This window comes from Hemiscyllium ocellatum, chromosome 6 (genome assembly GCF_020745735.1).
Source record: "Hemiscyllium ocellatum isolate sHemOce1 chromosome 6, sHemOce1.pat.X.cur, whole genome shotgun sequence".
Taxonomy (NCBI): domain Eukaryota; kingdom Metazoa; phylum Chordata; class Chondrichthyes; order Orectolobiformes; family Hemiscylliidae; genus Hemiscyllium; species Hemiscyllium ocellatum.
In genome coordinates, this window is record NC_083406.1 from 125,733,586 (window position 1) to 126,021,943 (window position 288,358).

At 46.4% G+C, this 288,358-nt stretch overlaps 4 protein-coding genes across 13 annotated transcripts; 3 read left to right on the top strand and 1 right to left on the bottom strand.

Annotated features, from left to right (window-relative positions):
• Positions 1-43,140: 43,140 nt before the first annotated feature.
• Positions 43,141-53,461, bottom strand: timm10b (translocase of inner mitochondrial membrane 10 homolog B (yeast)). 2 transcript variants are annotated; one of them, XM_060826416.1, is made up of 3 exons: positions 53,289-53,461; positions 51,405-51,500; positions 43,141-43,842 (listed from the first exon to the last, which is right to left on the bottom strand). In XM_060826416.1, exons 1-3 carry the CDS (start codon positions 53,445-53,447, stop codon positions 43,573-43,575), a joined length of 525 nt encoding a protein of 174 aa, XP_060682399.1. In that variant the 5' UTR covers positions 53,448-53,461; the 3' UTR covers positions 43,141-43,572. The 2 variants fall into 2 exon arrangements, with proteins under 2 accessions (XP_060682399.1, XP_060682400.1); XM_060826417.1 differs by lacking the exon at positions 53,289-53,461 and adding an exon at positions 52,575-52,645.
• LOC132816599 (arfaptin-2-like) lies at positions 52,690-97,589 on the top strand. 6 transcript variants are annotated; one of them, XM_060826414.1, is made up of 10 exons: positions 72,363-72,615; positions 76,049-76,151; positions 80,171-80,333; positions 83,492-83,599; positions 85,170-85,278; positions 89,579-89,697; positions 92,105-92,326; positions 92,540-92,697; positions 95,189-95,363; positions 96,278-97,589. In XM_060826414.1, exons 4-10 carry the CDS (start codon positions 83,501-83,503, stop codon positions 96,431-96,433), a joined length of 1,038 nt encoding a protein of 345 aa, XP_060682397.1. In that variant the 5' UTR covers positions 72,363-72,615; positions 76,049-76,151; positions 80,171-80,333; positions 83,492-83,500; the 3' UTR covers positions 96,434-97,589. The 6 variants fall into 6 exon arrangements, with proteins under 6 accessions (XP_060682393.1, XP_060682394.1, XP_060682397.1 ...); XM_060826410.1 differs by lacking the exons at positions 72,363-72,615; positions 80,171-80,333 and adding an exon at positions 52,690-52,742; XM_060826411.1 differs by lacking the exons at positions 72,363-72,615; positions 80,171-80,333 and adding an exon at positions 52,745-52,821.
• Positions 97,590-106,942: 9,353 nt separating this feature from the next.
• Positions 106,943-149,335, top strand: LOC132816917 (FH2 domain-containing protein 1-like). Its single transcript, XM_060826942.1, has 12 exons — positions 106,943-107,112; positions 107,464-108,191; positions 111,326-111,387; positions 114,982-115,084; positions 121,239-121,324; positions 123,651-123,751; positions 129,577-129,647; positions 130,832-130,939; positions 131,183-131,253; positions 131,720-131,837; positions 135,048-135,212; positions 146,369-149,335. The coding sequence occupies exons 2-12, from the start codon at positions 107,613-107,615 to the stop codon at positions 148,058-148,060; spliced, it is 3,156 nt and encodes a 1,051-aa protein (XP_060682925.1). The 5' UTR covers positions 106,943-107,112; positions 107,464-107,612; the 3' UTR covers positions 148,061-149,335.
• A 17,719-nt stretch (positions 149,336-167,054) lies between these two features.
• LOC132816601 (tripartite motif-containing protein 2-like) lies at positions 167,055-232,479 on the top strand. 4 transcript variants are annotated; one of them, XM_060826418.1, is made up of 12 exons: positions 167,055-167,182; positions 178,008-178,180; positions 178,354-178,588; positions 182,939-183,090; positions 183,656-183,836; positions 185,494-186,217; positions 187,419-187,522; positions 187,791-187,958; positions 190,232-190,412; positions 230,276-230,346; positions 230,765-230,905; positions 231,364-232,479. In XM_060826418.1, exons 2-12 carry the CDS (start codon positions 178,047-178,049, stop codon positions 231,514-231,516), a joined length of 2,244 nt encoding a protein of 747 aa, XP_060682401.1. In that variant the 5' UTR covers positions 167,055-167,182; positions 178,008-178,046; the 3' UTR covers positions 231,517-232,479. The 4 variants fall into 4 exon arrangements, with proteins under 4 accessions (XP_060682401.1, XP_060682402.1, XP_060682403.1 ...); XM_060826419.1 differs by having other exon boundaries at positions 190,232-190,400; XM_060826420.1 differs by having other exon boundaries at positions 190,340-190,412.
• The last annotated feature ends 55,879 nt before the right edge of the window (positions 232,480-288,358 follow it).

Sequence of the window (288,358 nt, forward strand, 5' to 3'; positions counted from 1 at the left end):
TATTGCACAGTTTGGATCAGAAGTTGGCTAGCTAAAAGAAGACAGAGGGTGGTGATTGAAGGGAAATGTTCATCCTGGAGTTCAGTTCCTACTGGTGTACCATAAGGATCTGTTTTGGGATCACAGCTGTGATAAATTATGTGGATGAGGGAAAACAAGGATGAGTTAGTAAATTTACGGATGACACTAAGGTCAGTGGAGTTGTAGATAGTGCTGAAGGATGTTGCGGGTAACAGAGGGACATAGATAAGCTGGAGAACTGGGCTGAGAAGTGGCAAATGGAGTTTAATGTGGAAAAGCGTGAGGTGATTCACTTTGGAAGGAGCAACAGGAATGCAGAGTACTGGGGTAATGGTAAGATTCTTGGTAGTGTAGATGAGCAGAGAGATCTCGGTGTCCATGTACATAGATCCCTGAAAGCTGCCATCCAGGTTGGTAGGGTTGTTAAGTGTGTTAGTTTTTATTTGGAGAGGGATTGAGTTTCAGAGATATAAGGTCATGTTGCAGCTGTACAAGACTCTCATGCAGCCGCACTTGGAGTATTGTGTACAGTTCTGGTCACTGCATTATAGGAAAGATTAGATTAGATTAGATTAGACTTACAGTGTGGAAACAGGCCCTTCGGCCCAACAAGTCCACACCGACCCGCCGAAGCGAAACCCACCCATACCCCTACATTTACCCCTTACCTAACACTACGGGCAATTTAGCATAGCCAATTCACCTGACCCGCACATCTTTGGACTGTGGGAGGAAACCGGAGCACCCGGAGGAAACCCACGCAGACACGGGGAGAACGTGCAAACTCCACACAGTCAGTCACCTGAGTCGGGAATTGAACCCGGGTCTCAGGTGCTGTGAGGCAGCAGTGCTAACCACTGTGAAAGGGTGCAGAGGAGACTTACTCGGATGTTGCCTGGTATTGAGGGAAGATCCTATGAGGAAAGACTAAGGGACTTGAGGCTGTTTTCATTAGAGCGAAGAAGGTTGAGAGGTGACTTAAATGCAACAGTAGTAGACTCGCCAACTTTAAGGGTATTTAAATAGTCATTGGATAAACATATGGATGAAAATGGAATAGTGTAAGATTGATCGGCTTCAGATTGGTCCCATAGGTCGGCGCAGCATCAAGGGCTGAAGGGCCTGTACTGTAATGTTCCATGTTCTATGAACCTGCCTCCCCTCGCACTCTCAGACAGTACATTCCAGACCTTAACTGCTTGAATGAACCTGCCTCCCTGCACACTCTTGACATCTCAATCAAATTTTCTTTCAGCCTTCTCTCATAGACTCATAATGTCATAGAGATGTACAGCATGGAAACAAACCCTTCAGTCCAACTCGTTCATGTTGACCAGATATTCTGAATTAATCAAGTCTCATTTGCAAGCAATTGGTCCATATTCCTCTAAACCCTTCTTAATCCTGTATCAATCCAGATGCCTTTTAATTGTTGTAATTGCATCAGCCTCCACCATTTCCTCTGGCAGCTCATTCCATTCAAGCATCACTCTCTGCGTGAAAACTCTAGCCCTTAGATCCCTTTTAAATTTTTCCTCTCTCAGTTTAAACCCTCAGAATATTGAAGAACTATTCAGGTTTGCACTTGTAATGCCAAGGAATGCAAGGCTATAGGCCAAATCATAGGAGAGAATTGTAGAATCATAGAATCTTGCAGTAGGTTAGTCTGATCTTAGAGCAGGATAAAAGGTCAGCACAACATCAAGGACCGAAGGGCCTGTGTTGTTCCATCTTCGAGTACAGAAGGAGGTCATTTGACTACTGGGACTGTACCACTCCCAAAGGAGCAACCCAGCTAGCTCCACCCTCCAGCCCTATTTCCACTGCCCTCTAACTTCATAACTTCCAGCCAAATGCTGGGAAATAGGATTAGGATAGTTTGATGTTTGATTTTGACCAGCACAGCTTCAATGGGTTGATGGGCCTTTTTTCTGTGTTGTAGATTTCTTTGACTCTGTGATGAGCCAAGAGAGCTCCTTCTGCAGTAGAATAATTTGATAATTTTGTGACAGAAGGACAAGTGCAGCAAATAAAAGGGAACCCCAGTTCCTGCACATTTTCCTCCAAACTACACGCTTCCTGACTTGACATTGGTGCTGCGGGTGTGCACTGATGCATACCATCTGGAGAATAATGTTGCAGTAATTGAAGAATTTCTTCAGTGAGTTGCAAGCCTCAATGGTCCTGTGACTGTGGTGCTGCAGGAATTCATCCAGAGTGTAAGGTTCAGTCACATCTAGAGGAAGCCAGTGTACACGTCGCAGCTCTTGTATCAGCCTGGAAGCAAAAACAGAGACTGTTACATGGCTTACCCATGCGATTTCCTGAAGGCACCGATTCCTCTTGGTGTGGGGCCAATCAATCTGCTAACCATACCCCAGGGCGAAGGTCTCCCAGCAGTAGGTGGACGTTTGGGGATTGGGGTCAGGTTCAGAGTTTAATGTTTGAGGCTTGGGTGATGAGGAAGGAGACAAAGCATAACTAGGTCAGTGGCTAGGGCTTTAAATAAATAGTCATGGTGGGGGTGGGAGTGGTGAGAGGTTTTCTGTTGTATGGAAGAAATCAAAGCTAAAGAAGAAGGTGGGAGTGTAGTTTAGTAATGAGTCTGATTGTCCTAGAAAATACAAGGGACGGAACGTGTTAAGCATTCAGAATAAAATTAATGAGTTGACAGTGCAAACAAAGACAAATGGGTGTGACATGGTGGCATTATTGAAAAGCGGTTTCAGGAAGATTAGGTTTGAGAATTGAATATCCAAGAATACTCAGCACTTCAGAAGGATAGACAGAAAGGAAAAGGAGATAGTGTTAGTTTGTTCGTAAAGGAAGAGATCAGTGCAGTGTGAGAAATGATATCAACACAGAGATCAAGATGTAGCATCAGTGAGGGAGATATAAGGAGTGGCAAGAAGCCCCTGGTGGGGCACAGTGTAAACCGGGAAATACTGGGGCTTGTAAGAAAGGTACAAGAACCCATCTGTGATTTTAAGATACATATAGACTGGATGAATCAAATTGGCAAGGGTAGCTTCAAGCGAGAGTTCCTTTAATGTATCAGGGATTGGTCCTTGGAGCAATATGTTGGGGAACTGACCAGGAAGCAGGCTAATCTGGATCCAAGACCATAAACTCATAAGGAATAGGAACAGGAGTAGGCTGTTTGGCTCCATGAGTCTGCTCTGCCATTCAATAGCATTATGGCTGATATGACATTCTTCACATTCACTTTCCTGGTCTTACCCCATGACCATCAATGCCCCAAGTGATCAAGAATCTACCTATCTATGCACAAGGATTCTGCCCCACAGCTCTCTGCGGCAAGGAATTCTAAAGATTCACAACCTCTGAGTAAAGAAATTCCTTGTCCTTTCAGTCATAAATTGGCGAGCCCTTCTTCTGAGACTGTGCCCTCTGGTCCTAGACTCTCCCATCAGGGGAAACATCCACTCAGCATTGACCTGGTCAAGCCCTTTAAAAATCACCTCTCATTCTTCTAAACTTCAGTGAGTAGAGTCCTGACCTGTTTAGTCTTTGCTCAAAAGCCAAGCCCTCCAATGCAGAGATCCCTCTCTGAGCTGCCACCAATTAAATGATATCTTTCCTTAAATAAGGGAACCAAAACTGCTCACAGTATTCCAGATGTTGTCTTCCCAAGACCTTGCGCAATTGCAGTAAAACTTCCCTACTCTCGTATTCCAACCCCCTTGAAATAAGAGCCAACACTCCATTAATTTGGTATTGGGTAATGAGGTGGGATTAATTAATGTTCCCATAAACAATGACCTTCTCGGGAAAAGTGATCATTACATGCTAGAATTTCAAATTCAATTAGGGGATATGAAACTGGAATCCCACATCAGTGTTTTCTGGAGTTAAACAAAGGTACTTAATCAGGCACATAATGATAGATCTGGCCCTTGTGGACAGCATGGGAGAGTAAAAGATAGGGCAGTTGATGAGTAGTGGCAAATGTTTAAGAAGATATTCAATTGCTGCCAACTAAAATACATTCTAGAAAGGAAGAAAGATTGTAAGAAAGGGAGAAAACAGCCAGGCTAAGCAAGGAAGTTAAAAAAAATTAAAGCAGACCATATTACAAAGGCGAGTGGCAAGCAGGAAGATTGTGAAACTTTTAAAGATCAATAATGGGATACTAAAATATCATTAAAAGAACAAAGGTAAATTATAAAAGAAAACTATAAAAACTATTGAAGCAGAAGCTTCTATAAAGATACAAAAGGGAAGAGAGTAGCTAAAGTGAGTGTTGCTCCCATGGAGGATCAGACTGGGGTGTTAATTGTGGGATACACAGATAAGAAAGGTTCATTAAATTAATATTATACTTCAATTTTCATAGTGAATAACACTGGCACCATTTCATTTGTAGCAGGTAGTGCAGAGGTTATATACGGTGTGGGGGAAGGGGGGGCTAGTGAAAAAGTACTGAGGAAACTATTGGGACTGAAGGCAGACAAGTTTCAGTGCCTGATGGACTACATCCTAGGGTCTTAAAGGAAGTGGCAGAAAAGATAATGGATCCATTGCATATAATATCCCAAACTTCCCTGAATGGAGGAAAGGTTCCAGTGGATTGGAGAAATGCTAATGTAACACCCTTATTCAAAAAGGGAAGGAGGCAGAAAGTAGGAAACCACAGACCAGTTAGTTTAACACGTATCACTGGGAAATTGCTAGAATCCATTATTAAGGAAGTAAAAACAGGACATTTACAAAATCAAAATGCAGTCCATCAGAGTCAGCATGGTTTTATGAAGAGTTACATCACGCTTGACTGTTTGAGATGGTTCTTCACAAGAGTAACAAACAATGTGGATAATGCAGATTTTGCAGTTGTAGTATATTGGAGCTTCAAGAAAGCATTTTATAAAGTGTTGCACAGAAGGTTAATACACAAGGCAAGATTGAATGGGGTGCGGGGGAATTTATTGGATAGATAGAGGAGTGGCTAACCAACACAAAGCAAAGAATCAGGATAAATGGATCTTTTTCTAGTTGGCAGGAAATAATTAGTGGGTGCACAGGTTTCGATCCCCAAATCCTAACTATTTACAATCTATATTAATAACTTGTATGCAGAGATAGGAGTTACTATTGCCAAAGTTGCAGATGACGTTAACATACATGGGAAAGTTTGCTACAATGAGGAAAAAAGAAATTTAGAATTGGATATATGAGCCAAAAGATGGCACTTAATGTGGATAAGTCAAGGTTATTCATTTTGGTGAGAAGAATAGAAAGGCAACTTCTTGTCTAAATGGACAGAAACCTCAGAGTGCTTTAGTGCAGGGGATCTGGATATCCTTGTGTGCATGAATCGCAGAAAATTAGTCTGCAGATACAGCAAGTAATAAGAAAGACAATTAGAATAATGGCATTTACTGTTAAAGGAATAGAGAATACAAGTAGGGCAGAGCTGCTGTAACAAGGCATTAGTGAGACCACATCTCAAGTATTATGTATAATATTGATCCTCTTACTTAAGGAGGGATGTATTGAAGGCAGTTCAGAGGAGGTAGATTGTTTTTAGAGATGAGGGGTTTGTATATAAATAGAGGTTGAGTAGTTTAGACCTATTGTATCTAGAGTTCAGAAGGATGCGAGGAGAACTAATTTAAGCATTTAAGATGTGAAAGGAGATTGACAAAGTAGATGTAGAAAGGATGTTTTCTCTTGAGGGGAAAGTTAGAGCAAGAGGTCATAGTTTTAAGATAAGGGGCAGCTTATTTAAAATAGAACTGAGGAGAAATTACTTCTCTCAAACGGTGGTGAATCTGTAGAATTTACTAGCTCAGAGTGTACTTTTCTCAAAGGTTGTGAATCTGTGGAACTCCCACACAGAATGGTGGATGCTGGGACATTGAGTAAGAATAAGGAAGAGAAGACAGATGATTTTTAGTTAATAATGCGTTAAAGGGTTATGCAGAGCAGGCAGGGAAGTGGAGTTCAAGCTGAGATGAGATCAGGCGTGTCACATAACAGAGCAGGCTCTAGGGCTGAATTTCCCACTACTGCTCCAAGTTTTTATCTTCTTATTCTGAAATATTGCCTTCTTATCAAAAACACTTACACAGGGGGAAAGAACCTTTCTGCATCTACCTTGTCAAGTTTCCGAAGAATCTTGGCTGTTTCAATTAGGTCACTTCTCATTTTTCTATACTCTAATCAATGCATGCCCAATCTCATTACAGAGGATCTCCTCAATTTATGACAGGGACCTATCTCTGCACAGACTGTGTGGAGGTCACTCTTACCGATGTCGAAAAATTAAGAAAGAGAAAGTAGCAAAAACTAGTGGTAGGCCAGAGGTTTTGGATTCTTTAGGAGCTAACAGCAGATGGCTAAACACATAACAACAAGGGAGATAATTGATTGTGAATGAAATTGGCAAGAAATATAAAAACAAACAGCAAGAGCTTCTATGTATCCAAAAAGAAAGGGAGTAGCCAAAGTTATCATGGCCAATTTGGAAACTATGAATGGGAAGTTGATTCTTGGGAACAGGAAATGGCAGATAATTTCAACCAAATTTTGCATTGGTCTTCACGGTGGAAGACATTATAAATATCCTAAATATGACAGATAAGCAAGGTGGTAATGGAAGGAAAGATGTTTTAACACAAGGGACAAAGTATTTGACAAACTAACTGGATTAAATGTAGACAAGTTGCAGGACCTGATGACCTTTATCCAAGGGTTTTAAAGGAAGTGGCTGTAGAGATAATACAGGCATTGGTCAATGCTTCTGAAGTTTAGGAAGGTTCCAGTGGATTGGAAAACTGCTAATGTAATGCCCCTGTTCCAAAATGGAGGGAGACAGAAAGCTGGAACCTATTAGCTAGTTAGCTTAACATCTGTCATTAGGAAAGGCTAGGGGCCATTATTAAGAAAGAAATAGCAGGACATTCAGAAAAACCTAACAAAATCAAACAGAATTAACATGGTTTGGTGAAAAGAAATCATGTTTGACAAATTTGCTAGAGGTCTTTGAGGATTTAACAAGCAGTGTTGATAAAGTGGGACTGCTAGATATAGGCTAGAAGGCATTCGATAAGGTTTTTGTGTAAATAAAAGCTTTTCACACAATGTAGCAGCTTATGCTACTCGGTGTAATGTATTCACATGGATTGAGAACTGGAAAATATGAAGACCGAATATCGGTGAGTGGTTCTTTTTCAGGTTAGAAAAGTACAACCAGTGTAGATCCACAAGGATCAGTCCGAGGATGCAATTAGTTACCACCTATACTCATGACCTCGAGAAGGAGTCAGAGTATAATATATCCAAATTTGCTGATAATATAAAAATTGGTTGGAGAGTATGTTATGATGAGAACATAAGGAACCTGCAAGGGAATATAGAGAGGTTGATGGATTGGCAAAAGGGTAGCTACACTAACCATCTGAAGTACTTAGCCTTTGCTGCAAAGATTGCTGTGAATGCTTCAGCCTGATCTTTTGCGCTGATGTGCTGGGCTCTTCCATCATTGAGAATTTGTGAAGCCTCCCCCCCCAGTGAATTTTTATATTGTTTAATTCAACCCCTTGAGTGTTCTCTGGCATTCAATATGACCGTGGCTAATCATTACACTGAATAACTTAATCAAAACCTCCCCCCACACCCCCCATTTCTCTCGAACCCACTTGCCACAACAGCTATACCTACAAACCTTCTTGAAAGTATATAATATTGTGGCCTGAACCAATTCCTATGGTTTTAAATTCACAGGCTCACTACTCTCTGGGTGAAGAATGTTTCTACTAACTATCCAACAGTGTGGCATTCCCTCAGTATTAATCTTCCGACAGTACGGCACTCAGTCAGTACTGAACCTTTGACAATGCGGCATTCCCTCAATACTGACCCTCCGACAGTGTGGCACTCCCTCAGCACTGACCCTCCGACAGTGTGGCACTCCCTCAGCACTGACCCTCTGATGTACAGCACTCCCTCAGTGCTGACTCTCTGACTGTGCAGCACTCCCTTGGTACTGACTCTGTGACATTTCAGTACTACTTCAGTACTGACCCTTTCTCAGTACAGCACTCTCTCAGCACTGACTCTCCAACAGTGTGGCACTCCCTCAGTGCTGACTCTCTGCCAGTGCGGTACTCTCTCAGTACGGCAGAGCAGACTTTGAGTGCAGTGCGCAAAGTGTGATTCAGGTTGAGGTGAGTGTTACAAATGAAGAATAGGTTTGAAATGCAGAGTGACAACCTGGAAATCTGTAGCAATGCTGCTCCGAAATGAGGGATGGCCGGGAGGAGGGTGTTCCACAGCAACTTCCGATGCCTCAGCATCCACAGGCGCCTCACCTCACGATACCAACTGCAACACAGAAACAAAAATGAGGCTTTCACACCAACCAGTGTTACATACTCCTGAGCATCAGTTTGTGTTGAAATGCAGCAAATAGAGCAGGCAATTTGTTCACAGCTTCACAAAGGGAAATGTGATTACCACCAAATAATCTGTTTACATGATGATGATTTAGGAATAAATATTTCACAATGCAAAAGGGGGAGCTCCACTCCTCTTCATTAAAGTGGCCTTTAGATCTTTAACATCCACCTGACAGGCAGAAAAGTGCTTTCATTGATTGTTTCATCCACAGGCTGCACCTTCGACAGGGCAGCACACCTGCGCCTCAACAATTGAATGTTCTTTTCTCACTGTCGCCAAACACTCCCAGGACTGGCACAGCATGGGGTCAAATGCAGAATAAATCTCCCTCTACACTGTCCCCATGAAACACTCTCAGAACTGGGACAACATAGTGTTAGATACAGAGTAAAGTACCATTTGTCTGATAAATGAACAATGTTTATTAGAACTTAAAATGATGCCCTTTAAGAGTTGGGTAGTGCTGAGAGCAAGCACTTACCTGGTAAAGGTTTTCTGCAGGAGGTAGTTCCTGAAGAAAGGGATGTGAGTCAGTGCACACCACAGCATCGCCTCTCGCTGCCAGTCTGCGAGGGACATTACCTCCGTCCCGAGTCCAGGAGAAATGGCCAAGACGCCAAACGTGGAGAATATGTAGTGCTCGGGATTCAGCTTGTGTTTGGGGACGACAATGAGATCATATGGCCTGTATCCAACACAATAAGCACCATGAGGAAACTGACTGGACTCTGTGTACTTTGATCTATCACTGTATCAATGGCATCAGCAATCATTGAAGGCCCCTTCTCTGTCTTGCCCTCCTGGTTTCTCCATCCAGTTAAAGGGAGGACACAGACTCCAGATCCAGTGAGCATGAGTGTGATTGCTTGCATCCCCTGTAACTCACTCCAGAACCCTGGATTCATTGCAACCCCAGCATCAAGGCACGAGCTAAGGGTTAGTCATAGAGCAATGAATGGAAAACAGGGGGATGGGAATTCTTTGAGGTAATCTATTGAAGGAGGTCTTTGGTGGGAATGGGAGGGGTAACTGGATAATAAGGGCTTCATGAAAACTCTGGCAAAAACAGAATAATGGTGCAGCAACCTGAAAGGGCTGGTACAAGGTTTAATGGCCCGAATGGTCTCATTATGTGTTGAAAGCCAGTATGAAAAGCAACAATGTAAAAACACAATAAAAATTCCAACTATTGTGAATCAACTATATCCGTGCAAACTCTTGGCCTGGAAGTACCTGTATTCCTGGTTCGGCCTGATATTCAGGTAATAAAATTTTGTTTTTCCCAAGAGGCTGTGCTTTGCCAGAAATTCCACAGTTGCTTCCCCAGTCTGGGGCTCGGAAACAGGACTTTCATCTCTCACCGGCTCAGATAGATTCATCATCAATGTGGAGTCCTGTAAATCTCTGAAACATCACACACTGTCTGTGAATATACACAATCCCTGTGAATATACACACTACCTATAAATATACACACACTCTCTACAAATAGGCACACTCCCTGTGAATATACACACTCCCTGTAAATATGCACATTCCCTGTGAATGTAAACACTCGTAAATATACACACTCCTCGTAAACATAAACACCAATGAGTGTAAACACTCCCTGTAAATATACACACTCTTCATGAATATACACACTCCTTGTAAATATACACACTCCCATGAATATACACTCTCTCTATGAATTTAAACATTCCCTGTAAATATAAACACCTGTGAATATACATTCTCCATAGAATCCCGACAGTGCAGAAACAGGGCCTTCAGCCTAACAAGTCCACATTGACCCTCCAAAGAGTAACCCACTGAGACCCATTCCCCAGCCTTATATTTACCTTCGAATAATGCCCAAACACTATTCACATAACCTGCACATCTTTGGATTGTGGGAGGAAATCGGAGCACGTGGAGGAAACCCATCAGACACAGAGAGAATGTGCAAATTCCACACAGACAGTAGCCCGAGGCTGGAATCAAACTCGGGTCTCTGGCGCTGTGAGGCAGCAGTGCTAACCACTGAGCCACCACATGAATATAAACACGCCCTGTGAGTATAAGCACACTGCCCGTGAACATGAACACTCCCCATGAATATGCACACTCTTCATGAATATACATATACCCCTAAATATACACATTCCCATCAACATATACACTCCCCATGAATATAAACACAGTCCCTATGAATATACACACTCTCCATGAATATAGTCATTCCTTGTGAATATAAATACATTCCCTTTAAATATAAACATACTCCCCTTGAATATAAATGCTCCTCGTGAATATAAACACACTCCCCACTAATATAAACACACCCCATGAATATACACACTCCCCGTGAATATACACACTCCCCAGGAATATAAACACTCCTCCTGAATATAAACACACTCCCCATGAGTATAAACACTCCCCATAATATAAACACGCTGCCTGTGAATATAATCACCTTCCCCAGGAATATAAACATACTCTCCGTGAGCACTGATACACTCTCTGTGAATATAAACATATACCTTCTGAATACATGCACACACCTGTGCACACTGACATACTTCCTGTGAACATGTGAACATAAAACTAGGAGCAAGAGTAGGACATTCAGCTCTTTCAACCTGTTCTGCCATTTAATACAATCATGGCTGATCTCATCACATCCTCAACTCCACCTTTCTGTCCGCTCTCCTAAACCCTTCAACCTGTCACTGATTAAACATATGGACTCTGGAAATTAAACTTGTCAGCCATGATCTTATTGAATGGCAAAGCAGCTTTGAAGGGCTGAATGGCCTACTTCTGATCCTTATTGCATGTTCATTTAAGAATTTTAAAATTTTAGTTATTTGGATAATTTATGTTGGTTTTTTTAAAAAAAAGGTGAGATATTACTTAACCACAGCCATTGTAGCTGAATGAACAGGACTTTCTGTGTCTTAGGCCAGAGGCGTAGAGTTTCTGCTAAAATCATGCTTGTGGAGGGGAGTGTGGGGGTGTCTGACAAGAGGGTGTAATGGCTGTGAGGAGGTCAGCCAGCTGGACTTCTAAAATATGAGTTCTCTGATTGGGGCTGTTAACATGGTCCAACTGGGGAGAGCTGGCTGACAGATAAAACAGGGTGTGTATCAGAGACACCAGAGATACTGACACTCTGATAGCTGACTCTGTATGAGGCAGCACTAAGGTCAAGGACAGTTCATGTGTAAATAAAGGCTAACTTGGTGACAGGATACTGGCCTCTGTGGAGTTATTTCAGATGCAGTGGAATAGTCAAGGGGAGAGGGTAGGATTAGTGTCTCAGTAAGTGATGAGCTTGTGGAGTGAAGTGAGATATTGAAACACAGTATAGGGGCAGACAAGAATCACCTTTCTGTTTTCTCTGTGTGTGTTTCAGTAAGATGGGGGCCATAATCTCCAGTCAGGTTAACCTTGAATGCTTTTGACATGAGACCTAGCTTTGTTTGCCATGCAGCTTCTATCTGTGCAGCACTGGCCCCAATAACAGCGACAGATTCATGGAGATCACCAAATGACAGCAGCTTCTGCCCTTCAAGGTGCTGCAAGCTTTGTGCCAGGGTGTAGGTGCTGTGACGAGTTGCCCTGTGGGGTATTTGGGTGGGTGCCACAACCTCATCTGGAAGTGGGGGCAGGTGAGTTGGCACAACTCTGCGACCTCTGCCCGGCTTCCTTTTCTTTTCGTACAAAGGGGAAGGATCCCCAGGGAAGGCTTTAGCCATTGCCTCCAGAATGTTGATGTCAGCGAGTTTAGATCGGTTCATCTGGTAGTGGTAATAGATACTTTCAAGGTGACGCAGCAGCTGGGGTTTGCCACGTAGATAATCACGGTATGGTGCAGTTAGGTGTAAAACTTCATACAGGTAATGCCACGAGCTTCTTCTGTTGGTCTGCACCACGGTGATGAAGGCATTTATCAGTTCAGCAACTAACAGGTCAATGTCTGTGCCATCAGGTTTCCTGTTCCCTTGGATTCTGCTACACAGCCGCTGCCGAATGCTCAGGGCCCAGCTCGAAGCTCGTTTACTGGGGTCTCGCCCGTCCATGGTAGCTGAAAGAGAGAGTAATGTTAATCTGTATCATAACAAAACCCAGCTGATTGTAAACCCAGTTCATCATAAACCCAGCTGGGGAGGTAATGGCCTCGTGGTATTATAGTTGAACTATTAATCAGAAAATCGTCGCTGACTGTCAGAAAAACTCATCTGGTTCACCTCAGGAAAGGAAATCTGCCATTCTCACCTGGTCTGTCCTACATGTGATTCCAGAGTAACCACAACAATGTGGTTGACTCTCTGTTGCCCTCTGAAATGGCTGAACAAGCTATTCAGTTGTACCAATCACTACAAAGTCTCAAAGAAATGAAACCCGGACAGATTACCAGGCTTTGACCTGGACACCAGAAAGGACAATGGCAGAAACAGCCTTATTGACCCTGCAAAGTCCTCCTGACTAACGTCTGGGGGCTAGTGCCAACACTGGGAGAGCTGTCTCACGGACGAGTCAAACAACGGCCTAACACAGTCATACTCATGGAATCCTACCTTACGGACAATGTCCGAGACACCACCATCACCATCCTGGATATATCCTGTCCCACCGGCAAGACAGACCCAGCAGAGGTGGTGGTGCAGTGAGATACAGTCGTGAGGGAGTTGCTCTGAGAGTCCTCAACATTGACTTTGGGCCTTATAAAGTCTCATGGCATCAGATTAAACATGAGCAAGGAAACCTCCTGCTGATTACTATATAACATTCTCCTTTGGTTGATGAATCAGTACTCCTCCATATTGAACAACATTTACAGGAAGCACTGAGGATGGCAATGGCACAAAATGTACTCTGGGTGGAGCATTTCAATGCACACCCCCCAAAGACTGGCTCAGCAGCAGCACTACTGATGGAGCTCATTGGTTCCTAGAGGTCATAGCTGTTAGACTACATCTATGGTAGGTGATAGGGGAACCAATAAGAGGGGAAAACGTACGTGACTTCATCCTTACCAATCTGTCAGCTGCAGATACATTCGTCCATGGCAGTCTCAGTAAAAGTGACCACCACATTGTCCTTATGGAGACAAAGTCCCATCTTCCCATTGAGAATAACCTCATTGTGCTGTGTGGCACTATCACCATGCCACGTTGGACAGACTTCGAACAGATCTAGCAACTCAAGACTGGGCATCCATGAGGCACAGAACTGTACTCCAGCACAATCCATAACCTCATGGCCTGGCATATCCCCCACTCAACCATTACCATCAAACCATGGGATCAACCCTGGTTCAATGGAGAATGCAAGAAGGCGTGCCAGGAGCAGCATCAGGCAGACCTGAAGATGAGGTGTCAACTTGGTGAAGCCACCAAACAGGATTACTTGCATGCCAAACAGCATAAGCAGCAATAGACAGACAAAGCTAAGTAATCCCACAACCAGTGGATCAGATCTAAGCTCTGCAGTCCTATCACATCCATGAATGGTGGTGGACAATTAAACAACTCACTGGAGGAGACGTGCCGAGTTGATGGTCCATCTCCGCTTCTGGCCTCCTCCTGTGGTCCCCAGCATCACAGGTACCAGTCTTTAGTCAATTCGATTCACTCCACGTGATACCAAGAAATAGTTGGAGGCACTGGAAACTGCAAAGGCTATGGGCCCTGATAACATTCCGGCAATAGCACTGAAGACCTTGTGCTCCAGAAGTTGCTGCTCACCTGGCCAAGCTCTTCCAGTACAGTTACAACACTGGCATTTACCTGACATTATGGAAAATTATCCAGGTATGTCCTGTACAGGTCAAATCCAATTCAGCAATCTACCATCCCACCAGTCTGCTCTTGATCGTCAGTAAAACGATGGAAAATGTCATCAACAGGGCTATCCAGCAGCACCTGCTCAGCAATAACCTGCTCAGGGATGCACAGTTTGGGTTCCGCCAGGACCCCTCAGCTCCTGACCTCATTACAGTCTTGGGTCAAACATGGACAAAAAGAGCTGAATTCCAGAGGGGAAGGGAGTGTGACAGCCCTTGACATCAAGGCTGCATTTGACCGAGTGTAGCATCAAGGAGCCCTAGCCAAACTGGACTCTATGGGTATCGGGGGCAAACTCTCCATTGATTGGAGTCATGCCTGGCACATAGGAAGATGATTGTGGTTGTTTGAGGTCAGTTATCTCAACTCCAGGACAACTCTGCAGGGGTTCCTCAGGGTAGTGTCCTAGGCTCAACCACCTTCATCTGCTACATCATAAGGTCAGAAGTGGGGATGTTTGCTGGTGTTTGCACAATGTTCAGCAATATTCATGACTTTTCAGATACTGAAGCAGTCTGTGTTCAAATGCAACAAGATCTGGACAATATCCAGATTTGAGCTGACAAGTGGCAAGTAACATTCACACCACACAAATGCCAGGCAATTACCATCACCAATGGTGATGAAGCGCTTTTGCCCAAAACATTGATGTTCCTGCTCCTCAGATGCTGCGTGCCCTGCTATGCTTCTCCACACTCTTGACTCCAATCACCAATTATAGACAATCTAATCACTGCCCCTTGACATTCAATGGTGTTACCATCACTGAATCACCCTATAGGCCAACTCCTGCTCTTGTCTTCTATGTTTCTATGATTTTCCATCTTGACTTTCTGCTTTTCTTTGGTGCCATATGCATTCTGAAATAACTCCACAGGGACATTATACCATCACCAAGTCATCTTTTATTTACATGTGGAAAGTCCTTGACACTGATTGGGCTCCCTCAGAGCCAGCTCTCAGAGTGAAAAGAACCTACTTATATCTGTCAGCCAGGGCTCCCTGATTGGACAGGATTAACAGCTCCAATCAGGGAACTGATATTTAGGAAGTCCATCTGACTGACTTTGTTATAATCACTATACGTTTAACTGTGAAGTCAGATAAATAATCTACCTGCAAGCCATTTGCATTATTAATTCTTCAGTCTCTCCCTCTGAAGGATCAATGACCACTTTCGCTGCACTTTGTCTTTACATATTCTTGGAGGTGTTTTCTTATTTGCTTTTTATACTTCTTGCTAGGAGCATATAGCAGGTTTCTGACACCTTGGTCAGGAAGAGACTTAGATTATGGGCATCTGTTCAACTCGCTTTAATCAAAGGCCAATCATTCCATTCTCTCCGTCACCAAGCTTACTGTTTGTGCCCCATCAAAATCACAGACTCAGCTTACATGGTGCCCTCCCAATTCCCTGACCTCGCACCATGAACCTGGAAGGGACAGGGCATCGTGCTGGATTGAGAATTCTTCATCCTCCCTATGCCTGCTCTGAGAATAGGCAAGTCTTGTTTGGTAGTGTCTGAATGTATCCTTCTCTAAACCTGAGGATCTGGTGGTGTTGGCAACCTCAGGTTTCCTGCATTTTGTGCCATATTTGCTTGAGGATTTCCCTGGACTACATTGAATGGTCATTTGGAAGGGACTCACACCAAGAAGTACCAGCCCTACGTGCGGTTTAGGAAAGCAGAATCCAAAAATGTTCCACATTCACCCCCTACCCTCGCCATTGACTCGACTGAGAGCTAATTCCCACAGAGTCTGAGACATGCTGATTTGGTGGAAATAGCTGCAGAGTGTTTGCTGTGTAAGTTGCTTTTTTCTACTGAGGGTCATCTTTGGGTCTTCCTTGGCCCCATGCTACTTATCTTATGCTCCTTTCGGAATCTGTGTCTGTGTAGGAGGGTGGGAAAGGGAAAGGAAGACTAACTACAGGGGTAGAGAGAACACGAAGCTAAACAGAAACCAGGCAATTTCTCACCATCTGCTGCTCTTGAAACCGCAGGTTAATTCTCTCTTGCTGACATGTTCACTAGAATTTACAGCAAATCTGACACACACGCGCTCACACACACACACACACACACACACACACACACACACACACACACACACACACACACACACACACACACACACACTGGTCTTGTACCATGTGTTTAATACACCTGAACTAAGTTATAATTCATTTCCACCCAAACACAATTTCTCTTCTCTATTGCAAAATTCTTTGCTGGTGGTTAACATCGAGGAATTTACTGATGTCTGTCTTGAACCTGCTTCCAGATTGCTGGGGTAAAGAGAGAATTCCAAAGGTTCATCACTCCTCATCTCAGTCTTAAACTGCCTGCTCCTTATCCTGAGATTATTCTGATGGCTCTAGACCCCACAGACAGGGAAGCATGCCTTCTGCTGTCGACTCAGTTCATGTCTTTAAGGAGTTTAGGCTTTTCAATGAGATTCCCTGTCATTTTTCTAAACTTCAGGGAACATAGGCCTAGCTGAACCAATCTCTCCTCCTACGTCTATACCAGGCAGTAAACCTCCACTGGAATCTCTCTATGGGCAGCATACCCTTTCTTGGATGGGAAGATTAGAACCGCACACAATTCTCTAGGTGTGGTCTCACCAAGGCCCTGCATAACTGCAGTAAGGCATCATACACTCATCGACTCATACAGCTCATAAGGAGGCCATTCAGCCCATTCTGTCTGCAACTGTCAACAAAGATCTGACTGCACAATCCTCCTGCCCCTGGCCTATCGTCCTGAGGCCAGTGACTATGTAAGTGAACACCTAAATATTGCTTTAATGTTCCAAGAGCTTCTGACTTGACTATCTTTCAGTGAATTCCTGACTCCCACCACCCTCTGAATGAAAGAGTTTCTCCTCAAGACCCTTTTAGCCTTCCACCTCTAATTCTAAATCTATGACCCTTATACCCCAATGTTGAAATCCTCTTCTCATGAAGGCCAATATAACCATTGACCTTTCCAATAACTCGCTGAACCATCATTCCGGCTTTCAGTGATTCAGGAATAAAGACATTGCTCTTTAGGAATCAATACTCCCAGATGTCTCAGCATTTTACAAATAGTCTCCATTTCTGCTTTCCCTGACAAAGTGCCAAACTTCACATTTTCCACATTATAGTCCATCTGCCCACTCATTTAGCCTGTCCAAATCCCCATGATGGTTCCTTGCATCCTCTTCATAACTCCAGTTTGTGTCATCAGCACATTAGGAAATAGCACATTAAGTCCCCAGATTTACTAACTAATTGTGACCAATGTGGACTAATTTATTACGAAATCATTGGGGGCCATTCAGCCCATTGTGTGCGTGCTGGCTCTCTGTAAGAGCTGTTTCCCCAGACCAGCAAATTAAAGTTATATTTGACAAAACGCAATGTTCTTTTGAAGCAGTGAATACATTATCCTAAATCTTGGATCATTACCTTAGGTTACAACTTTGAGAGTGGTTGTGACTGAGAGTGCTCTGTCTGAAAGGACAGTGGACAGGCAAGAGGCTTGAAGAACACAGCAAGCCAGGCAGCAACGGTAGGTGCAGAAAATCGATGTTTCGGGTGTAATCCTTCTTCAGTCGACAAAGCGTCGACTTCTGCACCTCCTGATGCTGCCTGGCTTGCTGTGTTCTTCCAGCCTTCTGCCTGTCTACTTTGGATTCCAGCATCTGCAGTTATTTTGTCTCTAAAAGGACAGTGGAAGCAGTTTCAACAGGAACTTTCAAAAGAGCATTAGATATAGGCAGTAAGGATGGAGTGTTGACAGGACTAAGAAGAAAAGCGGCACTGTGGGCGGCACTGCGCCAGAGACCCGGGTTCAATTCCTGTGTCTGTGTGGGTTCAATCCAAAAATGTGTAGGTTAGGTGAATTGGCCACGCTAAATTGCCCCGTAGGGTTAGGTGAAGGGGTGAATGTAGGGGAATGGGTCTGGGTAGGTTACGCTTTGGTGGGTTGGTGTGGACTTGTTGGACTGAAGGGCCTGTTTCCACACTGTAAGAAATCTAAAAGTAAGTAATCTAAAAAAAAGCAGGAGAGTGAGCTTAATTAGATAGATCTTTCAAAACACCAGCAGAAGTAATGATCAGCTGAGAAGGGAGCTCCTGTGCTGAATGATTCACTCCAGCTTCCCTGGTTTGGACATTGGGTGGTTTTAGTGAGGCCCAAGAACATTTCTTAATGAATAATGAGAAACTGTACCAGCATTACTGCACTCAGAATTCTCTGTGAGTGAGATCAAAGGTAGCTTGTTCTGGGCCAGTGAGGGAACATCCTCTGCAGAGGCCATGGTAAGCAAGCATCAGCAATCCACTTGGAATAGTGTGAAATTTATTTATCTGCAACTAAAAAAGCAGAGCATTAACTGAATAACCAACATTGTTAACACAGCACTGCATTAACTGAGTAATATCAACATTGCTAAACATAGCACAGTGATCTCCACTCCCAGCTCCCCATGATCCCCAGACCCAGCTTTCTGTTTAAATTGAATAATATTGAATAATATTCTGGATTAGTGGTGCTGGAAAAGCACAGCAGCTCAGGCAGCATCTGAGGAGCAGTAAAATCAACATTTCAGGCAAAAAGCCCTTCATCAGGAATACAGGCAGAGTGCCTGAAGGATTTATCTCTCCACGCTTCAGGCTCACTGCCTTTATTCCTGATGAAGGGCTTTTGCCTGAAATGTCAATTTACCTGCTCCTCGGAAGCTGCCTGAACTGCTGTGCTCTTCCAGCACCACTCTAATCCAGAATCTGGTTTCCAGCATCTGCAGTCATTGTTTTTACCTAATATTGAATAATATCATTGTGAAACATAGCATTGCACTAACTGAGTAACATCAATATTTCAGTACTGCTGGAAAGAAACAACACTTAGTTGAAGCCTGTCATCTCACATACATCAGGACATTAACAAGGATAACAAGTTAAAGAGAAAATCAACATTTGGACTGCTTGAGAGGACAGTGATGATTGGCTGGCAAGTGGACACTGATTTGTAGAGGCATTCCACAGATAATGCATTGAGGTAACATTGATTAGGAGTTAACTGCAAGGTCTTTTCAAATGTTAAATTAGAAAGGTTGACTCGAATTGGTGAAGGCATTGCCCTGAGAAATAAATGAGCAAATAGCTTCCTTCCCTCTTTTTAAATTAAAACCAGAGCAGTATGTGTACATGCTGTTTCTGTCTACAAAGGACAGGAGAAAATGTGTTGCTGGTTAAAGCACAGCAGGTTAGGCAGCATCCAAGGAACAGGAAATTCGACGTTTCGGGCATAAGCGCTTATGCCCGAAACGTCGAATTTCCTGTTCCTTGGATGCTGCCTAACCTGCTGTGCTTTAACCAGCAACACATTTTCAGCTCTGATCTCCAGCATCTGCAGACCTCATTTTTTATACAAAGGACAGGACCCAACCTGTATGTTAATACATATAACTTGAAGCACATGCAAGCGTGCCACTCTGCGAGCCTGACTGACATTCATAAATTCTTCATACACAGGATTATCCAGAAAATATTGTCCAATTGCAGAAACACCTGTAATGTAGGACATGATGTTGGGAATTTTACAGGTGCATTAGTTCCACTAGTTGGGTCAAGTTAATATCTTGCTGGTTGTAACCAGTTGAAAGGATAATGGCGCAGGTGGCTCAGTGGTTATTGCCTCTCAGTTCATATTCCAGCCCCGGGGGACGGCCTATGTGGAGTGTGCACATTCTCCCCATGTCTGTGTCAGTTTTCTCTGGGGGAGGGGTGCTCTGGTTTCCTCTTACAGTCCAAAGATGTGCAGGTTAATTGGATCGGTCATGCTAAATTACCTGCAGTTTCCAGAGATAGCTGGGTTAGCCTTGGTAAATGGAAGGTTATGGGGTGGATGTGGGTGGGAGGTTTGGGCTGGACTCAATGAACCAAATGGCCTACTTCCACACTAGAAACTCTGCGAATATTTTTTTCAAATTCACACATGGGATGCAGGCATTGATGACTCAGCCAACATTTATTGTTCATCCCTAGTTACCTTTGATGTAAACCATCAGTCTTTGGGACGTATATATCTGCAATCACATCAACACTGAAATTCATATACCACATTACACGCTTATGTGAGAGGAGAAAATCTTTTTGTCTTGTTGACAGCTCCTGTTAATGGTGAACACTACCCATGTTGCTCCTGCATAGCAGCAACATGAGATGGCCAAGTTCATCTTTGTTCAAAGTTTTGAGATATCTTATCTTTCCAGGGATAATCTGAGCTAGACCAGATTATCTGAGGACCAAAAGTAATGGCTTTAGAGCTGTTCATTAGTTGTATGATATACAGTGAGAAATAATGTGATTGGGGAACCATTATCTGGCAAAATAGAATAGAAAATATAAACAGGAGTAGGTCATTTGATCCCTTGACCCTCCTCTCCCATTCAATATGATCATGGCTGATCATTGAGCTCCATACTCTAATCCTGCCTTCACCCCCATGTCCCTTGACCCTTTGCCTCAAGACTTATATCTACCTTCTTCTTGAAAACATCATTTTCTGTGGTAGCGAATTCCAGAGGGTCGCCACTTTCTCAGTGAAGACATTTAGAGTCATAGAGGTGTACAGCACAGAAACAGACCCTTCCATCTAACTCATCCATGCTGACCAGATATCCTAAGTAAATCTAGTTCCACTTGCCAGCAGTTGGTCGCTATCCCTCTAAACCTTTTCTATTCATGTACCTATCCAGATGCCTTTTAAATGTTGTCGTTGTACCAGCCTCCACCACTTCCTCTGGCAGTTCACTCTGTGCACGTACCACCCTCTGCTTTAAACAATTGCCCCTTAGGTCCCTTTTGTATCTTTCCCCTTTCCCCTTAAATCTGTGCCCTCAAGTTCTGCACTCCCCCACCCCAGGAGAAAAGACCTTGTCTATTTATCCCATCCATGCCTTACATGATTTTATAAACTTCCATAAGGTCACCCCTCAATTTCCAATGCTTGAGAGAAAATAGCTCGAGTCTATTCAGCCTTTCCCGATAGCTCAAACCCTCCAACCCTAGCAATATCCTTGCAAATATTTTCTGAACCCTTTCAAGTTTCACAACAGTGAAACTCTTTCAAATCATTCCTATAGCAGAGAGACCAGAATTGCATGCAGTATTCCAGTTGTGGCCAAACCAATATCTTGTACAGCTGCAACATGACCTCCCAACTCCTCTACTCGACGCACTGACCAATAAAGGCAAGCATACCAAATGCATTCTTCACTATTCTATCTACCTGTGACTCCACTTTCAAGGAGCTACGAACCTGCACTCCAAGGTCTCTTTGTTCAGCAACACTCCCCCAGGACCTTACCATTGGATTAGTATCTGGGAGTATAATGTTATTGCTATTTCCGATACTTGCTTGAGGGAAGGTCAAGATTGGCAACTAAATATCTCAGGATATGGATACTTCAGGCGGATAGAGAAAGAAGTAAAAGGGGTGGAGGAGTTGCATTACTGGTCAGAGAGGATATCACAGCTGTGCTGAAGGAGGGCACTTGGAAGAGTCGGGCAATGAGGCAACATGGGCAGAGCTCAGAAATATGAAGGGTGCGGTAACAATGTTGAACTGTACTACAGGCCTCCCAACAGCGAGCGTGAGATAGAGGTACAAATATGTAAACAGACTATGGAAAGATGTAAGAGCAGCAGGGTGGTGGTAATGGGAGATTTTAATTTTCCCAATATTGCCTGGGATTCACTTAGTGTCAGACATTTAGATGGAGCAGAGTTTGTAAGGAGCATCCAGGAACGTTTTCTAGAGCAGTATGTAAATATTCCAACTTGGAAAGGGGCCATACTGGACCTGGTCTTGGGGAATGAGCCCGGCCAGGTGTCTGAAGTTTTAGTAGGGGATTACTTTGGGAATATTGATCACAATTTCTTAAGTGTTAGAATACTCATGGACAAAGAATAGAGTGGTCCTAAAGGAAGAATGCTAAATTGGGGGAAAGTCAACTATGGCAAAATTCAGCAGGAGCTGGGGAATGTGGATCGGGAGCAGCTGTTTAAAGGTAAATCCACATTTGATATGTGGGAGGCTTTTAAAGAGAGGTTCATTAGAGTGCAGGACAAACATGTCCCTGTGAAAATGAGAGATAGAAACTGTAAGAATAGGGAACCATTGATGACAGGTGAAATTGTGAGACTAGCTAAGAGCAAAAAGGAAGTGTATGCAAGGTCTAAGGGACTGAAAACAAATGAAGCTTTGGAAGAATATCGGGAAAGTAGGTCCAATCTGAATCGAGGAATTAAGAGGGCGAAAAGGGATCATGCAATATCTTTGGCAAACAAGGTTAAGGAAATTCCCAAAGCCTTTAATCGTATAAGGTGCAAGATGGTAACTAGAGAAAGATTGGCCCACTCAAGGACAAAGGAGGAAAGTTATCATGGAGTCAGAGAAAATGGGTGAGATTCTTAATGAGTACTTTGCATCGGTATTCACAGAGGAAAGGGACAAGATGGATGTTGAGGTTAGGGATAAATCTTTGATTACTCCAGGTCAAGTCGGCATAAGGAGAGAGGAAGTGTTGTGTATTCTAAAAGACATTAAGGTGGATACGTCCCCAGGTCCAGGATCCAACCCGTTACTGAGGGAAGTGAGAGAGGAAATAGCTGGGGTTTTAACAGATATCTTTGCAGCATCCATGATCACGGGATGGATCATGGAGAATTGCTAATGTTGTCCCCTTGTTTAAGAAGGGTAGTAGGAATGATCCAGGTAATTATAAACCTGTGAGCCTGATGTCAGTGGTAGGGAAGCTGCTGGAGAAGGTACTGAGGGATAGGATCTATTTACATTTGGAAGAAAATGGGCTTATCACTGATAGGAAGCATAGTTTTGTTCAGGGAAGGTCATGTCTTACGAAAATAATAGAATTCTATGAGAAAATGACAGCATTGATTGATGAGGGAAGGGCTGTAGATGTCATTAACATGGACTTTAGTAAGGCATTTGCTAACGTTCCCCATGGTAGGCTGTTGGAAAAAGTGAAGTTCCATGGGATCCAGGGTTTACTAGCTAAATGGATCGAGAACTGATTGGGCAGCAGGAGACAGAGAGTAGTAGTGGAAGGGAATTTCCCAAAATGGAGAACTGTGACCAGTGGTGTTCCACAGGGATCTGTGTTGGGACCACAGTTGTTTGTGATATATATCAATGATCAGGAGGAAGGTATAGGAGGTCTGATTAGTAAATTTGCAGATGACACGAAGGTTGATGGAGTTAGTAGATAGTGAAGGGGACTGTCAGAGACTGCAGCAGAATATAGATAGATTGGAGGGTTAGGCAGAGAAATGGCAGATGGAGTTCAATCCAGGCAAATGCGAGGTGATGCATTTTGGAAGATACAATTCAAGAGTGAACTATACAGTAAATGGAAAAGTCCTGGGGAGAATTGATGTACAGAGAGATCTGGGTGTTCATGTCCATTGTTCCCTGAAGGTGGCAACGCAGGTCGATAAAGTGGTCAAGAAGGCATGCAGTATGCTTTCCTTCATCAGATGGGATAAATTAGATTAGATTAGTTGTTTTTATTAGATTCCCTACCTTGTGGAAACAGGCCCTTCGGCCCAACAAGTCCACACCAACCCTCCAAAGAGTAACCCACCCAGACTCATTTCCTTCTAACTATTGCACCGAACACTATGGGCAATTTAGCATGGCCAATTCACCTGATCGGCACATCTTTGGACTGTGGGAGGAAACCAGAGCACCCGGAGGAAACCCACACAGACATGGAGAGAATGTGCAAACTCCACACAGACAGTCGCCCAAGGTTGGAATCGAACAGAGTTGTTGTCTCTGGTTTGTTGCCAGTGCCACGTGCTAGTGAGGCGAGGAATAGGGAGAGATGGCTACAGGGATGGTGCAGGAGGGAGGGTTTTGGACTCTTGGATAATTGGGGCTCTTTCTGGGGTAGGTGGGACCTCTACAAACAGGATGAACCAGAGGGGTACCAATATCCTGGGGGGGGGGGAAGTTGCTAAGGCTACTGGGGTGGATTTAAACTAATCAAGCAGGGGATGGGAACCAAAATTTTAGTGTGAGTATAGAAAAGGTTGAGAGTAGGGAGGTCCAAAATCAAGTTTCAGGGACGCAAGATGGCACCGGCAAGCAAGAAGTTGGTTTGAAGTGTGTCTACTTCAACTCCAGGAGCATCCAGAATAAGGTGGGTGACCTTGCAGCATGGGTTGGTACCTGGGACTTCGATGTTGTGGCCATTTCAGAGACATGGATAGAGCAGGGACGGGAATGGTTGTTGCAGGTTCCATTTAGATGTTTCAGTAAGAACAGAGAAGATGGTAAAAGAGGGGGAGGTGTGGCATTGTTGGTCAAGGACAGTATTACAGTTGCAGAAAGGATGTTCGGGGACTTGACAACTGAGGTAGTATGGGCTGAGGTTAGAAACAGGAAAGGAGAGGTCACCCTGTTGGGAGTTTTCTATAGGCCTCCAAATAGTTCCAGAGATGTAGAGGAAAGGATAGCAAAGATGATTCGCGATTGGAGTGAGGGGGACAGGGTAGTTGTCATGGGGAACTTCAACTTTCCAAATATTGACTGGGAACACGATATTACGAGTACTACAGATGGGTCAGTTTTTGTCTAGTGTGTGCAGGAGGGCTTCCTGACACAGTAGACAGGCCAACAAGGAGCAAAGTCATATTAGATTTGGTACTGGGTAATGAGCCCGGCCAGGTGTTAGACTTGGAAGTAGGTGAGCACTTTGGTGATAGCAATCACAACTCTGTTATGTTTACTTTAGTGATAGAAAGGGATAGATGTATACCACTGGGCAAGCGTTAGAGCTGGGGGAAAGGCAATTACGATGCGATTAGGCAAGATTTAGGAAGCATAGGATGGGGAAGGAAACTGCAGGGAATGGGCACATTAGAAATGTGGAGCATATTCAAAGAAAAGCTCCTGTGTGTCCCAGATAAGTATGTACCTGTCAGGCAGGGAGGAAGTTGTACGGCGTGGGAGCCATTGTTTACAAAGGAAGTGGAATCTCTGGTCAAGAGGAAGAAGAAGGCTTATGTTAGGATGAGATGTGAAGGCTCAGTTAGGGCACTTGAGGGTTACAAGGTAGCCAGGAAAAACCTAAAGAGAGAGCTCAGAAGAGCCAGGAGGAGACATGAGAAGGTATTTAAGGAATAAAAGAATGACGAGAGTAAGATTAGGGCCAATCAAGGATAATAGTGGGAAGTTGTGTGTGGAGTCAGAGGAGATAGGGGAAGCACTTAATGAATATTTTTCAACAGTATTCACTCTAGAAAACGACAATGTTGTCAAGGAGAATACTGAGATACAGGCTACCAGACTAGGTGGGATTGACATTCACAAGGAAGAGGTATTAGAAATCCTGCAGAGTGTGAAAATAGATAAGTCCCCTGGGTCGGATGGGATTTATCCTGGGATCCTCTGGGAAGCCCGGGAGGAGATTGCCGAGCCTTTGGCATTGATCTTTAAATTGTTATTGTCTACAGGAATAGTGCCAGAAGATTGGAAGATAGCAAATGTGGTTCCCCTGTTCAAGAAGGGGAGTAGAGACAACCCTGGTAATTATAGACCAGTGAGCCTTACTTCAGTTGTTGGTAAAGTGTTGGAAAAGGTTATAAGAGATAGGATTTATAATCATTTAGAAAAGAATAATTTGATTAGGGATAGTCAGCATGGTTTTGTGAAGGGTAGGTCGTGCCTCACAAACCTTATTGAGTTCTTTGAGAAGGTGACCAAACAGGTAGATGAGAGTAAACCAGTTGATGTGGTGCATATGGATTTCAGCAAGGTGTTTGATAAGGTTCCCCACAGTAGGCTATTGTACAAAATGCGGAGGAATGGGACTGTGGGATCAGTAATTGGCTTGCTGAAAGAAGACAGAAGGTAGTAGTTAATGGGAATGTTCATCCTGGAGTCCAGTTACTAGTGATGTATCGCAAGAGTCGGTGTTGGGTCCACTGCTGTTCGTCATTTTTATAAACGACCTGGATGAGGGTGTAGAAGGGTGGGTTAGTAAATTTGCAGACAACACTAAGGTCGGTGGAGTTGTGGATAGTGACGAAGAATGTTGCAAGTTACAGAGAGACATAGATAAGCTGCAGAGCTGGGCTGAGAGGTGGCAAATGGAGTTTAATGCGGACAAGTGTGAGGTGATTCACTTTGGTCGGAGTAACCAGAATGCAAAGTACTGGGCTAATGGTAAGATTCTTGGCAGTGTAGATGAGCAGAGAGATCTCGGTGTCCAGGTACACAGATCCTTGAAAGCTGCCACCCAGGTTGACAGGGTTGTTAAGAAGGCATACAGTGTTTTAGCTTTTATTAATAGAGGGATCGAGTTCCGGAACCATGAGGTTATGCTGCAGCTGTACAAAACTCTAGTGCGGCCGCACTTGGGAGTATTGTGTATAGTTCTGGTCACCGCATTATAGGAAGGATGTGGAAGCTTTGGAAAGAGTGCAGAGGAGATTTACTAGGATGTTGCCTGGTATGGAGGGAAGGTCTTATGAGGAAAGGCTGAGGGACTTGAAGCTGTTTTCATTAGAGAGAAGAAGGTTGAGAGGTGACTTAATAGAGACATATAAGATAATCAGAGGGTTAGATAGAGTGGACAGGGAGAGCCTTTTTCCAAGTATGGTGATGGCGAGCACGAGGGGGCATAGCTTTAAATTTGAAGGGTGATAGATATAGGACAGATGTCAGAGGTAGTTTCTTTACTCAGAGAGTAGAACGGGTATGGAATGCTTTGCCTACAACGGTAGTAGATTCGCCAACTTTAAGTACACTTAAGTCGTCATTGGACAAACATATGGACGTACACAGAATAGTGTAGGTTAGATGAGCTTCAGATTGGTATGACAGGTCAGCACAACATCAAGGGCCGAAGGGCCTGTACTGCGTTGTAATGTTCTATGTTCTATGAACCTGAGACGCTGGTGCTGTGAGGCAGCAGTGCTAACCACTGAGCCACCGTGCCACCCAAGTACGGGATATTGAGTACAGGAGTTGGCAGGTCATGTTACAGTCATATCGGACTTTAGTTCGGCCACATTTGGAATACTGCGTACAGTTTTGGTCGCCACATTACCAAAAGGACATAAATGCTCTGAGGAGGGTGCAGAGGAGGTTCACCAGGATGTTGCCTGGTATGGTGGACCCTAGCAATGAAGAGAGGTTGAGTAGATTAGGATTATTTTAATTAGAAAGACAGAGCTTGAGGGGGGACCTGATTGAGGCCTACAAAATTATGAGAGGTATACACAGGGTGGAGAGCAAAAAGCTTTTTCCCAGAGTGGGGGACTCAGTTACTAGGGCTCACAAGTTCAAAGTGAGAGGGGAAAGGTTTCAGGGAGATATGCATGGAAAGTTCTTTACGCCAGGGTGGTGGGTGTCTGGAATGTGTTGCCAACAGATGTGGTAGGGGCGGGAACGATAACATCAGTTAAGATGTATCTAGACAGATTCATGAATGGGCACAGAACAGGGGGATACAGATCCTTAGAAAATACATCACAGGTTTATAAGGAGGGTATGAATCATCGTAGGCTTGGAGGGCCAAAGGATCTGTGCCTGTGCTGTAACTTACTTTGTTATTTGTTATTAATTTACAAGCCCTGCCCTGAATTGTCTTTCCAAAATGCAGCACCTCACATTTATCTAAATTAAACTCCAACTGCCATTCCCTTGGTCCATTGTTCCATGTTATCAAGATCCTGTTGTACTCTGAGGTAACCTTCTTCCCTGTCCACTACACCACTATCAATTTTGATATCATCTGTAAACGTACTAACCATATCCTCTATGTTCACATCCAGATCATTTATATAAATGACGAAAAGCACCAATTCTTGTGGCACACCACGGGTCACAGGCTTCCAGTGTGAAAAGCAACCCTCCATCACTGCCCTCTGTCTTCTGCCTTCAATCCATTTCTGTATCCAAATAACCAGTCCTAATAGGTTTACTCCTTATCTTTCAACTGTGACCCTTGGTTCTGGAATTCCCCACCATCAGGAACATCATTCCGGCATCTAATCTGTCTAGTCCTGTCAGAATTTTATAGGTTTCAATGAGATCCCCCTCATTCTTCTAAACTCCAGTGAATATAATCCTCACTGACTCAATCTCTCCTCATATGTCAGCCCTGCCATCCCAGGAACAAATTTGGTAAACTTTCTCTGTACTCCCTCTATAGCAAGAACATCCTTCCTCAGATAAGGAGACCAAAGCTGCATACATTATTCTGGGTGTGTCCTCACCAATGTGCTGTATAATTGCAGCAAAACATCCTTGTTTCTGTACTTGAATCCTGTTGCTATGAAGGCCAACATGCTATTTGCCTTCTTTACTGCCTGGTATTCCTGCACACTTGCTTTTAGAGACTAGTGCACAAGGACACGCAAGTCTTGATGAACTTCTCAATTTAAAGTTGTTCAAATAATAATTTGCCTTTCAATTTTTGTTACTAAAATGGATATTCTGACATTTATCCACATTATACTGCATATATCATGCGTTTGCCCACTCACTCAGTCTGTCCAAGTCACACTGTAATATATCTGCATCTTTTTCACAGTTCACTCTCCCACTCAGCTTTGTGCCATCTTCAAATTTTGAGAAATTACATTTCATTCCTTCATCTAAACCTTAAATATATATTGTGAATAGCTGGGGTCCTAGTGCCAATCCATGTGGTATCCCATTAGTCACTGTCTGCTATTCAAAAAAAGTTATTATTATTTATTCGTATTCTTTGTTTCCGGTCTGCCAACCAGTTCTTTATCCATCTCACTACACTACCCCCAATTCTATGTGTTTTAATTTTACACATTAATCTCTTATGCAGGACATCATTAAAACATCTGAAAGTCCAAATACACCACATCCACTGAGCCTCACCCCAATCAGATTTACTCATTACATCGTTGAAGAATTCCAGTAAATTTGTCAAGTATAATTTCCCTTTTGTAAATCCATGCCGACTGTGTCTGATACTGCCATTGTATCCTACGTGCTCTGCTATAAAATTCTTGGTAATGGTCACTAGCAACTTCCCTACTACTGACATCACACTGACTTGGCTATAATTCCCTGATTTTCTCTCTGTTTCCCTCTTTGAATAGTGGGGTTACCCTCCAATCCGTGGAACTGTTCCAGAGTCTAAAGTATCTTGAAAGAAGACCACCAGTGAAGAAAGAACAAAATAGCAAAGGAACAGGTCCTTTGGTCGTCCAAGCCTGCGCCAACACATTTTGTCCTTCCATACTAAAACCCTGAGGATCCGTATCCCTCTATTCCCTTCCCATTCATGTATTTGTCCAGGTGCTTCTTGAACGCTACTATTGTGTCTGCTTCCCCCACTTCCTCTGGCAATGCATTCCAGGCATTCACCACCCTTTGTGTGAAAAACTTGTCTCACATATCTGTTTTAAACATCCCCCCCCCCCCTTGCATCTTGAACCTGAGTCCCCATTGTAACTGATCCGTTCACCCTTGGAAAAAAACTCATACTTTCTACTCTATCCATGCCATTCAAAATCTTATAAACATCTATTATATGTCACCCCTCAACCTTCTGTATTCCAGTGAAAACAAACCCAGTCTATCTAAACTTTCTTCATAGCTAAAATCCCCCATATCAGGCAACATCCTTGTAAACCTTTTCCATACCCTCTCTAAAGTATCTATGTCCTTTTGGTGGTGTGGTGTGGTGACCAGAACTGTACACAATATTCCAAGTGTTGTTGTGGTTCTGTTCGCCGAGCTGGGAATTTGTGTTGCAAATGTTTTGTCCCCTGTCTAGGTGACATCCTCAGTGCTTGGGAGCCTCCTGTGAAGCGCTTCTGTGATGTTTCCTCCGACATTTATAGTGGCTTGTCTCTGCCGCTTCCGGTTGTCAGTTCCAGCTGTCCACTGCAGTGGCCGGTATATTGGGTCCAGGTCGATGTGTTTGTTGATAGAATCTGCGGATGAGTGCCATGCCTCTAGGAATTCCCTGGCTGTTCTCTGTTTGGCTTGCCCTATAATAGTAGTGTTGTCCCAGTCAAATTCATGTTGCTTGTCATCTGCGTGTGTGGCTACTAAAGATAGCTGGTCGTGTCATTTCGTGGCTAGTTGGTGTTCATGGATGCGAATCGTTAGCTATCTTCCTGTTTGTCCTATGTAGTGTTTTGTGCAGTCCTTGCATGGGATTTTGTACACTACATTGGTTTTGCTACAGTCTGTGGAATCAGAGTGTGGTGGATGCTGGGACACGGAGTAAAGTTGAGGAGATTGTAGGATATTTAATGAGTAATGAGTTGAAGGCTATAGGGAGCAGGCAAGAAAGTGGAGTTGAGGCTGAGATGAAATCAGCTATGATCATATGAAATGGTGGAGAAGGCCTGAAGGGCTGAATGGTGTACTCTGTTCCCCGTTCCTATATAGTCTTAGAATCATACAGTACAGAAGAGGTCCTTTAACCCATCAAGTTTGAAGCACCAAAAAATATATTTCTACCTACATTAGTCCCACTTTCCTGTCCTCGGTCCATAGCCTTGAAAGTTATGACAATTCAACTGCTCACTCAAGTACCTTTTAAAGGTTGTGAAATTTCCTGCCTCAGCTATCTCCTAGGCAGTGCATTCCAGAACCCAACACTCTTTGGTGAAAAGACCTTTCCCCAAATCCCCTCTAAACACAGCACCTTTGAGTTTAAAATTATGCTTCCTTGTTCTTGACCCTTTGACTAAAATGAACACCCTGTCCATGCCCCGTATAATCTGACATACCTCGATCAGGTCCCACCTCTCCCCCAACCTTCCTCGCTCTAAAGAAGATGACCTGAGCTCTGGCCAGCTGATCAGAGATCAGGAGCGTCATGTACTGTGAGGATGAAAGATAAGAATGGCAAGATTCTGGAATCTTGGATGACAAGAGATATTGATAGTTTAGTCAAAAAGACAAAGGAAACATATATTAGCTGAAATCAGACAAGACCCTTGAGGAACATAAAGGAAGTAGAAATGAAATTAAATAAGAATATAGGAGGACGAGAAGGGCAATAAAATTACCTTGGTAAGTAGGATTAAGGACAATTACAAGGTGTTTTATGGAGCAAGGAGATAGTTAGAGGACGGATAGGTACACTCAACAACAAAGGATGGAATGAATCTGTGGAGCCAAAGAATGTGGGTGATGTCTTTAATGAGTACTTCGCACCAGTATTCACCAAGGAGAAGGACATGGATGATGGTGATATTAGGGTGGAGTAAATTGATCTTCTAGGACATGTTGACATTAAGGAGCAGGAGCTGTTCAATGTCTTCAAAATCCTTAAGGGAGATAATTCTCCACTGCCTATGCCTGGGATCTATTACTTGAGGGAGGTAAGGTAGACAGACATCTTTGTACCTTGTTTAACTAGCCTCTTTAAGGGGCAAGGTCCCAGAGAGCTGCAGAATAGCCAGTGTTGTTCCTTGTTTAAGAAGGGAAACGGGGATAATCCAGAAAATTATAGGCCGGTGAGCATTATGTTAGTGGCAGGGAAATTATTGGCAAACATTCTTAGAAACAGGATTTACTTGCATTTGGAGAAGAATGATCTTATTTGCAATAGTCAGCATAGATTTTTGCAGGGAAGGTCGTGTCTGAAAGATTGATGGAGTTTTTTGTTTGATGAAGATTGATGTTGTCCACATGGACTTTACAAAAGCATTTGATAGGTCCCTCAAGCCTCTGAGGATTGTGTTACATGGGACCCATGATGAATTGGTAAGTCAGATACAAAATTGGCTTAGTCGTAGAAGACACAGACAGGATGGAGAGCAAATGACAAGACACTGGATTCTGTACTGAAAAAAAGTTAATGTTTCAAGTCAATGCAAGTGTCCAAATTGTCTTAGCCCATCCAGTGCTGATGGAGCGGGCACTGTCGGAGGGTCAGTGCTGAGGGAGCGGGCACTGTCGGAGGGTCAGTGCTGAGGGAGTGGGCACTGTCGGAGGGTCAGTGCTGAGGGAGTGCCGCACTGTCGGAGGGTCAGTGCTGAGGGCGTGCCGCACTGTCGGAGGGTCAGTGCTGAGGGAGCGGGCACTGTCGGAGGGTCAGTGCTAAGGGAGTGCTGCACTGTCGGAGGGTCAGTGCTGAGGGAGCGGGCACTGTCGGAGGATCAGTGCTGAGGGAGTGCTGCACTGTCGAAGGGTCAGTGCTGAGGACGGAGGGTCAGTGCTGAGGGAGTGCCGCACTGTCGGAGGGTCAGTGCTGAGGGAGTGCTGCACTGTCGGAGGGTCAGTGCTGAGGGAGCGGCACTGTCGAAGGGTCAGTGCTGAGGGAGCGGGCACTGTCGGAGGGTCAGTGCTGAGGGAGTGGGCACTGTCGAAGGGTCAGCGCTGAGGGAGTGCCGCACTGTCGAAGGGTCAGTGCTGAGGGAGTGCCGCACTGTCGGAGGGTCAGTACTGAGGGAGTGCCGCACTGTCGGAGGGTCAGTGCTGAGGGAGTGCCGCACTGTCGGAGGGTCAGTGCTGAGGGAGGGTCACGTGTCAGTGGTTGTTGACTCCCTCCGTGATCTGGGATCTTGCTGTGCCGTCGCCTTACCTGGGCCCGCGCCGCTCCCGCTGTTTCCTGCCGTTGCCAAGACGCCGCTGTTGCTCGGGCGGCGTGCGCGTTCCCGACAATAATGCGAGCGCGCGGCACTGCGCTAGGCCTCAGGAGCGCGCACCTGAAAGGCAAGCCCCAGCACGCGCCCTGCAACAACATCCTCACCCTGCCCCCCCGACCCCACCCCCACCCTCCCTCAACCCCCTTCACCTCACCCACTCTCTCCATCACCACCCATCCCTACACCCTCTCCCCCCTCCACACCCCTCCCTCAGACCCTCCTCACCCACTCTCTCCATCACCACCCATCCCTACACCCTCTCCCCCCTCCACACCCCTCCCTCAGACCCTCCTCACCCACTCTCTCCATCACCACCCATCCCTACACCCTCTCCCCCCTCCACACCCGCCTTCCCTCAGACCCTCCTCACCCACTCTCTCCATCCCCACCCATCCCTACACCCTCTCCCCCCTCCACACCCTCCTCACCCACTCTCTCCATCACCACCCATCCCTACACCCTCTCCCCCCTCCACACCCGCCTTCCCTCAGACCCTCCTCACCCACTCTCTCCATCCCCACCCATCCCTACACCCTCTCCCCCCTCCACACCCTCCTCACCCACTCTCTCCATCACCACCCATCCCTACACCCTCTCCCCCTCCACACCCTCCTTCCCTCAGACCCTCCTCACCCACTCTCTCCATCACCACCCATCCCTACACCCTCTCCCCCCTCCACACCCTTCTTCACTCTCCCTCAGACCCTCACCTTGTCCCTCCCTCCCTCACCTATCTCCACATCCCACCATTCACCCCCTTCCTCACACCCTCTCTTCCTCCCCCCTCCCTCCTCCCCTTCCCTTACCTCCTCCCTCCCTTGCCACCCCTTCTCACATATTCTCTCCCCCCACCCCTTCTCACACACTCTCTCCCCCATCCCCCTCCCTCACCCTTTCTCCCTCTCATCTCCTCCTCACACTAAACCCCCTCCCTCACACCCCTCCTCACCCGTCTCTCACCCCTGACCATAACCTTCACCATTCTCTCCCTCACCACCCTCTCTGTCAACACACTATCTCCCTTGCCCCACTCCCTCAACTTCTCCCTCCAACCCACGCTCTCCGTCACTCCTTCCCTTGAACCTACTCTCTCCCTCCAACCTACTCACTCTCTCACCCCCTCCCTCCAACCTATTTACTCCTTCATCCCCTCCCTTTGGACTGCTCCCTGCTTCATCTCCTCCCAAAGTCCACCCACTCCCTCACCTTGTTCCCATGATAAAAAACAGTTTCTGTTTAGATGTAAAATGAAAGTGTCAAGTGGGAAGTTTTTTTAATGGAACACTGATACAAATGCATCTTAGACTTTGTCTGTATTCTTGTAAATTATACTGCTATTAGACAGGAGCTGTGGAGTATAAATTGGGAACAATTGTTCTACAGGAAATGCACAGCAGAAATGTGGAGGCTGTTTAAGGACCACTTGTTGCGAGTGTTGGATAACTTTGTCCCACTGAGACAGGCAGGGAATGAGATGGTGAAGGAGCCTTGGATGACAAGAGAAGACGACCTTCTCGTCAAGAGGAAGAAGGAAGCTTACTTAATGTTGAGGAAGTAAGGATCTGGCACAGCTTTAGACGATTACGCAGTAGCTGGAAAGAACTCAGAAATGGCCTGAAGAGAGCTGGTGGGGGGACAAAAAAGCCTTAGTGGGAAGGATGAGGGAAAACCCAAAGGCGTTCTACACTTACGTGAGGAATAAGAGAATGATCAGAGAGAGAGTAGGGCTGATCAGGGATAGTGGAGGGAACTTGTGCCTGGAGTCTGAAGAGATAGGGGAGGCCCTAAATGAGTTTCCTGCTTCAGTATTCACTAGAGAGTGAGAACACCATGGATTAGATGGATATTAAGAAAGTGGATGTGCTGGAAATTCTGGGAAGCATCAAGATAAATAGGTGCCTGGGCCAGACCAGATATATCCAAGGTTATTACGGGAAACAAGGAATGAGATTGCTGCGTCTCTGGCGACGTTCTTTGCATCCTCACTCTCCATGGGAGTAGTACCAGCTGATTGGAGGGAGGCAAATGTTGTTCCTCTGTTCAAGAAAGGGAATAGGCCCTGGGAAAGATTCTGAGAGATAGGATTTATGACTATTTGGAAAAAAATAGTTTGATTAAAGATAGCATGACTTTGCTAAGGGCAGGTCATGCCTCACAAGCCTTATTGGGTTCTTTCAGGATGTGATGAGACAAGTTGACAAAGATCGAGGAGTGTGTGTGGATTTCAGTGAGGCATTTGATAACATTCCCCACAGTTGGCTAATTCAGAAAGTTAGGAGTTTATGGGAAATTTGGCTGTCTGAGATACAGAATTGGCTGGCTGAAATATAGAACATCACAGCGCAATACAGGCCCTTCAGCCCTCAACATTGTGCCAACCTGTGAAGCCAATCTGAAGCCCATCTAACCTCCACTATTCCGTTCTCGTCCGTAGGTCTACCCAATGACCATTTAATGCCCTTAAAGTTGGTGAGTCTACAACTATTACAGGCAGTGCGTTCCATGTCGTTTCTACTCTCTGAGTAAAGAAATTATCTCTGACATGTCCTACATCTATCATCCCTCAATTTAAAGCTATGTCTCCTCATGCTAGCCATCGCCATCTGAGGAAAAAGACTCTCACTGTCCAACCTATCTAACCCTCTGATTATCTTATATGTCTCAAGTCACCTTCTCTCTAATGAAAACAGCCTCAAGTCCCTCAGACTTTTCTTGTAAGACCTTCCCTCCATACCAGGCAATATCTGAGTAAGGCTCAGCAATTTCCTCCCTGGCTTCCCAAAGAATTCTAGGATAAATCCCATCCCGCCCAGAGAATTTTTCTATTTTCACACTTTCCACACTTTCTAACATCTCCCCCCTTATGAACCTCAATCCCATTTAGTCTAGTAGCCTGTATCTCAGTATTCTCCTTGACAACATTGTATTTTTCCAGTGTGAATACTGACAAAAAAAATCATTTAGTGCTCCCCCTATCTCCTCTGACTCACGCTCTCTAGTATCCTTATGTACAGATGAGGAAGGACACCACTTTGCTTAGGACCATATATCCATCCTAGGTCAAGCCAAACAGAGACATGCCTGAGAATTCATAGAATCATGACACTGGCAATGCTCAATATATGTTAATTAGAATTCCACTCAGGAATTTTTTTTTCAACTGTTGCAATGTTACAGGAAGTCATGAAACATGAATTACATAAATTACAATTGTTCACCATTTTTAGTGCACAGATCGGGGCCGAGCAGCAGGGTTTACTGTACACATCCAAGTGCGATGGAGATCCTTGCGGAAGGTTCTCTCCTGTTTTCATGAGCTCTGATGAGAACTGCAAGAGTTTCTATCTGATGATTACTGCTGAGCAAAGCTGATGTATCTCAGAAACGTTCAGCCATCTGAATGAGCTGAATATTAAAATGCAGGGAAGAACAGGACATCCTGACCATCATTGATAATAGAACATATAACATAGAAAAGTGCAGAACGGGCCCTTTGGCTCACGATGTTGTGCCGAAATTTAATCCTAATGTAAAATATAGTAACTTAACCTAAGAACCCCTCAACTCACTGCTATCCATGTGCATGTCCAGCAGTCGCACAAATGTCCCCAATGACTCTGCTTCCACCACCACAGCTGGCAACGCATTCCATTCATTCACAACTCTCTGCGTAAAGAACCTACCTCTGATGTCTCCTTTATACATTCCTCCTAATATCTTCAAACTATGACTTCTCGTACCAGTCAATCCTGCCCTGGGGAAAAGTCTCTGGCTATTGACTCTATCTATTCCTCTCATTATTTTGTACACCTCGATCAGGTCTCCTCTCTTCCTCCTTTTCTCCAGAGAGGAAAGTCCGAGCTTATTCAACCTCTCTTCATAAGGCAAGCCCTCCAGTCCAGGCAGCATCCTGGTAAACCTTCTTTGCACCCTCTCCAAAGCCTCTGTATCTTTCCTATATTAGGGAGACCAGAACTGGACACAATATTCCAAGTATGGTCTCACCAGGGACTTGTAGAGCTGCAGCAAAACCTCGCGGCTCTTACATTGGATCCCCCTGTAATGAAAGGCAAAACACCATATGCTTTCTTAACACCCTGGGTGGCAACTTTGAGGGATTTATGTACTTGCACACCCATATCCCTCTGTTCCTCCACACTGCCAAGAATCCTGTCTTTAATCCTATATTCAGCATTTGAGTTCGACCTTCCAAAATGCATCACTTCGCATTTATCCAGGTTGAACTCCATCTGCCATTTCTCAGCCCAGCTCTGCATCCTGTCTATGTCCCGCTGCAGCCTGCAGTAGCCCTCGATACTATCAACGGCACCTCCAACCTTGTATCATCTGCAAATTTACTAACCTACCACTCAACCTCCTCATCCAAGTCATTTATAAAAACTACAAAGAGCAGAGGCCCAAGAACAGAGCCCTGCAGGACCCCACTCAATACTAACCTCCAGGCAGAATACTTTCCATCTACAACCACTCTCTGCCTTCTGTCAGCCAGCCAATTCTGAATCCAGATAGCCAAATCTCCCTGTATCCCATACTTCCTGACTTTATGAATGAGCCTACCATGGGGAACCCTATCAAATGCCTTGCTTAAGTCCATATACACCTCATCCACTGCTTGACCATTGTTGACCTGTCCTGAAACCTCCTCAAAGAACTCAATAAGATCTGTGAGGCATGACCTGCCCCTCACAAAGCCATACTGACTGCCTTTAATCATACTATGCTTTGGCAAATAGTCATAAATCCTATGCTTCAGAATTCTTTTCAAAACTTTGCTGACCACAGACATAAGACTGACTGGTCTGTAATTACCAGAGATTTCCCTATTACCCTTCTTGAAAAGAGGAACAACATTCACCTCCTTCCAATCCTCCGGTACAACTCCTGTGGAGAGTGAGGAGGCAAATATCCTCGCTAGTGATTTAGCAGCCTCCTTTCTCGCTTCCCAGAGCAGCCTGGGATAAACCTCAATGTTTCATTTCAAAACTGGGCCCTTGGCAAGAGATAGCGGCAGATGCAGCTGTCAAGGTGCACGGCCTCATATTCAAACACCTTCTGGAATACTGTGTCAGTTCTGGTTACCCAATTACAGAAAGGATATTATTAAGCTGGAGAAGGTTCAGAAGAGATTTACCAGGATGTTGCCAGGTATGGAAGGTTTGAGTTATAAAGAAAGGCTGGCTGAACTGAAACTTTGAGAGGTGACCTCAAAGAAGTTTACAAAATAATGAGGTGTTCAGATAGAGTTAATGATAGTTGTCTTTTCCCCAGGATGGAGGTTTCAAGCCTTGGGGACACATTCTTAAAATGAGAGGTTTAAAAAAAGACGTGAGGGGCGAACGTTTTACACAGATAGTGGTTCACAGGTGGAATGAACTTCCTGAGGAAATGGTGGATGAGGACTCAATTACAAGATTTAAGAGATATTTGGATAATTACATGAACAGGAATTGTTTGGAGGGAAACGAGCCAGGAGCGGGCAGGGGAACTAGCTTAGTTTGGGATTATGTTCGGCACGGACTGGTTGGACCAAAGGGTCTGTTTCCATGCTGTGTGACTTCAACTCAAAACTCTGCAGGAGAAGTTTTAATTTTACTTCCTCTTCCCAGTGTGGAAGGCCTTGACTGGATATGCAATCCATTCAGTTTCACTGTCTTCTGATTCATCACAAAAGCTGATGTTAAAATGTTGCTTCAGCAGAATGTGGGAGGTAAGAGTCACCACTAGTGTCCCTGCTAACTGCATCTGCATCAATTGCACCCAACTCCAGCTCCTCGAAAACCGCTTTAGGGACTGGAGCTGGATGAACTTCGGATCATTTGGGACGCGGAGGGGTTATTGAGAGGAGTTACAGGGAGGTAGTCACACCTCGCGTACAAATAGTGGAGTCACATTAGCCAACCTCCAGTCTTCCAGCACGTGACCTGTGACTATCAATGATACAAATATCTCAGCAAGGGGTCCAGCAATCACTTCCCTAGCTTCCCACAGAGTTCTAAGGTACATTTGATCAGGTCCTGGTGACTTATCCACCTTCATGTGTTTCAAGACATCCAACACTTCCTCCTCTGTAATATGGATATTTTTCAAGATGTCACAATTTCCCCACATTCTATATCTTCCATGTCGTTCTCCACAGTAAACACTAATGCAAAATAGTTGTTTAGTATCGCCTCATCTCCTGCGGCTCCACACAAAGACCACCGTGCCAATACATAACCACCTATTATTCTTACAGATAACTGAAATCTCCTTACAAATTTGTTTCTCCATTTCCCTCTGATTATTAGGGGGTCTATAATACAATCCCAATAAGGTGACCACCCCTTTCTTATTTCTCAGTTCCACCCAAACAACTTCCCTGGATGTATTCCCAGGAATTTCCTCCCTCAGTACAGTCCTTTATCAAAAACGCCATTCCCCCTCCTCTCTTGCCTCCCTTTCTATCCTTCCAGTAGCATTTGATCCCTGGAACATTAAGCTGCTAGTCAAATTGCTATGAAATCCCAATCCCACGTTCCTAACCATGCCCTGAGTTCATTTGCCTTCCCTGTTAGGCCTCTTGATTGAAGTAAATGCAATTTAATTTATCAATCCTATCTTGTTCTCTGCTTTGTCTCTGCCTGCCCTGTTTGACTCTCTTCCTTTCCCAACTGTACCAGTCTCAGATTGATCTCTTTCCTCACTATCTCCCTAGGTGCCCTCACCCACTAGTTTAAATCCTCCCAAGCAGTTCTAGCAAATCTTCCTGCCAGTATATTCTTCCCCTTCCAATTCATGTGCAATCCTTCTTGTATAGGTCACTTCTACCCCAGAAGAGATTCCAGTGATCCAAAAATGGGAATCCTTCTCCCATACACCAGCTCCTCAGCCACCGCATTCATCTGCTCTATCCTCCTATTCCTAGCACTAGGTTTAATTATAAAAATGGAAAATGCTGGAGAAACTCAGCAGGTCTGGCAGCATCTGTAGAGAGGGAAACAAGAGTTAACATTTCAAGTTTGATATTATGGTTGGAAATGGTGGTTCTTAGGCTCTTGGTAACAAGGAAGGATGAGGATATGGAATAGATTGAGAGCGTACCCATAGCAAAAGACAAAGGGAGTGTTATTGTTGGCAAAAGGGAGATAGAGATATAAAATAGGTTTAAATCAAAGGTGTGAGAAGGAGAAAAGAGGTCTGCTCTGCTGAAAGTCAAGTCAGCAAGACACAAATAAAACAAAATACAGAAACAGCTGGGAAAACTCAGCAGGTCTGGCATAGTCTGTGGAGAGAAAGCAGAATTAACATTTTGGATCTAGTGACTCCAGGTCAGAATGCTGCAAAGAATCACTGGAAACAAAGCGTTAGCTCTGCTTTCTCTCCACAGATCTGTCCAGACCTGCTGGGTTTCTCTAGCAAATTCTGATTTTGTTTCTGATTTCCGGCATCCGCAGTTCTTTGCATTTTATTTAGGTTTAAACAAAACATGGTTGAAAGATGGGAGAGTTTGGCAAATCAAAACATACGGCAGAGGTTAGGAAGTCATTGAGCTCAATGTTGAGTCCTGGACTTCCTAGGGCTAAAGGCAACAAAGAACATAGAACAATACAGCACAGAACAGGCCCTTCGGCCCACGATGTTGTGCCGAACATTTGTCCTAGCTTAAGCACCTATCCATGTACCTATCCAATTGCCGCTTAAAGGTCACCAATGATTCTGATTCTGCCACTCCCACAGGCAGCGCATTCCATGCCCCCACCACTCTCTGGGTAAAGAACCTACCCCTGACATCCCCCCTATACCTTCCACCCTTCACCTTAAATTTACACTCTGTTGTACCCGGGGAAAAAGTCTTTGTCTACTCTATCTATTCCCCTGATCATCTTATAAACCTCTATCAAGTCACCCCTCATCCTTCGCCGTTCCAATGAGAAAAGGCCTAGCACTCTCAACCTATCCTCATATGACCTATTGTCCATTCCAGGCAACATCCTGGTAAATCTCCTCTGCACCCTCTCCAAAGCTTCCACATCTTTCCTAAAGTGAGGCGATCAGAACTGCACACAGTACTCCAAATGTGGCCTTACCAAGGTCCTATACAGCTGCAACATCACCTCACGATTCTTGAATACAATCCCTCTGCTAATGAACGCTAATACACCATAGGCCTTCTTACAAGCTCTATCTACCTGAGTGGCAACTTTCAAAGAGCTATGAATATAGACCCCAAGATCCCTCTGATCCTCCACCTAAGAATCCTACTGTTAACCCTGTATTCCGCATTCTTATTTGTCCTTCCAAAATGGACAACCTCGCACTTGACAGGGTTGAACTCCATCTGCCACTCCTCAGCCCAGCTCTGCATCATATCTAAGTCCCTTTGCAGCCGACAACAGCCCTCCTCACTATCCACAACTCCACCAATCTTCATATCGTCTGCAAATTTACTGATCCACCCTTCGATTCCCTCTTCCAAGTCATAAATAAAAATTACAAACAGCAGAGGACCCAGAACTGATCCCTGCGGAACTCCACTTGTAACTGGGCTCTAGGCTGAATATTTACCATCTACCACCACTCTCTGACTTCGACCGGTTAGCCAGTTCTCTATCCAACTGGCAAAATTTCCCACTATCCCATGCCTCCTGACTTTCCACATAAGCCTACCATGGGGAACTTTATCAAATGTCTTACTAAAATCCATGTACACTACATCCACTGCTCTACCCTCATCCACATGCTTGGTCACCTCCTCAAAGAATTCAATAAAACTTGTAAGGCAAGACCTACCCCTCACAAATCCGTGCTGACTGTCCCTAATCAAGCAGTGTCTTTCCAGATACTCATAAATCCTATCCCTCCGTACCCTTTCCATTACTTTGCCTACCATCGAAGTAAGACTAACTGGCCTGTAATTCCCAGGGTTATTCCTATTCCCTTTTTTGAACAGGGGCACAACATTCGCCACTCTCCAGTCCCTGATACCACCCCCGTTGACAGTGAAGACGAAAACATCATTGCCAACAGCTCTGCAATTTCCTCTCTTGCTTCCCACATAATCCTAGGATATATCCCGTCAGGCCCAGGGGGGACTTGTCTATCCTCAAGTTTTTCAAAATGCCCAACACATCTTCCTTCCTAACAAGTATCTCCTCTAGCTTACCAGTCTATTTTACCAGAAAATAGAAAACAGCAGGAACAGAGTACAGAAGTGGATGGTCAGCCAGGATCATATTGATTTGGCTTTTTTTGATTTGATTTTTTATTGTCACACTTATTGTTCTCCTTGCTAACCAGACAAATCATCCCTTACACAAGTACATCAGAGTAAAAGCACAAAATTGCAGAATATACTGTTACAGCTATAGAGAAGATGCAGAGAAAGATCAACTCTAATATATGATCAGTCCATTCAGAAGTCTGATAACAGCAGGTAGGATTCCTGAATGATAAGAGGTAAGAGTCACCACTACTGTCCCTGCTAACTGCATCTGCATCAATTGCACCCAACTCCTATTGATACTCCTATGTTTGCTATGACCCTTTGGTGAGGACTCAGACTGGATTGAGCATGCAAGAGAAGATCTAAGAGATGGGAGGAATTTAAGAAATGTGACAGACATTGCTGCTTTAGATCAACTGACCTCAATATCTCATCTCATGATCCCACTTGGAGTCCTAAACTTCACTCTGAGAAACCCTGCTCCAAAGGGACTATAACAACAGTAACATGGAGAGGAAAAGCAGCTGCAAAAACAGAATGTGAGGAAACCACAGCTCAGTGAAAATGCTGCACCCATAAACACAATGGGAACACAGGAATGTTCAAACAATGTATGCTGTTAGTGAGAGACAGAGAGAGAAACTGGTGTGCTGTCTCTGTACTGGTTATTCCCAAAGTGATGCACTCACTGTCTCCAATCTTACCTCTTAGGTGTAGACAGCTCATCACTCTCACAGTCAGGGACCGCACCCTTAGTGGAGGCGGTATAATTCATGTGTAGGGGCCTGGAGCAGACAACAGATTCCAAAACTAATAGTTCATATAATAAAACACCATCTGAATCATTACCCACAATTGCTTAAATAACATCCCTGAAATGAATTAAGTACTTTCATTTGACAAGGGCCACACTTGTATCTTAAATGTGTATTAATTCACTGAGGAGCAAAGAAACATTCTCAATGAAACTAACTTTAATGAGTTCCATGCTGTAGCTCTGTGAGCTCCTTTTTGGTGTAAGGCATGCAGTAGCTGCATTTTCTTTTTCACAACCAGCTTGAACCACTCTGGCTATTCTGGTCAATATGACTTCTGGTTTCTAGTTTTGTCACTGTCTAGAAGCCGTGGTCAGTCCCAATTCTTGCCCCTTCCACGTCACATTTGTCCATCGCAAATCTGTGGCTCCAGCCTCTGCCAACACAAGTCCAACCATCTGTTCAAAATGCCAGGCAAGTGTGTAGGTATTGTGCTGGGTCACTCGATTTTCTGTTACACGCCAGCTCCCAGTGGCTCTGTTTGATTCACTGGAAGTTGGAGCAAATCACTCAGTCTGGGCACATTAGAGTAAGTGAAAGAATTACTGCAAAGGTGACATTGGGACCAAGAAACTAACTCTGATCAGGAGAGCCAGTGTTGGTCTGACTCAGGGGGTCAGGGATAATGGAATTCTCCAAGTCCACTGGTACGATTTCAGCAATGCTGCTTTGGCTCACTGATGCAGGTAGATTCACATTTGATTTCTGCACAACCTCAGCAGCTTTTGCCTCATAGTCAGAAATTCTTCTTTGAACAATGGTTGGCATGAGCTGGACGTAGGCACTCATTAACCGATGGTTGGTGTGGATCAATTTACCAGCACAATTGTTGATGCAATTCTCCTAGAAAGAGAGGAAACATATTAAAGCTCATTCCATTCCATTGCATACCATCAACAAACTGTGCAATATTGCATAGACACCTAACAGCCCTGCACTGTCAGCGGGGTCAGTGCTGAGGGAGTGCCGCACTGTCGGAGGGTCAGTGCTGAGGGAGTGCCACACTGTCAGAGAGTCAGTGCTGAGGGAGTGTCGCACTGTCGGAGGGTCAGTGCTGAGTGAGTGCCGCACTGTTGACAGGATCAGCGTTGAGAGAGCACCGCACTATTGGAGGGTCAGTGCTGAGGGAGTGCTGCAGTGTTGGAAGGTCAGTGCTGAGGGAGTGTCGCACTGTTGACGGGATCAGTGCTGAGAGAGCATCGCACTATCGGAGGGTCAGTGCTGAGGGTGTACCGTGCTACCAGAGGGCAAGTGCTGAGGGAGCGCCACGCTGTAAAAGGGTCAGTACTGAGAGAGTGCCACATTGTCAAAGAGTAACTAGTAATTTGCCAGTATCTCTGCAATTTCCACTCTCCCTTCCCCTATGACATTTGGGTGTCTTTGGCTGGGCCCAGGATTTATTTCCTACCCCTATTTGCCACTTGAAAAGGTGGGGGTGAGCTGCTTTCTCGAACTGCTGCAGTCCCTGTGATGTAGGTAGACCCACAATGCCCTTAGGGAGGGAATTCCAGGATTTTAACCCAGTGACACTAAAGGAACGGCGATATATTTCTAAGTCAGGATAGTGAGTGGCTTGGAGGGAAACTTGAAGGTGGTAGTGTTCCCATGTATTTGCTACCCCTGTCCTTCTGGACGGAAATGGTCATGGTTTTAAAAGGTGCTGACTAAGGAAGTTTGGCAAATTTCTGCCGTGCATCTGATCTGGTGATTTCTCACTATCAACAGTGTCTTGAATACCATCTCCTTATTCATCTTAAATGCTTCTAGTGACTGAGATTCTGCCTCTGTCACCACTTCCTGGGCAACACCTGCTCCGTAGGGAAACACAGCTGCAAAGTATTCATCCATCACTGAGCTATGCCTCTTACTTCCAGGTGTAATAGCCCTTTTTGATCTCTGGTTAATCAAAGGATGAAAGATTATCGGGGGTTGAATAACGATCTGAGCCATGATACTGTCCAAATGACCCCTTGCTCCTGTAATGATGTTCACTGAATCAAAGAGGTCTGCAGCACAGAAAAGGCTCTTCAACCCATCAAGTCTGCGCCAGTCAAAAACAATCACCTAATTATTCTAATCCAGCACTTGACCCCTAGTCTTGTCTGCCTTGGCATCACAAGTGCACATCTAAATACTTAAGAGTCACAGAGTCAGAGAGATATACAGCATGGAAACAGACCCTTCGGTCCAACTCGTTCATGCCGTCCAAATATCAATAGACAGTAGGCGCAGAAGTAGGCCATTCTGCCCTTCGCACCTGCACCACCATTCAATATGATCATGGCTGATCATCCTTAATCAGTATCCTGTTCCTGCCTTTTCTCCATAACCCTTGATTCCACTATCCTCGAGAGCTCTATCCAACACTTTCTTAAAATGAATCCAGAGACTGGGTCTCCACTGCCCTCTGGGGCAGAGCATTCCACACAGCCACCACTCTCTGGGTGAAGAAGTTTCTCCTCATCTCTGTCCTAAATGGTCTACCCCGTATTTTTAAGCTGTGTCCTCTGGTTCGGCACTCACCCATCAGCGGAAACATGTTTCCTGCTGCCAGAGTGTCCAATCCTTTCATAATCTTATATGTCTCAATCAGATCCCCTCTCAGTCTTCTAAACTCAAGGGTATACAAGCCCAGTCGCTCCAGTCTTTCAGCGTAAGATAGTCCCGCCATTCCAGGAATTGACCGCGTGAACCTACGCTGCACTCCCTCAATAGCCAGAAAGTCTTTCCTCAAATTTGGAGACCAGAGCTGCACATAATACTCCAGGTGTGGTCTCACCAGGGCCCTGTACAGCTGCAGACGAACCTCTTTGCTTCTATATGTGTTGCTGGTCAAAGCACAGCAGGTTGGGCAGCATCTCAGGAATAGAGAATTCGACGTTTCGAGCATAAGCCCTTCATCAGGAATAAGAGAGAGAGAGCCAAGCAGGCTGAGATAAAAGGTAGGGAGGAGGGACTAGGGGGAGGGGCGATGGAGGTGGGATAGGTGGAAGGAGGTCAAGGTGAGGGTGATAGGCCGGAGTGGGGTGGGGGCGGAGAGGTCAGGAAGAGGATTGCAGGTTAGGAGGGCGGTGCTGAGTTGAGGGAACCGACTGAGACAAGGTGGGGGGAGGGGAAATGAGGAAGCTGGAGAAATCTGAATTCATACCTTGTGGTTGGAGGGTTCCCAGGCGGAAGATGAGGCGCTCCTCCTCCAGCCGTCGTGTAGTTGTGTTCTGCCGGTGGAGGAGTCCAAGGACCTGCATGTCCTCGGTGGAGTGGGAGGGGGAGTTAAAGTGTTGGGCCACGGGGTGATTGGGTTGGTTGGTTCGGGCGGCCCAGAGGTGTTCTCTGAAGCGTTCCGCAAGTAAGCGGCCTGTCTCACCAATATAGAGGAGGCCACATCGGGTGCAGCGGATGCAATAGATGATGTGTGTGGAGGTACAGGTGAACTTGTGGCGGATATGGAAGGATCCCTTGGGGCCTTGGAGGGAAGTGAGTGTGGAGGTGTGGGCGCAAGTTTTACATTTCCTGCGGTTGCAGGGGAAGGTGCCGGGGGTGGAGGTTGGGTTGGTGGGGGGTGTGGATCTGACAAGGGAGTCACGAAGGGAGTGGTCCTTGCGGAACGCTGATAGGGGAGGGGAGGGAAATATATCCTTGGTGGTGGGGTCCGTTTGGAGGTGGCGGAAATGGCGGCGGATAATACGTTGTATGCGCAGGTTGGTGGGGTGGTAGGTGAGAACCAGTGGGGTTCTGTCTTGGTGGCGGTTGGAGGAGCGGGGCTCAAGGGCGGAGGAGCGGGAAGTGGAGGAGATGCGGTGGAGGGCATCGTCGATCACGTCTGGGGGGAATCTGCGGTCCTTGAAGAAGGAGGCCATCTGGGTTGTGCGGTGTTGGAATTGGTCCTCCTGGGAGCAGATGCGGCGGAGACGAAGGAATTGGGAATATGGGATGGCGTTTTTACAGGGGGCAGGGTGGGAGGAGGTGTAGTCCAGGTAGCTGTGGGAGTCAGTCGGTTTATAATAGATGTCTGTGTTGAGTCGGTCGCCCGAGATAGAAATGGAAAGGTCTAGGAAGGGGAGGGAGGAGTCTGAGACAGTCCAGGTGAATTTCAGGTCGGGATGGAAGGTGTTAGTAAAGTTGATGAACTGTTCAACCTCCTCGTGGGAGCACGAGGCAGCGCCGATACAGTCATCGATGTAGCGGAGGAAAAGGTGGGGGGTGGTGCCAGTGTAGTTGCGGAAGATGGACTGTTCCACATATCCTACGAAGAGGCAGGCATAGCTGGGGCCCATGCGGGTGCCCATGGCAACTCCTTTAGTTTGGAGGAAGTGGGAGGATTGAAAAGAGAAGTTATTCAGGGTGAGGACCAGTTCAGTCAGTCGAAGGAGGGTGTCAGTGGAAGGGTACTGGTTAGTGCGGCGGGAAAGGAAGAAGCGGAGGGCTTTGAGTCCTTCGTGATGGGGGATGGAGGTGTACAGGGACTGGATGTCCATAGTGAAAATAAGGCGTTGGGGACCGGGGAAGCGAAAATCCTGGAGGAGGTGGAGGGCGTGGGTGGTGTCCCGAACGTAGGTGGGGAGTTCTTGGACTAAAGGGGACAGGACCGTGTCGAGGTATTGGGAGATGAGTTCGGTGGGGCAGGAGCAGGCTGAGACAATGGGTCGGCCGGGGCAGGCAGGTTTGTGGATTTTGGGCAGGAGGTAGAAACGGGCGGTGCGGGGTTGTGGGACTATGAGGTTGGAGGCGGTGGATGGGAGATCCCCTGAGGTGATGAGGTCCTGGATGGTCTGGGAGATGATGGTTTGGTGGTGGGAGGTGGGGTCGTGGTCAAGGGGGCGATAAGAGGAGGCGTCCGCGAGCTGGCGTTTGGCTTCAGCGGTGTACAGGTCAGTGCGCCAAACGCCAGCTCGCGGACGCCTCCTCTTATCGCCCCCTTGACCACGACCCCACCTCCCACCACCAAACCATCATCTCCCAGACCATCCAGGACCTCATCACCTCAGGGGATCTCCCATCCACCGCCTCCAACCTCATAGTCCCACAACCCCGCACCGCCCGTTTCTACCTCCTGCCCAAAATCCACAAACCTGCCTGCCCCGGCCGACCCATTGTCTCAGCCTGCTCCTGCCCCACCGAACTCATCTCCCAATACCTCGACACGGTCCTGTCCCCTTTAGTCCAAGAACTCCCCACCTACGTTCGGGACACCACCCACGCCCTCCACCTCCTCCAGGATTTTCGCTTCCCCGGTCCCCAACGCCTTATTTTCACTATGGACATCCAGTCCCTGTACACCTCCATCCCCCATCACGAAGGACTCAAAGCCCTCCGCTTCTTCCTTTCCCGCCGCACTAACCAGTACCCTTCCACTGACACCCTCCTTCGACTGACTGAACTGGTCCTCACCCTGAATAACTTCTCTTTTCAATCCTCCCACTTCCTCCAAACTAAAGGAGTTGCCATGGGCACCCGCATGGGCCCCAGCTATGCCTGCCTCTTCGTAGGATATGTGGAACAGTCCATCTTCCGCAACTACACTGGCACCACCCCCCACCTTTTCCTCCGCTACATCGATGACTGTATCGGCGCTGCCTCGTGCTCCCACGAGGAGGTTGAACAGTTCATCAACTTTACTAACACCTTCCATCCCGACCTGAAATTCACCTGGACTGTCTCAGACTCCTCCCTCCCCTTCCTAGACCTTTCCATTTCTATCTCGGGCGACCGACTCAACACAGACATCTATTATAAACCGACTGACTCCCACAGCTACCTGGACTACACCTCCTCCCACCCTGCCCCCTGTAAAAACGCCATCCCATATTCCCAATTCCTTCGTCTCCGCCGCATCTGCTCCCAGGAGGACCAATTCCAACACCGCACAACCCAGATGGCCTCCTTCTTCAAGGACCGCAGATTCCCCCCAGACGTGATCGACGATGCCCTCCACCGCATCTCCTCCACTTCCCGCTCCTCCGCCCTTGAGCCCCGCTCCTCCAACCGCCACCAAGACAGAACCCCACTGGTTCTCACCTACCACCCCACCAACCTGCGCATACAACGTATTATCCGCCGCCATTTCCGCCACCTCCAAACGGACCCCACCACCAAGGATATATTTCCCTCCCCTCCCCGATCAGCGTTCCGCAAGGACCACTCCCTTCGTGACTCCCTTGTCAGATCCACACCCCCCACCAACCCAACCTCCACCCCCGGCACCTTCCCCTGCAACCGCAGGAAATGTAAAACTTGCGCCCACACCTCCACACTCACTTCCCTCCAAGGCCCCAAGGGATCCTTCCATATCCGCCACAAGTTCACCTGTACCTCCACACACATCATCTATTGCATCCGCTGCACCCGATGTGGCCTCCTCTATATTGGTGAGACAGGCCGCTTACTTGCGGAACGCTTCAGAGAACACCTCTGGGCCGCCCGAACCAACCAACCCAATCACCCCGTGGCCCAACACTTTAACTCCCCCTCCCACTCCACCGAGGACATGCAGGTCCTTGGACTCCTCCACCGGCAGAACACAACTACACGACGGCTGGAGGAGGAGCGCCTCATCTTCCGCCTGGGAACCCTCCAACCACAAGGTATGAATTCAGATTTCTCCAGCTTCCTCATTTCCCCTCCCCCCACCTTGTCTCAGTCGGTTCCCTCAACTCAGCACCGCCCTCCTAACCTGCAATCCTCTTCCTGACCTCTCCGCCCCCACCCCACTCCGGCCTATCACCCACACCTTGACCTCCATCCACCAATCCCACCTCCATCGCCCCTCCCCCTAGTCCCTCCTCCCTACCTTTTATCTCAGCCTGCTTGGCTCTCTCTCTCTTATTCCTGATGAAGGGCTTATGCTCGAAACGTCGAATTCTCTATTCCTGAGATGCTGCCCAACCTGCTGTGCTTTGACCAGCAACACATTTGCAGCTGTGATCTCCAGCATCTGCAGACCTCATTTTTTACTCTTTGCTTCTATACTCAATCCCTCTTGTTATGAAGGCGAGCATGCTATTAGCCTTCTTCACTACCTGCTGTACCTGCATGCTTACCTTCATTGACTGGTGTACAAGAACACCCAGATCTCTCTGTACTGCCCCTTTACCTAAATTAATTCCATTGAGATAGCAATCTGCCTTCCTGTTCTTGTTACCAAAGTGGATAACCATACATTTATCCACATTAAACTGCATCTGCCATGCATCTGCCCACTCACCTAACTTGTCCAGGTCACCCTGTAATCTCCTAACATCCTCATCACATTTCACCCTGCCACCCAGCTTAGTATCATCAGCAAATTTGCTAATGTTATTGCTGATACCATCTTCTATATCATTAATATATATTGTAAAAAGCTGCGGTCCCAGCACTGATCCTTGCGATACCCCACGGGTCACTGCCTGCCATTCCGAAATGGAGCTGTTTATCACTACTCTAACCCAATCTAGTCCCACCTGCCAGCACCCGGCCCATATCCCTCCAAGCCCTTCCTATTCATATACCCATCCAGATGCCTTTTAAATGTTGCAATTGTACTAGCTTCCACCACTTCCTCTGGCAGCTCATTCCACACCCACACACACACACACCATCCATTGCATGAAATGTTATGTAGGTTTCTGTCTTTTCCACCCTTACAGGCATTGTTCCAGATTCCCATCATCCTCTGGGTGATAATGTTTTTCCTCACATCCACTAAAGCTTCTGGCCCTTCCCTTAAATCTACACATCTGCTTATTGATACTTCCATCAAAGGGAGAGGTTTCTTCCTGTCTACTGTATCTATGGCCCTCATTATTTTAAACATCGCAATCATGTCCCTTCTCAGTATCCTCTGCTCTAAGGAAATCAACCCCAATATATCTAATCTCTTTTTGATGTGGAGGTGCCAGTGTTGGACTTGGATGGATAAAGTCAAAAATAACATGACACTGGGTTATAGTACAATAGGTTTATTTGAAACCGCATGCTTTCAGAGCGAAGCTCCTTCTTCAGATGTTAGTGAACTCCAACAGAAAACTTTGAGGAGAAAGTGAAGACTGCAGATGCTGGAGATCAGAGCTGAAAATGTGTTGCTGGAAAAGCGCAGCAGGTCAGGCAGCATCCAAGGAACAGGAGAATCGACGTTTGGGGAATAAGCCCTTCATCAGGAAGCCCTCCTGAAGAAGGGCTTATGCCCGAAACGTCGAATCTCCTGCTCCTTGGATGCTGCCTGACTTGCTGCGCTTTTCCAGCAACACATTTTCAGCTCCAACAGAAAACTCACTGGCACCTGAAGGAGCAGAGCTCTGAAAGCTTGTGTTTCATCTCTTTTCATAACTGAAACTCTCCAGTCCAGGCAACGTCCTGGTAAAATCTTCTCTGTACCCTCTCCAGTGCTGTCACATCCTTCTGATAATGTCGGTCATCCTGGGGCTTACCTCAGTCAATGTGATGTTCCTGTAGTTGAGGTTGGTCACACACTTGTTGAAGCAGGTTTCTGTCATTTTGTTATAGACTAACAGGAAGTCCCGCAGCTGGAACACACAGAGAGAGAACAGATTAAGATCGGAGCTGAGCAGAAACAAACCCACACACACATTCCCCTGTATATTTCACTGAGTGAGTGTTTGATGGGGGGGGAGGGAGGAAGGGGGTGGGGGGTGATAGGTGGTGGGGTGGGGGGGGGTGTGTGTGTGGGGGGTGGGGGTGGGGGTGGGGGTGGGGGGGTGTGGGGGGGTGTGGGAGGGTGGGGGGTGTGCGTGGTGTGCGTGGGGGGTGTGGGGGGGTGTGGGGGGGGTGTGGGTGGGGGGGGGTGTGGGTGTGTGGGTGTGCGGGTGGGGGGGTGTGGGGGGGTGTGGGTGGGGGGGCTGTGGGTGTGGGGGTGTGGGTGTGGGGGTGTGTGGGTGTGCGGGGTGGGGTGTGGGGGGGTGTGGGTGGGGGTGGGGGGGGGTGGGGGGGTGGGGGTGTGTGGGGGGGGGGGGGGTGTGGGTGGGGGTGGGGGTGGGGGGGTGTGGGAGGGTGGGGGGTGTGCGTGGGGGTGGGGGTGGGGGGGTGTGGGAGGGTGGGGGGGTGTGTGTGGGGGGTGTGGGTGGGGGGGTGTGTGTGGGGGGGTGTGGGTGGGGGGGGTGTGGGTGTGTGGGTGTGGGGGTGGGGTGTGGGGGGGTGTGGGTGGGGGGGTGTGGGGGTGTGTGGGTGTGCGGGTGGGGTGTGGGGGGGTGTGGGTGTGGGGGGGTGTGGGTGGGGGGGGGTGGGTGGGGGGTGTGGGTGGGGGGGTGTGGGTGGGGGGGGTGGGGGGGTGTGGGTGTGTGGGTGTGGGGGTGGGGGGGTGTGGGTGTGGGTGGGGTGGGTGTGGGTGTGGGGGGTGGGGGGGGTGGGTGTGGGGGGTGGGGGTGGGGGGTGGGGGTGGGTGTGGGGGGGTGGGGGTGGGGGTGGGGGGGTGGGGGGGGGGGGGGGGGTGGGGGGGGGGGGGGGGGTGGGGGGGGGGGGGTGGGGGGGTGGGGGGGGGGGGGGGGTGGGGGGGGGGGGGGGTGGGGGGGTGGGGGGGGGGTGGGGGTGGGGGGGGGGGGGGGGGGTGGGGGTGGGGGTGGGGGGGGGTGGGTGTCCCTCACGTTGCGGATCTCCGGTTCCATTCTGTCTCTGTGACCTTTCCCGAGCGGTGGCTTCCGGTGACCCGCCCCATTGTGTCGTCACTTCCTGGCAGCGGCGGCTCCTCCCCCCCGGGCCCCCAGAGAGGGATCCCCTCCCCCCGCCCTCACCGCCACAGAGCGACCGCCTCGGTAAGAGATAGGGGAGGGGAGGGGAGGGGCAGGACAAGTGAGCCGCACCCCCACCCCATACCGCTGTGGTTTGTTATCGGTGGGTGTCTGGGTCTGTGTCTGGCTGTGGGGGTGTGGGTCTGGGTCTGGGTCAGGGTCTGTCTCTGTGTCTGCGTCTGTGTGGGTCAGGGTGTGGGTCTGGGTGTGTGTCTGTGTGGGTCAGGGTCTGGGTCAGGGTCTGTCTCTGTGGGTCAGGGTGAGGGTCTGTGTGTGGGTCAGGGTGTGGGTCTGGGTCTGGGTCAGGGTCTGTCTCTGTGTGTGGGTCAGGGTGAGGGTCTGTGTGTGGGTCAGGGTGTGGGTCTGGGTCTGGGTCAGGGTCTGTCTCTGTGTGTGGGTCAGGGTGAGGGTCTGTGTGTGGGTCAGGGTGTGGGTCTGGGTCAGGGTCAGGGTCTGTCTCTGTGTGTGGGTCAGGGTGAGGGTCTGTGTGGGGAGTGCCCATCATACTCAGGAGGGGGTGGTGGTGTTGTCAGTCTCTGTTGGTGAGTGTCACTCACCACGTTGTCTTACCCACTGCCAGTGCGACCACCTCCTCCATACTGCTCCCACGGTGGTGATCCTCTTTCTGCTGTGGTTTGCATTGATGATGTTTCTGACTGTAGCTTGTATTTGGCGACTAATTCTGCCCCTGACCTTGTCAACATCACTGGATGCCTCACCTGCATACATGAACTAAAACTGCAGACACCTCAAACAGCAGAGACCAGCACAACAAGCTGAGTATTGCTTGGATCAGGCTGTGTAACAGATAGCTCCCTCTGTGACATACAGATTTCCTACAGCCTGTTTTGTGTGCTGCCTCTGCCTCCTCCCTCCTTGTCTCTGTCACCTCCTCAGGCCCCTGCACACACAGCTGGTCCCTCCTCCTTTCACCCCATTTGTGGGTATTCCTTTAGCCCTTTTTAACCCCACTCCTCTGGTAACAGTTGTGTATGTGTCTGGATAACAGGAATGCAGTTTGTTAACATCAGAAGTCCTCATTGTTTATTCACGGTAAGGACCACTAACTGTTACTATTTATTCAGACTAATACTGGGAAAATATTAAGTACTGCATGAAACTTGGTAAGTAGAAACAGGAGCAGACCCTTTGAGCTTGCTCCACCATTCAATATGATTATGGCTGATCCTGTCTGCCCTAGAAGGCAGTGGAGGCCAAGTCTCTGGATACTTTCAAGAGATGGATAGAGCTCTTAAAAACAGTGGAATCAAGGGTTATGGGGCTAAGGCAGGGACAGGATGTTGATTGTGGATGATCAGCCATGATCATCATGAATGATGGTGCTGGCTTGTAGGGCAGAATGGCCTACTCCTGCACCTATTGTCCATCTCAATACCAATTTCCTGCTTTCTCTCCATACACCCTAATGCCTTTAATATTTAAAAAAATTATCAACTTTTTAAAAAATATACTCTGACCCAACCTCACCAGTCACAGAATTCCAGAAGATCACTGTTATGAGTGAAAAAATGTTTTTGGTCTCTATCCTATCATGGGTTTAGAACATAGAACATAGACTAATACAGTGCAGAATAGGCCCTTCAGCCTTTGATGTTGCACTGACCTGTGAACTAATCTAAGCCCATCCCCCAACACTATCCCATCATCATCCATGTACTTATCCAAGGATTGTTTAAATGCCCCTAATGTGGCTGAGTTAACTACATTGACAGGCAGGGCTTTGTGGCCTCTTGTTCCAGACTCCCCACTCAGCGGAAATATCCTCCCACACCTAGATCCCCCATATCTTTCTAATCTCAAGTGAGTATAGGCCTGCTCGAACCAAGCTCTCCTTACTAACCATTTCATTCTGTTGTGGGTTTTATACCTGCTTAATCTGTAATCATGTACATTCTACCTCAGAGCCCACAGCAGATGGGGACAATGGGTGTATCCATCTTCAAAACCTCCAAGTCATCTTGGAAAATCCGTCTATATACCCTCCCCCCAAATAGAAGATAAGTAGGAAGGGTTTATAGGCCAAATGCTGGCAAATGGGACTAGATTTATTTAGGATATCTGGTCAGCATTGATGAGTTGGACTGGAGGGTCTGTTTCCATGCTGTACATCTCTATGACTCTATGACAATGAGGACAGTCCCGGCATCCCCAGTATCATCTCAGTGAACCTTTGCTGTGCTCCCTCTATGGCAAGTATAACCTTTCTTAGATAGGGAGACCAAAACTGCACAGACTGCTCCAAGTATGAGTCAAAAATTATGGTACTAGAAAAGCATAGCCAGCCAGGCAGTCTCCAAGGAGCAGGCGAGTTGGCGGTTCGAGTATTATCCCTTCAGCAGAAATGTTCCTGATGAAGCACTTATGATCGAAACATCAAGTCTCCCGCTCCTCGAATACTGCCTGACTGGCTGTGCTTTTCCAGCACCACAGGTTTTGACTCCAGCAAACAAAATCCTAACTAATTTAACCTTTTGTCCTACAACCATCCCATTGCTGCACCCCCTCTATAACAGGAATATCCTTCCTCAAAACTGCACACAGTATTCCAGGTGTGGTCTCACCAAGGTACTGTATAATTGCAGCAAGTCATTTGTGCTCCTGTACTCAAATCCTCTCGCTATGAAAGCCAATATACCATTTGCCTTCTTCACTGCCTGCTGCACCTGCATGCGTACCTTCAGTGTATGATGACACCCAAGTCATGTTCCACACTCTCAATTTATATCCATTCAAATAATAATCTGCCTTCCTGTTTTTGCTCCCAAAGTGGATAACCTCACATTACCAAATTATACAGCATCTACCATGCATTTGTCCACTCACTCAGCTTGTCCAAATCACACTGCTGCATCTCTGCACTCACCCACCCAGCTGTGTCACGTACACTAATATCTGACTGTCACTGTCTGCCGCTCAGAAAAAGACCCATTTATCCCTACTCTTTGTTTCCTGTCTGCCATCATCGGTGGGGAGAAAAACAGAGTTAATGTTTCGAGTCCAGTATGATTCTTCTTCAAAACTGAAAGGGGCTGGGAAAGTTTTTCTCATCAACCTGTTTAGAGATGTTATTGCACACCTCTGGAGCAGGTGAGAATTGAACCTGGACCTTCTGGTTTGGGGATAAGGATTTTACCAATGAATCATAAGAGAGCTCCTAAAATGTTGGTTTAAATGGGATGGTTGTACCCCAACAGACTGATGTCCTCATGGACAGATTCATTTATGTAGCGTACACGAATAGACAAAAGGAAGAAAGTGGGAGTGTTGGACATTGGGTAGCTATGATGTTCAGAGAAGATATTGTGGTATTAGAGAGGGGCAAGGTCCAGCTACAGGAGTTAATTTATATACCTTCAAATGAACAGAGAGAGAGTGAAACAAATCTGCAGGGAAATTACATGGGATAAAGTGATATTCCTTTTGGACTTGAGCTACACAAATATAATTTGGAATAATATTAGAGTAAATGAGTATGAGGGAGATGAATTTCTGAAATGTGTTCAGGAGAACTTCGCTGATCAGCCTGTTCTTGGTCTAGTGAAAAACAAGGCTGAATCTCGGTGCTGGGGAATCTGTGGGGAAGCCGTTGATTGAGTGCTCATTGTGTCCTTAAATTCAGGTTAGTAATGGAAAGAGTAAGAGGGGATAAAGCCAGTGTAAAGACTATTGATGGTCTTATATGACAAATAAAATAAGGGTGTAATTCTAAAGGTGGCCTTGGAGCAGAGGGACATTGATGTGTAAGTGCACAAATCGTTGGAAGTGGCAGGCCAGGTGGAGAAAGCACCTGTACGTGCATAATTAAAGTATACAGTTTTCTCTGCTTTATTATTTTGGGTATAGCGTACACGAGCAAGGTAGTGATATTGAACTTGGGCAAGACCTTTGTTAGCCCTCAGCTGGAGTATTGTGTACAGCTGTGGGCCCCACATTATGGCAAAGGTGTGAACCCATTTGTGAGAGTGCAGAAGTGATTTATAAGAATGGTTCCAAGAATAAGAAACTTCAATGATGAGGAGAGATTGAAGAAATTGGAATTGTTCTTTTTGGAGTGAAGATGACTAAGAGGAGATGCGGCAAAGGTTTTCAAAACCATGAGGGAACTGGACAGAGCAGGTAGAGAGAAGTAGTTCCCATTCATAAAATAATCCAGAAGCAAAAGGCGCGGATATAAAGTGATTTGCAAAAGAAGTAAATGTGAGGTGAGAAAAATCTTATTCACACAATGAGTGGTTGGGGTCTGGAATGCACTACCTGGAAATGTGAGCGCTTTTGCCCGAAACATCGATTTTTCCTGCTTCTCGGATGCTGCCTGACCTGCTGTGCTTTTCCAGCTCCACTCTAATCTAGACTCTGATTTCCAGCATCTGCAGTCCTCACTTTTGCCCACCTGGAAATGTGATGGAGACAGGTTCAAATGAGGCATTCAAGAGGGCACTGCATGATTATTGGTTAGAAGTAGTGTGCAAGGTTGTGGGGGGGAAAAGCAGCAGATTGCAACTAGGCAAAGATTTCCTTTGAAGAGCTGGTACTGGCATGTACAGCTTTATTACATTTTTCTCAGGCTAAGGGCTTCCACGTCTTTCTGTCTGATCAGGGAATTATTCCCTCCAATCATTCAAAACCTGTACATTGATCGATAGGTAACACCCAAGAGTCCCGAGGAGGTGTTAACAATTGCTGAGTCAATGGCAGATCTGCACTTTAGAAATCTACAGGACAGATGCAGTCACGAATGCAGTGCATTTTGTGTTGCTGTTTCTTTTATTAAGGTTTCACTCTCTCCTGCTGCCCATGTCGAATTCTCGTTTACCCACTCTGTTCTCTGACCCATGTTGATTTCCAAATCAAAAGCACCTGAATTTCAAAGTTCTCGCTATAGTGTCAGAGTATGGAAAGATGCTGTTTGGACCATCATGTTCATGTAGATCATCAAGGGCATTTGTAGAAATTCGAGATGTGGGCGTCACTGGTTAGGTCAGCGTTTGTTGCTCATCCCTAATTGCCCAGAGGGCAGTTAAAACTCAACCACATTGCTGTGGGTCTGGAGTCACATGTAAACCAGGTAAGGGTGGCAGATTTTTTTTCTCAAAGGACATTGATCAACCTGATGAGATTGTACCAGCCAATGGGCAACGGTTATATGGATTTCATTAGACCAGCTTTTTATTGAATTCAACTTTCGCCATCTGCTATGGTGGGATTTGAACTTACCTCCTCAGTATTAGTCTGGGGTTCTGTGCCCGTGACATTACCCCAGCACCACCGAGCAACTCTTAACCCAGCTTCCAGCACTAGTCCTGAAACCTGGTATGCTCTGGCACTTCAAGTGATCATCTAAATATTTCCGAAATGGTTTTCCATCTCTACCACCCTTTTAGACAGCGAGTTCCGGATACCCACCAGCCTTTGGGTGAAACACTTCACACATAAATATCACGTATGCCTCCTGTACTTCATCTGCATAACTAATGCAGCATAATGTGAGTAAATATGTGGTTATCCACTTTGGGAGCAAAAACCAGGAAGGCAGATTATTAACCGAATGGTTATACGTTGGAAAGTGGAAGGTGCAATGAGACCTAGGTGTCCTTGTACACCAATCACTGGAAGTGTGCAGCAGGCAGCGTGAAGGTGAATGCTATGTTGGCCTTCTTAACAAGAGAATTCAAGCGCAGGCACAGGGATGTCTTGCTGCAATTGTGCAGGGCCTTGGTGAGACCACATCTGGAATATTGTGTGCAGTTTTGGTCTCCTTATCTGAGGAGGGAGGTCCAGACTATAGAGAGACTGCAACAAATGTTTGCCAGAATTGATTCCTGAGATGTATGAAGAGAGACTAGATCCGTTAGGATTATATTAACCAGAGTTTAGAAGAATGATGGGGATCTCATAGAAACCTATAAAATTCTTACAAGACTAGACAGGGTGGATGGAGGAATAATGTTCCACGTGGTGGTGAGCCCAGAACCAGGGGTCACAGTTTATGAATTGGTGATGATGAGAAGTGTCTTCCCTGAGATGAACCTGTGGAATTCTCTACCACAGAAAGTGGCTGAGACCAAATATTGAATGTTTTCAAGGAGGAGTTACATGTGGTTCTGAGGGCTGGAAGGGTCAAAGTGTATGAGGGAGAAAGTGGGATCTGGGCACTATAAAGGTTTTTTTTCTTTTTTTCTTTTTTGGCGGAACTGTGAGTTAATGTTAGAATGAGTTGAATTTTGAATAGCTATATGTTTTAACAATCAGGCATGGATTTTGAACAGAGGAGTTTCTCGTCAAAAGGAGAAAAGTAGCTTACATAAGGTGGAAGAAGAGGGAAATCAGGAGGGCAAAACGGGGACATGAGATAGCTTTGGCATATAGAATTAAGGAGAATCCAAAGGGTTTTTATAAATATATTAAGGACAAAAGGGTAACTAGGGAGAGAATAAGGCCCCTCAAAGATCAGCAAGGCGGCCTTTGTGTGGCGCTACAGAAAATGGGGGAGATACTAAATGAATATTTTGCATCAGTATTTACTGTGGAACAGGATATGGAAGATATAGACTGTAGGGAAATAAATGGTGACACCTTGCAAAATGTCCAGATTACAGAGGAGGAAGTGCTGGATGCTTTGAAACGATTGAAGGTGGCTAAATCCCCAGGACCTGATCAGGTGTACCCGAGAACTCTGTGGGAAGCTAGAGAAGTGATTACTGGGCCTCTTGCTGAGATACTTGTATCATCGATAGTCACAGGTGAGGTGCCAGAAGACTGGAGGTTGGCAAACGTGGTGCCACTGTTTAAGAAGGGCGGTAAAGACAAGCCAGGGAACTATAGACTAGTGAGCCTGAACTCGGTGGTGGGCAAGTTGTTGGAGGGAATCCTGAGGGACAGGATGTACATGTATTTGGAAAGGCAAGGACTGATTCGGGATAGTCAACATGGCTTTGTGCATGGGAATTTATGTCTCACAAACTTGATTGAAGTCTTTGAAGAAATAACAAAGAAGATTGATGAGGGCAGAGCAGTAGATGTGATCTATATGGACTTCAGTAAGGCGTTCGACAAGGTTCCCCATGGGAGACTGATTAGCAAGGTTAGATCTCATGGAATACAGGGAGAGCTAGCCATTTGGATACAGAACTGGCTCAAAGGTAGAAGGCAGAGGGTGGTGGTGGAGGGTTGTTTTTCAGACTGGAGGCCTGTGACCAGTGGAGTGCCACAAGGATCGGTGCTGGGCCCTCTACTTTTTGTCATTTACATAAATGATTTGGATGCGAGCATAAGAAGTACAGTTAGTAAGTTTGCAGATGACACCAAAATTGGAGGTGTAGTGGACAGCGAAGAGGGTTACCTCAGATTACAACAGAATCTGGACCAGATGGGCCAATGGGCTGAGAAGTGGCAGATGGAGTTTAATTCAGATAAATGTGAGGTGCTGCATTTTGGGAAAGCAAATCGTAGAAGGACTTATACACTTAATGGTAAGGTCCCAGGGAGTGTTGCTGAACAAAGAGACCTTGGAGTGCCGGTTCATAGCTCCTTTAAAGTGGAGTTGCAGGTAGATAGAATAGTGAAGGCGGCGTTTGGTATGCTTTCCTTTATTGGTCAGAGTATTGAGTACAGGAGTTGGGAGGTCATGTTGTGGCTGTACAGGACGTTGGTTAGGCCACTGTTGGAATATTGCGTGCATTTCTGGTCTCCTTCCTATCGGAAAGATGTTGTGAAACTTGAAAGGGTTCAGAAAAGATTTACAAGGATGTTGCCAGGGTTGGAGGATCTGAGCTACAGGGAGAGGCTGAACAGGCTGGGGCAGTTTTCCCTGGAGCATCGGAGACTGAGGGGTGACCTTATAGAGGTTTACAAAATTATGAGGGGCGGAGATAGGATAAATAGACAAAGTCTTTTCCCTGGGGTCGGGTGTCCAGAACTAGAGGACATAGGTTTAGGGTGAGAGGGGAAAGATATGAAAGAGACCTAAGGGGCAACTTTTTCACACAGAGGGTGGTACGTGTTTGGAATGAGCTGCCAGAGGAAGTGGTGGAGGCTGGTACAATTACAACATTTAAGAGGCATTTGGATGGGTATATGAATAGGAAGAGTTTGGAGGAATATGGGCCAGGTGCTGGCAGGTAGGACTAAATTGGGTTAGGATATCTGGTCGGCATGGACGGGTTGGACCGAAGGGTCTGTTTCCATGCTGTACATCTCTATGACTCTAAGAAGCAAGAATCTAGCACAGCTTTAGAGGATTACAGGCTTACTACAAAGGAGTAAAAAGTGAGGTCTGCAGATGCTGGAGATCAGAGCTGAAAATGTGTTGCTGGTTAAAGTGCAGCAGGTCAGGCAGCATCCAAGGAACAGGAAATTCGATGTTTCGGGCCAAAGCCCTTCATCAGGAATGAGGAAACCTTTGAAACCTTACTACAAAGGAGCTCAGAAATGAAATGAGGAGAGCCAGAAGGGGCCACGAAAAAGGCTTGGCAGGAAAGATTAGGGAGAACCCTAAAACATTTTACTCATATATGAGGAATAAGAGAACGATCAGGGAAAAGGTAGGGCCGGTCAGGGATAGCGTAAGGAACTTGTGTGTGGAGTCTGAGCAGATAGGGGAAGCCCTAAATTAGTTTTTTGCTTCGGTTTTCACTCAGGAAAGGGACCTTGCTGTGAATGAGAACTTTGAGAGCTGGGAAACAGACTTGAACAGATCAAGATTGAATAAAATTGATGTGCTGGAAATTTTGGCAAACATTAAGATTGATAAGTTCCCAGGGCCAGACCAGATTTATCCTAGACTGTTCCAGGAAGCGAGAAAGGAGGTTGCTAAGCTGCTGGCGAGGATATTTGCTTCCTCACTCTCCATGGGAGTCATACCGGAGGATTGGAGGGAGGCGAATGCTATTCCTCTTTCCGAGAAGAACAATAGGGAAATCCCTGACAATTACAGACCAGTCAGTCTTGCGTCTGTGATCAGCAAGGTTTTGGAAAGAATTCTGAGGGGTAGGATTTATGACTATTTGGAAAAGCAAAGTGTGATTAAAGGCAGTCAGCATGGCTTTGTGAGGGGCAGGTCATGCCTCACAAATCTTACTGAGGTCTTTGAAGAGGTGAAAAGACAGGTCGATGATGGTCAAGCAGTGGATGTGGTGTATATGGATTTCAGCAAGGCATTTGATAAGGTTCCCCATGGTAGGCTTATTCATAAGATCAGGAAGTATGGGATACAGGGAGATGTGGCAATCTGGATTCAGAATTGGTGGGTTGACAGAAGGCAGAGAGTGGTTGTAGATGGAAAGTATTCTGCCTGGAGGTCAGTGGTGTATGGTGTCCCGCTGGGCTCTGTTCTTGGGCCTATGCTCTTTGTAGTTTTTATAAATGATTTGGATGAAGAGGTGTAGGGGTGGGTTAGTAAATTTGCCAATGACACAAAGTTGGAGGTGTCGTCTATAGTATCGAGGGCTATTGCAGGCTGCAGCGCAACATAGACAGGGTGCAGAGCTGGGCTCAGAAATGGCAGATGGAGTTCAACCTGGATAAATGCGAAGTGATGCATTTTGGAAGGTCGATCTTGAATGCTGAATATAAGATTAAAGACAGGATTCTTGGCAGTGTGGAGGGACAGAGGGATCTGGGTGTGCAAGTACATAGATCCCTCAAAGTTGCCACCCAAGTGGATCGACTTGTTAAGAAAGCATATGGTGTTTTGGCTTTCATTAACAGGGGGGTCCAGTGTAAGAGCTGCAAGGTTTTGCTGCAGCTCTACAAGTCCGGCACGGTGGCACAGTGGTTAGCACTACTGCCTCACAGCACCAGAGACCCAGGTTCAATTCCCGCCTCAGGCGACTGACTGTGTGGAGTTTGCACGTTCTCCCCGTGTCTGCGTGGGTTTCCTCCGGTGCTCCGGTTTCCTCCCACAGTCCAAAGATGTGCGGGTCAGGTGAATTGGCCATGCTAAATTGCACCTAGTGTTAGGTAAGGGGTAAATGTAGGGGTATGGGTGGGTTGCTCTTCGGCGGGTCGGTGTGGACTTGTCGGGCCGAAGGGCCTGTTTCCACACTGTAAGTAATCTAATCTAATCCCTGGTGTGACCACACTTGGAATACTGTGCCCAGTTCTGGTCTCTGTACTATTGGAAAGATACAGAGGCTTTGGAGAGGGTGCAAAGAAGGTTTACCGGGATGCTGCCTGGACTGGAGGGCTTGTCTTACGAAGAGAGGTTGAATAAGCTCGGACTTTTCTCTCTGGAGAGAAGGAGGAAAAGAGGTGACCTGATCGAGGTGTACAAGGTAATGAGAGGCGTGAATAGAGTCAGTAGCCAGAGACTTTTCTCCAGGACAGGATTGACTGGCATGAGGGGGTCATAGTTTTAAGATATTAGGAGATGTTAGATGTCGGGTCATAACGCAGAGAGTTGTGAATGTATGGAATGCGTTACCAGCTGTGGTGGTGGAAGCAGAGTCATTATGGACATTTAAGCGACTGCTAGACATGCACATGGATAGCAGTGAGTTGAGGGGTACATAGTTTAGGTTATTTTATTTTAGATGAGTAATCCTTGGCACAACATTGTGGGCCGAAGGGCCTGTTCTGTGCTGTACTTTTCTATGTTATTGGTGGCTGTTATCTTTACTGATATAAAGAAAACCGTGATGAATGCCTAGAGACCATTAACTGTAGGAGCAGAGTTCGGCTGGTCAGCCCATCAAGTCTGTTCTACCGTTTAATCATGTCCAATATATTTCTCAACCCCATTCTCCTGCCTTCTCCCCGTACCTCTTGATCTCCTTATGAATTAAGAATCCATCCATCTCTGTCAGAGTCCGAGTCCTACAGCATGGTCCAAGCTGGTCCATGCTGACCAAAATGTCCACCCATGCTAACCCCATTTCCCTGCACTTGGCCCATATTCCTCTAAATCCATGTATTTGTTCAAGTGCCTTTTAAATGTTGTTCGTGTACCCACCTCAACCACTTCCACTCATTCAATATGCATACCGCCATCTGTGTAAACAGTTGCCCTTCAGGTTCCTTATTCTTTCCTCTCTAACCTTAAGCTGATGTTCTCTAGTCCTCAATTTCCCAAACCTGGAAAAAAGATTGAGTGCATTCATCTTATCCATGCCTCTCGTGATCTTATACACTTCTGTAAGGTCACCTCTCTGTCTCCTAAGCGCTAAAAAGTCCTAGCATGTCCAACCTTTCCCAAAACTGAGACTGTTGCGACCTGGCAAGATCCTTGTAAATTTCTTCTGCACTCTTTCCAGTTTAATAACATCCCTCCTACAGCAAGGTGACCAAAACTGAACACAATACTCCAAGTGCAGCTTCCCCGATGTCGTGTACAACTGCAACATAACTTCCCAACTTCTACACTCAATGCCCTGACTGATGAAGGCCAGTGTGCCTGTCTACTTGGGATTCCACTTTCAGAGAACAGTGCATCTGAACTCCAAGGTCCCTTTGTTCCACTAAACTCATTAAGGCCCTACCATTCATCATGAAACTCCTACCTTGATTTGACTTTCCAAAACTGAAAAATGTGTTGCTGGAAAAGCGCAGCAGGTCAGGCAGCATCCAAAGAGCAGGAGATCATGCCCAAAACGTCGATTCTCCTGCTCGATTTTCCAGCAATGCTGATCTCCAGCATCTGCAGTCCTCACTTTCTCCTTGACTTTCCAAAATGCAAGATTTAACACTTATACATCTTAAACTTCCATTTGCCATTTCTCACCCACTTCCCCAGTTGATCAAGGTCCTGCTGCAATTTCTGATAACCTCCCTCACTGTCCACGATGCCTCCTATTTTAGTGTCATTTGCAAACTTATTAATCATGCCTTGTACATCCAAATCATTGATATACATAACAAACGGTAATGAGCCCAGCACCAATCTCTGAGGCACTCCACTAGTCACAGACCTCTAGTCCACAAGCATCCTTCCACTATTACCCTCTGTTTCCTACCATCAAGCCAATTGTGTATCTAATTTGCCAGCTCACCCTGGATTCTATGTGATGTAACCTTTCAGAGCAGCCTGGCATGTGGAACCTTATCGAATGCCTTACTGAAATCTATATAGACTATGTCTACCGTCCTGCCCTCGTCAACCTTCCTGGTTACTTCATCAAAGAACTCAATAAATTTGTGAGGCATGATTTCCCACGCACAAAGCCATGCTGACTGCTCCTAATTCAACACTGTCTTTCCAAATGCATGTATGTCTTATCTCTCAGAATCTTCTCAAGTAACTTATCTACCACAGATATTAGGCTGACTTGTCTTTAGTTCTCAAGTTTTCTTTGCAGGCCTTCTTGAATAAAGGTACAATATTTGCTACCCTCCAGTCTTGAGAGACCTCACCCGTGGCTAACGATGATACAAAAATATCAGCCATTGTCTTCGCAATTTCTTTTCTGGCCTCTTGTAGTGTTCTTAGATGTATCTAGGCTGAAAATGTGTTGCTGGTTAAAGCGCAGCAGGTCAGGCAGCATCCAAGGTACAGGAAATTCGACGTTTCGGGCATAAGTCCTTCATCAGGAATGCTGGTCCTCACCCTGAACAAAAAACAAAGCCCTCCGCTTCTTCCTTTCCCACCGTACCAACCAGTACCCTTCCACTGACACCCTCCTTCGACTGACTGAACTGGTCCTGACCCTGAACAAATGAAGAAACTTCTTAGATGTATCTAACCAGGACCAGGAGATTTATCCACCTTCATACATTCAAATACATCCAACACCACCTCTACTGTGATATGGACTGTCCACAAGATATGGCCACTAACTTCCTCAAGTTCCCAAGTCTTCATGTCTTTCTCCATGGTAAAGACAAAGGAACAATATTCATTGAGAACCTTGCTTATCACCTGCAGTTCTACACATATATGTCCACTTTGGTCCTTGAGAGCTCCTATTCTCTCTTTTGTTATTCTTTTTCATTAATATACTTAACCTCTTCGAATTCACCCTAATCTTCTCAGCCAAGACTATCTCATGTCCCCTTTTCACCCTCCTGATTTCCTTCTTCAGTGAACTCCTGTATCCCCATATACCTCCAGGAATTCCCTTGATCCCAGCTGCCTGTACCTGAGCCGTACCACCTTTTTTCTGATCAAAGCCTCAATATCCCTTGTCATCCAGGGTTCCCTATTCCTGTCAACCTTGCCTTTCACCCTCACATATAGACCTTGAACTCTGGCTATCTCACTTTTAAAGAGTCTTGAAAACACTTAATGACTTGGTCTCGACAGCACTCTGTGGCAGTGAGTTCCACAGATTAGCCATCATTGGGCTGAATAAATTCCTCCTTATGTCGGTCCTCCGGGCCGCACCTTCACTCTGAGGCTGTGCTTTCAGGTCCTAGTCTCTCCTCCTCATGAAAAATTTCTGCATGTCTACTTTATCCAGGCCCCTCAGTAAGCTGTAGGTTTCAATCAGATTCCCCCTCCTCCTCCTAAACTCGATTGAATCCAGACCCAGAAACCGCAACCGTTCCTCATATGACAAACCTTTCATCATGGATTCATTCTTGTATATTTCCTCTGGATTCCCATCAGCACTGTTTTCTTAGATACAGAGCCGAATATTGCTAACAATATTCCAAATGCAGTCTGACCAGTACATCTCTGCTCTTGTACTCTATTGGTTTTGAAATAAATGCCAACGTTGCATTTGCCTGCCTAACTGCCAAGTGAACCTGCCCATTAACCTTAAGAGAACCCTGAAACAAGATGCCTAATTCCCTTTGTGCTTCACATTTTCTAAGTCTTTACCTGTTTAAAAAATAGCCTATGATTCTATTCTTAACAAAATGTGTAAGCTTACATTTTCCCACATTGTATTTCATCTGCCACTTCTTTAGCCATTTGCCTGGCATGTTCAAGTCCTTCTGCAGCATACTGCCTCCTCAGCATAATGATCCTTCCACCTGGCATTCAGTTTGATCTTAACTTGGTCATCAAGGGATGACCGAGGCTAATCAGCAGGTGCAGAGTAATTTTTGAAGCTTTGGGACTGTCTGCTGTTTCTTGGTATCTCAAGTTTTGTATCCAGTTAAAGAATTGTTCAATGTTCTGAGAGAAGAATGTAAGAAATAAGTAAATACTTCTCGAAGTCTACTGAAACTGTTTATATTCCCTGGTGACTATGAAATTAGATATATAGTTATATGGCTGTGAAGGTCATTGAATACTTTAATTTCACTTGTTGGGGGTCATTGATAGTTGGGCTGCTTTAGATTGGCTTGTTATCCCCGTATCTTAACAACTGAGTTGGATAATCAGCCATGACCATATATTAATAATACCATATTCTTGACAGTTTCCCATGCAGAACCATTTCAAAAATCTTAGAGTCCAAGTAGATTCCATCAGCTACATTGCCCTCATCCACACAAATATTCATCACCTTGAATAATTCAAATCAAACACTTCAGACATGATCTCCCCCTGTCAGTGTGGTTTTGCCTACCCTTGCCTCTCCTACTGGAGATGAATTCTCTCCCTCAGAATTTTTCCAATAGTTTCCTTAGTTGTCTGGTTTATCTCCACCCACTTTCTTGAGTAATGGTGTCACCTTAGTGCTGCCTCAGCCCTCTGGCACATCTTGTGGCCATTAAGGATTTGATTTTCAATCTCACTAAGTTATGGTCACTATCACAGGTTATCATCTTGGAATACATCTCTCCATGACCTCGCAGCCCGCTATGCTTGTAGACTGCAAACTCATAACCTTTTGTGATCCTTAAGTTCAGTCCTTTGTGAATCGTGAATTTAATTGGTTCACCATTAGTGGGCATGCTTTCAGCTGCATTATGGCAGAATTTCTGGAGTTCTCTCCATGAACAACAACTGTAACACACTTCTTCAGATTTTGTCCAGACGTCAGTGAGATGCTGGTGGGATGGGCAATCACATAGCAGCTGAAATTTATTGCCAGGATTTGTCACATGTTATGCTTGGATTTCAAAAAAGGATGTAATGCTAATGGAGGTGCAGGTTTACATGAACAGAAGTTACTGAAGGTCACAGGATAGATAGAGAAAATACATATGAGATCTTGAATGCTCTTAATAGAATGTGAAGCAGGATAGTGATGTTGAACCTGTGCAAGACACTGGTAAGACGGCAGCTGGAGTATTATGTAGCATTTTGGTCACCATGTTTTAGGAAAGATGTGAGCGCACTGGAGAGAATGCAAAAGTGATTTAAAGGAATGAGAACCTTTAGTTTTGAGGATAAATTGAAGACCATTCTCCTTGGGGAGGAGAAAGTCGAGAGAAATTTTCCAGAGGTGTCTTGAAAGGTCTACTCGGAGTAAATAGAAACTTCCTATTGGTGAAGAGTTCAAGAATAAGAGAGCACTTTTAATGTGATTGACAAAAGAAGCAAAAGTGAAATGAGGGTTAACATTTTCACGTGGCGAGAGGTTACGATCTTGAATGTGGCGCCTTTGAAGACAGATTTCGATAATGACATTCAGCATTGCTTCCAGTGGCCAATGCTGCCTTTGGCCACCTGAGGAGCAAACTGATGAAAAAGACCTCAAAGCAAGCCCAGTGTTAAGTGCCTGAGATATGGATTCGTCTTTAGCAAATAAACTAAAGGAGAACCCTAAAACTTTCTATAGGTATGTGAGGAATAAAAGGATGATTAGGGTAGGAATAAGGCCAGTCAAAGACAGAACTGGGAAATTGAGTGTGGACCCTGTGGTGCTAAATGAACATTTCTCATCGGTGTTCACTCAGGAAAAGGAGAATGTTGTAGAGGAGAAGAATGAGGTACAAGATATTAAACTAGAAAGGATCGCGGTTTGTCATGCACAGGTGTTATCAATTCTAGAAGGAGTGAAAGTAGACAAGTCCCCTGGGCCGGATGGGATTTATCTGAGAATTCTCTGGGAAGTTAGGGAGGAGATAGCAGAGCAGTTGACTTTGATATTTGAGTCATCATTGTCTACAGGTTTAGTACCAGAGGACTGGAGGATTGCAAATGTTGTGTCATTGTTCAAGAAGGGCAGCAGAGTTGACCCAGGTAATTATAGACCAGTGAGCCTTATTTCTGTTGTAGGAAAAGTTTTGGAAAGGATTATAAGAGATAAGATTTATAATCATCTAGCAAGCAACAATTTGATTTCAGATAGTCAACATGGTTTCGTCAAGGGCAGGTCGTGACTCACAAACCTCATTGAGTTTTTTTAAGAAGTTGACCAAGCATGTAGATGAGGGTAGGGCAGTTGACATGGTATGCATGGACTTCAGTAAACCTTTGATAAGGTTCCACATGGTAAGCTGTTGGAGAAAATGCAGAGGCATGGGATTGAGGGTGATTTAGCAGTTTGGATTAGAAACTGGCTTTGTGGAAGAAGGCAGTGAGTGGTGGTTGATGGAAAACATTCAGTCTGGAGCTCGGTTACTAGTGGTGTGCCACAAGGATCTGTTTTGTCATTTTTATAAGTGACTTAGACGCAGGCAAAGGTGGATGGATTTGTAAATTTGCAGACGACACTAAAGTCGGTGGAGTAGTGGACAGTGTGGAAGAATGTTACAGGTTGCAAGGGGACTTGGATAAACTGCAGAATTGGGCTGAGAGGTGGCAAATGGAGTTCAATGCAGCTAAATGTGAGGTGAATCACTTTGGGAAGAATAACAGGAAGTCAGAATACTGGGTCAATGGCAAGATTCTTGGTAGTGTGGATGTGCAGAGGGATCTTGGAGTCCATGTACATAGATCCCTGAAAGTTGCCAACCAGGTGGATAGTGCTATTAAGAAGGCATACTGTGTGTTAGGTTTCATTGGTAGAAGGATTGAGTTCCGGAGTCACAATATCATGCTGCAACTATACAAAACGCTGGTGCGGCCACACTTGGAATATTGTGTACAGTTCTGGTTGTCCCATTACAGAAAGGATGTGGAAACATTGGAAAAGGTGCAGAGAAAATTTACCAGGATGTTGCCTGGTCTGGAGGCAAGGTCTTTTGACAAAAGGCTGAGAGATTTGAACATTGGAAAGAAGAAGGCTAAGGGGGAATTTGATGGAGACATACAAGATGATCAGAGGATTAGATAGGGTGGACAGTGAAATACTTTTTCATAGGATGATGACATCAGCTTGTACGAGGAGACATAGCTACAAATTAAGGGGTGATAGATTTAAGACAGATATCAGAGGCAGGTTCTTTACGCAGAGACTGGTGAGGGTGTGGAATGCCCTACCTGCTAATGTAGTCAACTCAGCTACATTAGAGAGATTTAAACAATTCTTAGATAAGCACGTGGATGATCTTGGGATAGTGTAGGGGGAACGAGCTGAGAATAGTTCACAGGTCGGCGCAACATTGAGGGTCAAAGAGCCTGTTCTGCACTGTATTATTCTATGTTCTATAATTTACAGCAGAAACCTCAAATCCCTTGAGAAATATCATCAGCAATGCCTGTATGAGATCCTGATGCTCTAATGTAGTATCCTTAGTCTGGCCACTTTCTCCTTTTCTGAGGCATTGGTTATGGTCAGTTTGCAGGCCACATTGTCCAAGCCTGTTACAAGTCTCAAAACACACTTTTCTTCTCCGAGCCTCATCACAAAAATATGCAATCTCCCCATTGACTCATGTGAATCTACTGCCCTGCAAAAGGAGCATTTGCAAAGGCTCAACCACCTCTGTCAGGCCATGGAGGGTGGCAGCATATGTTTTTACAACATATTTCAGTGACTTGGCTGAGGGATGGGAGTGTACTCTCCAAATTTGCGGATAACACAAAACTAAGTGAAAAGACAAGTGATGAGGATGAGAATGGGCACACAGTGGCTCAGTGGTTAACACTGCTGCCTCACAGCACCAGGGACCTGGGTTTACCTCCAACCTCAGGCTGTGTGGTGCTTGTACATTCTCCCTGTGTGTGCGTGGGTTTCCTCTGGGTGCTCCGGTTTCCTCCTACAAAATGTGCAGGTTAGGTGAATTTGCCATTCTAAATTACCCATAGTGGTCAGCAGTGTGTAGGTTCGGTGCATTAGTCGGGGTAAATATAGCTTAACAGTGTAAGGAAATGAGTCTGGGTGGGCTACTCATCAGAGGGTTGGTGTGGACTTGGTGGGCTGAAGGGCCTGTTTCTATACTGTAGGGATTCTATGACACAGCCTACAAAGTGATATAGATAGGTTAGGGCACTGGGCAACATCTTGGAATATAACATGGGAAAATTTGAGGTTACGCACTTTGGCAGAGGAATAGAGGAGCTGAATATTATTTAAATGGGGACAGACTGCAGAAAGCTGCAGTGCAGAATGAAAGGTTTTATCCCCTGGGAATCTAGAATCAGAGAATCTAATAAAAGGGGTTGTCTATTTAAAACAGAGATGAGGAGGAGTTTCTTCTCTCAGAGGGGAGTGGATTTGTAGCACGGTTGAGGTTGGGTTGTCAAGTTTATTTGAATCTGAGAGAGACAGATGTTTAAATCAGTAATGGAATCAAGATGGAAAAAAGGCAGGAAAGTGGAGTTGAGGATTATCATATTCAGCCAGGATCCCATTGAATGGCAGAGCAAACACAATTGTCTTATATGTTATGCTCCTATTGTTATATAGTTTAAGTACGAACAGCAGAAGGAGTGTATGGAAATACGAGGGACCTAGCCATCCCCCTCCTCCTCCATCGGCCTCACTTGTACCTGTGTTTGTGGATCTCGTATCACGATTGGATGGAGAAGTTGCACATGTGCATACTGTATACTGACTTCATTGTGAGGGATGGGGGCGGGGGGGAAGGGTTTGGTGTGAGGAAATGTCCTGCACTCTGCCAGAAAGCGGCCCAGAGTAGGGTTTTGCTGGCGTGTAAGATCTGAGTGCCATTGGAAGGAAAATGTTGAGACTAAGTTCTTCCTCTTTGCCAAAACCTCAAATCCACAAATGCCACCAATCCAGTTGTGTTTCTCTTGTTAGTAAAGTCTTCCTGAGATTGTCCTGCTTGCCTGGCTCTCCCTGTGACCCCACCCTCCTTGTCCTTGTGGTGTTCCTGCTAACATGGTGCCTGGTTCTGCTCATTGGTTATTCGTTGGTGGCTGGTAGTCTGTGTGAGTTCAGCAATACTGCTGACTGTAGTCCCTCCTCTGAAACATATCACAATAAAGTTTGCTTCCAAAGTTCAGTGGATATTGCCCATTCCCAGAAGTCCCTTTCAAACCACAAACACTTCTGTGATTGTTAATGTACAACCGATTCCTCTTGGATTACATTGTGCAGGGGTGGTCTCTGTGACCACACTGTGGGGGTTGCTTTCATTTTGCAGCACAGGGTAAGGATGTCTCTGGGATCTTGCTGTGTGTGGGGGTGGACTGTCTGGGATCTTGCTGTTTGGGAGGCGGAGCTTCTGGGATCATGAGCTGTCAGGGGCAGGGCCTCTGCGATCTTGCTGTGTGGGGAGGGGAGGAGGGTTTTTGGGATCTTACTGTGCCAGGGGAATGTCCCTGGGATCTTGCTGTGTCAAGGGATATCTCTGGGATCTATCTGGGGAGGGGTCTCAATAAACTCCCTGTGCAGGGATGAGGTGTTCTCTACGATCTCCCTGGAAGGATCAATACTACGCTCCATGTAGTGATTAACATTCCTTTGTCACAGGAGAGTGTGGGCCTGGTTTGGCTGCTTTACTGATGTCAGCGGAGAAATGTTCTCAGTTATTGAACAAGCTGTCAGTAACTCCTCCTCCCCCTGTAAAGCTGAGAGTCCTGCCTGGTGACGTGGCTTTGTGCGTTGTGTGTTGGTGTGAGGCCAGAGAGTGTGTGTGTGTGTGAGAAACAGAGAGAGAGTGTTGTTAGGAAGAGAAAGGCCTTGAATTGATGAGGGTACGATGTAGTGAGCAGGACGGCTGCTATCAGAGCCCAGGCTTCTGCCAGAAGGAGGTGAGTCTGCAAATGCATGCAGGAAACTGGGGGGGGGGCGGGGAAGAGATCAGGAGCTCGTTTCTTTTCTATCTGATGCCCCTGCAATAGAATTCTGACTTGGCCTAAAACCTATATGAGCTGTCAGAGCCCAGCTACACCAGGCCACCTCATTCCCACACTAACCTGGCACCTGCTTACTCCCCTGCCTGCTCCCTCACACACTAACCTGGCACCTGCTTACTCCCCTGCCTGCTCCCTCACTCACACTGACCTGGCACGTTCTTACTCCCCTGCCTGCTCCCTCACTCACACTAACCTGGCACCTGCTTACTCCCCTGCCTGCTCCCTCACTCACACTGACCTGGCACCTGCTTACTCCCCTGCCTGCTCCCTCACTCACACTGACCTGGCACGTGCTTACTCCCCTGCCTGCTCCCTCACTCACACTAACCTGGCACGTGCTTACTCCCCTGCCTGCTCCCTCACTCACACTAACCTGGCACGTGCTTACTCCCCTGCCTGCTCCCTCACTCACACTGACCTGGCACGTGCTTACTCCCCTGCCTGCTCCCTCACTCACACTAACCTGGCACGTGCTTACTCCCCTGCCTGCTCCCTCACTCACACTGACCTGGCACGTGCTTACTCCCCTGCCTGCTCCCTCACTCACACTAACCTGGCACCTGCTTACTCCCCTGCCTGCTCCCTCACTCACACTGACCTGGCACCTGCTTACTCCCCTGCCTGCTCCCTCACTCACACTAACCTGGCACCTGCTTACTCCCCTGCCTGCTCCCTCACTCACACTGACCTGGCACGTGCTTACTCCCCTGCCTACTCCCTCACTCACACTAACCTGGCACGTGCTTACTCCCCTGCCTGCTCCCTCACTCACACTAACCTGGCACGTGCTTACTCCCCTGCCTGCTCCCTCACTCACACTGACCTGGCACGTGCTTACTCCCTTGCCTGCTCCCTCACTCACACTAACCTGGCACCTGCTTACTCCCCCTGCCTGCTCCCTCACTCACACTGACCTGGCACGTGCTTACTCCCCTGCCTGCTCCCTCACTCACACTAACCTGGCACCTGCTTACTCCCCTGCCTGCTCCCTCACTCACACTAACCTGGCACCTGCTTACTCCCCTGCCTGCTCCCTCACTCACACTGACCTGGCACGTGCTTACTCCCCTGCCTGCTCCCTCACTCACACTAACCTGGCACCTGCTTACTCCCCTGCCTGCTCCCTCACTCACACTGACCTGGCACGTGCTTACTCCCCTGCCTGCTCCCTCACTCACACTAACCTGGCACGTGCTTACTCCCCTGCCTGCTCCCTCACTCACACTAACCTGGCACGTGCTTACTCCCCTGCCTGCTCCCTCACTCACACTGACCTGGCACGTGCTTACTCCCCTGCCTGCTCCCTCACTCACACTAACCTGGCACCTGCTTACTCCCCTGCCTGCTCCCTCACTCACACTGACCTGGCACGTGCTTACTCCCCTGCCTGCTCCCTCACTCACACTAACCTGGCACCTGCTTACTCCCCTGCCTGCTCCCTCACTCACACTGACCTGGCACCTGCTTACTCCCCTGCCTGCTCCCTCACTCACACTAACCTGGCACCTGCTTACTCCCCCTGCCTGCTCCCTCACTCACACTGACCTGGCACCTGCTTACTCCCCCTGCCTGCTCCCTCACTCACACTAACCTGGCACGTGCTTACTCCCCTGCCTGCTCCCTCACTCACACTAACCTGGCACCTGCTTACTCCCCTGCCTGCTCCCTCACTCACACTGACCTGGCACGTGCTTACTCCCCTGCCTGCTCCCTCACTCACACTAACCTGGCACCTGCTTACTCCCCTGCCTGCTCCCTCACTCACACTGACCTGGCACGTGCTTACTCCCCTGCCTACTCCCTCACTCACACTAACCTGGCACGTGCTTACTCCCCTGCCTGCTCCCTCACTCACACTAACCTGGCACGTGCTTACTCCCCTGCCTGCTCCCTCACTCACACTGACCTGGCACGTGCTTACTCCCTTGCCTGCTCCCTCACTCACACTAACCTGGCACCTGCTTACTCCCCCTGCCTGCTCCCTCACTCACACTGACCTGGCACGTGCTTACTCCCCTGCCTGCTCCCTCACTCACACTAACCTGGCACCTGCTTACTCCCCTGCCTGCTCCCTCACTCACACTGACCTGGCACCTGCTTACTCCCCCTGCCTGCTCCCTCACTCACACTAACCTGGCACGTGCTTACTCCCCTGCCTGCTCCCTCACTCACACTGACCTGGCACGTGCCCACCCACTTGCACTCTCCACCTCCTCAGGACGTGTCTTCCTATTCACCCCAACCACCTTGACCCAGCCTGGCCGGGGGTGACACACACACACACACACACACACACACACACACACACACACACACACCTTCCAGTGAAGCGACTGGTCGCAGCTTCCCACGTGCAAACCGAAGCAGCAGAAAGTTGCATTTGTGTAGTCCCTTTTGTGACGTGAGGAACTTGACTGGGAAGTGAAAACCACAGCACTTGAGGGATGCACAACAAGACTCCATAGCCAAGATGTAAAGGTCTAACAATTTGTTTTTCTGATGTTGACTGAAGGGTAATTATTGGTCAGAGGCGAGCGTCAATGTCCCTGCACCTCTTCTAACACACAAGGTGGAACGTCCAACAGTGCCCACACCCCAGCAATGACCCTCCGACAGCACGGCGCTCCCTCAGCGCTGACCCTCCGACAGCGCGGCACTCCCTCAGCGCTGAGCCTCCGATGGCGTGGCGCTCCCACAGCTGCTTGGGTTCTTTTTCAAAAACGCTGCCCTTTACTCAGTCCTGTTGAAGTTTCACGTGGTTCACCTGCCTTCAATCTGTGTGTGTGTGTGTGTGAGCTGCACGACTGTTTTGGGCCCACGCTGCGTGGGGCCTCCATCAGATGGATATTGAGCAGGCCTGTTGGAATAGTGGCTGTGACAGATTTACTGATCAAGGAGATTAAATGCTCTGTGTGAGCAGGCGGCTGATTATGTTGTAGGGCTGTGTTTCGACCTGTGTCATCAGATCAGGCAACAGTTGCAGTAACCGACGAGTTCCTTGTGCTTTTGTAAACATTGGCTAATGATTGTCAAATTTCACAGGCGACAGTAAGCTTTCTGTTGCACAATTCCTGTTTGGGCACAGGGCCCATGGCTCAAGCAGTTCCTGCTGCTGCTGGGACTGGACAGCAATGAGGATGTTGTAATGACAGCTTCACTCTGTCTCTAACCCCATATTGTCACTCTCCTGGGAGTGTTTCAGGGGGGCAATGTAGAGGAAGCTTTATTCTGGATCTAACCCTGTGTTGTTCCTGTCCTGGGAGTGTTTGATGGAAGACGGTGTAGAGGGAGCTTTACTCTGTATCTAACCCTGTGCTGTCTATTTCAGGTTGAAGTATGATGCTTATCGCACGGACCTTGAGGAGTTGAACCTGGGACCCCGTGATTCACTGACCCTGCCGAAGATTGACCTGGCACAGCAGCTGTTTCTGGTGCATAAGGAGAAGTATCCAGTAACTCCCTCTAAATACTGACACACTTCCTCCCCTCCCTCGGACCCCTGTAAATACTGACACCCCCCCCCCCACTAAAAATACAGAGAGACCCCCCCCCCCCCCCCCGCCCACTCCACCCCGGAACGGCCGAAACCTCCAGGGAACTAGCTTTCTGTCAGCACTAACTGATCATTGAATTTTCCCTTTGGCACTCTTGCTGACATGAGCAAGCTCTGGGAGGGGTTCAGACTCTAATTAAGTGCAGCCTGCCTGAGTGAGTCAGCGGGGTGAGGTGGCACTGCCTCAGAGGTGGGGAGGGGTGTTGGACGGTGTAATTGGTTCTCTGTAGAGCTGTACTCAACAGTGAACAAGAACTGAATCCTCCTTCATTCACACTGTTAGTTGCCATGTCTCTGTCTCGACAATCATGTTCTTTCCCATAGTCTGCAAATTTATAATGCAGTCTTGTCTCCCTCTCTGAACTCCACCACAGCTAATCCCTTCACACAATACCTCAATGTAATGGAGTGTCTTGCTGCACCTTCCTTAGAGGAAAGGTAAGAGTCAGCTGCATTGCCTTGGGTCAGGAGTCATGAATTGTTCAGTCCAAGTAATGAACAGCAGGTTTCCTTCCTTAATGGGCATACTGAACCAGGTAGGGTTTTATGACAGTCGATGATAGTGTAAACATTTCCTTATCTGTATCTGTGTCTCCTGGTTCAAGGTTTCCCCATCCGTGGAAACATTTTCTCAACACCTACCTGTCAAGTCCCCTTAGAATGTACTATTTCAACAAGATCACCCTTCATTCTTCTGAATTCTAGTATTCTAATCTCTTTTTTTTAAAAAGAACTGTGGATGCCGGAAATCCGAAACAAAAACAGAAAATGCTGGAAAATCTCATTAGATCTGGCAGCATCTGTGGAGAGAGAAGCAGCGTTAATGTTATGGTGCCAGTGACCCTTCCTTAGAACTGACTGGTACCCTCAGTTCTGAAGAAGAGTCACTGGACCTGAAATGTTAACTCGGATTTCTGTCCACAGATGGTAACTGTTTAGCTGTTCTTGATAAGTCAATCCTTTCCCAGGAATCAGCCAAATGAATCTCTTTTGAACTGCTTCCAATACCAGGATTTCCTTTGTTAGATACCGGGACTAGAACTGTATACAGTACTCCAGGTGTGGACTCACCAACGTCCTGTACAGTTGTAACATATGAACAAGGAATAAAAGTAGACCATTTGCCCCATCAAGCCTGCTCTAACTATCGATAAAATCAGGGCTGATCTGTAACAAGACTTACTTATTTTTAAACTCCCAACTCCCTTGCAGTAAAGGCCAAAATTCCATTGACTTAATGATTTGCTTCACTTGCATACTAACTTGTAGCATTTCATGCAGGAGCACTCTGATCCCATTGGACTGCACTGGTTTGGAGTCTCCCTTGTTTAAATAATTGTCAGTTTTTAAATTCTTTCCACCTTTGGGATGTTTATTGTGTTCTGCACTGTGAAGACTGACTCAAAATATTGGTTTAAATTATTTGCCATTTCACTGTTCCTCATCAGTAAACCCAAAGTTGTATCCTCCAAATGTCCCATACTGGTCTTAGTTACACTGTTTATATTCCTATAGAAGCTGTTGCTGATGAGACCTGGTCAGCATGGGTGAGTTGGGCCATAGGATCTGTATAACTCTGTAGTTGTATGATATATTTATTGCCAACTTGCTTTAAAAATTTATTTTCTCCCTTTTTATTAGCTTCTTAGTTGGTTCCTAAAACAAACCCACTTCTCCCGTTTAACATTTATTTTTGAATGGATACTCTTCTTGACTGCTTTTGCTAACCATGGGTGGTTCATCCATCTCAGCGAGTCCTCCTTTTGATCAAAATAATGTTTTGCTGTGGGTTATCTGCTTAAATGTCTGCTCCTGCTCCTTCACTGACCCTCCCTTTTATCTATTTTCCCAGGCTGCCTTAGCCAGCACTTTCATCATACCTCTGTAATTATTCTTGTTTAAGTTGAGGATCCTGGTCTGCGATCCAAGTTGGTTTCCCTCAAGTGCCACAAGGATTGGTGCTGGATCCACTACTTTTCGTCATTTATATTAATGATTTGGATGTGAGCTTAAGAGGTATAGTTTATATGTTTGCAGATGAACATCAAAATTGGAGGTATAGTGGATAGAAGAAAGTTATCTCAGAGTACAACAGGATCTTGATTAGATGGGCCAATGGGCCGAGGAGTGGCACATGGAGTTTAATTCAGATAAATGCAAGGTGCTGCATTTTGGGAAAGCAAATCTTAGCAGGACTTATACACTTAATAGTTAGGTCCTAGGGAGTGTTGCTGAACAGAGAGACCTTGGAGTGCAGGTTCATAGCTCCTTGAAAGTGGAGTTGCAGGTAGATAGGATAGTGAAGAAGGCGTTTGGTATGCGTTCCTTTATTGGTCAGAGTATTGAGTACAGGAGTTGGGAGGTCGTGTTGCGGCTGTACAGGACATGGGTTAGGCCACTGTTGGAATATTGTGTGCAGTTCTGGTTTCCTTCCTATCGGAAGGATATTGTGAAACTTGAAAGCATTTAGAAAATATTTACAAGGATGTTGCCAGGGTTGGATGATCTGAGCTATAGGGAAAGGTTGAATAGGCAAGGGCTGTTTTCCCTGGAGAGTCGGAGGCTGAGGGGTGACCTTATCGAGGTTTATATAAAACCATGAAGAGTATGGATAGGGTAAATAGACAAGGTCTTTTCCCTGGGGTTGGGAAGTGCAGAACTAGAGGGCATAGGTTTAGGGTGAGAGGGGAAAGATATGAAAGAGACCTAAAGAGCAACTTCCTCATTCAAAGGATGGTGTGTATGTGGAATGGGTTGGCAGAGGACATAGTGGAGGCTGGTACAATTGCAAAATTTAAAAGGCATCTGGATGGGTAAATGAATAGGAAGGGTTTGGAGGGATATGGGGCAATTGCTGGCAAATGGGACTAGATGAACTTAGGATATCTGGTCGGCATTGAAGAGTTGGACTGACGGGTCTGTTTCCATGCTGTACATCTCTATATCTCTAACTGAATTTGAAATTCTACGATGTTGTGATCGCTACTCTCTGGAGGATCCTTAACCAGAAAATCTCTTTTATTAATCCTGCCTCATTACACATTACCAAATCAAAATAGTGTCTTCTGAGTGAATGCTACAGTGTAAAGCTCAAAGAAACAATCCATGATGAACTCTACAAATTCATCTTCCCTGCTACCCTTGGGAGAAAGTGCCTCATTCCTGATGAAGGGCTTATGCTTGAAATGGCGATTTTCCTGCTCCTCGGATGCTGCCTGACCTGCTGTGCTTTTCCAGAACCACAGTCTCTTCTCTCTTCCCTGTTACCATTGCCCATCAGATTTGGCCAGTCAATGTACAGATTAAAATCACCCATGGCAATTGGAGAGAAAAAACACATAGAAAACAGGAGAAACATAAAAACGGAACAGAATAAGCCACTTAGCCCTGTGGATAAGAAGAGCTACAGCATCTTTTTTATATGCCTTCATTGTTTCCTGATTTATACTTTGTGAGGTTCCTCCTCAGGTCCTATAGATGACCTCCACCAGTGACTGCTTTCCCATGCTGTTCATGATTTCCACTCAAATTGGTTCCACATCACAATCTGTTTTCATCTACATCACAGTTCACCCCTGCACCGATACCATCCTTATTAACAACACCACCTCACCTCCTTTTCCTTTTTGCCTATTCTTTCAGAACGTTGAATACCCTTGAGTATTGTGTTCACAGTTTTGGTCACCCCATAACTATGTCTTTATAATAGCTATCAAGTCACATTCAATTATTAACTATTTGTGCTATCAATTGATCCCTCTTGTTAAAAAGCTGTGTGTATTCAGATAAAGAGCCTAAACTTTGATTTTGTTTTTGCCAATTATTACTCAGGTTCTGTTTTCTGATACTCCTTCCTATCACATTTAAATCATATTTCACCTCTTCACTACTCTGCAGGTGTGCTCTCTTGTTTCATTCACTGAAGGATTCACAGCCATTTTCATCCAGAGTGGATGAGCCATCTCGACCTCCACTAGAGCTCCCCAGCATCATAGATGTTCAGCCATTGATCAACCATCTTCAGCTGCTTCATCAATGACCTTCCCTCCATCATAAGGAGGTGGGGATTTTCGTTGATGATTGCACAATGTTCAGCACCATTCGTGACTCCTCGGGTACTGAAGCAGTCCGTGTTCAAATGAAACATGCCCTGGAAAAAATCCAGGTTTGGGCTGACAAGTGGCCAGTAACATTTGTGTTAGATAAATGCCAGGCTATGACCGCCTCCAGTAAGAGACAATCTAGCCACCACTCTTGACATTCACTGTTACTATCACTGAATCCCTCACTATCAACATCCTGGAGGTTACCAGTGACCAGAAACTTACTGTACTGGCCATATACATACAGTGGGTGCACGAAGAGGTCAGAGTCTCACAATTCTGCAGTGAGTTACCTGACTGGCTCCCTAAGTTTGTCCACTCTCTACAAAGCACAAGAAAGAAGTGTAATGGAATACTCCCCACTTGCCTGGATGATTTTGCAGCTCCAAAATTACTTGAGAAGCTCAATGCCATCCAGGACAAAACAGCCCATTTGATTGGCACCACATCCACAAATATCCATACCCTTCAGTGTGTACCATCTACAAGATGCACTGCAAAAATTCAGAAGCTCCTCGGACAGCACCTTTCAAATTCACGACCACATCCATCTTGAAAGACAAGGGCAGCAGATACATAGGAAATCCACCCCCTGCAAGTTTCCTTTCAAGCCACACAACATCCTGACTTGGAAAATATCACCATTCCTTCAGTGTCAGTGGGTCACAATCTTGGACTTGCCTTTCTAAGGGCATGTGGGTCAACCCACAGCACATGGACTGCAGTGGTTCAAGAAGGCAGCTCACCCCTACCTTCTCAAGGGGCAACTGGGAATGGAAAATTAATGCTGGACTAATTCGTTTTAATCCAATGTACAATCCTTATTATACGATTTGCTGGGACACTGGTCCCAGCTTAATTCAGATGAATCCTGTTGGAATAGCTCTCTCTTGCCCTAAGTACTGGTGAGCTCTGAATTAGAATCATTTGTTCCATACCAATCTTTGAGCCACTCATTTACCGTTTCAATCCTATGTGCCCCATGTCACTTTGCATGTGGTTCAAGTAGTAATGCAGAGATTATTATCTTTGCATTCTGATTTTTAATTTAGTCCCAAGTTGTTCATAGTCCATCAGAAGAAGTTCTTTCCCAAGCCTAGCTGTGGCATTAGTACCTATAGACCATGTAGGCAACACACTACAGCCATGATCTGATTGAATGGGAGAGCAGGTTCAACAGCCGAATGGTTCTACTCCTGTTCCAAAGTTCTACACTTCTGTTCTGTCACGAGATCGATGCAGATTTCCAGCAGGGCAGTTTGAAAATTTGAATATAGTTGCAGAGGAATCTGGAAATAAAGCTTTCAGGTCAGCGATGATGCTGATGCTGTCTGATTATTACAGTTGTCTTTGAGGGAAGGAAACCTGCTTTCCTTACCAAGTCTGGCCCTCTGTGTGACTCCTCCACGTTCAGGCAGTGCATTTCACACCCTAGCCCATTGCATATAGAAAAAATGTTCCACATCACTTCATAGGGAAGGCAGTGGCATAGTGGGAATGTTATTGGTCTAAATTATCCAGAATCCCAGATGATTCAAACTGGCAGCTGGTGAAATTTGGATTCTATAAATGACCTATAAATGCATAGCCTTGGTTAATGGCAACCATGTAAACCCTTGTTGATTGTTGTGAAAAGCACCATCTGGTTCAGTAATGTTTTAGGGGAGGAAACTGCTGTCCTTACCTGGTCTGGCCACATGTGACTCCAATGTGGCTCTTAACTGTCCTGTGGACAATTATGGAAATGCCAGACTAGCCAACAATGCCTGCAATCCCATGAATAAATACAACCTTGATGGTTTTAATATTTACTTTAAAACAGTGCCATTTTTGTCATGGATCCTTTCACGAGCCAGAATCCTGTAGTTTCTCCCTAGGTCTGGAAACATCTGTGTGGAAAAAGCAGAGTTAATGTTTTGAGTCCAGTACATTAGAGACTCTTAGGCACATGGAAGACAGTACAATGAAGGGTATGTAGGTTAGTCTGATCTTAGAGTAGGATAACAGGTCAGCACAACATCAAGAGACAAAAAAACTGCAGATGCTGGAATCCAAAATAGACAGGCAGGAGGATGGAAGAACACAGCAAGCCAGGCAGCGTCAGGAGGTGGAGAAGTCGACATTTCAGGTGGAACCCTTCAAGACTGGGGGGAGCTGCAGATAAAGGGATTGGTGGAGGCAGGGTTGCACAACATCAAGGGCCTGTACTGTTCTTTGTTTAGTGACTGTTCATCAGAACAGTTTCTCCCTATTCAGACCTCTTATGATCACACCTCCTCTCGGCCGTCTTCTCTGTAAGGTTTTTCAATGTCTTCATATAACTGAAGCTTCTCATTCCTGGGACCATTCTTGCAAGCTTCTTCTGCATGCTCTCTAACACGTTCATGTCTCTCCTATAATGTAGTGCCCAGAACTGGTCGTAATACTCCAGCTGAGAACGAACCGGTGTTTTATACAGCATCACCTCCTTGCTCTTGTACTATATGTCCCTATTTATGAAGCCTAGGAGACCATCCTTTATGAACTGCTCTCTCAGTCAGTCCTGCTGCTTTATACCTTATGCAAATGTGCATCCAGGTCTTTTTGCTCTTTCACACCCTTTAGAATCGTACTCTTTATTTAATACTACCTCTCCACGCTCTTCCTCCTAAAGTACGTTATCTCCCATTTCTCTACGTTGAACCTCATCTGCTACCTATCTGCCCATTCCACCAACTTATGGAGTTTGACACTCTCCTCACAGTTTACAGTTCTTCCAAGTTTCATGTCTACAAACTTTGAAGTCACCTCTTGCATACCAAGGGGCCTTAATACACATCAGAAAAAGCCAAAGTCCCAATACTGACCTCTGGGGAACTTCACTGCAAACTCTCTTGCAGCCTGATGGATATTCATTACCATAATTCCCTGTTTCCTGTCACTCAACCAATTATTTACCCAGGTGGTGTCAGCAAATCTGGATACTAATTAGTGCACATTCTGATGCCACAAATGATAATAGACTGCAGGTCTGATGGGGAGGGAAGTTGGCCAGGACCTGGGGAATGCTCCCTGTATCGATTGATCTTTAACATTTTGTATGTGGAACCTGGTAAGATTTTTTGTTATCCAACAGATCTGAACAATGACAGACGGGATCATGGGAAAGGCCGCCACAATGGAAATTGCCATAAACAGCAATGGTGACACAGCCGGTTTACCAGAAGATGATGGTTTAGAGCAGGTACTGTCATCTCCCAGCATGCTCAGTAGGGGCCTGTTAGATCAACCATTTCAGAGTCAGCCACAAGGTGGATCAAAAACTATTTCTCTCAGTTATTCAAAGTATTTTCCACAAAACCATTCCCAACACCCAGGCTTAACTCTCCCTCTCTGCTGGGGGTATTACCCTCCCATAGATGTGTAGAGGAAATGTATAGCAATCTCTTGCAGTGAGTTTAATGTAAAACAAGCTGTTAACACTGCTAAAGGAACACCACAAGTTGAAGCTTTTCACCTTGCACTCATCAGAACTAGGACACAAGAAACAAACTTGAAAAATGAGACACCATTTTATACAGTATGAGGAGAGGGTGCTGTTTGGTTGGTCGTGTTGGTGTGGAGATGCAGCACGGTCTGGATTATTTAATAAATGATTTCTGTTTCGTGTGACTGGCTTTGCTGCAGCTTGTGAGTACACACTGGCTGAGGGTGGAAGCCCTTTGGCCGTGAGTGGTACCTGTTTATCTCAGTTATCCTGGAGGAGACAGTGTCTCAGTATTTAAACAATCAATAAAGCTAAATATCCCTCACTGTTACTGTGCAGTACATCCACAGGTGGCTTTCTCCAGTTACAGGATGCTGCCTCAAACTATAAAGATGTTTTGCCTGTGCTCTGAGTTTCAGTGCTGTCAGGTGTAAAGGCTGTGCATCCCAATGATAACCACATTAAATAACACATCCTGCTGACCATTCACAATGGGTAACATACTGATGGTGTTCAACCAGCCTGTACATGCCAGCGTCTGGTAAGTAAATCCACATTAGATGGGATTCTGTGATTGGACATCATTTATTCAATAATCCAGACTGTGTTAAGAATTAAACTGGAAACTAATCTGAATTCATTGCCAGGCATGCACTGTTATGGAGTCGTTTATGCTACAAGTTATATCTATGAATTCTCAGCAAGATGTTTATTGTGGACAAAAGGAATTTGCGCATACTGTGCAGCTTCTTTTAAAAAAAGGTCATGGAGATAGCTAATTGATGCTGCATTCCCATAACAACACTGACCAATCAGAATCAACCACCTGAATAAAGATTGACAGTTAAACTGTTTTTTGAGATATCTCCTGGCCAATGATAGTCCAGCCAATTAGCACTCTTCAGCTGTATATTTTTTCCCGAGTCTGTTGTTTGTGCCTTTGTTTGGATGAGTGCAAGACAAAAGCATTATCTCATCTCCTTTTAGCAATATTTAAATTTTGTTCTTTCAAGCTGTTAATACTCAGTCTCCGAGCTTATCCTGAATTGTATCTGAGTTTGATTTCAAACAGGTAGTGAGCTTTGTTCTGAAAGGAGAGAAACTTGCCCGTGCATTGACCGTACATGACTGTCAGTGCAGCTCTCTCTCATGCGTTGTATAAACCATCTTGGTTCCCCCGCACCTTGAGTATGGAGTCAGCACTGGGGACAGATCGCAGTGTGTCCATGCGGCTGAGCTCTGATTATGCAGTGACCATTTCTGTTGGTTTTGACCATGACCGTGACTGTGTTATGCTGCAGTGTAAAATCTTCCTTTCTGTGTCCAGGACCTTCAGCAGGTGATGGTGTCAGGCCCAAATCTGAATGAGACCAGTATTGTCTCTGGGGGTTATGGGGGAACGGCAGAAGCGATAATCGCAACAGGTACAATCAAAGGTAAGTGAGGGGAGAGACCGGTGACATGGGGATGGGGATGGGGTGAGGGCATGATGGTGGAGGATGGGACAGCGAGAAGGGTATTGAGGGAAAATGTGGGTGATGGGAGGGTGAGGTGGTGAACTGGAAGGATGGTTGTGAGGGATGTTTCAAATCTATGAAAGGGCAAATTGGAAGAGAGTGTTTTCCTGAAAATATTGTGGGGGTGGTGGGTATGGGTGAAACGGAGTTGGCTGGCACAGATTGGCTTCTTCCAGCAGTTCAATACAGACTGTCTCAGTCCGGGGCATGTTGTGTCCGGGGTATCCTGTGATATCATGGGTTAACCTGACACACTGACTGTGTCAGTGTAATGCAGCATCTCAGTAAGCATAGTGTCCAAAAAATAACATGTAACTGTTTCTAATTTCTATTCTTTTTGTAAATTGCAGGCAAGCTAGAGGAAATGCAGCTTCCCTGGAAGGAAAGGGCCATAGGCAGCTGTCAGGAAGGAAAATCTGTTTTCAATCTGGTCCCGAAAGTCAGGATTTATAAACCGCGTAGGCAGTTCTTTATTCCACAAGTATTCAAAGTTACAGTTTGAGAGAGCTGTGTTTCTAAACTCTGTTTGGTTTCCATGTTTGAAGGAACCCTCTGAACAGGCATGTGTCAGTCAAGTGTTTGATGTCAGGTCACTGGCCCAGGTTGTGAAGAAGGACTGAAGGCTCACAGCATAGTGGGGAGGAAATGAGTAAAACTTCACTGGAGCTGCTGCAGGCTTAGCCTGCCCTCGTTGGAGTTTGCAATGTTATTACTCGGTCACGCTCACTCCCAGCAGAGGAGCCAAGACAATGAATGAGCAGCTGTGGCCATCACAGATCCTGTCCTCACTGAGTGCTGACATTTCTGTTTACCCACATACCTCATTCCTGTAGTGACAGACTGCTAATGTATTCCACACAAAACACATTGTGTGAAGCCATGCTTGTACTCAATTGTTAACTGGCCTTGGATGGATAACTCCAATTACAGTGGGTGAGGCATGCCTGGGATGGTTCCATGTGCTGGGGGCAAGACTCTGTGTTGGGGATATGGGGCTGGGCAAAGCTCTTTCCAGTGTATACATTTCTGGGGCTAGTTGAGGAAGCTGAGAGCTGCTGCACAAGCACTGAAGTTATGCAAAGCCTGATTAACATCCCCAATGGGGTATTATCTTCAGTTCTGGGTTCTTCACTGACCCTCCGACAGTGCGGCGCTCCCTCAGCACTGACCCTCCGACAGTGCGGCGCTCCCTCAGCACTGACCCTCCGACAGTGCGGCGCTCCCTCAGCACTGACCCTCCGACAGTGCGGCGCTCCCTCAGCACTGACCCTCCGACAGTGCGGCGCTCCCTCAGCGCTGACCCTCCGACAGTGCGGCGCTCCCTCAGCACTGACCCTCCGACAGTGCGGCGCTCCCTCAGCGCTGACCCACCGACAGTGCGGCGCTCCCTCAGCGCTGACCCACCGACAGTGCGGCGCTCCCTCAGCGCTGACCCACCGACAGTGCGGCGCTCCCTCAGCGCTGACCCACCGACAGTGCGGCGCTCCCTCAGCGCTGACCCACCGACAGTGCGGCGCTCCCTCAGCGCTGACCCACCGACAGTGCGGCGCTCCCTCAGCGCTGACCCACCGACAGTGCGGCGCTCCCTCAGCGCTGACCCACCGACAGTGCGGCGCTCCCTCAGTATGAGTTTTGGGAGCATTGACCTGGATTGTGCCTGCATATTTGGAGTAGGTCTTGGGCTCCTGCCTTGAAGGGGGGATGTTCTAATCCCTCCCCAGCTGCTCGTTCCCTCAGCGTTGTTTGTGCGTTTGCTGTCTTCTGATGTCTAGTTTTTCTCACTTCCCTTATCCCTTTCATCCATCCCTCCTATTTCTTTCTCGCTGTTTCCAGGCACACGTGTGAAAGCCCTGGCACCACGGTCTGTGCTAATCTCACCCAGCAGGTCTGCCGCCAGTAGGATAGCCAGTCAGGGCAACACCTCACCAGGTACAACGCTGTGCCCACAGCTGCCTCCCCCTTCCTTTACTGCCCTGCAATGGGAGAAAGATATCCTTGACCCTTCCTCTCCTCCTTCAGCTCCACCCCAGCCTGTCTCCCCCTCCCTCAGTCCTGTGGCAGAATGTTCTGCCCTTATGCCCAAGTTATGGTAAATACTCTCCACTGTATCCCTGCCCTTTCAATCCTGATTGCCCCCCTCTGTGGTGAACAAGCCCCCCCCCGCCCCTGCCCTGCCCCGCCCCATTGCTTTACCTCCTCTTATCCTATCTGCTGTATTTGATTTCATTTTTGTGAAGTTTCAGAATGCCATGAGATTTAAGTCCATTGTGTAACTCTCCAAATAATAATGCAACGTGGAGTGTTCCTCTTCAGCACACTCGTGGGCTCACACTCTCAAAATCTCTCTCCTCTCCCATTTTCTCACTCTCTCTAAAACTCTGTCTCATACCTCAGCAACATCCTTGACGAACCTGCCTCATGTAGATCACTGGCTGATGGCCCTCTTTCTGTCTTGCCCAGGGATCATTGAACAGTGATCAAGAACAGAAACCCTGCCTGATTTCCCCTCTTTGTAACTCAAGGATCACTGGAATATGATAAGAGCATAAACCCTGCCTGATTGTCCTACCTGTTGCTTGCAATCACTTGTTTGCTCATCTTTGCTCTGTAGGAATTGCACTCTGTGGGGCTTTGCTAGCTGGCCCAGCATTTGGTGCCCATCCCTAATTGCCTTTTAACTGTGTGCCTTGCTTGGTTATTACAGAGAGCTCACATTGCTATGAGTCTGGAATCACATGTTGGCCAGACGGGGTAAAGACAGCAGATTCCCTTCCTAAAGACCAGTCCAGGTGCATTTTTATGACCATTAATGATAGTTTCTGATGTGATTATGAAGGCTAACTTCCAATAGAAGCTTTTTAAAAGTTGAATTTAGTCAATTGAATTGATTTTGACAATGTGATTTCAGAGGGTTATTCTGTGTCTCTAGGTTACTTGTGCAGTGATCACACACATCACCATCTCTCCCTAAGGCCAAGCAAGCAGTGACTGCTCTCCATTCCCCTGTCCACCTCTTGTTACTTACCACTCTCCCACATTAAGTAAATGAGAAACCACAGTATCTGTCAGATTTAGCCAATACCCTCAAAATCACTGTCCATCTCAGCTTCTTACACCAACTGGTCACATACAATTCAAACTGACTTCCCAACAGTCAGACAGGAGTATCGATCCTGCACCGCAAACCCCCCACCCTCCCCCTCCCCACCGAAAAAAACCACTCCTCTGTCTGGAAACACGTCCAATTTTATGTCTGTTCATTTTCCACTTCATGCCTCATTTGTCCCTTTTAGTCTGTTTCATCTCTGCTTGTGACCAGAAACAAATGTGGGAGTGTCTGGAGAATCAAGGTGTGTTTTGTTGTAGTGGTGTCCCTCTGTTAATATTGGAGTGTTCTTCACCTCTCAGGCCAGCTGATTAAATTACCTGCGTGTGAAGGATTTTTGTGGAGGACAGTGGAGGTTCTGTAAGGGCTAATGATGTTCCATTCTTTTTGGGAAAGCTGAGAGTCTTTGTTCCTCAGTCTAGAATGCTGCATCCCTGTCCTGCGTTCTCCCGGGTCAGAGCTGTAGCAGTGCTCCCCTGTCCCGGGTCAGAGCCGAGCGGCGCTCCCCTGTCCCGGGTCAGAGCTGTAGCAGAGCTCCCCTGTCCCGGGTCAGAGCCGAGCGGAGCTCCCCTGTCCCGGGTCAGAGCCGAGCGGAGCTCCCCTGTCCCGGGTCAGAGCCGAGCGGCGCTCCCCTGTCCCGGGTCAGAGCCGAGCGGAACTCCCCTGTCCCGGGTCAGAGCTGTAGCGGAGCTCCCCTGTCCCGGGTCAGAGCTGTAGCAGAGCTCCCCTGTCCCGGGTCAGAGCTGTAGCGGAGCTCCCCTGTCCCGGGTCAGAGCCGAGCAGTGCTCCCCTGTCCCGGGTCAGAGCTGTAGCAGAGCTCCCCTGTCCCGGGTCAGAGCTGAGCGGCGCTCCCCTGTCCCGGGTCAGAGCTGAGCGGCGCTCCCCTGTCCCGGGTCAGAGCTGTAGCAGAGCTCCCCTGTCCCGGGTCAGAACCGAGCGGAGCTCCCCTGTCCCGGGTCAGAGCCGAGCGGCGCTCCCCTGTCCCGGGTCAGAGCTGTAGCGGAGCTCCCCTGTCCCGGGTCAGAGCCGAGCAGTGCTCCCCTGTCCCGGGTCAGAGCTGAGCAGAGTGCTGGGGGTTGCTGTAATCTTGTCTCTGTGTGTATCACCTTCTAGGGTGTAGTAACCTTCACCAGTCGCAGAGTGGTCCGATGACCGGCAGTGAGGAGTCATCCCGGGGGATCGCTGGTGAGAAGTTTGACATTGTGAAAAAGTGGGGAATCAACACCTACAAGGTGAGTGGAGGGGAGTGGTCTGTGTTATGGGGTAACTCCCCATGCTAACCTATGTCCCCCCAGACCTGCACATCAGGACCCATGTTAGATTGTCCCCCAGATAAAAGCAAGATACTGCAGATTCTGTACATCTGAAATAGAAACCAAGGATACTGCAGAGATTCGGCAAGGCTGGCAGTGTTTGTGGAGAGAATAAAATTAATGTTTCAAACAAATATGGACTTCGGTCTGGATGAATGTGAGGTGATGCACTTGGGCACTACAAATAGGGCAAGAGAATGGAAAATGAATGGTGGGACCCTGGGAAGCACAGAGGATCAGAGAGACCTTGGTGTACGTCTACACCGGTCCCTTAAGGTGTCAGGGCAGATGGATAAAAATGAAGGCATAAGGTATACTGGCCTTTATTAGTCAAGGCATGGCATTTAAGAGTTTTTGGGGGCTGGGGGGGGGAGGTGCAGTGCATAGTTATGCTGGAACAGTCTAACTGTTTACACTTCAGGAATCCACATTAGAGGGGAAATGTGATAGCCCTGGAGAGGGTGCAGAGGGAGATTTACCGGGATGTTGCCTGGGCTGCAGACTTTCGGTGATGAAGAGAGAATGGACAGACTGGGGGTGTTTTCCTTAAGGCAGAGGAGACTGAGGGGGACATGATTGAGATTTATGAAATGATAAGGACACAAACAGGGTAGACAGGAAGAAACTTTTTCCCTTGATGGAGACATCAATGACAAGACGATATAGATTAAGGGAAGGGGCGAGCGGTTTAGAGGGGATGTGAGGAAATACTTTTTCACCCAGAGGCTGGTGGGAATCTGGAACTCATGGCCTGTGAGGGTGGGAGAGGCACTTGCAGTGCCAAGGCAGACAAGGCAAAGCGCCAAGTACTGAGAAATGGGTTTAGGATTGTTAGGTGGTTGTTTTTGACTGGCATGGGCATGATGGGCTGAAGGGCCTTATTCTGTTCTGCAGATCGCTTTCACTCCATGGCAGTTCAGAACCAAAGGTGCTGGAAAACTGTGTTTTTCTGCTGTTGACAGAGGGAGAAGGGAATGATTGGAATGGATAGGGAGGGTGGCCAGAGCAAAAGGCAGCAAGTCATATGAAATCAAAATGTTAAATCTGTTTCTCTCTCCACATGCTGCCAGACCTGTTGAGTTTCTCCAGCATTCTCTGTATTTATTTAAACTGTACCCTTTCTGTACTGGTATAGCTGCACCATTCTCCCCAGCTTGCACATCCCAGATCTGGGCCAATCACCAACCTTTACTCTCTGTTTCCAGATGCACATGGGCACTATACCTGATAGTGCTGTATCCCAATGTTCTGCTGTTGAAATTGCTTTATCTAGCCTTGTTTGAAAGAGCAGGTTCTCGCTGCTTACCAAGTTAAGGGAGTGTTAGTGTGTGAATACCATCCTGTCTTGGAAATATATTGCCATTCCTTCACGGTCTCTGAATCAAAATCCTGGAATTCCCTCCCCAAGGGCATTGTGGGTCAACTTACAGCACATGGACTGCACTGGTTCAAGATAGCGGGGAGGCAGTGGGGCATTGATCAGGTCAAATCCAGAACCCTGTTAATTATTCAAGGGACATAGCTCGAATCCCATCATGATGACCCAGAATGTTACCTGGGTCACTGGGTTACAGCCCAGTGATAATACCATGGCACTGTCACCTTCTTGTTAGTTATTGTAAAAACCTCTCCGATTCACCAATGCCCTTGAGGGAAGGAAATCTGCTGTCCTTACCTGGTCTGGCCTACCTCAGGGGAAGTGATCACTGGACAATTAATCCAGAGACCTGGGTAATGTTCTGGGCACTCCAGTTCAAATCCCAGCACAACAGATGGCTGAATTTGAATTCAATAAAAATCTGGAATTAAGAGTCTAATGATAATCAGGAACCCATTATCAGTTGTTGGAAAACTGCCATTTTTACCTACTCAGGCTGACACATGACTCCAGACCCACAGCAATCTGGTTGACTCCTAACTGCCCTCTCAAATGGCCTGACCAACCATTCAGTCCGAAGGCAGTTATGGATGGGCGGTAATGGGCTGGGCTGGACAATGATGGCATCCTGTAGATGAATTTTAAAAAGCTGTCCTCCCACCTCCACAACCAGGTGTTGGTGTGTCAGATTGCACTGATGCTGATAGCACCATCATGGTTGTGTTGTTGAGGTTTGTGGTGGCGATTCCAGAGGTCAGGAATACATGTAGTCTGTGTGGTTCAATGTGGCAGTATTGGGCAGTCCAGACTTTCACTTTCTGCATTCTTATAACGTGTGTCTGAGAGCTGGCAGCTGCTGAATGATCTGAGATTGTTGGTTGTGTGACAGAGTCGGAGCTAATGCCAATACTTCAGTCTAATAGACATTACCATTGGCTGTGCCTGCAGTGTACAAAGCAGTTGATCTCGGAGAGGTTTGGTCGAGGCTCTCGGACAGTGGACCTGGAACTTGAAGCACAGATCGAGCTCTTACGTGACACAAAGAGGAAATACGAGAATGTGCTGCGGCTCGCCCGAGCGCTCACAAACCATTTCTACAACCTGGTGCAGACACAGCGGGCCCTGGGCGAGTCTTTCTCTGATCTCAGTCAGAAATCCCCCGAACTCCAGGTACACAGTGGACACGGGCAACAGACACCGACCGGGCTGAGAGTATGGTTTGTTTTGCTACTGGTGGGAGGTGTTGGTGTTCCCTGTGCTGGTCGTGCTGGGTGTCCATGTCCCTGTGCTGACCCTGGGGTTAACTCTGTTTTTTTTTCTTTCTCTCTCCCGCTCTCTCTCTCTCGCTCGCTCTCTATCTGTATCTGTCGTGCTCCCACACAGGAGGAGTTTGGACATAACGCTGATACTCAAAAGCTGCTGTGTAAGAATGGGGAGACATTGCTTGGAGCCATCAACTTCTTTGTATCGAGCATCAACACTTTGGTCAACAAGACAATGGAAGATACGCTGCTCACTGTCAAACTGTTTGAGAATGCCAGGTGAGGCCATTACAGTATAGAGCAGGCTGAGGAACTCAGGAAAGAAATACTCACCTGACTGAGGGTAAAAGGCTTCAACTAAGAGGGCAGAATTATTTTCTATTGCCTTAAGTTTAAAAGATTGAGCCATGTCAAATTGAAATGTTTAAGATGATTGGAAGGTCTTCTACCATTGAGAAACTACTTACTTTTGTTGGGAGAAAGAATTTCAGGTCAAGGGTCAGAACCTTCAAACTTGAGCTGGGTGTTCACCGGTGATGTCAGGGAGTACTTCCACACACAAATGGAGTGGGGAGTCAAACTCACTATCCGAGAAAACTTGGTGCAGAGGTATAAATATAAGTACATCAGTACACAGATAGTTGGTAAAGGTCTGGAGCCAGTAGAGGGAAAGGATGTTGTAATACAGAGCAGGCAAGGCTTCCCAAAAGAGCAGGAAAGGGTGGAAGACTGAATGGCCTCCTGAAGATGTGACATGGGCACAGACTGAAAGTACGAGTCTGGTCAGTGCAGGCTCAGTGGGAGAGATTTTCTCTAGACCAGCTTTACTGTGACCACCTGATTGTGTGTGATCTTAGCCACCCCTCAACTTGGTTAAACTCCGGTGGAAACAAGCCCAGTCTTTCCAAATCTTCCTCTTAAAACATGGTGGCTCAGTGGTTAGCACTGCTGCCTCACAGCGCCAGGGATCTGGGTTCAATTCCTGCCTCAGGCGACTGACTGTGTGGAGTTTGCACATTCTCCCCATGTCTGCATGGGCTTCCTCCGGGTGCTCCGGTTTCCTCCCACAGTCCAAAGATGTGTGGGTCAGGTGAATTGGCCATGCTAAATTGCCTGTAGTGTTAGGTGCGTTAGTCAGAGGGAAATGGGTCTGGGTGGGTTACTCTTCAGAGGATCAGTGTGGACTTGTTGGGCCAAAGGGTCTGTTTCCACACAGTAGGGAATCTAATCTAATCTAAAAATCCACTCCTTCCAGGGATCAGTCCCGTAAACCACCTCTAACTGTCTGCAATACGTTTACGTCTGTCCTTCCACAAGGAGCTTAAAATTACATGCAGGCAATTAAATGACCTTCATAACGACAGCGTAACATTCTCACGTTGATGTCTGGTTCCTCTTGTAATAGAGGACAGAGCCCATGTGCACTACCTTGTGACTCCGGTGCTAGCTCCCTCTGAATTCCTCTGTGCCTGAGAATTTCGCACTTCACTTCACATTTTCCCACATCACAAAAGCACAGAGTTGTTGTAGTGCTGAAGGAGGCCAGTCAGTCCACCATGTCTGCACCAGTTTTATCCCCTCCTGCTAATCTCCTGCCTTGTCTCCATATCGCTGCACACTGTTTTTCTCCAACCATCTGGTGCCCTGTTGAATTGAAGCTGCCTCCAGCGCATTTCCAGGCCGTGTATTCCACACCATAACCACCTTCCTGAATGGAAAGCTGTTTTTCCCTCATCATCCTTGTTTCACTTGGACATCACTTTAAAACTATTCCGTCTTGGTTTTTGTCGTCTTTAACACATGGAAACAGCTACACCCTGTTGGCATGTCTCGCTCATTCCTGATTGTGAAAACCTCAAAATCATCATGCTCCATCTGTCAGATTTTTCCCCACTCACTCAATCTGTCCCTGAGTCTGTATTCTTCCTTATGTTGTCTTCAGCACACTTTCCCACCGATCTTGGTAATGTCTGTGAATTTCATTACCATTTATTTGCTTCCCTCATGTAAGTGATTGAAGCCTTTGCACAGAACCTGTGAGATTTTACTTGCCACATCCAACCAGTCAGCCAGAGTCCCATTGATGCTGACTTCCTGCTTCCTGTTAGCCAGCCAGACCTCCATCCAGGCACGCACGGCATCCTGAGCACCGAGTTTGTGGTGTTAGAACTGGCATTGCAAGGTAGATAATTGCACTGACCATGGCACCATGATACAGGCAGAGAGTCTACTGGGGGAATGCACAAGGAATGTAGTGTTACAAAAACAAAATTTGCTGGAAAAACTCAGCAGGTCAGGCTGCATCTGTGGAGAGCAATCACAGTTAACGTTTCGGGTTCAGTGACCCTTGTTCAGACCGGATCCAACAGGTTAACTCTGATTTCTCTCCACAGATGCTGCCTGACCTGCTGAGTTTTTCCAGCTGTTTGTTTTTCTTTCTGATATCCAGCATCTGCAGATCTTTGTTTTATTTTGAATGTAATGTTTGTAGGAGACACGGTAGTGAGGGGCGATTGATACAGCTCTCTGTAGCTAAGTGTGAGAGATCCAATTGTTGTGTTTCCAGCTCACTCTGGGCTTCGGCACCTGCTCAGAACAGGAGAGGAATTTGCAGGGGAAGTGTCTAGTATTGATGGTACACGTAGGGGCAGTGTAGAGGGAGCTTTACTCTGTATCTAACCCCGTGCTGTCCCTGTCCTGGGGAGTGTTTGATGGAGGACAGTGTAGAGGGAGCTTTACTCTGTGTCTAACCCTGTGCTGTCTATTTCAGATTGGAGTATGATGCTTATCGCACGGACCTTGAGGAGTTGAACCTGGGACCCCGTGATTCACTGACCCTGTCGAAGATTGACCTGGCACAGCAGCTGTTTCTGGTGCATAAGGAGAAGTACGAGAGATTACGCAGTGATGTCACCATCAAGCTAAAATTCCTGGAGGAGAATAAGGTGCTAATTGGTTGTTGGGGATGGTGGTTGTTTTGTACTGGGGCCGTGGAGATACCAAGGCGGGTGGTGCTGGAATCAGGTTTAGAATGTGTGCAGCACAGATGGAGGGTACTTCGTCTAGTATCAGTGCTGGCTCTACAGGAAGGATTCAGCTCAAAGCTTTATTCTTCCTATTTCCACCAACACTGCAAATCATCTAATTTCCACCTGCCTCCCCCTGACACTCTCAGACAGTACATTCCAGTCCCTAACTGCTCTGTCCTGGGGAGGTGTGATGTCTGTCTGATCTGTAGGTGACAGTCTTTTAGACTAGGAGTGAGGTGATAGGTCTGGGTCTGATCTGGGGTTTCAGAGTCTCTGGCCTGTTAGAGCGATAGGGTCTCTGAGCTGGTGGGTGTGGGGGAGGATGTGCAAGATCTTCCTAACCCATGGGGATGGAGGAGGGAGCTGATGCTGGGGTGCACTGACCTTGAGTGCGGGTGGGAATGGGAATGGGGACTCTGACCCTGTGTGTGGGTGAGTGTAGGGGCTCTGACCCTGTGTGTGGGTGAGTGTAGGGGCTCTGACCCTGTATGTGGGTGGGTGTGGGGGCTCTGACCCTGTGTGTGGGTGGGTGTGGGGACTCTGACCCTGGGGGTCTCTGACCCTGTGTGCGGGTGAGTGTGGGGGCTCTGACCCTGTGTGTGGGTGGGTGTGGGGGCTCTGACCCTGGGGGCTCTGACTGTGTGTGTGTGTGTGTGTGTGTGTGTGTGGGCTGTGACCCTGTGTGTGGGTGGGTGTGGGGGCTCTGACCCTGTGTGTGTGTGTGTGTGTGTGTGTGTGTGTGGGGGGGGGCTCTGACCCTGTGTGCGGGTGGGTGTGGGGGCTCTGACCCTGGGGGCTCTGACCCTGTGTGTGTATGGTTTACCCGGCAGGTGAAAGTGATGCACAAACAGCTGCTGCTGTTCCACAATGCCATCTCGGCCTACTTCGCTGGGAACCAGCAACAATTGGAGCAAACCCTCAAACAATTCAATGTAAAGATGAAGGTGTCGAGCTCTGAGAAACCATCGTGGCTGGAGGAACAGTGACAACAAAACCAGTTTGGAGCAGGACCTGAGGGAAGCAGAGCCAGGCAATGAGGAAGCTGCATTAAATACAAAAAAAACTCAAAAATTTACCATTTGATTCCATGTGTTTGAAACAAACTCTCAGACATGTTAGAATTTTAGGGGAAATTTCCTGGTTGCTTCAACTCAAATCATTTCCAGATTTCTTGGCTTTGTAATCTTACACTAAAGCAAACACTAAGGTACGATGGGACTCTGTCAGAGCTTCAAGTGCGCTCCTCGTTTGTAAATATTCAGTCTCGGGACCACAGAGGCTTTGCAGATTCCTGGAGGTCTGTGGGTGTGGTGATACCTGGAAGTTTGGAACGTGAGTCACCATCCCAAAACATCCTGGTTCCCCAAAGTCTTTGGGCTCTGGTCCTGGGGGTGCTGAGATTTGTGGGGAACAAGTTATTTAAAGGGGACCTTGATTTATTTAGTTGCTTAATTCTGAAGGGGGTGGGTGTGGGGGGAAATGAACTTTCCAGACACATGGAGCTGCTAGTTGGTGAGGCCATTGTTCGGGCTCCTCCATCAAGACCAGCTCCCACCCCCTCCCTCCGTCCCACCCCCAGTGGGGTGAGCATCTTACCGGGAGCACCATAGTTCAAGGTTGTCCCATGAATGGGGAATTTCCCAAACCTAGAGTATTTATTGAAGCTCAGTGGAGGAGAGGGGGTTTGGCTGTTAGATGGAATCACTTCAACCATCCACAAGTGTTGTCACTTTGAGGGGAGTCCCCAAGTATTGGAAATGTTTGCAGAGTGAGAATTCTGTGGTGTATTAAAAAAAAGTCTTTAACTCTGCATTTTCTGTATGTACTGTTTGTGATGTTTAAATTTATTACAATGAAAGAAACAAATCAGATAAACAGCAAAAACCAGGTACACTGGGGAATTCTGGAAATAAAAGAGCTGTCAGGATTGGGAGAGATGGGGATACAATTGGACAGCAACATTCCTGAGACCCATTGCTCCCTGAGACCGCTCCTGCCACTTCCCTCTTCCCTTCCCCCCCCCCCCCCCCCCCATCTCCCTCCACACTCAACCTGCTGTTTCTGCTGTTTCTAGACCCTTCAGTTTATAATCTTAAAGTATACAACTGGTGATTTTATAAAATAAATTCCCTTCCATCTCCATTTTTGAGGCAATGAAGTGTGTGATTTGTTGAGTGTGTGAGTGTATTTGTATTCTCGGCTGCTCACTCCAGGTCCAGGCTGGTGACTGAAGGGGGCTGACAGCATCTTCACTGACCCAGGCAAACCAGACACCAATCAAAAAGCGCAGTGTGGCCTGGCTCAGGGCTCTGCTTGGCCTGGCCGAGACATTGAGCTTGTCAGGAAATGGGCGATTCCCTTCTGAGTTAGTGACGTTTCAAAACAGCTAGGGGTACACCTCCTTGTTTAGTCACTCAGGGGATTTTAGTTAGATCATAAAATCATTGGCTGCACCTCCTCAGGCTCCTGACCTCCTGCTGGGGGTCTCCTGATCCTGGCTGCTGGGAAGTCCAATCGCAGAATCTGATTTGGGTGGGCCATACGTTTTCTCTTTATAGTTTACTTACTATGTGTTGAATACACGAGGCTACTGATGTACTTTTAACAAAATTCACCAAAAAGAAAACTAATTTATACTGTACAAAAGCAAATGAAATGGTCTGATTGTAAATATAGATAAATTAGCAAATAAAGACTCATTCCTTTCACCTTCAACAACAATCTCCCACACACTGAAAGCTCCATGAAAGGTCACTCTTCACTCTAATTTCCTTAGCTGCTTTTTGGCAAAACTGCATCCACCCGAAGCTCACCTTTAGTTAATGTTCCTTCACAAGGTCCTTATCCATGAGCAGAGCTACTCCCTGTTTAGCATTTGTTAGGGATTGGGACCTGTACACTTTCGAGTTTTGAAGAATGAGAGGGAATCTCATTGAAAAGAAGAGACAGGACAGCAGCAGGTGAGATGTTCCCCCCGGGTGAGCAGATGTCAGATTTTAAAATTAAGGGGGGTGTCATTTGATACAGAGATGAGGAGAATTTCTGGTTTTGCTCAGATGTTAGTGAATGTTTAGAATTCTCTAGAGTTCTGTGGGAGCCCAGTCTTTGAGTATGTTTAAGGTTGAGGTCGATAGACTTCTGATGACCAATGGAGTACGGGGTTATATGGATGGGATAGGTAAAAGATATTCATTCAACCCTGATTGTATGGAATGGCAGGGCAAGCTCGATGGGCTGAATGACCAACTCCTGACACTATGTTCCTAACTTTACACTCAACAGCCGTGTAGCATCTATTCCTCTCTTGACACCTTCTAGCCTTCTGTAACCATACTGCAACAGCATTTTACATTAAACTCGGGCAAAGTGTAGTTCAGTCTGAAACCCCGGATCTCATCTAAAGAAGGGAAATTATGAAGGTGTGATGAGGAAGTAGACTGCGGTGGATTGGAAAATATACTGAAAGATTTGATGGAAGATGGGCAATGTCTGGTATTTAAGGAATTGAACATTAACTATATGATTAAATAATTAATGTTTGCTTTTCAATCATCTGCATTCTTTTAAAACAAAAAAAACCCAATAGGAAAAGCAAGGAAACTAAAGTTAACAAGGTTACAAATCACACAACACCAGGTTATAGTCCAACAGGTTTATTTGGAAACACTAGCTTTCAGAGCGCTGCTCCTTCATCAGGTGGTTGTGGAGAATAAGGTTGTAAGACACAGAACTTATAGCAAAAGTTTACAGTGTGATGTAACTGAAATTACACATTGAAAAATACCTTGATTGTTTAAGTCTCTCATCTGTTAGAATGACCATGATAGTTTCACTTCTTTCATATGTAAATCACAAAACTTTTTTTTAAAAGTTACATTCTCAGGTTAACTGTAACAATTGCTGTCAGCCCAGATAAGGTATTGAGATGTTGAAGGTGTTAGCCCCCGTGCTCCCTGTCTGTGCCATAATGTTTAGACTGATTCTAATCTGAAAAGTGAGTTCTCAGACTGCCAGTTCTGATGTGCCACAGCAAGGAACGAAAATGATCTCTTCAGGAGACAGACACGAGCTGCAACCGACAGGGTACCCGTCATTGTCCAGTACTTCCCAGGAGTCAAAAAACCACGCCATGTTCTTCACAGCCTGGAACACGTTGGTGCATTGTATAGCTTGGTACATTGGTGAAACCGAGCAAAGGCTACGGCAATGGATGAATGGGCACCGCACAACAATCAACAGACAGGAGGGTTCCCTCCCAGTTGGAGAACACTTCAGCAGTCCAGGACATTCAGCCTCGGATCTACAGCTAACCATCCTCCAAGGTGGACTTCGGGACAGGCATCAGCAAAAAGTGGCCGAGCAGAGGCTGATAGCTAAGTTCTGTACCCATAGGGAGGGCCTCAACCGGGACCTTGGGTTCATGTCACATTACAGGTGACCCCACTGCACTGTACACACACACAGACACTTGTATGCGTGTGCATGCACACACACTCACCCCTATACACCGACACACACACAGACATACACTCCTACAGACACATACTCACAATCACACATATATCCTCTCATAGACTTAGACACTTTGCACTCACACGCATGCGCGCACACACACACACGTTTACTTTCTCTCACAGACACTCACAAACCCCCACCCCAGACACTCTCTCACACAAACTCACATGCAAACATAGACATATGTTTGTGCAGTGAATTTGTACTTGCAGAGTTACATTGGACTTTGCTCAAAAACTACATGAATCCATGTAAGACTCTGATAAATCACTTTTCAGATTAGAATCAGTCTAAACATTATGGCGCAGACAGGGAGCACGGGGGCTAACACCTTCAACATCTCAACACCTTACCTGGGCTGACAGCAATTGTTACAGTTAACCTGAGAATGTAACTTTTAAAAAGAGTTTTGTGATTTACATATGAAAGAAGTGAAACTATCATGGTCATTCTAACAGATGAGAGACTTAAACAATCAAGGTATTTTTCAATGTGTAATTTCAGTTACATCACACTGTAAACTTTTGCTATAAGTTCTGTGTCTTACAACCTTATTCTCCACAACCACCTGATGAAGGAGCGTCACTCTGAAAGCTAGTGCTTACAATTAAACCTGTTGGACTATAATCTGGTGTTGTGTGAAAGGGCTCATGCCCGAAACGTCGACTCTCCTGCTCCTTGGATGCTGCCTGACCTGCTGCGCTTTTCCAGCAACACACTTTCAGCTCTGATCTCCAGCATCTGCAGTCCTCACTTTCTCCTTGTGTGATTTGTAACTTTGTACACCCCAGTCCAACACCGGCATCTCCAAATCAAAGTTAACAAGGGAAGTTAAAGATAGTATTAGATCAAAGGAGGAGGCGGTTTATAAAATTGCCTGAAGATTGACAGAATTTTAGAATTGAGCAAAGGAAGAATGAGAAATGATAATAGGAGATTGTGGAGATTATTGTAAATGCTGTTTTACAAACATTGTTCGTGACGTGGGTGTTGACCCAGCATTTATTATACATTTCTAATTACTGGAAGGGGGAAGGGGATTAATTGTCAAACAGAGGGCCCTTTTGTTATGCAGTGGTTGTGTCCCTACCCCTAGACTCAGAGGCCTGGGTTCAAGTCCCACTTTCTTCAGAGGTGTCTAATATCAACATGTCTGAACAAATTGATTAGAAAAGTATGAGTCAACCACAATGCTGTTGTTTTAGACAAAACTAGATAAGGATGGTAGACTTCCTTCCCTGAAAGACATGAATGAATCAGACCAACAGCTTACCAGAACTTCAAGGGTCAGGGGGCAGAGGTGTTTGTACTCGCTATCACTAAGGAGAAAGTGCTGGAGGAGCTGCAAGGTCTGAAGGTGGATAAACCACCTGGACCAGATGGACTACAAACCAGAGTTCTGAAGGAGTTAGCTGAGGAGATTGGACAGGCATTCTGGGTGATCTTTCAGGAATCACTGGAGTCAGGGAAGGTCCCAGTGGACTGGAAAATAGCTAATATGACACATGTGCCCAGGAAAGGAGGGAAGCAGAAAACAGGAAATTATTGTGTGGTTATCATAACATTAGTCAAGGGTAAGATTTTAGACCCCATTATTAAGGATTGGATTTTGGAGCACTTTGATGTGTTCAGTAAAATAGAGCTGAGTCAGCACAGCTTCATCAAGGGGAGGTCATGCCTGACAATCTGTTAGAATTCTTTAAGGAGGTGATGAGCAATTTAGACAAAGGAGAGCCAGTGGGGTGATGCAAACTGCAGTCAGTGCTCCAGCTGTGACCGAACCAATGTCCTGTACAGCTCCCCATCTTAGAATCTATGTCTAGGTGATAAAGACAAGTGTCCCTCTGTGAGCTAATATGGTATGGCTTCACACTGTCCAGGGATTGGGGGGAATGACAGCTCCCTTCAGGAACACACCACCTTCCACCTGCAACATCCACTCCCTCCAGTAGCAGCATGTGCATCATCTACAAGATACACTGCAGAAATTCACCAAAGATCCTCAGGTAGCACCTTCTAAACCCATAATCACATCCATCTAGAAGGACAACGGCAGCAGTTACTTGGGAACACCACCCCCTGCAAGTTCCCCTTCAAGACACTCACCATCCTGACTTGGAAATAGATCATTGTTCTTTCAGTGTCACTGAATCAAAATCCTGGAATTCCCTCCCTAATGGCATTATGGGTCAGCCTACAGTACGTGGACCGCAACTGTTCAAGAAGGCAGCTCACCACCATCTTCGAGGGGCAACTAGGGATGGGTAATAAATGTAGACCAGCCAGTGCCACCCACATCCCCTAAAAGAATTTTAAAATTCCTTCTCCTTGCCCCAACCCCTGAACCCTCATCTTGCAATCCAGTGTGTGGACCCAGATACTCAGAGCCTGACACCCATGCTGTCTCTTGACATTATCCCTCGTTCTCAATTCCTGGGTTGGGCTGAGCTGCCAGGAATCCTGAATCGGGAATAGTTTCCGGTGTCAGCTAGTGTGTGTGTGTGTGTGTGTGTGTGTGTGTGTGAGAGAGAGAGATTGCTGCAGTTGTTCAGAGGGTGGGACATGAACCTGCTCAGACATGTTTGTATTCCCTTAGTATCTAATAACACTGACATCAGCAAACACACTGAGGCGATTCAGTCCCTCAAGCCTGGTCTGTTATTCAATTCTATCACTGCTTTGTGTCACACTGATTCCCACAGTCTGTCTGAAACATATTGCCCGGCAACATCTCTCAGTGCTGAGGCTGAACAGGGCCACAATGCAATCATCATGTCAGGCAACTCCTCATCTTTAAAGATTGCATCTCTTCATTTTCTTAAGTATTTTTATTTGTGGACTGAAATGGGAAAAGGACTGTTTTAAAACCAAAGATTGTCTGCACTTTCTAAAAGTTAGCTGACCCTTATTGTAAGTGCTGTTTTCATAGCTGTCGAGGAAGCAGTGGGGAAAACATGAGTTATAGACAAGCTGGAGTCAAGGGACTTGGTACAAGTGAAGGTCTGACTGGCTGAAAATGTGTTGCTGGAAAAGCGCAGCAGGTCAGACAGCATCCAGGGAGCAGGAGAATCGACATTTCAGGCATGAGCCCTTCTTCAGGAATCTGAAGTCTGACTGGCAACAAGTAGCTCATTGGTCTGTAAAATAGTGACTAGTCCCCGATGGCAAAGGTTGCCTTGCCTGCCAATAAGTGACTGGCTTCCAGAGAACTGACCAGTTTGTGGGTGAGAACTTCAAGGCAGAAACTATCTAACCTCTGGAAAGGAAGGAGCATTTCTGCTTCTCAGTAAAAAGCTTCTCAATCCTGAAGATAGCTACATCACTTCTTCCCATCAGTTGTTGTAAACTCAAACTTTTAAGTCTGAGAGCTTTCTAAGTACGAACTAAACATACTGCGTCTCCAGTGAAAGGATCATCTCAGCAACTGCATGGGCAGGTCCCATTGAACTCTTTCCCTCTGCCCTTCTTCACAATTGGGTGGGTTGGCAGAATGAGTATGAAGGAGTGTTTATAAAGGGGTTTGAGAGTTTTAACCAATAGACTATGTTGGTTTATAATAGTTTATCTGTAGCTAGGATCAATTATCTGTAATAAACAGTGATTCATAGAATCCTTACAGTGTAGGAGCAGGCTATTCGGCCTATTGAATCCACACTGACCCTCTGAAGAGTATCCCCACCAGACCCAATTCCCTTCCCTATCTCTGTAACTCTGCATTTCCCATGGCCAGTCCACCCAACCTGCACATCTTTGCATTCTGGGAGGACTGTGGGGCAGTACAGTAGCTCTGGTCAGCACTGCTGCCTTACAGTATCAAGGACCCAGGTTCAATTGCAGCCTCAGGCAACTGTCTGTGTGGAGTTTCTACATTCTCACTGTGTCTGTGTGGGTTTCCTCTGGGTGCTCCAGTTTCCTCCCACAGTCCAAAGGTGTGTAGGTCAGGTGGATTGATCATGCTAAATTGCCTATAATGTCTGGGAATGTGCAGGCTAAGTAGATCAGCCATGGGGGTTGCATGAATAGGGGAGGGGGGGTTGAGTCTGGGTTGCATGCTCCTCAGAGAGTTGTTGGGCTGAATGGCCTGTTTCCACATTGTAGGGATCTATGAAACCAGTGTACCTGAAGGAAACCAATGCAGACACAGGGAGAATGTACAAACTCCACACAGACTGTAGCCTGAGGGTAGAATTGAACCTGGGTCCCCAGTTTTGATTCTTGTTCAGTACAGAATCCTGGTCCATGCTTTTTGTCAGTCTGGGTCCGAAGGACACGGAAACTGGGGAATCTGTGTCTTTTAAAAATCTGGAAGTTCTGAGATGGTTCCAGGACCAGTCAGATATGAATTCCAGCGTACTCCTCTCACTCCCTCCCCTCACAAATGGAGGACAAACCAAGGAACATTCATCACTTCACCCTTCCATCATGTCATCGTTGATCTTTGGTACAAGTTACAGGAAACAGAAGGCCTTTCAGTTTTATTCTGTAAACTAAAGTGACAATATTTTGTCATTATTTGTACAAATATGTTCTTAATTGTGAAGTCCCTCTGTGATGTTATACTTGGTTTTATTTTAATAAATTATGACTTGTTCCAATTGTATCATCACCAGAATCTACTCTGGCCACCATCTTGATTTTTGGACAATTCATCTATCTATCATCTATCTATCTCTCCACCCAACTTCATTGTTAGTCTGTGTCAAGCCAACTTATTTAATGGAGATAACTCCCACCTGAGGCTTACAATGAGTATGTGCAGGAACTGCTCCCCCTAGTGTTTGTGGCACAAGCCAACAGCTGCCCTGCAGCTTTGTGACAGATCATTAAAGACAAGTATTTACTTTGAGTAATTACAGAGTAGAAAATGTGTTGCTGGTTAAAGCACAGCAGGTCAGGCAGCATCCAAGGAACAGGAAATTCGACGTTTCGGGCATAAGCCCTTCATCAGGAATGAGGAGAGTGTGCCAGGCAGGCTAAGATAAAAGGTAGGGAGGAGGGACTTGGGGGAGGGGCGATGGAGATGTGATAGGTGGAAGGAGGTCAAGGTGAGGGTGATAGGCCGGAGTGGGGTGGGGGCGGAGAGGTCAGGAAGAAGATTGCAGGTTAGGAGGGCGGTGCTGAGTTGAGGGAACCGACTGAGATAAGGTGGGGGGAGGGGAAATGAGGAAACTGGAGAAATCTGAGTTCATCCCTTGTGGTTGGAGGGTTCCCAGGCGGAAGATGAGGCGCTCCTCCTCCAGCCGTCGTGTTGTTATGTTTTGCCGGTGGAGGAGTCCAAGGACCTGCATGTCCTCGGTGGAGTGGGAGGGAGAGTTAAAGTGTTGAGCCATGGGGTGGTTGGGGTGGTTGGTCCGGGCGTCCCTGAGGTGTTCCCTGAAGCGTTCCGCAAGTAAGCGGCCTGTCTCCCCAATATAGAGGAGGCCACATCGGGTGCAGCGGATGCAATAGATGATGTGTGTGGAGGTGCAGGTGAACTTGTGGCGGATATGGAAGGATCCCTTGGGGCCTTGGAGGGAAGTGAGGGAGGAGGTGTGGGCGCAAGTTTTACATTTCCTGCGGTTGCAGGGGAAGGTGCCGGGAGTGGAAGTTGGGTTGGTGGGGGGTGTGGATCTGACGAGGGAGTCACGAAGGGAGTGGTCTTTGCGGAACGCTGATAGGGGAGGGGAGGGAAATATATCCCTGGTGATGGGGTCCGTTTGGAGGTGGCGGAAATGACGGCAGATGATACGTTGTATACGGAGGTTGGTGGGGTGGTAGGTGAGAACCAGTGGGGTTCTGTCTTGGTGGCGGTTGGAGGAGCGGGGCTCAAGGGCGGAGGAGCGGGAAGTGGAGGAGATGCAGTGGAGGGCATCGTCGATCACGTTTGGGGGGAATCTGCGGTCCTTGAAGAAGGAGGCCATCTGGGCTGTACGGTATTGAAACTGGTCCTCCTGGGAGCAGATGCGGCGGAGACGCATTACAGAGTACCCTGTGCAGTTCCTGACACTGAAAGAGATTTAAATAGTAACTGGTGTAACATGCAAAACACAGCAATAACTAATACACAGCAAGAGTTCACAAATAGCAAATGTGATATTGAGGGATAAATCCATGCCATGACTCAAGGAAATAACTGCAGCCATTCCCTTGGTTCCTGTGGAATTTTGTATTTTCTTGAAATCATTTCCTGGTTGGATTCTCTGCTCCACAATGAGAATGTATGCCCCCAACTCCCATCCATCCAAAGTGAACATCATTCACCCCTGGTCTCGTGGGAGGGAGGTTGGGTCTGATCCTGGGGTTGTGAGGGGGTTAATCTCTACCCAGAGTCACAGGAAGGTCAGTCTTACTTAGGATCATGGGGATGGGCACAGTCTGTACCCGGGGTCATGGGGATGGGTGCAGTCTGTACCCGGGGTCATGGGGATGGGCGCAGTCTGTACCCGGGGTCATGGGGATGAGCGCAGTCTGTACCCGGGGTCATGGGGATGAGCGCAGTCTGTACCCGGGGTCATGGGGATGGGCGCAGTCTGTACCCGGGGTCATGGGGATGAGCGCTGTCTGTACCCGGGGTCATGGGGATGGGTGCAGTCTGTACCCGGGGTCATGGGGATGAGCGCAGTCTGTACCCGGGGTCATGGGGATGAGCGCTGTCTGTACCCGGGGCTGGGAGGTTATACAATATTGAGTCCAATCCAGTTTCCCCTCCCCCAGTTAGTGACCTGAGCGAGTGAGTGATCAGGAGTTTACCATCAGACTGTTGGCACACTCTGCCCCTTACACTCAGCAGCGTCTATCTCTTTCACAGACTGCATGACATTGTTTTATTGAAGGATGTGCCTGTCCCTTTAAATTACCTGGGCTGGTTTCCAGCTGGAAATAGTTACCTGTGCAGTGAGGGTTAATGCTAGTGGGTGTGGAGGCCTCAGGGATAAACTCAGCTCAGTCTTACTCATTGCTCTGCATACGTATTCAGCTCGTAGTCCTTCCTGTCAGTCTGAGCTTAGGCCCAAGGTGTTTCAGATCCAGAACGCCTGTTAAATATCCTGAATTCCCAGAGGGACTCAGACCCTGACTTCTCTGAATGATGTTCCATTCATTGGGAATGAGATGAGCTGAGAATCAGAGGGAGTCTGTGGAAGGAAGGCTTAACATGGGCAGTGGGATGAAGGTAAACTGTTTCCTCATCACTCACGTCTCGGGGTTTCTGCTGTTAGAAATTCCCTGGTTTTTGATACTCGTCATCACTCTTCAATACCCACCACTCTGTCTTCCGCTCCTGGGCCCTAAACTCAGGAATTTCCTCCCTAAACCTTTCTGCCTCTTTCTCTCTCTCTCTCTCCACCTTGAAATCACTTCTCAGACTCCTTGACTGAACTTCTCAGTGTGTTGTCCTCATGTGGTTTGACGTGAGATGCTCCTTGTAATGCCCCTGTGAAGTGGTTTGGAATGTTTCCTTGTGGTGAAAGTGCTATCAAGTTGTAAGTTGTTGTTGACCATAGGGATGTCTTTTCCTCTGCAGGAATTCAGTTGGTCTGAAGGCTGCTGGATCCAGTTGCTGTTAAACTCTCCTCCATTCCTTGAAAGATGCCCTTTCAGGCCTTGATGTGATCAGAATCGATTTATTTCTGGAATCACTTGTAGTACAACTCAGGAACAGTCCCTGTAACCATGGCAACAATGACAGGTTCGGGTCGTGGAAAATCCAGAACAACTCAATCCTCTGACCCCAAGCCTGGTAACCAAGGGCAACTACCCTTTGGCCCCAAGCCCAGTGACAAAGGGCAGCTGCCCTCTGACTTCATGGATGGTAACCAAGGGCAACCACCTCCTGACCCCAAGCCCTGTAACCAAGGGCAACCATCCCATCCCACTCAGGACACCCCATCTACAATTTCCGCTCCTCACCCTCCTCCACCTGCACCCCCTCCACCACCTCCCCCACCTCCACCACCTCCACCCCCTCCCCCACCCCCTCCTGTACCTGGGCCCCCTCCCCCGCCTGTGGGAGGCATTCAGAGATCCAGAGTGACTCGGCGTTCCACACTCCGTAAGTTTAATTGGGAAGCCCTTCCCCAGAACCGGGTGGTTGGGAAGCAGAACATCTGGACAGTTGAGAAATGTCCGGAACATTTTGCCATCGACACGGAGAGAATGGAGGAGCTGTTTGGCCGCAGGGACAACCAGAAGACACTGAGTGTTCGAAGGAGCTTCCGAGCAAGCTCCCCACAGAGAAACGGAGTGGAACAGGTGAGTGACCCCCAAGGACACCACTACGTCCTGCATCTGACAGAACTCCAGTGGGACAGAGGGGAAACAGAAAGACAGGAAGGCCAGGAGTGATGGAATGTACCCTTTATGTTTTCACAGAGGGTGGGCCTGATTAGAGACCAGCCTGAATTGAAGATAGTTAAAAGCAGTGTTCCCTCTAATGTTCTTTCTGTCTGTGTGGCTCCCCAGGATCCATGGGGGGCAGTGACTTCCAGAACCACAGCCAGCAGCTTAGAGGGACTGTTGGAGAAAAGTCAACCACCTTCTAAAGTTAGGTGCAGGTTAGGCTAGGTAAGGATGGCACAGGATAGTGAGCCAGATGGGTTTTTATAACTTTCAATGGTAGCAATGAATGTGGGAAAATAAAAATAAGGGCTACGAGGAGGCCATTCAGTCCCTCAAACCTCCTCCTTTATTTAATAAAATCATGGCTGATTTGATTGTAATCTCAAATCCACATTCCCAATAACCTTTAACCCATTTGCATTGTGATGGAGAATGCACCAGTTAACATGATTGACAGTTAACTGCTAAAATCTAGGAGTACGTGAGAACTGCAGATGCTGGAAATCAGAGTCGAAACGTGTGGTGCTGGAAAAGCACAGCTGATCAGGCAGTATGTTTTGAGCATGAGGTTCTTCATCAGGAATGCTGCTTCTCAGATGCTGCCTGACCTGCTGTACTTTTCCAGCACCACACTCTCGACTCTGGTCTCCAGCATCTGCAGTCCTCACTTTCTCCTAGTTGATTTTAGCCTCTTCCAAGGATGCCTACCTTGAAGAAGTTCTCCTCCTCTCTCTACAAACATGTCAGTGAGTCTCACTCTCTCACTGCACCCCCCCAGGTCATCTCCTCTGCCCTGAAGCTCTTCAGCCACATTCTGAAGCAGACTCGCTACCACAGACACATCTCCTTCCTCAGTACCTGCCTACAGAACCAACTGATTCCGCGTGGACTCTGGACCACATTCGGACCAACACAATCTGGACTTGAACAGGACAACCAGTACCTACTACAAAACCAAAACCTCCAGAAACGGTTCTCCTTCCAGATCCTCCGGTCTACACTCGCAGCCATGTGCCATCACCTACTCTCCCTGCAGTCAGCCCTGCCACAGCTTGGGGCCACACTCTCCCAGACCTGCGAAAACTTCCAAAATCTGTTTGGAAAGTGGATGTGAGGAGTGTTGGATCAGCTATGATCCTGTGGAATGGTGGAGTAGGCTCAAGGGGCTGAATGGTCTCATATTCCCTTGGGGGAATCAGTCATTATCTAAATCTGGTCTGGAGGAATGCCTGAAGCCTAATGGAATGGGGGAAACCGGGGATGGATATATTAATGAAAAGTTAATTACGATTGATTTGTTTCCTTTCAAAAATGGTGAGCCAGTAATCAGTGGGGTGTGAGTTTTATGGAGTGTGCCTAACTAAATAAACCTCACACACAAAAGTGCGGACTTGAATTCTGTTTAAACTTTGGGAGAAGATTTGTAGCTCGGGTGCTCGTTGTTGTGGTTCTGTTCACTGAGCTGGGAATTCGTGTTGCAGACGTTTCGTCCCCTCTCTAGGTGACATCCTCAGTGCTTGGGAGCCTCCTGTGAAGCGCTTCTGTGCTGTTTCCTCCGGCATTTACAGCAATTTGTCTCTGCCGCTTCCGGTTGTGAGTTCCAGCTGTCCGCTGCAGTGGCCGGTATATTGGGCACACACAAAAGAAGGTGCATCGAGACACTGTTCAAAAGGGCCACAACACACTGCAGTACACCAGAACTGCAAAAAGAGGAAGAAGAACACCTCTACAATGTATTCGCTAAAAACGGGTATCCCCTCAATTTCATCAACAGATGCCTAAGGGAAAGACAACGGAACGAGGACATGCCGCAACCCAAAGGTCTAGCCACAGTACCATACATCAGGAGCATTTCCGAACTGACAGCCACACACTCAGATGACAAGCAACATGAATTCGACTGGGACAACACTACTATTATAGGACAAGCCAAACAGAGAACAGCCAGGGAATTCCTAGAGGCATGGCACTCATCCTCAGATTCAATCAATAAGCACATCGACCTGGACCCAATATACCGGCCACTGCAGCGGACAGTAACTGACAACCGGAAGCGGCAGAGACAAGCCGCTATAAATGCCGGAGGAAACATCACAGAAGCGCTTCACAGGAGGCTCCCAAGCACTGAGGATGTCACCTAGACAGGGGACGAAACGTCTGCAACACAAATTCCCAGCTCGGCGAACAGAGCCACAATATTGAATTCTGTTTAGATACAGTTATCCTGTTGAGGATAACAGCTGTATGTTGGGTCTTGGCAGACACAAGAAATAAAAGGTTGAGAATTTTTTCATCAGTCAATCTCCTCCAGATGAGCAATTAGGATTCACATGGATTTTACCCCAGAGGTGTTTTAGAGATGGGCAGCTTGTTCTGTGCAGGCATTCCTGTCTGTTGATTCCAGGCAGAAACAACTCTTAAAGCCTCACAATGTTCAAACAAAAGCATGAGGATATTGTTGTGTAATAGTACATACCTGAATGTCACGGAACAAAGATTCATTTTGCTGAAATGTGTTGTCTTACACTCATAAGGACCATTCGCAAGAATACCAATTTAAGAGGAAAATACAGGCATGTAATATAATGTTAGAGGAGACTGCTGATTGTTTACTTGATGAGCGGATTCTAGGCGGTAAAGGTGTTGCCATGGAGAATGCACCAATTACTGATCATTGACAGTTAACTGCCAGACTTTGTTTATATTTTTAACCAGGCAGGTTGATGCTAATTGGTCCAGGTATTTCACTGAAAAATGAATCAATGTGAGCATTGCTGATTATTGCTGTCCCGAGCTGCCCTGGAGAATGTGATGGTGAGCTGCCTGGGCAGTCCATGGGAAGTTGGGGGAGTCACACTGCCATTCATCCCTGGATATTGCCTCAGTGACCCTGAGGGAATCGAACAATTATCACCTGCTCAGCTTTGATTAACACCGATGCTGTCAATCATTGTGGGTATGGCTATGGGAGATACTCTCAGCTCTGACACCAGGAGAAAGACAGTCATTTGGGGAACATTCTAATGGTCAATGCTTTCTGTTCCTAGGTCTCTATCCTGGATGCCAAGAAGAGTATGAACCTCAGTATATTCCTGAAACAATTCAAAAGGTAACAAATAGTCAATCAGTATATCTGCCCATCTTCCTTAAGATATCTAATATTTAGCTGCTTGCCTTTTTCCAAGTCTGTTACACTGAGGTGAATAATTTAGTCCTTGGTAAGTTTGTTTTCAGCATTTATTAGTAAATTGATTGAGTTTTTTGAGGATGTGACCAAAAATATGGGTGTGGGTAATGCAGTAGATGGTGTCTACAGGGACTTTAGTGACGTCTTCAACAAGGTCCTGTATTGTAGATTGGTTGGTAAGGTTAGATCACATGGGATCTAGGAAGAGATAGTCAATTGAATACAAAATTGGCTTGATGGTAGGAGACAAAGGGTGGTGGTGGAGGGTTGCTGAGACTGGAGGCCTGTGACCAATGGTGTTCCACAGGGATCAATGCTGGATCGACTTTGTTCATCTCTTAAAATAACAAGGAGGTATGGTCAGTAAATACTTGTGGATGACTCCAAAATTGGAGGTGTGCTGGACAGTGAAGAAGGTTATCTCAGAGTACAGTGGAATCTTGATCAGATGGGCCAATGCACCGAGGAGTGGCAGATGGAGTTTAATTTAAATAAATCTGACGCGCTGCATTCTGGAAATGCAAGTCAGGACAGGATTTATACACTGAGAGTGTTGTAGAATAGAGAGAATAGAATAGAACGGGCCCTTTGGCCCACGATGTAATGCCGAGATTTAATCCTAATGTAAAATATAGTAACTTAACCTACGCACCCCTCAACTCACTGCTATCCATGTGCATGTCCAGCAGTCGCTTAAATGTCCCCAATGACTCTGCTCCCACACCACAGCTGGCAATACATTCCATACATTCACAACTCTCTGTGTAAAGAACCTACCTCTGACATCTCCTTTATACCTTCCCCCTAATATCTTCAAACTATGACCCCTCGTACCAGTCAATCCTGCCCTGGGGCAAAGTCTCTGGCTATTGACTCTATACATTCCTCTTATTATCTTGTACACCTCGATCAGGTCTCCTCTCTTCATCCTTCTCTCCAGAGAGAAAAGTCTGAGCTTATTCAACCTTTCTTCATAAGGCAAGCCCTCCAGTCCAGGTAGCATCCTGGTAAACCTTCTTTGCACCCTCTCCAAAGCCTCTGTATCTTTCCTATAGTAGGGCGACCAGAACTGGACACAATATTCCAAGTGTGGTCACACCAGGGACTTGTAGAGGTGCAGCAAAACCTCGCGGCTCTTAAACTCGATCCCCCGTTAATGAAAGCCAAAACACCATATGCTTTCTTAACAACCCTATCCACTTGGGTGGCAACTTTGAGGGATTTATATACTTGCACACCCAGATCCCTCTGTTCCTCCACACTGCCAAGAATCCTGCCTTTAATCCTATATTCAGCATTTAAGTTCGACCTTCCAAAATGCATCACTTCACATTTATCCAGGTTGAACTCCATCTGCCATTTCTCAGCCCAGCTCTGCACCCTGTCTATGTCACGCTGCAGCCTGCAGTAGCCCTTGATACTATCAACGGCACCTCCAACATTTGTGTCATCTGCAAATTTACTAACCCACCCCTCAACCTCCTCATCCAAGTCATTTATAAAAACTACAAAGAGCAGAGGCCCAAGAACAGAGCCCTGCAAGACCCCACTCAACACTGACCTCCAGGCAGAATACTTTCCATCTACAACCACTCTCTGCCTTCTGTCAGCCAGCCAATTCTGAATCCAGATAGCCAAATCTCCCTGTATCCCATACTTCCTGACTTTATGAATGAGCCTACCATGGGGAACCTTATCAAATGCCTTGCTGAAGCCCACATACACTACATCCACTGCTTGACCGTCTTCGACCTGTCTTGACACCTCCTCAAAGAACTCAATAAAATCTGTGAGGCATGACCTGCCCCTCACAAAGCCATGCTGACTGCCTTTAATCACACTATGCTTTTCCAAATAATCATAAATCCTATCCCTCAGATTTCTTTCCAAAACTTTGCTGACCACAGACCGTAAGACCTGGGAGTTCTTTGTGTCACAGATAGACAGGATGGGTGGGCAACAAATGCTGGGCTTACCAACAACACCCACATCCCATGACAAAAATAATAAAACAATTAATACTGAATCAGAGAGCAATGTTCAGCAATGGCAGTATAAGGTCTGAGCCTCTGTGTGGTCAGCTATCACAGAGGATCCTGAATATCTCCCTCCAGGGAAGAGCCAAAGGCATTGGTCCATCTCAGAGTCTATGAATAATGGGAGGGAGAATCTAGAGGTCCCTGAATCAGACCCTCAATTCCCAAGAAAGCATTTCAAAGAAATCTCATTTTAAAGGCCAGAGCCTCTGGACACAATAGAATTATGAAAATGTTTTGGTGAAATCGGAAGTGTTATCCCAGAAAAACCATTTCCAATGAGTTTCTCTTTACTCCTCTTGAGAGGAATGCGGTTTAGGCCCAATCTCAATTGGATCCCCAAGATAAATCCAGTGTCTTTGAAGAGCTGCTTTCAAGAAAGATTAAGTTGCTTTCCTCCCTTCATAAAATATTAAAACAGCATTTTTGTTAAAGAGGTTTTCCCATTCAATAAGAATCTGGACAAAATTAATCCAGAGAAAACTTCCCATTGGTGGAAGTTTATAAAATCTGACAATATGGAATTAAAGTAATTAGTAAAAGTGACATGACAAAATCTTGTAAAAATGACGTGGGATTACAGGGAAAAGGCTGAAGTATGACACAAGGTGGACCGTTTATTTGGAGAGCAGATGTTTTGGAATTGTCAGACTGCTGCGGTTGTGTGAATGAATGTGGATCTACAAAGATTGGGTCTAGAATGATAGCACCACGTCTTTTCAGAGAACAAACCAATTTCCAGTGTTGCCAACGTGACTGAGCTATTTAAGGGGAGGCAGAGAGAGAGCTGTTAGCCTGGTGTGAGGAACAGGGAATATTCTGGAACCTGCTATAAACATTGTGCTGAGAGGATGCTTTCAAAATGATGATCTGATTGGACACAGTCAACATGGATTCATGAAGGGAAAATCATATTTAACAAAATCATTGTTGTTTTATTGAGGAATATAACCAGTAGAATAGATAAAGAGGGATCTGGTGAAGTGGTTTGTTGAGATTTGCAGAAGGATTTAATAAAGTTCCGCTCAGGAGAGCATTAAACAAGAATACAGCATTAGAGATTTAGGGCATAGATTGAATGCAAGTTAATTAACAGAATGAGAGACAGATTCAATAACAGCCTTCAGAAGGATAAATAAATGAAAGAGAAATTAGTTGTCAGGAGAGACTAGGGAGAGATCTCTAAAAGGGCTAGCATGCACTAATGGGCAAAATAGTCTCCTGTATCATTGTATCCTTTAATTACAGTCCCCCAGACACACTGTTTGGTCACTGCCTCATTACTGTGCGTACGATGTTTCCGAGTGATTGCAGTGTTTCCGATTAACTATCAGTGACAATTCCCCAATTCTGAAGAATTCCAGGGCATCGGGACATTGTGAATTCTGAACACAGGGTCACAGCTTTTCTCTTGAACTGAAATTCCTTTCGAGAGGTTTGGAGCAATGAGTGAATTTCCTACATTCTCCTTGTCCTTTAGACCCGTGGAGAATATTCTGGAAGATATCCAAAACGGAGAAGGAGCCTCATATGGAGCTGAGAAACTAACGGAACTCTATAAGCTGCTGCCTGAGAAGGAGGAGGTAACTGGGAATGTTTGGCTTCAGACCATTTTACTGAAAGCCTTTTGGCCCATCACATCTGCTGTCTCACTGTGAGGAACACTGAGAATGTGAAGCAGGACATTCAGAAGTGAAGATAAGAGACTGTTTCTCACACACACATCAAGCAGGAGACCAGGGCTTGACCAAGTGTTTCAAATCAGAATTGAATCATCTGTGCTTAACAATGACACTCAAAGATGCTGAGCCAAGCTGGGTGCCTGTGCTTAGGATACAGGTCAACTACCCTCACATTCACTGATGGGATAGGCTTGGTGGGGCCGAATGGCCTCCACTTGTTCCTGTTAAATTAACACCTATATCCTGCCCCCCAAACTACCAGCTTTTCTCTCAGACCTCTGTAAAGATCTCCTGTTGCATTATCACAGAACTTTACAATTGTTGCAATGCAGAAGACCATTCAGCCCATAGAGTCTGTGCTAGCTCTTGAAAGGAGCAATTCACCGTATACCATTTTCCTGCCTTCCCCTGAGACCCACGTTAGCTGTTCTCTTTTGGCGGTGCTCCCTGGGACTGTGCTTCCCCAACGTTCAGACATTTCACTTCGGACCCGAGCTCCACGGAAGCGTTTTATCTCAAGTCACAAGCTTTTGTGAATCACTTTAAATCCATTACCTCTCATCCTTATTCCTTTCACAAATAGAAACAGTTTCTTCTGATTAACTCTGTCCAAACCCCTCATCATTTATAAGCAAACCTCCATCAAATCCCTTCCCAGCCGTCTTTCCTAAAAGAAAAACAAATTGTTCAATCTCTCTCCATCATGAAGTTTCTCACCCCAGAACTGTTCTTGTAAATTGTCTCTGCACCCTCTCCAATGAATTCATATCTTCCCTGTAATGTGGGGCCTACACCTGGACACACTCCTCCAGGTGAAGTCACACATCCACTAATATCATTTATTGTATCCGTTGCTCCCGATGCGGTCTCCTCTACATTGGGGAGACTGGACGCCTCCTAGCAGAGCGCTTTAGGGAACATCTCCGGGACACCCGCACCAATCAACCACACCGACCCATGGCCAAACATTTCAACTCCCCATCCCACTCTGGCAAGGACATGCAGGTCCTGGGCCTCCTCCACCGCCGCTCCCTCACCACCTGACACCTGGAGGAAGAATGCCTCATCTTCTGCCTTGGAACACTTCAACCCCAGGGCATCAATGTGGACTTGACCAGTTTCCTCATTTCCCCTTCCCCCACCTCACCCCAGTTCCAAACTTCCAGCTCAGCATCATGCTCTTGACCTGTCCTACCTGCCAATCTTCCTTCCCACCTATCCACTTCACACTCCTCTCAGTCTTATTACCTTCATCCCCACCGCCATTCACCTATTGTACTCTTTGCTACCTTCTCCCCAGCCCCACCTCCCTCCCATTTATCTCTCCACCCCAGAGGCTCCCTGTCTTCATTCCTGATGAAGGGCTTTTGCCCAAAATGTTGATTTTCCTGCTCCTCAGATGCTGCCTGACAGGCTGTGCTTTTCCAGCATCACACTAATCCTAACAAGTATTTTGTACAAGTTCACTATCACCTCCTCGCTCGTGTACTCTATGTCCCTATTAATAAAGCCGAGGACGCTGCCTGCTGTATTAGTCGTGCTGTCCACCTGTCCTGCCACCTTCGATGATCTGTGTACATATACACCCAGCTCCCTCTGCTCCTAAATCCCCTTTGGAATTGTAACCCCTATTTTGTAACCCCATTGTCTTTCAATGTTCTTCCAAACAAACTGCATCACCTCACACTCTGCTGTATGGACCCTCATCTATTACCTCTCCACCCACTGCACCAACTTGTTGATGTCCTTTTGGAAGTTCCACACTGTCCTCTCCATAAATTACAATCCTTATACCATCTGCAAACTTTGACATTGTTCCCTGCACAGCAAGATCCCAATCATTAATAAATATCAGAAAAAGCAAGGGTCCCAATACTGACTCCTGGGGAACTCCATCACAAACTTGCTTCCTACCTGAACAATATCCATTGACCTATTCATTCCTGTCATTCAGCGAATTTTGTATCCACGTTGCTCCTGTCCCTGTATTACTGTGACCTATAACTCTCCTCACAAGCCTGTTGTGTGGCACTACATCAGGCACCTTCTGGAGATCCATGTACATCGGATCAACAGTGTTACTCTCACTGAGCATTTCGGTTACTTCTTCAAAACAAAACTCCAACAAGTTAAACACAGTTTAGACAACAATACTTTCTCCCAACTCTGAGGCCACCTGTTAATTACTATTCTCGATTCCAGTATTGTCTGCACCTTTTGTTTGTCCTTTGCCATGTGCAAGGTAGGATCCATAGTCACCGCACAGACAGAGACCCTTTACCCGGAGGCCCTGTCCTGGTCATCATGCCCCTGTTCACTTCAGTGTCAAATTTCAGCACCTGGCCCTCATGGAGATCCAGGTTCAGGCTGACAATCTGCACCACAATAATGCCAGGCAATGATCACCTTCAATCAGAGACAATCTAACCACTGCTCCTTGACAAACAATGCCCATTAGCACGGTACAGCCCACCACCATCCCGGGTGAAGTATCTCACTGGGGGAATTAAAATGCCACAATCATTTTCAACATCCACTCCCTGCACCACCAATGCTCAGTACAGTCAAAGAGTCATAGAGATGTGTAGCATGGAAACAAACCCTTCGGTCCAACCCGTCCATGCCGACCAGATATCCCAACCCAATCTAGTCCCACCTGCCAGCACCCGGCCCATATCCCTCCAAACCCTTCCTATTCATATACCCATTCCAGATGCCTCTTAAATGTTGCAGTTGCACCAGTCTCCACCACTTCCTCTGGCAGCTCATTCTATCCAGGTACCACCCTCTGCGTGAAAAAGTTGCCTCTTAGATCTCTTTATATCTTTCCCCTCTCACCCTAAACCTATAGCCTCTAGTTCTGGACTCCCCCACCCCAGGGAAAAGACTTTGTCTATTTACCCTATCCATGCCCCTCATAATTTTGTAAACCTCAATAAGGTCACCCCTCAGCCTCTGAAGCTCCAGGGAAAACAGCCCCAGCCTGTTCAACCTCTCCCTATAGCTCAAATCCTCCAACCCTGGCAACATCCTTGTAAATCTTCTCTGAACCCTTTCAAGTTTCACAACATCTTTCTGATAGGAAGGAGACCAGAATTGCACGCAATATTCCAACAGTGGCCTAACCAATATCCTGTACAGCTGCAACATGACCTCCCAACTCCTGTACTCAAAACTCTGACCAATAAAGGAAAGCAAACCAAACGCTGCCTTCACTATCCTATCTATCTGCGACTCCACTTTCAAGGAGCTATGAACCTACACTCCAAGGTCTCTTTGTTCAGCAACACTCCCTAGGACCATCTATTTAAATGCACGGCAGAAATATACTGCAGGTCAGGCAATGGGCCTCATGGTTTTATATCACTGGACGTTTAATCCAGAGACCCAGGTAATGTTCTGGGGACCCAAAGCCCACCACAACAGATGGTTCAATTTGAATTCAATGATAATCTGGAATTAGGAGTCTAATGATGACCATGAATCTATTGTCGATTGTTGTAAAAACCCATCTGGTTCATTAATGTCCATTAGGAAGAAACTGCCATCCTTCCCTGGTGCACCTACATGAGATTCCAGACCCATAACAATGGGGTTGACTTTAATTGTCTTCTGGGCAATTAGGGATGGGTGATAATTGCTGACTTGGCCAGCGATGCCCTCACCCTGTGAATGAATGAAAAACAAACTCACCAAAGGTCCTAAGACAGAACCTTCTAACCCACTTCCATCTAGAAGGGCAAGGGCAGCAGATACATGGGAACACCACCCCCTGCAAGTTCCCCTCCAAGCCACTCACCATCCTGAGTTGAAAATATTTTGCCCTTCCTTTAGTGTCACTGGATCCAAATCCTGGAATTCCCTCCCTAAGGACATTGTGGGTCAACCTATAGTACATGGACTGCAGCGGTTCAAGAAAGCAGGTCACCCCCACCTTTCTCAGGGGGCAACTAAAGACAAGCAATAAATGCCAGGCAAAAAATGCCATGAATGAATTTTAAACAAGTTCCTGCCTCTATTATACAGGGCATCATGAGATCATATCTTGAACACTGTGTGGAGGTTTGGTTTCGTTATTTTAGGAAGGCTGTAAATGGATTGGAGATAGTTGAGAGGATGTTTACTTGGTCGTTAATCTGGAATGAGTGAGCTGTCTTATGAGGTAAGGTTGGACAAATTGGCTTGCTTTCCTGGAGTTTAGTGATTTGATTAAAATGAATCAGATCTTGAATGATCTTGATGAGGTGAATGTGGAAAAGATGTTTCTTCTTGTGAGTAAATCCAGAAATGGGGACATGATTTTACATTTAGGGGTTGTCTTTTGAGAACAGAATGGGAAGAATTTTCTTCTCTTGGATGGTTGTGTGTCTTTGGAATTCTGTCTAATCTTTTCTCTTTGTCCTCCCTGGGTACAAATGCCCCTCAGAGCGTGGAACTGGGAACCTCCTGCTTGCTGTGTTCAGCAAGTGATTGGTCTTAGCTCAGCTCTTTATTGAGATCAAAACAATAAAGATGTTAGTTTGTTAATTTTGAGGCATGTAAGATTCCACAAAGTGAAGAAATTAACTCTGTTGAATCCCTTTACAGTTGTTCCTCCTATATTCAATATATTGAATAGAGAAGCAAAGAGGTGCTTCTGCAGCTGTACAGGGCCCTGGTGAGTCCACACCTGGAGTACTGTGTGCAGTTCTGGTCTCCAAATTTGAGGAAAGACATTCTGGCTATTGAGGGAGTGCAGCGTAGGTTCACGAGGTCAATTCCTGGAATGGCGGGACTACCTTACACTGAAAGACTGAAGCGACTGGGCTTGTATACCCTTGAGTTTAGAAGACCGAGAGGGGATCTGATTGAGACATATAAGATTATTAAAGGATTGGATACTCTGGCAGCAGGAAGCATGTTTCCGCTGATGGGTGAGTGCCAAACCAGAGGACACAGCTTAAAAGTACGGGGTAGACCATTTAGGACAGAGATGAGGAGAAACTTCTTCACCCAGAGAGTGGTGGCTGTGTGGAATGCTCTGCCCCAGAGGGCAATGGAGGCCCAGTCTCTGGATTCATTTAAGAAAGAGTTGGATAGAGCTCTCGAGGATAGTGGTATCAAGGGTTATGGAGATAAGGCAGGGACAGGATACTAATTAGAAATGATCAGCCATGATCATATTGAATGGCAGTGCAGGTTCGAAGGGCTGAATGGCCTACTCCTGCACCTATTGTCTACTGTTTATTGTCTGCTGATGATACAAAGCTGGGTGGCAGGGTGAAATGTGATGAGGATGTTAGGAGATTACAGGGTGACCTGGACAAGTTAGGTGAGTGGTCAGACGCATGGCAGATGCAGTTTAATGTGGATAAATGTATGGTTATCCACTTTGGTGGCAAGAACAGGAAGGCAGATTACTACCTAAATGGAATCAATTTAGGTAAAGGGGCAGTACAGAGAGATCTGGGTGTTCTTGTACACCAGTCAATGAAGGTAAGCATGCAGGTACAGCAGGTAGCGAAGGCGACTAATAGCATGCTGGCCTTCATAGCAAGAGGGATTGAGTACAGAAGCAAAGAGGTTCTTCTGCAGCTGTACAGGGCCCTGGTGAGTGGTGGCTGTGTGGAGTGCTCTGCCTCAGAGGGCAGAGGCCCAGTCTCTGGATTCATTTAAGAAAGAGTTGGATAGAGCTCTCAAGGATAGTGGAATCAAGGGTTATGGAGATAAGACAGGAATAGGATACTGATTAAGGATGATCAGCCACGGTCATATTGAATGGTGGTGCAGGCTCGAAGGGCAGAATGGCCTACTCCTGCACCTATTGTCTATTGTCTCTGTCCAAAGCTAGAATTCTCACACCTGCTCCAGGTATTGGAAGAGTCTGTATATATCAGGGTATTTTTCTGCAATCCATTCAGAGATTGTAGCTGGATAATCAGATCTGTAGCGGCCTGTTTTTCACCTTTTATTTTGCAATGTTCTATAATTTCATGCCAGATAGATTGGGTTTGTAGCGTTTTCTTGCACAGTATTTGCTGTTACCATCATTGATCCCTGTCGTTGTATTAAACAGGTGAAGAAGTTTCAACAGTTTGACGGAGACCGGGATCGATTGTGTGACTCGGATCGTTTCATACTGCTTTTGCTGGAGATCTCCAGGTGGGTGACCACATTCAAAGGTCCAGTAGTGACTTTCAGCTCCTTCCCTTTTGTTTGATTTTGTATTTTACGGCAGCAATGACCCTGCACATTGAGAGAGTGAGCACAGGCTGTGATTGTCTGCACACACGCACACAATGGGACTGCTTAGCTTACACACTGTCACTGTCACTTCATTTGTACCCAGCCACAGTGTAAAATGAGGTTTAAACACACGGACAGCCCAAAGATCATGATGCAGGGATTCTTTATTCCATTGGTATCAAGTCATTGCAAACCTGGAGGGAAATTAAGGATTAACCTATTTCTGTTGTGTACGTGGAATGACTGTATCAGTTACATTTGGGCTGAGGAATTCTGTAGTTTATCTGCCCCTTCCCCCCACCAAAGACCGTGAGAGTCTGCCTGACTGCTCCAGCTGCCCTTCCTCCCGGTTGGAGGACCCATTACGATGAGGTGTTAAATGGTCATCTCTATTGCAGATTGAAGATCTCAAATCATTACATTATTACATCATCGCAATTAACATAAATTTTGTGCCACACTTCCTGATCCTCAGCATCTCTCCACAGCCATCACTTGGGCTCTTACTTTTCCTGAGCCTTTTCCTCTCGCTCCCTTGTCTCTGGACTTGTTCACCTGGTCGTCCCCCTTTTTGTCAGGATCTCCACTCAATGGCAGCATTGTGTTCTTCTGACCCTTTCCCTCAGTCTTGAACAGACAGGTCATTCAGTCCATCAAGACTGCTTCACCATTTAACTACAATCAGGGTGATCCACTTTCCCGTTCGCTCCTGCTATTCCTTCATTCCCTGATGTACTCAGAGGTGGGACATTCAGAACCCTAAAATTCATCAGCCTCTTATCTTAAACCATATGGATAAGGAACAAGAGTAGGTCAACTGGGACTTCACCATTCAATAAGATCATGGTTCTAGGTTACAGTGGTGCTGGAAAAGCACAGCAGTTCAGGCAGCATCAGATGCTGCCTGACCTGCTGTGCTATTCCAGCACCACTCTAATCTAGACTCTGGTTTCCAGCATCTGCAGTCCTTGTTTTTACCTAATAAGATCATTATTGGCCTGGCTTTAACCTCAACTCTGCATCCCTGTTTATCCCAGATTATCTTTCATCCTCATGGTCATCAGGAATCTATCCACCTCAGCCTTAAAAATATTTAATGCTTCTGGAAGTAGGTTTGCTCGCTGAGCTGGAAGGTTCATTTTCAGATGTTTCGTCACCATACTAGGTAATATCTTCAGTGAGCCTCAGATGAAGCACTGGTGGTGTAGCCCGCTTTCTGTTTATATGTTTGGGTTTCCTTGGGTCGGTGATGTCATTTTCTTTGGTGACATCATTTCCTGTTCTTTTTCTCAGGGGTGGTAAATGGGATCCAAGTCAATGTGTTTGTTGATAGAATTCCAGTTGGAATGCCATGCTTCTAGGAATTCTCGTGCATGTCTCTGTTTGGCTTGTCCTAGGATGGATGTGTTGTCCCAGTCAAAATGGTGTCCTTCCTCATTCATATGTAAGAATACTAGTGAGAGAGGGTCATGTCGTTTTGTGGCTAGTTGATGTTCATGTGTCCTAATGGCTGGTTTTCTGCCTGTTTATCCAATGTCGTGTTTGTTACAGTTTTTGCATAGTATTTTGTAAATGACATTAGTTTTGCTTGTTGTCTGTATAGTGTCTTGCAAGTTCATTAGCTGCTGTTTTAGTGTGGTGGTGGGTTTGTGGGCTCATACAGATGAGGAAGGATACCATTTTGCCTGGGACAGCACATCCATCCTAGGACAAGCCAAACAGAGACTCGCATGAGAATTTCTAGAAGCTTAGCATTCCAGCCAGATCTCTATCAACAAACACATTGACTTGGATCCCAATTACGAACCCCTGAGAAAAAGAACAGGAAATGATGTCACCACAGAAAATGACATCACCAACTCAAGGAAACCCAAACATATAAACAGAAAGTGGGCTACACCACCAGTGCTTCATCCGGAGGCTCACTAAAGATCTTAGCAAGCGAGCAAACCTACATCCAAAACCTCAACCTGAGCTACAAATCGTCTCAAAAAAAAATTTAATGCTTCTCCATCCTTTGCCTTTTGATGAAGGGAATTCCAAAGACTCACAACCGTCAGAGAAAAAAATATCTTCTCATCTCTGTCTGAGAAATGTCTGCTCCATCTACAGCTGCTCTGGCTCTGTTTCATTCTGTGTATCTTTGACCCAGTGCACTTTGACCTCTGGTTGAGTGACCTTGTCAATGTAGACTGCTGACCCTGTGATTTCTGTGTTTGATGGCCCTGACCTTCCCTCCCAGTTACAGGGAACGGTTGGAGAGTATGATCCTGAAGGAGGAGTTTGGACCTCGGCTTGAGGGGCTGTGTCTCGGGATACGGACCATGACTGAGGCGGCTCGAGGTGAGGGTTCCCTCTGGGACACGCGGTTTAAACACTCCATGTAGCTGCTCAGTGTAACTGAGTGAGCTCTGTTCCCCTGCACAGGGATTCAAAGCCAGTTCCACTACCAGGGCAGAGCTGTAGACAGCCCAAGGGCGAGCTGTGCTGCAGGATATCCATCTTAAACAAGCTGTAGTTTACTGTACGATAGCATCAATTTCAACTTACACTGAGCTACTCAGAGTTTTAGAGATGTAGAGAGTGTGGACATTGTTGGGATTGTTTTCCTTTGAATAAAGGAGATTGAGACATGACAGGGGAAGGGGTAGTCTATCTGCTTGAACTGCTACAGTTTAATCTGTAGAGATCATTAATGAAATTACTGAATTCTTCTGTTAAATCTTGCTCTTTTAAAAATTTTATTTGTTCTGAGGTTAAAGTAATTGTATTTTTTTAAAGTAGCTGCTGCTTCCTTTACCCCTCTGCAAGCTATAACATCATCAGCCATACTCCCAGTTGTGTATATTACTTGTTCAGCTTCTGATTTAGTAGCTAATTTGATAGCTATTCTCTATCTCTTTCTCTTTATTGTTTTCTCTAAGATGTCCAACTCTATGCTTTATTTGACCCATCTCTGAAACTAAATCTTCCTGGAAATATTACTTTTTCTGCTGTTTTCTGTCTCTCCTTTATGTGATTATTAATTTTGTTGTTGAAAAGCATTTAATTCTGCAAGGTAGCAGTGTTGATCTGATGTACAGCTGTACTGGAAGAAGTGGTCAAAGTAGAGGATTCCTGCCTCTTGTTAGTAAATTGCCATTTGCCTGGCTTCTCTGGATGTATCACCCTGATTGTATTCTTAATAACTGATTGGTGTTTCCCTAATGTCTTTCCTGAATACATCCTTTTGGATTTAACAACTGTTTCCTGTTCCAGGCACAGTGTCAGTAAACAGTTGCTGCCTTATTCTGTAATATCAGTGATATCTCTGTGCTGGCTCCTGCTGCTGGAGTTTAAACAAAAACATTAAATGATGAACTTCTCAACTTTTCTGTGGCCTCAGCAATGCTCTTCTAGTTGGACCCTTCTGAATACCCAGTTATTGTTTTAATTGTGGATTTGGGTAGCCCTCATGTGATTTGTGATGGAATACACTTTGGAAGAAGGAACGAGACAAGGGAGTATTCAGTGAATGGCAGGATACCAGGTAGCTCAGGAGGACAGAGGGATCTTGGGGTGTTTGCCCACAGATTCATGAAGTTGGCAGAACATGGTTAATAGTGCAGTTCTAGATGTAGGTTTGCTCACTGAGCTGCAAGGTTCATTTTCACGAAACAAACTTACATCCAGAACCTCAACCTGAGGTACAAATCTTCTCAAAACTAGCTAATAGTGTGGTTTAGAATGCGTCACCTGCCTTTATTAGTCATGACACAGATTATATGAGCAGGGAGATTATGTTGCAGCTGTTCAGAACTTTGGTTAGGACCCAGTTGGAGTATTGTCTGCAGTTCTGGCCTCTACAATATAGGAAGGATGTGATTACACTGCAGGTGGTGCAGAGGAGATTCACCAGGATATTGCCTGGGATGGAGCATTTCAGTGATGGAGAGAGGCTGGATAGGCTCAGGTTGCTTTGTTTAGAGCAAAGAAGGCGAAGAGGAGCAGTATGAAGTGATATAAGATCGTGACGAGCATTGGTAAGGTTAAGAGAAAGCAGCAGTTCCCTTTAATTGAAGGGTCAAGTACAAGGGGGTATAATTTTAAAGTGAAAGGTGGGAGGTTTTGCGGGGACTTAAGGAAAGGGCTATTCACCCAGAGGGTGGTGGGAATCGGAATGCACTGTCTGGGAGGTGGGTAGTTGAGGAGGGAACCTCACAACCTTTAACAAGTACAAGGCCATGTGACCAGTTGGACTTGTGTAGATTCTGAGTAGACTTCAGCAGTAGAGAACTGTAGGCCCTCTTTTGTACTGATTTCCCAGGGAGCAGGCGTGAACAGGCTCACTCTCAATTATTTACCCTCCCCTTTGGCTGGTCACTGTTCCAGTGGAGACTTTTCCATTTGGATATCTTCCTCCCAGACCCAACACTCAACCTCTGCTTTGGAGAAGATCTGTCCAGGCTTTTTTGCATTAGCAGGTTTGTAAATACCAAATGTGACATACATATACACACAGAGTAGAAAAATGAGATCAGTCCAAAAGTAAGTTTTACAGAAAGGATAGGTGGCAGATTGTCTGTGTGGGTGAGATATTTGAACATTGGGGATGTTACCTGCAGCGTTGTGCTGACAATATTGAGACTCTTCTTTTTGCAGGAAGTGGCAGGACACAGAGATAGAGATTGATATTTTCTGTTTCTTTTATCTGCAGTACAAGGGCATTTAATTTGCTTTCCTAAGAGCAATCAACTTCACAATCCATTAGCCCACAAACTGCAATGTTAGCTTAGTAACACATACACTGCAATGTTAGCTCAGTAACACACACAGACTGCAATGTTAGCTCAGTAACACAGACTGCAATGTTAGCTCAGTAACACATACACTGCAATGTTAGCTCAGTAACACACACAGACTGCAATGTTAGCTCAGTAACACACACTCTGCAATGTTAGCTCAGTAACACACACAGACTGCAATGTTAGCTCAGTAACACACACTCTGCAATGTTAGCTCAGTAACACACACAGACTGCAATGTTAGCTCAGTAACACACACACACTGCAATGTTAGCTCAGTAACACAGACTGCAATGTTAGCTCAGTAACACACACTCTGCAATGTTAGCTCAGTAACACATACACTGCAATGTTAGCTCAGTAACACATACACTGCAATGTTAGCTCAGTAACACACACAGACTGCAATGTTAGCTCAGTAACACAGACTGCAATGTTAGCTCAGTAACACACACAGACTGCAATGTTAGCTCAGTAACACACACACACTGCAATGTTAGCTCAGTAACACAGACTGCAATGTTAGCTCAGTAACACACACTCTGCAATGTTAGCTCAGTAACACATACACTGCAATGTTAGCTCAGTAACACATACACTGCAATGTTAGCTCAGTAACACACACAGACTGCAATGTTAGCTCAGTAACACAGACTGCAATGTTAGCTCAGTAACACACACTCTGCAATGTTAGCTCAGTAACACAGACTGCAATGTTAGCTCAGTAACACATACACTGCAATGTTAGCTCAGTAACACACACAGACTGCAATGTTAGCTCAGTAACACACACTCTGCAATGTTAGCTCAGTAACACACACAGACTGCAATGTTAGCTCAGTAACACACACTCTGCAATGTTAGCTCAGTAACACACACAGACTGCAATGTTAGCTCAGTAACACACACACACTGCAATGTTAGCTCAGTAACACAGACTGCAATGTTAGCTCAGTAACACACACTCTGCAATGTTAGCTCAGTAACACATACACTGCAATGTTAGCTCAGTAACACATACACTGCAATGTTAGCTCAGTAACACATACACTGCAATGTTAGCTCAGTAACACACACTCTGCAATGTTAGCTCAGTAACACAGACTGCAATGTTAGCTCAGTAACACATACACTGCAATGTTAGCTCAGTAACACACACAGACTGCAATGTTAGCTCAGTAACACACACTCTGCAATGTTAGCTCAGTAACACACACAGACTGCAATGTTAGCTCAGTAACACACACACACTGCAATGTTAGCTCAGTAACACACACTCTGCAATGTTAGCTCAGTAACACACACAGACTGCAATGTTAGCTCAGTAACACACACACACTGCAATGTTAGCTCAGTAACACAGACTGCAATGTTAGCTCAGTAACACACACTCTGCAATGTTAGCTCAGTAACACATACACTGCAATGTTAGCTCAGTAACACACAGAGTGCAATGTTAGCTCAGTAACACATACACTGCAATGTTAGCTCAGTAACACATACACTGCAATGTTAGCTCACTCACACACACACTGCAATGTTAGCTCAGTAACACACACTCTGCAATGTTAGCTCAGTAACACACAGACTGCAATGTTAGCTCAGTAACACACACTCTGCAATGTTAGCTCAGTAACACACAGACTGCAATGTTAGCTCAGTAACACACACTCTGCAATGTTAGCTCAGTAACACACACTCTGCAATGTTAGCTCAGTAACACATACACTGCAATGTTAGCTCACTCACACACAGACTGCAATGTTAGCTCAGTAACACACACTCTGCAATGTTAGCTCAGTAACACACACTCTGCAATGTTAGCTCAGTAACACATACACTGCAATGTTAGCTCACTCACACACAGACTGCAATGTTAGCTCAGTAACACACACTCTGCAATGTTAGCTCAGTAACACACACACAGCAATGTTAGCTCAGTAACACACACTCTGCAATGTTAGCTCAGTAACACACACTCTGCAATGTTAGCTCAGTAACACATACACTGCAATGTTAGCTCACTCACACACAGACTGCAATGTTAGCTCAGTAACACACACTCTGCAATGTTAGCTCAGTAACACACACACAGCAATGTTAGCTCAGTAACACACACTCTGCAATGTTAGCTCAGTAACACACACACAGCAATGTTAGCTCAGTAACACACACAGACTGCAATGTTAGCTCAGTAACACACACACAGCAATGTTAGCTCAGTAACACACACTCTGCAATGTTTTCTGAGTAATACACAGACCATAATACAGGGACACAATCCTGTATGCAAAATTCCAAAACCTGAAAAGCTCAGAAATCTGAAATTTTTTTTGGGAGTGCGGAGCATCATTTTGCCGTGCTGACAGGTGATCTGACTCCACACCCACTTGGACCACGTCACTCACGTATGATGTGAGGGCATGATCCAGCACTGGCAGCTGTCCCCGAGGAGGAGGCATGAACAAGCTCACTCTCAATTATTTACCCTCCCCTTTGGCTGGTCACTGTTCCAATGGAGACTTTTCCATTTGGATATCTTCCTCCCAGACTCAACACTCAACCTCTGCTTTGGAGAAGACCTGTCCAGGCCTTTTTGCATTAGCAAGTTTGTAAATACCAAATGTGACATACTTGTACACACAGAAGAAAAATGAGATCAGTCCAAAAGTAAGTTTTACAAAAAGGATAGGTGGCAGATTGTCTGTGTAGGTGAGATATTTGAACATTGTGTCTCGGTGCTCATACCATTGACACATGCGTCTGCTGTTCGGTCATTGTTTTTATTTCACTGTGAAAATGTCATTTTTCTGAAATCTGACGAATTCTGAATTCCGACAAACTGGCCCCAAGGATTTCGGATGAGGGATTGTGTATTTGTACATGCTCAATGTCACTGCCATCTCGTCCAACCTCAAATCCCTCCCTATCACCTAAACTCATCCAGCCTGATGAAGGGCTTTTGCCTGAAATGTTGATTTTCCTGCTCCTCAGATGCTGCCTGACCCACTGTGCTTTTCCAGCACCACTCTAATCTTGACTCTGATCTCCAGCATCTGCAGTACCCACTCTCGCCTTGATGGGCTAAAGGGCCTAATTCTGCTCCACACCTTATAATTATTATTATTGCACATTTAAGGTGGGAGTATTTGGGAAAATAGCCAAACTGTGGGTCAAAGGGGTCGGTTCTAAGGAGCGTCCTAAAGGATTCACGACATCAAGGAGGGGTGAAGGGAAGGAATTCCAGAGTTCCAGGCTGAAAAGGTGGTGTCAGTGAAAATGCCAGTTTGTGCAAGGGGCTGCAATCAGGAAATGGTGGAACTGAGCAAAGAGACTGTCTCAGTCTGAGTTCCAGTGTCAAGAATCATTCTGTCTGTTTTTCAGAGCTAATGGACTGTGATGAGCTTCACACTGTGATCAGGCTTGTTCTGAAAGCTGGGAACTACATGAACGCAGTGAGTAGAACATTTCAAACACAAACAGCTACCAAATTCAGCAGGTCAGAAACTTCAGGTCATCAGAGATTGAGAATGAGTCAAAACAGAGTGCTGATAATGAGTAAAAGGGGGAGAGTCAAAAAGTATTCCCGATGAAGGTCTTATGCACAAAACATTGATTTTCCTACTCCTTGGATGCTGCCTGACCTGCCGCGCTTTTCCAGCACCACTCTCTCGACTGATATCCAGCATCTGCAGTCCTCCCTTTCCCCTAGTGAAAGGGGAGAGGCATGCAGCTACAGCTGAGTAGCAGACATAAATTTCCTGAGTGTGTGTTAGGGGCAGGTTCTATTAAGACTTTTAGAGGGGACAGGGGACTGTGATCGGGCAGAATTTTAGCCGGACTGAGAGATGGCAGGGACAATGGCACTCAATTCATTCCTCACTCAGGGGAGCCAGAACAGACTGACTGAGGAGAATGGATCCAGTCTAATAGTGACATTATGATTATTGATAGCTGTAAAAACCTGTCTGGTTCAGGAATATCCTTTAGTACAGGAACCATTCTGGAATTTAATCATCATCGTGGCAGAGGCACGGACTTAGCCCTTCTAGATGAGAGAACCCTACATCAAAACTGTGTCAGTTTCACAGAAATTACAAGTTAATCAAAATACAGGACATGGAATAGAACTCTCAAGGGGTACAGTCCCACACACACACTGACTCTCACTGGGGTACAGTCCTACACAAGTTACAGTCCCACACACACGGACTCTCACTGCGGTACAGTCCCACACACATACTGACTGTCACTGGTGTATGGGTCCCACACACACAGACTCTCACTGGGGTACAGTCTCATATACACTGGTTGTCACTGGGATACAGTCACACACATACACACGGACTCTCTCTGGGTTATGGGGTCCCACCCACACACACACTGACTCCCACTGGGACACAGACCCACACACACACACACTGACTCCCACTGGGACACAGACCCACACACACACACTGACTCCCACTGGGACACAGACCCACACACACTTTGCAGCTGCTACTAGAGCTGGGTTGGTATGGATTGTTGAACGGTTGAAGTTGGGAATTTTGTCTCTTCAGGAGTTGGGTCCTGCCATTGCTGATCTCTCTCTCTTTCTCTCTCTCCCTCGCTCCCTCCCTCCTCTCTCCTGGGTCAGGGTGGTTACGCTGGGAATGCTGTCGGTTTCCGAATGAGCTCATTACTGAAACTTGCCGAGACCAAGTCGAACTGTCCGGGAATGAACCTGATGCACTTTGTCGCGATGGTGAGTGACTGGGGCTCGAAATCCCAGAGAACCACGGAGCACTCAGTGTGGAGGGGGAGGGTTGGGGCATCTGGGTTTGGGACGGCAGATGTGGGAGGTGGGGGCTGGGAATGGGGCGGGGGGGTGGTTTGGAAGGAGTGGAATTTGTTGAAGGTAGGACCTTCCTGGGTTGGGACCTGGAATCCCAGCCAGAGTGGAATCTGTTCTCCCTTTTGCTGAACCTTTCACTCAATGATTTTGCAGGAAGCGGAGAAGAATGACAGGAAGTTGTTGGAATTCCCAAACCGGCTGCAGAATCTCGGAGCAGCATCCAGGTATCACCCTTGTGATGGGCATGGGGGGATGTCACTGTGGGATCTGCCCCATCCTTATTACTGACCCCTAACCTCTCATTCCAACCATCGCACCCCTAACCCTACCTCCTCACCCCTAAACTCTTACCCCAATCTCTTGCTTCTGCTCAACCCCATTACAAATATGTCAGCCCCACCCCATCCCCTTAACCCCCACCTGCCTGTGCACCAGTCCTGTGCCACACCCCTTCAGACTCTGACCTGGTGCCAAACTGTTGTTCACCCTCCCCTCCCCACCCCACCCCCACTCCCCCATGAGGAATCCAGTTCTGTTTCCTCATCGTCCATTCCTCAATAGGACACATATAGTGGAGATGGCCTGTTGCTGTGGTAACATTGTGGGGAGTTTCGATAGCACCCAGAAGGCTCCCTGTTTTTGGTAGAAAGTGGTAATAATGATTGGTGTCCTCCTACCTCTTGGGTCCAGGTTATTCAAACAGGAACTGGAGACTGAGTTTGAGAAACTGAAACAGAAACTTCAGCTGGTGAAAGGAAGCCTGGACAAACAGCCGGAAATCTGTCAGCAAATGGAAACCTTTATCCAGGTTAGTGAGCGGTTAGTAAGTGGTTAGCACATCCAGGTTACTGAATGGTTGGTACAGCCAGGTTTGTGAGTGGTCATTCCAGTGGGGTTACTGAGTGGTCATTACAGCCAGGTTAGTGAATGGTTAGTGGGCGGTTCGTACCAGACAAGTCCAATCCCAAGGGAGAAAGTGAGAACTGCAGCTGCTGGAGATCAGAGTTGAAAAGTATGGTGCTGGAAAAGTACATCAGACCAGGCAGCTTCCGAGGAGCAGGAGAATTGACGCTTCAGGCAAAAGCCCTTCATCAGAATGGGGCTGTGAGCCAAGGGTGTAGCGAGATAAATGGGAGGGGTGTGGGGGTGGGGCTAAGGGGAAGGTAGCTGAGACTGCGATAGGTGGATGGAGGTGGGGGTACAGGTGATAGGTCGGAGAGGAGGTTGGAGCGGATACGTGGGAAGGAAGATGGACAGGTGGGACAGGTCATGAGGATGGTGCTGAGCTGGAAGGTTGGAACTAGCTGGGACACCCACACCGACCAACCCCACTGCCAGTGGTCAAACATTCCACCCTCGGTTCACAAGCTTCATTCCTGATGAAGGGCTCTTGCCTGAAACGTCTATTCTCCTGCTCCCTGGATGCTGCCTGACTGGCTGTGCTTTTCCAGCACCACACTCTCAAAGACTAATTCTATATGCAAACCTGGCTCTATTGATGACAAAGAAACTAAAGAACTGCTGAAACAAGAAACAAAAACAAATTGCTGAGAAAACTCAGCAGGTCTAGCAGAGTTGACATTTTGAGGACTATTGGTGCTGTTAATCTGGTCCAACCAGGGAGCTCTGACAGGTAAAAAGGGGAGTGTCAGAGATGCTGACATTCTGGGAGCTGACTCTGTATGAGGCAGTAATATAGACAAGGGCTGTTCATGTGTAAATAAAGGATGACTTGGTGACAGGATACTGGCCTCTCTGGAGTTATCTCAGGGTCTAGTTCTGAAGAGGTTCTGAGGAAGGGTCACTGGACCCGAACCATTAACTCTGCTTTCTCTCCACTGAGGCTGCCAGACCTGCTGAGTTTTTCTAGCTATTACTGTTTTTGTTCTGTTGATCATTGTTTTGATTGTAATGCGGTGGTTTCTCACTGAGGCACACACGCACAGTGTTGCAGATTTGGTTTTAACAACAAAACAGAAAATTATTTCATATAATTAATGAAGGCAACATAGAAAGATGAAAACTATTTACACATGACAGATACTTTGAGATATTGAAACACATAGTAAATTATTGTCCTATTAATCCCAAAACACTCCCTTATGGACACCCAAAACATCCCCACATTGTGCTCATATCAGTGAAAACTCCTTTTCTCTCACACCTCAATAGATGTAATTTAATTGTGACTTCAACTCTCAGTCTAGAAAATCTGATAGCCTTTTCCTGAAGCTCTTTTATATCCGAATTTAACTATTCTCAGCCCCAAATAACTACTTCAGGGTTTTATCCAAATCTTTCTAGTTTGGAACTGTTACAAAACTTCTTACTCTATTTTCTACCTTCTCCTTCTCTCAGGAACATTACGGATCATCATCATCCAAGGCCTTTTGCAGAATTGCCCCAGACTGAAGCTAAAACAAACATTATTTTCAAGCTTTGGTGCTTTCCCAAATAAAAATAAACAAATCATAAAATTTACAACAGAAACACTGAAGTACAATTATTTAACTTGCTCAGTGTAAACTTTCCTAATGTGAACAAAAATTCATTAGATCTGAAAGTTACCGCTCTATCAAGTGGTTTTAAATGAAATCACCATGGTTACAGAAATACTTTCAAATTCATTATTGAACCTACAGACACACACAGAGAAAAATGTACCACCATATCCAAATTCAAAAATCAATATTGAAAATAAATAATATTAAGATATATTTAAATCACACACCAGACATTTGAGACTGGGGCCAGGCAGAGCAGCAATCCTTGTGAGGTTCGGGTTCAGGGATCAATAGTTATTGTTTGGGTCAAGGGTCATTGATATGTGTGGAGTCAGAGTTGGGATATCAGTCCTCTTTGATGGGGTTAAGTTGCAGAGTTCAATAGTCACCATTGGAGTCGCAGCCTGGGTGAGGGGTCAACTGTTGTGGTTGAGGTTGGGGTCAGAGCAGGAATAATGTTCCTTCCAACGGTTGTGATATGAATTCTACTCAAGGTCAGAATCGAGGGATCAGGGTTGCCTTCTGAAGGTAGACCTAAGGGCAGGCTCTGTGCTCTTGCCCAACTAGGAGGGGCATATGGAGTTTAATTTCGCTAAATGTGAGGTGCTCCATTTTGGAAAGGCAGATCAGGGCAGAACTTATACACTCAATGGGACCTTTGAGTGCAAGTTCATAATTCCGTGAAAGTGAAGTCCCAGGTAGACAGGGAAGTAAAGAAGGCGTTTGGTCAATGCATGGGGTACAGGAGTTGGGAGGTCATGTTGTGGCTGTACAGGACATTGGTTAGGCCACTTCTGGAATACTGCATGCAATTCTGGTCTCCCTGCTATAGAAAGGATGGTGTGAAACTTGAAAGGGTTCAGAAAAAGACTTACAAAGATGTTTGCCAGAGTTGGAGGGCTTGAACTACAGGGAGAGGCTGTTTTTCCTGGAGCATCGTAGGCGGAGGTGTGACCTTACCGAGGTTTATAAAATCATGAGGGGCACGGATGGGGTAAATAGACAGGATCTTTTCCCTGGGTCCAGATCTAGAGGGCATAGGTTTAGGGTGAGGGGGAAAGATTTAAAAGGAATTTAAGGGGCAGCTTTTTCACACAGAGGGTAGTGTGCGTATGGAATGAGCTTCCAGCGGAAGTGGTGGAGGCTGGTACAATTACAACATTTAAGAGGCATCTGGATGGGTATCTCAATAGGAAAGTCTAGAGGGATATGTGTCAAGTGCTGGCAAATGGGGCTAGATTTATTTAGGATATCTGGTTGGCATGGACAAGTTGGACAGAAGGGTTTGTTTCCGTTGCTGTATGAGTTCAGGATGAGGTCAAGAGTTGGAGCTCCCTGTTCAGGTCAGGGGTTGGTACTCCTGGTTGGGGGGTCGGGGGTCGGTACTCCCAGATGGGGGCCAGGGGTCGATACTCCCGGAGGGGGGTCAGGGGTCGGTACTCCTGGATGGGGGACAGGGGTTATGCTCTTGTGTTCTCTGGTCTCCTGTCAATGATTTGTTTGTGTTTTTGCAGAAAGCAGAGAGGCAGCTGGATGAAGTGCAGGCCTCAGTGACTGAGCTGCAGGCTGTGAGTCAGCAACTTGCTGAATATCTCTGTGAGGATGAAGAGAAATTCAAACTGGAGGAATGCTGCCAAATCTTCCAAAACTTTGGAGAGAAATTCATTGCAGCAACACAGGTTGGTGAGTCTGAATGGAAGGGGTCAGGTCTCTTCAATCTCTCTCCATCACTGAAGTTTCTCATCCCTGGGACTGTTCTTGTAAATTGTCTCTGCACCCTCTCCAATGAATTCACATCTTCCCTGTAATGTGGGGCCTACACCTGGACACACTCCTCCAGCTGAGGTCAAACAGGGGGCTTGTACAAGTTCACTATCACCTCCTCGCTCGTGTACTCTATGTCCCTATTAATAAAGCCGAGGACACTGCCTGCTGTATTAACCACATGCTCCATATGTCCTGCCACCTTCAATGATCTGTGTACATATACACCCAGCTCCCTCTGCTCCTAAATCCCCTTTGGAATTGTAACCCTTATTTTATAACCCCATTGTCTTTCAATGTCCTTCCAACCAAACTGCATCACGTCACACTGTATTGACCCTCATATGCCACCTCTCCACCCACTGCACCAACTTGTCAATGTCCTTTTGGAGTTCCACACTGTCCTCCTCACAGATTACAATTCTTCCATAGAACATTACAGCACAGTACAAGGCCCTTCAGCCCTCGATGTTGCGCCAACCTGTGGAACCAATCTGAAGCCCATCTAACCTACACTATTTCATTTTCATTCATGTTTATCAACCATTTAAATGCCCTTAGAGTTGGTGAGTCCACTGCTGTTACAGACAGTGTGTTCCATCTCCCTACTACTCTCTGAGTAAAGAACCTACCTCTGACATCTGTCCTTTATCTATCACCCCTCAATTTAAAGCTATGTCCCCTCGTGCTAGCCATCACCATCTGAGGAAAAAGGATCTCACTGTCCACCCTATCTAATCCTCTGATCATCTTGCATGTCTCTATTAAGTCACCTCTTAACCTTCTTCTCTCCAATTAAAACAGCCTCAAATCCTTCAGCCTTTCCGCATAAGACCTTCACTCCATACCAGACAACATCCGAGTAAATCTCCTCTGAGCCCTTTCCAAAGCTTCCACATTCTTCCGATAATGCGATGACCAGAACTGTACACAATAATCTCAGTGTAGCCGCAACAGAGTTTTGTACAGCTGCAGCATGACCTCGTGGCTCCAAAACTCAGTCCCTCTCCCAACAAATGCTGACACATCATACGTCTTCTTAACAACCCTATCAACCTGGGTGACAACTTTCAGGGATCTGTGTACCTGAAGATTAGATTAGATTAGATTACTTACAGTGTGGAAACAGGCCCTTCGGCCCAACAAGTCCACACTGACCTGCCGAAGCGCAACCCACCCATACCCCTACATTTACCCCTTACCTAACACTATGGGCAATTTAGCATGGCCAATTCATCTAACCTGCACATCTTTGGACTTTGGGAGGAAACCGGAGCACCCGGAGGAAACCCACGCAGACACGGGGAGAACGTGCAAACTCCACACAGTCAGTCGCCTGAGTCGGGAATTGAACCCGGGTCCCTGGCGCTGTGAGGGCCACCTGGACACCGAGATCTCTCCGCTCATCTACATTACCAAAAATCTTACCATTCGCCCAGTTCTCTGTATTCCTGTTACTCCTTCCAAAGTGAATCACTTCACACTTTTCTGCATTAAACTCGATTTACTACCTCTCAGCCCAGCTCTGCAGCTTATCTATGTCCCTCTGTAACCCACAAAATCCTTCGGTACTATCCACAACTCTACCGACCTTAGTGTCATCCACAAATTTACTAACCCATCCTTCTATGCACTCACCCAGGTCATTTATAAAAATGACTAACAGCAGTGGCCCCAAAACAGATCCTTGCGGAACACCACTAATAACCAAGCTCCAGGATGAACATTTCCCACCAGCCACCACCTTCTGTCTTCTTTCAGCTCACCAATTTCTGATCCAAACACTAAATCACCCCAATCCCATGCCTCTGTATTTTCTGCACCTTACTGTAATCCATATAAACCACATCAACACGTTTACTCTCATCCACCTGTTTGGTCACCTTCTCAATGAACTCAATAAGGTTTGTGAGGCATGACCTACCTTTCAAAAAACCATGTTAACGATCTCTAATCAACTTATTCATCTCTAAATGATTATAAATCCTATCTCGAAAACACTTTCCAAAACTTTACCCACAACCGAAGTAAGTCTAAAGTTACTAGGGTTGTCTCTACTCCCCTTCTTAAACAAGGGAACAAGATTTGCTACCCTCCAGTCTTCTGGCACTATTACTGTAGACAATCACGACAAAAGTTCAAAACCAAAGGTTCTGCAATCTCCTCCCTAGCTTCCCAGAGAACCTGAGGATAAATCTCATCAGGCCCAGGGGATTTATCTATTACCACACTTGCCAGAAGGAACAAGAGACCAGTGAGCCTGACGTCGGTGATGGGCAATTTATTGGAGGGAATCCTGAGGGACAGGATGTACGTGTATTTGGAAAGGGAAGGACTGATTCGGGATAGTCAACATGGCTTTGTGCGTGGGAAATCATGTCTCACAAACTTGGTTGAGTTTTTTGAAGTTGTAACAAAGAGGACTGATGAGGGCAGAGTGGTAGATTTGATCTATATGGACTTCAGTAAGGTGTTCGACAAGGTTCCCCATGGGAGACTGATTAGCAAGGTTAGATCTCATGGAATGCAAGAAGCACTAGCCATTTGGATACAGAACTGGCTGAAAGGTAGAACACAGAGGACGGTGGTGGAGGGTTGTTTTTCAGACTGGAGGCCTGTGACCAGTGGAGTGCCACAAGGATCAATGCTGGGCCCTCTACTTTTTGTCATTTACATAAATGATTTTGATGTGAGCATAAGAGGTACAGTTAGTAAGTTTGTAGGTGACACCAAAATTGGAGGTGTAGTGGGCAGCGAAGAAGGTTACCTCAGATTACAACAGGATCTTGACCAGATGGGTCAATGGGCTGAGGAACGGCAGATAGAGTTTAATTTAGATAAATGTGAGGTGCTGCATTTTGGGAAAGCAAATCTTAGCAGGACCTACGTACTTAATGGTAAGGTCCTAGGGAGTGTTGCTGAACAAAGAGACCTTGGAGTGCAGGTTCATAGCTCCTTGAAAGTGGAGTTGCAGGTGGATAGGATAGCGAAGAAGGCGTTTGGTATGCTTTCCTTTATCGGTCAGAGTATTGAGTACAGGAGTTGAGAGGTCATGTTGTGGCTGTACAGGACATTGGTTAGGCCACTGTTGGAATATTGCATGCAATTCTGGTCTCCTTCCTATCGGAAAGATGTTGTGAAACTTGAAATGGTTCAGAAAAGATTTACAAGGAGGATTTGAACTATAGGGAGAGGCTGACCAGGCTGGGCTGTTTTCCCTGGGTGTCGGAGGCTGAGGGTGACCTTTTTGGGGTTTATAAAATCATGAGGGGCATGGGTAGGGTAAATAGACAAGGTCTTTTCGCTGGAGTGGGAGAGTCTAGAACTACATGACAGGTTTACGGTGAGAGGAGAAATATATATAGAGACCTAAGGGGCAACGTTTTCACACAGAGGGTGGTACGTGTATGGAATGAGCTGCCAGAGGATGTGGTGGAGGCTGGTACAATTGCAACATTTAAGAGGCATTTGGATGGGTACATGAATAGGAAGGGCTTGGAGGGATATGGGCCGGGTGCTGGCAGGTGGGACTAGATTGGGTTGGGATATGGACAGGTTGGACCGAAGGGTCTGTTTCCGTGATGTACATCTCTATGACTCTATGACCTCCTCCTTACGAACCTCAATCCCCGTCTAGTCTTATAGCCTGTATCTGAGTATTCTCTTTGATAACATTGTCTTTTGCCTGTGAGAATACTGAAGAAAAATATTCATTTAGCGCTTCCCCTACCTCTTCGGACTCCACGCACAACGTCCCCCTGCTGTCCTTGACAGGCCCTAATCTTTAGTCATTCTTTTATTCCTGACATACCGATAGAAAGCTTTCGGGTTTTCCTTGATCTTACCTGCTAAAGATTTCTCATGTGCCCTCCTGGCTCTTCTTAGCTCTCTCTCTAGGTCCTTTTTGCTAACTTGTAACTCTCAAGCGCCCTAACTGAGCCTTCACATCTCATCTTTACATAAGCCTTCTTCTTCCTCTTGACAAGAGTTTCAACTTCTTTAGTCAACCACGGCTCTCTCACTCGACCACTTCCTCCCTGCTTGACAGGTACATACTTACCATGGGCATGCAATAGCTGTTCCTTTAGCAAGCTCCACATTTCAATTGTGCCCATCCTCTGCTGTTTCCTTCCCCATCTTATGCGTCCTAAATCTTGCCTAATCACATCGTATGTGCCTTTCCCCCAGCTATAACTCTTGCCCTGCAGTATATACCTATCTCTTCCCATTGCTAAAGTAAACATAACTGAATTGTGGTCACTATCACTAAAGAGCTCACCTACCTCAAAATCTAACACCCAGTACCAAATCTAAATGTGGCTTTGCTCCTTGTTGGCCTGTCTACAAACTGCCGAGAGCACGGTGCTGGAAAGGCACTGCAGGTCAGGCAGCTTTTGAGGAGCAGGAGAATCAACGTTTTGGGCAAAAGCCCTTCATTACGAATGAATCCTGACGAAGGGCTTTTGCCCGAAATGTCGATTGTCCTGCTCGGCTGCTGCCTGACCTGCTGTGCTTTTCCAGCACCACAGTTTTTGACATGTGATAACAAGGCATGGTGTATGGAGTTGATGCTATCCTTTCCTTTACATCTCTGGAACGTCTTTGAGGCCGATAGAAAACTCCCAACGGGGTAATCTCTCCTTTCCTGTTTCTAACCTCAGTAGATGAGTCCTCATCAAACATCCTTTCTAACACCGTAATAATGTCCTTGACTAACAATGCCAAACCTCCCCCTCTTTACCATCTTCACCTTCTTAATGAAACATCTAAACCCTGGAACCTGCAACAACTGCTCCTGTCCCTGCTCTATCCATGTCTCCGAAATGGCCACAACATTGAAGTCCCAGGTACCAACCCATGCTGCAGGTTCACCCACCTTATTCCGGATGCTCCTGGCGTTGAAGTAGACACACTTCAAACCACCTTCCTGCTTGCCGGTGCCCTCTTGTGACCTTAAATCCTTATTCATGACCTCACTACTCTCAACCTCCTGTACACTGGAGCTACAATTCAGGATTCCCCCCACCCCCACTAAATTGCTTTAAACCCACCCGAAGAGCATGAGCAAATTTCCCCCCTCAGATATTGGTACCCCTCTGGTTCAGGTGTAGACCATCCTGTTTGTAGAGGTCCCACCTACCATAGGAGGAGCCCCAATTATCCAGGAATCTGAAACCCTCCCTCCTGCACCAACCCTGGAGCCACATGTTCAACTCCCTGAATTTCTGCCTTAGACCCCTTTTCCTACCTATGTCATTGGTGCCTATGTGGGCCACCCCCCCCCCCCCCCCCCCCCCCCCCCAAAGGATCCTGAAAACACCATCAGAGACATCGCAGATCCCGGCACCTGGGAGGCCATACACCAACCGTGAGTTTCTCTTGTTCCTACAGAACCTCCTGTCTGTCCCCCTAACTATGGAGTCCCCAGTGACTAATGCTCTGCTCCTCTACTCCCTTCCCTTCTGAGCAACAGGGACAGACTCTGTGCCAGACCCCCGTGTGCCCCATTGCTCACCCCTGGTAGGTTCCCTCCCCCAACAGTATCCAAAATGGTATACTTGTTATTGAGGGAACGGCCACAGGGGATCCCTGCACTGCCTGCCGGTTCCCTTTCTGTCCCCTTACTGTAATCCATCTACCTTCTTCTTGTACCTGAGTGACTACCTCCCTGTAACTCCTCTCAATAACCCCCTCCGCTTCCCGAACGATCCGAAGTTCATCCAGCTCTAGCTCCAGTTTCCTAACGCGGTTTTCGAGGAGCTGGAGTTGGATGCACTTCCTGCAGATGAAGCCAGTGGGGACACAGTGGTGACCCTTATCTCCCACATTCTGCAGAAGGAACATTCAAACTGCTCTGACCATCGTTCCCACTGAATTCCCAAAGAGACTGTTGGTATAGAAACCAGTAACCTTACCAAACCTTACAGAACATATTTTTTGGTTACTGGAGGAGGATGGGTGGGAGACATTACCCAAGTAGTGTTTCAGGTTATAAAACCGCCCAAATATATTACCTCACTGACTCAGCTGCCCAGTGTCTGCTCCTGCTCGGTGTGCGCTCCACATATTCACAAGGTAAGTTTTTATGGGATTAATTTACCTTCCTGGCAGTCCCCTGGTCCTCGCTATCACTGCTTCCGCGGCAGAAATGGAACAGTTTGCAAAGTTTCCCCTTCAAACTTTGTAACTGACTCCTGTGCATCAGAGCCATATAATTAACATATATCAGAAAACACAAGTGCCTCAAAACTGACTCCTGGGGAGCTCCATTCCAACCCCTCCTCCAGCCTGAACAATATCCAATGACCATTACTCTCTATTTGCTCTTCAGACAGTTTCCTGCCCACATTGCTGCTGTCCCTTTTATTCTATGGCTTACATCTTATCCACGTCAGTCTGTTGAGTACTACAGTATCCGACATCTTCTGGAAATCCACATACATACAAATCTATGAATCATAGAGTCATGCAGCAAAGAAACAGGCCCTTTGGCCTACAATATCTATGCTAACCAACAAAGATAAACCATACTCGTCACATTTCCCAGTGGGAGCAGGAGGAGGCTATTCAATAAGATCGTGGCTGATCTGATTGTCATCTCAAATCCCCATTCCCATATACCTTACACTTCTTGATCAACAAGAATCTCTCTGCATCTGCCTTCAAAATCTTCAAGGACTCTGGTTCCACCACCTGTCGCAAAGAGAAGGTCAAAAGCTCCTGACCTTCTGAAAACACACAGCTGTTTGAGTGGAAGGAGAACCAGGATAGTACTGAGGCCAGGCGCTGAGGGGCCCTGGGGGATCCCAAACTGGGTGTCACTGAGCAGGTGCTGCTTGATGATGCCTTCCATCACTTTACTGATGATCGAGAGTAGGCTGATGGGGCAGTAACTAGCTGGATTGGATTTGTCCTGTTTTTATGGGACATACCTGGGCAATTTTCCACATTAGATGTTAGTGTTGTAGCTGTACCGAAACACTTGGCTAGGGGAGCGGCAAGTTCTAGAGCTCAAGTCTAAGATGCCTGAATGTTGTCAGGGCCCACTGCCTTTGTACTATCCAGTGTCTCTGACCGTTCCTTTATGTAGAAACACAGAAAACAGGAACAGGAGTTGGCCACTTGGCCTTTCTTGCTTGCTCTGCCATTTAATTGGGGGTCAGGTACATGATTCTTTGAAAGTTGCATCTCAGGTGGACAGGGTGGGTAAGTAAGAAAGCGTGTAGTATGCTTGCCTTCATTGTTCAGGCCTTTGAATTGGGATGTCATGGAGCAGTTGTACAGGACTTTAGTGAAGCCTTTTCTGGATCACTATCTACAGTTCTGGTTGCCCTGCTATAGGAAGGATACTATTAAATTAGGGAGAGTTCAGAAAAGATTTATTAGAATGTTGCCAGGACTGGAGGGTTTGAGTTAAGTGGAGAGTCTGAACAGGCTGGGATTCTTTTCACTAGAACACAGGAGGTTGAGGTTATAGAGGTTTGTAAAAATTATTAGGGGTACAGATAAGGTGAATAGCAAAGGTCTTTTCTCTTGGGAGGGGGAGTTCAAAACTAGGGGGCATAATTTGAATGTGAGAGGAGAAAGTTTTATACGGGACCTGAGGGGCAACCTTTTTACACAGAGTGGTTTGTGTGTGGAATGAGATGAGATGAGGTGGTGGATGCAGGTACAGTTACAAGACATGTACATGAATAGGAAAGGTATAGGGGGACATGGGCCAAGTGCTGGAAGATAGGACTAGGAGACAGTGAGATCTGCAGATGCTGGCGATCAGAGTTGAGAGTGGTGCTGGAAAAGCACAGTAGGTCAGGCAGCATCCGAGGAGCAGGAAAATTGACGTTTCAGGCCAGAGCCCTTCATCAGGAAGATAGGATTAGTTTAGTTTGGGAAACCTGGTCAGCATAGACAAGTTAGACCAAAGAGTCTGTTTCCGTGCTGTATGAACTCCTTCAAATATTCAATGTTATCTTTAAACTGCAATCCCAGGCTCTGGACTGCCCCACCACTGGGAATGTCCTTCCTGCTTCCACACTGTCCAGTCCTAATTATAGGTTTCTATGAGATCCCCTCATACTTCGAAACAAAAATCACGTGGAGTGTATTGAATTGGCTGAAGACTAGTATCGGTGATGCTGGGGACCACTGGAGGAGGCTGAGATGGATCATCCACTCAGCATTTCTGAAGATCGCTGTGAAAGCTTCAGCCTTTTGCCCTGATGTGCTGGGCTCCTCCATCATTGAGTGTGGGAATATTTGTGGAGTCTCCTCCTCCAATGAGTTAGGATGTGGAGCTGCCGGTGTTGGACTGGGATGGACAAAGTCAGGAGTCACACGATCCCAGATTACAGCCCAACAGGTTCACCTGATGAAGGGGCAGTGCTCCAAAGGCTTGTGATTTCAAATAAACTTGTTGGACTATAACCTGGGGTCATGTGACTTCTGGCTTTCTTCAGCGAGTTGTTTAATTCATGACTGGATGTGGCAGGACCGCAGAGCTTAGATCTGATCTGTTGGTTGTGGGATCACTGAGCTCTGTCTATCACTTACTCCTTATATCATCGATCCACACAGTGTGGAAACAGGCCATTCAGTCCATCGAGACCACACTGACCCTCCGAAGAGCATCCCACCCAGACCTACGCCCCCTACTCAATCTCTGTAACCCTGCATTTCCCATGTAAAAAATGAGGTCTGCAGATGCTGGAGATCACAGCTGCAAATGTGTTGCTGGTCAAAGCACAGCAGGCCAGGCAGCATCTCAGGAATAGAGAATTCGACGTTTCGAGCATAAGCCCTTCATCAGGAATAAGAGAGAGAGCCAAGCAGGCTAAGATAAAAGGTAGGGAGGAGGGACTAGGGGGAGGGGCGATGGAGGTGGGATAGGTGGAAGGAGGTCAAGGTGAGGGTGATAGGCTGGAGTGGGGTGGGGGCGGAGAGGTCAGGAAGAGGATTGCAGGTTAGGAAGGCGGTGCTGAGTTGAGGGAACCGACTGAGACAAGATGGGGGGAGGGGAAATGAGGAAACTGGAGAAATCTGAATTCATACCTTGTGGTTGGAGGGTTCCCAGGTGGAAGATGAGGCGCTCTTCCTCCAGCCGTCGTGTTGTTGTGTTCTGCCGGTGGAGGAGTCCAAGGACCTGCATGTCCTCGGTGGAGTGGGAGGGAGAGTTAAAGTGTTGAGCCACGGGGTGATTGGGTTGGTTGGTTCGGGCGGCCCGGAGGTGTTCTCTGAAGCGTTCCGCAAGTAAGCGGCCTGTCTCACCAATATAGAGGAGGCCACATCGGGTGCAGCGGATGCAATAGATGATGTGTGTGGAGGTACAGGTGAACTTGTGGCGGATATGGAAGGATCCCTTGGGGCCTTGGAGGGAAGTGAGTGTGGAGGTGTGGGCGCAAGTTTTACATTTCCTGCGGTTGCAGGGGAAGGTGCCAGGGGTGGAGGTTGGGTTGGTGGGGGGTGTGGATCTGACGAGGGAGTCACGAAGGGAGTGGTCCTTGCGGAACGCTGATAGGGGAGGGGAGGGAAATATATCCTTGGTGGTGGGGTCCGTTTGGAGGTGGCGGAAATGGCGGCGGATGATACGTTGTATGCGGAGGTTGGTGGGGTGGTAGGTGAGAACCAGTGGGGTTCTATCTTGGTGGTGGTTGGAGGAGCGGGGCTCAAGGGCGGAGGAGCGGGAAGTGGAGGAGATGCGGTGGAGGGCATCGTCGATCACGTCTGGGGGGAATCTGCGGTCCTTGAAGAAGGAGGCCATCTGGGCTGTGCGGTGTTGGAATTGGTCCTCCTGGGAGCAGATGCGGCGGAGACGAAGGAATTGGGAATATGGGATGGCGTTTTTACAGGGGGCAGGGTGGGAGGAGGTGTAGTCCAGGTAGCTGTGGGAGTCAGTCGGTTTATAATAGATGTCTGTGTTGAGTCGGTCGCCCGAGATAGAAATGGAAAGGTCTAGGAAGGGGAGGGAGGAGTCTGAGACAGTCCAGGTGAATTTCAGGTCGGGATGGAAGGTGTTAGTAAAGTTGATGAACTGTTCAACCTCCTCGTGGGAGCATGAGGCAGCGCCGATACAGTCATCGATGTAGCGGAGGAAAAGGTGGGGGGTGGTGCCAGTGTAGTTGCGGAAGATGGACAGTTCCACATATCCTACGAAGAGGCAGGCATAGCTGGGGCCCATGCGGGTGCCCATGGCAACTCCTTTAGTTTGGAGGAAGTGGGAGGATTGAAAAGAGAAGTTATTCAGGGTGAGGACCAGTTCAGTCAGTCGAAGGAGGGTGTCAGTGGAAGGGTACTGGTTGGTGCGGCGGGAAAGGAAGAAGTGGTGGGGGATGGAGGTGTACAGGGACTGGATGTCCATAGTGAAAATAAGGCGTTGGGGACCTATCACCCTCACCTTGACCTCCTTCCACCTATCCCACCTCCATCGCCCCTCCCCCTAGTCCCTCCTCCCTACCTTTTATCTTAGCCTGCTTGGCTCTCTCTCTTATTCCTGATGAAGGGCTTATGCTCGAAACGTCGAATTCTCTATTCCTGAGATGCTGCCTGGCCTGCTGTGCTTTGACCAGCAACACATTTGCAGCTGCATTTCCCATGGCCAATCCACGCAGCCTGCACACCCTGGACACTATGGGCAATTTAGCATGGCTAATCCACCCGAACTTGCACATCTTTGGAACATGGGAGGAAACCAGAGCACCCAGTGGAAACCCTCACAGACAGTCGCTCCAGGGTGGAATTGAACCCAGATGCCCACATTGTAAGGCAGCAGTGCTAATTACTGAGCCACCATGCCTTCCCTCCCCCAGTGCTGTTGGGAATGCAAGTAGTCCTGTTTGGTGGCTTCACCAGGTTGATGCTATTGGTTTTAAGATTGAGATGATTGGGATGACCCTTCTGAATTGTGTCCCTTCAGAAGGAACATCGTGCTTTCTCTCTCTCTCTCTCTCTCTGTGTCTCTCCTTCTCACACTCTCTCTCTCTCTGATTTACTCTCTTTATGTCTCTCACTCCCTCTGTTACTTGGTCTTTCTCTCATTCTCTCTCTCAGCTGCTCTCTCTCTCTCTCTGTCTTGCAGGAGAACAAACAGCGTGCTCTGTTGGAGAGGAAACGTCGAGAGAGGGAGAAGGAGGAGAAGAAAGCCAAGCGGATCTCGATTGCGAGCTGCTCTCACATGGAGAAGGATCTAGGAGGTGGAGATCTGGAGTCACTGCTGCGTAGCAATCATAACTCATTCCGACTGAAGAGCAGCCGACAGCGAGAAGGCCCGATCCCCAGGAGCCAGTCACTGAAGCAGATTCGGGCAAGGAGTGAACAGAGTGATTCAGGGAATGGCTCCCTGACCCGTGATGATGCTCAGACGCTGAGGGAAGTTTCTAAGAAGCTGCTCAGTTTCCAGGTTGGAGCAGGGAATTCTGGGCAGCGGCACAAACAGTGCAAATTTGCCCAGACCTTACGGATCTCGGAGGAATACAGTGAGTTAGTGAAGGGCAGCACTACCCAGACTAATGGGCATGCTGAGGTGGGTCGGGAGCAGGAGGAGGGGCTGCTGGAATCTGGGGCATCCAGGCCTGGGACAGCAGGGTCTGGGCTGGTAGAAGTCCCTGCTCTTGGGGAGTCGGAACACTCTGGCAGTCTGGTCCCAGCCGCAGCCCAGCAGCCGGGCAGCCCAGTCCTAGCAGCAGCCCAGCAGCCTGGCAGCCTGGTCCCAGCAGTAATCCAAGAGAATGGGAGCATGATCCCAACAACAGCCCAGCAGCCTGGCAGCTCAGTCCCAGCAGCAGCCCAGCAGCCTGGCAGCCAAGTTCCAGCAGCATCCCAGCAGCCTGGCAGCTCAGCCCCAGCAGCAGCCCAGCAGCCTAGCAGCCAAGTTCCAGCAGCAGCCCAGCAGGCTGGCAGCTCAGTCCCAGCAGCAGCCCAGCAGCCTGGCAGCTCAGTCCCAGCAGCAGCCCAGCAGCCTGGCAGCCTGGTCCCAGTAGCGATCCAGCAGCCTGGCAACCAAGTCCCAGCAGCAGTCCAACAGCCTGGCAGCCAAGTTCCAGCAGCAGCCCATCAGCCTGGCAGCCTGGTCCCAGCAGCAGCCCAGCAGTCAGGTAGTCCGCCGCTTTCCCTCTCTGGAGGTTTTCCGATGGGAATGGATCCGGAGTCAGGAACCAGGGCAGGAGGTTCTACTATGAGCTGTGTCCCTGATCCTGGAGCAGCTCCCTCACAGTCCAATCTGACTCCATTCCCTCTTGCTGGGAATTCTCCTGATTCTGAACAAGAGCAGAAATCATTGTCTTCAAACCCCCCTGTTGAAGCTCAGCATCCATCAGCCTCCTCAACCAGGGTCTTCCGGAAAGATTTCTCCCACAGTTTCTCTGGAGACAAGCCTAGACCTGCAGTCAGGAAACGCCCCCTCTCTCGTGGTTTCTCTGCAGACAAGGTACTATCTTCCCCAGCTGTCAGGAAATTCTCTATCCCTATTGCACCCAAATCGGTGAAGCCTACGACAGTCAACAAGCCAACCCAGAAGGATGAAGCAAAGGCTGAACAGTCCCAAGCTTGGAAGCTTTCCAGTTTCTTCAGCAAAAAAACCAGCAAAGCATCAATGCGGGAGTCTGCCACAGATGGGAGAGTGAGAAACAAGGTGCCAGAAAGCCCCACTTATGGCACTAACCCCTTGGCAAACTTTTTTAAACGTTTCAGTGACAGCAAAACAACTAAACACAAAAATCCATCAAATGCCACTATGGTGCCAAAAACAGACGATGGGAGTGAGGCATCTTAACCCTGAGTGATACGGGGCGTTGGGGGGAGAAGGGGTACGTGGGAGTTAGCTCCTCACTGCTGTTCTGCCAATGGCCTGAGCAGAAATGCAACATACACTGGCTTCATCAACATCCATCAACAAATAGATGGAGTTTCATTGAGTGTCCTCCGTGTGTAAGGGATCAGAGGGGGTCAAAGGTCTGTAGTCCCAGGAGTGACCGGTAGAGAGTGTCCATCACTCAGTGATCGAGGTGAGAGCTGGAAACAGACAAATGTAGCAGGAGATTTAGAAATTTGTTCAAAGACCGAGTTGGTCAATGAGTGGGGAACTGGCAGTGAGGGTTGATCTCCTCTTTATCGATTGGCTGAGAGGAAGATGATTTGAAGAGGAGCCAGTCAATAAGGAACAAGAGCAGACCACTCAGCCTTTCGAACATACTCTGCCATTCAATAATAATCCATTCAACAATAATTCAATAATTATTCATGGCTGATTACATTTTAACCTGAACTCTCCATTCTGACATATTCCTGAGCATCTCTCATTCCCTTGGTCATAAAGAATCTGTCCATTTCTGCCTTGAAGTGATAACTCATCCAATCACCATCCTCCCATTGATGGAAAATTGGTATTTATGAAAGATTAAGATGTACAATGTTTTTGATAGTTCAGTGAATGTGGAGTGAATTGTGTAACATTTACATTTGAAAATATCATATTGGGATGTGGAGAGACTATCTCTAGAGCACGGTGGCTGCTGGTGTCTCCAAACTCAGAGACTGAGTCGATTCTTCACTGATGTTAATTCTGTAAGGATTAAAGGGAGAAAGTGAGCAGATGCTGGAGATCAGAGTCGAGAGTGTGTTGCTGGAAAAGCGCAACAGGTCAGGCAGCATCCAAGGAACAGGAGAATTGACATTTTGGGCATAAGCCCTTCTTCAGGAATGTAGGGACTATATCCTCATTCACCTTCCCAGCCAGTCACCTCAAACTGATCGGATAACAAAGGATTTGCTGAGGGCTTCACCAATGATTTTGTAGAGGGACCGCTCTGATATGTTTCTGTATTGAATAATTGGGATTAATCCAGAGTCAGGAATCTAGTGTTTTAAACTGAAACATCTTCATTTGAGCATGATATCTCACACATCCATCCATCACTTTCCTGTTATAACCATATTCATAATAGAATATTTTTAATGTAAATTGTCATGATGGAATTCTACCATCCCACCAATGGCAGTTCCTGTTGGAAATGTAAATGTTGAATTTATAATGAAAAGTCACCTAAAATAAACCAGCCTTTGAAACTGGAGCTGATCGGTGTTGAATTGAACAATATCTGCACTTTCTTTCATCCACACCCACAGGGACGTGTCCTGTCAAATTACTCTGTTGTTATGTATCACATTGCCTTGGTAATATTTCTATTTTCCACAGTTTCTCTGATTCCTGATTGAAAGTTCTGAGTGAATTTCCATCCATCGCCCCCTCAGACAGTGTGCCCTAAATCACAGCCTACCATGTCAAAAACAATCTTCCCTTTCTGGTCCTTGTCCTTGACTTCCTTAAAACTGAATCATTGAACTAAGGAATTGGTTACACAGAAGGTGACCACATGTCCCACAGTGCCTGTGCTGTCTATCTGCAAGAGCACCTCCACCTGTTCTATTTCGCTGCCCTTCCTCAGGGCATTTGGACCATTTGTTGTTGATCAGGTTGTTCTGACTGAGGGAGTGGCTGACTCTGATCCCACTGTGCCATGAGCTGCTACATCAAATGAAAATATTGTTCCCAGTTATCAAGGTGGCCAGTTCTATAATTCCCTGTCTCAAGGTTTAAACAGCAAGATTAATTAGCCAGGCTCCTCTATTAACACAGTTTATTGTCTAAGTAAATTGTATTCAATGAAGAGACATTAATAGGCTCACACAGAGTCAGTGGATTATTCTTTAAGGCAAAAGCATAAAGTGTGGAATGTTCTGGAATCTGTTGCTCTGGTACACATACTTTTTGAAGTCTTGCAGATGCAGTTTGCTCAGAAAACACAATCTTGAGGTGTTCCTTCAATCACACTCCAATCACTCTCCAATCACGCTCCAATCACGCTCCAATCACGCTCCAATCACTCTCCAATCACGCTCCAATCACGCTCCAATCACTCTCCAATCACGCTCCAATCACTCTCCAAACACTCTCCAATCACGCTCCAATCACTCTCCAATCACTCTCCAATCACGCTCCAATCACTCTCCAATCACGCTCCAATCACTCTCCAATCACTCTCCAATCACGCTCCATACACTCTCCAATCACTCTCCAATCACGCTCCAATCACTCTCCAATCACACTCCAATCACTCTCCAATCATGCTCCAATCACGCTCCAATCACTCTCCAATCACTCTCCAATCACGCTCCAATCACTCTCCAATCACTCTCCAATCACGCTCCAATCACTCTCCAATCACTCTCCAATCACGCTCCAATCACTCTCCAATCACTCTCCAATCACGCTCCAATCACTCTCCAATCACGCTCCAATCACTCTCCAATCACTCTCCAATCACGCTCCAATCACGCTCCAATCACTCTCCAATCACTCTCCAATCACGCTCCAATCACTCTCCAATCACTCTCCAATCACTCTCCAATCACGCTCCAATCACGCTCCAATCACTCTCCAATCACGCTCCAATCACTCTCCAATCACTCTCCAATCACGCTCCAATCACTCTCCAATCACTCTCCAATCACGCTCCAATCACGCTCCAATCACTCTCCAATCACTCTCCAATCACGCTCCAATCACTCTCCAATCACTCTCCAATCACGCTCCAATCACTCTCCAATCACTCTCCAATCACGCTCCAATCACGCTCCAATCACGCTCCAATCACTCTCCAATCACGCTCCAATCACGCTCCATCACGCTCCAATCACTCTCCAATCACGCTCCAATCACGCTCCAATCACTCTCCAATCACGCTCCAATCACTCTCCAATCACGCTCCAATCACTCTCCAATCACGCTCCAATCACGCTCCAATCACTCTCCAATCACTCTCCAATCACGCTCCAATCACTCTCCAATCACGCTCCAATCACGCTCCAATCACGCTCCAATCACTCTCCAATCACTCTCCAATCACTCTCCAATCACGCTCCAATCACGCTCCAATCACTCTCCAATCACGCTCCAATCACGCTCCAATCACTCTCCAATCACTCTCCAATCACGCTCCAATCACGCTCCAATCACTCTCCAATCACGCTCCAATCACGCTCCAATCACTCTCCAATCACGCTCCAATCACGCTCCAATCACGCTCCAATCACTCTCCAATCACGCTCCAATCACGCTCCAATCACGCTCCAATCACTCTCCAATCACTCTCCAATCACTCTCCAATCACGCTCCAATCACGCTCCAATCACTCTCCAATCACTCTCCAATCACGCTCCAATCACGCTCCAATCACTCTCCAATCACGCTCCAATCACGCTCCAATCACGCTCCAATCACTCTCCAATCACTCTCCAATCACTCTCCAATCACGCTCCAATCACTCTCCAATCACTCTCCAATCACTCTCCAATCACTCTCCAATCACGCTCCAATCACGCTCCAATCACTCTCCAATCACGCTCCAATCACGCTCCAATCACGCTCCAATCACTCTCCAATCACTCTCCAATCACTCTCCAATCACGCTCCAATCACTCTCCAATCACTCTCCAATCACTCTCCAATCACTCTCCAATCACGCTCCAATCACGCTCCAATCACTCTCCAATCACTCTCCAATCACGCTCCAATCACGCTCCAATCACTCTCCAATCACTCTCCAATCACGCTCCAATCACTCTCCAATCACTCTCCAATCACGCTCCAATCACTCTCCAATCACGCTCCAATCACGCTCCAATCACGCTCCAATCACTCTCCAATCACTCTCCAATCACGCTCCAATCACTCTCCAATCACGCTCCAATCACTCTCCAATCACGCTCCAATCACGCTCCAATCACTCTCCAATCACGCTCCAATCACGCTCCAATCACGCTCCAATCACTCTCCAATCACTCTCCAATCACGCTCCAATCACGCTCCAATCACGCTCCAATCACTCTCCAATCACTCTCCAATCACTCTCCAATCACGCTCCAATCACGCTCCAATCACTCTCCAATCACGCTCCAATCACGCTCCAATCACGCTCCAATCACTCTCCAATCACGCTCCAATCACGCTCCAATCACGCTCCAATCACTCTCCAATCACGCTCCAATCACGCTCCAATCACGCTCCAATCACTCTCCAATCACGCTCCAATCACGCTCCAATCACTCTCCAATCACGCTCCAATCACTCTCCAATCACTCTCCAATCACGCTCCAATCACGCTCCAATCACGCTCCAATCACTCTCCAATCACGCTCCAATCACGCTCCAATCACTCTCCAATCACTCTCCAATCACTCTCCAATCACGCTCCAATCACGCTCCAATCACTCTCCAATCACGCTCCAATCACGCTCCAATCACTCTCCAATCACGCTCCAATCACGCTCCAATCACGCTCCAATCACTCTCCAATCACGCTCCAATCACGCTCCAATCACGCTCCAATCACTCTCCAATCACGCTCCAATCACTCTCCAATCACTCTCCAATCACGCTCCAATCACGCTCCAATCACTCTCCAATCACGCTCCAATCACGCTCCAATCACTCTCCAATCACTCTCCAATCACGCTCCAATCACTCTCCAATCACGCTCCAATCACGCTCCAAATACGCTCCAATCACTCTCCAATCACTCTCCAATCACGCTCCAATCACGCTCCAATCACGCTCCAATCACTCTCCAATCACGCTCCAATCACGCTCCAATCACGCTCCAATCACTCTCCAATCACTCTCCAATCACGCTCCAATCACTCTCCAATCACTCTCCAATCACTCTCCAATCACGCTCCAATCACGCTCCAATCACGCTCCAATCACTCTCCAATCACTCTCCAATCACGCTCCAATCACGCTCCAATCACTCTCCAATCACTCTCCAATCACGCTCCAATCACGCTCCAATCACTCTCCAATCACGCTCCAATCACGCTCCAATCACGCTCCAATCACGCTCCAATCACTCTCCAATCACGCTCCAATCACGCTCCAATCACTCTCCAATCACTCTCCAATCACGCTCCAATCACACTCCAATCACGCTCCAATCACTCTCCAATCACGCTCCAATCACGCTCCAATCACTCTCCAATCACGCTCCAATCACGCTCCAATCACTCTCCAATCACGCTCCAATCACGCTCCAATCACTCTCCAATCACGCTCCAATCACTCTCCAATCACTCTCCAATCACGCTCCAATCACGCTCCAATCACTCTCCAATCACGCTCCAATCACGCTCCAATCACTCTCCAATCACTCTCCAATCACGCTCCAATCACTCTCCAATCACGCTCCAATCACGCTCCAAATACGCTCCAATCACTCTCCAATCACTCTCCAATCACGCTCCAATCACTCTCCAATCACGCTCCAATCACTCTCCAATCACGCTCCAATCACGCTCCAATCACTCTCCAATCACTCTCCAATCACGCTCCAATCACTCTCCAATCACGCTCCAATCACTCTCCAATCACTCTCCAATCACGCTCCAATCACTCTCCAATCACGCTCCAATCACTCTCCAATCACTCTCCAATCACGCTCCAATCACGCTCCAATCACTCTCCAATCACTCTCCAATCACGCTCCAATCACTCTCCAATCACTCTCCAATCACGCTCCAATCACGCTCCAATCACTCTCCAATCACGCTCCAATCACTCTCCAATCACTCTCCAATCACTCTCCAATCACGCTCCAATCACTCTCCAATCACTCTCCAATCACGCTCCAATCACTCTCCAATCACGCTCCAATCACTCTCCAATCACTCTCCAATCACGCTCCAATCACGCTCCAATCACTCTCCAATCACGCTCCAATCACTCTCCAATCACTCTCCAATCACTCTCCAATCACGCTCCAATCACTCTCCAATCACTCTCCAATCACTCTCCAATCACGCTCCAATCACTCTCCAATCACTCTCCAATCACGCTCCAATCACGCTCCAATCACTCTCCAATCACGCTCCAATCACGCTCCAATCACTCTCCAATCACGCTCCAATCACTCTCCAATCACGCTCCAATCACTCTCCAATCACGCTCCAATCACGCTCCAATCACGCTCCAATCACGCTCCAATCACGCTCCAATCACTCTCCAATCACTCTCCAATCACGCTCCAATCACGCTCCAATCACTCTCCAATCACGCTCCAATCACTCTCCAATCACGCTCCAATCACGCTCCAATCACTCTCCAATCACGCTCCAATCACTCTCCAATCACTCTCCAATCACGCTCCAATCACTCTCCAATCACTCTCCAATCACGCTCCAATCACGCTCCAATCACGCTCCAATCACTCTCCAATCACGCTCCAATCACTCTCCAATCACTCTCCAATCACTCTCCCTTTCACCCTGATCTGCTGAGAAGAAATTTCTTTTTTGGAAATGGGAAGGATCAACTAGTCAGCTTGTCTCTCACAGGCTTTTCTCCAGTCAAGGCTGCTTTCTGTGTTCCCTCCACATTCTTCCTAAACCATAAAGCCCATAACTAGACACCGTGCTCCAGCTGAAGCCAGACTAGGGATGGACCGCTTCTGGATTATTTTACATCTCTCCAAACCTGTTGCCACTGGAAATAATTCTTCCTTTACTTGATCCAAACCCCTCACTAATTGGAAATCTGAATTAAATCTCTTCTTAACCTTCCCTGTTCTACAGAGAATGATCGAGGCATCTGCATTCTCTCCAGCTTCGCTGAAGTAAGAACCATTTGGCAGTTATTTTCCTGCTCGTTCTATTGACTGACAGTCACAGGAACAAAAGCAATGACACCTGCCCAGCTCCCAATATCCTGCAGCAAATTCAAACCTTTCCTGAGGACTCTCTGTTTGACTGGACTCTTTGGTTTGGTCTTCTCTCAGTGAAGATGCGCGTTTCCCTTCATATCCTGAGGCTGGCAAGTCTTCAGAGCTGTGAGACTGTGAGCTTTAACTGGTCTGAACCAGCTCCTAGCTGGAAGGAAATAAATGTCTATCTCCTCTTCCGCAGGTAGATAGGATAATGAAGAAGGCGTTTATTAAGCTTTCCTTTATTGGTCAGAGTATTGAGTACAGGAGTTGGGAGGTCATGTTGCAGCTGAACAGGACATTGGCTTAGGCCACTGTTGGAATATTGCATGCAATTCTGGTCTCCTTCCTATCGGAAAGATGTTGTGAAACTTGAAAGGGTTTAGTAAAGATTTACAAGGATGTTGCCAGGGTTGGAGGATTTGAGCTATAGGGAGAGGTTGAATAGGCTGGAGCTGTTTTCCCTGGAGTGTCGGAGGCTGAGGGGTGACCTTATAGAGGTTTACAAAATCATGAGGGGCATGGATAGGATGAATAGACAAAGTCTTCTCCCTGGGGTCAGGGAGTCCAGAACTCGAGGGCATAAGTTTAGGGGAAAGATATAAAAGAGACATAAGGGGCAACTTTTTCACGCAGAGGGTGGTACATGAATGGAATGAGCTGCCAGAGAATATGGTGGAGGCTGGTACAATTGCAACATTTAAGAGGCATTTGGATGGGTATATGAATAGGAAGGGTTTGGAGGGATAAGGGCCGGGTGCTGGCAGGTGGGACTAGATTGGGTTGGGATATCTAGTTGGCATAGCAGGGGTATAGGCAGAAACTGACTCCTCCAAGAGCTGGATTGAATCCTGGAAACACAGGTTCGGGGTCTGATGAATCTGGTAGATGATCTCGAAAACAGGGGCAGAAGAAAGAACCTGCAATTGTTGGCATACCAGAGGGGCAGAAGGTGAACGGCTGGTGGAGTTCTTTGGTAAGTGGTTCATTGAATTCCTTGGTTTGGAGGTTGATGAGGTTCCATCATTATAAAGACAAGCAGAAGGTCATGGAAGCTTCCAGAGTCCAGGGAGGGACCTGAGGGCATTGGGGTGTGGGGGCTTCCGGGTCATGTTCTTTCAGAACTTTTTGGCGGCAGTCATCTGGAAAAGGAAGTCCTATGACAGTGTCAAGCAGAGATTGAGAGAGCTTGTGTCCAATATTCTTTAAGATATCCAGCAGTACTTTGGTTCAATCATAATGGATCCATACATTTGTTCGTCCTGAAGAACCTTTTGGACACGCTGACTTACGTCGATCGGCCGAATAGGTGTAGAGGACAGAGCTGTTCCGGTTTGTTCTTTAAAAAGGACTTGGTGGAGTCTCCATTCTGGTGATAAATTGTGAAATGATGTCCGGGATGGGTAGAGAATTTATCTTTAATCTCTAAGTTATGTTAAGGGATGGGTGACATATTTATTTTTAGTTTACTTGTCGATGGTACTAACCTTGCTCTTGGTGTTTTCTTTTCTCTACCGGGTGGTGGGTGTATGTGGCGTGACCCTAGCTGGTAGGAGTTGAGGGGGTGGTTGGGATGGTGGGTAGGATGTGTAGGTACCCCCTTTGAATGGGGAGTAATTCCTCCAATCAGTGCCTTGGGTGATTTTTTTGTTTTTCTGTTTTTGCTGCATATAGTTTTTGTAAGTTTTGTAGATTTGTTGGCTGTAGTTATTTTAGTCTGTGTAGTTTTTGGGATTTGTGGATTTTTTTGCATTAAAGCTCAGCCATCTGTAGTTTGGATTCTTCCTCTCTGGAGTCTAAATGGTGCTACAGAACGTTATGGCTAGGGATGTGTTTACGTGGTGCTCCTGGAATATTAAGGGGAGTCACTCGCCGGTCAAGAGGAGGAAGGTACTTTCCAGCCTTAAAAGGGAGAGGGTGGATGTTGCTTTATTACAAGAAACTCACTTGGATGATGCAGAGCATTTGAAACTGCAACCGAATGGCTATGACCAGGTTTATTTTTCATCTTTCAATACGAGGAGTAGAGGGGTAGCCATTCTCGTTAGGAAGAATCTCCCATTTAAGTTAGTAGAGTGTATTAAATACACACAGGAGATTTGTAATCCTTAAAGCTCTGAAACATGGGGAAGAATACAGGATCTTAAATGTTTATTGTTCCCCCGACCCACCCCCTTAAATTTTTGACAGACACACTTTCTAGACTGGTTAACTTTGTATCTCAACATATTATCGTAGGTGGGGATTTCAATTGTCTCATAGACCCTATGGTGGACAGATTGGCCAAAGGCCCTCCGATATCTTCTTTACGATTTAAGCATTTAAGGGATCTGTGTGCTGAATTGGGGTTGGTAGGTGTTTGGAGGCACCTTCACCCCACTGGCAGGGACTTCGCGTTCTTTTCAAACCCATATAAATGCCATGCTAGGATTGATCTTTTTCTGACTCCCGCAGCACATCTGGGCTCGGTGGTATCATGTACAATTGGCAAGATCACTATTTCCCTAGTGATTTAATTCAGAGTAAAACTTCCAGAATGCTGCATTAATCCTTCTAGAATCATGGTTTAAATTTCCAGTGTCCTCCCTGATCGAGGTAATGGCTTGGGGAGCATTCCTTTTCCTAGAAAGGTACGCTAGGTGTTTGTCCCCATGTTCAAATAGCCTTTGACTTGCAAATGTAAGCTCCCCCTTGGCTGTCTGTGTGAGCATGGAGTTCAGCGTTGCCTGATGTATTTAATGGTTACAAGTAAGGATACGGTGGTAGGCTTGAGGCACTGCCAACTGGACCCCTTGATCCTCAAGGATAGCAAGCTTCTGAATTCTTTTCTACCGAGTTCAGGGCTTTTCTAGACATTAATTCAGACTCGGCTAATAACCCATCCATTCTCTGGGAATCAGCTAAAGCCTATGCCAGGGGGATGGTTATTTCCTCTCCAGCCAGTAAGAAGCGGCAGACGGGTGAGCAGCAATGCTTGCTCGAGATGCATCTGAAAGGAGCTGAAAAGGCAAACTTTGACAGGCCCTCGCTGGTTAAACTGCAGAGGATCACAGTGCATCAGGCAACGCTGAACTCCATGTTCACATGGACAGCCAAGGGGGAGCTTATATTTGCAAGTCAAAGGCTGTTTGAACATGGGGACAAGTACCTAGTGTACCTTGCCAGCAAAAGGAGTGCCTCCGAAGTCATTACCTCGATCAGGGAAGACACTGGAAATTTAAACCATGATTCTAAAAGGATTAATGCAGCATTCTGGAAGTTTTACTCTGAATTATACCAAGCTGAAAGCTGTGAGAGTGGGCAGGTTAGGATGAAGTCTTTTTTTAAGAATGTGGACCTTCTGGGAGTGACACCTGAACAAGAGTCTCTCCTCAATGCCCCGTTGTCAGAGCAAGAGGTGCAGGAGACTGTGAGGCAGATCCAGGATGGGAAGGAGCCCGGGTCCTGACAGGCTTCCCAGTGAGTTCTATGAGGAATTTATAAGTATATTGTCAGGGCCGATGCTTAGTATGTTTAATGACTCACATAGTCATGGCCTCCTCCCACCATCTCGGGGAGAGGTGAACATTTCTTTCATCCTTAAAAAAGAGAAGGCCCGGAGGATTGTGCTTCCTATAGGCCCATTTCACTCCTGAATATTGACTTCAAACTCCTATCCAAGACTCTGGCACTAAGGCTAGAAACTGTACTGCCCTCCATCAAGGAGGAGGATCAGACAGGGTTCATAAAACGTTGCAGATTGACGGATAATGTCAGGAGATAACATGATCCAAGTCAACAGCGATTGATACAGGGATTAGTGATCTCCTTAGATGCGGATAAGGCATTTGACAGGGTTGAGTGGCCATATCCTTTTCATACTTTGAAGTGGTTTGGCCTGGGAGAGACCTTCATCAGGTGGGTGGAGGTTTTGTATAGTGATCCTCTTGCTGCGGTCCTCACCAATGGTGTGCAGTCAAGCAATTTCAGTATTTGTAGGGGCAGTCGACAGGGCTGTCCCTTATCACCACTGCTTCTTACATTGGTGATTGAACCGCTGGCGGAGGCAATACACAGGGATCCCAATATAACCGCTCCAGAAAGAGGGACAAAGTCACATAAGATCACACTGTGTGTGGATGACATTCTTACCAGACCCAGCAGTCTCAGTGCCCCGCCTGATACAATACATCAGGCTGTTTGGGGGCTTCTCGGGTTATAAGATCAACTTTGTGAAATCAGAGACCATGCCCCTCGGTGCTCTCCCGAGAGTGCCTGATCCTGACGGCGAATCTCAATTTCCCTTTACATGGTCACAGGAGGCTTTCTACTGAGGTATATTTGTCACTCCCGTCTGTGATTGGCTATTTAAAGCCAATTTTGCCCATTTATTCGACAGAATCAAGCAGGACCTTCATAGATGGGAGGCGTTCTAATCTCTCGGTTAGGTCGGATAGCCCTCATTAAAGTGAACATTCTCCTCCATCTGCTGTATCCTGTGCAAATGCTTCCTTTGCTTTTTACTCAGCATGAATTTAGAAGTCTGAAAGGCTGGTCCAGCTCCTTTATCTGGTATCACAAGTGACCCCAATTAAATTGAATAAACTGCAGTTCCCTTACAGACCGGAAGGAGTGGGCCTCCCAGAATATCAGAAACTATCAGTTAAGCTCATTACTTTCGTACATGAATGATTGGGCCCAGGGGGACCCTCACTCACTTTGGTTGGATATCGAAGTATTGGACATTGAGATTTCTTCTGATATCTGGGAGGATATCTGGGAAAATGCGAGAAGGATCTCAATTTGCAAAGGACCCATGCCTTGCAATTAAAGATTCTCCACAGGGTCCATTTGGCCCCAGAATGCTTTGCTAAATTTAATGTGGGAGCATCTCCAATGTACCCTAAACGTAAAGTGAGCATGGAAACGCTTACTCATTGTCTTTGGTCCTGCCACAGACTATGGACATACTGGAACGCTGTGGTGGGCGAAATAGAGAAGGTCTTGGGGATTGGTGTAGGAAAATCCCCCAGGGCTGATGGACTGGCGTAAGCTGGTCATGGAGCACATCCCCTTGGATTTTCTTACGCTTATGGTGCACCATAAAACTGAGAATTTCTATAAGACGTGGCGGCCCATTTTGGACTACCCGGATACAGATTTGTCCATCACACTAATAAGAGTCTTTATATAGCCGTGACAATTCCTTGTAATGAATCTGGTATCCAGAGGGGAGGGACTACGCACATATGAATATGTTTAAACTTATGCGCTCAATGATCGATGGCTATTGCTTTGTTTCATTGAGCTGTGTTATGGTTATTATCATTATTATTATTGTTAAGATTTTCCTTTTTTAGCTTAGTTATTAGTTATTATTTGTTTATGTAATTAGTGGGTTTGTCTTTTAACTGGTTTGAATTATTTGGTTTTGTATTAGTTGTAATATTCAAAAGAAAAAATTTTCCGTGTTTTTTAATAAAAATATAGTTATAAACCATAAAAAAGAATTTCACCCATTTTTTCTGACTCCATATATAACTTTCCTCCTTTGTCCTTGAGTGGGCAAACACTTTGCCTAGTTCCTGCTTGCTCCTTATCATGGAATAAAAGGCTTTGGGATTTTCCGTAACACTGCTAGCTAAGGAATCTCATGACCCCTTTTAGCCCTCTTCATTCCTTGTTTCAGATTGGTCCTGCATTCCTGATATTCTTCCAGAGCTTTCAGTCACCTAGACCTTATGTTCACATCCTAATGGTTCCCTAATCTTGCCATTTCTATTCCTCATTTTCACAGGAACACATCTCTCCTGAACTCTAATCAACCTCTCTTTAAAAGCCTCCCACATATCGAATGTGGATTTTCCTTCAAACAGCTGCTCCCAATCTACATTCCCAGCCCCTGCCAAACTTTGCTATAGTTGGCTTTCCCCCAGTCTAGCACTCTTCCTTCAGGACCACTCTTGTCTTTGACCATGAGTATTCTAAAACTTACAGAATTGTGATCACTATTCCCAAAGTAATCCCGTACGAAACTTCAACCACCTGTCTGGACTCATTTCCCAACACCAGGTCCAGTATGGCCCCTTCCCAAGTTGAAAATGTGTTGCTGGTTAAAGCGCAGCAGGTCAGGCAGCATCCAAGGAACAGGAAATTCGAGGTTTCGGGCATAAGCCCTTCATCAGGATTCCTGATGAAGGGCTTATGCCCGAAACGTTGAATTTCCTGTTCCTTGGATGCTGCCTGACCTGCTGCGCTTTAACCAGCAACACATTTTCAGCTCTGATCTCCAGCATCTGTAGACCTCACTTTTCCCTTCCCAAGTTGGACTATTTACATACTGCTCTAGAAACCCCTCCTGGATTATCCTTACAAATTCTGCTCCATCCAGACCTCTAACACTAAGTGAGTCCCAGTCAACATTGGGAAAATTAAAATCTCCTATCACCACCAACCCTGTTGCTCCTACAAACTTTCCATAAACTGTTTCCATATTTGTACCTCTATTTCACATTTGCTGTTAGGAGGCCTGTAGTACAGTCCCGAAATTGTTGCCACTGCCTTCCCATTTCTGAGCTCTGCCCATGTTGCCTCACTGCTTGAACCCTCCATAGTGCCCTCCTTCAGCACAGCTGTGATATCCTCTCTGACCAATCATGCAACTCCTCCACCCCTTTTACCTCCCTCTCTATTCCCCCCAAAGCATCAATACCCTGGGATATGTAGTCGCCTATCATGCCCTTCCCTCAACCAAGTCTCAGTAATAGCAGTAACATCATATTCCCAAGTGGTGGCACAGTGGTTAGCACTGCTGCCTCACAGCATGAAAGACCTGGGTTCAATTCCTGCTTCAGGCAACTGACTGTGTGGAGTTTGCACATTCTCCCTGTGCCTGCGTGGGTTTGTTCCAGTTTCCTCCCATAGTCCAAAAACGTACAGGCCAGGTGAATTGGCCATGCTAAATTACCTGTAGTGTTAGGTGAAGGGATAAATGTAGGGGGGTGGGTGGTGGGTTGGTGTGGACATGTTGGGCCAAAAGGCCTGTTTCCACACTGGAAGTAATCTAATCTAATTTGATTTTCCTACTGTATGCCTCACATTAAAACAAATGCACCTCAGACCACCAGTCTTTTTGTGATCATCCTCTGCTTCCTGCCTATTCTTCCCCTTACTCACGCTGACTTCATTATTTAGTTTCTTACAGACTTTAGTTACTACCACGTTCCATCCATTAACCTCCTGATTTGGTTCCCATCCCCTGCCACATTAGTTAAAATCCTCCCCAACATCGTTAGCAGAAGCACCTCCAAGGACATTGGTTCCAGTCTGTCCCAGGTATAGACAAGCTAATTTGTAATAGTCCCACCTCCCCCAGAACCAGTCCCAATGTTCCAAAAATCAGAATCCCTCCCTCGTGCACCATCTCTCAAGCTAGTATTCATCCTGCTAATTCTACCATTCCTACTCTGACTAGCATGTAGCACTGGTAGCAATCCTGAGATTACAACTTCTGAGGTCCTGCTTTTTAACTTGGTTCCTAACTCCCTAAATTCTTCATGGAGGACCTCATCCCATTTTTTACCTACATCATTGGTGCCTCTATGCACCACAACAACTGGCTGTTCACCCTCCCCTTTCAGAATACCCTGCAGTTGATCTGAGACATCCCACCCCGTGCACCTGGGAGGCAACATACCATTTGGGAGTCTCATTTTTGATCACAGTCCCGCCTATCTACTCCCCTTACTATTGAATCGCTATGACTATAGCCCTTCCACTCTTTTTCCAGCCCTTCTGTACAGCAGAGCAGCCACAGTGCCATAAACCTGATTACTGCTGCCTTCCCCTGGTGAGCCATCTCCCCCAACAGTATCCAAAATGGTATACCTGTTTTGGAGGGAGATGACCGCAGGGGACACCCGCACTGCCTTCCTGCTCTTTCTCTGCCTTTTGGTCACTCATTCCCTTTCTCCCTCAGCAATTCTAACCTGCGGTTTGACCAGTTCACGAAACATGCTATCCACGACCTCCTCAGCATTGCAGATCCTCCACGGTGAGTCCATCCACAGCTCCAGAGCCATCATGGGGTCAAACAAGAGCTGCAGCTAGACACACTTCCAGGAAGGAGCCAGGGACATCAGCCACATCCCTGAGCTCCCACAATGAGCAAGAGGAGCATAACACGGGTTAGTGTACATGTATGGAGGGGGTGGTGGTGAGAAGGGAGGGTTGCGGGAGGTGGGAGTGAGGGTTTTGTTTGGGATGTGTGTGGGTGGTGGTGGATGGAGGTTGTGGAAGGGGAGTGTGAGGAGGTGTGCAGGGGGTGAATGGGAGGTGGGGGGATGTGTTAGGGAGTGTGATGAAGGTGCGAGGGTGTGTGTGAGGGGGTATGTGTGTGTATGGGGGGTGTGGGGATGTGAGAGGGTGCGTGTGAGGGGTGTGTGTGAAAAGGTGGTGTGGGAGGGGTGATGGGGAGGGGTTAGGACTGAGGGGCAGTTGGGGAGGGGATGGGGCTGAGGGGGGTGGTGCTGAAGAGGATGGGGATGGTGCTCAGGGGTGGGGCGATAATGAGGGGGTTGGGGTTCAGTGTGAGGGGGTGTAATGTGGGTGAGGGGGCAGTGTGAGGGGGGGATGGAGGGTGATGAGGGTGGTGGGGATGGGGCTGGGGGGGGATGGTGAGGGATGTGGGGATGGAGCTGAAGAGGCTGGGGCTGAGGGGGGTGGGGGTGGTGTGAGATGGGTGGGGGTGGGGGTGGTGTGAGAGGGGTGGGGTGTGGGTGAGGGGAGTGGGTGGACAGTGTGAGGGAGATGGGGTGTGGGTGAGGGTGATGAGGGGACGGTGCAGAGGGGGTGGGGGAGGGGTGTGGGGATGGGACTGAGGGGTGGTGGGGGGGGAGGGGAGGTGGCTGAGGTGGTTGGGGAGGGGGTGGGGGGAAAGGGAGGGAGATGAGCTGGGGAGGTGGGGATGGGGTGAAGGGGTGGGGAGGGGGCAGTGGGGATTGGGGGTGGGAGAAGAGTTGAGGAGGTGAGGGGGTGGGGATGGTCTAGGGGGTGGTGTGGTGGAGGGATTGGGAGGGGGTATTGAGGGGGAGGGGATGGTGAGGGGGTGGGTTTAGAGGTGGGGAGGAGGGTGAGGGGTGGGATGTGAGATGAGGAGGGGGTGTTGAGGGGTGTGGGGGTGGGGGTGTGGATGGGGCTGGGGATGGCGATGAGGGTGGGGGAGGGGGAGGGTGAGAGTATGGGGATGAGGTTGGGGGGTGGGATGGTGAGGGGAGTGCGGGAGGGAATGGTGAGGGGAGTGGGGGAGGGGAGTGCGGGAGGGAATGGTGAGGGGAGTGGGGGAGGGGATGGTGAGGGGTGGGGAGGGCGGTGGGGAGGGGGTGGGGATGGCGGTGGGGATGAGGTTGGGGGAGGGTGAGGTGGTGGGGATGAGGGTGGGGAGGTTGAGGGGATGAGGGCGGGGGAGGGTGATGGGGGTGAGAGTGAGGGTGGGAGTGAGGGTGGGATTGAGGGTGGGGGAGGGTGAAGGGTTGGGGATAAGGGAGAGAAGAAGGTGGGGAGGGTAAAGAGTTGGGGATGAGGAGAGGGGGGTGTGGATGAGGGTGGGGGAGGGCGAGGGGTGTGGATGACGGTGGGGATAAGGATTGGGATGAGGGTTGGGGATGAGGGTGAGGGGGTTGGGATGAGGGTGGGAATGAGTGTGGGGGGGTGGGAATAGGGTGAGGGGGTGTGTATGAGGGAGGGGATGAGGGTGAGGGTGGGGGAAGTGGGGATAAGGGTGAGGGGTGGGGATGAGGATGAAGGAATGGGGCTGAGGGTGGCGATGAGGGTGAGGGGATGGGAATGAGGGTGGGGGTCAGGATGTGGGTGAGGGGGGTGGGGATGAGGGCGGGGGTCGGGATGAGGGTGGGAGTGAGGGAGGGGATGTGGGGATGAGGGTGAAGTGGTGGGGATGAGGATGGGTGGGTGGGGATGAGGGTGAAGGAGTGGGGATTAGGGTGGGGGGGATGAGCGTGAGGGGGTGGATGTGGGGGGTGAGGGTGAGGGTGGGGGTGAGGATGAGGATGAAGGTGGGGGTGAGGGTGAGGGGGTTTGGGAGGTGGGGATGGGGATGAGGGTGAGGGGTGGGGATGAGGGTGAGTGGGGTGGGGATGAGGGTGAGGGGTTGGGAATGAGGGTGACGGTGGGGGGTTGGGGATGAGGGTATCGGGGTGGGGGTGAGGGTGGGGTTGAGGGTGAGGGTGGGGGTAAGGGTGAGGGTGGGGGTGAGGCTGAAGATGGCGATGATGGTGGGGGTCGGGAAGTGGGTGAGGGGCGTGGGGATGAGGGTGGGGATGAGGGTGAGGGGGTGTAGTGGTGAGTATGAGGGTGAGGGGGTGGGGATGAGGTTGAGGGATTGGGGATAAGGGTGCGGATGTGGGAGGGGACAGTGGGGATGAGGGTGAGGGGGTAGGGGTGAGGGTGAGTCTGAGGATCGGAGTGGGGTTGAGTGTGAGGGTAGGGGTGAGGTTGAATGGGCTGGGGATGAGGGTGAGGGTGGGGATGAGGGTGAGGGGTTGGGGATGAGGGTGGGGATGAGGGTGAAGGGGTGGGGGTGAGGGTGTGTGAGGGTGGGAATGGGGGTGAGTGTGAGGGTGGGTGTGGGGGGGGTTGAGGGTAGGGGTGAGGGTGGAGGTGGGGGTGAGGCTGAGGGTGGGGATGCAGGTGGAGTTGAGGGTGAGGGCGCGGGTGGGGTGAGGGTTGGGGTGAGGGTGGGGGTGAAGGTGGGCGTGAGGGTGAGGGTGGGTGTGAGGGTGACGGTGGGGGTGAGGATGAGGGGGTGGGAGTGGGGATGAGGGTGAGCGTGGTGGTTGGGGACTGAGGGTGAGGGGTGGGGATGAGGGTGAATGGGGTGGGGATGAGGGTGAGGATGAGGGTGGGGGTGTGGGTGGGGATGAGGGTGGGGTGGGGGGTGAGGGTGAGGGTGGGGGGTGAGGGTGAGGGTGGGGATGAGGGTGGGGGTGTGGGTGAGGGTGGGGGTGAGGGGTGGAGGTGAGGGGTGGAGGTGAGGGGTGAGGGGTTGGGGTGGGAGTGGGGATGGGGTGAGGGTGAGGGGGCGAGGGTGGGGGTGGAGGTGAGGGGTGGGGGTGAGGGGTGAGTGTGGGGGTGGGGGGAGGGGGTGAGGGTGGGGATGAGGGTGGGTGTGTGGGTGAGGGTGGGGGGTGAGGGTGAGGGTGGGGATGAGGGTGGGGGTGGGGGTGAGGGTGGCGGGTGGGTGTGTGGGTGAGGGTGGGGGGTGAGGGTGGGGATGAGGGTGGGGGGTGAGGGGTGGGGGGGGGGGGGGGGGGGGGGGGGGGGGGGGGGGGGGGGGGGGGGGGGGGGGGGGGGGGGGGGGGGGGGGGGGGGGGGGGGGGGGGGGGGGGGGGGGGGGGGGGGGGGGGGGGGGGGGGGGGGGGGGGGGGGGGGGGGGGGGGGGGGGGGGGGGGGGGGGGGGGGGGGGGGGGGGGGGGGGGGGGGGGGGGGGGGGGGGGGGGGGGGGGGGGGGGGTGGGGGGGGGGTGTGGGGGGGGGTGGGGGGGGGGGGGGGGGGGGGGGGGGGGGGGGGGGGGGGGGGGGGGGGGGGGGGGGGGGGGGGGGGGGGGGGGGGGGGGGGGGGGGGGGGGGGGGGTGGGTGGGGGGGGGGGGGGGGGGTGGGGGGGGGGGGGGGGGGGGGGGGGGGGGGGGGGGGGGGGGGGGGGGGGGGTGGGGGGGGGGGGGGGGGGGGGGGGGGGGGGGGGGGGGGGGGGTGGGGTGGGGATGAGGTGGGGGTGAGGGGTGAGGGTGAGGGTGGGGGGTGAGGGGTGAGTGTGAGGGTGGGGGGATGGGGTGTGGGGAGGGGGTGGGGGTGGGGATGAGGTGGGGGTGAGGGGTGAGGGTGAGGGTGGGGGGGGAGGGGTGAGGGTGAGGGTGGGGGGATGGGGTGGGGGTTGGCGGTTGGTGTTCGACTCCGTTGCTGCAGAGTGACGTCATGTGGAGGGCGGGGTTTCCCTCCCAGCCCCTGCTCCTGGTCCCGCCCCCACCCGCTCTTTTCCCTCCCTCCCCTAGACACACACCCTGACACACACCCTGACAGAGAGGGACAGAGACAGAGACAGAGACAGACACGGAGTGTGTCCGGAGCCTGGGACAGGCATGAGGCGCTGCCGGGTAAGTGCTGCCTGTGGGCGGCTGCAAGCTCCGGGAAAGGGCGCTGCTCAAGGCGGGGCCTGCGGCGGACACTGGGACACAGGCGGCTCCGGGTGTCCGCCCGCGCGACCCCCACCCCCTCCCCCCACCCTCACCCCCTCCCCCTCCCGACCCTCACCCTCACCCCGTCCCCCACCCTCACCCCCTCCCCAACTCCCACCCCGTCCCCCACCCTCACCCCCTCCCCAACTCCCACCCCGTCCCCCACCCTCACCCCCTCCCCAACCCTCATCCCCCTCCCCAATCCCCACCCCGTCCCCCACCCTCACCCCCTCCCCAATCCCCACCCCGTCCCCCACCCTCCTCCCTCCCCAACCCACTCCCCTCACCCCCTGCCCGTCTCCCACCTCCACCCCAACCCTCACCCCGACCCTCACCCCCTCCCCAACCCCCTCCCGACCCTCACCCCCTCCCCAACCCCCTCCCGACCCTCACCCCCTCCCCAACCCCGACCCTCACCCCCTCCCCTAATCCCCTCCCCGTCCCCCACCCTCACCCCGACCTCACCCCCTCTCCGTCCCACAGCCTCACCCTCACTCAGTCGCCCACCCCCTCCCTCATCCCTAGCCCAATCCCTACACTCACCCCCTCCGCCATCCCAACCCTCACCCAGTCCCACAGCCTCATACTCACCCCCCCACCCTCACCAAGACAGGGCTGGAACCAGTGTGTGGGGATGGGTGATGGCGAGGTTGCGGGGAGCGTGTGCGTGGATGGGGCGAGGGTGGTGATGGGGTGAGGGTGGGGGATAGCGTGTGTGGGGATGGGTGAGGGTGAGGGTGGGGGGGATTGCGTGTGGCGATGGGTAAGGGCGAAGGTGTGGGGGAATGTGTGTGGCGATAGGTGAGGGCGAGGGTGGGGGGCAATGTGTGTGGGGGTGGGGGAGCGTGTGTACGGATGGGGTGAGGGTGAGGGGTGAGCGTGTGGGGATGGGGCTAGGGTGGGGGATGGGGTGAGGGTGGGGGAACCGTGTGCGCGGATGGGGCGAGGGTGGGGGGAGCGTGTGTGCGGATGGGGCGAGGGTGAGGGGGGAGCGTGTGCGGGGATGGGGCGAGGGTGGGGGGGGAGAGTGTGCGCAGATGGGGCGAGGGTGAGGGGGAAGCGTGTGCGCGGATGGGGCGAGGGTGAGGGGGCGCTTATGTGGGTATAGGGTGTGAGATGCATATGGGTGCATAGGGGGTCTTGTTACTGTCAGTGGTGAGAATTAAAGTTGGTGCTATCTGTGGGTGTGTTCACCTGCAGCCCCTTAGAAATCCCTGGGGTGGGGCAGGGGGAGCAATCTTCAAAATGCCAGCAACAGTATTATTTATTCATGATCATTAATATTTCATAAATATTCCAGCAGGAGATGGAAGTGGGTTTCTGTAAACTCACTGCCAGCTCCGAGCCCCTCTTGCCTGGACTCATAGCCCTTGATACATGACAGTGCGGCCCTCCCTCAGTTGTTGGCTGTAATGTTTTGTTATGCACTAGGCCAGACCACTCAAACATTCTTATGCAGGTAGCCCAGACCATAACTTTGCAATTTGTTTTGATAAGTGTACAGTAAAAATTACCCAGATTAAGTTAGCGACATTGACTACCAAGTTTAAAACATACAAAAAATTTATTCACAGAATTACACAATGAAACATGAAGAACAGAATAAAGAACTTCTACAGAACTCAATCTATCCAACTAGACTAAGTAGCTGTTCCAAATATACACAACAGTCCCAATAAGCAAACCCCCTTTAAACACAGTATAAAAATGGATCAGATGCTTACAGGTTGAAGTTAGAAGGGCAGGAGAGAGAATTTCCACACAGCCCACTATTGAACTCCCAACCAGTTCTGGGCTGAGCTAAACTGCTCAGCTAGAGAGCTGATCACTCCCCTTTCATTCTACAGGCCACTTCTAAAACATGGCCACTTTGACTTGAGATCTCATCTGTTTACATATAAACAAAAGGCCTCTCAAAATCCTTTTCATCTCTGTACCAAACCAGTCTGAGCGGAGCCCGGCCTGATTTATTCCCCCTCTGAAAAGGAGTTTCCCTGAGCCAAGGAACAGTATTTATCAGAAAAAGGACCAGCTTTGTGACAGTTTGGTGTGGCTGGTGAGTGTGTCTTTGCCAAGTTCGGTGTGTGTGTTGGTTGTTGGAGCTGGTAATTGTTGATGTTGGTTTGAGCAGGCATTGGGATCATATGAAAGCCCTTCTCTTTATTGAAAATTCTTCTCCTGAGCCCCCAACATCCCAAGGCCAAAGAGAGCAAGTAATCTCCACTCCCAACCATCTCTCAGTGCTGGCCCTCCCTCAGTGCTGGCCCTCCCTCAGTGCTGGCTCTCCCTCAGTGCTGGCTCTCCCACAGAGCTGACCCTCTGACAGTGCAGCACTCCCTCAGCGCAGACCCTCTGACAGAGCGGCCCTCCTTCAGTGCTTGTTTCTAATGTTTGATGTGGCTGATGAATGTGTCTTTTCCAAATTCAGTGTTGGGTATTGAAGCTGGTAATTGATGATGTCGATTTGAGCAGGCGTTGGGGCCATATGAAAACTCAGCTGTTTCTTGAAAATTCTTGTCAGTGCTGACAATGAGGGAAAGTGGAGTGGAATACTGAGAAAGGAATTTGATGCAACCTGGAAAACATAGCATCATTTTGGAAGTGCTGGGAAATTTGTGATGTGCAGCTTTATAGTTAGTGTCACAGTGGGATGGTACCTCTGGAAAGGGCGGAGGGGGGAGGGGCTGTGCTTTTGGTCACTTGACACAGACTGCAAATGGTGATGGGGAGCTGGCCTTAGCAATTCTCCTCCAATTTGACACACTCAAATCCATCTTCACAATAGCCCAGGAAAGTGTCTAGAAACTGGTTTCACCACCAACCACATCATCCCTGAAAACACCTTTGGAATGGCTTTCTGAATGTCTCTCCTTATTCCCTCAGTCACAGATCAGGACTGTTTGATTGGGGAAAGTGTCAAAGGAGCTTTACTCTGTATCTAATCCAGTGCTGCCCCTATCTTGGGAATATTTAATGGGGACAGTGTAGAGGTGCCTTCACTCTGTATCTAACCCTGTGTTTATAGATTCACACAGCACAGAAAAGGCCCAACGAGTCTGCACCAACGTAACTACCAGTAAGGATGCAGATAAAACCTAGAACATTACAGTGTAGTACAGGCCCTTCAGCCCTCAATGTTGCACCAATCTGTGGAACCAATCTGAAGCCCATCTAACCTACACTATTCCATTTTCTTCCATATGTTTATCCAGTGACCATTTAAATGCCCTTAAAATTGGTGAGTCTACTATAGTTGCAGGCAGTGCGTTACAGACCCCTATGACTCTCTGAGTAATGAAACTACCTTTGACACTGTCCTCCATCTATCATCCCTCAATTTAAAGGCTCCCACTCTCCACCCTATCTAACCTTCTGATTATCTTGTATGTCTCAATTAAGTCATCTCTCAATCTTCTTCTCTCTAAACGAAAACAGGCTCAAGTCCCTCAGCCTTTCCTCATAAGACCTGCCCCACCCGCCCCCAATACCAGGCAACATCCCAGTAAATCCCCTCTGAACTCTTTCCAAAGCTTTCACATCCTTCCTATAATGCGGTGACCAGAACTGTATGCAAAACTCCAAGTGCGGCTACACCAGACTTTTGTACAGCTACAGCATGACCTCGTGGATCTGAAACTCAATCCCCCTACCAATAAAAGCTAATACACCGTTTACCTTCTTAACAACCCTATCAACCTTGATGACCACTTTCAGGGATCTATGTACCTGGACACTGAGATCTCTCTGCTCATTTATGCTCCCAAGAATCTTACTATTACCCCAGTACTCTGCATTCCTGTTGCTCCTTCCAAACTGAATCACCTCACACTTTTCTGCATCAAATTCCATTTGCCACCTCTCAGCCCAGCTCTGCAGCTTATCTATGTCCCTCTGTAACCAACAACATCCTTGTGCAGTATCTACAACTCCACCGACCTTTGTGGTATCTGCAAATTTATTAACCCATCCTTCTATGCCCTCCTCTAGGTCATTTATAAAAATGACAAACGGCAATGGCCCTTAAACAGATCCTTGTGGTACATCGCTAGTAACTGGACTCCAGGATGAACATTTCCCAAGACCCACCACTCTCTGTCTTCTTTCAGCTAGCCAATTTCTGATTCAAGCCACTAAATCACTCTCAATCCCATCTCTCCTTATTTTCTGCAATAGCCTATTCTGCAAATGCCTTACTGAAATCCATATACACCACATCAAGTGCTTTACCCTCATCCTCTTGTTTGGTCACCTTCTCAATAAGGTTTGTGATGCATGACCTACTCTTCACAAAACTGTTGACTATCCCTAATCAACTTATTCCTTACTAGATGAGTATAAATCCTATCTCTTATAACCTTTTCCAACACTTCACCCACAACCAAAGTCAGGCTCACTGGTCTATAATTACCAGGGTTGTCTTGAGTCCCCTTCTTGAACAAGAAAACAACATTTGCTACCCTCCTTTTCTTCTGGCACTATTCATGTAGACAATGATGACATAGAGATCAAAGCCAAAGGCAGTCTCCTCCCAGGCTTCCCAAAGAATCCTAGGATAAATCCCATCTAGCCCAGGAAACATCTATTTTCACACTTTCCAGAATTACTAACAACTCCTCCTTATCAACCTCAATCCTGTCTAGTCTAGTAGCTTGTATATTAGTATTCCTTGACAACATTATCATTTTCCTGTGTGAATACTGCAGAAATAATATTCATTTAGTGCCTCCCCAATCTTCATGGGCTCCAGGCACAACTTCCCACTACTATCCTAATTAACCCTAATCTTTCTCTAGTCATTCTTTTATTCCTGATATACCTCTAGAAACCTTTAAGGTTTTCCTTGATCCTACCTGCCAAGGACTTCCACTGATCCCATTTCCTGCTCTTGTCCCATAAATGGGAATGTTGTAATAGTTGAAGTACTTATGTAATTATTTTTTAAAGTTTGTAAGTGTTCCAATCTCCATTACCTTGCCAGGCTGTGCATTTCAGTCTCCCACTACCTGCTGAGTAGAAAAGGTTTTTTGCCAATACGTTCTGAATCTTCTGCCCCTTAGCCTAAAGCAATTCTACTTAATCCAGAGTGGGCGGCCACTCGGCTGAAATGTCTGTCGCGTGGGGACATAATTTTATGGTTATTGGAGAAAGGTTTAGGGGAGATGTCTTAACACAGAGAGTGGTGTGTGCTTGGTGAACTGCCAGCAGTGGTAGTAGAGTCAGATACATTAGGGATATTTCAGTGACACTTGGATAGACACATGGAAGGTAGTACAATGAAGGGTATGTAGTTTAGTCTGGTCTTAGAGTTGGATAAAAGGTTGGCATGACATTGATGGCCAAAGTACTGTACTATGCTGTATTGTTCTATGTTTACAAGTCCTTTCTCATGTCCCCTCTTTGCTCTTCCAGATTGCTTTCTTAAGTTCCCTGCTACACTTCCTGTATTCCTTGAGGGCTGCAGCTGAATTGCTCCCCTTGGAGTTGCTTCTTCTTTATTCAGTTGTGAATTGTCCTCGACATCCAGGATTCTTTGAACATATTGCTTTTACATTTCCCTCCACGTGTTGAGGCTGTACTCTCCCCATTTTTTGAATGTCCCCCATTGGTCCACTGTAAACGTAGCTGCAGTCTATTGTGGCGTATCCTGCTTTATTTTAATAACTGCCTTCACCCAATCCAGAACCATCTTTTGCAGACCATCTTTTTCCTTGTCCAGAGTAACTTTGAACTGTTGACGTGTTGTGGTCGCTGTCACCTAAATGTTCCTCCCATTGCCACATCGAATACTTGGCTGACTTCTTTCCCCAGAACCAGATCCAGCATTGCACCATTCTTTGTTAGGCCTTCTGTGTATTGATACAAACACTCCCCTGGAAATATTTCAAGAAATCTGCCCCTTCTAAATCCTTAACATTATGGCTATCCCAATTTATATTGGGAAAGTTGAAATCCCCTAGTAGATTTATCCAAATGAAGGATTTCAGATACAAGGAAAGGTTAGAGAGATTGACCTTATTCTCCTTGGAGCAGAGAAGATCAAGAGGTGACCTTCTTGAGGTGTTCAAAGTTTTCACACCTTCCTCTGTCTTGCCTAAAGATCCTATACCCTGGAATGTTGAGGTGCCAGTTCAGCCCTTCCCTTAACCATGTTTCTATGATGGCAACAATATCATGTGTCAATCCACACCATTAATTCATCAGTCTTACATATTACACTCCTAGCATTAAAGTATTGGACCCTGTCCTGGGAATGGGGATGTTGTAGAAGGAGATTTGCTCTATATCTAGCCCCACACTGAACTTTCCTGGGAGTGTTTGATGGGGGACAGTAGAGAGAGCTTTATTCTGTATCTAACCCGATGTTGTCCCAATTCTTGGAGTATTTAGTGGGGAGGCAGGAAAAAGGGAGTTTTAGTCCGTATCTAACCCTGTGCTATCCTGCATGTATTGAGCTGAATAGATTCTTGTTCGGCAGAAGGATAAGGATTATCTGGGGATAGATGGGAATGTGGAGTCAAAAACACAAATCTGTCATAATCTTATAGAATGGTGGTGCAAGTTCGAGGGGCTGCCTCTGATCTGTGGTTAACTCGAAAAGACTGTATCCATTAAACAGAAGCATCTAGAGGCAAGTGGCCACTCACAATCCTCTGAAATGCCATTCCCAGTGCAACCTCTGTGTTTTGCCAGGTGCAGTCTGCGAGGTAGTGAGGGAGAGATTTCAAGCCAGCTTTTTGAACAATATTCACTATTTTGATCATGTCTGATGTTTCCATTTGCTTTGTTTAACTTCTCATTTCTCTCACCATACGTCTACTTCCTTTTGCCAGTTTTGCTTCCTTTGAGTCTGAGTGCCCTCTCACAGAGAGCTGATGGTGAATTTGTATAAGACATTTGTTTAACCACAACTGCGGCATCGTGCACAGTTTTGTGGGGGGTGCAGGTTCATTGGAATGGTTATGGTCTGGAATGCACTGTCTGAAAGTGTAGGGCAGGCAGGTTCACTCAGTGTTATGAGGAGGCGTTATGTTCAGGCAACAAAGAGAATGTAGAAGAATGGTGTTGGGTGAGTTATTGTGCAGAGAGTCAGCCTAGATACAATAAGATCATAAGACATAGGAGTGGAAGTAAGGCCATTCGGCCCATTGAGTCCACTCCGCCATTCAATCATGGCTGATGGGCATTTCAACACCACTTACCCGCACTCTCCCCATAGCCCTTAATTCCTTGTGAGATCAAAAATTTATTAATCTCCAACTTGAAGACATCTACCGCGCTCCGTGGCAATGAATTCCACAGGCCCACCACTCTCTGGCTGAAGAAATGTCTCCTCATTTTCATACTAAATTGCCCCCTCTCCCCCCAATTCTAAGGTTGTGCCCATGAGTCCTAGTCTCCCCACCTAGCAGAAACAAATTTCCAGCGTCCACCCTTTCTAAGCCATGCATTATCTTGTAAGTTACAATTAGATCTCCCCTCAACCTTCTAAACTCTAATGAATACAATCCCAGGATCCTCAGCCATTCATTGTATGTTAGACCTACCATTCCAGGGATCATCCGTGTGAATCTCTGCTGGACACGGTCCAGTGCCAGCATGTCCTTCCTGAGGTGTGGGGCCCAAAATTGGACACTGTTCTAAATGGGGCCTAACTAGAGCTTTATAAAGTCTCAGTAGCACATCACTGCTTTTACATTCCAACAGTCTTGAGATAAATGACAGGGAAAGATGCTGGAGTCTATTATAAAGGATGAGATTACGGCACATCTGGATAGTAGTAACAGGATAGGACAGAGTCAGCATGGATTTATGAAGGGGCAATCGTGCTTGACTAATCTTCTTGAATTTTTTGAGGATGTAACTCTGAAGGTGGATGAGGGAGATCCAGTAGATGTAGTGTACCTGGACTTTCAGAAAGCTTTTGATAAAGTTCCACATAGGAGGTTAGTGAGTAAACTTAGGGCGCACGGTATTGGGGGCAAAGTACTAGATTGGATTGAAAATTTTGGTTGGCTGATAGGAAACAAAGGGTAGTGATAAACGGCTCAATTTCGGAATGGCAGGCAGTGACCAGTGGGGTACCGCAGGGATCCGTGCTGGGACCGCAGCTTTTTACAATATATGTTAATGATATAGAAGATGGTATCAGCAAAAACATTAGCAAATTTGCTGATGATACAAAGCTGGGTGGCAGGGTGAAATGTGATGAGGATGTTAGGAGATTACAGGGTGACCTGGACAAGTTAGGTGAGTGGACAGATGCATGGCAGATGCAGTTTAATGTGGATAAATGTATGGTTATCCACTTTGGTGGCAAGAACAGGAAGGCAGATTACTATCTCAATGGAATTAATTTAGGTAAAGGGGCAGTACAGAGAGATCTGGGTGTTCTTGTACACCAGTCAATGAAGGCAAGCATGCAGGTACAGCAGGTAGCGAAGAAGGCTAATAGCATGCTGGCCTTCATAACAACAAGAATTGAGTATAGAAGCAAAGAGGTGCTACTGCATCTGTGCAGGGCCCTGGTGAGACCACACCTGGAGTACTGTGTGCAGTTCTGGTCTCCAAATTTGAGGAAAGACATTCTGGCTATTGAGGGAGTGCAGCGTAGGTTCACGAGGTCAATTTCTGGAATGGAGGGATTACCTTACACTGAAAGACTGAAGCGACTGGGCTTGTATACCCTTGAGTTTAGAAGACCGAGAGGGGATCTGATTGAGACATATAAGATTATGAAAGGATTGGACACTCTGGCAGCAGGAAACATGTTTCCGCTGATGGGTGAGTGCCGAACCAGAGGACACAGCTTAAAAATACGGGGTAGACCATTTAGGACAGAGATGAGGAGAAACTTCTTCACCCAGAGAGTGGTGGCTGTGTGGAATGCTCTGCCCCAGAGGGCAATGGAGGCCCAGTCTCTGGATTCATTTAAGAAAGAGTTGGATAGAGCTCTCAAGGACAGTGGAATCAAGGGTTATGGAGATAAAGCAGGAAGTGGATACTGATCAGGAATGATCAGCCATGATCATATTGAATGGTGGTGCAGGCTCAAAGGGCTGAATGGCCTACTCCAGCACCTATTGTCTATTGTCATTACATTTGCTTTCTTAACCACGGACTCAACCTGTAAGTCAACCTTTACAGAATCCTGTACAAGCGCTCCCAGATCCCTTTTCACTGTTTAGAAAATAGTCTGTCCCTATATTCTTTTTTTCAAAGTGCAAGACCTCGCATTTGCTCATGTTGAATTTCTAAATCTTCCTGCAGCCTCCCCACCACCTCAATACTCCTTGCCTGTCTGCCTAACTTCGTATCATTGGCGAACTTCACCAGAATACCCCCAGCCCCTTCATCCAGGTCATTAATATATAAAGTGAACAGTTGCGGCCCCAATACTGAACCCTGAGGGACACCACTTGTCACCAACTGCCATTCTGAAAAAGAACCTTTTATCCCTACCTTTTATCTTAGCCTGCCTGGCACATTCTCCTCATTCCTGATGAAGGGCTCTGGCCCGAAACGTCAAATTTCCTGTTCCTGGGATGCTGCCTAACCTGCTGTGCTTTAACCAGCAACACATTTTCATCCCAGTTCTCTACCTTCTGTACCTCAGATAGCCAATCTCCAATCCATGCCAGTAGCTCACCTCGAACACCATGGGCCCTCACCTTACTCAGCAGCCCTCCCGTGAGGTACCTTATCAAAAGCCTTTTGGAAGTCAAGATAGATAACATCCACCGGGTTTCCCTGGTCTAACCTAATTGTTACCTATTCAAAGAATTCCAACAGGTTTGTCAGGCATGACTTCTCTTACTAAATCCATGTTGACTTGTTCTAATCCGACCCTGCACTTCCAAAAATTTAGAAATGTCATTTTAAATGATGGATTCTAGAATTTTACCAACAACCGAGGTTAGGCTAATTGGCCTATAATTTTCCATCTTTTGTCTTGATCCTTTCTTGAACAAGGGGATTACAACAGTGATTTTCCAATCATCTGGGACTTTCCCTGACTGCAGTGATTTTTGAAAGATTACACAGTGGGCTGAATGGCCTCCTCCTATGCTGGAATTGTTCTGTGAATCTACAGTGTGCTTTATTAAACTGTCCTTCCCCTCTTCCCCTTCCTGCCTGTCCGTCTCATTTCTCCCTCTGTCACTGTCTCTTCTCCTGTACCCTCACCCCCCCCACACACACACTCGCTCTCCATTTCCACCACCACCATCTGTCTCTCCTTCCCTGTCTCTCTCTGCCTCCTCCCTCCTCTCTTCCCTCCCTCTCCCTCTCTGTCTCTCACTCTCCCTCTCTGTATCTGTCTGTCTGTCTCTCTCTATCTCTGTCTTTCCCTCCTTCCCTCTCTCTCTCTCTCACTCACCCCCTCGCTTTCTCTTCCCCCCACCCCCATCTTTCACTCTCCTCCCTCCCTCTCTCTGTCTCTTACTCTCCCTCTCTCTCTCCCTTTGTCTCTCTGTCTCTGACTCTCCCCTTTGTCTCTCACTTCCCCCCCAGCTTTCTCTGTCTCTCACTCCCCCACCCTCTGTCGTGCTCTCACTAACAAACACTTCCCCCCCGTCTGTCTCTCTGTCTCTCACCCCCCCTTTCTATCACTCTCCCCCCTCTCTGTCTTTCACTCTCCCCATCTCTGTCTCCCCCCACTCTCTCTCACTCTTCCTCTCGCCCCCCCCCCCCCCCCCCCCGGTCTCTCTCTCTTCCTGTCTCACTCTTTCTTCCTGTCTCTCTGCAGGTAACTCTTTCTCTGTGACGGTAACTTCCTGGGGAGTTAATGATGGCAGGCTGTGACTCCATCAGTAGCCCAGTGGTGCGACAGATTGACAAGCAGTTTCTGGTCTGCAGTATTTGTCTTGATCGATACAACAACCCCAAGGTGTTGCCATGTTTGCATACATTCTGTGAGAGGTAAGAGCGAGGGGCCTGATCTCTGTCACAGTCTGGGACTGGATGTGAGGATACCTCATGGTGCACTGTACTGGATGTTATATGCTGGCTGGTTGATGCGGGAGGAGCTGCCTTTGAGGGCTGGGACCCTACAGCCTTGCTCACTCGGATCCTTATTTTCTTTGCTCCCTCAGGTGCCTGCAGAATTACATCCCACCCCAGAGTCTGACCCTGTCATGCCCTGTCTGCCGTCAGACCTCAATCCTCCCTGAGAAAGGAGTGTCCGCTTTGCAGAATAATTTCTTCATCACCAACCTGATGGAGGTGCTGCAGGGCAATGCAACCTGTAGCCAGGAACAAGCCTCTCTGAAGGAGACAGTCAGTGCAGTGTCTGGACACTCTCTGTCATGTCCCAACCATGAAGGCAAGGTCAGTGCCAAGAGTGACCGATTCAAGAAGGCATTGGGGTCTGGGAGTGGGCATGGAAACCGGGGGACAGGTATCAGAGGTCAGAAGTGTACGCTCAGGGCAGGGTGGTCTGTGATTTCACTGGGTGTGGGGGTCAGGAGTCAGGAATAACCACTGGGTGCAGAGAACAAGGTTGGGCACTGAGTGGGGCGAGGGTGGGGCGTCAGGAATGGGTATTGGGTGTGGGAGTTGAGAGAAAGGAATGGACACTGAGTGAGGCATTCAGGGATCAGGAATGGACACTGGATCAGAAGTGGGCACCAGGTGAGGGGTTCAGAGGTCAGGAGTGGCCACATGGTGTGGGCATCAGGGTCAGGGGTCAGAGGGCAGGCATTTGTGGGTGGGATCTAAATTCATAGAACATAGAATGTTACAGCACTTTCGGCTCTCGATGTTGCACCGATCTGTGAAATTAATCTGATGCCCATCTAACCTACACTGTTCCATTATTATCCATATGTATGTCCAATGCCTATTTAAATGTCCTTAAAATTGGTGGATCTACAATTTTTGCAGGCTGTCTTGCCTCTCTACTGAGTAAAGAAACTGCCTTTGACATCTGTCCTAAATCTATCGTCCCTCAATTTAAAGATGTGTTCCCTCGTGTTAGCCTTCACCAGCCGAGGAAAAAGGTTCTCACTGTCCACCCAATCTAACCCTCTGATTATCTTATACGTCTTGATTAAGTCACTCTCAACTTTCTCCTCTCCAACAAAAACAGCCTCAGTTCCCTCAGCCTTTCCTGTTACTACCTTCCTTCCATACTATGTAACACCATAGTAAATCTCCTCTGAATCCTTTCCAAAGCTTCCACTTCCTTCCTATAATGAAGTGACCAGAACTATATGCAATACTCCAGGTGCGGCCACACCAGTGTATTGTACAGCTGAAGCATAATATCGTCGCTCCGAAACTCAACCCCCCCTACCAATAAATGCCAACACACCATATGCCTTCTTAACAACTCTATCAACCTGGGTGGCAACTTTCAGGGGCTCATGCACCTGGACACCGAAAGCTCTCTGTTCAGCTACACTAACAAGAATCTTACCATGAGCCAAGTACTCTGCATTCCTGTCACTTCTTCCGAAGTGAACTACCTCACATTTTTCTGCATTAATCTCCATTTGCCACTTCTCAGCCCAGCTTTGCATGTTATCAATGACCCTCAGTAATGCACAAGATCCTTCGGCACTATCCACAATTCTGCCTACCTTAGTGTCATCTGCAAATTTAATAACCCACCTCTCTATGTCCACATCCAGGTCATTTATAAAAATGACAAACAGCAGTGGCCCCAAAACAGATCCCTGTGGCAGACCACTGGTAACTGCGCTCCAGGATGAACAGTTCCATCAACCACCACCCTCTGTCTTCTTTCAGCTAGCCAATTTCTGATCCAAACTGCTAAATCACCTTCAATCCTGAAACTCAGTATGAAACCTTATCAAATGCTTTACTGAAGTCCACATACACCCCATCAACCACTTTACTTTCATCTACCTGTTCTGTCACCTTCTCTAAGAACTCAATAAGGTTAGTGAGGCACGACCTACCCTTCACAAAACGGTGTTGACTATCCCTAACCAAATTATTCCTTTCCAGATGATTATAAATCCTATATCTTATAACCTTACCCACAACCAAAGTAGGGCTCACTGGCCTGTAATTATCAAGGTTGTCTCTACTCTCCTTATTGTCCTCCAGTCCTCTGACACTACTCCTGTCGACAATGATGACATAAAGATCAAAGCCAAAGGCTCTGTAATCTCTTCACTGGCTTCCCAGACGATAAATCCCATCTGGCCCAGGGGTCTTATCTATTTTCAGATCTTCCAAAATTGATAAAACTTCCTCTTTGTCAACCTCAATCCCATCTGTAGCCTGTATCTCTGTATTCTCACGAACAGTGCCCTTGTCCAGTGTGAATACTGAGGAAAAGTATTCATTAAGTGCATCCCCCATGTCCTCAGGTTCTACACACAACTTCCTACTAGTATCTTTGATTGGCCCTAATCTTACTCTAGTCATTCCTTTATTCCCTAAGAAGGCCTTAGGATTTTCCTTGATCCTATCCACCAATAACTTATCATGTCCCCTCCTGACTCTTCTTAGTCCTCTCTTTAGATCTGTTCTGGCTACCTTATAACTCTCAAGTCCCCTAACTGAGCCTTCATGCCAATTCAAGACCATGGATTCTGTGGTGACCCAGAAGAAGTGATTAGAATCGATCATAAGGCAGCACACAGCCCACACATACAGAATACTCTGCCTTAAATCCTGATTTTAGCCCCAAACCTCTGGTGACCCCTGCACAACTAAATTCCATTAACTCACACTCTCTGGGTGCTTGTCTCTTCACCCCTCTGCACTCCCATTCTTGCTCTCCTGGCCCTAATTTTCAGACTATGCCCCTGAATCCCCAATCAGAGGAAATTGTTTATCTACCCTGTTTTTTTCTGCTAATATCTTGAAGACTTTAATCAGATTACCTCTTAACCTTCTGAATTTGAGAGAAGCCAGTCCTAATTTGTATGATCTTACCTGGAGGCGTGCAGAGGGGACTCACTTGGATGTGGCCTGGTATGCAGCAGGTTAGAGTCACAGAGATGGGCTCTTTGCCCCATCATGTCCGCACTCATCCAAAACAGCCACCTAACTATTCTAATCCAATTTCCCCGCACTTGGCCCACAGCTTTAGATGCCTTGGCATTGCAAATGCACATCCAAATACTTATGGAGTAATATAACATGGGAAGAGACCCTTTGGTCCAGCCAGATTTCAATGTTCTGAGGGTTTCTGCCTCTCCCACTCATTCAGGCTGTGGGTTCCAGATTCTCACGATCCTCTGAGTGAAAAAAGTGTTTCCTCACATCCTTTCCAAACCTCCCACCCATCATTTATATTGCCATCCCCTAGCATTGATCCCTCCATCAAGGGGAAAAGTTTCTTCCTGTCTACCCGACCTATACTCCTCATTATTTTATACATCATAATCATGTTCTCCTCAGTCTCCTCTGTTGTAAGGAAAACAACTCCAATCTGTCCAATCTTTCTTCATCACCGAAAGTCTGTAGCCTAGGCAACATCCAGTACTATCACATCCCTCCTCTAATGTGGATTCCAGAAACACACAGTTAGGCTGTGGCCTAACTAATGTTTTATATAGGTCTAGCATAACCTCCCTTGTCTTAAATTCTGTGCCTCAACTAATTAAGGCCAGTATCCCATATGCCTTCTTAACCTCTTTATCCACGTGTCCTGATACCTTAAGGAATCAGTGGACACTCATACTAAGGACTCTCTGATCCTCGGTGCTTCCCAGGGCCCTATCCTTGTATTCCCCTTCCTTGCTTGTCCTGCTAAAACAATACAAGACACTAATTAGACCACAGCTGGATTGCTGTGATCAATTTTGGGTCCCGTACTGAAGAAAAGATAGACTGGCATTGGAGGCAATCCAGAGAAGGTTCCATCAGCTGACTCTGGGTATGAAGGGGCTGTCATATGAGAGAGATTGAGTAGGTTGGGACTGTACTCTTCGGAATTTAGAAGAATGAGAGATGACTTTATTGAAACACACAAGATTGTCCAAGGTCTTGACAGAGTAGGTGTGGAGTGGAAGTTTCCCTGTGTGGGAGAGTCTAGGACCATAGGGCAGCATCTCAGAGTGAGGATCAGAGATGAGGATGAATTTCTTCTGAGGGTAGCAGAACTCTTTACTGCAGAGGACTGTTGAGGCTGGCTTGTTAAGTTTATTCAAGGCTGAGACCGACAGATTTTAATCAATAAGGGAATCAAAGGGTTTGGGGTAAACACAGGAAAGTGGAGTTAAGGGTTAGCAGATCAACCATTTAATCATTGAATGGCAGAGCACACTCAATGTGCGAAATGGCCAACTCCTGCTCCAATGTCTGATAGTCTTGTAGTCCTCCTTGCACAATCCTCCCTCCCCTGTCCCCTCCTACCGTGCTTCTTTTCCCTCGTTCTCTCCCCTCCCTGTCCCTTTCTCCTCTATCTTCCACCTTCTCTCGCTCTTCCCCCCCGACACTCTTCACTCTTTCTCTCCCTTCCACCTCCACTCTTTCTCTGTCCCCTGTCCCCACCCCCAATGCCTCCTTAATGTGAGAAATTGTTATAACTGGGATTTGGGAGGGACTGTGTTATTAACGAGTATTTCAGTGGAGCTGGTTTCACCGCTGCACATCAGAAGCCTGCAATGTGCAACTGAACCGGAATGAAGCTGGCATCTCGGAATGAGGAGTCTGCCCAGTGCCAGCAGCCCCTCACTGTCTCACTCCTGTTTCTAGGGGATGGAGTTTTATTGTGGATCCTGTGAGACAGCGATGTGTGGGGAGTGTACGGAGACGGAGCACTGTGATCACCGCACCGTGCCACTCCGTGACGTGGTCGATCAGCACAAGGCCTCACTCCGGCTGCAGTTGGATGCCATCAAATCCCGGTGAGAGCCCCCACCACTCCCCCACCCCCGGTATTCCCCTTATCCTGCCCCCCTCACCTCACTCCACCCCCTGCCCCCCCTCCCAAGCCCTGCACTGCCCCCACTCCACAACCCCCAACCCCACACTCCAACCCCGCACACCCACATCTGCTCACCCCACACCCTGCGCTCCTGGACTCCTCACCACCCACTCAACCACCCCCCCACCCCTCACACCCTGCACTGCCCCACCCCTCACTCCCATCCCCACCCTCTCCTCCCCATCCCCACACTCCCCCTTCCCCCCCAAATCATCACACTCCCCCCATTCCCCACACTCCCCCTCTTCCATCTCCCCTTCCCCCGCTCTCCCAGCCATCATACCTCCCAGCCTTCATTCCTCCCCTCCTCACTCCTCATCATCCTTTCCCTCACCCTGCCCCTGATTCTTTGCCCTTTCCCACTTCCTCCAACGTTATTTTCATCATCCCCTCTTCCTCCAAGTCACCCCCGATCCTGGTTCATGACCACCCCCCCCTCAGATTCCAGGCCTCATGGTGCTCCCTTTCTCCCCCCCCCACCCCAGGTTGCCCCAACTGAACGCCGCCATTGAGCTGGTTCATGGGATCTGCCGACAGCTGATTGCCAACAAGGACAGCGCGGTCACTGAGATTAGTGCCAGCTTTGAGGAGCTGCAGCAAGCTGTTCAGCTACGGAAGGCCTCGCTCATCTCAGACCTGGAGGGGCTGTGTAACAGTAAACAGAAGGTGAGGGGGCAGGAGGAACACAGTATTGTTTTTAACGTTCCCCCGGCTGACATTGTCGGTTGTTGAAGTTCCCAACAACAGCGTCCCATCCTGCACATGCTCCACTTTGAATGGAACATCTCCCATTTCATATTGTCCACCAGTTTAGAAAGCCTTTCCAAAACTTCAACCATGGAGGTTAATGCTGAATCACCATGGTGTTTAATGACTAGGGTTAATGGGTGAATGACCATGGAGGTCAATGGGTTAATGAATATGGTTAACAGGTTAATGACTATGATGGTTAACTAGTTAATAACATGTACCCACAGAATCTGTTTCCACCTATGTGGCAAAACTAGAAACAGTGCAAATGCATCTCAGATCCTCTCTTCACCCAGGGGGCAGGCAGCTTGAGGTGAACAGAGTTAGTGTATTGAAGGGAAAAGCTGATTGATGGGCAAGACGATAGTATGAGATGGTGAATGAAGGGGCTAGTGGGAGGAAGATCATGTGGAGCAGAAATGCCAGAGCAGACTAGATACTTTCTCCTATTCATTCCTGGCTTGTGGGTGTTGCAGCATTTATTGCCCATTCCATTTGCCCAGAGGGCAGTTGAGAGTCAGGCATGTTGCTATTGGGTCTGGAATCACATGTAGGCTAGACCGGGGAAGGATGGCAATTTCTTCCCTGAAGGCCATTAGTGAACCAGATGAGTTTTTATGACATTTGAAAATGGATTCATGGCTGCTATTTAATTGGATTTGAATCCTCACCCCCCGAAAAAGAGAGATTCTGGTTTCCTCATCCAGTGACATTACCACCAGATCACAGATGCCCCTGGAAGGCTGAATGGCCAGTTTCCATGTGCAATTCTTCACTCTCCTCCTTGTCATTCCCCCTTGTTCACTGTTGTTCACTCACACACTCATTCTCTCTCTCTTTGGCCCTCTGTCATTCGCATATACTCCTGCCCATCCACTCTGTCTCACTCTCTCTCATTCACTCACTCATTCCCATTCACTCCAATTCACTGTATCTTGCTTTATTGCCCCGTCTTGCTGTCAATCATTCACTCTATGTCTCGTGCTCTCACTCTCTCTTTAGTTGCACCATTGCTGATAATATTCCACCTTCCTCATCAATTTTTATATACACCAAAAAAGTAACACTCTTGACTTTAACAAAAGCAGAGAGAGAATTAACAAGCTCCCACTATGCAACTTCAACCATATCCCTTTAAAGTCCCAAAACAGTTACACGCTTGCTTACAATTCAGACAAAGAAGACTCCAATATTGTGAAGCTAATCAAAATTCCAAAGATCAAGAAGGAAGCTCACCACCACCTTCTCAGGGGTCACCTAGGGACAGGCATTGAATGCTGGCCCAACCCCGAGTGAATAAAAAAAGACACAGCTGTTCACCTGAGGTGAGGCATTGAAAAAATCAGATCAATAAATCATTGATTGTTACAATCCAGGAGGAACTAGTGAGTGGCAAGGCCTGACACCAGAATGACTCCTCCCCCCCAAAACAAAGACCCCAATTCATGAAAGCTAGTGGCCCCAAGCTAATGTTCCTTTGGTTGAGGTCTGTGCAGACATCCCACCCATATGCTCCATCTCCATGTATGTACTGCACCCCTGCCTATGGCTGACCTTCTCCCCAATCTCCTAGGTTCTTGAGAAGCAGTTGGAGTATCTGCTGCAGGGTCGGGAGAAAATCCGGAGCAGCTCAGAATTCACGGAGCAGGCCTTGAGTCACGGCACGGAGACGGAGGTGCTCCTGGTGAAAAAGCAGATGACGGAAACGTTGAGTGAGCTTGCTGCACAAGACTTTCCTCTCCAACCTCAGGAAAATGAGCACCTAGACCTGAGGGTGGAGACTGATGGGGTGAGGAAATCCATCCAGAATCTCGGAGTCCTGGTTACCACCAATGCTGTGGCACAGCAGACTGTAGCCACCGGAGAGGGCCTTCGGCATGCTGTGGTTGGCCAGCAGACCACAGTTACTATAACAACCAAGGATAAAGACGGAGAGCTTGTGAAGAGCGGTAACGCGATCCTGCAGGCAGAGATCATTGCTCCTGATGGCAGCTCCACTCAGGGTGAGATTGTGGACAATAGGAACGGCACGTATGAGCTCCTTTACACACTGAAGATGGAGGGCGACTTCATACTGTCTGTGACTCTGTATAATCAGCCTGTCAAAGGGAGTCCTTACCGAGTCCGAGCTACCAAACCCTCTGACTCTTCACATTCTCCTGAGGACGTCAAGCGCAGGGTCAAATCTCCAAGTGGTGGCCACATCCGTCAGAAAGCTGTCCGCCGTCCGGCCAGTATGTATGGCACTGGCAAAAAAAAGGACAATCCCATTGAAGATGAGCTGATTATTCGTGTGGGTGAGTTTCTCCTTCTTCTTTACTGGGATGTGGGCATTGCTGGCAAGACCACCGCTTGGTACCTCATTGTCTTTGAACTAAGTGTCACACCTGGCATTTGACCACATCACCATGCATCTGGAGTCACCTGTAGGCCAGATTTCTTTCCCGCAGTAAACCAGATGGGTTTTTACCAACAATCAACAACAGTTTCATTGTTACCATCACTGAGACTGGTTTCCAATTCTGGTTGATATACTGGATGTAAACTTGCCCAGCGACCCAGCTTGGGTTTGAACCCCTGCCCACAGGGCATTGCCCTGGATCTTGTCACAACTCCACAATCACTCCGTAATTGTCAGATTGAATCTCAGTTTGGCTGGGCTGGTTCTCACCAAAATAAACCTCACATTTTTTGAATGGAACCACCAATGTTTTCCAAAGACCTTGGACTCTGGCCTGAGATTGATCATGGTAATGTATTTTCTTTAAACAAAAGTGCACAGTTTAGGAAGTGATTAGATCCCCTACATTGTGGAAACAGGCTCTTCGGCCCTCAGTCCACACCGACCCTCCCGAAGAGTAACTCACCCAGACCCAGTCCTCTACCCTATATTTACCCCTGACTAATGCACCAAACATTATGGGCAATTTAGCATTGCCAATTCATCTAACCTGTACATCTTTGGACTGTGGGAGGAAACTGGAGCACCTGGAGGAAACCACGCAGACACTGGGAAAATGTGCAAACTCCACACAGGTAGTTGCCCGAGACTGGAATTGAACCTGGGACCCTGACGCTGTGAGGCAGCAGTGCTAACCACTGTGCTGCCCCTAATTCTGAAAGACCAGGATGTAATCCTGGTAACGTGAACAGTATTGGATTGACTTGTCTCGGTGAAGATGAGACAGTTGATTCTATTCTCTGTCCTCGGTGAACTTCTTCAGATTCAAGTTCACAGAACAGGACTGGAATGCGTACAGGCTCAGTTTGGGTAAGATAGGCCATACAAAGGGGCATTGCTGTCTCCATTATTATCATTGTTACCTATAGTGATCCCGGGACCTGTTGCCTTGGCCGATTACTAGGATTGATGTTGTAGCCATTTGGCATGGGCTGTGTTAATGTATTTCTAACATTAACCAGGCCTGTCACTCTGTGGGAGTTGAGAACCTCTTCACCAGCTGTGAATCTTATTCTGTTTTTATTTATTGCCTTCAGGGACCAGAGGTCGAGAGAAAGGGGAATTCACCAACCTTCAAGGAATCTCTGCTTCAGGAAATAATCGTATCGTGGTGGCTGACAGCAATAACCAGTGTATTCAGGTAACCGATTCCACCCTGTCTCCCCAAACCTACCACCCACGCTGGGTGGAAAGTGCCAGGCTTCATTTCTGGCCTGTTTTGAGTGCTCTGGACTCACCAGGCATGACCTGAAGGCCCACAGTGGGCAGGGAAAGTGGCTTCTTTTGTTGTTAGATCTTGCAGGCATGGGTGTTGGAGGAAGGGGGTGATGGAATTGAATTACTGAGCATGTGTGAGTTTTCCACACGTGAATGAGACTCTTTCCCTGCTATTTCCCTGCCTCTCCCAGGTCTTCTCCAATGACGGACAGTTCAAGCTACGATTTGGGGTCCGAGGACGGTCTCCAGGCCAACTGCAACGGCCAACCGGAGTGACCATCGACCCCAATGGGGACATCATCGTGGCTGATTATGACAACCGCTGGGTCAGCACCTTCACCCCTGATGGCAAGTTCAAGGTGAGGGGGAGGAGCACTGAGTGGGAGGGAGGGTGAAGAGGAGAGGGATGGATGAGGAGGATAGGGATGGGAGGAGGTGAGGAAAGTTGGCGATAGTGCAAAGGTAGTGAGACATAGCGATCTACAGCCCAGAGAAGACCCTTTGGCCCATTGTGTCCTTGGCATTGTAAGTGCACATTTAAATGTTCTGAGGGTTTCTGCCTCTCCCATCCTTACTGGCAGTGAGTTGCAGATTCCCAGCATCCTTTGGGTGAACAATCTTTTCCTTATATCCCCTCTAAACCTCCTGCCCTTAAGATATCTTAAGTCTACATCTCTGATCATTGATCCCTCCATCAAGTGGAAGACTAATGCTAGAAAGTGGATAGAGTGCAGGTAGTGATATATTTTTGGCAGGACAGATTTAGTGGGCTGAAGGACCTTTTCTGTACTGTATGACTGAATGTTACTTTATGCCTGAATCACAATTAACCTTCCTCCCTATCATGGTGGCATCAGTGAATTTCACTTCATAGCTTCAGTCCATTTATTCAAATCATTAAAATAATTGAACAGATGAATTCCCCAAATTATTCTGATGACACTCCAATTGCAACATCTTACTAACCCTAAAGTGTCTCATTTATTCCTACTCACTATTTCCTGTAAATTGACCGATCTTCGATGAGCTGATGTTCCCACTGCACCATGAGATTTTATTTTACATCATCTTCAATGTAGAATATCAGCATAAGGCTGTAAGAACTTGGAATGGAGGTGGACCATTCAATCCCTCGAGCTTGCTTCCCCATTCAATAGGATCATGGTTGGTCTGACATTCCTCATGTCCACTTTCTTGCCCTTTCCTGATGACCTTCGATTCCCTTACTGATCTATCTCTGCCTTAAATATGCACAAGCACTCTGCCTCCACAGCTCGATGTGGCAAGGAGTTGCAAAGATACTCACCCCTCTGAGAAAAGAAATTCCTCCTCATCTTTGCTTTAAATTCGTGCCCTCTTATTCTGAAACTGTGCCTTTTGGTCCTAGACTCTCCCATGAGGGTAAGCATCCTCTCAGCATTGACCCTGTTAAGTCCCTGAAGAATCCTGGCTGTTTCAATGAGATCACCTCTCATTCTTCTAAACTCCAGTGAGTAGAGTTTAAGCTTTGCTCATAAGATAATCCCTGCATACCAGGGATTATCCTTCTGAATTATCTCTAATGATATGATATCTTTCCTTATACAAAGGAACCAAAACTGCTCACAATACTCCAGATGTGGTCTTACTAGCATCATGTACAGTTGCAGTAAGACTTCCCTACTCTTATACTCTAACCTGCTTGAAATAAGGGCCAACATTCCATCAATCTTCCTAAGACCATAAGGTACAGGAGCAGAATTAAGCCATTTGGCCCATCGGGTCAGCTCCAACATTTGGTCATGGCTGACATGTTTCTCCACTCATTCTCCTGCCTTCTCCCTGTCGCCTATGATTCCTATACCAATCAAAAATCTATTTTTCTCTGTGTTAAATACACTCAATGGCTTGGTCTCCATAGCCTTCTGTGGCAAGAGTTCCACAGACTCTCACCTTCTGGCTGAAGAAATTCCAACTCAACTCAGTTTTAAAAGGTCATCTCTTCACTGTAAAGCTGTGCCAGGCTATCCAACTCTATCCAGGTCTCTCAGTTTCTGACCTGAAACGACGGCTCCCCTGCTGCTCTGATGCTGCTTGACCTGTTGTGCTTTTTCCACACCTTATTGATTCTGACTTTCCAGCGTCTGCAGTCCTCACTATCTCTCAGTATTCAATCAGATTCCCCCCGCCCCCCCCCCAATCATCCTTCTAAATTCCATTGATTACAGACTCAGAGTCCTCAACCACTCCTCCTAAGATAAGCCCATCATCCCCAGGATCATTCTTGTAAACCTCCTCTGAACCCTCTCCAAGGCCAGCACATTCTTTCTTTGGTATGGGGCCCACAAACTGCTCTCAACTTTCTGAATGTGATCTGAACAGAGCCTTATACAACCTCAGCAATACATCTCTGCTCTTGTATTCTTGCCCTTTTGAAATGAATGCTAACATAGCGTTTACCTTCCTAACTGCCAACCGAACCTGAATGCTAATCTTTAGAGAACACTGAACTAGGACTCTCAAGTCTCTTTGTGCTTCAGATTTCCATGTCTCTATTCTTTCTTCCAAAGTGCATAACCTCACATTCTCTGACATCGTTCCCCTTCTCTCTGTGTGTGTCTCTCTCTCTCTCTCTCTCTCTCTGTCTCCGCAGGGTAAGATTGGAGCTGGGAAGCTGTTGGGACCAAAGGGAGTTGCTATCGATCACAATGGTCACCTGATCGTGGTGGATAACAAGGCTTGCTGTGTCTTCATTTTTCAGTGCAATGGGAAGCTGGTGTCTCGGTTTGGGGTGCGTGGCACTGCAGACAGACAGTTTGCAGGTATACTGGACGGTAATAACATCAGCCAATCACCTCCTTTGCATTTCTTTGTGGTGAAGGTGCATGATGAGTTGTTCAGATAACAGGGTTTTTTGTTGCTCCCTTGCTGGAGCTTGTCGGTGCGACTGTGCCCCCCCGCGTTCCTTCCTCTTGGATACTGTCCTGCCCCATTGTCACTTCTGCAAGGGTGTGGGGGAGTTTGAGAATAACGTGGTAGAATGTAGCATTCATTTTGAGAGCGAGCTACCTGTGTTGGAAACACTATGCTAAACTGAAGTATGGCAATTACAAATGAATGAGTTGGAGCTGGCTGGAATGGACTGGGAAAGTAGTTGAGCAGCAAAGACAATTGATGAAAAATGGCTGATGTTGAAATAATTCATGGGTCACAGTAAAATTATATCCCAGTAAGGAAGGAGGATTCTAGGACATGATAAGCCAACCATGGTTAACCAGGGCAGTTAAAGATAGCATCGAATTGAAAGAAAAACATACAATGTGACCAAGTTTAATGGTAAACCAGAAGACTGGGAGGATTTTAAAATAAGGTAACTATAGGCCAGTTAGCTTAATATGACGTAAATGTCTATTGTAAAGGATGTAATAACAGAGTGTATAGAAACACATTACAATCAAGCAGAGTCACTGTGACTTCACTAAGGGGAAATCATGCCTCACAAATTTATTATAATTCTTTGAAGAGGTAACAAGCTGGATAGATAAAGAGGAAACGGTCAGTGTAATGTATCTGGGTTGTCAGAAAGCTTGTGATAAGGAGCCACACATTAGGTTATTTAGATGGTGTTGGAGATGGGATACTGATATGCATAGAGGACTGGCTAACTCGTAGAAGACGGAGAATTGTGATAAAGGAAGCATTTTAGGATGTCAACCTATAACTAGTGGAGGGTCACTAGGGCCGCAATTACTTGTAATATTTATTAATGACTTGGCTGATATATGTGATGACCCAAAAATAATTGGAAATGCTAGCGGTGAGAATGTCAAGAGTCTGCAGATGGATTATTTACAGGTTAAGTGAATGAGCAAAAACTAGGCAGATGGAATATAACATGGGAAAATGTGAGGTTATGTAGGTTGGCAGGAAGAATAGAGGAACTGAATATTATTTAAATTGAGAGATTTGGGATTCCTAGTGCATGAATCATAAAAGATGAGCATCCAATTTCAGCATGGAAGGCAAATGGAATGTTGGCCTTTATTTCAAGGGAATGGAGTATAAAAGTAGGGAGGTTTTGCTAAAACTATACAAGGCACTAGTCAGCCCATAGCCGGAATACTGAGAACAGCTTTGAGCCCCGTGTCTAAGGAAAAATAAACTGGCATTGGAGACAGTCCAGGAAAGGTTCCCTTGGCTGATCTGAGGATGGAGAGACTGTCTTGTGAGGAGGAGTTCAGTAGGTTGGGCCTGTACACAATGTGGGCGGCACGGTGACACAGTGGTTGGCACTGCTGCCTCACAGCGCCAGAGACCTGGGTTCAATTCCCACCTCAGGCGACTGAGTGTGTGGAGCTTGTACATTCTCTCGGTGTCGGCGTGGGTTTCCTCCGGGTGCTCCGGTCTCTTCCCACAGTCCAAAGATGTGCGGGTCAGATGAATTGGCCATGCTAAATTGCCCGTAGTGTTAGGTGAAGGGGTAAATGTAGGGGTATGGGTGGGTTGCGCTTCGGCGGGTCGGTGTGGACTTGTTGGGCCGAAGGGCCTGTTTCCACACTGTAAGTAATCTAATCTAAACATACAAGATTCTCAGGAGATTTGGCAGGGTAGATGTGGAGAGGCTGTTTTCCTTTGTGGGAGAGTTTGGGACTGGACGGCATCATCTCAGAGTAAAGGATTGTCCAGTTAAAACAAAAAGAGGAGGAATTTCTTCCCTCAGAGGGGAGTGTATCTGTTGAATTCTTTCCCGCAGAGGGCTGTTGAAGCTGTGAATCCCACCACGGCAGATGGTGGAATTTGAATTCAATAAAAAACATTCTGGAATTAAGAGTCTAATGATGACCTGGAATCCATTGTTGATTGTTGTAAAACCCCATCTGGGTCACTAATGTCCTTTAAGGAGGGAAATTGCCATCCTTACCTGGTCTGGCCTATACGTGACTCCAGACCCACAGCAATGTGGTTGACTCTCGACTGCCATCTGGGCAATAAATGCTGGCCTGGGCAGCGATTCCCTCATGCCGTAAATGAATTTTTAAAAAAAGTACATTCAAAGCTGAGATAGATTTTTAATCAGGAAGGGAATCAATGGTTTTGGGGAAAAGCCAAGAAAGTGGAGATCAGGATTATCAGATCATCCATGATCTCATAGAATAAGGAGGAAGAGGCCATTCAGCCCATCAGGTGTGCTCCACCATTCATTGCTCTTTGGGGTGGGGTCAGGGGTGCAGAGAGATGGCAGTGAGCGGTTGCAATATCATGGAGGCAGGCCTCTGGGAGTTTACTGGAATTGTAATTCGAGAAACATAGGAATAGGAAGAGGAAGAAACTATTCTTTTTTTTTGCATCTATTACGCAGGCTCGGGAGGAAGCCATTTAGCTGCTCAAGCCTCAAAACAATAACTCTTTTCACCCACAGTCATACCCTGCTGAATAATTCCAACTTCCTTTTGATTAGTTTATGTCAGGATGGGGGAATGTAGTTGTCATACAGCAATATTTCAGATCTGTACTGGAGGAGCCTAACCCTAACCCTAACCCTAACCCTTGTATAAGATCCTTATTAGGCCCCAGCTGGAGGATTTTGGACATTTGTCTGCACCACATTATAGGAAAGATGTGAATGCGTTGAAGAGAGTGCAAAAATGGTTTACAAGAATGGTTCCAGGAATGAGAAACTTCAGTGATCAGGAAAGATTGAACAAATTTACTCATGATTGGAGCAAAGTGAACATCATCGAATCTGAGTTCCTTGATTGGAACTATTAATCTGATCCAATCAGGGAGACCTGGCTGACAGATATAGACAGAAGTGTCAGAGATTCTGTTCACTCTGAGGGAGCTGGATCAGTTTCGGGGACTCTTCATATGTAAATAAAGGATGACTTAGTGACCGGATACCGGCCTCTGTGGAATTATTTCAGTGGCAATGAGAGTAAAGCGCCTCCTGAAGAAATTCACTCACAACAGTTGTCTTTGAGTTGGGGTAAGCCTTTCTGGCATCATGTTGTTATTTGGGAAGTTTGATTTGTTTAATCCTGCCTTCAAAGACTAGGTCCAGTATGTGGAAGAAGGCATTAGCTTTTTTGGGTGAATGACATTGGGGTAAATGAAAAGCAATGAGTAATTCTCCTGACAGCTTGTGGACCTGCAACTTTTTTAGTTGTTAAAAGCCTAATTTACATCGAGGCACACATACTAAAAGCTTTCAAGAGTTCATAAATTTAGTTTAGGAAATAATCTATTCCAATCCTCCCCTACTTCTGAGACACAATCGGTTTTACTCGGCAATTTAAGTAGAATTTTTGACTAGGCTAAGAGTTTTGACTAGGCTAAGAGTATTGACAGGCATGTGACTTTGGTTTAACCTTTAGTAAGGCCTTTTGGTATGTGGGATTAATTATGTATCCATGCAAAAACACCTACCAGCTGAAGCCCAAATGGAGTTCAAACAGGCTGGCTTTATCATTGGAAAATGTGGCATGTGAGTTGAAGGGTGGAAGTGAACACCCTCATTAGTCTGATTGAGCTTTGTGGACACCACTTGATTGAAGGCAATTGCACAGCCTCATTCAGGCCATATCCTGAACATAGGGACCCTAGGTCAGCCCACAGCAAAACACCAAAACAAAGTCAAGCTTTGGCAAAACGGTTCAAATTTTCTTCAGAATCCAGGCTGGCAAACCATTGTAATTGCTGCCAGTATGTGGACTTGAGACAGTGGAAAAGTCCCATTACACCTAGTTGAGTAAGTGAACTGTATCTAGGAAAGTGCACACCCTGGAAAGTCCATCTACATCTGGTTTGGAACAGTTAAACTACTTAACAACATCCAAATCCGAACCAATCAAAACAAACATCCGGTTAAATGGTCACTGGGTTCTAATGGCAGTCAATACTGGGTGCAGCTGTATCAGTGATTGCAGAATCAGTCTTTAACTACATCCAGTCTGGACCACAACACTTAGGTTTATGCAAGATCTCTGCTAGAGTGAGAACCTACACCAGGGGCCCTTTACAGATTAAGGACACAAATTCGGGTCTGGTCTGTCATAAGAAGCCGCTGGTTCAGTTCCCAATGATTACAGTGAAAGGCTCAGGCCCAAACTTGATGGGACACACTTCCTTGAGAGAGATTGACCTTGATTGGCTCGAAATCCTTTGATTAGGAAATAGCTGTCTGAATGAAGTCCTAATTAAATATCTGGAAGATTTCCAGGAAGGTTTAGGGGCTATCAGAGGAGCCAAGATCATCTTGCATATTGACCAGGAAGTCGTCCAATGATTCTCAAAGATCTGCCCTGTGCCGTTTACCTTGTGGGGAAAAAGAGAGGCAGAAATCACAAGGTTGGAAAGCAAAGGATCATCAAACCAGTCCAGTTTGTGGGATGGCCAGCACTGCTCGTACCGATTGTGAAGCTGGATGGGTGAGTTTGTGGGGATTTTAATCAAATGGTAAACTGCTTTTCACAGCTGGATAAATACTCGATCCCTCGTGGAGATATTTATACACAAAGCTGGCAGAGGAGCTGTCCTTCACAAAGCTGGGAGTAAGCCGTGCATACTTGCAATTGTGGTTAGATGAGGATTCCCTGAAGTATGTTCCAATTAATACCCAGAATGATGTGTATGGATATACGAGACTGCCATTTTGGGTATCATCAGCCTGTGCCATTTATCAGCAGACCATGGAGAACATTTTACTCCCATTTATGGAGATGATGTGTTAATAATGGGGGAGACCAATAGGGAGCACTTAGAGATTTGGACGTAGTCCTTAGACATTTCTCCCAGGAGGGAGGAATGTGTGTTCCAAGCTGCAGAGTTGACCAGACCGGTTCCACCCGTTGGAAGATAAAGTGAGGGCAATCAAATGTATCTTGGCTCCTACGTCTGTCCCAGAGCTTACTTTTTTCCTTGGGCTGGTGAATTATTACAGAAAGTTCATACATAACCTGGCCTCCATTTTGGCATTTTTACATCAATTCTTTTCTTTGTGAAAAAAAAGGGTTAAAATTGGAAATGGTCATGTAGCCAAGCCACTGCCTTCAGGGAAGTGAAGAAACAGCTATCATCCTCGATGGTGCTAGCACATTATGTCCCAAGTGTGATCTGGTATTGAGATGTGATGCCTCCCGGTACGGCATTGGGGTCGTATTAGCTCAGAGGTGGCCCAATGGAGAGGAATGCCCAATAGCCCACTTTGGCAAATGGACAGTTTAAATGCACCCAGATAGAGAAAGGAGGTTTGGCGGTCAGATTTGGAGTCAGAAAGTTCCACCAACATCTTTATGGATGTAAATTTGTCATAATAACAGACCTCAAAGCCCTGCTCAGCTTACCTGAAGTGGGCAAGGCAGTGCCATCCATAGATTCAGGCTGAATTCAGGGGTGGACTCTAATATTAAGTCCAAGCGGCCAAGTAGCAAATGTGGATGCAATGACCCACCTCCTCCTGACAGGTACGTCACCTGTGGTACCGACACTGGAAGAGTCCATAATGATTTTAAATTATCCGGACAGACGCTCAGTCACAGCTGACAATATCAGACTTTGGATGCAGAAAAGTTCAGTCCTGGCAAAACTGAAACAGCTGGTGGTGATGGAGGGAACCAAAGAGCAAACACAGCCAGGACTGAAACCTTCTTGGGCTTGGAGAGACCAGACCGCAATAGAGGGCGGCATGTTATTATGGGATCTAGAGTAATTGTCCCGAACGGAGGTCACTGTCAGCTACCAGGTGAGTTTCACCAGGGTCATCCAGGGGTTTGCACATAGAAGATGATGGTGAAATGTTACGTCTGGTGACCAGGATTGGATGCAGACATAACCGTTTTGTGGCAGTGCCCAGAGTGCCGAAAAAGACAAAGATTGCTGCCACCAGCTCGTCCACATTCATGGGAATGGCCGGGTAAACCCTGGACTCGGTTCCACATTGAATGTGCAGGTCCTTTCATTGACTTAAATGTTCATGGTTATTGTAGACACCCACTCAGTTAGCTGGACGTGGATCGAGTTAATTCGTCAAACACGGGGTTGTCAATACAAAACTTGTGGAATCTTTTGCAATACTCGGACTTTCAGAAGTGTTGGATATAGACAATAGGCCATTGTTTGCCAGCAGGGAATTTGAGTATTTTCTCAAGTCGAATGGCATTTAACTTTTAGGGACACCTGTATACCATCCTTCATCCAATGGAGTCCAAACTTTGAAGACAGGCTTAAAAAAACAGCCCACAGCTTCACTATGTACCAAACTGTCCTAGTTCCTGTTGATTTTAGGACCATCCCTAATGTAACTACAGGAATAGCTCTAGCTCGTGCTAATGATGAGAAGACTCTGTACCAGGTTAGATCTGATCTTCCCAGACGTAGGGGAGAGGGTGAAATAACATCAAGAATGCCAATACTGTTGTGAAGTTGGGTAGAGTACTTGTGGATTGGGAGGCAGGAAGTTAGAATTTGGGGTTTGTAAAGTGCTATGGGGAAAGCATTGCATGGTCCCTTTAAAAGACCATGTGTTTTTTGTGTGCTTGGAGATTTAAAAGTCATGTCTGTGAGCAGCAGCAGTGTGAAAGTTTGCAAGTTGACAGAGAGCACCTGAATTGAAACATTTGTATTGAAAGGTGTGCAGTTAGCAGGGCAAACAGCTTTTACCGAGACAATAAACTTTTGAATTAAGCCAATCAATTTGAAACAGGTACTTAGGTACCAAAAGCCTATTAAATTTAAGACTGATGGTTTTGGCAACATAGGACCAATCGTATTGTAAGAAATATTGACATATTATTATGGGTACAAAAAGAAGGGTGGATCAAGTCCCCAGAGTGAGCTGCCATCTGCCAGACAGAGAATTGCTGGCTCTCACTCTCTCCTCTGTGTCTTGGAGAATGCACCATCTAAATAACAATAATACTGATGACACAATGAATTCCTGACAGAAGAATTGACGCTGAAGGCACAAAACATTCCTTCAGACATGTAACCTGAGGGTTAGTTCTGAGGGAGGTAGCTGAGGAAATAGTGGAGGCATTGGTTGTAATCTTTCAAAAATCACCGGAGTCAGGGAAAGTCCCAGATGATTGGAAAATCACTGTTGTAACCCCCTTGTTCAAGGAAGGATCAAGACAAAAGATGGAAAATTATAGGCCAATTAGTCCTAATCTTGGTTGTAAGTAAAATTCTAGAATCCATAGTTAAGGATGAGACTTCTAAATTCTTGGAAGTGCAGAGTCGGATTAGAACAAGTCAGCATGGATTTAGTAAAAGAGTCGTGCCTGACAAACTTGTTAGAATTCTTTGAAGAGTTAACAAGTAGGTTAGACCAAGGAAACCCGGAGGATGTTATCTATCTGGATGTCCAAAAGGCTGTTGATAAGGTGCCTCATGGGAGGCTGCTGAGTAAGGTGTTCGAGGTGAGCCCATGGTGTTCGAGGTGAGCTACTGGCATGGATTGGGGATTGGCAATCGGACAGAAGGTAGAGAGCTGGGATAACAGGTTCTTTTTTGAATGGCAGCTGGTGACAAGTGGTGTCCCGCAGGATTCGGTGTCGGGGCCACAGCTGTTCACTATTATATTTTAATGATCTGGGTGAAGGAACTGGAGGCATTCTGGCGAAGTTCATTGATGATACGAAGTTAGGCAGACTAGCAGGTAGTACTGAGGAGATGGGGAGGCTGCAGAAAGATTTAGATAGTTTAGGAGATTGGTCCAGACAATGGCTGATGAAATTCAACATGAGCAAATGCAAGGTCTTGCATTTCAGAAAAGAAGAATACAGATACGGACTGTTTTCTAAATGGTGAGAAACTTGTAAAGCCAAAGTATAAATGGATCTGGTAGTGCTAGTCTAGGATTCTGTAAAGGGTGACTTGCAGGTTGAATCCATGATTAAGAGAGCAAATGTAATGTTGTCATTTATCTCAAGGGTTAGAATGTAAAAGCAGTGATGTGTTACTGAGACTTTATGAAGGTCTCTTTAGGCTGTATTTAGAATACTGTGTCCGGTTTTGGGCCCCACACCTCAGGAAGGACATACTGGCACTGGAGCATGTCCAGCGGACATTCACACGGATGATCCCTGGAATGGTAGGCCTAACATACAATGAATGGCTGAGGATCCTGGGATTGTATTCATTAGAGTTTAGAAAGTTGAGGGGAGACCTAATAGAAACTTACAAGATAATACATGGCTTGGAAAGGGTGGATGTTGAAAAATTGTTTCAGTCAGGCAGGGATACCAAGCATGGGCACAACCTTAGAATTAGAAGAGGTCAATTTAGAATGGAAATGAGGAGACAATTCTTCAGCCAGAGAGTGGTGGGCCTGTGGAATTCATTGCCACGGAGCGCAGCGGAGGTCGGGATGTTGAATGTCTTCAAGTCAGAGATTGATAAATTCTTAATCTTACGAGGAATTAAGGGATACAGGGAGAGTGCGGGTAAGTGGCGTTGAAATGCCCATCAGCCATGATTGAATGGAATAGTGGACTTGATGGGCTGAATGGTCTTAACTTCCACTCCAATGTCTTATGGTCTTAACCTGTCTGTAAATTCGAGAGACTAAATTTATTTTTTTAATGAGTGCGTCTTGTCTTTATTGGAACAGTATACAGATAGAATCTTGCTTCATTTGGGAAGTATGAGTAGTTAGAAGGGATGTTTTAAAAAAATAACTCCACAGTGGACAATATCTGTCACCAAATTATCCTTTATTTATATGTATGTTGTACCTGACACTGCTCAGCTAGCTCAGAGCTGGCTCCTAAAGAATAGAACTCCTGACACTCCTGTCTTTTTTTTTCTCTTTTTCTCTTTTTAAAAACAAAAAGTCAAAACAAAGTCTACCTGAAACAAGGGGGAGAGACAAAAAAGAAAACTCCCCTCCTTAGTAGGTTAGACGGGATTTATTCGGTTTGTTAACAGTTTAGTTAATTTGTTCTCTGTTAGATAAATAAATTGGTACTTGTTGAGTTTAAAGTGAATGCCAGGGATTTATTTTATTTAACCACTATCAGTTTCTGAAAAGCTCGTTACTCCTTTTACAGATTATGGAGTGCGGTGCTGCTCTGTGGGTGTTTTGGATTTATTTCTCGGGGTTGGGGGGGGGGGGTGGTTGGTTAACCTGCACTTTATAACAATGCCAAACATGACTCCGCTAAACATGAGAGAGAGTTTATTTCAGGGACAAAGTTTAGTGTATGAGCCATGGCAATAGCCCGGCATGGGTAATAGGCATGGTCGATGCGAGGTCAGGTCAGTGATGTATGAAGTTCAGGTAGGTGTGATGCTCCTGAACTACCATGTGGACAGTAGGAAAGCTACACAATTACTATTGGAGCAAAGCTTGCCTGGCTCCTCAACTGCCTTTTTGATTGTTCCAGAACCCATGGGTTCTCCATCTGTGTCAAGCATTGAGGATATCTCAGAATCTGTGATGGACTCAGTAGGTGTTGCTGCTTCGACCCCTATGCTGCCTGAAGAGGAGAATGATTTTTTTCTGACACTCCAGGCACAAGAGGCAAGCTACTGTGTGTTACTCACTGTCTGTATCAGAGGCAGAGTTGGAGGAACCTGACCTGGTGCTAAAAGTCACCAGGAGGATCTACAAGAAAAAGACCCTGCCTACATCCTTGGACTCAGAGGGATAGGGATGGATTGATTGTAATGAGGTCAGTCAAGTGGACCTCATAGAATTTGAGTTCCCTGATTGGACCAAACTAACTGCCCCAATCAGGGAGTCCTGCCTGACAGATAGAAACAGGAGATTCAGAAGTTCTGCTCACTCTGAGAGTCAGCTCCAAGGAAGCTGAGTCAGTTTCTCCACATGTAAATAAAGTGAGACTTGGTGATGGGATACTGGCCTCTGTGGAGTTAATTCATTACAATATTTAAAAGACATTTTGATGGTTACACAGATAGGAAAGGTTTAGAGGGTTATGTGTGATGCACAGACAAATGGGACGAGTTCAGTTTAATCAATGTTTCAGGCATAAGCTCTTCATCAGCAATGAGCCTCATTCCTGATTAAGGGCTTTATGCCTGAAACGTTGACTCTCCTGCTCCTTGGATGCTGCCTGACTGGCTATGCTTTTCCAACACCACACTCTTTGACTCTGATCTCCAGCTTTTGTAGTCTTCACTTTCTCCTAGTTCTGTTTCAGAAATCTGGACAGTATGGACTCATTAGGCTGAAGCGCCTGTTTCTGTGCTATATGATTCTAAGTTGGGACGGTTCTTCATGGAGATTAGGTGGCTGAGAGGAAATTTTACAGAGACTTTCAAAATTGAGAGTGGGCTTGATTGAGTTGACAGCAAGAAGCTGTTTCTATAGATGGAAAGTACAAGGACCAGATTAAAGGGAATTAATGAAGGAAGCAATGGTGGCAAAAGAAGAAATATTTTCAAACAAGAAGTATTTAGGGTCTAGAATGTACTAGCTGAAAATGTGTTGCTGGTTAAAGCACAGCAGGTTAGGCAGCATCTCAGGAATAGGGAATTCGACGTTTCGAGCATAAGCCCAATGTACTATATGAGTGTGCACAACTCCATGGCCTACACTCATCCCTGGAATATCCGGATTACAAGGATACCTAGGTTAGGCACCTTCGCCACCACGATTCCAACCAAGTAATCTCCGAACTCAGAGAGCTAGGTCTTTGATCCGCCCTCTCCAACTGGATCCTCAGCGTCCTGACCCGCAGACTGCAATCTGGAAGGCATGCCCTGTCTACATCAATGGAGCTGAGGTGGCGATGGATCAAAGCGCCAAATTCCTCGGAATGATGATCACTAGCAATCTGTCCTGGGCCACCCACGTTTCTGTGATGCTCAAGAAAGCACAACCATGCCTCTACTTCCTCAGGAGGCTAAGGAAATGCAGCATGTCTGTAAAGACATTTAGCAATTTTTATAGACACATCATAGAAAGCATTCTATCTGGATTCTTCATAGCGTGCTGTGGCAACTGCTTTGCCCAGGAGTGTAAGAAACTGCAAAGAGTTGTGAGCACTGACCAGTCCATAACGAAAATCAGCCTTCCCTCCATTGACTCCATCTATTCTTCTGCCTCGGAAAGGCAACCAACATAATCAGAGACCCCTTCTATCCCTGTTATAATCTCTTCCACACTCTTCCATGAGGCAAAAGATACAAAAGCTTAAACACACTTAACAGCAGCTTCAAGAACACCTTCTTCCTCACTGTTATTAGTCTTCTGTATACGCCTCTGTAATTTTACATTTCACGTTGATCTCACTCTCTATGTACCTTCCCATTCTATGTACCATTGTATTCCTCCCTCAGTTTTGTCTCCTTAATGCACTGTGTATGATACAATCTGCCTGTACTGCATGCAAAACAATAACTTTCACTGTACCCAGGTACATGTGACAATAATAAATCAAATTGTGAGGCAGGTTCACTCGAGAGGTTAGGGTCTGGAATGCACTGTCCTGATGAGGGCAAAACAAATGCTTCAGCAAAATAGTTTTTTCCACGCTCCTCAATATTCTGTTTCATCTTTGAAGTGGAGATCAGGTCCTGTCTGTTTGAACATTGTAAACATGCTGACTTGTTTTTGTGATCATTGACGTGGTATGTTTTCCTTATTGTTTGGAAATCTGGGCTCTTGTGGGATATATGAGGAGGAGCTGGAAGAATTTGGTCGGTTTGGACATTTGAATAGTCTGGTTTGAGAGGGGTTGCCTTTTGGAATCAAAACAAACACAGGTTTTAGCTGCTGACTGTTTTTTCTGGAAATAAGACCACACAACGTCTTATGGTCAGAGCAGCAGCAGGTCATTCAACCCATTGAGTGTGTTCTGCTATGCCATGAGATCTTGGCTGATCTCATAATCCTCAACTTCACTGTCCTGCCTTTTCCCTTGAAAACACTTGAATTCCTTCCTGATTAAAAATCTGTTTAAAATCAATTTGAGCAAATAGCCCACTTTCAAGAAGCTAAGTCTTGGAGTTTATCAACTTAATTAATTACTCAGAAACCTGTCTGGTCTCAGAGCTCTGTTCTGCAGGCCCTGCAGTCAGAGCAAAGCGGATATCCCTGAAGTTGCAGGATGTCTGCTGAAATCCTGTTTCCTGAAAGGAATCTCTTGGATTCGGATTGAGTTTGCACATTCCAGGATTTTGGTCCCATTTGGAAATCTCTCGATCCTTCAGAACTAGCTCACTGGGGCTTCATCAACATGAAATTCAGTGGGTAAGGGAAATCATTGTATTTTCTCTCTGTGTTCTGTCTCAGAGGGTTGAGGGTCTCTTAGAAATCTCTCCTTGAGAAAGTGGTGGAACCTGAAACTTTTCAACATGGGGAGAGGGTTGATTCTTGATAAGCAACGGAGTAAAAGGTTATGGGGGGTGGGGGATGGGTGCAGTTTGTGGGATTGAGAATTGAGATTACCAGATGAGCCTCAATCCTGTTGAATGGGGAAGAAGCCTTGAGAGACAGAAGGCCGCCTCCTTGTCTTCATGCATATAAAATATAAACAGTGACTCAGCTTCCAACATCTTCTCAGGAAGAGACTTCCAACCCTCTGAGGGGGAAGCATTAGATTGCATCTCTGTTTAAAATGGTGACCCTGATTCTGAAACAGTGAGCGCTAGTTCTAGATTCTCCCACAAGAAGAAACATTCTTTCCATACCCACCCGGTCAAATTCCCTCCGGATTTTATATATTTTCATCAAATCACCCCAGACTCTTCTAATCTCTAGTGGGTACAAGTCCAGCCTGTCCAGCCTTTCCTAAAAAAAAACACACCCAAAGAACAAAGAAAATTTACAGCCCAGGAACATGCCCTTCATCCCTCCAAGCCTGTGCCTTCAACTCCCTTCAACTACTACTCTCTGTCTCCTGTTGCTCAGCCAGTTCTTTACCCACCTAGCTAGTACACCCTGCACACCATGTGACTTTATGTTTTCCATTAGTTTACCATGGGGAAAGTTTACCCAGTCAAGTGTTAGTCTGGTAAACCTTCTCTGAACTAACTCCAACACTTTAATATTTTGCCTTAAATAAGAAGACCAGTGCTGTGCACAATACTACAGATATGGACTCACCAGTCCCCTGCAGAGCTGAAACATTACCTCCCTATTCTTACATGCAATTCCCCTCCCAATAAACCATAACATTCATAGACTCAGAAACATCAAACTTTACAGTAGAAGTGTAGCATCACTTGGTTGCTTTTATACTCTATACCATCCCATGAGCTTGTTTTTATTCATTTGTGGGCTGTGGGCATTGCTGGCTAGGTCAGCATTTATTACCCATCCCTAATTGCCCTTGAGAACATAGAACATTACAGCGCAGTACAGGCCCTTCAGCCCTCGATGTTGCGCCGCCCTGTCATACTAATCTGAAGCCCATCCCACCTACACTATTCTATATGTGTCCATTTGCCTGTCCAATAACGACTTAAATGCACTTAAACTTGGCGAATCTACTACTGATATAGGCAAAGCATTCCATACCCTTACTACTCTCTGAGTAAAGAAACTACCTCTGACATCTGTCTTATACCTATCTCCCCTCACTTTAAAGTTGTGTCCCCTCGTGTTTGTCGTTCCGATACTTGGAAAAAGGCTCTCCCTGTCCACCCTATCTAACCCCCTGATTATCTTGTATGTCTCTATTAAGTCACCACTCAACCTTCTTCTCTCTAACGAGAATATCCTCAAGGCCCTCAGCCTTTCCTCGTAAGACCTTCCCTCCATACCAGGCAACATCCTAGTAAAAGAGAAGGTGGGGGTGAGCTGCCTTCTTGAACTGCTGTGTCCATGTGCTGTAGGTTGACCCACAATGCCCATAGGGAGCGAATTCCAAGATTTTGACCCAATGACACTGAAGAAACAGTGATATATTTTCAAGTCAGGTTGGTGAGTGGCTTGGAGGGGAACTTGCAAGTAGGGGTGTTCCCATGTATCTGCTGTTCTTGTCCTTCTAGATGGAAGTGGTTGTGGGTTTGGAAAATGGTGTTTAAGTGGGATGGGTGAATTTCTGCAGTGCATCCTTTAGATGATACACACTGCTGCTCCTGGGCCTCGGTGGTGATGGGAGTGGATGCTTGGGGATGTGGTGCCAGTCAGGTGAGTTGCTTGGTCCTGGATGGTGTCAAGTTTTTTGAGTGCTGTTGGAGCTGTATCCATCCAGCTAAGTGGGAAGTATTCCACTCTGACTTGTGCTTTATAGATGTGGACAGGTTTTGGGAAGTCAGGAGGTGAGTTATTCGCTGCAGTGTTCCTAGCTTTTGACCTGCTGTTGTAGCCACTATGTTTATGTGGTGAGCTTAGTTGAGTTTCTGGTCAATGGTAACCCACCATTGAATATCAAGGGGTGGATGTTAGTCTCTCACTGGAGATGGTTGTTCCTAGCATTTGTGTGGCACATTTGTTACTTGCCACTTGCCAGCCTAAGCCTGATATTGTTCAGATCTTGTTGCATTTGAACATGAACTGCTTAAGATCTGAGGAGTTGGGAATGGTGCTGAACATTGTGCAGTCCTCAGCAAGCATCCCTCCTTCTGACCTTATGATGGAGGGAAGATCTTTGATGAAGCAGCTGAAGATGGTTGGGCCTAGGACATTACCCTGAGGAACTCCTGCAGAGATGTCCTAGAACTGAGATGACTGACCTCCAACAACTATAACTGTCTTCCTATGTGCCAAGTATCACTCTAACCAGTGTAGAGTTTGCCCTGTGGTGCCCAGTTTTGCTAGGATTCCTAAATGTCACACTGTCACTCTCTCTTCCACTGTGGAATTCAGCTCTTTCATCTATGTTTGAACCAAGGCTGTAATGAGGTCAGGAGCTGAGTAACCCAGGCAGAACCCAAACTGGGTGACATTGAGCAGGTTATTGCTGAGCAGGTGCAGCTTGATAGCACTGTTAATGACACCTTCCATCACTTTCCTGATGATTGGGAATAGACTGATGGGGTGGTAACTGACCAGGTTGGATTTGTCCTGCTTACTGATCCTGGTTACTGGCTGAACCTGCATACCCACCACCTGAGATTCCTGCACTGGGACACCTAGATCTCTTTGGATCTCAGACTGCTCACTAGATAATATGCTTTGTTTTAATCTTGCTGCTGATTTGGACAATTTCACATATTCTCACATTATACTCCATTTGCCAAATGCCATTCTTCATTAACATCATTTACATAATTAGTAAACAATTGAGGTCCCAACGTTGATCCGTGTGACAATCTCACTACATCTTGCAGACTAGAAGATCCTTCGTCCACAATGATTTATTTTGTTTTTGGCATTTTTTCAAAAAAAAACTCGTCTCTGCAGAAACTTCTCTTTTTGTCTTGTTGGTGTGTGTGTGTGTGTGTGTGTGTGTGTGTGTGTGTGTGTGTGTGTGTGTGTGAGAGAGAGAGAGAGACGAAGGGATATATATTTCTTTCCAGGTCATAGCGTAGATGTTGCCATGTGTTTGCTATTTGCTTTAAGGCTAAGTTCAATTGTAATAAGCAGGTTATTCTGAGTTCATTAAAGAAATGTGCAATCATTTCTTTATTCTGGAGAGTAGGATGAAAGAGCAGCAGTGGGTTACTTTACTGATTGAGTCAGCCCTTTGATACTCCAGGCCCCCAGCTCCATCAGCAGTATCGGCACATTACTGATATCACAGTTCCAACAATTGTAACGTGCTAAAACCTAATGTAGTTTGCAGATGCATATTTATTTCTGTATTGTTTGTGTTAAGGAGGAGGAAGGCAATGTGGAATCTAACCAGGGTCTGAGGGACATGCTGGATTGGGATGGGAATTCTTGCGAGGACTATCTCAACTTTGAGCTACTTACTTCACCTTTTATGTATTTGCAAGTGGTGTGGTGAGATTCTCAGGGGGCAGTTTCAAGTTGCTGATTCAGGTGATTGTAGCTTGTTAAGTGCCTTATCAGCAACCCACTTAATATCCCCTCATTAATATCCAGCTTCCTGTCCTACCAAAGGCACTGAACAAACTGGATGTTGAGAATCTTCAGCATGGAAGTCAGAGCAAGTACAGGGTATCTTCAGCTCAGCTGGTTGCTCTGAAAAACCTTTGTTTTGACATGGAGCCAACATCGCAAGGCACCATCCATGGGCAGTGACCACACACACAACCCCTCATCCACAGACATTGTAATCTGATATGTGCCAACCTGTGTTAACCCTTGTGGCACCTGTCTAATTCATAGGGCACTTCTGCAGTTCAACACTGTCCCTCACGTTGACCTGGCATCTATCACTATAATGCTGCAGCAAGGTCACTGTGTGTTCAGGGGCATACCCCCAGCAGATGGACTGCATCAGGCTGCATCTCTTGCCTGTTCCCTTACTGTCAGTCACTCTGAGCTGACCCGAATGCTCACATCGCTGTGCTGTTCAATGGAGGCACAAAGCCGGAGGCTTGACATGGTTGTGAGCAGACTTCAGTCAAGTCAAGGGGGATGACCTTCTCTCATGGATCCTAGCACTGTAAGGCAAGAGAAGTTTCCAGGGGATTAGACATGGCCAGTCAGTCACTCGGGTAATCATGGTCAGGATCCTCTCTTCATAATCAATGAGCAGCTGAATGATGGGCAGCACACCACCCACTTCAGTTTCTGCCATAGGGTGAGTTGATTTCCTCCTGGAATTGTGAGAGTAGGGGGACATATACTACAGGGGATGTGAAAGTATGTGGCATGTCTAAAACCATTAGTGCAGGTGTTATCCTTAATAAGTCAGTGATGCAGAGAGCATGCAGTATTAGTGGAGTCAGGGGTTGAAAGCAAGTGGCGAAGATGTTGCAGGCAATGATGAGTGGTAAAGCATGAGCCTTGATGGAAGGTGGGTAGTATAGCTGAGATAGAGTAAGTATGAGGTACTGGAGAGAGCACAGAACAGTACAGCGCAGTACAGACCATTCGGCCCTTGATGTTGTGCCAGCTTTTCATCCTACTCTAAGATCAAACTAACCTACATACCCTTCATTTTACTATTATCAATGTGCCTATCCAAGAGTCGCTTAAATATCCCTAATGTGTCTGACTCTACTACCACCGCTGGCAGCATTCCACACACTCACCACTCTCTGTGTAAAGAACTGACCTTTGACATCTCCCCTAAATCTTCCTCTGATCACCCTAAAATGATGCCCCCTTGTGATAGACATTTCTGCCTTGCGAAAAAGTTTCTGGCTATTCACTCTATCTGTGTTTCTCATCATCTTGTACACCTCTATCAAGTCGCCTCTCACCCTTCTTCACTCCAGTGAGAAAAGCCCTAGCTCCCTCAACCTTTCTTCATAAGACATGCCCTCCAGTCCAGGCAGCATCCTGGTAAATCTTCTCTGTACCCTCTCTAAAGCTTCCACATCCTTCCTATAATGAGGTGACTAGAACTGAACACAATATTCCAAGTGTGGTCTAACCAGGGTTTTATAGAGCTGCAGCATAACCACGTGCCTGTTAAACTCAATCCCCCGCTAATGAAAGCTAACACACCATGCGCCTTCTTAACACCCCTATGAACTTGGGTGGCAACATTGAGGGACCTATGGACATGGACCCCAAGGTACCTCTGTTCCTCCAGACTGCCTTTAACCCTGTAATCTGCATTCGAATTCAACCATCCAAAATGAATCACTTGACACTTTTCCAGATTGAACTCCATCTGTGAGAAAGTGAGGCCTGCAGATGCTGGAGATCAGACTTGAAAAGTCAGGTGCTGAAAAAGCACAGCTGGTTAGGCTGCATCCGAGAGTCCCTACTCCCTCTACAAGGATCTCAGTGAGTCTCTCTTTCACTGCACCCCCCAGGTTGTCTCGTCTGTCCTGAAGCTCTTCTGACCTATCATCATCAGCCCCCACCTTCATCTACCTATTGCATTCCTAGCTGCCTTCCCCCAAACCCCACCGCCCTTCCATTTATCTCTCAGCCCCCTTGGGCCCCATCACATTCTGATGAAGAGTTTATGTTCAAAACGTCGGCTCTCCTGCTCCTTGAATGCTGCCTGACTGGCTGTGCTTTTCCAACACCATACGTTTTGACTCTGAACTCCATCTGGCATTTATCAGCCCAGTCCTGCATCTTGTCAATGTCCCATTGCAACCTACAACAGCTCTCCAAACTATCCACCACTCCACCAACCTTCATGTCATTGGCAAACTTACTAACCCATCCTTCCACTTCCTCATCTAAGCTGAAAATGTGTTGCTGGAAAAGCGCAGCAGGTCAGGCAGCATCCAAGGAACAGGAGATTCGACGTTTCAGGCATATGCCCTTCTTCATGAATCTCCTGAAGAAGGGCTCATGCCCGAAACATCGAATCTCCTGTTCCTTGGATGCTGCCTGACCTGCTGCGCTTTTCCAGCAACACATTTTCAGCTCTGATCTCCAGCATCTGCACACCTCACTTTCTCCACTTCCTCATCTAAGTCATGTATAAAAAAATCACAAAAAGCAGAGGTCCTAGAACAGATCCCTGCAGAACACCACTGGTTACTGAGCTTCAGGCTGAATACTTTCCATCTACTACCACCTTCTGTCTTCTGTGGACCAGCTAATTCTATATCCAGACAGCTTTCCCTATGTCCTATGCCTCTTTACAGTCTGAATGAGCTTACCACTGGGAACCTTATGAAACGCTTTGCTAAAATCTGTGCACACCACATTCACTTTACCTTCATCAATATGTTTTGTCACATTCTCAAAGAATTCAGTAAGGTTTATGAGAAGATGGTGTATGTTATAGTGGCGGAGTGGAGGAGGGCATTGATCTTCTTCCTTCTGCACTTGGCATTCCTTCAGAAACTGAGACTGCTTTAATCTGGTTGGCAACTCTGGACCAGGCTGGGATGATCTGGTGTCAAGGCCTCCACTGCTGTTCCTGATGAGGAGAAAGGCCGCTTTTGGGACCATTCCATCCAACAGGACCTCACTCAAAGTGGGGCACGAATTTCCCTGTCTGCCATGTGGAACTGTGGAGGAAGCCCAGACTCTGTGCTTATCTGGGCTCACGACTAGCTTTTATTGGAGGCACAGGCACAAGAGATGCCAGTGAATTGCAGGATATCCAGTGAGTGGTGAGTTGGTTTGGAAACAGCATATCATCATATGGAGCTAGAATTGAATGTGAGGGGCAGGGCATATGGTTAATGAGGATGGTTTGGTAAGATACAGTGAGAAAGCTCACAGCGAGAACTCCTTCAAACTTCTTAACTTGCACTTAGCCAAAAAAAGTAGCTGCAAACCATAGTTCCCGACTGGATCTGACCAAAGTAGACTGGGAGCAGCTCCTTGAGGGTAAATGTACAGCAGAACAGTGGGAGAGTAAAGGGTGTGGGGGCATTCTAAAAGGGATGTTCCCTTCAGGGTGAAATGTGGGAGCAACAATTCCAGACAATCCTGAATATCTAGGAATATTAAGGACTGATAAAAAGGAAAAGAGACAGAAATAATTCAGGAGTCGAGTGCAAAATATCTAAATTTGCAGATGATACTAAGCTAGAGAGAATGGTGAATTGTGAGGATTATGCTGAGCAATATCAAAGGGACATTGACAAGTTGGCCAAATGGGCACACAGCTGGCAGATGAAATTCAGTTGGGAAAAAGTGAGCATTGCAGATGCTGGAGATCAGAGTCGGAAGAGGGTGGTGCTGGAAAAGCACAGCCGATCAGGCAGCATCTGAGGAGCTGGAGCATCGACATTTAGGGCATAAGCCCTTCATTAGCATTCCTGTTGAAGAGCTTATGCTCAAAACATTGATTCTCCTGCTCCATAGATGCTGCCTGACCTGCTGTGCTTTTCCTGTACCACACTCTTTGTCTGAGATGAATTTCAATACTGAGAAATATGAGGTAATGTACTTTGGTGGGTGAAACATGGAGAGCCAATACAGGCTCAATGGTACAACTTTAAGGAGAGTACAGGAGCAGAGGGACCTTAGGATTCACCTGCACAACTCTGTGAAGGTGGCCAGGCAAGTTGAAACAGTTGGGCGCATAGAATATAAAAGCAAGGAAATGATGCCACATCTCTACAAAGTATAGGTCAGACCACATTTGGAGTATTGTGTTCAGTACTGAGCAGCTTATTTAAGAAGGATGTTAAAGCCCTGGAGACAGTTTAAAGTTGATTTACTAGAATGATATCAGAAATGAAGGATTTTAGATACAGAGAAAGTTGAGAGAGATTGGGCTAATTTTCCTTGGTTGAAAGTGAGCATTGCAGATGCTGGAGATCAGAATCAAGAGTATAGTGCTGGAAAAGCACAGGTCAGGCAGTACCCGAAGAGCAGAAAAATCAAAGTTTTGGGCGTAAGCTGTTCATCAGAAAAACACTGGTAGGTAAGATTTGGGAGAATCAGAAGATATTCCACAATGCTCTCAAGGGGAAGAAGATAGACTGGGAAAGAATAGGGTCCTGAGGGCTGAAGGGGAAAATCTGTGTGGAACTGGAGGACATTGATAGGGTGTTAAACAAGCACCTCAGATCTGTCTTTGTTTGGAAGGAGGATGGAGGTACATAATTCAGAGAGGGGGACTGAGAGGTTCTGAAGGTTTGAGTGGACTTAAAAGTGGACAAGCTCCATGTCTGAATTGTTGTATCCCAGGATGCTGTTGGTGATGAGGGAGAAAATTACAAGGGCTCCATGTCCCCTCAGTCCAGGCCTCCCAGTATTCTGTAAGTTTCAATCAGATTCCACTCTCTTTTCCTTCTAAACTTCGAGTACAGACCTGGACTCCTCAATCGCTCTTCATATGACAAGCCCTTCATCCCCGAAATTATTCTCGTAAACCTCCCCTGAACACCCTCCAAGGTCAGCACATTTCCTTAAATGTGGAGCCCAAAACTGCTCTCAATATTCCCAATGTGGTTTGATCAGAGCGTTACATAGCCTTAACAGTACATCTCTGCTTTTGTATACTAGCCATCTTGAAATGAATGCTAATATTATATTTGCCTTCTGAATTGCCAACTGAACATGCATAATAACCTTAAGAAAATCCTGATCTAGGGCTCCTAAGTCCCTTATGCTTCAGATTTCTGAAGCCTTTCCCTATTTAGAAAATAGTTTATGTCTCTATTCTTTCTACCAAAGTGCATAATATCACACTTTTCCACATTGTATTCCACCTGTTACTTCCTTGCCTGCTCTCCTAGCCTGTCCAAGTCCTTTTGCAGTCACCCTGCTTCTTCAATACTACCTATCCCTCCCTCCATCTATGTGTCCAACAATGCCCTTAGTTCCTTTGCCCAGATTGTTAATCTAGAATGTGAACAATTGTGGTCCCAACACTGACTGCTGAAGACCTCCAGCTGTTATCCTGAAAACACTACTGTCTGCCTTCTGCCAGTCGGAAACAAATCTTCTATCAATGCTGGTACATTGCCCCTAACACCATGGACCGTTTTCTTATTAGCAGCCTCCTGTGCAGCACCTTGTCACAGGCCTTCTGGAAATTCTAATAGATCACATCCACTGGCTCTCCTTTGCCTAACTTGCTCATTACCTCCTTAAAGAATGCTAACAGATTTGTCAGGCATGACCTCCCCTTGACAAAGCCATGCTGACCCAGCCCTACGTTACCACGTACTTCCAAAACTCCATAATCCCATCCTTAATAATGGACTCTTAAAATCTTACCAGTGGCTAAGGTCAGGCTAGCCAGCCTATAATTTCCTATCTTCAACCTCCCTTCCTTTTGAAACTGAGGTGTTACATGAACCATTTTCTAGTCCTAATAGTAAGATTCTTGGTAGTGTGAATGAGCAGAGAGATCTTGGTGTCCATGATAAGGGTTGTTAAGAAGGCAAATGGTGTGTTGACTTTTTTGGTAGAGGAATTGAGTTTCGGAATCATGAGGTCATGTTGCAGCTGTAGAAAACTCTGGTGCGGCCACACATGGAGTATTGCGTACACTTCTGGTTGTCGCATTATAGAAAGGATGTGGAAGCATCGGAAAGGGTGCAGAGGAGGTGTACCCGGATGTCGCCTAGTATGAAGGGAAGATTTTGAGGTTCTTTACTTAGAGAGTAGTAAGGGCATGGAGTGCTCTGCCTGCAGCAGAAGTCGACCCACCAACTTGTGGGCAGCACGGTGGCACAGTGGTTAGCACTACTGCCTCACAGCACCAGAGACCCGGGTTCAATTCCTGCCTCAGGCGACCGACTGTGTGGAGTTTGCATGTTCTCCCTGTGTCTGTGTGGGTTTCCTCCGGGTGCTCCGGTTTCCTCCCACAGTCCAAAGATGTGCAGGTCAGGTGAATTGGCCATGCTAAATTGCCCGTAGTAAGGTGTAAATGTAGGGGTATGGGTGGGTTGCGCTTCGGCGGGTCGGTGTGGACTTGTTGGGCCGAAGGGCCTGTTTCCACACTGTAAGTAATCTAATCTAAAAAAAACTTTACAGGCATTAAATAGTTATTGGATAGATAAATGGATGAGAATGGAATAGTGTAGGTTAGATGGGCATCAGATTTGTTTCTCAGGTTGGTGCAACATCACTGGCTGAAGGGCCTGTACTGTGCTATAATGTTCTATGTCCTCTGGGACCTTCCCTGACTCCAGTGATTACTGAAAGATCATCACCAATGCATCTACAATCTCCTCAGCTATCTCTTTCAGAATCCTGAGTTATAGTCCATCCAGTCTGGATTATTTATCCACCTTTAGATCTTCCAGCTTCCCCAGCACCTTCTCCTTAATGATGGCCACTACACTCACCTCTTTCCCCTGATTGGCTGCTGCTGGTGTCTTTCACTGTGAAGACAAATGCAAACGCTCTGCCAAGGTTCCACTTGGGAGAGTGATAAAGAAGATAAAAGCACATGGGATCCTGGGTAACTTGACAAGTTGGAATTAGACTTGGGTTAGTGACAGAGGGCAGAAGGTCTTGATAGGGGGCTGTTTGTGTGACTGCGGCCCAATGTGTGCAGTGGTGTACCACAGGGATCAGCACAGCGTTCCTTATTGTTTATGATATTCATAAATTACGGTAATGGGAACATATGGGGCAATGATAAGTAAGTATGTGTATGACGATTCTGGGTAATTCAAGATGGAGGACGGGAAAAATTTCTGGCTGTAACAGGTTGCTCCTTTTTTTGAGGTATTTTAGGTGTTTGAGGTGATTTCCTCGAATTCCAGGAGCAGCAATCACTGTTTTATACGCTGTTGCATTGTTTTGGAACTTTGAAAAAAAAAATCAAAACAACAGCACTTTTAAAAGTGAGAAGAACAGACAAAGGAAGCACGTGGTGAGATCAGTGCAGGAAAGAGAGAGAAATAAAGAAATCCACACTGCTCCCTGACACAGCATTGAACCTGCACAGTTACTGCCTTTACTGTTTGAATTCATGTATCGCTGGACATCAGAGTGCATCTGGGAAAATTAACAAACAGTGAAATTCACAACTAATCTTGGAGGAGCCTGTTTGGGAGAGTTCACAGCACAGAAACAAATTAGTGGATAGTTTTAAGTGTGATCTTATAGTAAGTCTGCAGTAGTGAGTAGAGAGGGTTCTTTCTTGATTATATATTTTATTGAGCTATGTGTCTTGATTAAACTTAAAATATAAGCCATAAACATTAATTTAACCTGGAGCAGTCTTTTGTAGAGGAATAAGACAGTGCTACTTTCTGGGTCTGTAGATTGAAAGAAACAAAAATGGCCCTTAGTAGAGTGATATGCTATTCTTGCTGGATGTGGGAGTTTAGGGAGAGTTTACGTGTTACTGTAGATTATATCTGCAATAAATGTTGGTTGCAAATCCTGTCAGATCGAATAGATCAGTTCGAGAGACAGTTAGAGGCAATGAGGAATTTACATGAGCAAGGAGATGTGATGATTGGCAGTTATAGGAAAGGGAGAAAAGTTGCAGATACAGTCACATAGATGGGTTAACTCTAGGAAAGGTAAGGGAGGTAGGCAGGTAGTGCAGGAGTCTTCTGTGGCTATCCCCATTTCAAATAAATATTCTATTTTGGAAAATATAGGGGATGATGGTTTCTACTATCGAGTCAGGCTCTAATGCAACGAGGGGTACATTAGGTTCCCAGAGATTGATTGTGTAAAGGCACTGTCTAGTACGAGGCACAGACAGATGTTTCTGTGGCCAGCAGCGAAAAATCAGGATGGTGTGTTGCCTCCCTGGTGCCAGGATCAAGGATGTCTCAGGGTGCAGAATGTTCTCAAAGGGAGAAGGCCCAGCAGGAGGTCATTGTACACGTTGGAACCAGTGACATAGGAAGGGAAAACATTGAGAATCTGAAGGGAGATTACAGAGAATTAGTCAGGAATTTAAAAAGGAGGTCCTCGAGAGTAGTAATGTCTGGATTATTCCTCGTGAAGGTAGGAATAGGAGGATGGAGCAGATGAATACCAAGCTAAGGAGCTGGTGTGTGGGAGAAGGATTTACATTTTTGGATCATTGGAATCTCTTACAGGGTAGAAGTGACCTGTACAAGAAGGACAGATTGCACCTAAATTGGAAGGGGACTAATGTACCAACAGGGAGATTTGCTCGAGCTGCTCAGGAGAATTTAAATTAATAAGGTGGGGATGGGGGGAGCCCAAGGAGAATGTGAGGAAAGGGATCCATCTGAGACTGGTACAGTTGGGAAAAGAAGTGAGTCAAACAGTCAGGGCAGGCAGGGACAAAGTAGGACTAATAAATTAAACTGCATTTATTTCAATGCAAGAGGCCTAACAGGGAAGGCAGATGAACTCAGGGCATGGTTTTGGGATATCATATCAATTACAGAAATGTGACTCAGGGATGGACAGGACTGGCAAGTTAATGTTCCAGGATACAAATGCTACAGGAATGACAGAAAGGGAGGCAAGAGAGGAGGGGGAGTGGCGTTTTTGATAAGGGATAGCATTACAACTGTACTAGGGAGGATATTCCCGGAAATACATCCAGGGAAGTTATTTGGATTGAACTGAGAAATAAGAAAGGGATGATCGCCTGATTTGGATTGTATTACAGACCCCCTAATAGTCAGAGAGAAATTCAGAAACAAACTTGTAAGGAGATCTCAGTTATCTGTAAGAAAAATAGGGTGGTTATGGTAGTGGATTTTAACTTTCCGAACATAGATTGGGACTGCCACAGTGTTTAGGGTTTAGATGGAGAGGAATTTGTTAGGTGTGTACGAGACAATTTTCTGATTCTGTATGTGGATGTATCTACAAGAGAAGGTACAAAGCATGACCTACTCTTGGGAAATAAGGCAGGGCAGGTGACTGAGGTATCAGTGGGGGAGCATTTTGGGGCCAGCGACCATAATTCTATTAGTTTTAAAATAGTGATGGAAAAGGATAGACCAGATCTAAAAGTTGAAGTCCTAAATTGGAGGAAGGCTAATTTTGACAATATTCGGCAAGAACTTTCAAAAGCTGAATGGGGGCAGATGTTCGCAGGTAAAGGGACGGCTGGAAAATGGGAAGCCTTTAGAAATTAGATAATGAGAATACAGAGAAAATATATTCATGTTAGGGTGAAAGGAAAGGCTGGTAGGTATAGGGAATTCTGGGTGACTAAAGAAATTGAGGGTTTGGTTAAGAAAAAGAAAGAAGCATATGTCAGGTATAGACAGGATAGATTGAATGAATCCTCAGAAGAGTATAAAGTCAGTAGGAGTTCACTTAAGAGGGAAATCAGGAGGGCAAAAAGGGGACATGAGATAGCTTTGGCAAATAGGGTTAAGGAGAATCCAAAGGGTTTTTACAAATACATTAAGGACAAAAAGGTAACTAGGAAGAGAATAGGGCCCCTCAAAGATCAGCAAGGTGGCCTTTGTGTGGAGCCGCAGAAAATGGGGGAGATACTGAATGAGTATTTTGCGTCAGCATTTACTGTGGAAAAGGATATGGAAGATATAGCCTCTAGGGAACTAGGTGGTGACGTTTTGCAAAATGTCCATATTACAGAGGAGGAAGTGCTGGAAGTCTTGAAACGCAAAAAGAAGGATAAATCCCCAGGACCTGATCAGGTGTACCCTAGAACTCTGTGGGAAGCTAGGGAAGTGATTGCTGGGCCTCTTGTTGAGATATTTGTATCATCGATAGTCACAGGTGAGGTGCCGGAAGACTGGAGGTTGGCTAATGCAATGCCATTGTTTATGAAGGGTGGTAAGGACAAGCCAGGGAACTATAGACCAGTGAGCCTGACCTTGGTAGTGGGCAAGTTGTTGGAAAGATATAAAAGAGACCTAAGGGGCAACCTTTTCACACAGAGGGTGGTACGTGTATGGAATGAGCTGCCAGAGGAAGTGGTGGAGGCTAGTATATTTGCAACATTTAAAGGCATTTGGATGGGTATATGAATGAGAAGGGTTTGGAGGGATATGGGCCGGGTGCTGGCAGGTGGGACTAGATTGGGTTGGGATATCTGGTCGGCATGGACGTTTTGGACTGAAGATCTGTTTCCATGCTGTACAGCTCTATGACTCTATATCCCCCATTCAACCATTACTATCAAGACAGGGATCAATCCTGGTCCAACAGAGACTGTAAGGGGGCATGCCAAGAGCAGCAATTGGGAGAAAATGAGGAATGCAGATGCTGGAGAGTCAGAGTTGATAAAGCATGGCGCTGGAAAAAACACAGCAGGTCAGGCAGCACCCGAGGACTGAAGAAGGATTATGCCCAAAACATAACTCTCCTGCTCCTCCAATGCTGCCTGACTGGCTGTATTTTTTCCAGCGCCACGCTTTATCAACTGTGCCAAGAGCAGAGACACCCGAAGATGAGGTGTCAGCCTGCTGGAGCTATCAAACAAAACTACTTGCATGCCAAACAGCATAAGCAGCAAGTGATATAGCTAAGTAAACCCACAACCAACTGATCAGATCTAAGTTCTGCAGTCCTGCCACATTCAGTTGTGAATGGTGGTGGATGTTAATACCAGTCACTGGGGGAGACAGCTCCATCCTCAATAATGGAAAAGATAAGGCTGAAGCATTTTGCGCTAATGTTCATCCAGAAGTGTCAAGCAGAAGATTCCCCACCATCACAGATAACAGTCTTCAGCCAAATCGATTCACTGCACTGATATTAAGAAACGGTTGGCGACATTGGATATTGCAAAGGCAATGGGCACTGACAACATTCCGGCAATAACACTGAAGACTTGTGCTCTAGGTCTTGCTGATCCTCTAGCCAAGCTGTTCCACTGTATCTGAGGTCTGTCTTCTCAGCTGCAGGATATCTCTGTGGGAGTTCCTGAGCCTAGTGTCCGAAAGTCGAAAAGTGTGGTGCTGGACAAGCACAGCCAATCAGGCAGCATCCGAGGAGCAGGAGAGTTGATGTTTCGAGCATGAGCGCTTCATCACGAATGAGGCTTGTGGATCGGGGCTGAGAGATAAATGGGAGGGAGCTGGGGCTGGGGGAAGGTAGCTGGGAATGTGATAGGAAGATAAAGGTGGGGGTGAAGGTGATTGGTCAGAGAGGAGTGTGGAATGGTTAGGTGGGAAGAAAGATGGACAGGTAGGGCAGTTTGAAAGGGCGGTGCCAAGTTGGAAGGTTGGAACTGGGATAAAGTGGGGGGGAGGGGAAATGGGGAAACTGGCTAAATCCGCATTGATTTTGTGTGGTTGGAGGATTCCATGGCAGAAGATGAGAGGTTCTTCCTCCAGGCGTCAGGTGGCTAGAGTTTGGCAGTGGAGGAGGCCCAGGACTTGCATGTCCTTGGTGGAGTGGGAGGGGGAGTTAAAGTGTTCGGCTGTAGGGTAGTGGGGTTGTTTAGTTTGTTGCAGAGATGTTCTCTGAAATGTTCCGCAAGTTGACATCCTATCTTCCCATCGAGAGCAACAGACACAGTAGATGACATGTGGAGGTGCAGATAAATTTCTGTCAGATGTGGAAGGATCCTTTGGGGCCTTGGATGGAGGTGAGGGGGGAGCTGTGGGTTCAGGTTTTGCATTTTTTGCAGTGGCAAGGGAAGGTGGGTTGGAGTGGAGTGAAGAGTAGGTTGGTGGGGGTTGTGTGGACCTAACAAGAGAGTTCCAGAGGGAATGGTCTCTCCGGAATGCAGAAAAGGGTGGGGAGGGAAATACCCCCTTGGTGGTGGGGTCTTTTGGTAGGTGGCGGAAATGGTGGGGGATGATGCGATGGTGGCGGGAAAGGTGCCGAGAGTGGAGGCTGCGTTGGTTGCACTTCTTGTGGTGGCAGCATCTGCAGTCCTCACTCTCTCCTAGTGTCCTCGACCCAACCATCTTCAGCTGCTTCAGCTGCATTTTGAAAGTACTGTTAGAAAGTTAAAAATCACACAGCACGAGGTTATAGTCCAACACGTTTATTTAGAAGCACTAGCTTTCGGAGCACTGCTCTTTCATCTGGTGATTGTGGAGTACAAGATCGTAGGACACAGAATTTATAGAAAAAATTTACAATATGATGTAACTGAAATTATATATCGAAAAAGACCTGTATATTGATCTGGGTTGACCAGGATAGCTTGGTGATATTTACTCCTAGGAACCTGAAGCTCTCTACTATCTCCACCTCAGCACCATTGATACAAACAGGGGCACGCCCTCCACTCCATTTCCTGAAGTCAATGACCAGCTCCTTCATTTTGCTGACAGGGAGCGATTGTTGTCTTTACTCTATGCTATTAAGTTGTCTGTCTCGTTCCCCTTCTGATTTACAGCATCTGCAATTCTTTTGGTTTTTATCTCTTTCCTGTTCTCTGTCCCGTCGTTGTTTAAGATCCAACCTGATGAAGGGCTTATGGTCACAACGTTGATTCTCCTCCTTGGCTGCTGCCTAACCTGCTGTGCATTTCTAGCACCCCACACTCGACTCTGGTCTCCAGCATCTGCAGTCCTCACTTTCTCCTAGTTGATTTTAGCCTCTTCCAAGGATGCCTACCTTGAAGAAGTTCTCCTCCTCTCTCTACAAACATGTCAGTGAGTCTCACTGTCTCACTGCACCCCCCAGGTCATCTCCTCTGCCCTGAAGCTCTTCAGCCACATTCTGAAGCAGACTCGCTACCACAGCCACATCTCCTTCCTCAGTACCTGCCTACGGAACCAACTGATCCCGTGTGGACTCTGGACCACATTCGGACCAACACAATCTGGACTTGAACAGGCCAACCAGTACCTACTACAAAACCAAAACCTCCAGAAACGGTTCTCCTTCCAGATCCTCCGGTCCACACTCGCAGCCATGTGCCATCACCTACTCTCCCTGCAGTCAGCCCTGCCACAGCTCGGGGCCACGCTTTCCCAGACCCGCAAAGACCTCTGGTGTTTTACATCCTTGGAGAAATTCACACGCTCAACAAAAGCTTCTTCTCCACCATGTTGGATATAAAAGAATGTAAGTTAAACAAACTTTCATGTACTTACCTCAATACACTATTTTCCTTGACCGTTCCAAAACCTTCTCCTGGCCTCTGGAACTGCCCAGATGCCAGTAGTCACACGGCCGCTCCAGCCACAGCCACCGTGGTGAATAATGACATCACTTCCTCCCCTGCCGCCCACAGAATGCAGCCACTGCTGACGATGCTACCATGCCTGATGAAGGGCTTATGCCCGAAACGTTGATTCTCCTGCTCCTCAGAAGCTGCCTCACCTGCTGTGCTTTTCCAGTACCACACCTGACTAAGATCCAACCCACTGTGGTGTCATCAGCAAATTTGTAAATGGAATTAGAGCTGAATTTGGCTGCACAGTCATAAATGTAAAAGAAATATAGTATGGGGCTGAATACATGCGGGGTACAGGTGTTGTGGATTACTGTGGAGATGTTATGGCCTAACCTTACTGTGGGTCTGTGGGTCAGGAAGTTGAAGATCTAGTTGCAGAGGTGGGGAGCAGAGTCCTAAGTCTCAGAATTTGGAGATGGGTTTGGTAAGAGTTATAGGGTTGAAGGTGGAACTAAAGGCAATAAACAGGCGTCTGACTTAGGGGTTCTTGTTAAACGCTACCGACCACGCAGATACCCTCGTTTGTGATAAGGCCAACACAACATAACAGGCTGCAAAATGAAGCAGAACAGAATTGTGGGCAAAAATACATCACTTCCTGATGTGCCCAGTGCTTTCTACACTCGTTTCAAACAAGAGATCAGTGAAACAGTGTCACTTGCCCCGACAACTTCGGATGCACCTGTTCCTTCAGCCACTGCTGCAGACATCAGATCGGCCTTTTTGAGAGTGAGCCCATGGAAACTGACCGGCCCAGATGGTGTCCCAGCGTTGCACTCAGATCCTGCACATACGAGCTGGTGGGAGTATTTGCTGACATCTTTAACCTCTCATTACTACAATCTGAAGTCCCCGTGGCTTCAAAAAGATTATCATCATCCCAGTGCCAAAGAAAACGCATGCAGTGTGCCTCAGTGACTACCACCCACGGGCTCTGACCTCCATTATTATGCAGTGCTTTGAGAGGTTAGTCACGGCTCACATTAACCTCTGCCTCCCAGCCTGCAATTTGCCTACTATTACAAAAGGTTCATGATAGACGGCATCTTCCTGGCTCTACACTCATTGCAGGAACATCTGGCTAACAAGGTTACCTATGGCAGACTTCTACTTATTGACCAGCTATTGACTACAGCTCCGGCTTCAATACCATTATTCCATCCAAACTAACCTCCAAACTCCAAGACCTAGGTCTCTGCTCTGCCCTCTGCAACTGGATCCTCAACTTCTGACCCACAGACTACAATCAGTGAGGATAGGCAACAACACCTCCTTCATGACAATCCACAACACTGACACACTGTAAGGATGTGTACTCAGCCCCCTACTATACTCCCTGTGCACTCATGACAGTGTGGCCAAATTTCATCCTAACTCTATCTATGAGTTCTCTGATGACACCACCGTTGTAGACCGGATCTCAAACAATGAGTCAGAATACAGGAAAGAGAGAGAGTGCCAGTGGCGTGGTGTAAAGATAACAAATTCTCCCACAATGTCAGCAAAATGAAAGAGCTAGTCATTGGCTTCAGTAAACAAGGTGGAAGGTATGCCCTGTCTACATCAATGGAGCTGAGGTGGCGATGGTTGAAAGCGCCAAGTTCCTCGGAATGATGATCACCAACAATCTGTCCTGGGCCACCCACGTTTATGTGATGCTCAAGAAAGCACAACCATGCCTCTACTTCCTCAGGAGGCTAAGGAAATGCAGCACGTCTGTAAAGACACTTACCAATTTTTATAGACACATCATAGAAAGCATTCTATCTGGATTCTTCATGGCTTGGTATGGCATCTGCTTTGTCCAGGAGTGTAAGAAAGTACAGCGAGTTGTGAACAATGACCAGTCCATTTCACAAGCCAGCCTTCCATCGTTGACTTCATGTATACTTCTCTTTGTCTTGGAAAGGCAGCCAACATAATTAAAGACCCCTCCCACCCCTTATACTTTCTCCCAACCTCTTCCATTGGGCAGAAGATACATAAGTTTAAACACAGGAGCCAAATGATTCAAGAACCAAATGACTCTTCCCCACTGTTATTACATTGCTGAATGGATCTCTCAAATTTGAAGTGTAATGTTAACCCACTCTCTGTGCACCCTCTCTGCAGCCATGACGTTGTATTCTTTGCTCTGTTATATTATTCTAATGCACTGTGTATGGTATGATCTGCCTGTACTGCACACAAAACAAAACTTTTCACTGTACCTAGGTACATGTGACAATGATCAATTAAATCAAATGAAATCAAATCAAAAGTTCCATGGATGAGGGAAGAGCCAGGGAGATGGCATCTCCCATGGACCTATTGAGACGGTAAGGTGAATTGTAGTGGATTAAGACAATCTGGGAGGCTGGAGTTGATGTGTGCCATGACTAACCTCTCCAAGCACTTCATAATGATAGATGTCAGAACCATTGGGTGGCAGTCATTACGGCACAGTGCCTGACTTTTCTTTGGCACTGGGAATTTAGTTGTCATCTTGAACAGGTGGGAACCTCTGATTGGATTAAGGAGAGATTAAAGATGCAAGCTCATCTGCACAGGATTTGAGTGCACAGCTGGGGACTGCATCCGGTCCAATCACTTTCTGTGGATTCGCCCTCAAAAAGGTCATCCTGATGTCTGTGACAGTGACTCTCAGTACAGGTGCCTCTGAGGCTGTTGGGGCAGGTGACAAGCTGGGAGGCAGAAGTTGATGTGAGCCGTGACTAACCTCTCAAAGCACTGCATAATAATGGAGGTCAGAGCCCCTGGGTGGTAGTCACTGAGGCACACTGCATGCGTTTTCTTTGGCACTGGGATGATAATCTTTTTGAAGCCACGAGGACTTCAGATTGCAGTAATGAGAGGTTAAAGATGTCAACAAATATTCCTGCCAGCTCGTATGTGCAGGATCTATTTGATTTAAAATAGTGATGGAAAAGGATAGACCAGATCTAAAAGTTGAAGTTCTAAATTGGAGAACGGCCAATTTTGATAGTATTAGGGAAGAACTTTCGAAAGCTAATTGGGGCAGATGTTTGCAGGTAAAGGGACAGCTGGAAAATGGGAAGCCTTCAGAAATGAGATAACAAGAATCCAGAGAAAGTATATTCATGTCAGGGTGAAAGGGAAGGCTGGTAGGTATAGGGAATGCTGGGTGACTAAAGAAATTGAGGGTTTGGTTCAGAAAAAGAAGGAAGCATATGTCAGGTACAGACAGGATAGATCGAGTGAATCCTGAGAAGAGTATAAAGGAAGTAGGAGTATACTTAAGAGGGAAATCAGGAGGACATAAAGGGGACATGAGATAGCTTTGGCAAATAGAATTAAGGAGAATCCAAAGGGTTTTTACAAATATATTAAGGACAAAAAGGTAACTAGGAAGAGAATAGGGCCCCTCAAAGATCAGCAAGGCGGCCTTTGTGTGGAGCCACAGGAGATGGGGGAGATACTAAATGAGTATTTTGCGTCAGTATTTACTGTGGAAAAGGATATGGAAGATATAGACTGTAGGGATCTAGATGGTGACGTTTTGCAAAATGTCCATATTACAGAGGAGGAAGTGCTGGAAGTCTTGAAACGCATAAAGATGGATAAATCCCCAGGACCTGATCAGGTGTTCCCTAGAACTCTGTGGGAAGCTAGGGAAGTGATTGCTGGGCCTCTTGCTGAGATATTTGTATCATCGATAGTCACAGGTGAGGTGCTGGAAGATTGGAGGTTGGCTAACACGGTGCCATTGTTTAAGAAGGGTGGTAAAGACAAGCCAGGGAACTATAGACCAGTGAGTCTGACGTCAGTGGTGGACAAGTTGTTGGAGGGAATCCAGCAGGACAGGTTGTACATGTATTTGGAAAGGTGAGGACTGATTAGGGATGGTCAGCATGGCTTTGTGCGTGGGAATTCATGTCTCACAAACTTGAGTTTTTTGTAGAAGTAACAAAGAGGATTGATGAGGGCAGAGCAGTAGATGTGATCTACATGGTCTTCAGTAAGGCGTTCGACAAGGTTCCCCATGGGAGACTGATTAGCAAGGTTTGATCTCACGGAATACAGGGAGAACTAGCCATTTGGATAAGACCATAAGACATAGGAGTGGAAGTAAGACCATCTGGCCCATCGAGTCCACTCCGCCATTCCATCATGGCTGATGGGCATTTCAACTCCACTTACCCGCATTCTCCCCGTAGCCCTTAATTCCTCAAGACAACAAGAATCTATCGATCTCTGCCTTGAAGACATTTAGCGTCCCGGCACTCTGCAGCAATGAATTCCACAGGCCCACCACTCTCTGGCTGAAGAAATGTCTCAGTATTTCTGTTCTGAATTGACCCCCTCTAATTCTCAGGCTGTGTCCATGGGTCCTAGTCTCCTCGCCTAACGGAAACAATTTCCTAGCGTCCACCCTTTCCAAGCCATGTATTATCTTGTAAGTTTCTATTAGATCTCCCCTTAATCTTCTAAACTCCAATGAATACAATCCCAGGATCCTCAGCCGTTCCTCATATGTTAGACCTACCATTCCAGGGATCATCCGTGTGAATCTCCGCTGGACACGTTCCAGTGCCAGTATGTCCTTCCTGAGGTGCAGGGACCAAAACTGTACACAGTACTCCAAATGGGGCCTAATCAGAGCTTTATAAAGTCTCAGTAGCACAATCTCAAGAGGGTTATATTCCAATCCTCTTGAGATAAATGGCAACATTGCATTCGCTTTCTTAATCACGGACTAAACCTGCATGTTTACCTTTAGAGAATCCTGGACTAGCACTCCCAGATCCCTTTGTACTTTGGCTTTACGAATTTTCTCACTGTTTAGAAAGTAGTCCATGCTTGTATTCTTTTTTCCAAAGTGCAAGACCTCGCATTTGCTCACATTGAATTCCATCAGCCATTTCCTGGACCACTCTCCCAAACTGTCTAGATCCTTCTGCAGCCTCCCCACTTCCTCAGCACTACCTGCATGTCCACCTAACTTCGTATCATCGGCAAACTTCGCTAGAATGCCCCCAGTCCCCTCATCCAGATCATTAATATATAACGTGAACAGCTGCAGCCCCAACGCTGAATCCTGTGGGGCACCGCTTGTCACCGTCTGCCATTCCGAAAAAGAACCTTTTATCCCAACTCTCTGCCTTCTGTCAGACAACCAATCCTCAATCCATACCAGTAGCTCACCTCGAACAACATGGGCCCTCACCTTGCTCAGCAGTCTCCTGTGTGGCACCTTATCAAAGGCCTTTTGGAAGTCTAGATAGACCACATCCACTGGTCTAACCTACTTGTCACCTCTTCAAAAAATTCCAACAGGTTTTTCAGGCATGACCTCCCCTTACTAAATCCATGTTGACTTGTTCTAATCCAACTCTACTCTTCCAAGAATTTAGAAACCTCATCCTTAATGATGGATTCTAGAATTTTACCAACAACTGCAGTTAGGCTAATTGGCCTATAATTTTCCATCTTTTGTCTTGATCCTTTCTTGAACAAGGGGGTTACAACAGCAATCTTCCAATCATCCGGAAGTTTCCCTGACTCAAGTGACTTTTGAAAGATCTCAACCGACGCCTCCGCTATTTCCTCAGCCACCTCTCTCAGAACTCTAGGATGTATCCCATCGGGGACAGGAGATTTATCAATTTTAAGACCTTTTAGCTTTTCTAGCACTTTCTCTTTTGTAATGGCAACCATACTCAACTCAGCCCCCTGACTCCCTTTAATCGTTGGGATATTACTCATGTCTTCTACTGACGCAAAGTACTTGTTAAGTTCTCCTGTTATTTCCTTATCTCCCATCACTAGGCTTCCAGCATCAGTTTGATACAGAACTGGCTCAAAGGTAGAAGGCAGAGGGTGGTGGAAGAGGGTTACTTTTCAGACTGGAGGCCTGTGACCAATGGAGTGCCACAAGGATCGGTGCTGGGTCCTCTACTTTTTGTCATTTACATAAATGATTTGGATGCGAGCATAAGAGGTACAGTTAGTAAGTTTGCAGATGACACCAAAATTTGAGGTGTAGTGGACAGCAAAGGGGGTGACCTCAGGTTACAACAGGATCTTAACCAGATGGGCCAATGGGCTGAGAAGTGGCAGATGGAGTTTAATTCAGATAAATGTGAGGTGCTGCATTTTGGGAAAGCAAATCTTACCAGGACTTATACACTTAATGGTAAGGTCCTAGGGAGTGTTGCTGAACAAAGAGACCTTGGAGTGCAGGTTCATAGCTCCTTTAAAGTGGAGTCACAGGTAGATAGGATATTGAAAAAGGCGTTTGGTATGCTTTCCTTTATTGGTCAGAGTATTGAGTACAGGAGTTGGGAGGTCATGTTGTGGCTGTACAGGACATTGGTTAGACCTCTGTTGGAATATTGCGTGCAATTCTGGTCTTCTTCCTATCGGAAAGATGTTGTGAAACTTGAAAGGTTTCAGAAAAGGTTTACAAGGATGTTGCCAGGGTTGGGAGGATCTGAGCTACAGGGAGAGGCTGAATAGACTGGGGCTGTTTTCCCTGGAGCGTCAGAAGCTGAGGGGTGACCTTATAGAGGTTTACAAAATTATGAGAGGCATGGATAGGATAAATAGACAAAGTGTTTTCCCTGTTGTTGGGGAGTCCAGAACTAGAGGGCATAGGTTTAGGGTGAGAGGGGAAAGATATAAAAGAGACATAGAACATAGAAGGATACAGCGCAGTACAGGCCCTTCGGCCCTCGATGTTGCGCCGACCGAGTCCTACCTAACCTATACTAGCCCAATAACTTCCAAATGCCTATCCAATGCCCGCTTAAATGAACATAAAGAAGGAGAGTTCACCACTGATACGGGCAGGGCATTCCATGAACTCACAACCCGCTGTGTGAAGAATCTACCCCTAACATCTGTCCTATACCTACCACCCCTTAATTTAAAGCTATGTCCCCTAGTAACACCTGACTCCATTAGCGGTAAAAGGTTCTTAGTATCTTAGACCTAAGGAGCAACTTTTTCACACAGAGGGTGGTACGTGTATGGAATGAGGTGCCAGAGGAAGTGGTGGAGTCTGGTACAATTGCAACATTTAAGAGGCATTTGGATGGGTATATGAATAGGAAGGGTTTGGAGGGATATGGGCCGGGTGCTGGCAGGTGGGACTAGATTGGGTTGGGATATCTGGTTGCCATGGACGGGTTGGACTGAAGGATCTGTTTCCGTGCTGTACATCTCTATGACTCTATGACTTTTAAATACTGCACAGGAACAGGCCATTCGGCCCTCTAAACCTGTGCTGATCATCTTACCTCAACTAAACTAAAAAACAAACTTTCTGCCCTTGTTCGGTCCATATCCCTCTATTCCCTCCCTATTCATATAACCATCCAGATGCCTCTTAAATGTCACCAATGTGCCTGCTTCCATCACCTCTTCTGGCAATGCATTCCAGATTTCTCCCACTCTCTGCATGAACAACTTCCGTAGCACATCTCCCTTCAACCTTTCCCCTCTCACCTTGAACCTGCGCCCTCTTGTAATTGAAACTTCAATTCTGGGAACAAAGCCGCTGACTCTCCACCCTATCGATGCCTCTCACAATTTTGTAGCCATCTGTTAGGTCTCCTTTCTCCAGTGAAAACAATCCCAGTCTTTTTAACCTTTCCTTATAGCCAATCTGGTCCTCGAGACCAGACAACATCCTGATGAAACTTCTCTGCACTCTCTCCAAAGCTTCCATGTCCTTCTGGTAGTGTAGTGACCAAAACGGTACACAATACCCCAAGTGCAGCCTAACAAGAGTATTATATCACTGCAACATGATTCGCTAACTCCTGTACTCCATGTCCCGGCCGATGAAGGCAAACATGGCCACCTGTGTTCCCACTTTTAGGGAACTGTGGACCTGCATGCTCAGATCTGTCTGTGTGTCAATGTTCCTCAGGGTTCTGCCATTTACAGTATAAATCACACGTAAATTTGATCCTCCAAAATGCATCACCTCCTATTTGTCTGGATTAAACTCCATCTGCCATTTTTGTGGCCCAGTCACCAATCTGTCTATATCCTGTTGTATCCTTTCACAGTTGTTGGCACTATCAGCAACTCCACCAATCTTCATGTCATCTGCAAACTTATTAATCAGATCACTCACATTTTCCTCCAGGCTATTTATATACACTACAAACAGCAGAGGTCTTGAGACTGACCCCTGTGGATCACCACCAGTTACTGGTCTCTGTTCTGTGACTAAGCCAGTTTTGTATCCATCTAGCCAGCCTACCTCAAGTCCCATGTGCTTTTAGTTTTTAGCGGAACTTGTATCAAATCCACATACATCCACAGTTCTTCCCTCATCAATTATCTTTGTCACCTCTTCAAAGAATGCAATCAGGTTGGTGAGACATGACCTTCCCTGGAGAAAACCATGTCACCTGTCAGTAACTAGTTTATTTTCATCCAAATGTGTATATATTTTGTCCCTCAGTATCTTGCTTCCAAGAGCCTCCCTGCCTGTAGATACGTAGAGCCTATAATTCCCTGGATTATCTCTGCTTCCTTTCTTAAACAAAGGGAACAACATTGACTAATCTCCAGTCCTCTCGAACCTCGCCTGTGATCAAAGAGGGTGTGAAGATATTTGCTAATGGCCCAGCTATTTCTTCCCGTGCCTCTCGCAGTAACCTGGGATAGATCCCATCTGAAGGGTTTATGCCTGAAACGTCGAATTTCCTGTTCCTTGGATGCTGCCTGACCTACTGCGATTTTCCAGCAACACATTTTCAGCATAGATCCCATCTGGCCCTTGGGACTTGTCTATCTTAATACACTTTAGGATACCCAAAATCATAGGTCAGGTTCACCCGACTTGAACACCTCAGACCTGGAAAAACCCTAATAAATTATTCAGACATGATTCCTTTTTATGAAGCCGTGATGACTCTGCTTGATTTGATTGTGATTTTCCAAATGTTCTGCTATTAACTCATAATAATTGAAGCCAATACTTTTCCAATAACACGTTAGAGTAGTTTTGCTTCGCTCCCTTTTTGAGCAGGGATATAGTATTGGCAGTTTCCAATCCTATGGTACTTCTGCAGAATCCCTAGGATTTTTGGACAATTACAACCAGTGCATCCACTATCTCTGTAGCTGTCTCTTTTAGCATTCTAGGCTGCAAACCATTGAGGCCTGTTATGCCTTAGCCCCATTAGTTTGTTGCTGTTGTACTCCCCTGTTTGCCAGGACCTGTGTCACTGCTCTTTGTGCTTTGTTTTTTTGTTCATTTGTTGCTGTCTGTAGTTCTTTGGTGGGTGCCTGGAACGTATTGCCAATGGAGGTGGCAGGGGCAGGCACAGTCGCACCATTTCAAATATATCTAGACAGATACGTGAATGGGCAGGGAGCAAAGGGATGCAGATCCTTAGAAATTTGGCGACAGGTTTAGATAGAGGATCTGGGTCAGCGCAGGCTTGGAGGGCCTGTTCCTCTGCTGCAATTTTCTTTGTTCTTGTTCTATCTAACCCTTTCCCCGATTGGATTTCATGCTATTCACAAGAATGAGCCAATTCCTGAAGAATCTGAAATGATGTTTCCATGTGCTTGCTGTACTTTGACCCATGTCCAGATTTGCCCAATTTCCTCTGGACAATCTCTGCCTATTCTCTTGGCAATCACTCCTCACTGGAGCTAGTCTCTTTGTAAGTGGCTCCTGTTTCTCCCTTTCAGACATTCTGTGAGCTGCATTGTGTTGGAATTGCTGTCTGTACTCTGACAGGGAGAATCCTCATCTTATCCTCTCAGTTTGGGGAGGGGCAGAGATTGTTATGGTTCCTTGCTGACCCAGTGCCTGTGAAGTGGAGACCCTCCCTCTCTTGCATTGCTCAGGCTTCTGTTTACCTTCCAGAACCATGTTCACCCAGATTACCCAGCCCCATCCTCAGCTCTTTTGACAATTTGTATGTGGTTTGTGCAACTATCCCAATTCATTAACCCTTCAGGTCCCAGGTTAATGTAGATTCTGGTTCCTGGTGATTGCTGACGAACCTGTTCCTCCCAATGAATCCACGCTAACCCCTTCTCGGATTTCTGCTTGAGCTTCCTCAGGTCTCCACTTGCCCCTGGGCAGTGAGGGGGAGGTGGGGAAGACTCCATTTGCCCAGGGCATTGTGGGGGGAGATGGTGTGGGTGCTGGGCATCTCTGTCTGTGACAGACTGCGCTCTGCGTGTGTGGAGTTGGACCAGGCTAGGTTGGGGTGAGCTGAGCTGGGGTACTCTGACCAATCTCGATTTTGCTGCTTTTCCAGGCCCTCACTTTGTCGCCGTGAACAACAGACATGAGATCCTGGTGACCGATTTCCACAACCACTCAGTGAAGGTGAGCCAGCTCAGAGTAAGCCACTACATTGCTCCCCAACCACCCCAGCCCGAACACCCAACACTGTGGGGGAGGGGGAAAGAGCATACTAGGGTGGGGGGAGGATAGAGAACCCAAAGTGGGGAGTGAACCCGGAGAGGGAGGGAGGAGTGAGCCCCATATATTGAGCTGGGTGGAGCATGAGCATACTCTGAAATGCATGGAATAAGACTACACCCCCACCCCAAGACTAAGTCTGGGGAGTATGGCCAGCAATGCCCCCATCCCCACCGCCCCCAGGAATGTGGTCACTGTCCCTCCCATCCCGGGAATGTGCTCAATGCCCCCTCCCTGGGAGTGTGGGCAGTCCCACACATGCTGCCTCCTGCTAGGCTGTGGCAAGGCCGGGAACATTGACATTACATTTCTGATTTGACAGGTTTATAATTCTGACGGTGAATTCCTCTTCAAGTTTGGATCACATGGAGAGGGGAATGGACAGTTTAATGCTCCCACTGGGGTGGCTGTTGATAGCAATGGGAACATCATCGTCGCTGACTGGGGAAACAGCCGAATCCAGGTGAGGAACAAACTCAATCTAACCTCGTACTGTCGCTGTCCTGGGAGTGTTTGATGGGGATAGTGCAGAGGAGCTTTACTCTATATCTAACCTTGTGCTGTTCCTATCCTGGGTGTATTTGATGGGGTTTCAGTGTAGAGGGAACTATAATGCATGATAGCTAACTCGCATGTCACACCAGTGTAGTTTCCTCTGTTTAGATTTCAGACCTGAGTCTCAGATTCACCTATCTCACTCTCCATCTCAGTGAAGAATTCTGTCCTATTCTGGCTGCTCATACTCAAGGGCCTCACACAGCTAAGCTGGCAATTAATCATTTCTTAATACTCTGTCTCCCTCTGTGTTTCTCTTGCCATCTTTCTCTCGCTCTCCCTCTCTCTGTCCCTCTCTGTCAGTATGTCCATTTCTCTCCCCACTCTCAATCTTGTCTCTCTGTCTCTCTCTCTCTCTCTCCCCAGGTGTTTGACAGCTCCGGGTCCTTCTTGTCTTATATTAACACCTCTGCTGACCCTCTGTATGGACCACAGGGTCTGGCACTGACCTCAGATGGACATGTGGCTGTTGCAGACTCGGGGAATCACTGCTTCAAGATTTACCGATACTTGCAGTGAATCAAACTTCCAGAACTCTGTCGGAGGCCTAAACTGAGGCCCAGTTTAACTGCTGTGCATTTTGTCCATCGCAGGACAAGTGATGCTTTTGGGTTTTGTGTTTTTGTTGTAAATGCAGAAAGCAGCAATGTTTGAGCAAGGCCCAAGGTCAGAGTTCACCAATGGGCATACCCATTGCCTAGATACAAAATGAACACTTGACTCCAACACTAGCCCAAAGGGGTTTGTCCAGAAAGTCCTGCCCATTTTCATGGAAACTCCTCAAGACAAGCTCCCCAAGTAAGGAGGAGGAATGGGCCCTTTATGGCATATGGAGCTCTCACAAGGCAGACCTTCCAACGCACAGGCTCACCTCCCCAACACTGAATCAATAACAGTCAGTGTGTGTATGGGAACCTGTACAGTTAGATTCTGTGTCTGAATGTGTGTGAGTGTGTGTGAGAGAGAGAGAGAGAGAGAGACCCTATACCCTTCTTAGATGTATGGCCCATACCCCGGAGAATGTATATGTGAGGGATCAGTTGCTGCATACCCTGAGGTAGATTCTGTACAATTGGAATTGCTAATCGCTGTGATCAGTGTTTTACTGATGGTTTGTGCCTGGAATCAAGAGCATTAATGTGTCAGTTTCCATGGATCATGTTGGGGGAGATGTAAATAATAGGAAATTAACAACTACAAAGACAATCGACATTCTGATTTCCATCCAGTCGCACAATTGCACTTTTATGTTTACTCATTCTTGAGGTGTGGGTGTCCCTGGCTGTGTCAGCATTTATTACCCATCCTTAGTTGCCCCCTTGAGAAGGTGGGGGTGAGCTGCCTTCTTGAACCTCCGCAGTCCATGTGCTGTAGGTAGACCCACAAAACCCAGTGGGTGTGAATTGCAAGATTTTGACCCAACAACACTGAAGGAATTATGATATATTTCCAAGTCAGGATTGTGGTGGCTTGGAGGGGAATGTGCAGATGGTGTTTCCATGTAAAAGAAAATTGAAGAAATGTGGCTGCTGGAAATCTGAATCAAAAACAGAAATTGTTATGAAAGTTTAGCAGGTCTGGCAGCACATATGGAGAAAAGTCAGATTGAACGTTTCAATTCCAGTGACCCTTCTTTCCACTACAAACCCACTAACTCTCACAGTTACTTCTCACTATACTTCCTCACACACTGCTTCCTGTAAACTCACTATCTATTCTCCCAGTTCTTGCATCTCCGATGGGTCTGCTCTGGTGATGCCAACTTTGAAATGTCCACCTTCTTCTTCAACTGAGGATTCTCCAGCACTGTGTTTGACAAGGCCCTCAACTGGGTCTGACCCATCTCCCTCACTTCAGCCCTCCCCTCTTCTCTTCCTTTACACCACAGCGATAGGGTCCCCCCTGTCCTCAACTACCATCTCACCAGGTTCCACATCCAGAGGATCATTAGTTGCCTTTTCCGCCACCTCCATATTCCCCTCCCCTCCCTTGCCAACTTTGTGCAAGGACCGTTCTGTTTGGGACACCCTGGTCCGCTCCTACTTCACTCCCAATTCTCCTGCCTCCCAGCCCACGGCACCTTCCCCTGCAATCGCAGAAGGTTGCCCATTTACTTCCTCCCTCCTCAGGATCCAAGGCCCAGGTACACCTTCCAGCTGAAGCTGCACTTTACCTGCACTTCACTTAATTTGATCCACTGCATTTGCTGCTCACACTGTGCTCTGCACTACAATGGGGAAATGCAGCATAGACTGGGTGACCATTTGGCGAAAGTAAGGATTGCAAATGCTGGAGATCAGAGTCAAGATTAGAGTGGTGCTTTCCCAGCACCACTCTAATCTTGGGTGACCATTTCGCAGAGCACCTGCATTCTGTCCGCAAAAATGACCCTGAGCTTCCAGTTGCCTGCTATGTCAACACACCACTCTGTTCCCTGGCTAACATCTCTGTCTCCTGTTGGGAGTTTTCTATAGGCCTCTGAAACGTTCCAGAGATTTAGAGGAAAGGATTGATTAGATGATTCTGGATAGGAGCGAAAGTAACAGAGTCATTGTTATGGGGGACTTCAACTTTCTAAATATTGACTGAAAACACAAGAGTTTGAGTACTTTAGATGGGTCAATTTTTGTCCAATATGTGCAGGAAGGTTTCCTGACACAGTATGTAGATAGGCCAACAAGAGGCAAGGTACATTGGATTTGGTACTGGCTAATGAATCAAGAATGCAGTGCTGGAAAAGCACAGCCGGTCAGGCAACATCCGAGGAGCAGGAGAATTAACATTTTGGGCATAAGCCCTTCATCACAAATCATCAAGAGTTCCTGATGAAGTGCTTATGCCTGAAACATCGATTCTCCTGCTCCTTGGATGCTGTCTGACCTGCTGCTTTTCCACTCTTGAATCTGATCTCCAGCATCTGCAGTCCTCACTTTCTCCTACTGAGTAATGAACCAGGCCAGGTAATAGATTTTGAGGTAGGTGAGCTCTTTGATGATAGTGACCACAACTCGGTTATGTTTAGTTTAGCAATGGAAAGGCATAGGTATATACTGCAGGACAAGAGTTATAGCTGGAGAAAAGGCAATTATGATGCGATTAGGTAAATTTAGGATGCATTGGATGTGGAAGGAAACTGCAGTGGATGCGCACAATTGAAATATAGAGCTTATTCAAAGACTAGCTACTGTGTGTCCTTGATAAGTATGTACATGGGAGAAATTGAGGAGTGCAGATGTTGGAGTCCACAGTCGTAGAATGTGCTGGAAAGGCACAGCTGGGCAGGCAGCAGCCAAGGAGCAGGAGAATCGACCTGATGAAAGACTTCATATGTTTATCCAATGACATTTAAATGCCCTTTAAGTTGGCGAGTCTACTATTGTTGCAGGCAGGGCATTCCACACCCTTACTACTCTCTGAGTAAAGAAACTATCCTCCATCTATCACCCCTCAATTTAAAGCTATGTCCTGTGCCTCGGATGCTGCCTGACCAGCTGTGCTTTTCCAGCACCACACTCTTCAACTAAGTATGTATCTGTCAGGCAAGGTGAAAGTGGTTGAGTGAGGGAGTTGTGGTTTACTAAAGAAGTTGAAACTCTTCTCAAGAGGAAGAAGGAAGCTTATGTAAAGATGAGATGTGAAGGCTCAGAGCGCTTGAGAGTTACAAGTTGGCCAGGAAAGACCTAAAGAGAGACCTAAGAAGAGTCAGGAGGAGACATGAGAGGCCTTTGGCAGATAGGATCAAGGAAAACCCTAAAGCTTTCTATAGGTATGTCAGGAATAAAAGAATGACTAGAGTAAGCTTAGGGCTAGTCAAGGACAGTAGTGGCAAGTTGTGCGTGGAGTCTGAGGAGATAGGAGATGCGCTAATTGAATATTTTTCTTCAGTATTTATACAGGAAAAAGACAATGTTGTCAATGAGAATATTGAAATACTGGCTAGATGGGATTGAGATTCACAAGGAGGAGGCGTTAGCAATTCTGGAAACTGGGAAAATAGATATGTCTCCTGCGCTGGATCGGATTTATCCTATGATTCTGTAGGAAGCTAGGGAGGAGATTACAGAGCCTTTGGCTTTGATCTTTATGTCATCATTGTCTCCAGGAATAGGGCCAGAAGACTGGAGGATAGCAAATGTTGTTCCCTTGTTCAAAAAGGGCAGTAGAAACAACCCTGGTAATTATAGACCAGTGAGCCTTACTTCGGTTGTGAGTAAAGTGTTGGTAAAGATTATAAGAGGTAGGATTTATAATCATCTCAAAAGGAATAAGTTGATTAGGGATAGTCAACACGGTTTTGTGAAGGGTAGCTCGTGCCTCACAAACCTTATTGAGTTCATTGAGAAGGTGACCAAACAGGTGGATGGGGGTGAAATGGTTGATGGGATGTATATGGGTTTCAGTGTGGTGTCTGATAAGGTTCCCCACAGTAGGTTGTTGCAGATGAAGGGCTTATGCTCGAAACGTTGAATTCTCTATTCCTGAGATGCTGCCTAACCTGCTGTGCTTTGACCAGCAACACATTTGCAGCAGAAAATATGGAGGCATAGGATTGAAGTTGATTTAGCGGTTTAGATCAGAAGTTAACTAGCTGAAAGAAGAGAGAGGATGGTGGTTGATGGGAAATGGTCATCCTGGAGTTCACTTACTAGTGGTGTACCACAAGGACCTGTTTTAGGTCCATGTTGTTTGTCGTTTTTATAAATGATCTGGTTGAGGGCACAGAAGGATGGGTTAGTAAATGTGCGGATGACACTGAGGTCGGTGGCACTGTGGACAGTGTGGAAGGATGTTGCAGTTATAGAGGGACATAGGTAAGCTGCAGAGCTGGGCTGAGAAGTGGCAAATAGGGTTTAATGCGGAAAAGTGTGAGGTGATTCTCTTTGGAAGGACCAACAGAAATGCAGAATAGTGGGGTAATGGTAAGATTCTTGGTAGTGTGGATGAGCAGAGAGATCTCAGTGTCCATGTACATAGATCCCTGAAAGTTGCCACCCAGGTTGATAGGGTTGTTAAGAAGGCGTATGGTGTGTTAGCTTTTATTGGTAGAGGGATTGAGTTTCAGAGCCATGAGGTCATGCTGCATCTGTACAAAACTCTGGCACGGCCGCACTTGGGGTATTGTGTATAGTTCTGGTCACTGCATTCTAGGAAGAATGTGGAAGCATTGGAGAGGGTTCAGAGGAGATTTACTCATATGTTGCACAGTATGGAGGGAAGGTCTTATGAGGAAAGGCTGAGGGACTTGAGGCTGTTTTCATTAGAGAGAAGAAGGTTAAGAGGTAACTTAATAGAAACATACAAGATGATCACAGGATTAGATAGGGTGGACAGTGAAAGCCTTTTTCCTCAAATGGTGATGGCTAGCACAAGGGGACATAGCTTTAAATTGAGGGGTGATAGATAGAGGATACTTTCTTTACTCAGAGAGTAGTAAGGATGTGGAATTCCCTGCCTGCAACAGTAGTAGACTCGCCAACTTTAAGGGCATTTAAATGTCATTTGATAAACATATGAATGAAAATGGAATAGTGTAGGTTAGATGGGCTTCAGATTGGTTTCATAGGTCAGCGTAACATTGAGGGCCGAAGGGCCTGTACTGTGTTGTTGCAGTGTTCTGTGTTCTTTGTTCCCTGTCTCAGCTGTAGTGTTGCAGCAAATCTCCGTGCAGAGCTGGAAGAACAGTTCGGTACTCAGTATCGGGTTTAACACTTTTAAGGCTTGAGGCACCTTCTCCCAAGTCCTCACCCTAACCCCCACACACCAGGCTTTGTTATCACATGGTTTGCTATTATACACAGCCCATCCTAGTCACCAGTAGTACCCCTTAGCTACTCACTGACCTTAACTGACCGTTATCCAGTCTTTTGGATGTCCGACAGTTCTTCTCTCTATGGGCTCTATCTTCATCTATTGTTTATTTCATCTCCCTCCCCCAGCCCCTTCTCTAAGCTATCTATTCACTTTTTCCTAGCTACTATAAGTTCTGAAGAAGAGTCACTGGACCTGAAACATTAACTCTGACCTCTCTCTACAGATGCTGCCAGACCTGCTAAGCTTTTCTAGCAATGTCTGTTTTTGTTCCCATCTTGCTTTTATGTTTCACAGTGGAAATGGTTATGGGTTTGAAGGTGGTAATTGGTGAATTTCTGCAGTGCTTCTTGTAGATACAACACACTGCTGTTACTGAGCGTCGGTGATGGAGGGAATGAATGCTTGTGGATGTGGTGCCAAATGGCCTGCTTTGTACTGAATGATGTCACGCTTCTTGAGTGTTGTTGAAGCTGCATTTATCCAGGCAAGTAAGAAGTAATGCTGCACTGTCGGAGGGTCAGTGCTGAGGGAGTGCTGCACTGTCAGAGGGTCAGTGCTGAGGGAGTGCTGCACTGTCGGAGGGTCAGTGCTGAGGGAGTGCAGCACTGTTGGAGGGTCAGTGCTGAGGGTGTACTGCACTGTTGGAGGGTCAGTGCTGATGGAGTGCAGCACTGTCTGAGGGTCAGTGCTGAGGGAGTGCCGCACTGTCGGAGGGTCAGAGCTGAGGGAGTGCCGCACTGTCAGAGGGTCAGTGCTGAGGGAGTGCAGCACTGTCGGAAGGTCAGTGCTGAGGAAGTGCAGCACAGTCGGAGAGTCAGTGCTGAGGAAGTGCAGCACTGTCGGAGGGTCAGTGCTGAGGGAGTGCAGCACTGTCGGAGGGTCGGTGCTGAGGGAGTGATGCACTCTCGGCGGGTCTGTGCTGAGGGAGTGCTGCACTATTGGATGGTCAGTATTGAGGGAGTGCAGCATTGTCGGAGGGTCAGTGCTGAAGGACTGCTGCACTGTCAGGGGGTCAGTACTGAGGGAGCGCCCTAGTTTCAGACGGTCAGTACTGAGGGAATATTGCACTGTCTGCGGGTCAGTATAAAGGTAGTGCCCCACTATTGGAGGGTCAGTACTGAGAGAATGCTGTATTTTTGAAGGGTCAATACTCAGGGAGAGCAGGACAGTTGGAGGTTCAATACTCAGGGAGAGCCGCACTATCGGAGGGTCAGTAATGAGGGAGTGCTGCGCTGTCGGAGAGTCAGTGCTGAGGAAGTGCTGCACTGTCGGAGAGTCAGTGGTGAGGGAGTACCGCACTGTCGGAGGGTCAGTACCGAGGGAGTGCTGCACTGTAGCAGAGTCAGTGCTGAGGGAGTGCCACACTGATGGAGAGTCAGTGCCGCACTGTCGGAGAGTCAGTACTGAGGGAGTGCCGCCCTGTTGGAGAGTCAGTGCTGAGGGAGTGCCGCGCTTTCAGAGGGTCAGTACTGACGGAGTGCCGCACTGTTGGAGGGTCAGTACTTACATATGAACATAGAAAATAGGAGCTGGGGTTGGCCATTCAGCCCTTCGAGCTTGCTCTAGCATTAGTTTGATCATGGCTGATCATTCATTTGAGGATTGTACTCTTGCCTTTCCCTCAAATCCTTTGATCTCTTTAGCTTTGATTGCTATATCCAACTCCTCAGGGAATCATCGTGTTTTAGCTTCAATTGCTTTCTCTGGCAGTGAATTCGTTGGGTGAAGACCTAAATGTTTCAGCCCATACTAAAGAGTCATAGAGTCATGCAGCAGTGAAACAGGCCCTTCGGCCCACCATCTCTGTGCTGACCATCAAACACCAACTACATTAATCTATTTACCTGCACTTGATCCATACACTCCTATACACTGGCATTTTAAGTGCTCATCCTGCTGGTTCTTCAGTGTTGTGAGAGTACCTGCCTCTGCCACTCTCTCAGGCAGCACACTCCATCTTTCTACCACTCTTTGGGGGAAATAATTTTCTCAGATCTCCTCTCAACCACTTACTCCTGAAGTTAAACTTATTCTCTCTGGCCTTAGACACATCTACCATGGGGAAAAGATTCTCATGCTCTCTCCTATCGGCACTTGAGTTATAATTCCAATGCTCTAAGGAAGACAAGCCCAGTCTATCCAGACTGTCCTCATAACTGAGACTATTCATCCCAGGGAACATCCTGGTGAATTTCCTGTGTACCCCTGTCAGTACACCACGGTCTCTTTGTTTCTCAGTACTTCCTAGGAACCTACCATTCATTGTGTATATCCTTCCCTTATTAGACCTTCCAAAATGCACCAGCCCGCACTTAACAGGATTAAATGCCATCTGCCTTTACTCTGCCCAATTTACCAGCTGATCAATATTAAGCTGTAGCCTAAGACTATATTTCTCACTATGAACATAATTTTTGAGTGCCATGCAAACTTGCTAATTGCATTCACATTCAAGTAGTTAATGCCTCGCACCAATCCCTCTGGTATACCACTGATGCTGCCTGAACTGCTGTGCTCTTCCAGCACCACTGATCCAGAATCTGGTTTCCAGCATCTGCAGTCATTGTTTTTATCACTGGTCACAGTTGTCTAATCCTTAAGAGCAACCGTCCACTATCATCCATTTCTTCCTATTTGGAAGCTAATTTTGGATCCTGTTTGCCAGCTTGTATTCGATCCCATGGTTCTTAGTTTTTGAATCAACCTTCCATGTGGGACCTTGTTGAAGGCCTTTTCTTTTTAATTTATGCGTGGCATCGCTGGCCTGCTCAGCATTTATTGCACAGAGAGCAGTTAAGAGTCAGCCACATTGCTGTGGGTGTGGAGTCACTTGTAGGCCAGAAGGGGAAGGATGGCAGTTTCCTTTCCTAATGGACATTAATGAATCAGATGGATTTTTCTGACAATCTATAATGGATTCATTTTCATCATTAGACTCTTAATTCTAGATTTTTTATTGAGTCCATCTGTTGTGGTGGGATTTGAGCCTGTGTAACCAGACTATTACCTGGCTCTCTGGATTAACAGTCCGGCGATAATACCACTAAGCTGTCGCCTGTCCATATAAACCACATCAACTACACTACCCTCATCAATATTATTTAGTTATCTTTTCAAAAACTCAGCTGGATCTCCCTCCAACAAATCCATGCTGAATATTCCAGCTCAATCCCTGCCTTTCCAAGTGTTGATTAATTGTGTCCCTCATTCAATAATTTCCCTACCACTGATGTCAGACTAACTGCTGTGTAATTACCTGGCCTATCCTTGCTGCCCTTCTTGAACAAAGGAACCACATTAGCAGTCCTGCAGTCAAGCAGCATTTCACGTGGCCAGCAAAGAATTAAATTCCTTTGCCAGGGCCTCAGCAATTTCCTTCCAGCAGTTTGAAAGGGAGAAGCTGTAATCCAATGTAATGGTATTAAAACTGAGTAAAGGTAGCTATAAAGACGTGAGTGAGGAGCTGGTCAGGTTTGACTGTAAGTGGAGCATGTCAGGGAAGAACTGGAGCATCAATGGCAGGAGTTTTTGTTTAGGGAGGGGGGCTAAGTAATATTCAGGAGGCACAACAGAAATACATTCCAAGGAAAAAGAAACATAGAAAGAGGAGGACAAGGCAACCATGGCTGAGTAGGGAACTCAGGGGCAGCATAAACACAACTGAGAAAGCATACAATGTGGTGAAGATTAGTGGGAAGCCAAAGGATTGGGAAGCAGAGGACAACTAAAAAAGCAATGAGGGGGAGAAAAAGAAAAATGAGAATAAGCTAGCTAATAATATCAAAGAAGGTTGCAGGATTTTTTTTAGATATTCAAGATATTGGACCTCTGGGAAATGAGGCTAGAGCAGTAATAATGGGGAACGAAGAAATGGTGGAGGAACTGAATGGGTACTTTGCATCAGTTTTCCCAGTGGAAAACACACCAGTAGAATACCAGAATTTCAAGAGAGTTGAGGAGCAAAGGTGAGTGCAGTGGCCATCACTAAGGAGAAGGCACCAGGGAAGCTGAAAGGGCTGAAGGTGAATAAATTATCCGGACCAGATGGACTACATCCTGGGTTCTGAAATAGATAGCTGAAGACATTGTGAATGCATTGGTGATGATCTTTCAAAATCACTGGAGTCAGGGAGGGTTCCAGAGGACTGGAAAGTGATTGAAGTAACAGCCCTGTTTAAAAAGGGAGGGAAACAGAAGACCGGAAACTATAGACCAGTTAACCTGACCTTGGTCATTGGCAAGATTTTAGAGTCCATCATTAAGAATGAGATTGTAGAGTACTTGAAAGTCCTCTAAAACATCTCTTGCCTCCTTCTTATTTATCTGAGCATGTTCTAGAATCTCACCATCCCAACTGAAATCTCTGTGAACACAAAGGAGAAATATTAATTCAGGACCTCACCTGTATCCCTCAGCTGCCCTCATAGGTTGCTCCTTTGATCTGTAACAGGTCCCATTCTTTCCCTGGCAATCGTTTTGCTCTTCATATACTTATAAAAAACCTTGGGGTTCTCCTTGATCCTATCTGCTGAAGGTATTTCATGGCCCCTCTTTGCCCTCCAGTTTCTTTTTTGAATAACCCCCTGCAATCTCTCAAGGGACTCCCCTGTTTTTAATGTTATGTAGCTGACAAATGCTTTGTTCTTCGTCTTTATCGAACGTTCAATATCCCTTGCTATCCTGGGTTCCCTGGACTTGCTGCCTTTGCCCTGCACTGTTAGAGGAACTTGCTGATCCTGAGCACTCACTTTACTATTTTTAAAAGATTCCCACTTTCCAAATGTAGGCTTACCTGCAAGTCTGTGTTTGCTCGATCTTGTCTCATGATATTGAAGTAGGCTTTTCCCCCAGTTTAGATACTTAACTTATGCACTATCCTTATCCCTGTCCAGAATGACATTGAAACAGAGTTATGGTCACTTATTTCCAAAATGCTTGCTCACTGAAACTTCAACCATGAAGCTTTGTTCCCTCGGATTTGGTCTAGCACCGCCCCATCTCTAGTCAGACTATCGATGTACCGGCACAAAAAGCTCTCTGGATGCACTTTAAAAATTCACCTTGTCTAATCCTTTCACACAAAGGTGATCCCAGTTAATGTTAGCCAAGTTGAAGTCCCCAACAACTAGAAACTATTCTTCTCACACCTCTCTGTGACTTGTCTACATATCTGCTCCTTTGTCTTCCTCTGACTGTTGGGAGCCCTGTGGGATAATCCCTTTGTCTTCCTCTGACTGTTGGGAGCCCTGTGGGATAATCCCTTTGTCTTCCTCTGACTGTTGGGAGCCCTGTGGGATAATCCCTTTGTCTTCCTCTGACTGTTGGGAGCCCTGTGGGATAATCCCTTTGTCTTCCTCTGACTGTTGGGAGCCCTGTGGGATAATCCCTTTGTCTTCCTCTGACTGTTGGGAGCCCTGTGGGATAATCCCAGCAAAGTAAACACCTTTTTGTTTTATTTCTAGCTGTACCCAGATGGCCTCATTTGAAGAGCCTTCTAAGATATCCTCCCTCATTACCACAGTGATGGTTTCCTTTACCAATAGTGCACTAATCCACATCCCTCTTACATCCCTCCCGTATTGCAGCTGAAACTTCTGTACCTGGAAATGTTGAGCTGTCAATTCTGCCTGTCCTTCAACCATCTCGCAGCGATTGCAGCAATATCATATTCCCACATGCTGATAATGCTCTAAGTTAATCTGCCTTACCAGTCAAGCTCCTTTCATTAAAATAGATACAGTTTAGCTTACCCCGCCTATATCCTCTTCTCTACTCGACTGTCGTGGCATTCCGTCTATATCTGGTTGGACCTTGCTCTGACTTTACCTCTACTCTGTTCCCGGCCTCCCCTGCCAAATTAGTTTAAAACTTAGCCAACAGCATTTTGGACCCATTCTGGGTCATTCGCAAGCCATCAGCTTGTACAAGTCTCACTGACCCAGAATCTGTCCCAATTATAGCCCCCTCCCCCATTCTCCTAGAGGCCATCAGTATATTGGTCCAGAAAACCATTCTGCATACTCTCTAGGAATTCCTCCTGTACTGTATTATTATTAATTTGATTTATTCAAATTATATACAGATCAAAGTCACCCCTAATTACGGATTGTCCTCTGCTATATGTGTCTCTAATTTCCTGTAGTTCCATTCCCAACATCACGCCTCCAGTTGGGGGTTAACATGCAAATGTTCTGTGCCTCTTGATATTTCCCAGCTCGACCTTTAAAGATTCCAAATTGTCAGAGCTAATATCCTTCCTCATAACTGCATTAATTTCCTCTTTAACCAGCAATGCAACTCTGCCCCCTTTACCTTTTACTCTGCCCTTTCTAAGTAGTGCATACCCGAGGATGTTCAGTTCCTATCCCTGGTCACCCTGTAGCCGTGTCTCCATAATCCCAACTGCATCATACCAGCTTTCATCCATTTGCATGATTAATTCATCCACTTTATTGTGAATGCTCTGTGCTTTAAAACACAAAGCCTTTTTAACATTATTTGTCCCATTCTCATTATCTTTTGCTGTGGCCCTGTTTGATCCTGGATTTTTCTGCCTGTCACTTCTTATTCTCCTTTCTGTCTTTTCTTGTCCTTGATTCCTTGCCTCACCTGCCCAAGTGCTGGTCCCAACTGCTGTGCCCTATAACCCTGCACATTGGTTGACGAATTCAGTGGAAACATTGCCCTCTTGAGTCCATCGGTTGAAACTGCTTCAGTCCTAAATGACCGACCGTCATATCCTGAGACTGCATTATTTCTGGTTCAGGACCAGCCCACTCAGGGGAAACATCCTCCTTACATCTACTCTGTCCAGCCCCTCTTATCCTTCTAAACTTTAGAGAATTCATGCCCAGTCAAACCACTCTTTCCTCAAAGTACAGTCCTGCCATTCCCAGTGTTAGCTGAATGAACTGGGAAATCCCCAGCCTTTTTTGTGAGAAGTGCAGTATACCCCGATTTAGATTTCATTTCTTCTCCTTTACTCCAACTCTACCCGTTAATGTACTTTTCTCAATTTTCGTGCTTTCTGTCTTTCCCAGCATTTCCTGACCGCTGCTTTTACTTTCTTATTCTGTCCTGATTCCCACACTCTGGCTGCGTTTGTTTAATCCCTCCCCAGCAGCACAAGCAGTGCATACCCTAAGGATGTCAGTCCCTGCTCTGTTCGGGTGTAAGCCATCCAATTTGTACAGGTGCCATTCCCATCAAAGAAGTCAAATTCAGGGTAAGGTAAGAATTTAAACCCCTTCCTCTTGTACAGTCCTTCCTACCGTCCACTCATCTACCCTATGATTTCTGTACTCGCTTGGACATGTCACCGTGAGTGATCAGAAATCACAACATTTGAGTTTGAATTCCCTCTGAGCTGCTCCACAATGTCAGCTGGAGTATCAGTCCCTGGGAATGTAGGTCAAATATAGAAAGGTTGATGGTGAGCTCCATCCATTGCTGTTCCTGGGAGTTTACTGGGGTGCAGGGAGGTAGAAGAAGAGGAATTAATGGTCATCATGCTCTGCTTGGAAGCACTTGCTGTGTTTGGGATCCTACTGTACTCAGGCTGTCACTGGAATCATCAAATGAGTTCACAGAGAAATTACGTTCAGTGAGCAGAACTACTTGGCAGGTCTGACCCGGACTCTTACTCTGATCTTAACCCTGAAGGTGACCCTTAGTCTGACCCCGAACATGATCTTTACCCTGATTCTAATCTGATCCCATGTCTAATCTAAGTTTGCTGCCTCAGTGTTTGATGTCCATTGAAGGGGAATAGAGTGTAAGAGATGTGCAGGCCAATCTGAGATGCCTGTGCTAGCTCCTATTCTGTTAAGACCTACCAAAGGAGAAAGGCCTGCAGCACCTTGCAGCCAGGGGGTATCCCTTGGCTGGTTTGCTGTTGACTGTGTTGTGCTTTTTCAACCTCAAACCTCCATTGTTGGGCCTTTGGAGTTAACTCCAGTGATTCCTGGTGTAACTGCTGGATTGGCCTGGGATCGGGGTTTGACAGAGACACCATGAAGGTTCCTCAGAGACAACATCATTGCTTGGCGTTTGGTTGATGCCACCTTCACTCTGGCAAGATCAACCAGAGACTGGCGTACCTCATTATTGCTTCCGGTTAATGAGTAAAAAATGAGGTCTGCAGATGCTGGAGATCACAGCTGAAAATGTGTTGCTGGTTAAAGCACAGCAGGTTAGGCAGCATCTCAGGAATAGGGAATTCGACGTTTCGAGCATAAGCCCTTCATCAGGAATGAGAGAGAGTAGCCAAGCAGGCTAAGATAAAAGGTAGGGAGGAGGGACTTGGGGGAGGGGCGATGGAGGTGGGATAGGTGGAAGGAGGTCAAGGTGAGGGTGACAGGCCGGAGTCGGGTGGGGGCGGAGAGGTCAGGAAGGAGATTGCAGGTTAGGAGGGCGGTGCTGAGTTGAGGGAACCGACTGAGACAAGGTGGGGGGAGGGGAAATGAGGAAACTGGAGAAATCTGAATTCATACCTTGTGGTTGGAGGGTTCCCAGGCGGAAGATGAGGCGCTCCTCCTCCAGCCGTCGTGTTGTTATGTTCTGCCAGTGGAGGAGTCCAAGGACCTGCATGTCCTCGGTGGAGTGGGAGGGAGAGTTAAAGTGTTGAGCCACGGGGTGGTTGGGTTGGTTGGTCCGGGCGGCCCAGAGGTGTTCTCTGAAGCGTTCCGCAAGTAAGCGGCCTGTCTCCCCAATATAGAGGAGGCTACATCGGGTGCAGCGGATGCAATAGATGATGTGTGTGGAGGTACAGGTGAACTTGTGGCGGATATGGAAGGATCCCTTGGGGCCTTGGAGGGAAGTGAGTGTGGAGGTGTGGGCGCAAGTTTTACATTTCCTGCGGTTGCAGGGGAAGGTGCGGGGGGTGGAGGTTGGGTTGGTGGGGGGTGTGGATCTGACGAGGGAGTCACGAAGGGAGTGGTCCTTGCGGAACGCTGATAGGGGAGGGGAGGGAAATATATCCTTGGTGGTGGGGTCTGTTTGGAGTTGGCGGAAATGACGGCGGATGATACGTTGTATGCGGAGGTTGGTGGGGTGGTAGGTGAGAACCAGTGGGGTTCTGTCTTGGTGGCGGTTGGAGCGGGAAGTGGAGGAGATGCGGTGGAGGGCATCGTCGATCATGTCTGGGGGGAATCTGCGGTCCTTGAAGAAGAAGGTATGAATTCAGATTTCTCCAGTTTCCTCATTTCCCCTCCCCCCACCTTGTCTCAGTCGGTTCCCTCAACTCAGCACCGCCCTCCTAACCTGCAATCCTCTTCCTGACCTCTCCGCCCCCACCCCACTCCGGCCTATCACCCTCACCTTGACCTCCTTCCACCTATCCCACCTCCATCGCCCCTCCCCCAAGTCCCTCCTCCCTACCTTTTACCTTAGCCTGCTTGGCACACTCTCCTCATTCCTGATGAAGGGCTTATGCTCGAAACGTCGAATTCCCTATTCCTGAGATGCTGCCTGGCCTGCTGTGCTTTAACCAGCAACACATTTTCAGCTCCGGTTAATGAGGGCAACTTAAAATACCAAAACCAAATCAGTCAACTGAAGAGTGCCCTGGTTAATGTCCCTTTCTGATTGTTTACTGTCTCTCAGGAATAAGGAAGGTGCAATCACTATGATGGTGTTATACTGCTGGCCTCCCAGTAACTAGCAGGAGATAAGGGAAAGATATATGAACAGATTATGGAAAGCTGTAAAAACAACAAATTGGTTGGAGTGAGTGTATTTAACTTCCCCAATATTACCTGGGACTTCCCTGGTACCAGAAGCTTAAATAGGCCAGAATTTGTTTGGTGCATCCAGGAGGGTTTTTTGAAAGAATATGTAAAGGGAAGGGGCAATATTAGACCTTGCATTGGGGAATGAGCTTGGCCAGCTGATCAAAGTTTCAGTGAGGAGCATCTTGGGAACAGTGATCATAATTCCGTAAGATTTAAGATAATAATAGTTAAGGATAAGTTTGGTCCTTGGGTGAACGTGCTAAATTTGGAGAGGGCTAATTCCAACAGTATTACTGTATTAGGCCCGAACTGGAGAAATTAGATTGGGGGCAGCTGTCTGTGGACACATCCACATCTGACATGTGGGAGTCTTTTAAAGGCCAGTTGATCAGAGTTCAGGACCAGTGAGGATGGAAGATAAGGATAGCAAGATTCAGGAACCCAGGATGACAAGAGATATTGAAAGTTTAGTCAAAAAGAAAAAGGAAGCATATGTAAGGTTTAGGAAACTGAAATTAGAAACAAGGCATGAGGAATTGAAAGGAAGCAGAAAAGAATGTAAACAGCAGCTTAGGAGGGCTAGAAGAGGACATATATTTGTAGCAAGAGGATAGCAAGGAAAAAAAACAGATACACTCAATGATGAAGGATGGATAGAGTTGGAGCAAGTTGGTGAGATTCTTAATAAATACTTTGCATCATTATGCACCAAAGAGAAGGACATGCATGATGATAAGATTAGGGTAAGGTGGCATGGTGGCTCAGTGGTTAGCACTGCTGCCTCACTGCGCCAGGGACCTCGGGCAACTGTCTGTGTGGAGTTTGCACATTCTCACTGTGTCTGCGTGGGTTTCCTCCAGGTGCTCCAGTTTCCTCCCATAATCCAAAGATGTGTGGGTTAGGGGAATTGGTTGTGCTAAATGTCCACACTGCTCAGGGATGTGTAGGTTGGGTGCATTAGTCAGGGATTAAATGTCAGAGAATGGGTCTGGGTGGGTTACACTTCAGAAGGTCAGTGTGACTTGTTGGGCCAAAGGGCTGTTTCCACATTGTAGGGATTCCATGACCATTCTATGTTGATATTCTAGAGCATGTCAGTATGAAGAAGGCGATGATGTTGGGTGTTTTTAAAAACATTGAGGCAGTAATTCCCAGGGCCTGATGGGATCGATGTGAGAATGCTGAGAAAAGCAGGGACGAGATTGCTGGGGCCTTGATTGAGATGTTTATATCCCTTTAGTCACAGGCGAAATTCCAGAAGACTGGAGAATGGCCTATGTTGATCCTTTGTTTAAGAGCAACGGTGATAATCCAAGAAATTAATATCTTGTGAGCCTTATGTCAGAAATTATTGGACAGGATTCTTAGGGACTGGATTTACTTGCATTTGGAAAAGAATGGGCTTATTAGGGATAGTCAACATGGCTTTGTGCAGGAGAGGTCTTGCCTCACAAATTTGAGTTTTTTGAGGAAGTGACGCAGATGATTGAGGGTAAGGTAGTGGATGTCCACATGGATTTTACTAATGCATTTGACAAATTCCCTCATGGTAGGCAAGTCCAGCAGATTAAGTCACATGGGATCATGGTAAGTTGGATACAACATTGGCTTAGGCTGAGAAGATGGAGGCTAGTCCTGGAGGGATGTTTTTTGGACTGGAGGTTTATAAACAGTGGTGTTGTGCAAGCATCAGTGCTGGGACCTCTTTCGTTTGTAATGCATATAAATTACTTGCATGAAAAAGTAGGTGGTTTCATTAGTAAGTTTGCAGACGACACAAAGATTGGGGGAGTTGTGAACAGTGAGGAAAGATATAAAAGGATGCAGCAGGATATGGATCAGATAGAAAGATGGGCAGAGAAGTGTCAGGTGGAGTTCAATCAGGACAAATGTGAGGGTGATGCATTTCAGGTCCAGTGCAACAGGAAAGTCTACAGTAATTGGCAGGAACCTTAAGAGCATTGATATACAACAGGATCTTGGGGTACAAGTCCACAGTTCCCTGAAACTGGAAATGCAGGTGAATAAGGTGGGCTTGCCTGCATCAGATGGGTCATTGAGTATGAAAGTTGGCAAGTCATGTTGCAGTTGTTTGAAACTTTAATTAGGTCACATTTGGTGTGCAGGTCTGGTCATACACGATAGGAAGGATATGGAGACTTTGGAGAGGGTACAAATGAAGTTTACCAGGATGTAGCCGACATTGGAGTCTATTAGCTATAAGGAGAGATTGGATAAAGCTGGATTGTTTCTCGAGTGTTAAAAGCTGAGGGATGACGTGATAGAAGGATGAGAGAAAATTGTGAGAGGGATGGATAGGTTTGTCAGTTGGAATCTTTTTTTCCCAGGATGCAAATGTCAAACACTAGAAGGGGGGAGGTTTAAGGCGGATGGGGAAAAGTTTAAAGGAAATGTGCAAGGCAAGTTTTTTTTTTACACAGAGAGTGGTAGATGCCTGAAACATGCTACCAGGAGAGGTGGTAGAAGCAGATACAACAGTAACATTTCAGAGCAATTTCGGGAATAAAGAGATACAGTGCAGGCAGAAGGGATTTGTTTAGGATGGCATAATGATTGGCACAAACATGGTGGGCCAAAGGGTCTGTTCTTAAAAATGTGTTGCTGGAAAAGCGCAGCAGGTCAAGCAGCATCAAAGGAGAAGGAGAATCGACATTTCGGGCATAAACCCTTCTTCAGGAATCCAGGAGTCGTTTCTCCTTCTCCTTTGATGCTGCCTGACCTGCTGCGCTTTTCCAGCAACACGTTTTTAAGCTCTGATCCCCAGCATCTGCAGTCCTCACTTTCTCAAAGGGTCTGTTCCTCTGCTGTACTATTCTGTGTTCTTCCCGACTGTTAGTATGCCTGAGATGGGTTGCATGTACAAGATGAATCTGTTTCCAAAGAAAATGATGGTCATCCCAGTGTTAATCGTGATCCCAACCCAGTTAGTGTTTGAATGGCTAACATTGGTGAGGGTGAGGGTGAGGGGGTAGGAGTGCAGAGTGAGGATGAGAGTACAGTTCAGAGTGAGATGGGATTGGGAAGACATGGATAAGGGTGAGGAGAGTGATGGAGTGGAGTGGTGAGGATGAGATGGAAGAGGATGACGTGGGTGAAGGTGAGGAGGGTGTGGGTAAAGGGGTGAGGATGAGGTGGGCAAGGGGTGAATGATGCAAGGGGTGATGGTGAGGTGGGTGTGAAGGAGCTGATATGAAATCTCTATTGTGGTGCATGAGCATCACAGCTGCTCTCTGACCTTTGACCATGAGTCAGGTGTCTTTCAGTAAACTAATACAATAATTAAAAATGCGATGTAAGGTGATCTCGTGCTACGTGTGTGTGTGTATGTGTGTGTGTGTATGTGTTTCTTGCCCAGTAGCTCTGTTTCAAGCTTTAACATTTTCATTTGTTCTTAGCAGCTGGGTATTTATGGAGCTGAACTACAATGAGGTTCCACTCAGCTCATTCCAACTCAGTAGTCAGTTATTGGCCAGTTTTGGAAACTGTCTGAGGTTCAGGAAACAAAGGTTCCTTTCTGTCCTGTCTCCGAATTGAGATTTGTCTCAAATTTCTCTGTTATCTTCCCACGTTTCCTGACGGAGTTCCATTCGACAACACTGAGGAACCTGTGAGCAACAATAAAGATAAACACAAAGCACAATTAGCTGCCCTTGATTTGAAGGTGACGTCTCCTCTGAGTTTCAGCTGGGGGCCTTCATGTAAGGTTATTGAAATTCTGTCATGTGGTCATCATTGGAGCCCAGCGTTTGTTGCTAACCCTAACTGCCTTTGAACTGATTTCTGAGGGTAGTTAAGAGTCAACCACATTGCTTTGAATCTGGAGTCACCGAGAGACCAGACCCTGTGAGGATGGCAGATTTCCTTTTCAGTATTTGTATCCTGCCTTTTGCTATGAGGTGCATAAGAATAGAAGACGGGACAGTACAGCACCGAAACAGCCCTTAGGCCCATCTTGTCTGCACCAACCGTGATGCCATTCTAAACTTATCCCATCAACTTGCATATACGTCCTATACCTTTATTCCCTATCTGTTCAGGTATCTTGTCTAAATCCCTTTAAAAAGGTTGCTAACATTGCTATAAAGATAGATATATTTCTATGAGAAACTGGAATACTGTCCAGTGCTGAGGTTGCTAATCAACAGCCAGAACACATGCTTGGCAGACCAGACTAGGCTTTACAGTATGATAGATACTCCAGGCCAAAAGGGCAGACAGAGAATGGACTAAGGTGTAACAACTGCTCGGGGGACTGAGCTGAAAATTGAGCCCAACCATTGCCACAGCTGCAGCAAAAGTATAAATGTCCTCTGTGGTCACTGAAATGATAATTTGTTTCTCTTCATTCTTATTAATTAGAACTAAAGAGGAGGGCATCAGGTTGCTTCAATGTGCTCAAAATAGCTAATTTATGAATAGCCAACTGATTTTCTAAACAAATGGAGAAACTCAAAGTCAGCTAAGCTACCATGCAGATTGTAACCATTGTCTTTTCATCCCAAATGCATACCTTCAGAAAGAGGAGCAAGTGAGGTCTGCACATGTTGGAGATCAGAGTCGAGAGTGTGGTGCTGAAAAAGCACAGCAGGTTAGCGCATTCCAAGAAGCAGGAAAAACAATGTTTCAGGCAAGAGCCTTCCTGAAGAAGGGCTTATGCCAGAAATGTCGATTCTCCTGCTCCTCGGATGCTGCCTAACCTGCTGTGCTTTTCCAGCACCACACTCTTGATCCCTCACATTCAAAAACAGTAGGATATGACAACACATCCCTGTCGGGATATAATGAATTTGAATTTTTTTCTAAATTTATTCATTTGTGGGATGTGGGTGTCACTGGCTGGGCTCAGCATTTATTGCTTGTCCCAACTTGCCCCTTGAGAAGGTGGGGGTGACCTGCCTTCTTGAACCGCTGCAGTCCATGTGCTGTAGGTACACCCACAATATCCTTAGGGAGGGAATTCCAGGATTTTGATCGAACGCCAGTGAAGGAACGGCAATATATTTCCAAATCAGAATAGTGAGTGGCTTGAAGGGAAACTTGAAGGTGGTGATGTTCTCATTTATCTGCTGCCCTTGTCCTTATGGATTGAAGTGGTCATAGGTTTGGAAAGGACTATTTGAGGATCTTTGGTGAATTTCTGCAGTGCATCTTGTAGATAATACACATTGCTGCTACTGGGTATCGACGGTGGATGGAGTAAATGTTTGTTGATATAATGCCAATCAAATGGGCTGCTTTGTTCTGAATGGTGTCAAGCTTCTTGAGTGTTGTTGGGGTGCACTAACCCAGGCCCGTGGGGAGTATTCCATCATATTCCTGACTTGTGCCTTGCAGATAGTGGGCAGGCTTTGAGGAGTCAGGAGATGAGTTACTCGCTGTAGTATTCCTAGCCTCTGACCTGGTCTTGTAGCCATAGTGGTTATGTGGTGAGTCAAGTTGAGTTTCTGGTCAATGATGTTGATTGTGGGCGATTCAGTGATGGTAACACCATTGAATGTCAAGGAGCGTTGGCTAGATTGTCTCTTATTGGTGATGGCCGTAGCTTGGCATTTGTGTGGTACGAATGTTACTTGTCAGCCCAAGCCTGGACATTATCCAGATCTTGTTGCATTTGAACATGGACTGCTTCAGTATCTGAGGAGTCATGGATGGTACTGTACATTGCGCAATCTTTGGTGAACATCCCCACTTCTGACCTTATGGTGGAGGGAAGGTTATTGATGAGGAAGATGGCTGGACTGAAGACATGACCCTGAGAAACTCCTGCGGAGTAATCCTGGAGCTGAGACTATTGTCCTGCAGCACCCACAACCATCTTCCTACGTGTCAGGTACCACACCAACCACTGGAGAGTTTGCACCCGATTCCCGTTGATTCCAGTTTTCCTGGGGCTCCTTGATGCCACACTTGGTTGAATGCAGCCTTGATGTCAAGGGCTGTCCCTCTCCCCTCCGCTCTGGAATTCAGCTGTTCTGTCCATGTTTGAACCAAGGCTATAATGAGATCAGGAGCTGAATGGCCCTGGGGGAATCCAAACTGGGCGTCACAGCAGGTTATTGCTGAGCAGGTGCTGCTTGATAGCACTGTTGATAACACTTTCCATCACTTTTCTGACAATCGAGAGTAGACTGATGGGGCGGTAATTGACTGGGTTGGATTTATCCTGCTTTTTATGTACAGGACATACTTGGGCAATTATCAGATAGAAGCCAGTGTTGTAACTGTACTGGAACAGCTGGGCTGGGGGAGCGACACATTCTGGAGCACAAGCCTTCAGTACCATTGTCGGAATGTTGTCAGGGCCCATAGCCTTTGCTGTATCCAGTGTCTCCAATCAGGTTTTGATAAGGTGAGAGGTGGAAAGTTTAAGGGAGATATACACGGCAAGTACTTCACACAGAGGGTGTTGGGCGTCTGGAAAGCGTTGCTAGCAGAGGTGATAGAGGCAGGCACGGTAGATTCATTTAAGATGCATCTCGACAGATGCATGAATAGATGGGGAGCAGAGGGATACAGATGCTTGGGAATTGACCACCAGGTTTAGACAGTACATTTGGATTGGCTCAAGCTTGGAGGGCCGAAGGGCCTGTTCCTGGGCTGTAAACTTTCTTTGACAGCTTTGACAAAGGGTCAGTTAAACTTGAAATGTCAGCTCTTTTCTCTCCTTACAAATGCTGCCAGACCTGCTGAGATTTTCCAGCATTTTCTCTTTTGATTGTAAATTTTCTTTGTTCTGTATCATGTAGAGTGAATTGAATTGGCTTAAGGCCGGTATCTGTAATGCTGGGGACTACTGGAGGAGGCTGAGATGGATCACCTACTCGCCATCTCAGCTGAAGACTGTTGTGAATGCTTCAGCTCTTCCATCATCACAAATGTACAGCTTCCTCCTTCACTGAGTTGCTTAATTGTCCACCACCATTCACAACAGAATGTGACAGGACTGCAGAGCTTAGATCTGTGGGATCGTGTGGCTATGCCTCTCACTTTCTGTTTATGTTGTTTGGCATGCAAGAATGGAACAATTTTGGTTGTCCGAACATCAATTATCTGAATGATGGATTATCTGAGCAAGATCTCAAGGTTCCGTCAAAATTTTATTAAATTTAAATCATAGCATAGCGAGAGCAGGCAGCCTGAGCTGACAGCGGGAGCAAGGTTGTAATGGGAACCCTGTTCCTGCTATTGCCATCACCACAGAAACTCTGTTCCTGCTTTTGCTGCTTGTATCACCCTCAGAGCTTCCTCTAGATGTTCTTCAACATGGAGGCGTACCAACTCCTCAGTTGAGGGAAGACAGTTTGGGGGTAATCGGCAGGAGGTTTTCTTTTTCATGTTTAACTTGCATCCACAACAGAGTCAATGTTGAGGACACCCAGGGCAACTCACGTCTGACTGTACACCACTGTGCCTTCACTTCTGCCAGGTCTGTCCTGCCAGTGGGACAAGACATATCCAGGGATGGTGATGGTAGGGTCTGGGACATTGTCCATAAGTTATGATTCTGTTAATATGACTATCATCTGTTGCTTGACTAGTTTGTGAGACAGCTCTCCCAGTTTCAGCAGTAGTCCCCAGATATTAGTGAAGAGGACTTTGCAAGGTAGACAGCTGTTTTCTGCCATTGTCTTTTCTGGTGCCTTGGTCGATGCCAGGTGATCAGTCTGGTTTTATTTCTTTAAGACTTTGTAGTGATTGGTGCAACTGAATGGCTTGCTAGACCTTTTCAGAGGGCAACAGAGAGTCAATCACATTGTTGTGGGTCTGGAGCCACATGTAAACCAGACCAGGTGAATATGGCAGATTTCCTTCACTGAAGAACTTTACCAAATATGGGAAATAAAAATGAACAATATTCACATGGGAAGAGGTGCAAATGAAATAGAGTTGACTTCTCACAATATGTTCAGTTTTCTGTCTAATATATAGAATTGTAGGTTGACTTGGAATAATGGAATATCTTCAGGCCAGATTTCAGATGGAAAACAGGTAGGAACCCTAATATTTGAAACTTCATCAGTTTTTCAAACTACTTCACAGAGGTAGAGCGAACCTGCAGTTAGTTTTGCTTTTTAAGTTTTATCTCTCACTGATTGAAAGAAAAAAAAACTACTTTTAGCTGATTGGTTCTTAAGTGACTACTCACAAAAAACCTTTATTTCAGAGGCTGTTGCTAGCCAGCAAACAACACGACCCCCAAGATTTTCCCAAGTCTGTCCAACCTGGTGAATTGAAATACTTTCTCCCTAAGTTATGAGCATTTCCAGTCATAGCAGATAATCCACAGATTTTTCTAAATTTTCTGTCTGTACATTTCCAAGAAATCATATGATAAAGCCTCAGAACCCTGAAAGGGCCAACTCAGTCCATATTCCGGTTCCACATGGTCTACTTTTATTTCTAACAAAGAGCAGAATGCAATTACGGCAGATGACATCGCAAGATGGAAAGAAGGTTTGTGTAAAGTTTGGGGAAAGGTGTGTTCTCACTACAAGGATCGGAACCATCTTCCACACAGGCCAGAAGAAAGCACACCAAGCTGGTGGCCTCTGGAGAGATATCAGCTGAAGGTTCAAAAGAATCACTCTGACATGTGCACCAGGTTGCTTCAGTCAAGTCAATAGGCAAAAGATTAATAGTGACTGTTGGAATGGAAACTTTAGAAGGAGAACATCAGGTCAACAGAAAGTGCCAGACTGACACTGGGGTAATGTGCAATGTTGTGATCGTTGCCACGCTGTGTGAAATGGCTCAACATGGCAATTCCAAACTGAAAGAAACTGAGGACTGTAGATGCTGGAGATCAGAGCTGAAAATGTGTCACTGGAAAAGCGCAGCAGGCCAGGCAGCATCCAAGGAACAGGAGAATCGACATTTCGGGCATTAGCCCTTCTTCAGGAATGAGGAAGGTGTGCCAAGCAGGCTAAGATAAAAGGTAGGGAGGAGGGACTTGGGGGAGGGGCGTTGGGAATGCAATAGGTGGAAGGAGATTAAGGTGAAGGTGATCGGTCAGAGAGGGGGTGGGGGCAGAGAGGTTGGGAAGAAGATTGCAGGTCAAGAAGGCGGTGCTGAGTCTGAGGGTTGGGACTGAGATAAGGTGGGGGGAGGGGAAATGAGGAAGCTGGAGAAATCTGCATTCATCCCTTGTGGTTGGAGGGTTCCCAGGCAGAAGATGAGGCGCTGATGTCGGATATGTGGAACAGTCCATCTTCCGCAACTACACTGGCACCACCCCCCACCTTTTCCTCCGCTACATCGATGACTGAATCGGTGCTACCTCGTGCTCCCACGAGGAGGTTGAACAGTTCATCCAGTTTACTAACACCTTCCACCCCGACCTCAAATTTACCTGGACCGTCTCAGACTCCTCCCTCCCCTTCCTAGACCTCTCCATTTCTATCTCGGGAAACCAACTCAACACGGACATTTACTATAAACCGACCAACTCCCACAGCTACCTAGACTACACCTCCTCCCACCCTGGCCCCTGTAAAAACGCCATCCCATATTCCCAATTCCTTTGCCTCCGCCGCATCTCTGAAAGTTGCCACCCAGGTAAATAGTGCTGTGAGGAAGGCATATGGTGTACTGGGCTTTATTGGCAGAGGAATTGAGTTCCGGAGTCCTGAGGTCATGTTGCAGTTGTATAAGACTCTGGTGAGGCCTCATCTGGAGTATTGTGTGCAGTTTTGGTCGCCATACTATAGGAAGGATGTGGAAGCTTTAGAACGAGTGCAGAGGAGGTTTACCAGGATGTTGCCTGGAATGGTAGGAAAATCTTATGAGGAAAGGCTGAGGCACTTGGGGCTGTTCTCATTGGAGAAGAGAAGGTTTAGGGGAGATCTGATAGAAGTGTATAAGATGATTAGGGGTTTAGATAGGGTAGATACTAAGAACCTTTTACCGCTAATGGAGTCAGGTGTTACTAGGGGACATAGCTTTAAATTAAGGGGTGGTAGATATAGGACAGATGTTAGGGGTAGATTCTTCACACAGCGGGTTGTGAGTTCATGGAATGCCCTGCCCGTATCAGTGGTGAACTCTCCTTCTTTATGTTCATTTAAGCGGGCATTGGTTAGGCATTTGGAAGTTATTGGGCTAGTATAGGTTAGGTAGGACTCGGTCGGCGCAACATCGAGGGCCGAAGGGCCTGTACTGCGCTGTATCCTTCTATGTTCTATGTTCTATGTTCTATCTGCTCCCAGGAGGACCAATTCCAATACCAAACAATCCAGATGGCCTCCTTCTTCAAAGACCGCAATTTCTCCTCAGACGTGGTTGATGATGCTCTCCACCGCATCACCTCCACTTCCTACACCTCCGCCCTTGAACCCTGCCCTCCAATCGCCACCAGGACAGAACCCCACCAACCTCCAGATACGTCGTATCATCCTTCGTCATTTCTGCCACCAAACAGACCCCACCACCAAGGATATTATTTCCCTCCCCTCTCCTCCCCTGTCAGCGGTCCTGAAAGACCACTCCCTCCGCGATTCCCTCGTCAGGTCCACACCCCCCACCAACCCAACCTCCACTCCCTGCACCTTCCCCTGCAACCGCAAGAAATGCAAAACTTGCGCCCACACCTCCCCCCTCACTTCCGTCCAAGACCCCAAAGGATCTTTCCATATCCGTCACAAATTCACCTGCACCTTCACACACATCATTTACTGCATCTGGTGCACCCGATGTGGCCTCCTCTACATTGGGGAGACAGGCCGCCTACTTATGGAACATTTCAGAGAACACCTCTGGGGCACCCGGACCAACCAACCCAACCGCCCTGTGGCTGAACACTTTAACTCCCCCTCCCACTCCACCAAGGACATGCAGGTCCTTGGCCTCCTCCATCCCCAGACCATGGCAACATGACGCCTGGAGGAAGAGCGCCTCATCTTCCGCCTAGGAACCTTCCAACCACAAGGGATGAATGCGGATTTCTCCAGCTTCCTCATTTCCCCTCAACTCAACCCCCCCCCCCCCCCACCCCCCACCTTATCTCAGTCCCAACCTTCGGACTCAGCACCACCTCCCTAACCTGCAATCTTCTTCCCGTCCTCTCTACCCCCACCCCCTCTCCGGCCTATCACCCTCACCTTAATCTCCTTCCACCTATTGCATTCCCAATGCCCCTCCCCCAAGTCCCTCCTCCCTACCTTTTATCTTAGCCTGCTTGGCACACCTCCCTCATTCCTGAAGAAGCCTTATGCTCGAAACGTCAATTCTCCTGCTCCTTGGATGCTGCCTGACCTGCTGCGCTTTTCCAGCAACACATTTTTCAATTCCAAACTGAAGCCTTAAGAGTAAGGTTATAGTTATATGATTGAAAATGTGTTGCTGGTTAAAGCACAGCAGGTTAGGCAGCATCCAAGGAACAGGAAATTCGACGTTTCGGGCCAGAGCCCTTCATCAGGATTATAGTTATATGATGGTACCACATTCATGCTGAGAGGATAGATCACTCTGAGAGCATTGCAACAAGTGAACTAGGATCTGGAGTTGCAGATCACAGATGGCAGGAACTGCCACTCTCAACTCAGCTGAAGCAAGTTTAAAGCTTGGATTGGTAACTGTCAACATGCCAAATGAGATTGGCATAGTGTCACAGCATATACTCCAACCCACTAACCGAGCTGGATAATCATGAGCGGAGTATGACAAATGTTCTTAGAGTTAGGATGTCAGACAGGAGAATGTTGCCTTAAAGTCATTTGGATGTTCAAGACCTTCCCAACATTCACGGAGGGAAGTTCCAGCTGCCCTCAAATCAAAGCTGAAAAGTACAAGAGAAGAGCTGGTATTCAGGAAACTGGCAAATCTGACAATATGGATTGGCAACGTGGAACAGTGAAATAACCTGGGGGAAGAAATAGCTCCAGAGATGCTGGTGTCCCATCACTGAGTACCCCTTTATTTACATTCTCAGGCCAGCTCGCAGAGTGAATAGGACACCTGACACTCCTGTGTATATCTGTCAGGCAGGGCTCCCTAATTGGACCAGATTAACCACCCCCAGCAGGAAGCTCATTTTTTTCTTCCTTTTTCTTTTTTTCTTCTTCTTTTTGTATTCCTGTACTTTTTTTTACAAATTACCCCCACACCAGCGCCTAACTGCAGTAGTGCTTGCACTGCACACACACAACATGGGTGTGGGGAAGTGCAAGACACAGTCAAAGACACAAAGTGTACAAATCTTTATTCAATTTCCACCACCAGGAAGAAAGGAAAGACCCAAGTGGCCAGTGACAAGCAGTGACTGGATCTTTCTGCACCCTAAGTCTGATATGATCAGCTGTGACTGAGAAAATTTAAAACCAGAATGACTTTTCCTGCAGAGACAGTACTGCTGGTGTATCTGCCAGCGGGAGGCAATTGAAGACATCTGCATTTGCTGCTTGGGCTCCTAGTCAGTGTTACAGGTTGTAATTGTACTCTCTTAGAATGAGAGCCCATTGCTGAATTTGACTTGAAGCTGTAGATGGCTCAGCCTTGTCCTCTTTGAGTAGCCCTGGCAGGGGTTTGTGGTCTGTTACTGTTACAAATTTGCATCCATAAAAGTATTGGTGAAACTTTCTTATGCCAAAGATGACTGCCAAACCTTCCTTCTCTATCTTGCCAAATTTGCACTCTGCATCAGCCAAAATCCGGGAAGTATATGCTATTGGGAGTTCCTCTCTATTTGGCCATCTGTGAGCAAAAATTACCCTGAGACCGTATGGACAGATATCACATAGCAGCAGCAGATCTCACTTGATGATCATAGTCCGCTGGTACCTTAAAGGATGGTAGTTGTTTCTTCACTTCCCCAAAGGTTACATCTTGGCTGCAAGACCATTTCCATAGCTGACCCTTTTTCAGTAGCAGCTATAAGGGTGTGAACTTTCTCTAATAATTCCCTGATCCAAGGAAAGTCCTAAGCTCCAGTACAGACATGGGAACAGGAACATCTTTGATTACCCTAATTTCATCGTTAAACAGGTGTAAGCCAGTCTGGTCCAGTCTGTCACTCAAGTAGGTCAGTTGGGGTGCCTGAAACACACATTTGTCCCTTCTAAGGCTTGCCTGGGAGAAGCGTCTAAGGACTAGGTCTTGGTTCTCTAAGTGCTCCTTACTGGATCTTCCCTGTTATTAGCACATCATCCAGATGAATGGCGACCTGGGGTTGACCTTGTAAAATGTTCTCCATGGTCTGCTGAAAAATGGCACAGGCTGAAAATACTCTAAATGGCAGTTTCATATATTGGCACAAACTCTTATGTGTAATAATTTTAGCAGATTTCTTCATCTAGTTGCAGCTGCTCATGCCCAGCTTAGTGAAGATCAGCTTTGCATATAAGTTCCCTACTGAAAATGTGTTGCTGGAAAAGCGCAGCAGGTCAGGCAGCATCCAAAGAGCAGGAGAATCAACATTTCGGGCATAAGCCCATATAAGTCCTCTATGCAAGGGACTCCAGTTGCAAAAAGTGATTTACTGTTTGTTTAAAATCCCCACAAAGGCAAACCAACCCATTAGGTTTCACAATTGAAGTGACTGGTGCTGCCTATTCCACAGACTCTGCTGGTTTGATGATTCCTTTGCTTTCCAGCCTTCTGATTTCTATTTCTACTTTTGCACATAAGGCAAATGGTCGTGGGTGGGCCTTGCAGAATCATGGAATTGTTTCCTGGTCAGCACGTAAAGTAGCATTAGCTCCTTTGATGGTTATTATGACACAACAGTGAACCCCTTTGTGAATTAAACCAAATGCCCAGAAAAGCACACCTCATCTCATAATCTGTTAAAATATGAGTGACAGAGAACTCCCAAATTCACTATTTAAATAAAATAATATCAATTTATTTTTAACTCTAAAAGTAAACATTAAACAACTATTCACAACTCTTAGCTCCCCTTTCTCTTAACTGCTTATTATCTGCCTCCAACTCTATAACAACATGCTGTTTCAAGACACTTACTAAAATGACATCAACTTAATTTCAAAGCTACACAGGAACTTTTGTTGTCAGTGTCTGTCTTCTTCTATCTGAAGATATCCCTGGGTTGTCTTTTTACTTTTTACTGCAAATATGTTTCATAAGAAAAGGTACCTTTGGTAGAGAGTGTTTCCTAATTTTTTGGGTCTCTCTCGATGGTAGTTGCTCTCTCAGCAATGTTCAAATGCCTGCATTTTTATATCCCTAACATCGGATTGTCTCATTGGTTCAATGTTGATAAAACAATAAATTCAAGTTTAATTGGGTTTTAGTATCCTGGGGCATAATTTAAACGTGTTAAATTCAAATTGTTGTCAAAAGAGCAACTAACTCAGGTGTCCATTTCACAGTGAATTGTTACATATTTTCAATTTTCTAGTACACTCTGAGATTGCCATCTAGTCATATGACAGGTGCTTGTAAACTCCCAGTGTAGAACAGCATTCACTCTCTCCAAAAGGGACAGAACACACCTTCAACTTCGTAACATAGTCCCTAGACCTTCCTGAAAAGCTCTGGGTATTTAATTAGGACTGCACTCAAGCAGCTATTTTCTGATGGAAAGCGGTGAGCCAGTCAAGGTGAAGCTGTCTCAACCAATTTTTCCTCATCAGTAGGAACTGAACCAGCTGGTTCTCATTCAAGAGCGGAACTAGAGTTCTAGCCTTAATCTGTAAAAGTTCCTTGGTATAGGTTCTGGAATCCAGAGTGAATTTTGTTAAAAGACGGATTCTGCAATCACTGATACAGCCACATTAGCCTTAACCTCCATTAGAACCTGGTGACCATTTAACCTGATGATTATTTTGATTAGTTCTGATGTGGTTGTTGCGAAGCAATTGTTTAATGGCAATGGCTTGCCAATGTAGATCCTGAAGAAGATTTTAACCAATTGGCTGAGGCTTGGCTTTGTTTTGCTGTGGGTTGACCTTGACTCCCTCTGTTCAGGATGAGTCCTGAGTGAGGTTATGCAATTGCCTTCACTCAAGTGGTGTTCCCCATCCTCACCAGTATATCCATTTATGTTGGAATACCCTGCAAATCATACATTCCACTTGCTGCATTTTCCAATGTTAAAGTTAGTTCTAGTGCCTATTTGACATACAATTGGGCTTGAGCTAGTTGGTGCTTTTCCATGGTTACATCATTAATCCCACTCTTGTTGCCACTGACACCAGTTCATAGAGGCTGGTATCCTATCACCAATCACCGTTTATTTACTTGTGCATACTACTTGACACTGATACGGCTCCCTCAAAGCCTTCTCTAAGAGTGACATTCCTGCCTATATCTGTCAGCCAGGGCTCCCTGATTGGGGCTATTCATCTGGTCCAATCAGGAATCTCATATTCAATGAGGTCCACTTGGCTGACCTTGTTACAGTCACTGCAGGAGAGTGCACGACAAATTCACCCCCACTGCTCCACAAGCCACACACTCAGTCTGAATACCTTATTCGGTTACCAAAAATAATAGTTTTGTTTCTCTTTATCCACCCACAATTGTAGATATAAACACTTTATGCACAGTCAGGACAGCACATGCACACACCTGTCTGCAGAGGTGTACAGTTTAAGGATAGTTTGATAAATGTTGGATGCCAGGTTTCTCATGACAGGAAGGCAGCATTGGAAGAAGCTCAAACATTGTTTCTAAAGATGGAGGATGAATACTTGATATTTCACCAGATTTTACAAAGGTTTTGTTAAGGAATGAAAGGTAGAATTTCCTACAAAACCTGGAAAAGGAGAGTTAGTTAACATAATAGCACAACATTTGGTGTTGATGGAGAATCAAGTGTCACAACTCACTGGGGTAGTGGAAATCAAGACCCACGATTCCTGAGTCAACGCAAGTGTGAACAGATTTAGATAAACTGGCCAAATTTCCTAATTTGCTTGACTTAAAATAAAACAGCCACCCAGTGTTTATACTTAACAAGCAAGTAACTGTTAAAACAAACTCTTTTACAATTGTCATTAACCAAACACAATTTGATTTCAGTAAGGCCTTTGATAAGGTTTCACATGCTAGGCTGCACTGGAAGGTTAGATTGCATGGAATCGGGGGGAGTGGCAAACTGGATGTACAATTGGCTTGATGGTGGGAAGCAGAGGGTAATAGTGGAAGGATGCAGGTCGGACTGGAGGCTTGTGACTAGAGGAGTGCCTCAGGCATCAGGGCTGGGCCTATTACTATTTGTTATCTGTACCAATGATTTGGATGAGAATGTACAATACATGGTTAGTAAGTTTGCAGATGACACTAAAATAGACGGTATCGTGGACAGTGAGAAAGGTTAACAGAAATTGCAGCAAAATCTTGATCATCTGGGGAAGTCAGCTGAAAAATGGCAAATGGAGTTTAATATAGATAAGATTTTGGAAAACAGGATCAAGGAGAAGTTTCAGGTGCATGGTTCTCTGAAAGTGGAGTCACAGGCAGACAGGACAGTGAAGAAAGCTTTTGGCACACCGGCCTTCATTAGTCGGGGCGTTGAGTATCGAAGTTGGGAAGTTATGTTGCAGGACGTTGGTGAGGCTGCACTTGGAGTATTGTGTTCAGTTTTGGTCACCTTGCTGTAGGAAGGATGTAATTAAACTGGAAAGAGTGCAGAAGAAATAGCCAGGACTCAACAGTCTGGATTATAGGGAGAGGTTGGACAAGCTCAGACTTTGTTTTTTGGATCGTAGGGGACTAAGGGAGGTGTATAAGATCTTGAGAGGCATAGATGGGGTGAATGCACTCAGTCTTTTTCCAGGGTTGGGGAATTGAAGACTAGAGGGCATCAGTTTAAGGTTAGAGAGGAAAGAATAAAAGGGAACCTGAAGGCAACCTTTTTACACAGTCGGTGGTAGCATATGGAATGAGCTGCCTGAGGAAGTTGTTGAGGCGGGTACATTAACAACATTTAAAAGGCATTTGGACAAATACCTGGATAGGAAAGGTTTAGAAGGACATGGGCCAAGTGCAGGGGAATGGGATTAACATGGATGGACATTTTTGGTCGGCATGGACCAAAATATCTGTCTCCGTGCTGTAGGATTCTATGACTATGACAATTAGAAAATATGAATAAATATCCTATATTTGATGTTTGATTTGATTTATTGTTTTCACATGTACCTAAGTACTGAGAAATGTTTCGTATTGTGAGCAGTACTGGCACATTATAAACAAGGAGAGCCAGAGTGAGGCGTACAAGGTTACAGCTATACAGGAAGTGCACAGAGCAAGATCAACATTAGATTTGAAGTTAGAGAGGCCCATTCAGCACTCTAATAATAGCAGGAGGAAGCTGGTTTTGAATCTGCTGGTGCCTGTGTTCAAGCTTTATCTTCTGTCTGTTGGAAGAGGTTGTAGGAGGTCATTACTGGGGTGGGACGGGTCTTTGGTGATGTTGGCAGCCTTTCTACGACAACAAGAAGTATAAATGGACTCGGATGGGAGGTTGGCTTCCACAATGGTTTGGGCTGTGCACACAACCTTCTGTAGTTTCTTGTAGTCCTGGCCAGAGCTGTTGCTGTGCCAAGACGTGATGCACCCAAATAGAAGGGGCGGCACAGTGGTTCAATGGTTAGCATTGCTGCCTCACAGTGCCAGAGACCTGGGTTCAATTCCCGCCTCAGGCAACTGTGTGGAGTTTGCACATTCTCCCCATGTCTGCGTGAGTTTCCTCCGGGTGCTCCAGTTTCCTCCCACAGTCCAAAGATGTGCAGGTCAGGTGAATTGGCCATGCTAAATTGCCTGTAGTGTTAGATGCATTAGTCAGGGGTAAATGTAGGGGAATGGGTCTGGGTGGGTGCTCTTCAGAGGGTCAGTGTGGACTTGTTGGGCCGAAGGGCCTGTTCCGCACTGTAGGGAATCTAAAAAAAAAATGCTTTCGGTGGTGCATCTGTAAATGTTGCTGAGGATCCTTATTGACATGCTGAATTTCCTAAGCTGCCTGAGGAAGAAGAGACGTTATTGTGCCTTCTTGAAAATCTGTCTTTTCACCATTTTCAAAGCAGTTTCATTCCTCTTTCAGCAAGGGATTTGTAAGGGAAGGTGAGTGAAAGGCTGCCAATTGAAGACTTGCTAGTACACCCACACTAGAAAGAGAGAGAGAGAGAAGGCGATAGATTCTTTTGATGCTCTCCATTTGCAATCTCAATGGTTCTCTGTTGCGCTGTTCTCACACAAGGTCTTGTCACCAGAGCAATTGAAACTTTGCTTTCAAGCAGTTTTTCTTCAATTCAGAGCCCCTTGACTCTATAGCAGCTATTCCTGCTCTCACAGTTCCTGGAAAGTGTAATCTAAGTGTACAACAATGTGTTCCAGCAGGCATGGTTTTTTAAACCTGCAGCTATAATGTGGGAAAGTGTGAGGTCATACACTTTGATAGAAAGAATAGAAGCATGGACTGTTTTCTAAATAGGGAGACAATGCAGAAATCTGAAGTGCAAAAAGACTTGAGTTCTAGTCCAGGATTCTCTCAAGGTAAACTTGCAGGTTGAGTCAGTAGTTAGCAAGGCAAATACAATGATGGCTGTTATTTTGAGAGGACTTGAATATAAAAGCAGGCATGTACTCCTGAGGCTCGAGAAGGCTCTGGTCAGACCACATTTGGAGTATTGTGTGCAGATTTGGGCCTCATATCTCAGGAAGGATGTACTGGCTCTGAAACATGTGCAGAGGAGGTTCACATGAATGGTTCCAGGAATGAAAAGCTTAATATATGGGGAATGTTTGAGGACTCTTGATTTATACTCAGAGTTTAGAAGGATGAGGGGGATCTAATTATACAGAATACTGAATGACTTGGACAGAGTGGATGTTAGGAAGTTGTTTCCATTTGTAGGAGAGATTAAGAACCAAGCGCATAACCTGAGCGTACATAGAACAATACAGTGCAATACAAACCCTTCAGCCCTCGATATTGCACCGACCTGTGAAACCGATCTGAAGCCCATCTAACTTACACTATTCCATTATCATCCATATATTTATTCAATGACCGTTTAAATGTCCTTCAGGTTGCAGGCAGGGCATTCCTTGTGCTTACTACTCTTGAGTAAAGAACCTACTTCTGACATCTGCCCTATATCTATCACCTCTCAATTTAAACCTATGTCCGCTCAAGCAACATCCTTCAGCACTGTCCACAACTCCACCAATTTTAGTGTCATCCACAAATTTACTAACCCAGCCTTCCGTGCTCTCATCCATGTCATTTATAAAAATGACAAACAGCAGTGGCCCCAAAACAGATCCTTGTGGTACACGACTAGTAACTGAACTCCAGGATGAACATTTCCCATAAGACACCACCCTGTCTTCTTTCAGCTAGCCAATTTCTGATCTAAACTGTTAAATCACCCTCAATCCCATGTCTCCGTATTCTGTGCAATAGCCTACTCTTGGGAAACTTACTGAAATCCATATGCACCACATCAACCACTTTACCCTCATCCACCTGTTTGGTCACCTTCTCAAAGAACTCAATAAGGTTTGTGAGGCACAACCTACCCTTCACAAAATTGTGTTGACTATCCCTAATCAACTTATTCCTTTCTAGATAAGTATAAATCCTATCTCTTATAACCTTTTCAAATACTTTACCCACAACTGAAGTAAGGCATGCTGGTCTATAATTACCAGGGTTGTCTCTACTCCCCTTCTTGAATAAGGGAAGAATATTTGCTATCCTCCAGTCATCTGGCACTATTCCTGTAGACAATGACAACATAAACATAGGCGTTTCAGACAGGACAGGGAGGGAAGTAAAAGAGGGGGTGGAGTTGCACCGCTGGTCAGGGACGATATCATGGCTGTGTTAAAGGAGGACACTATGGCGGTCTTGGGTAGTGAGGCATTACGAGTGGAACTGAGAAATAAGAAGGGTGCAGTTACAATGTTGGGGCTGTATTACAGACTTCCCAACAGTGTACGTGAGGTAGAAGAACAAATAGGTAAGCAGATTATGGAAAGATGTAGAGGCAATAGGGTAGTGGTGATGGGAAATTTTAATTTTCCCAACATTGACTGGGATACACTTAGCGTCAGAGGTCTGGATGGAGTAGAATTTGTACAAAGGGTCCAGGAGAGATTTCTAGAGCAGTATGTCAATAGTTCGAAGAGGGAAGGGGCCATATTGGACCTGGTACTGGGGAACGAGCCAGGACAGGTGGTAGAAGTTGTGGTGGGGGATTTCTTTGGGAACTGTAACCATTATTCTGTAAGTTTTACAATACTCGTAGATAAAGAAGAGAGTGGTCCTAAGGGAAGAGTATTAAACTGGGCCAAGGCCAATATTATCAAAATTAGCCAGGAGCTGGGAAATGTGGATTAGACACAGCTATTTGAAGGGAAGTCCACATTTGAGAGGTGTGAGGCTTTCAAAGATAGGTTAACGGCAGTGCAGGATAGACATGTCCCTTTGAAGGCAAAGGATAGGAAGGGCAAGATTTGTGAACCGTGGATGACAGGAGAAATTGTACAACTAGCCAAGAGGAAAAGGGAAGCATACATAAGGTCTGGGCAGCTGACGACAGAATGGGCCCTGGAGGAATATTGGAAGACTAGGACAAGTCTTAAACGAGGAATCAAGAAAACTAAAAGGAGTCATGAAATAGCTTTAGCTAGCAGAATTAAGGAAAATCTCCAAACATTTTATTCTGATATAAGAAGCAAGCGAATAGCTAGAGAAAGGATTGGTCCACTAAAAGATAATGAAGGAAGGCTGTGTGTCGAACCTGAGAGAATGGTTGAGATTCTGAATGATTACTTTGCATCAGTGTTCACTGAGGAGAGGAACACGATGAATCTTGAGATTAGAGATAGCAGGTTGATTAGTCTGGATCACGTTGACATAAGTAGGGAAGATGTGAGAACTCTGTGGGAAGCTAGAGAAGTGATTGCTGGGCCTCTTGCTGAGATATTTGTATCATCGATAGTCACATGTGAGGTGCCAGAAGACTGGAAGTTGGCAAACGTAGTGCCACTGTTTAAGAACGGTGGTGAAGACAAGCCAGGGAACTATAGACCGGTGAGCCTGACCTCAGTGGTGGGCAAGTTGTTGGAGGGAATCCTGAGTGTCAGGATGTATATGTATTTGGAAAGGCAAGGACTGATTAGGGATAGTCAACATGGCTTTGTGCGTGGGAAATCATACCTCACAAACTTGATTGAGTTTTTTGAAGAAGTAACAAAGATTGATGAGGGCAGAGCAGTAAATGTGATCTATATGGACTTCAGTAAGGTATTCGACATAGTTACCCATGGGAGACTGATTAGCAAGGTTAGATCGTGGGCGGCATAGTGACACAGTGGTTAGCACTGCTGCCTCACAGTACCAGAGACCCAGGTTCAATTCCTGCCTCAGGTGACTGACTATGTGGAGTTTGCATGTTCTCCCCGTGTCTGCGTGGGTTTCCTCCGGGTGCTCCAGTTTCCTCCCACAGTCCAAAGATGTGCGGGCTAGGTGAATTGGCCATGCTAAATTGCCTGTAAGGGGCAAATGTAGGAGTATGGGTAGGTTGCGCTTCTGTGGGTCAGTGTGCACTTGTTGGGCCGAAGGGCCTTTTTCCACACTGTAAGTAATCTAATCTCATGGAATAAAGGGAGAACTAGCCATTTGGATACAGAACTGGCTCATAGGTAGAAGACAGAGGGTGGTGGTGGAGGGTTGTTTTTCAGACTGGAGACCTGTGACCAGTGGAGTGCCGCAAGGATTGGTGCTGGGTCCTCTACTTTTTGTCATTTACATAAATGATTTGGATGCGAGCATAAGAGGTATAGTTAGTAAGTATGCAGATGACACCAAAATTGGAGGTGTGGTTGACAGCGAAGAGGGTTACCTCAGATTACAACAGAATCTGGACCAGATGGGCCAATGGGCTGAGAAGTGGCAGATGGAATTTAATTCAGATAAATGCGAGGTGCTGCATTTTGGGAAAGCAAATCCTAACAGGTCTTATACACTTAATGGTAATGTCTTAGGTAGTGTTGCTGAACAAAGAGACCTTGGATTGCAGGTTCACAGCTCATTGAAAGTGGAGTCGCAGGTAGATAGGATAGTGAAGAAGGCGTTTGGTATGCTTTCCTTTATTTGTCAGAGTATTGAGTACAGGAGTTGGGAGGTCATGTTGTGGCTGTACAGGACATTGGTTAGGCCACTGTTGGAATATTGCGTGCAATTCTGGTCTCCTTCCTATCGGAAAGATGTTGTGAAACTTGAAAGGGTTCAGAAAAGATTTACAAGCATGTTGCCAGGGTTGGAGGATTTGAGCTATAGGGAGAGGCTGAACAGGCTGGGGCTGTTTTCCCTGGAGCGTCGGAGGCTGAGGGGTGACCTTATAGAGGTTTACAAAATTATGAGGGGCATGGATAGGATAAATTGACAAAGTCTTTTCACTGGGGTTGGGGAGTCCAGAACTAGAGGGTGAGAGGGGAAAGATATAAAAGAGACCTAAGGGGCAACATTTTCACACAGAGGGTGGTACGTGTTTGGAATGAGCTGCCAGAGGATGTGGTGGAGGCTGTTACAATTGCAATATTTAGGAGGCATCTGGATGGGTGTATGAATAGGAAGGGTTTGGAGGGATATGGGCCGGGTGCTGGCAGGTGGGACTAAATTGGGTTGGGATATCTGGTCAGCATGGACGGGTTGGACCAAAGGGTCTGTTTCCATGCTGTACATCTCTATGACTCTGTGTCGGGTATGCTAGAGGTCATTAAGGTGGACAAATTCCCCAGGACCGGATGGGATCTATCCCAGGTTGCTGAGGGAGGCGAGAGAGGAAATAGCTGGTGCCCTGACAGATATCATTATGGTATCCTTAAATACAGGTGAGGTGCTGGAGGACTGGAGGGTTGCTCATGTTGGCCCCCTGTATAAGAAGGTTAGTATGGATATTCTGGGTAACTACAGACCAGTGAGCCTGACATCAGTGGTGGGAAAGTTGCTGGAGAGGGCACTGAGGGATAGGATCTATTTATATTTCGAAAAGAATGGGCTTCTCAGTGATAGGCAACATGGTTTTGTGCGGGGGAGATCGTGCCTTACCAATAGAGTTCTTCGAGGAAGTGACCAAGTTGATAGATGAAGGAAGGACTGTTGATATCATATACATGGACTTCAGTAAGGTGTTTGATAAGGTTCCCCATTGTAGACTAATAGAGAAAGTGAAGTCACATGGTGTGCAGGGTGTTCTAGCTCGTTGGATAAGGAACTGGTTGAGCATCAGGAGACAGAGAGTAGTAGTTAAAGGGAGTTTTTCAAAATGGAGAAAGGTGCCCAGTGGTGTTCCCCAGGGATCAGTGTTGGGGCCACTGTTATTTGTGATATACAGAAATGATCTGGAAGAAGGCACTGTTGGTATGATCAGCAAGTTTGCAGATGACACAAAGATTGGTGGAGTAGCAGAAAGCATAAGGGACTGTCAGAGAATACAGGAGGGTATGGATAGACTGGAGAGTTGGGCGGAAAAGTGGCAGATGGCTTTCAATCCAGACAAATGTAAGGTGATGCATTTAGGCAAGACTAATTCTAGAGCGAATTATACAATGAATGGAAGAGCCTTGGGAAAAGTTGGTGGGCAGAGAGATCTGGGAGTACAGGTCCATTGTACCCTGAAGGTTGCTGCACAGGTGGATAGAGTGGTCAAGAAGGCATACGGTATGCTTGCCTTCATCGGACGGGGTATTGAGTATAAGAGCTGGCAGGTCATGTTAAAATTGTACAAGACATTAGTTCGACTGGATTTAGAATACTGTGTACAGTTCTGGGTGCCACATTACCAAAAGGATGCGGACGCTTTGGAGAGGGTACAGAGAAGGTTTACGAGGATGTTGCCTGTATGGAAGGTGCTAGCTATGAAGAGAGGTTGAGTAGGTTAGGTTTATTTTCATTAGGAAAAGGAGATTGAGGGGGGACTAAAAGAGAAAATTGTGGAAAATCTCAGCAGGTCTGGCAGCATCTGTAAGGAGAGAAAAGAGCTGATGTAATGAGTCTAACTGACCCTTTGTCAAAGGTTGAGATTGAGAGGGGACCTGATTGAGGTTTACAAAATCATGAAGGGTACAGACAGGATGGATAGAGACAAGCTTTTCCTCAGGGTGAAGGATTCAATAACGAGAGGTCATGCTTTCAAGGTGAGAGGTGGAAAGTTTAAGAGGGATTCACGCGGTAAGTACTTCACACAGAGGGTGGTGGGCATTTGGAACGCATTGTCAGCAGAGGGGTAGAGGCAGGCATGGTAGATTCATCTAAGATGCATCTAGACAGATACATGAGTAGGTGGGGAGCAGAGGCATACAGATGCTTAGGAATTGAATGACAGGTTTAGACAGTATGTTTGGATTGGCTCAGGCTTGGAGGGCCGAAGGGTCTGTTCCTGGGCTGTAAATTTTCTTTGTTCTGTAAAGATCAAAGCCAAAGGGTCTGCAATCTCCTCCCTAGCTTCCTAGAGAATCCGAGGTTAAATCCCATCCGACCCAGGGGACTTATCTGTTTTCGCACTTTGCAAAATTGCTAACATCTCCTCCTTATGAACCTCAATCCTGTCTAGTCTAATAGCCTGTATCTCAGTATTTTCCTTGACAACATTGTCTTTTTACTGTATGAATATTGACAAAAAATATTAATTTAGCGCCTCTCCTATCTCTTCGGACTCTGCGCACCTATTCCTCCTGCTGTCATTGACGGGCCCTAATCTTCCTCTCATCATTCTTTTATTCCTGACATACCTACAGAAAGTTTTAGAGATTTCCTTGATCCTACCTGCCAACAACTTCTCATGTCCCCTCCTGGCTCTTCTTAGCTCTCTCTTGAAGTCCTTCCTGGCTAACTTGTAGCTCAAGTGCCCTTACTGAGCCTTCATGTCTCATCCTAATATAAGCCTTTCTCTTCCTCTTGACAAGAGATTCAACTTCTTTGGCAAACCACGGCTCCCTCATTTAACCACTCCCCCCTGCTTGACAGGTACGTACGTCTCAAGGACACAGGAGCTGTTCCTTGAACAAGCTCCACATTTCAATTGTGCCCATTCCCTGCAGTTTCCTCCCCCATCCTATGCATCCTCAATTTTACCTAATTGCATTATAATTGCCTTCCCCCAACTATAACTCTTGCCGTGTGGTATATACCAAGCCCTGCCCATTGCTATTGTAAATATAACCAAATTGTGGTCACTATCACCAAAGTGCTCACCTACCTCAAAATCTAACACTTGGCTAGGTTCATTACCCAGTACAAATGAAATGTGGCTTTGCCCCTTGTCGGCCTGTCTACATACTGTGTCAGGAAACCCTCCTGCACACACTGGACAAAAACTGACCACCTAAGGTACCCAAACTAGAGTACTTCCAGTCAATATTAGGAAAGTCTCTCATAACAACTATCCTATTATTTTCGCTCCTATTCAGAATCATTTTTGCAATCCTTTTCTCTACATAGGTGGCACGGTGGCACAGTGGTTAGCACTGCTGCCTCACAGCTCCAGAGACCCGGGTTCAATTCCCGACTCAGGCGACTGACTGTGTGGAGTTTGCACGTTCTCCCCGTGTCAGCGTGGGTTTCCTCCGGGTGCTCCGGTTTCCTCCCACAGTCCAAAGATGTGCGGGTCAGGTGAATTGGCCATGCTAAATTGCCCGTAGTGTTAGGTAAAGGGGTAAATGTAGGAGTATGGGTGGGTTTCGCTTTGGCGGGTCGGTGTGGACTTGTTGGGCCGAAGGGCCTGTTTCCACACTGTAAGTCTAATCTAATCACTGGAACTTTTGGAGGTCTATAGAAAACACTCAATAGGGTGACCTCCTTTCCTGTTTCTAACTTCAGCCCATACTACATCAGTATATGAGCCCTCATCAAGTGTTCTTTCTGCCATCGTAATACAGACTAACACACCTCCTTAGAGTAAAGGTAAGACCTTTTTAGAACAAAGATAAGGGGAGATGTCTTCAGCTAGAAAGTGGTGAATCTGGAATTCATTGCCACACAAGGCTGTGGATGCCAGGTCATTGAGTATATTTAAACAGTGTGAAACAGATAGGTTCTTGATTATCAAAGGGATCAAGGGTTATGGGGAGAAAGTGGGAGAATGAGGTTAAGAAACTTATCAGCCGTGACTAAATGGCAGAGCAGACTCGATGGGCTGAATGAGCTAATTTCAGCTCCAATCTGTTGTAGTCCAATGGTGTATCGCTTTGCAAAGTCTCCTTGGTTTTGAGCAGTAGCTTCAATTCTTTATTTCAAAAACAAAGGACATTTTTGAACATGTTGATTTTGCACAAGATAAGCAAAGTATTTCATGTAGTGAGTCAAATGAGTCAGTGATAATTGAATTGTTGACAAAGCAATGGAACAGCTAGCAATAGAATTTCGTAAAACAGAAAAAGAAAAAAAAAGACTTCTGTATTAAAAAGAATGCAAAGGTAATTCTAAAATTTGAGCTTCAGAAAGAAAATTGATTTCAATGCATTTGAAAAATTAAATATTGCACAAAATCTGTCTGGAGTTCCTGAAGAATTATATGTAAGAGATTGACATTTCAAGCATTTTGTTTATTTCTGGGAATCTAAAGCCTTGAGTTTAGCCTCTGTTTTTAAGATTGAGAGGATAACTCATATTCAAAGGCTTGCATCAACGTAAAATAGAGCTGTTAGACAATAGACAATAGGTGCAGGAGTAGGCCATTCAGCCCTTCGAGCCTGCACCACCATTGAATATGATCATGGCTGATCATTCCTAATCAGTATCCTCTTCCTGCTTTATCTCCATAACCCTTGATTCCACTGTCCTTGAGAGCTCTATCCAACTCTTTCTTAAATGAATCCAGAGACTGGCCTCCACTGGCCTCTGGGGCAGAGCATTCCACACAGCCACCACTCTCTGGATGAAGAAGTTTCTCCTCATCTCTGTCCTAAATGGTCTACCCCGTATTTTTAAGCTGTGTCCTCTGGTTTGGCACTCACCCATCAGCGGAAACATGTTTCCTGCCTCCAGAGTGTCCAATCCTTTCATAATCTTATATGTCTCAATCAGATCCCCTCTCAGTCTTCTAAACTCAAGGGTATACAAGCCCAATCGCTTCAGTCTTTCAGTGTAAGGTAATCCCTCCATTCCAGGAATTGACCTCGTGAACCTACGCTGCACTCCCTCAATAGCCAGAATGTCTTTCCTCAAATTTGGAGACCAGAACTGCACACAGTACTCCAGGTGTGGTCTCACCAGAGCCCTGTACAGCTGCAGAAGCACCTCTTTGCTTCTATACTCAATTCCTCTTGTTATGAAGGCCAGCATGCTATTAGCCTTCTGCGCTACCTGTTATTGAATCAAACATAGCATGCAGATTGAAATCACAATGCACACTGAGTTTTAGAGATTTATTGTAAATTTGCAGATTTGTTATTACTTCTGTTTACACGGTTGTCCAATACTAATCATCAGGAAAGTCCAAAATGACCTTTGAGGATCCTGATACAGTTTGCAATCAAATACATATTTGTCAGTATTCTTGTGAGCCATGTGTAGTGAGGTCAACCAAGGGCATCATAGGATATGAGTTCCCTGCTTGGGGCTGTTAATCTGGTCCAACTGGGTAGCCCTGGCTGACAGGAGTGTCAGAGATACTGTACACTCAGAGCTGGCTCTGAGGGAGCTGGATCAATGTTAACGACTCTGCACGTGTAAGTAAAGGGTGGCTTGGTGATGGGATACCGGCCTCTGGGGAGTTATTTCAATGTCAATTAGCGTGAAGCGTGCTTCTGAAGAAATCTGTTCACAACAGTCATTTTTGAGTAATGATAAGCATTTCTGGCATCATGCTATGACTTGGCAAGTTTGCCTTGTTCAACCCTGCCGTAGAAGACTGGGCCCAGTATGTGGAAAAAATGTATATTTTTTTTCCAGGTGAATGACATTGAGGCAGATGAAAAGCAACAAGTAATTCTCCTGATAGTTTGTGGACCTGCAGCTTTTTTTTGGGTATTAGGAGCCTAATTTTCCCTGAGGCACCAAATATTAAAGCCTGTCAAGAGTTCACGGATTTAGATGAAGAATATTAAGAGCTCAAGCCTCGTCTAATTCTGAGACACCATTAGTTTTACTTGGCAATTCAAGAAGCAGGTGAATCTGTATCAAGATTTTTTACTCGATTAAGATGATTTGCAGATGCATGTCGAATCATAGAATCCCCACAGCATGCAAACAGGTCATTCGACCAATCAAGTCCACACCGACTTTCGGAAGACCATTCTATTTAGATCCAACCCCCTACCCAGCCCTGTAACCATGCATTTCTCATGGCTAATTCATCTATCCTACTCATTACCGGATACTATGAACTGTTTAGCATAGCCAATCTACCTAACCTGCCCATCTTCGGACTGTGGGAGGAAACCCACGCAGACACTGGAAGAATGTGCATATTCACACAGACCGGGAACTATTTTCTACAACATTTGACATTTTTCCTCAACTGTTGTTGCTATTAAACCCCTTTCTCAGTCCATTCCAGCCAGCTCTACCCTCATTCCTTTATAATTACACTGATTTAGGCTTAGCACTGTTGTTTCCAAGGTAAAAACAATGACTGCAGATGCTGGAAGCCAGAGTCTAGATTAGATTGGTGTTGTGGTTCTGTTCGCCGAGCTGGAAGTTTTTGCTGCAAACGTTTTGTTCCCTGGCTAGGGAACATCATCAATGCTATTGGAGCCTCCTGTGAAGCGCTGCTTTGATGTTTCTTCCGGTATTTATAGTGGTTTGGTCTTGCCGCTTCCGGGTGTCAGTTTCAGCTGTAGTAGTTTGTATGTGGGGTCCAGGTCGATGTGTCTGTTGATGGATGTTCTTGCCGTTTCCGGGTGTCAGTTTCAGCTGTAGTGGTTTGTATATGGGGTCCAGGTCTATGTGTCTGTTAATGGAGTTTGTGGATGAATGCCATGCCTCTAGGAATTCCCTGGCTGTTCTCTGTCTGGCTTGTCCTATGATGGTAGTGTTTTCCCAGTCAAATTCATGTTCCTGGTTGTCTGAGTGTATGGCTACTAGGGATAGCTGGTCGTGTCGTTTTGTGGCTAGCTGATGTTCATGGATGCGGATTGTTAGCTGTCTTCCTGTTTGTCCTATATAGTGTTTTGTGCAGTCCTTGCATGGTATTTTGTAAACTACGTTAGTTTGGCTCGTGCTGGCTATTGGGTCCTTTGTTCTAGTGAGTTGTTGTCTGAGTGTGGAAGTTGGCTTGTGTGCTGTTATGAGTCCTAAGGGTCATAGCTCTCAAAACTAACAGCCAGACTACTGCGACCCTTAGGACTCATAACAGCACACAAGCCAACTTCCACACTCAGACAACAACTCACTAGAACAAAGGACCCAATAGCCAGCACGAGCCAAACTAACGTAGTTTACAAAATACCATGCAAGGACTGCACAAAACACTATATAGGACAAACAGGAAGACAGCTAACAATCCGCATCCATGAACATCAGCTAGCCACAAAACGACACGACCAGCTATCCCTAGTAGCCATACACTCAGACAACCAGGAACATGAATTTGACTGGGAAAACACTACCATCATAGGACAAGCTAGACAGAGAACAGCCAGGGAATTCCTAGAGGCATGGCATTCATCCACAAACTCCATTAACAGACACATAGACCTGGACCCCATATACAAACCACTACAGCTGAAACTGACACCCGGAAACGGCAAGAACATCCATCAACAGACACATCGATCTGGACCCCACATACAAACTATTACAGCTGAAACTGACACCCGGAAGCGGCAAGACCAAACCACTATAAATACCGGAAGAAACGTCAAAGCAGCACTTCACAGGAGGCTCCAATAGCACTGATGATGTTCCCTAGCCAGGGAACGAAACGTTTGCAGCAAAAACTTCCAGCTCGGCGAACAGAACCACAACAACGGACACCCGAGCTACAAATCTTCAACCAGACCTTAGATTAGATTGGTGCTGGAAAAGCACAGCAGTTCAGGCAGTATCCAAGGAGCAGGAAAATTGACGTTCCGGGCAAAGCCCTTCATCAGGAATACACTGCTGTTTCCAAACTAAGTTCCACCCCATCAAACTGAATGCTGAGTTCTACCAACACTGTTTCCTCAGGGATCTTTTACTCAGACATCAATTATTGAACCTGCCACATTACACATCACAAGATCCAAACTAGCCTGAGTCCCGGTAGACATCCACAACACAGTGTGAGGTGAAACTTTGCTGAATACAGGATGAACCTTTTCTCATGGCTTCCTCTTTCAATCTGACAATCCCAATCTACATAAAAATCAAAGTTACTCATGATTCTTGCACTGCCTTTTTTAACATGCCCTCGTTATCTCCTGGTTTATTCTCTATCCCACTGAATGATTAATAGCAGTTATTATTATAATAATAGCTAATCCCAGTTTTTTGCCTCTTTGTGTCCCTGCTTTCTCGTTTTCCTTCTTTCTTATATCAAATTGTTGGATTTCTCCCTGCCTCCTTCCCCTCTCCTCCCTCTCTCTGCAATGAAACTATCTCATCATCCTTTGAGGACTTTAGCTCATCCTTAGCTGATTCCAGGACATTTGTTGACAGCAACAGACTGTGAATGGGCGTTAAAGATTGTCCAGCTCTCCCTGCACCTGGATCCATCTTGTGGAGTATTATTTTTTTTCACAGGTTAGGCTTCAATCACCCCAAATCCAAACCATCCCTCACCAACATCACTTTGATTTTTGTAAAGTCAGTTTCTCTCTGAATTGTATGACAGTGTCTTAACTTTTAAAGCTCTTCCACCATGAAGACTATTTTGTCAAGTTGATGTACAAGTTGGAGAGCTGCTCTTCAATGATTCTTCACCATGAATTTCTTCATGTCAGTTCCTTTGGATGTAACAATTACTTCTGCACATTGACAAGGGCATCTCAAGATCAGGCCAAACATTCTTGACTTTCAAGGTAATCGGGTCGAAAGATCAAGAGTTGGGAAAGGACTTCCTGTCTCTTCTCAACGATCAGGTTAGTATCCAAATCAATTCTCTTTTTAAAAAGACCTCATAGACAAGGATTCGCGTATCCTCAAGAGAAAGCTAAATCAAAACAAACAACTGCAGATGTTGGAGTCAGAAAAACAAAATCAGAAATTGCTGGAAAATCTCAGCAGGTCTGGCAGCATCTGTGGAGAGAAATCAGAGATAATATTTGGGATCCAGCAACCCTTCATCAGAATTGATGGTAACAAGGAAAATGTTGCTATATATGGTGGGTGTGAAGGGTGTGGAGAAAAGAGTAAATGGGAGGTGGAGATGGAGGAGAAAGTGAGGTCTGCAGATGCTGGAGATCAGAATTGAAAATGTGTTGCTGGAAAAGCGCAGCAGGTCAGGCAGCATCCAAGGAACAGGAGAATCGACGTGATGTGCATAAGCCCTTCTTCAGGAAGCCAGAGACAGTAAAATTCAGTTGAGCAAACAAAGGAATGAGAGAAGGTCAGTCTGGGAGAGTGACTAGCTGCTAATGGGACTAGTGGCTAACAATGGGTGTGTGTAATAGCAGACCATGTGATGACAAGGCCTGGCGTGTGGAGTTTCAAGCCCTAACATTGTTGAACTTGATATTGAATCCAGAAGGCTTCAGGATCCCCAAATGGAAAATGGGGTATTCTTCCAGCTTGCACTAAGCTTTGCTGGAGCAATACAGCAAGCCTGAGACAGAGATGTTGGCCATGGAACAGGGTGAGCTGTTGAAGTGGCAGGCAACTGGAAGCTCAGAGACTTCTTTGAGGACAGAATGTTGGTGTTCTGTGAAGCAGTTATCCAGTCTGTGCTTTGTCTCCCCAGTGTAGAGAAGACCACATTGTGAGCAGCGAATGCAGTAGATTAGATGTGTGAAGTGCAGGTAAAACACTGCTTCATCCGAACGGTGTACCTGGGACCTTGGATAGTGAGGAAAGAGAGAGGGAGAGGGGGGTGGTACACTGGTTGCTGTGGAAGCATCAAGTGCCCTGGAGTTTGAGTTAAAAACAGAAAAGCAAAATTCACTGAGACTTTGGAAAAAGCTCATTAGGTCGAAAAGTGTGGTGCTGGAAAAACAGGGCAGACAGTATCTGAGGAGCAGGCAAGTCGATATTTCGGGCATAAGCCCTTCACCAGGATGCCCAATAGGTTAATAATGTCTAAATTTAGAAATCTGAAATTTTGTCCTGTTCAAGATAGAGCCAGAGAGATGTACAGCAGGTAAACAGATGCTTCGGTCCAACCCATCCATGCCGACCAGATATCCCAACCCAATCTAGTCCCACCTGCCAGCACCCGGCCCATATCCCTCCAAACCCTTCCTATTCGTATACCCATCCAAATGCCTCTCAAATGTTGCAATTGTACCAGCCTCCACCACATCCTCTGGCAGCTCATTCCATACACGTACCACCCTCCATGTGAAAACGTTGCCCCTTAGGTCTCTTTTATATCTTTCCCTTCTCACCCTAAACCTATGCCTTCTAGTTCTGGACTCCCCAACCCCAGGGAAAAGACTTTGCCTATTTACCCTATCCATGCCCCTCGTAATTTTGTAAACCTCTATCAGGTCACCCTCCACCTCCGACGCTCCAGGGGAAACAGCCCCAGCCTGTTCAGCCTCTCCCTAGAGCTCAAATCCTCCAACCCTGGCAACATCCTTGTAAGTCTTTTCTGAACCCTTTCAAGTTTCACAACATTATGTAGAGCTGGGCTGAGGAGTGACAGATGGAATTCAACCCTGTCAAGTGTGAGGTTGTCCATTTTGGAAGGACAAATAAGAATGTGGAATAAAGGGTTAACGGTAGGGTTCTTAGTAAGGTGGAGGAGCAGAGGGATCTAGGGGTCTATGTTCATAGCTCTTTGAAATTTGCCACTCAGGTGGATAGAGCTTGTAAGAAGGCCTGTGGTGTATTAGCATTCATGAGCTGAGGGATTGAATTCAAGAGTCGTGAAGTGACGTTGCAGCTGTACAGGACCTTGGTAAGGCCACATTTGGAGTACTGTGTGCAGTTCTGGTCACCTCACTTTAGGAAAGATGTGGAAGCTTTGGAGAGGAGATTTACCAGGATGTTGCCTGGAATGGAGAATAGGTCGTACGAGGATAGGTTGAGCGTGCTAGGCCTTTTCTCACTGGAACGGCGAAGGATGAGGGGTGACTTGATAGAGGTTTATAAGATGATCAGAGGAATAGATAGAGTAGACAGTCAGACACTTTTTCCCCAAGTACAACAGAGTGTTACAAGGGGGAATAAATTTAAGGTGAAGGGTGGAAGATATAGGGGGGATGTCAGAGGTAGGTTCTTTACCCAGATAGTGGTGGGGACATGGAATGCGCTGCCTGTGGGAGTGGCAGAGTCAGAATCATTGGTGACCTTTAAGTGGCATTTGGATAGGTACATGGATAGGTTCTTAAGCTAGGACAAATGTTCGGCACAACATCGTGGGCCGAAGGACCTGTTCTGTGCTGTATTGTTCTATGTTCTAACATCTTTCTGATAGGAAGGAGACCAGGATTGCACGCAATATTCCCACATTGGCCTAACTAATGTCCTGTACAGCCGCAACATGACCTCCCAACTCCTGTACTCAATGCTCTGACCAAAAGAGGAAAGCATACCAAACGCCTTCTTCACTATCCTGTCTACCTGCGACTCCACTTTCAATGAGCTGTGAACCTGCACTCCAAGGTCTCTTTGTTCAGCAACACTCCCTTGACCCTACCATTAAGTGTATAAGTCCTGCTAAGATTTGCTTTCCCAAAATGCAGCACCTCACATTTATCTGAATTAAATTCCATCTGCCACTTCTCAGCCCATTGGCCCATCTGGTCAAGATCCTGTTGTAATCTGAGGTAACCCTCTTCACTGTCCACTACACCTCCAATTTTGGTGTCATCTGCAAACTTACAAACTGTACCTCTTATGCTCGCATCCAAATCATTTACATAACTGACAAAAAGTAGAGGTCCCAGCACCGATCCTTATGGCAATCCACTGGTCACAGGCCTCCAGTCTGAAAAACAACTCTCCACCACCACCCGCTGTCTTCTACCTTTGAGCCAGTTCTGTATCCAAATGGCTAGTTCTCCCTGTATTCCGTGAGATCTAACCTTGCTAATCAGTCTCCCATGGGGAATCTTGTCGAACGCCTTACTGAAGTCCATACAGATCACATCTACTGCTCTGCCCTCATCAATCTTCTTTGTTACTTCTTCAAAAAACTCAATCAAGTTTGTGAGACATGATTTCCCATGCACAAAGCCATGTTGACTATCCCTAATCAGTCCTTGCCTTTCCAAATGCATGTACATCCTGTCCCTCAGGATTCCCTCCAACAACTTGCCCACCACTGAGGTCAGGCTCACCGGTCTATAGTTCCCTGGCTTGTCTTTACCGCCCTTCTTAAACAGTGGCACCACATTAGCCAACCTCCAGTCTTCCGGCACCTCACCTATGACTATCAGTGATACAAATATCTCAGCAAGAGGCCCAGCAATCTCTTCTCTAGCTTCCCACAGAGTTCTTGGGTACACCTGATCAGGTCCTGGGGATTTATCCACCTTTACCCATTTCAAGACATCCAGCACTTCCTCCTCTGTATTATGGACATTTTGCAAGATGTCACCATCTATTTCTTTACAGTCTATATCTTCCATATCCTTTTCCACAGTAAATACTGATGCAAAATATTCATTTTGTATCTCCCCCATTTTCTGTGGCTCCACACAAAGGCCGCCTTGCTGATCTTTGAGGGGCACTGTTCTCTCCCTAGTTACCCTTATGTCCTTAATCTATTTGTAGAAACTCTTTGGATTCTCTTAATTCTATTTGTCAAAGCTATCTTATGTCCCTGTTTTGCCCTCCTGATTTCCCTCTTATGTATACTCCAAATTCCTTTATACTCTTCTAAGGATTCACTCGATCTAGACCTTACATATGCTTCCTTCTTTTTCTTAACCAAACCCTCAATTTCTTTAGCCATCCAGCATTCCCTCTACCCACCAGCCTTTCCTTTCACCCTGACAGGAGTATACTTTATCTGGATTCTAATGATCAAGCTGGTGTTGAATCTGTGATGTTTGTAACTACTCCTTGTTTTGGACTCCTTTGTGAACACTTGAATGGGAAGGAAACTTTCTGTGAGGACAATCCAATTTTCACTGAGGGGTTTCTGTCTTCACTCAGAGTCTTATGTTGGGTCGTGAACCCTGCTCTAACTGTGCTGGTCGGGCCTTCATCTGACAAATTAGCCTCTTTCCTGACTCTGTCTAAGATGACATTGCACACCAGTTTCAACTTATTACATTGCAGAGTTGTAAAACTGCTCTGAACAATACGAGAGAGAGAGAGAGTCACAGCTGCTGTCTATTCTTGACATGTTTTCATTTGAGCTAAATCAGGAGAAGTCTGCTTCATGCTCCATATATAAATCAAAATCTGGTTAATTGAGTCACAGTATTGGATCTGTCTGCAGTCTTTTCCTTGTATTCCACATTGCCCTGTGAGTGGGACATTGCTCCCTGCAGTTTTTTAAAAATCAATTTCTGCTGGTCTTTATTTTCTTTATCCAGCTGTAAAGCACAAGAGATAGCACTATCGCCTCAGTTATTCCAGACTGTTTCAAACTCAGTTGTCCCTTTCAGAATCTCTTTCAAAAGCCCATTAAGGACACACTTATAATTGCCATTGCACATTTCTACAGCTTCCAGTACAAGTCCAACTGTCAATTATCCTAACTTCTCACAGTGCAAAATATCCCAGTGGCACAATAACTTCAATCAAAACCTGCTGCTCCTTAAATTCCAAACCAATTCAACCTCAACACCCACTGGATCTTCCTCGTTCAAATCTGCACTCCAAGCTCTCTTTGTTTAGCAACGCTGTCCAGGACCTTACCATTAAGTGTATAAGTCCTGCCCTGATTTGCCTTTCCAGAATGTCATTTATCTAAATTAAACTCCATCTGCCAACCCCTGATCCATTGGCCCATTTGATCAGGATGGTGTTATACTCTGAGGTAACCTTCATTGGCCACTACGCCTCTAATTTTGGTGTCATCTGCAAATGTACTAATCATACCTCCTACGTTCACTACCAAATCATTTATATAAATGCTGAAAAGCAGTGAACCCAGCACCGATCCTTGTGGCACTCCACTGGTCTCAGGCCTACAGTCTGAAAAGCAACCCTCCTCCACCACCCTCAGTCTTCTACCTTCGAGCCAGTTCTGTGTCCAGATAGCTAGTTCTCTCTCTATTTCATGTGAACTAACCTTGCTAACCAGTCTACTATGGGGAACCTTGTTGAAAGCTTTACTCAAGTCCATATAGATCACATCCACTGCACTGCCCTCATCATTCCTCTTTGGTACCTCTTCAAAAAACTCAATCAAGTTCATGAGACACGATTTCCCATGCACAAAGCCATATTGACTAATCAGTCCTTGCCTTTTCAAATTGTGTAAATCCTGTCCCTCGGGTTTTCTTCCAACAACTTGCTCGTCATTGATGTTACGATCACCGGTCTAAAGTTCCCTGGCTTTTCCTTACCACCTTTCTTAAATAGAAGCACCACATCTTCCGGCACCTCACCTGTGACTATCGATGATACAAATATCTCAGCAAGGGGCCCAGCAATCACCTCCCTAGCTTCCCACAGAGTTTTAGGGTACACCTGATCAGGTCCCAGGGTTTAATCCACCTTTATATGTTTTAAGACATCCAGCACCTACTCCTCTGTAATATGGGCATTTTTCATGATATCACTGTTTATTACCCCACTTTCTAGGTTCCATCTCCTTTTCCACAGTAAACATTATTGTATCGTTTTTAGAACTTTATATATAAAAAAACAAAGTTACCCTAAAAGGGAGGAAGAAGAGAGTGTTTCAGGAGAATGATCACATGGCAAGGTCAGAGTCTGAGGAATTGCATAACACTTGGAGATCGACTTTTTATGAAGCAGTTGACAAGTGTAGTTTCACAGCTGTCAGACTGAGAAATTGCACAAGGGCTTTGGAAATCAGGTTTCACTAAAACAACAAACAAGCTGTGAAGTTTCCTAGCTGACATGAGAGGTCTCAGCACTGCAGAGATTTCATGATTTAGAAAATAAAAATCACTGCGTGGAAGTTCCTAAGAGGATGACCTTTGGTTTTTGACCCTGATCAGGTAAATGTTTATTTTTTCAGACTTGTAAAACTTCTAAATTTTAATTTTTTTGTAAATCTGTATTAGTGAGTAAGTGAGGGCAGTCTTTTCTGCTTATTCTATGATCTGTCTCTTGATTGACCTTTAATGTTAAGGATTGGTTATCCCAGAGTGGGTTTTTGAGCAGTAAGACTGTGCTAACACTACGTTTTTGATCAAAGAATTTTGTGTTTGTTTTAAGATAATTTCTGTCTGTAGATTATTAAAGGGATAGAAATGGCTTTTATTTAGGTGATGTGCTCTTCCTGTCATACATGGGAGATCAGGGAGAATTTGAATGTTCTGGAAAACTGTGTCTACAGGAAGTGTATTGGGTTGTGAATCCTATTGGGCTGTGTGGATCGGTTTGAGTGGCAGATAGAGGCAATGAGGAATTTAGAAGAGCCAAGGTGTGTGATGGGTGGAATTTTAAGAAAGGTAGAAAAACTGCAGATACTGTCATGTAGATGGTTGGCTATTAGGAATGGCAGAAAGTGAGGACTGCAGATGCTGGAGATCAGAGCTGAAAAATGTGTTGCTGGAAAAGTGCAGCAGGTCAGGCAGCATCCAAAGAGCAGGAGAATAGACATTTCCGGCATAAGCCCTTCTTCAGGAATCTCACTGAAATCTTTGTAGAGGGAGGAAGAGAGCTTCTTCAAGGAAGGCATCCTTGCAAGAGGATTCGCAGTAGGTTAAAATCAAATAGGAGACAGTGAGGACTGCAGATGCTGGAGATCAGAGCTGAAAAATGTGTTGCTGGAAAAGCGCAGCCGGTCAGACAGCATCCAAGGAGCAGGAGAATCTACGTTCGGGCATAAGCCCTTCTTCAGGAATGGCAGGGGAGGTAACCAGGTCATGCAGGAGTCTCTTATGGCTATTCCATTTCAAACAAGTTTTGGATATTTGAGGGGGTAGGGGGTGGCTCTGACAGGTTTCTGGTATTGAGACTAGCTCTACTGCACTGAGTGGTATGTCAACTTCCAAGCAATCAACTATAAGTTCTGCATGAAGTTCTGTAGAGAGAATATAAGAAATTAGGCATAAGGTTAAAAAGTAGGACTTCCAGGGTAGTAATAGTAGGTCCTCTGGATTATTATCATGCCACGTAGTAGTGAGAATAGGAATGGGAGGATAGAGCAGATGAATGCATAGCTGAGGAACTGATGCAGGGTGCAAGGATGTAATTTTTGGATCATTGGGATCTCTTCTGGGGTAGGAGTGACCTGTATAAGAACGACAGATTGAACCTGAATAGGTTCCCAGACTTTTCTTTGCAGCCCTTCTTGAATAACGACACAGCATTCTCTACCCTCCAGTCTTGTGAGACTTCAACCATGGCTAACGATGATGCAAAAATATCAGCCATGGCCACAGCAATTTTTTCTCTAGCCTTTTGCAGTTTTCCTGGGTATATGTGGTCAGGACTAGGAGATACATTCTAAAAGTTCCAACACCTCCTCTGCTGTGATATGGACTGTCCCTAAGATATCACCACTAACTTGCCCATGTTCCCAATTAAGCCCACATTCTTGGTGAAGGGCTTTTGCCTGAAACATCCATTCTCCTGCTCCTCGGATGCTGCCTGACCTACTGTGCTTTTCCAGCACCACACTTTTTGACTCAGAGTTTCATGGTGAATGGTAGGGTATCAAGAAGTGTAGTGGAACGGAGGGCCCTTGGAGTTCAGGTGCACTGTTCTCTGAAAGTGAAGTCACAAGTGGACAGGGCAGTGAAGAAGGCTTTTGGGGCACTGTGTATATCAGTTGGGAAATGACGTTGCAGTTGTACAGGAGGTTGGTGAGGCCGCAGTTGGAGTATTGTGTTCAGTTTTGGTCACCTTGCTGTAGGAAGGATGTTATTAAACTGGAAAGAGTGCAGTAGAAATCTACAAGGATGTTGCAGGAATCAATGGTCTAAGTTACAGGGAGAGTTGAACAAGCTAGAATGTTTTTCTTTAGAGCTTGGGAAACTGAGGGGTGATCTTATCGAGGTGTATAAGATCATGAGAGGCATGGAGAGGGTGAATGCATTGGATAACCAAGGTCAGTTTCCCTGAGGTAGGGGAATCCAAATCTAGAGGGCATAGATTTGGGGTGAGAAGGGAAAAATATGAAAGGGTATCTAGGGGCAACTTTTTCACAAAGAGGGTGGTACGTGCATGGAATGAGCTGCCAGAGGAAGTGGTGGAGGTTGGTACAATGACAACATTTAAAAGGTATCTGGATGAGTATATGAATAGGCAGGGATGAGAGAGATTTGGGCCAAGTGCTGCTAGTTAGGACTAGATTAATTTAGGATATCTGGTTGGCATGGATGAGTTGGACTGAAGGGTCTGTTCCGTGCTGTAGATCTCTATGACTCAATGACTCTATTTCATTGGAGGCAATTCAAAGAAAGTTCACTAGGATGATCCCTGGTATGGAGGGATTGTCTTCTGAGCAAAGGCTAAACAGGTCAGGATTCTACTCACTGGGGTTTAGAAGAATGAGAGGCGATCTCATTGAAACAGATAAGATTCTTAAGGGGATTGACAGGGTAAATACTGAGAGGATATTCCCCTCATGGGCGTGTCTAGAATAAAGGGGCACCAATTTACAACTGAGAAGCAATTTATTCTCTAATGCACTGTATAAATGAAGATGAAGTCCTTTAATGATCAATTTTCTATATTTGTTTGTGGGATGTAGGCATTGCTGTCCAGGACAGCATTTATTACCTGTCCCTATTTGTCCAGAGGGCAGTTAAGAGTCAGTCACATTGCTGTGGGTCTGGAGTCACATGTGGGCCAGATCAGATAAGGACAGCAAATGTCCTTCCTTAAGGACATGAGTGAACCAGATGAACTCTTACAATAATCAACCATGGAGAAAGTGGGGACTTCAGAGGTTGGAGATCAGAGTCGAAAAGTGTGGTGCTGGAAAAGCACAGCAGGTCAGGCAGTATCCAAGGAGCAGGAGAGTCAATGTTTTGGGCAATACTGATTCACAGGCAGACATTTCTGATGCAGGGCTTATGCCTGAAACATCGATTCTCCTGCTCCTCAGATGCTGCCTGACCTGCTGTGCTTTTCCAGTGCCATACTTTTTGACAATAATCAACAGTGGTCACATGGTCATCATAAGACTAGCTTTTTAATTCCAAATTTATTAATTGAATTTAAATTTCACCATCTGCTTCAACAGGATTTGAACCTAGGCTTCTGGAATATTAGCTTAGTGATATTACCATTATGCCTTCCATAAATTTGTCTTGTAATAAAGGATATCATCCCATTGTCCTGTTTTTATTACAACAAACATTTTACTAACTGACACCTATGGGACTAGGAGTGTCCCGGTTAATAAAAATACTCCAGGTAATTAAGAGTTAAAGCATAACCGCCGTAAACCCTGACCAAGTGAAGATTCGAGACATCAACAGAAATTGTTGGAAAAGTTCAGCTCAGCAATCCTGTTCTCAAGAAGGGTCACTGGACCCGAAATTTTAACTTTGATTTCTCTCCTAAGATGCTGCCAGACCTGCTGAGCGTTTCCAAAAAATTCTGTTCCAACATCTGCAGTTCTTTCATTTTTTGTTTGAGACATCAAAATCCCTCAAAACATCAATGTAAAAACATCAACATACCTCCTAAAACCAATGTAAAAATACATGGTAAGTAATAGAAATGTAATGCAGGTGGTAACCACATCACTGTTAAACTTTATTTACAGCAAAAAGATTCAGACATTGTGGTATTTGAGGTATGTAGGTTTTGCCGATTTATCAAGAGGGCCATTTAATAAGGTGCTAGTTCAAACAAAATTTGCTGTACATGCTGTATTCTTTATTTTAAAAAATATATTTTTATTGAAAAAAGGAAATTTTTTGAATATTCCAGATACAAAAGTAAACAATTCAAACCAATGTAAAAACAACACTAATTATATAGATAAACAAATAATAACCAACAACTAACTAAAAAAAAGGAAACATAACAGTAATGGTAATGATAACACAGCTCAATGAAACAGAGTAATAGCCCTCGATCATTGAGCGTGTAAGTTTATACATATTCATATGTGCGTAGTTCCTCCCCTCTGGATACCAGATTCATTACGAGGAATTGCCATGGCAAATTGAAGGCTCTTATTAGAGTGGCAGACAAATCTGTACCTGGGTAGTCCAAACAGGGCCTCCACGTGCACCATACTCATCAGAAAGTCCAGGGGAATGTGCTCCATGACTAGCTTATGCAAGCCCCAGGGGATTTTCAGGCACCCACCCTAACAGAATGTCCTTTCATGCACAAAAAAGAGGATACTGAAAAGCCTTTTTTGTGTGTGTGCATCTAATGGAAGTGAATTAACAAGCTAAGAAGGAGAGTTACCGGGTCCATCTCCACCTCTGTCCCCAGGGCCTTCTCTATTTCACCCACCACAGCGTTCCAGTATGTCCGCAGTCTGTGCCAGGACCAAAGACAATGAGTAAGTGTGCCCATGCTCACTTCACATTTAGGACACACTGGAGATGCTCCCACTTTAAATTTTGCAAGGTGATCTGGAGCCAAGTGAACCCTGTCGAGAAACTTTGATTGCAAGGCATGGGTTCTGTTGCAAATTGAGATCCTTCTTGCACTTTCCCAGATATCCTCCCATATTCCAGAA

What these genes read in the sequence shown, in the direction of transcription:
- LOC132816917 (XM_060826942.1), top strand. Translation starts at nt 107,613, where the DNA reads ATGGCAACAATGACAGGTTCGGGTCGTGGAAAATCCAGAACAACTCAA. An exon ending in AGAGAAACGGAGTGGAACAG is followed by an intron (nt 108,192 to 111,325) that starts GTGAGTGACCCC and finishes TTCTGTTCCTAG; the next exon opens with GTCTCTATCCTGGATGCCAA. An exon ending in AATCTCGGAGCAGCATCCAG is followed by an intron (nt 131,254 to 131,719) that starts GTATCACCCTTG and finishes TCTTGGGTCCAG; the next exon opens with GTTATTCAAACAGGAACTGG.
- LOC132816599 (XM_060826410.1), top strand. Translation starts at nt 83,501, where the DNA reads ATGACAGACGGGATCATGGGAAAGGCCGCCACAATGGAAATTGCCATA. An exon ending in AAGATGATGGTTTAGAGCAG is followed by an intron (nt 83,600 to 85,169) that starts GTACTGTCATCT and finishes TTCTGTGTCCAG; the next exon opens with GACCTTCAGCAGGTGATGGT. An exon ending in AAACTGTTTGAGAATGCCAG is followed by an intron (nt 92,698 to 95,188) that starts GTGAGGCCATTA and finishes TGTCTATTTCAG; the next exon opens with ATTGGAGTATGATGCTTATC.
- timm10b (XM_060826416.1), bottom strand. Translation starts at nt 53,447, where the DNA reads ATGTATGCAGGTGAGGCATCCAGTGATGTTGACAAGGTCAGGGGCAGA. An exon ending in GGTGGTCGCACTGGCAGTGG is followed by an intron (nt 51,501 to 53,288) that starts GTAAGACAACGT and finishes TGTGTGTTCCAG; the next exon opens with CTGCGGGACTTCCTGTTAGT. An exon ending in GGAACATCACATTGACTGAG is followed by an intron (nt 43,843 to 51,404) that starts GTAAGCCCCAGG and finishes CTCTCTTTCTAG; the next exon opens with GAGAATTGCATCAACAATTG.
- LOC132816601 (XM_060826418.1), top strand. Translation starts at nt 178,047, where the DNA reads ATGATGGCAGGCTGTGACTCCATCAGTAGCCCAGTGGTGCGACAGATT. An exon ending in TGTGTAACAGTAAACAGAAG is followed by an intron (nt 183,837 to 185,493) that starts GTGAGGGGGCAG and finishes CCAATCTCCTAG; the next exon opens with GTTCTTGAGAAGCAGTTGGA. An exon ending in GCAATAACCAGTGTATTCAG is followed by an intron (nt 187,523 to 187,790) that starts GTAACCGATTCC and finishes TGCCTCTCCCAG; the next exon opens with GTCTTCTCCAATGACGGACA.